This window comes from Eleutherodactylus coqui, chromosome 13 (genome assembly GCF_035609145.1).
Source record: "Eleutherodactylus coqui strain aEleCoq1 chromosome 13, aEleCoq1.hap1, whole genome shotgun sequence".
NCBI lineage: Eukaryota > Metazoa > Chordata > Amphibia > Anura > Eleutherodactylidae > Eleutherodactylus > Eleutherodactylus coqui.
Window position 1 is genome coordinate 92,598,703 of NC_089849.1, and position 288,358 is coordinate 92,887,060.

General features: G+C 49.7%; 1 protein-coding gene across 1 annotated transcript; it reads right to left on the minus strand.

Moving 5' to 3' along the window:
• Window positions 1-8,434: 8,434 nt before the first annotated feature.
• COX10 (cytochrome c oxidase assembly factor heme A:farnesyltransferase COX10) lies at window positions 8,435-117,548 on the minus strand. The gene is made up of 7 exons (XM_066586338.1): window positions 117,456-117,548; window positions 101,675-101,802; window positions 100,374-100,632; window positions 98,892-99,016; window positions 34,929-34,999; window positions 13,604-13,836; window positions 8,435-10,531 (listed from the first exon to the last, which is right to left on the minus strand). The coding sequence occupies exons 1-7, from the start codon at window positions 117,460-117,462 to the stop codon at window positions 10,116-10,118; spliced, it is 1,239 nt and encodes a 412-aa protein (XP_066442435.1). The 5' UTR covers window positions 117,463-117,548; the 3' UTR covers window positions 8,435-10,115.
• Between the last annotated feature and the right edge of the window lie 170,810 nt (window positions 117,549-288,358).

Consider the following 288,358-nt stretch of genomic DNA (forward strand, 5'->3'; position numbering starts at 1 on the left):
GGCTCAGCTCCATCCGGACACACAACGCTTGCTGCTAGAGGTTTTAATTGAAATCACCTTAGGACGACGTAGCGGAACATCTTCTGAAGATCAAGTGATACTTTCCCACAAATCCAGAAGAATATTAACCCCTTAGTGACCGCCAATACGCCTTTTAACTGACCTCACTATTCGGCTTTTAACCTGCACATCTTTTTAGGACGGTAGCTTAGCTGACTACTGACAGCCAGGCTCCTGCTCTAACAGCCAGGAACAGAGAAACCTCAGATCCTGGTAGTTTAACCTCTTACATGCCACAATCAATAGCAACTGAAGCATGGAAGCGGATGATAGGGGGAGGGGCTCCTTCTGTCACCCATCCACATCCTTCAATACGATCACAAGATACCGATGGGTTCCTTTGGCAGCCGTGTCCCCCAAAAAACAAGCCCTCATACAGCTACGTCTATGAGTTATGCAATGCAACTATGAAAATCGCTTGGTACTTAACCCTTTCTAATCCACTGTCTGACCTCTGAAGACATTATGATTTAAGGCTGTACAGCTCCGATGTTGGAAGACGTCCGTCGGGGTTCTCTTACTGTATATTGCCAGCCCCTCTGCTGTCAGAGCCTATCCAATATGTCACCTTATGCAGTACTTGCTTTAGCCAGCAGATAGCACCGTTGTATAAGAGCAGAAAAAGAGTAAGCCCCCTAGGAAAACCAGGATACAAATTGGATTGGAAAGGGTTAAGGCAAAACATAGGCATTCTGGAGGTCCTACCATATTCATTCATCATAACACAGATAGTCCAATGACTTTAATGGGAACTGTGTAATACTCCACTTCTCCTGTAGTGGTGCTGTAGGAAAACTGAACACTTGCCATCAGGTCCTCCACAGATTACAGCTGATCGCTGGGGGTCTAGCAGTGGCACGATCTGTAGTTAGCTCATTCTAAAACAGTGTTTCCCAAACTCCAGTCTTCAAGACGCCCAACAGCTCAAGTTTTCAAGATTTCCATAGTAATGTTAGTGCCATTGCCACGGGCCTTCTCTCTATAGGATATCCTCAAATCGTGACCTGTTGTGAAGTCCTGAGGACTAGAGTTTAGGAAACACTGTTCTAAAAGACCTTTCTAAAAAAACGAGCTAGTCCAACATGAACAACACTTACAAATTTGGTCATTTCTACTTTAAAGGAGTATTCTGGTTCTATCAAGTTATCCCCATTCACAATTTAGCGTTCTTGTTATCTGACCAGTGGGGGTCCCAGTGGTTGGACCTCCACTGATAAGATAGTTATCTCCTAGGGGATAACTTGATATAACCAATATACACCCTTAAGTGGAAGGTTTGGCTTTTCTTCGTCAAGGATCCACTTGTCTTCCTGGCCATTCATGGTATTATCCAACGTCTTCATCAACCCAAACAGTTCTTCAATGCCATCAATACTTTTCCTGTCCTCGCTTCTTCAAAGCTCAGATCCTACACATATAAGGAGCTACAGAAAATGCCATCGTAGTCTTGGCAATTCTTTTATGTCTGTCCTGCGTTTCAGTTTCCATCTCATTTCTTGACCCTTCTTGTTAAGAAACACCATAGTTACATTCAAGACCATACACAGATGAGAAGGGGCCACGTAGCAAAATAGGGCCCTTTCCTGGTGAGATCACCAAACACCTCGTCAAACGTGTACTCTACTCTCCTCTCTCTAGTTAGAGCATGAGATGGCATAGTCCATGAGCAAGGAACACTATGGCAAAGCCATGGCAAGAGTTGCACTATGCTGCATTGTGAATTCTAGAAGATCCTTAGTACTCCGATACTGAAATGCGCTAATCATCTGTAATGATGCAGTTAAAGTGTTATTCAACAATTACCGGCCCAACGGAGTGAGGACATAATACAGATGTGATACTTTATATCCCCCTCCCCGAGCCCAGCCTGGTTTACGCCGAACACATGAACTCAATCCGTCAGCAGTCATGTCACATCTGTTTGCGTCTTGTCTCCACACCAGGCCATTAACATTACAATGGACAGTCCTTTGTGTCTTATATAGCAGGTCAGAGAGGACGAGGGCCGACCTGGCAGTTGAACGGACAAGAGTTCAGCTTGGTGTCAGCAGATGTGTTAACATCCCACGATGAGGGCTCTATAAGCGGGACGTTCTAATGTGTAATGGATGGGATGATGGGGTCATGCCAACCTGAACCGTAGGGCTGTCCACTCTCTAAGGTCATGTGTAGTATGTATGATTTTAGTTTACTTTGTAATGTACATGCATCGCCTGTCATGTAGCTTCAGCTTGCCCATGAATATTGTATGTACAATATGGGACTTTAACGACCTATGATAGATACATGTACTGTATAATGTGTTGTAGGTCACAGGGAGTTGGTATGGAGCTGGCTTGGTGGGTGTCAGCTGTGTTAAACAGCTAACACCCACCTGCAGCAGCCATGATCAGAGATCACTTGCGTCCATTTAGCCACTTATATGCTATGGTCAATGTTGACCACAGCATCTAAGTTGTTAGAATGTGGACGGCTTCCTCGTGGCCCTCCTATGATGTAATTATGGAGAGTTCATAGGTTTCCATGGGAGCCTGGGGTGCCGTGTACAGAAGCCTTCAAAGCCCCGCCTGTAGTAAAATACAGGGAAGTATTGCAGTGTATGGTAAGTGATCGCATGTTTTGCAATTTTTAAAAAAATATTAATGCAAGTTAAAAAAGTTCTTTTCTAGAGTTGAGCGAGCATGCTCGCCCGAGCTTGATGCTCGTTCGAGTATTAGGATACTCGATGGTGCTCGTTACTCGAGTGAGTACCACGCCGAGATCGACCCCTCACCGCATTACCACTTCCTGCTGTGACGTGCCAGCGTTCACACGTCCACAGCAGTATGGCTTTGCGGGGAGGGGGAGAGGGAGAGGGAGAGAAAAAAAAGGCACCTGGCGGGTGAAATACAAAAATGCTCGGGTCTCCCATTGACTTCAATGGGGTTCGTTACTTGAATAGAGCTCTCGAATATTACGGAAAGCTCGACTCGAATAACGAGCACCCGAGCATTTTGGTACTCACTCATCTCTATTCTTTTTCCATAAAAAAGTCAAACAGAATTGGTGTCATTGGATCCATAAAAGTCCAAACTATTTAAATATTACTATTTATTCTGCACGGTGAATGCTATGAAAACTTCAAAAAAAAAAGGAGAAGAAAATGGCCAATTCAGTGCACACCGATGTAGCTGCACTTTAGCTTTCCCTCTAAGCAGAGCAGCGCTCCTCTGGTGTTATGTATAAAGAAGTGTGATCAATTATAATGAAACGTCATCAAGGAAGCTCGGACTGCTGGTGGCCTTATTAATGCAGCTTCTGGAGAACGAGCCATCTTCTGTTTGGGTCATCAGCTTTCTAAATGACCAGTCCAGAGCCCTACACTAGAACAAACCATCTACACCACCAAGACGACTCTGCTATATGTGAGCGGGGCGCAGGGTCTACATGCATTAAGGCCCTTTTACACAGAACCATCATCATAAAAAAAAATTAATCAGTCAAATGAGCGAAAACGAACGATAATCATTCAGTGGAAACGCAGCCGACGATCGAATGATAAATCGTTCATCTTCTGCAGGCATAAAAATCATCGTTGGCTCATTCACTTCTCATTCTGTTTAACTAGCGGTCATTCAGTCGTTCTCATGACTCATACAGCGATTGTGAACGACTTCTCATATGAATGAGCCAACGATGTATCTGCTGTATAAACAGGCTGCCTGAGCGAACACGGGCGTCATTCGCTCGTTCAAACGCAAAATTTGCAGGTCTAAACGGACCCCAAGTCATTAGAGTCTAGGTAAAATGTATATCGCACTTAGTCTTAGGGCTAATGCCCACGGACGGATTATCGCAGTGGAATTCTTAGTTAGACACCCGCCGTGAATTCCGCAGCAATGTCCGTCCATAGACCTGCTGTGGTAAATGATTCTCCCCTGCCCACGAGCGGAAATCAACTGCGATTTTCTGCTCACAAGGAAGAATCGCAGCATCTTCTATTCTATGCAGAAAATCGCGCAGACGGCTTCCAATAAGTCAATGGAAGTCGTCCGTCCCTCGATACTACTGCTGTGAGCACAGTGGAAGTACCGCGAGAATCAGCGTCACCGCCGGCACGTCATGCGCTGCACTGCGCATGAACACCGGGCCAGACATTTGCGACGGATCCGGAGTGGTGAGTACAGGGTCTCTGGGTGGCGCCGAGTCCGATTCCGTGTGAATGAGGCCCTAGTCATGTGACATTTATTCATGTGTCAGCAAATTCTACCCCAAATTTACCAACATGGCATTCTCTACTGGCCACTTCTCTCCCCAATAGCTCCTTGCGGCTGGTGTAAATTTGCGCCGCATGTATGACATCATTTTTGCACAATTTGCTTCATAAATCTCCATTATGTTCTAATTCATTAAATATCTTCATCTTGTAAGGGACCTCTCATACGGGACAGAATTACGCTGCCCGACGCAATGCAAACCGCGGTAAATTCTGCACCAAAATCTGCAGACTTTGAAGCGGAACTGAAAATGGCTTAAAACCTGCGCACAATTCTGTATCAAAATCCAGTTAGACCTGCGAATTTTGGTGCGGATTTGGCTGTGTCTTAGTTCCGTCCTGCGTGAACGGTCCTGATAACAGGCAGGCAGCATCCATATCCCTTCACGACTGCTCCCCTCATCCCTAGTGTAATCCACATATGTGTTGGCTCCGCTGGCTGCAGACAGAGCTGTGAAATAAGCTGTTATTACAGTCTGGTATTTATAGGGTGTGCACAGGCGGTCAGGGTTACCCCGCTTTTGCAGCCTGAAGCGCTCACATAATTGAGTAATAACGTCTTATTAGAAGTATGAAGTCCCGACTACTTACAGTATTGGGTGGTTGGATTTTATAGGCGAGGGATTTCATCCAAATGAGCCGTTCACATCTAAGTAAACCCATGACGCAGCCGTATTAATATCGGATTATGATTGGTAAGTGGAGCCAGCTGCAGGTCAGTCCGCAGGCATCATCTGTCCGTACGCTGCTCCATCTTTACAACCGGGATACTCTTGGCTCGCTGTCACTTATGGCGGACGCTGCGGTGCTGATTACATTGTATTGTGGAATACCAGAGGAGTCTGCCGGGACTAGCAGCTCCGGCATTGTGCAAACTCAATCCGTGGATAGTCTAGAGCCGCGGTGTCAGACTCATCATCACCGAGGGCCACATCAGGCTTATGGCTGCCGTCAGACTGTATAGTCAGGGCTTGTGCACACAAGCGTATTTGCAATTTTTGCACGCGTAATACGCCGCAAATAGAACAGATTGATTTCAGTGGGTTCGTTTATTTGACCATATATTTTCACATGATGTATAGTCGCGAGAAAAAATATGCGACATAACCTACCTGCAGTGAATGGGCTGGCGCAAATACGCAAGAAACGTACCTGTTCACTATTTGTGCATTATTTCAGTGGACCTGTCTGTTCTTTGCGTGTGCAAATATACAGTGTATTTAGGCAAAGAAAAACAAGCCAGAGGGGGGCGGCAAACACGGACGTAAGCAATTTTCGGTCGCGCAAATATGCAGTGTATTTGCATGACCGAAATGTGCTTACGCCAGTGTGAACAAGCCCTAATAGTGACCACAGTAATAAGTGACCCTCATAGTAATAGTGACCCCCACAGTGGCCCCAGTAGTAAAAGGGTTCCCCATAGAGACCCCACTAGTAATAGTCATAGAATGGTAGAGTTGGAAGGGACCTTCAGGGTCATCGGGTCCAACCCCCTGCTCAGTGCAAGATTTAAATAGTGATACACACAGTGGCCCAATTAATAAGTTTCCCATATATAGGGGGTCTCAATAGTAATAGTGACCACCATAGTTGGTGCAGTGCTCACCGTGACCCTTATAGATGCTCCAGTAGTATTAGTGGCCCCAGTAGTTAATAGTGCCCCCATAGTGGGTGCAAAAGTAACTGTGACCCTAATAGAGGCCCCAGTAGTGACAGTGCCCACATAGTGGCCCCAGTAGTAACAGTGCCCCCATAGTGGCCCCAGTAGTAATAGTGCCCCCAGTAGTAGCAGTGCCACCATAGCAACCCCAGTAGTAACAGTGCCCCCAAAGTGGCCCCAGTAGTTAATAGTGCCTCCCATAGTGGGTGCAGTAGTAACTGTGAGCCTGATAGAGGCCCCAGTAGTAACAGTAGCCCCTATAATGGCCCCAGTAGTAATAGTGCCCCCAAAGTGGCCCCAGTAGCAATAGTGCCCCCCATAGTAGCCACAATCGTATGTGTCCCCCATAGTAGCCCCAGTAGTAATAGTGCTCCCCACCGTGGCCCCAGTAGTAATAAATGACCACCATAGTAGTCCCAGTAGTAGTAGCGACCTCCCTATTGGCCTCAGCCTAGGCATTATCCCTACAGGCATTCCACTTACCCAGCCTGCAGCTTCAGAGCAGCAGCAGTGCAGTTTGTGACCGCTGACCTGTCCCCTTGGCATACTGCCTACAGGTTGTCGCACACGGATGCGGGGGAGGAAGAGATCAGCTGTCAGACTGCAGGCCTTGTGTTTGATATGTATGGTCTAGAAGATCCTATCAGCAGCAGCAGCAAAATCCTCTTCTCTTCACCCAGCAGCATAGACCCTCCTGCCCTGATAGTTTGTTACAATGAGTCAGTGCAGGTAAATGTATCACTATGGATTCCTGACTATAAAGTTCATAGGCTTGTCTAGACTGGATACAATTGTAACAAGCTGTGAAAAGTATTAGGTCTGAAATGGGTTTAGATATCCAAATGTAAACAAGAATATTCCATTCACTGACAGCAAGCAGTCATCTTGAAAACTGTCAAACTGAAAACACAGGGGGTATCTTACTAAGCCCAGCATTTCAAACACCAGTCTTAATATTTGCACGATGCGCCTAATACATAAAGGGGCACAAAGCTCTACACGTATTAGGTGGATTTTGGCTCCTCTGTGCACCCAAGCATTGTCCTACAGCCCTGTATAGAGGGGTCCAAGGTGGCCACGCCCCCTCCAGACAGAAGTGCATGATTTTGTGCAAATCCCCACTTCTGCAACTTTTTTAGATTAAAGGGGTTGTCCCGCGAAACAAAGTGGGGGTATACACTTCTGTATGGCCATATTAATGCACTTTGTAATGTACATCGTGCATTAATTATGAGCCATACAGAAGTTATTCACTTACCTGTTCCGTTGCTGGCGTCCTCGTCTCCATGGTGCCGTCTAATTTTCAGCGTCTAATGGCCAAATTAGACGCGCTTGCGCAGTCCGGGTCTTCTCCTTTTCTCAATGGGGCTCCGTGTAGCTCCGCCCCGTCACGTGCCGATTCCAGCCAATCAGGAGGCTGGAATCGGCAATGGACCGCACAGAAGCCCTGCGGTCCACCGAGGGAGAAGATCCCGGCGGCCATCTTCAGCAGGTAAGTAAGAAGTCACCGGAGCGCGGGGATTCAGGTAAGCGCTGTGCGGTGTTCTTTTTTAACCCCTGCATCGGGGTTGTCTCGCGCCGAACGGGGGGGGTTTGAAAAAAAAAAAAAAAAAACCCGTTTCGGCGCGGGACAACCCCTTTAACTTCTGGCTTAAACCTTTTATGAATGTCCCGTCATACAGTAGATTCAGAAAGTTGCACAAACTTTCCATTCTAGAATATTTGAGCCTCATTTACGCGAATCTGGCTGTAGCCATCTGCTGGGTGTCAGCAGGCACCAACACGATCAACGGGGGTTAGCGGAAGGTAGGTCTTGTATAACGCCTGCAGGTACACTTTCTCTGTGAACCCTCTGGGTCATCCAGGAGTCTAGAGGGGATTCATACTGCAACCAATTCTACATTGGAGGGGTATCCAGAATACGCCTACTTTGGGGGTCTGGTGTCCGTTCCAGTGGCAGGCAATGGAGTCCCTCCTGGCTTGTAGTACAATCATTGGCTGCATTATCAGGGTAGAGAATGCCCGCTGTCTGTATGGCCAGCAGGTGCCCCGCAGGGCATGTAGGAACAACGTGCCATCAACGGTAATATAATAGACAATGGGCCATTGTTATTGGGTACGCTGGCTAAAGTACCTGTCATTTGTGTTCAATGGACCATCCCCGCTCTCCATTAGCGCAGCTACAATGTATACATGACTGGCTTTCCCTGGCACCGCAGCTGGCGATCATACTGACATTCTCTGGCATCAGCACAGGCCGGCGCCATCCATCCATGCAGGCACACGGCTCTTAATTTGATGACCGGAGGGGGGTTTCTACACGGACGTTGATACCGTATAGACAGGCCTCACGCCTCTCACTGTAGGAGGAGCTCTAGTGGTGACATATATGTAGCAGTACTACGTACCTGCAGGACAGGTGATCCGAGCCGCGGCAGCAAGAAACAGGAAAGACAATGCAGAGTTTGCGTTTTTTTAATCAAATGATCAAAAGTCTCAGAAACCGAGCGATATTTTACATTACAGTATCAGATGGTGATGGCCATGGCGCTGAACACGGAAATCATAAGGCAAATGCGGACCGGAAAACGGCGGTGGCAGCAGCGGTGACAACTTATAGGGATGGGACGGGCACCTGGTCATCGATGAGTGGATGTGAGTGTCTACTACGGTGGGATAGAAGACCCTACGGCAATGCCCACCCTTGTGGGATTTCATTTCCCTTAAGGCCCTTTTACACGGAACGATAAGCGAAAATGAGTGGTTTGGTGTAAACGCAGCCAACAATTGGATGATGAATGATCATTCCTTTGCTTTTCATTCATTTTATACAGGCATAAAAATCATCGTTGGTTTGTTCAATAATTGATCGGTTTTAAAAGCGCTCAGTCGTTCTCATCACGTATACAGCGAATGGGAACGGTTTCTCGTGTGAACGAGCCAACGATGTACCTGCTGTATAAACAGGCTGCCTGAGCAAACACTGACACGGTTTGTTGTAAACGGCCCCTGAGATGGCGTCATCCGCCCTCTAGTCTCAGGGTAGCTCCATTATCTAAGATCTATTAGCTAAAAGGCTTATTCTCACGAACGAGATTATTGCGCGAGTTTCGTGCGATGAGGTCACAATGCAGTGAAGGAAAAAAAAACAATATCGCAGCGTGTTCTATCTTTGGCGTTCCCTTGAAATGTATCACCGATTGTTTTCAATGGGACCTTGAAAGAAATCGCATGCGAATACACATCACCGCACGCCAAAATCGCAGGTTCGGAGTCCTAATATCAGACCGAAGTTTGTCACCTGATATCGCGCTCGCCAGGGTGTATGCAGCCTGTATCTACCTTACTAATCCTTTGTGTCCCCCAGAGATAGTCTCTTCAATAGCGATAAGGAAGCCCCTTCACCTATAACGACACGCTCCACCTTTGGCCGCGCCATTTATATTTATTATTAGGGAGTCTGGACTCAATGGAACAAGAATTTATAACACACTTATATGGACAAACGTAACCGTGGACGACGCAGTAAGATCTTTGGTTATTGCTATGTTGGCCCCCAATATGTCACATGGGGTGTGCCGTGGCGTCTGTCATCACCTGAGCAAAGACGGTCCTCACAATAAATATTAATCGAGGGGTTAAACCGAACAATAAGAGGATGTTGTAGACTATACAGGCCGATGAACACAGTAATGTTGATGCTGTACATGAGGGGGTCATCAGGACGCCACCTTGTAGGACTACTGATGGATTTCTTGTAGTAGTCCCTGAAGGAGGAAGCGGCATCTCTTGTTGCCATTTGAAGCTCAGAATATAAATATGAAGGCTCTATTACTCCAGATGCTGATGTTCTGGATCCTCACAGTCATCTCGCAGACTTCAGAGGAGATGCGGGACATTGTTGTTCCTTATTATAAATGGACATGCAAAGGTAGACTAACTTTTATTGAGTGGCTTAGAATGCAGTCCCTACTTACCCCGATTCTGAGGAGTACCGGGAGTCAAGAGGTAAGACCGGTGTCCTCAATGCCAACATTCAATCTGTCATGGACACCAGAAAGCAAACGTCTTAGTATTTGGGTTTTTACAGTAAGGACTGATCGCAGAACATCCCGCGCTTCTTCTAGGGAACGTCCATTCTCATCTTGGACTCTGGATGATCTCTGGTTTCTCCTTCTTCCCCACCACAGACTTTTTACAGGTCAACATGAGAAGCAGAAGTGTGGGCAGGTGCCAGAGGCTGCAGAAGAACAGTTTCCGAGCGCTGTTGCGGTCTGCATCCCGGTAAAACCTGTAGCCCAAGTAAGTGAAATACAAGTTGATGGGGAGGGAGATGATGGGGAAGTTCCACGTGGTGACGTCCACGGCAGAAGATAGGGTGGACAGTCCTATGATTCCTAGGCAGTGGCGCAGGGCCACACGGCGGCACATGTCAGGATGCGTGACAGACATCATTCGATACCCTCCTCTGGAGTAATCTTCACGGAGGTTCCAACTCAAGGCATTGAAGTGAGGGAACTGCCAGGAGTAGAGGATGGCACCCATCAAGAGGGCTCCTGCAACACAAAGGAGATCATTAACAAACTGGAACCTTTTATAGGCCTCACAATGGTCAATCGTGTGAGACACGGGGGTGGATGACCAACAATCTAACATTGGTCAATTACCCTGTAGATATTTAATGCTACATGTGAGAAAAGTCAGGTGAGACAGGAGCTTGGCTTAGTAGCATCCCAACATTTGTAATATATGGTGCTGCAGCAACCCTACCCTGGAACAAGTCTATGATGCCGGCCTGGGCCACGGTGGGCAGGTCTTGCTCCCAGTTCTTCATGATTTTGGGTCTGGGATGCTTCCATCTGGTGCCAAATACCCTACAGTCTGAATGCAGAAGGCCAATTGTGATCACTTGCCTCTTTTCAGATCTTGCATGCATTCGTACAACTGGCCGTGTCTCAATGACCAAAGATTATATGTCTGTGGCCCTGGATCCGCGCTACCCGAGATCTACTCTTGGATGATGAGTTGCTACAGAGAATATAAACTCAATGCAATGGAGTAGGACTCCTGATAAAAAGCTTCCGTCATCCTACCCAAGTTGTTGTACCGGGCCTTGGGTGGCCACCAGGAGCCTTAGAAACTTCATATAAAACCGATTGCCTACAACGTATGGAAAATAACCATTACTGGAACAACAGATCTCTTCTAGCCGGCAGCACAGCTCATTTTACACGGCGACTTCAGACTGCGAGTCTAATTAATACAGTCGCAGCCCGAGGGCTCGGCGCTCGCAACACGTTATTTAAACAGTCTCTAGAAGAGGCCTGAAAACGTCGCTGCAAGTAAACACAGGAGCGCGCCGGCCGCTGAGAAAATAAATGGTCCGATGGGGGGCTCCATCCTTCATCCGGCCGAGGATGTTTGTTCCTTTGTTACCTAAACACATCAAGTAACCCACAGGAAGGGCTCTTCCATGAGGGGTCCGCAGCCTCACGTCACTGTTTAGAAGAGGGGTGACAGCTACGAGAGTGACAGCTGAGTGTTTTAAAGTGTCACACGGCGAGGTGAGGGAAGAGATGGATGGGACCGAGGAAAGGTTCATTACATAGAACCGAGGAACAGCCGTGATTTCCTGCTTAGGTCTCACTTCTACAGAGTGCTCAATGGGCAACAGTAAGGTAAATGTACAAGACGTAACCTGGTTAGGTCATAGGAGCGCGACGACTTCGGACAACCACTTCTTTTCAGATCTTCCAAGTCTAGATGTATTAAACCAGATCTCTGGTCATTGAGACACGGACAGTCGTATGAATGCATGCAAGATCTGCAAAGAGGCAAGTGATCACATCCGGCTTACTGCATTCGGACTGTAGGGTATTCGCCACTCGGACCCAAAATCATGAAGAACTGCTCACCGTGGCCCCGTCCGGCATCATAGCACCATGTATTACATATGTTTGGATGCTACCAAGCACTTGTCTCTCCCGTTGGTCTGAGACATCAGACTATTCTCACATGTAGCATTAATGACCTACTGTTAGATTGTGGGTCATCCACCCCCGTTCATGGGAGTAGGAACCATATTATACGATTCTATGGGATGTACACTTCATGGTCCTGCTCACCAGTATATAATGTGTCCCGTGCAAAGAATTACCATTATATGCCCATTCCCTGCAGAAGCCATTTGCCCGTCAATTCTTGCTGGAGACCGTGAATGCAGGCGATGATTGGCCCATGCTCATTTTTCAAGCCATGTAAGCAGGAGTCACTCATGTTTGGACAACTTTTGTTTACTGTGAATGTAGGCGGGTGGATTGGAACGATCCCCGGCGAGCCACCTCCATTCATTTGAACGACCTGTGTAAGCACAGGAGCGATAGTTGGGCGACAGTCCGTGAGATGACCGATGGGTGCTTTTATGCCCGACCTCCTGTCGGGTTAGCTTAAGGCTTCCTCTGCAGACTTGTCCCATGTAAAGGGACCTTAAGCTAACCTGACAGTAGGGCGGTTGGACAACGGGGCGGGGTACACAATGCCCACCGATTAAGAAGTTAAGGTGCCTTAAGCAGGTGCAGTCTATCTGCAGATATATAGAGTTAAAGAAGGTACGATGAGTAGATGAGATACACGCAGAACATAAGGGGGGCTCGGGAATAGACAAATGGCTTCTACTCACCACTCATATAGGAGCATGGTCTCCGGCTATTGGGCTACACAATTAAAGTCCTTTTTTGGAAATTAGTAGCCCATTAACCCCCCTTGGTGCAGATGAGATTGGGGAATCATTCGGGAGGAGCAACAATAACGATTATTAGTAAGAGATCATCCAGCTTTTGGAGGTCACTGTTGACCATGAAGGAGCCCCAGTCATGTCCTAACCACAGCCTCGTCCCTACCGGGCTCGCCAAGAGGGTATGGGTTCTCTGAATTGACAGGTTCCTCTATTACAATAGTCTGCAACCTATGGTCTGAGAATAGAATGTATACTGTCAAAGACCAGGTAAAGTACCTGCAAACCCATCCACTATTAATGTGTATATGTAAACTGGTGTTAGAAGTAGAAGACAACGAGCCCTCCTCTTACAGCCCTTTTACACGGGCTGATAAATCGTTTAGATTCCTATTCCGACTATTGACTAGCGGTGATCGTTCCTGTGTGAAAGCACAAGCATCGCTGGGACGGCCTGTTGGGCATCTGTAACTAACAAGTCGTCCCGTGTAAAAGGGATCTTAAGGCCTTTTTACATGCAACAATTATCGCTAAAACAGTCACATGACTGAATGAACAGATGACATTTTTGCATAAATGACACGTACAGATAATGGCTTTTAATCCTCTCCATTTCCTCATTAGTTAAAGTAAACTCAATATTATTTGTTAGCTTAGTTGGCCATGTGTTTATGTGAGGGATTATCAGGCCAGCATGATTCCATTGTCTTCTCCTGGCATGAGCAAACAATGTACTCATTATGTATGCAAGGCAAACACAATGAGTATGTTCAAGTTGGCAAGCCGCTCAAACGACAGAAGAATTCCATTTAAACGGAACGTCTTTTTATCAATCAAATAATAGTTTTCATTTCAGTTAAAAACCAGCGCTAAACAACAATTGAACATCACTCACCAGCATCCAGGCTGCCAGTCGCTGCCGTCCAGCCCATGATTGGTGGGATAGCGCCCACCACAGAGCCCACCCAGGTGTTGGCAATGCTGAGTCTCTTCATTGGAGTATAACAGCAGGTGTAAAGGAAGATGTTGAATGCCCCGAGGGCTCCAGTCAGCGGGTTCACAGCAAGAGTCAGCAAGGCGATCCCTGGAACAGCGCAGGCAGCGGCGAAGGAAACCGCGATGAGAGGGCTGCAGAGAGATGGAGACATTGCACATCGATCACACGAAGCCGGGATGATGGAAAGACGTCTTTAATGTGATGTAGATGTCATGTAAGGAGCGAGCACCCTCCATTATACAGTTTGCTAGTCACGATGTTGGAAGAGAGTCACAGGGGACCAAGACGCATGGACTCCACATATACCGACAGGGGTCCTGCAACCCATTATAATGCCTAGTACGAATAAACTACAGTCTGCTCCCCCAGTAACGCCACACTTCTGAGGCCGCGCACATACTATGTTACATGCCTTTTGTGCAGAAAAGCATTGCTCACTCTACAAATACACTATGCTCATGCACGCGCAAATATGCATACGCTCTTGTGACGCCGGTCTAATATACAGTCATACTCATTCCTAGTACTTCATGCATACAAACTCCTTAATTTTCCTCCTGACCCCAAACTCAGAGGTTGTGCTCAGATATAGACTTATTGGATGGGAATTCTCAGAGCCCATGTGAACTATGACCTGTAACATAAGGAGTTGGCCCCGGGCCCCCAGGCACCTCTACACCTGCTCTGCAGACACTCACATGAAATGTTCCTCCGTTCCAAAGCGAATCATTAGGACGGATGTCTACTGCATTCACATTATTAGCTCTCGGCTAACGGGTTGGTGATGGTGCCAGTAAGCTCAGCGGGCACAACCCGGGCACGACACTATACACATAACGCAGCAGAGCGCAGGAGAAACGTACGACTACAAAATATAATCCAGAATGACATCTTACTAATAACGTAATGGGCATGGTTTCAGCTGGGCGTTATACCAGCCAAATGTAGAGACTGAACACATCGGAATCATCATATTGGGAGATTAATACTTGAACTGGGCAACAGATGGCACAATCCGGTGAGCGGACGGGAATCTAGAGCTGCTCCGACCATGAGAGAAGCTACAGGAGATGGCAACGACTTATGTAAGAGCAGAGACAGATATAGGGTTACTATGTGGGTATGGACAAAGCGGCACCGTGCCACCATACTCTGTGCTGCTGGGGGCTCTGCTGCTACTACAAGATCAGCACACCCTCTGCTGAAATACTTTGTGCTGCTGGGGGTTTTGCTGCCGCCACAACATCAGCTCACCCTCTGCTGACATACTCTGTGCTGCTGTGGGCTCTGCTGCCTCCACAAGATCAGCTCACCCTCTGCTGACATACTGTGTGCTGCTGGAGGTTCTGCTGCCCCCACAACATCAGCTCACCCTTTGCTGACATACTCTGTGCTGCTGGGAGGCTCTGCTGCCTTCACTAGATCAGCACACCCTCTGCTGAAATACTCTGTGCTGCTTTGGGCTCTGCTGCCTCCACTAGATCAGACCACCTTCTGCTGACATACTCTGTGTTGCTGGGGGTTCTGCTGCCTCCACAAGATCAGCTCACCCTCTGCTGACATACTCTGTGCTGCTTTGGGTTCTGCTGCCACCACAAGATCAGCACACCCTCTGCTGACATACTCTGTGTTGCTGGGGGTTCTGCTGCCTCCACAAGATCAGCTCACCCTCTGCTGACATACTGTGTGCTGCTTTGGGCTCTGCTGCCACCACAAGATCAGCTCACCCTCTGCTGACATACTCTGTGCTGCTGGGGGCTCTGCTGCCCCCACAACATCAGCACACCCTCTGCTGACATACTCTGTGCTGCTGGGAGTTCTGCTGCTACTCCCACAAGATCAGCACACCCTCTGCTGACATACTCTGTGCTGCTGGGGGCTCTGCTGCTACTACAAGATCAGCACACCCTCTGCTGACATACTCTGTGCTGCTGGGGGTTCTGCTGCTACTACAAGATCAGCACACCCTCTGCTGACATACTCTGTGCTGCTGGGGGTTCTGCTGCTCCCACTAGATCAGCACACCCTCTGCTGACATACTCTGTGCTGCTTTGGGTTCTGCTGCCACCACAAGATCAGCACACCCTCTGCTGACATACTCTGTGCTGCTGGGGGTTCTGCTGCTCCCACTAGATCAGCACACCCTCTGCTGACATACTCTGTGCTGCTTTGGGTTCTGCTGCCACCACAAGATCAGCACACCCTCTGCTGACATACTCTGTGCTGCTGGGAGTTCTGCTGCTACTCCCACAAGATCAGCTCACCCTCTGCTGACATACTCTGTGCTGCTGGGGGTTCTGCTGCCCCCACTAGATCATCTCACCCTCTGCTGACATACTCTGTGCTGCTTGTTTTACAGTATGAAGACACTTAGGATTTGCTGCTCTAGCTCTTCCTGTAAGGGGCATCTATAGAATATTCTATAGTCCCCTACATCACAGCAGGGCCCACAGAGTAGAATCCAGACAGCATCAAGTGCAGCGCAGTACATGACACAAGGAAGTAGTGCAGTGCAGCGCTCTCCCGGCATCTAGACCTCCCCGGCCCATACAGTGTATTACCATCATATACGGTGTGCCTGATATCGCTGCCAACACAGAACGTAACAGAGTTATAGGACAAGCAGAGATTCCGGGCGGTAAGCATTCCCTGCATCACTTGTTACATTCTTAGCGCAACTTCAGCAGCTTTTCTTCAGCTCCATCTCGCCGTGTTCAGAAGTAAAGTTTTCTGCACTTTACTTCGTTATCAGCGCCGCCATTTAATGAAGTTACCGGATAATTGATCTGCGCAGACAATGCTTTATGAGTCTTACGTGTAGTCGGGCGGTTTACAACGATGAAACCGGAGGAGGGGGGAGCAGAAAATGATGAACGACGCTGTTAAATCCAATTTCCATTTTAATTAGAGATGGCTTTTTGACTCTTGGGGTCGATATGTATATGTTTAATTGCAAAAGAAATAGCGCAGTTTGGCGGGGGAGGCGGAGCCACTACAGCACGAGAAGCCGATGTCGTGGCTAATATTAATCAGAAAGTTTACAAGCAATGAGGCGATGCTATCAGCACTAATTCCCAATAACCGGCTTCTATATCATTCTGGATTAGACAGGATGATGATTCTCCTCTTATCTCCAACTGGGACCTTAACAGCATCATTAAAGCCCGGACATCGATCACCCAAATAATACCAGAACTTCTACTGCTCGCCCCAAAGTATAAACCAGTAGTGGAAGAACGGGACGCAGGACACTCCAGCCCTTCTGTAACTCTATACAAAGCGCCGCATGGTCTCTAAGTGATCAGACCTTATGATGGCCCACCATTGCTGATCGAGGTTAACAGCCCTAAGATATGACCCGAAACGGCCATCTACAAGATACTTTATGGTAACCCCCAACCCGCTGCACGTAAGGACGGGTGAGAGATTACTCAGGACGGGTGAGAGATTACTCATCTTATATCTTACTAACGGAGAACTGACAGGGGTAGGATAGAAAAGAATCCAATATTGCCAATCCTCAGAGCAGTGGTGTCTGCCATACACCACACTGCGGACAACAGGTCGGGGGCATTCGTCTTAAGAGGGCCTAAAGGTAAATAATTCAACTTCTGAAACAAGATTCTACTTACCATCTACACTTACTTGGTATTATTGTATCTTGTCACCACCGGGAAGCTAGGGGTTTGACAGGGCTTGGATGGAGGAACGCCCCAGTCACGCCCTTAGCTCCCGAATGACTGAATTCAGTAAGGTCCTAGCAGCAGAGTGTAGATTGATTTTGTGCCCGTGCTGGAGGGTTATGGTTAGTTTTCCTGTTAGCCTTACATTATTAAATGTAAATGCTGAAGGCCTTTACAGCTATAAATCTAAGCCTAATAGAAAAACTAACCCTAAGGCCGCCTGCAGACAGCGGGATCGGATCCTGCTGCAAGAATTCTTGCAGCGGGATGCAGGCCCGTACCGCTGCAGAGGCCCACGGCTCACCGCTCCCGGCGTCTTCTGTTCTCTACGGCGTGGTCCCCCTGCCGTGTCAGAATGGCACTTGGGGGATTCAACAGGCCGCGGCTCCCAGCCTCGCTGGTCTCTCCGGCGCCTGTGCCTCTGCCACCGCTTCCAGGGTCGCCTTCCTGCCGTCTCAGAAGGGCACTAGCTAGCTGGTGTCCTCCAGTGCTTCTGGCTCTGCCTGCGCCGCACCGCCAATCAGAAGCCGGAGGCATTACTACATTATGAGTGGGTACAACACCCACTCACTGTTAGTAACTTTCCCCCTTAGAAGGAGTTATCGGAATGGAATGAGACTTTCGCTGTGTGATTGGAACGTTGTTATAAGTGATTACAATATCAGAGCAAAAGGAGCATTTATTGTGGAAAACTGACCCCTTGTAGGGAGGCTCTAGTGCCCTGTTGTACCATCTCCTGCTTGGATACAAGATGTGATACAGGCGGGCATGGAGGCTCTAGTACCCTATTGTACCGCCTCTAGCTTGGATACAAGATGTGATACAAGCGGGCATGGAGGCTCTAGTACCCTGTTGTACCACCTCTAGCTTGGATACAAGATGTGATACAGGCGGGCATGGAGGCTCTAGTACCCTGTTGTACCACCTCTAGCTTGGATACAAGATGTGATACAAGCGGGCATGGAGGCTCTAGTACCCTGTTGTACCACCTCTAGCTTGGATACAAGATGTGATACAAGCGGGCATGGAGGCTCTAGTACCCTGTTGTACCACCTCTAGCTTGGATACAAGATGTGATATGGGCAGGCATGGAGGCTCTAGTACCCTGTTGTACCGCCTCTAGCTTGGATACAAGATGTGATACAAGCGGGCATGGAGGCTCTAGTACCCTGTTGTACCACCACTAGCTTGGATGCAGATTGTGATACTGCGGGCATGGAGGCTCTAATAACCTGTTGTACCGCCACTAGCTTGGATACAAGATGTGATATGGGTGGGCATGGAGGCTCTAATACCCTGTTGTACCGCCACTAGCTTGGATGTGGGATGTGATACGGGCAGGCATGGAGGCTCCAGTACCCTGTTGTATCGCTACTAGCTTGGATGCAGATTGTGATACTGCGGGCATGGAGGCTCTAGTACCCTGTTGTATCGCCACTAGCTTGGATAGAAGATGTAATACAGGTGGGCATGGAGGCTCTAATACCCTGTTGCACCGCCACTAGCTTGGATACAGATTGTGATACTGCGGGCATGGAGGCTCTAGTACCCTGTTGTATCGCCACTAGCTTGGATAGAAGATGTAATACAGGTGGGCATGGAGGCTCTAGCACCCTGTTGTACTACCTCTAGCTTGGATACAAGATGTGATATGGGTGGCATGGAGGCTCTAGTACCCTGCTGTAACGCCTCTAGCATGGACACAAGATGTGATACATGTGGGCATGGAGGCTCTAGTACCCTGTTGTGCCCTGATGCGCTCCTTCTCAATCTCTGTTAACTGGGCAAAATCTCTTCTCTGCGGCATAGAGGCGTCTAGTGGTCAACAAGCGGAAGAGATCACTACATACAAGGAGACTCAGAAAGCCTCTTATAGGCCAAGGGGGGAGGCGCTTTTAGGGCCTCCGGTGGCAATACCATCCATCTAATCACCACAACTCTCATCATTTGCATATCTGCCTGAGATTGAACTGTATGCCGGGTTTTGCAGCAAAACTTTTTCTAGGGACACGATTGTATACATTATTTTGTAAAAAAGACCCAAACAAACTAACACTTAGTACATGTGAGAACTCTTCTCTTGAAGTGATTTATAGGTGAGCATGCTCACCTACAGTTTAGGATTCAGGTTATGGATAGCTCTCACTTACTTGTCAGCAGCCTCTCCAGGGCGGGGGCACTTACTTGTCAGCAGCCTCTCAGGGGCGGGGGCACTAACTTTTCAGCAGCCTCTCAGGGGCGGGGGCACTAACTTGTCAGCAGCCTCTCAGGGGCGGGGGCACTAACTTGTCAGCAGCCTCTCCGGGGCGGGGGCACTAACTTGTCAGCAGCCTCTCCGGGGCGGGGGCACTAACTTGTCAGCAGCCTCTCCGGGGCGGGGGCACTAACTTGTCAGCAGCCTCTCTGGGGCGGGGGCACTAACTTGTCAGCAGCCTCTCCGGGGCGGGGGCACTAACTTGTCAGCAGCCTCTCCGGGGCGGGGGCACTAACTTGTCAGCAGCCTCTCCGGGGCGGGGGCACTAACTTGTCAGCAGCCTCTCCGGGGCGGGGGCACTAACTTGTCAGCAGCCTCTCCGGGGCGGGGGCACTAACTTGTCAGCAGCCTCTCCGGGGCGGGGGCACTAACTTGTCAGCAGCCTCTCCGGGGCGGGGGCACTAACTTGTCAGCAGCCTCTCCGGGGCGGGGGCACTAACTTGTCAGCAGCCTCTCCGGGGCAGGGGCACTAACTTGTCAGCAGCCTCTCCGGGGCGGGGGCACTTAATTGTCAGCAGCTTCTCCGGGGCGGGGGCACTTAATTGTCAGCAGCCTCTCCGGGGCGGGGGCACTTACTTGTCAGCAGCCTCTCCGGGGATATTTAATTGAGAAGGATATTTAATTGAGAAATGATTCCCTGTCACACAGACATCTGTGCAGGTGTGGGCATTAATAATCACAGCCCTAGTTCATTATTAATCTTTACTCTTCACGACTGCAGGGCACATGGGATATGGGGAGCTGGATAAGAACTGCTATCTCCAAAGGTTCCTTACAAATCGAATGGAGAGGAAGACAGATAAAATGTAATACATAAAGCACCATATGGCAGCACAGAGAGTGGGTATTAGTGTACCTTGATGCCACCGGAAGCTAGGGGTTTGACAGGGAGAATGTCCCCCTCACACCCCCAGCTCCCGATAGGGCCAAGGGTGTAAGGTCCTAGCTGCACACTGAAAATGGATTAATGCCTGTCCTGCATCCTTACGCTGATGGTTAGTTCGGTTCTTTGCCTTACATTACGAGTTGTAAATGCTGCCATGTTACCGCTGTTACATGACAGCATTCAAATGTAATAATGTAAGGGTAAGAAGCGAAGCAACCGTCAGGCTAAGGCTGCACGGCAGCCATTAAGCTATGCGCAGCCTGCAGCCATCACTGTAAGCGGACAGCCAGTTCCCGACTCCCGGCCAGCCACCGCCTCACTGCAGGAGCCAGCCAGCCAGCTCTTGCAGGCTCAGTGCTGGCTGACGGACGTTCCCCTGGTCACCCTGATGTTGGCGCTGGTCCGCCTCAGTGGGGACAGCCTTCCGCCCGGCACCGTAATATTTCCTCGCGGTTGCAATGAGTCTCGCCGCCATGAGAGTCGGTGCTTGTGTGTGCTGCATCGCGCCTCTCAGTTTTCTTCAGCCCCTCGCTAGGGATGAGCGCTCACTGCTCGTAAGGCAGAGGGGCTCCCCAGCTATCAATGCTTACTGACTTGCAGGACCTACACGATGAGGACATCTGCAACCAATCACATTGAGGGGGCGTCACCCCCTTGTCAATCTGGACTCCACCAGGGCTTCCTGGTGGCGTCCAGAAACACTAATACCCAGAGAGTGCCTATCACAGTAAGCCTGTGCACCTCCATACACGCGGCCTTACTTCTCTTGCACAACCCCAATTCTTAAAAGGCTGAGATGCTTTGTAAAATATAAATAAATGTTTGTTGACAGTAGAACATAGAACATATCAGAAGGGGAAAAGGAGCCACATCCATCACAACAGCATGGCTTTCCAGAAGAGTCCGGGTGCTGAACCGGCCGCCTGCAGTCCAGACCTTTCACCAGTAGGAGGCACAATGTGAAATGATAAATCCGGCAAAGACGTCCCAAGATTGTTGAGCAGCTAGAATCCTCCATCAGACAAGAATGGGACAACATTCCTCTCCCCAAACTCCACCAACTGTTCTCCTCACTTCCCAGATGTTTACAGAGTGTTGTAAAAATGAGAGGGGATGCTACACAATGGTAGACATGGCCCCGCCCCCACTTTTGTGAGATGCGTTGCTGCCATCAATTTCTAAACGATTTCTTTTTTTATGAAATGGATAAATGTCTCTCTTTCCTCCTCTGATGGGAATAACATATGATTAGATGAGATCTCTAAATATTGCATTGTTTTTTCTTTACATTTCTTCACATCTTACACCGCGTCCCAACTTTTTGGAATCAGGGTTGTAGATGACAGTCTTAGCTCTGACAGCTCCATGTATTGGTAATAGGGCAGCAAGTGATGCCATCCTGCAGTACACACCACACTATGAGACACACCCGTCACTATTACCTGGGTGATGCGATTCCTCTAACCTGCTGGCAGGTGTTTGTACATCATTCACATAGAACACACCTGGCGCCGGCACACAGGCCGTCAGCTGGTGACATCACCGCCGGTTACATTACAGGCGGTGAGGATGTGCGGACAGGTTTATGCTCAGAGATCAAACTACAAACTATAAAAAAAAAAATAAAACGTGCCCCCTTTGAAGGCTCCAGATGTATCGCCTCACTTATCCAGGATCATTAGCTGTCAGCAGTGACTGATCATCCACACTTCCCGCCATCAGCAAAGTAATACATTCCTCCCTGATCCGACCATTACTGCTGTTTACAAACCAAGCAACCATGTGTCACTGCCTGGAGGTCAACGTGGGCTGCGAGGGGTCAAAGGGCGGACAGTTAGGGGTCTCTGTATATGTTGGATGATAAATAAAAGGTTTCCTCTCCTAATAATAGGTAGGGTATAAATAAAACCAGTTCACTGCTAACCAGAGACAAAAGAGGGCACCTAATGGTGGGCATCAGTGTCTCCTGGTCCTCAACTCACTCCTTCACAATGTCACAAACTCCAATCATCACTTTAGACTGACCAAATGTCCTACGTGGGGCTGAACCAAGCATAGGGAACGTATATAGTAGTTATATTCTTATACACAGGGGGCAGTATTATAGTAGTTATATTCTTGTACATAGGGGGCAGTATTATAGTAGTTATAGTCTTGTACATAGGGGGCAGTATTATAGTAGTTATATTATTGTACATAGGGGGCAGTATTATAGTAGCTATATTCTTATACATAGGAGCAGTATTATAGTAGTTATATTCTTGTACATAGGGGGCAGTATTATAGTAGTTATATTCTTGTACATAGGGGGCAGTATTATAGTAGTTATATTCTTGTACATAGGGAGCAGTATTATAGTAGTTATATTATTGTACATAGGGGGCAGTATTATAGTAGTTATATTCTTGTATATAGGGGGGCAGTATTATAGTAGTTATATTCTTGTACATAGGGGGCAGTATTATAGTAGTTATATTCTTGTATATAGGGGGGCAGTATTATAGTAGTTATATTCTTGTACATAGGAGGCAGTATTATAGTAGTTATATTCTTATACATAGGAGCAGTATTATAGTAGTTATATTCTTGTACATAGGGGGCAGTATTATAGTAGTTATATTCTTGTACATAGGGGGCAGTATTATAGTAGTTATATTCTTGTACATAGGGGGCAGTATTATAGTAGTTATATTCTTGTACATAGGGGGCAGTATTATAGTAGTTATATTCTTGTACATAGGGGGCAGTATTATAGTAGTTATATTCTTGTACATAGGGGACAGTATTATAGTAGTTATATTCTTGTACATAGGGAGCAGTATTATAGTAGTTATATTATTGTACATAGGGGGTAGTATTATAGCAGTTATATTCTTGTACATAGGAGCAGTATTATAGTAGTTATATTCTTGTACATAGGGGGAAGTATTATAGTAGTTATATTCTTGTACATAGGGGACAGTATTATAGTAGTTATATTCTTGTACATAGGGGACAGTATTATAGTAGTTATATTCTTGTACATAGGAGCAGTATTATAGTAGTTATATTCTTGTACATAGAAGCAGTATTATAGTAGTTATATTCTTGTACATAGGAGCAGTATTATAGTAGGTATATTCTTGTACATGGTAGCAGTATTATAGTAGTTATATTCTTGTACATAGGGAGCAGTATTATAGTAGTTATATTCTTCTACATAGAGGACAGTTTTATAGTAGTTATATTCTTGTACATAGAGGGCAGTATTATAGTAGTTATATTCTTGTACATAGGAGGCAGTATTATAGTAGTTATATTCTTGTACATAGGGGGCAGTATTATAGTAGTTATATTCTTGTACATAGGAAGCAGTATTATAGTAGTTATATTCTTGTACATAGGGGGCAGTATTATAGTAGTTATATTCTTGTACATAGGGGGCAGTATTATAGTAGTTATATCCTTGTACATAGGGGGCAGTATTATAGTAGTTATATTCTTGTACATAGGGGGCAGTATTATAGTAGTTATATCCTTGTACATAGGGGGCAGTATTATAGTAGTTATATTCTTGTACATAGCGGGCAGTATTATAGTAGTTATATTCTTGTACATAGGGGCAGTATTATAGTAGTTATATTCTTGTACATAGAGGGGAGTATTATAGTAGTCCTATTCTTGTACATAGGGGGCAGTATTATAGTAGTTCTATTCTTGTACATAGGGGGCAGTATTATAGTAGTTCTATTCTTGTACAAAGAAGGCAGTATTATAGTAGTTATATTCTGGCATATAGAGGGCAGTATTATAGTAGTTATATTCTTGTACATAGGAGGCAGTATTATAGTAGTTGTATTCTTGTACACAGAGGGCAGTATTATAGTAGTTATATTCTTGTACACAGCGGGCAGTATTGTAGTAGTTATATTCTTGTACATAGGGAGCAGTATTATAGTAGTTATATTATTGTACATAGAAGCAGTATTATAGTAGTTATATTCTTGTACACAGCGGGCAGTATTGTAGTAGTTATTTCCTTGTACATAGGGGACAGTATTATAGTAGTTATATTCTTGTACATAGGGGGCAGTATTATAGTAGTTATATTCTTGTACATAGGGGGCAGTATTATAGTAGTTATATTCTTGTACATAGGGGGCAGTATTATAATAGTTATATTCTTGAACATAGGGGGCAGTATTATAGTAGTTATATTCTTGTACATGGGAGCAGTATTATAGTAGTTATATTCTTGTACATAGGGAGCAGTATTATAGTAGTTATATACTTGTACATAGGATCAGTATTATAGTAGCTATATTTTTGTACATAGGGGACAGTATTATGCTAGTTCTAGTCTTTACACAACAATCAGTAGTATTGTAGCTATATTCTTGTACACAGGAGGCAGTATTAAAAAGATATGGAAATTAGTCTGCTTCAATGATATTGAATTGGCTTGCGCAGTGGCAGGCAGTTTTGCCAGAACATTAATGGGATACAGCCTTTTGCAGATGTATAAGCTACTTGTATTAGAATACAGCACTACTCGGGAAGGAACGTAATTCAGGTGTTGTCATATATACCTGTATTTTATATGAATGCTCTCCTACACATTTATACTCCTATGTAGGCAGCTGAATATGGATGGGTTTGCCTCAGTGAGCACAGGGAAGCCTAGCAAGGGGACAACAAAGAGCCTCTTTATGGGGGGCTAGCACTGTAAATGCAGACACCCCCTTCCAAGTATAGGTGCAGGATAGCAGCCGTCTAATTAGCAGCCTGCAGACATGTGGCTGAGGTCTCCTGTATGTGTCTGATAGATGGTGAGGCGACACCCGCTAACACCTCCGGCTGTGCAATGTCAGCTATCACCTACTCAGCACTGACAAACAGCTGCTACTAAATAACGCTTAGCCGAATATTGAAATGAGGGCACAGCATGGTGCCCAGGTTAGATGCCACCCTATAAGAGGAGGATGAGAGAAGTAGTAGAAAATACACAAACATGGCCTGTTCTAATTGTCCCCATATACTATCACCCATGTGTGACCAGAAGTAACAAGGCCATGGAGATTCGGCGATCCCTGTGATCCATCACCATTCCTACAGACGTGATATCCTGTATAAGATGCCAGGGTGAATGTTGGTATTGGGCCTCACCATTCTGACCCCCTATGTAGAGAACACACCGGGAATCCTTACACTGTTCAAGGTCCCTTTACTGCGCTCCTTGCAAGTAGATTATAGCCCGTCTATCCGAGTTGCTTGGTGATGTAAAGGTCCAAGGCCTCCATTAGCTTTATTACTGGCTCAGCAGCACCGTATACAATGGGTTAAAAGTCTCACAATGGAATGTGCAAAAAGTTTAACCAGTGAAAAGTTTCCAAGTGACTCATGTATCATCACCTGCAGCACAAGAGAAGATCACAGGGACCTTACATCCCACTAAGAGAGATAACGCAAAGTACTAAGATCACACCCTGACCGCCACACTTCAGTGTGACCCTTCTTTGCGGAGTCTACAAGTACAGTCAAAGTTCAAGAGACTGTCACCATCTTTTTGCATCCCTCTCTGGGAGCAGCATGGGGTAGTGACAGTCACACGGATCACAGTGGGTCAGGAAGGGTATCGTTTCTACTTAAAGGGGTTGTCCCGCGGCAGCAAGTGGGTCTATACACTTCTGTATGGCCATATTAATGCACTTTGTAATGTACATTGTGCATTAATTATGAGCCATACAGAAGTTATCAGAAGTTATTCACTTACCTGTTCCGTTGCTGGCGTCCTCGTCTCCATGGTTGCCGTCTAATTTTCGCCGTCTAATGGCCAAATTAGACGCGCTTGCGCAGTCCGGGTCTTCTGCTTTTCTCAATGGGGCTCCGTGTAGCTCCGCCCCGTCACGTGACGATTCCAGCCAATCAGGAGGCTGGAATCGGCAATGGACCGCACAGAAGCCCTGCGGTCCACCGAGGGAGAAGATGCCGGCGGCCATCTTCACCGGGTAAGTAAGAAGTCACCGGAGCGCGGGGATTCAGGTAAGCGCTGTCCGGTGTTCTTTTTTAACCCCTGCATCGGGGTTGTCTCGCGCCGAACGGGGGGGGGGGGGTTTGGAAAAAAAAAAAAAAACCCCGTTTCGGCGCGGGACAACCCCTTTAAGGAGAGCACTTAGAAGGTGAGTGACAAGACTTATAAGGCCATGCATGCTCCTCTGGGACATACATATATGCAAATAATGAAGATGGAACAATACCTCTGCAGCGCCACCTATTGGAAGGCAGCATTCCTGCAAGTCAATGTCAGACTTTTTAGACCATCCTTATAACAATGACTGGGAATTAAAAGCCAGAATAACCATACACAGACAGCTGTTTCAGATTTTTAGCCCCCTTATCAGTGTGCAGTAGGTTTCTGGCTTGGCTAGTGAGAAGCCTATAGATGTAAGCCAGGAAGGGTATTGTTTCTCCTTAAGGAGACACCTAGAAGGTTTAGGCCTTATGCACACGGCAGTGACGGACTCCGCAAGCGGAATACCGCAGCAAAGTCCGTCACGGCGCCCCACAAAAGACCCCATACTTACCTCCGGATCTGCTGCGCGAAGCAGCACATGATACGCCGGCAGCGTCACATGACACGCTCGGCAGTGGGCAGGGCGCGTATTCACGATCTACTTCCGCTGTGCTACAGCGGAGGTATAGCGTGACAGGCGGCTTCCATTGACTATTCCCGCGGCAAATAGGCCATGCTGCGGAATTCCGCAGCATGTACATTGAGCTATTAGGTTCAATTGAACCTAATAGCTGCAGTGAAAGGCGGCCGAAATCCGTCCGTGTGCACCAGGCCTTACTGATTACAGTGATATGTGTGGATCTGTGCAGTAGTTTTGGAGAAACTTGCCTTTTCTCAGTAGCAGCACATACATGGTGGACTACTTTAGGTAGTCCTAGATATTCATGAGCTGCAGGTTAGCTACACCCACCCCACCTCTAGTCAATGAGCTGCCTGCCTATTACTGTGTATAGTGAGAGAAGTACTAGTCATTGGCTAGAGGGCGGGGTGGTAAACCTGCAGCTCAGGAATATCCAGGACTACTTCTGTGTAACTAATAGTTTGCAAGTTTCTTCAAAACTCCTGCACAGATCCACACAGCAGACATATCACTGCAGTCAGTGTGACTGTCACTACCTTATGGGCTCTCAGAGAGGGCTGCAGACGGATGGTGACAGAGTCCCTTTACAGTTTCCTGCACCTGATATGCTATGATATTCCCATTATATTATTGCTCTCTCTATTGCAGACGGCAGACTAGACATTGGTGACATGACTGAGCGCCTCAATGATGAGATTCTAGGCTGTGTTACTGGGCATTCAGGTGCAATGCATCTGCAGCAGTATGTCGGCGGCCATTAGAATAGACCCCCGCAGCAACCGCGCTGCCTGCCGCCTATCGGAACGCCTTGACATTTAGAAGCAGGCGAGTCCCCGCTCTTCTGGGTCTACAGCGTGTCACAAAGAAAATATATAGCGGCTGCTCCTATTTTCTGCTCTGGCTGCTCCCCCCGTCCTGGAAGCCTACTTGTATAATCTTCAGCCAACTTCAATATACAGCGAGTGAAAGGTGACCTGTCAGAAATATAGATTTCGCTAAGAAAACAGGGCGTTATTAGTTTTCCGTCAGCAGAAATGGGTCGCCACTAAATCGAAGCTTAAAACCCGCCAGACCCGTCACATAGCGGGAAAACGCAGGGATAACGCAAGCCGGAGACAGTCACACGGAAAATAGTAACGTCTTCCTCTTCATCCCCTCTTCAGCCGCAGCAACCAGCGATGTCCGCTATTACCGGCTATAGAGGGGTATACACCTGTCCAATTCCGCAATCTCTTACTCTTCTGATGTGTAAGGCCTAATGTCCACGTGTGGATTTGATTTGTGGCACCCGCGCGGGAGATCAGCAAATCAAGCTGCCCATTGGGATGCATCTGCAAAAAAATTTTAGCATGCGGATGTGTTTTCCCCCCCCCCCCCAGCGTGCAGATTGCAGCATGCACCATTTTTCTGCAGATCCTGCAGTACAGCTTTCATTGAAGTCAACGGAAGCCGTCCAATCCGTGGCACACCAGCAGCTGTCACTGTGGATGTGCTGCGGAACCACGGGAAAGCAGGAGATTTTTTAAAAATTGCATTGCGCATGCGTCCAGCACGTTCAGACGCATCCGCCGTGCTGAAGAAAGAAGAGCCGTCAAGTAGGAGACCCGCGCTGGATCTGGACAGGTTAGAAAATGTATTTTCCTGTCCAAGTCGGCGGGCACGGCTGGATTTCGCTGCAGGATTCAGCAGTGAAATCAGTGCATGCCAGTGGCCATTGGGCCTTGGTCTTCACTGTCATTTTAGAATTATATTCATGAGCAAGGAGGACTAAAAGGAACAAATGTAAAGCTCCCATGAAAACGGGACCCAACGGAGCTGCTCTATACGGTCAGTGGTGGCTGACCCCACTAAAATGGACATATGGGCGTTGTTCTTCCGCCTTCTGATGTACACAATTTTCGGAGGTCCGCTGACTCTCTGTTCTCCCGCCTGGAGCCCCTTGTGTATGGTGTTGTACGAGCCTCCACTTAGGTTCCTGATATATTGCTAATTGGCCCAAACAACGTCCCTGAAAGAATCCATCTTCCCTGCCAATCTGTGTCATCGCCTTACGGGACTTGTAGGACTTTCAGCGAGTTGTCCACAAGCCAGATGATAGATTGAGAAGTCATTACATGGAGATCTTCACGATGGAGGGGTCAGACCGTCTGCAGGATGCAGAGCTCACCCGCCGGTGTCGTGACCTCACGTAAACACGCCTGACCTTCATGATGGTGATCAATGGAAAACTCAAAAATTCTGGGGATGAAGGAGCGGGTAGAGGGGGGGGGGGGGGGGGGGGGGTGTAGAAAAATTGCAAAAAAAAGAAATATGAATTCCAGTTTGGTATAAATTTACGTTGGGTGGTCCGGTAACACTGCACACTTACAACACTTGATGGCCTCATGGTCTCGGCTCTACCTCTCCCTGAAGCTCCAGTAGTGGCCACGATGGTCATCTCGGGTGAGCACTTACGTGCCTTCTACACCAGCCGAATGGTTCAGTGTAAATGCATGCAGCGACTGAACGATGAACAAGAATTCACAGTTTCTGACCCATATATTGGCCCGTGTGAACAGGCAGTCGTTCATCTATGAATGACTGCCTGTTCACTGTGAATGGAAGCAGGCGGACCAGAACGATCCCCGGCCCGCTCCACCTCCATTCACTAGTGATGGTCGCTCTGGTGTAAAAGCACAAGAACGATTATCACTGGGACGACCTATCGGCATTTGAACCAACAGTCGTCCCGTGTAAAAGGGCCCTTACATCCTGACATGACACTGGGCCCGACAGTGCAGCAGAGACCGCCATGTTGGGGGGCAGATAAGGTTTTATTTTTTGCAAGCTCCCCCCTATTACCCATTAATGACTGCACACTTCCCACAATGCAGCAGGCACAGAGAAAGGTGAGGGGAGCCACATCTTTCCTTGATGAGATTTGTAATAAATGTCCGTGTAATTACCCGGAGTTGAGGCCGCTGGTGCGTCCTGTAGCCTGGAGGAGCAACGGTATTCCTTACACGCAGCCATTTTCCCCTTCATCTCCTCTGAAAATGATTGGTAAAGCAAAAGTGCCCGGGGGTCTGCGGGTAACATGCATGCTTATTGTAAATTACCCCATAGCTAATTACCGGAACATGGCAACAATGAGCGAGGCGCTGCACCCATGTATCCAGTAATGGAACCAGATTGTACTTCTAATTGCTAATATTGTAACGTCATGTCGCCTCCCCAGACAAGAAGTCCTGATAATGGGGGGGTAAGGCGGGCGAGACAATGGGAAATGACTCATTAATAGGACAAGCTTATGATGACAGTACAAATAATGAGCCGCTGCCTACACAATGCACCTCCTGATGAATGGCTGGGGGTGGCAGCACCTGTCCCGGCCCCAGCTCTATGTACATACCCTTCAATCACCGGATCACTCTCTAATATACCCAGCCTTTCAATTCCTCGCTGTTTGTAAGAGGTCTGCTTGCCATCAGTGAACGCTGTCGTCTAAGGAGCCGAGTACCTGTGCCGATGGAACACAGCCAGGAAGGTTCCAGCTTCTGCATTGTCAGACTGATGTGCAGCCGATGAATGACAGCTGTATGGGGACGAACTATAATGTCTGTCCCCAGGTGGCGCTGCAGAGGTATTGTTCCATTTCCCTTATTTGCATAAATTACCCAGAGGAGCGTGCATGGCCCAATAAGTCTTCCCACTCACCTCTCAGGTGTCTGCTCACACCTCTTCTGGGTGTTCTCCTTGGGAAGAGACAATGCCCTCAGACCAACTTGCCCCCTAGGTGTCTCCACACACTTTTTGGGTGCTCTCCTTAAGGGGAAATGACACCCCTCTTGACCTGGAAGGAACAAGCGCTGACTGAGCTGCTCATTGTCAGTCCGCCGTCATTGGCCCAGCAGATTATTATCTGCCCATGTGCCCATATAGTTCTGTATGAATGTTGCGTTAGAGTTGCCCTTTAAATGAAGTGTGTGATCGCCCCCCTTAGCTGGTGTGTGACATCTTCCTCTATATTGTACGGGCTGGCAGATTCATGGATTCCTCTAGACAAGAGTGGAATGACCTGCAGGGAGCCAGGCTGCATCGACCACCCAAGATACGTGGCAGCGATCCCCCTGTACTTGCCAGTAACTTTCCAGTCTCCTGCCAGTTCTCGTCTAAGTGCTTTTATTGGCGGGTGTGCGGAGACCGGGAATGTCCAGCTCCTCTCAATAAATAAAGAAATATGAGTCTTATGGCAGCAGCGGGACTAAAGCGTAAACCCTCTGTATACAGGTATGATGCCCCGATGCGGGAAGATCAGGAGAATTAACCCCTCATGGCAGCATCTATAACTCCGGTGGGGCTGCCGCCATGCCCATGAAAGCCACAGTCTTTGCGCCAAGGGAATAACCCCCAACGGTATGCTATACAGCAAGCCGCTATACACAGTATATGATATCTGTTACCTCCAACTGCAGGGACAGCGGGCAGGACTGGATGTCCGCTCCTGACCATAAGAGAAGCAGGACGAGTCCTGGAAGGGCAGCGCTCCCGTTGATTTCACTTGCTTCCCTGACTACTGATGACCAGCTGATCGACTGGGATCCCGAGTGTCAGATCCTTGCTGATCAACTACTAATGATCTAACATCCCGGACAGATGTTAATACAATAAAACCTCTACTAACGTTGGTAATCCGTCCGAAAGCAATCGGCTTTACCTGAAACCGCTGCTACGCGAGGTAATTAGTTCCATAGGAATCAATGTAAAGCCAATTAATTTGTTCCAGACATTCCAAAAACCACATTTAATGGAGAATAACTATGGTCATTAATACCAAAAACAATAATAAATGAATGTAAAAGACTTCTGTAAAGAATAAATGAATAGAGATGAGCGAACGTACTCGGTAAGGGCGATTTCGCAATCGAGCACCGCGATTTTCGAGTACTTCACTACTCGGGTGAAAAGTACTCGGGGGCGCTGTGGGTGAGCGGGGGGTTTCAGAGGGGAGAGGGAGAGGGGGAGGGGGAAGGGGAGGGGGAGGGGGAGGGGGAGGGGGAGGGGGAGGGGGAGGGGGAGAGGGAGAGGGAGAGGGAGAGGGAGAGGGAGAGGGAGAGGGAGAGGGAGAGAGAGAGAGAGAGAGCTCCCCCCTATTCCGTGCTGCTACCCCCCGCTCCACCACGCCACGCCCCGCCCCACAGCGCCCCCGAGTACTTTTCACCCGAGTAGTGAAGTACTCGAAAATCGAGTACTTAACAAATAGCTGGCCTGGAGCCGCGGACTCCGAAACGGAACATGTTAGGAGACAAATGAAACCTCTAGTTGCTCCATCTGAATATATGTCTAATTAATGTAATATAAAGAAGGCTTACAGTACAATAAGTCCCACAGTGTGAAGCCGAGCCATCTTGTAGATAGGAGAACAGCTAACAAAAATACACGATGTTACCGCGAGCTTTCAGATCCTCTCAGAATCCATATACATATTCAGAGCGTCCCCCAGTGTAATATACACCGGTAAGCCGAACCTCCTCAGCCAGTAATGATCCACACATCCAGAGCAGAGCGCCCCCAGGAGTAATATGTACAGTGCTGCGCCCTAGTATACACCCCCGGGTCAGAGCGCCCCCAAGTGTAATATGTACAGTGCTGCACCCTGGTATACACATCCGGAGCAGAGCGCCCCAAAGTGTAATATGTACAGTGCTGCGCCCTGGTATACACATCCGGAGCAGAGTGCCCCCAAGTGTAATATGTAGAGTGCTGCACCCTGGTATACACACCCGGGTCAGAGCACCCCCAAATGTAATATGTACAGTGCTGCACCCTGGTATACACACCCGGGTCAGAGCACCCCCAAATGTAATATGTACAGTGCTGCACCCTGGTATACACATCCGGAGCAGAGCGCCCCAAAGTGTAATATGTAGAGTGCTGCGCCCTGGTATACACATCCGGAGCAGAGTGCCCCCAAGTGTAATATGTAGAGTGCTGCGCCCTGGTATACACATCCGGAGCAGAGTGCCCCCAAGTGTAATATGTACAGTGCTGCGCCCTGGTATACACATCCGGAGCAGAGTGCCCCAAGTGTAATATGTAGAGTGCTGCACCCTGGTATACACACCCGGGTCAGAGCACCCCCAAATGTAATATGTACAGTGCTGCACCCTGGTATACACACCCGGGTCAGAGCACCCCCAAATGTAATATGTACAGTGCTGCGCCCTGGTATACACATCCGGAGCAGAGCGCCCCAAAGTGTAATATGTAGAGTGCTGCGCCCTGGTATACACATCCGGAGCAGAGCGCCCCAAAGTGTAATATGTACAGTGCTGCGCCCTGGTATACACATCCGGAGCAGAGCGCCCCCAAGTGTAAAATGTACAGTGCTGCGCCCTGGTATACACATCCGGGTCAGAGCACCCCCAAGTGTAATATGTACAGTACTGCGCCCTGGTATACACATACGGAGCGTCCCCAGTACCCACTCACACCTCCCTTCCTGTCCTAATCATACTAGGAGGTGCCGCTCCTCCAGGACAGGAGGCGTTGGCAACGTGGCTCAGGATGCTGCGATCGGGGAAGGAGAATAGGAGGGGGGGGGGGGGGGGGGGGGGAGGATAGTACATGGAGGGCTGTGACTGCGGAGAGAATGCTACATGTTGTGAATTGTGATGACTGATGTAAGCGGGTGGGTAGTATATTTGGAGCTCTAATGCCTGAAAGGAGTGAGTGGAACATGCAAGCAATGGGGGAGGCTTCTAATGACCAGGAGAAGGAGTGGGCGGAACATGTCGGGAATTGGGAGGGGGGGGGGGGGGGCTTCTAATGACCAGGAGTGGGCGGAACATGTCGGGAATGGAGGAGGTTTCCAATGACCAGGAGTGGGCGGAACATGTTGGGAATGGAGAGGGGGGGAGGTGTTGTAATGACCAGGAGAAGGAGTGGGCGGAACATGTCGGGAATGGAGGAGGTTTCCAATGACCAGGAGTGGGCGGAACATGTCGGGAATGGAGGGGGCTTCCACTGACCAGGAGGAGTGGGCGGAACATGTTGGGAATGGAGGGGGGGGGGGGGGGGTGAGGTGTTGTAATGACCAGGAGAAGGAGTGGGCGGAACAGGTCGGGAATGGAGGGGGCTTCCAATGACCAGGAGGAGTGGGTGGAACATGTCGGGAATGGAGGGGGCTTCTAATGACCAGGAGAGGGAGTGGGCGGAATATGTCGGAAATAGGGGGCGGGGGAGGCCTTAGGAGAAGGAGTGGGCAGAACATGCCGGCAAGGGAAGAGGCTTCTAATGACCAAGAGAAGGAGTGGAACATGCTGGGAACGAGGGGGACTTCTGATGACCAGGAGGAGTGGATAGTACAATGTGGCAGTGACAAAAGGGGGACTCGAACCCCATCGTTCTTGTTTATAGCATGTATAACTTTGAAGATGAAACCCTATTCGCTTACATAAGGTACTTCATACACAGCAATTCCCTAATATGTATGGATTATCACATTTATATAGGACAAGTCTCATAACCGGTATATTTAGGACTTGCCTGGAATCCCCTTATGTAAGCGAGTGGGTCTTGTTTTAGACTGTTAGAATATGCAAAAGAACATCAAGATGAAAATTGTGGAAAAAAAAAGTGATATTTTAATAGTAGTTTGTATGGCTGGGCGCCCTGTGTCTTCGTGTCAGATGCCTGCAATGCCTCCAGCGACTTTCACACCACGCCGTTTGCTAATAAAACCAATGCAGAGGGCGTCTTGTTACGGGGACAGGGGCGGCACTCTTACCTGATCTGTCCTCGTACGAGGGGGCGGCTCTTTGTCCTATTCATGTTCGAATCAAATGGCACCTCGAAAAACTGCAAGTAGAACACAAAGAATGGATCAGGGCAAAAACAGAGTTTTCCAGGTCCACGCCTCATTACTATACGAGGCCACGTGCCGAAAAGCTTTACGCAGTAAATGTCACGGGTGTACGGCGGACACAACAACTAAGAGGCGCGCTGGCATCAACACATGGGGGCTGCACTGCCCCCTAATGGCACCAATCAATCCTACACAGTCCTGAGAGGAGACGGAACCACGTAACCCAAACACAGAACAAGCGTCCCTGACAGCGGAGCTCCCCCTGAGCAGCCATGTCCTCCTCCTAGGCTCATCTACAGAGGCGAGCGGCGAAAATACTGGAAGACAAAGTGTTGTGTGTAAAAGCCGGGTAGCTGGATGGAAAGCGGGCGGACCCCATTATAGTCAATAGGGTCCATCTGGTGCTGTTCGGTTCTGTCCAAAGATGGAACCATTAGGCCGCAGGGATTCCCCTTACCTGTGACCCAAACGGAGCAGGAAAGCGGAATCCCCAACACAGATGTGAAACCACCCTTATGGTGACGGACAGCCGAGGGATGTATCAATGACGTCCACGCGTATTCTCAAAATCTGACTCCATATGTGAGATGGCATACACAGTGGTCTGACGAGAGTCAGATTGTTGGTCCACGCACGGACTTCACCCGGAACAGAATGGGAACGGGTGAGTATAAAAAAATACATCCCCGACACCTCCCCTAACAGCACCACAACTTAGTTTACGGAGCTGCCCCGAGGTGACAGGACCCATTATTTCCAGGTCCGGGCTGGAAGCATCCTGCAGCATCTTACTATCCGGCATAAACCCCCGCAGGACCTGAAGGAAACAAGTCCTGCCCCCCCTCCCCCCCCCCCGTCTGCAGAGTGTTCATCGGAGGACATGCGGGGAGCGCAGCGCGGCGACGTCATCGGATAAACGTCTGGCAGGCAGCTCTTCCCTGCTCAGCGATGGATACATCTGTCAGCAAATATCCTTAAAATAACTGGGTGACAAGACGACAAGACCGTGTCACATGTATTCACACGGAACAAGAGACAAGTATCTGCTGACAGCAGGGGGAATCCGAGGGAGAAACCTGCTGCATCCGCGTGTGAAGAGCTTGCCACTTCCTCACTTGTGCAAGCAGAAGTCCCTGCCGGTTACTGGATGTGGGGTCACATATATATATATGTGTGTGTGTGTGTGTGTGTGTGTGTGTGTGTGTGTGTGTGTGTGTGTATACACACGTTGGCATCAGAGTTGGCACACTTCCACCGCCTCAAAATTCCACCAAAATGGGACTGTGGCTTCATGTGCTATGGCATGCTAATGCTCCACCCTACCCTGACTAGTTAGTGGTCCCTCAGGACCAGCGCGCTCACCTCCTGCAATACTCTGTGCTGCCGGATAAACCCTTCCTTTATATGTACCATACACCTTGTAAGGCGATGCTGAACACATGCCTGGACCCGGGTAGTCAATGCTCTACATATTATCACAGTTCTAACTTTTCCCAGGTTGTTTTTTGCTTATCTCTTTGAACGTTTCTATTGAGGACACACTGGCATGGTATAACGGGCATCCACTGTCTAAAGGGCATCGCCAAGGATCCACCTGAACAGAGGAGCCTAGAATCTGTCCTCCATGTCCAAAGTGAAGGCCTCACAGAAGCATCTTCATAAGGATGACTTGGGGCCAACAAATCGTCCAGCAAGAATCTGAATAATATTATTCAGTGTAAATGCCCCAACCGAATGATGGACGGGAATTCGTTCGCTTCTTGTTCGTCGTTCAGCATGCAGAAAACTGAATGACGAATCGACCCGTGTAAACAGGAAGTATCGCTCATAAGGACTGCCTGTTTATTGTGAATGGTGGTGAGCAGCTGGGACGATCTGCGGCCGCTCCGACTCCATTCACTCAGTGATGACCGGGCACAACATCGAGCAATAAGACGACGTAGAGAAATCTGCTTGAAGACGTGTGAATCTGAGCCGTCCGGGTGTCTTCTTAGTGAAGAACCTATTCTCAGTACTGGGATGTTCTCACCTCACTGTAGATCAGGATGACTGGAATGTCAGATCAACGGAGCCAATTATGTCCCTTATCAGTAAAAATACAGCCCATCTGATCTAACCCCTTAATGCCTGGCCTATTTAGTGCCTTACAACCAAGCCATTTTCATCGCCATATTGAAAGAGCCCTAACTTTTTTCTTCTGTTGTTGCCACAGGAGGGCCGCTATTTGTGGGACAACTTGTATTTTTTAATTCCACCACTTTGGGTTACATAGCATATGTTGTTCAGGTAGCGGAAAAGGGGAATCCAAACAGCCAAAGGGGTCCGTCTTCGAATGGAATCGATCATTTTTTTGTCCCTCGAAATCAGTAGCATAGTACACTGCATTACTTCTGTAATGCAATGCACTATATACCTATGAGAGTAGCCTATTAGACTCTACGGGAGGCAGGGTTTAAAAGGCTCCAGCTGCCATTGGGAGCCCATTGGAAGCTGGCGATCATGTTGCAGGTTGTCAATCGAGAGCCTGGCTGTCAGTCAACAGGCAAACCCCAGTTCTTCCCAGTCTGGGACACCCATGCCAGGTTAAATCTGCACCGCCATGAAAACACATATGAGCAGGTTTAAAGGCCCTTGGGTGACCACCATAAAAAAAGCGTACTGGCAGTCACTAAGGGGGTTAAAGGAATTGTCTGGTTCGGAAATCCCGTTATCAAATGCCCCAATCTATGTTACTAGAGAGGCGTCTCTCATTCAGGACCCTCATATACCAGTACAGCAGGTGCCCGCCGGTCGGGTTGCCTTACTACTTTCCACAAGGTGCAGGTTAATCTGTTCGCATCTTTAATGCATAGAGATAGACACAAGGCTTGTAATTGGCCAAACCAAATTCATCTATGAAAAAAAAGTCATGCCAGGGCTCTTGTCTTGCTGATTGATGCATGAGAGTAACATCCCCTTAAGAATATTTGTTATTTTGGGGGAACGGCTTGTGACTATATACATGGAGCGCTAAAAACAAGGTCAATATGATGAACCTACACAAAGTGCCGGTGACGGCAGGAATGCGCTATCATTCCCCGGTTTACAATATGAAAGAACAAAGTTGTGCTTTGAAACTTTGTGGCCACACACAGTTGTCCTGGGCATGTTCCCGAATAGTGACATGGAGGTAACGGCTCCGGAGCCCTCATTACACCCCCTGCTAATCACCAAAGCAGAGAAATGAAAGACTGCATGAGCTCAGCAACATAAAAGACACACACAATGCACTAATTACACCGCAAAACACAACATCAAAGGGTTAAGTGAGGATGGCTCGCCATAAAGGATATTCCATGCCAACTACATAAGTCCTACTGTCAAGTACAGGGGGCATACACAACGAATGAAGCAATACGAGGCTACACCGAATCGCCCCTGCTAAAGGCCCACGCCATCCAACAGCACCGACTGTCTAATATACAATACAAACTACCAAATGTTTCATACTAGAAGCGAACGTCGTCTCCAAAAGTGAGCAGCAATACGTAAGAGCGACAGTATATCAGTGAGATTTGTTGGGCACCGGCCTTTGCATACATTTCTATGGGGCACTGCTGCTGTTCTCTGTAGAGGATTGCATCCCTACATGTGGGACTACTACGTTTCAATTTCTAATTCTACCTGTTCAGTCGTGTCCGGCTCTTGGATACTCTCTCGGCTGCTTTCAGCTGCCTGATGTCCATCCCCGTGTCCTTCTTGATGGTGTCCAGCCACGTGTCTTGTGTCTTCCCCGTTTCCTTTTACCACTGACCATTCCAAGTAGGGTCTCTTTTTCCAGATACATCACATGTCCAAAGTAAGTCAGTCTCCGTCTCATGATCTTGCCTTCAGGGACACCTCTTGGTTGATATGGTCCAGTGGGGCTTTGTTGGTGACCCTCGCTGTCCAGGGGATTCGTACACGTTTTCTCCAGCACCACAGCTCGAAAGCGTCAATTTTTCTTCCGTCTCCTGTCCTCGATGTCCACATCTCACAGCCATGTGTTGTCATCACAAAGACGATGGCTGTGATCAACTTTCGTTTGGTGACCAAGACATCCTTGTACTTCCGTATTTGGTCCATTCTCACCATGGCCATACGCCCCTGTGCTAATCAACACTTTATCTCAGCAGTTGAGCTGCCAGTATGATCAAAGAGGGACCCAATGAATATGAAACTATTAGCCACTTTGATTTCCCTAGTTGTTGACCTTTATATAGACTTTCTTGTTGGCAGTGGTCATGATCTTGGTCTTCTTGATGTTCAGGGGAAGTCCCATCTTCTCACTTTCTTCTCTTAGCTTCAGGATCAGCGTCCTCAGATGCTTCGCTGTCTCAGCTACCAGGGTCGCATCATCTGCGTATGTTAGATTAGTGATGGTTCTTCCAACTAATTCAACCCAACATCCTGATCATTTACATAGGAGTTCCCTAATATAAAACGGTTATTGACCCATGCCATCTGATAACATAGCAGGACAGTGGAGGTGACTTCTCCCTTGTAAGATAGATGCTGAGAGACCACCTGTCTCTGTTGCCTTATAGTCAGAATACAGCGTAGATAACGTCGCTGGAGTGCACGTTTTTGCAATACGCGGATATCCGCCCCCCGTAAACACAATACTCTGCCGCTTTCTCAGAATATCATAGGAAAGTTGGTAAAAGCTTCTTTTAGGTGTGGAGAGAGGGGCTACAAATGCTATCTCAAGATATTCCACAATCGCAAGCAGATCCATCTAGTGGATGAGAACATCTCCATCCCCTGAGGGATTCCCTAAACTACAGCTCCAACAACATTATCTATCTGCTAGTGTCCATGCCTAAGATATAGGCTGAACATCAATGCCCTGGGAATTAGAGCCAACAAGCAATGCCCTAACATCCAGAAGGGGGTTCATGCAACACAGTGTGTCTAGACATTTTTCTGTATAAAGGGTCAAGCATTCATTTGAAGGAATGCAGTCATCCAATAGGTGGCGCTGCAGAGGTATTGTTCCATCTTCCATATCTGCCTATTACCCAAGAGCGTGGATGGCCTTATAAGTCTCCTCACTGTCTTGGTGCTCTCCCTAAGGAGAGATGATACCCCTCCTGACTCTAGCCACCACAGCATGGACCCCGTTGGTCTGCATGTAACACCTCTTGAAAAGCTCTATCAGAGAAATTTCAAAACCAATCCAAGGAGATGTTTTGGATATTTCACACCAACACACAAACGTCCAACGGCCCTAAAGAAGTCCTCGAAAAGGTCTAACATTGGACAGTCCACATGGAAAAAATTATAGTATTGAGACATTTAAATAATTCTTAGGGTATTCTAACAAAATCTTAGTAAATTCAGATGGTTTTCGATCCCCCTGGCTTGGCCCGTACGGGAACGAATCATACTCCTTCATGTATGGCCTTGATCTTTTACGCCACTTTTTATATACGAGTAAATATGGAGCCTTCTATATATAGATTTTTCTATATAATCTTTATTTTTGCCTTTTATTATGAATATACAAGTTTTCCACACATTTTAATCCCACATCTTTTATACAACTTATTAAATACTACACACTTACTATTTTATACGGTTTTCTAGACATCTTAAGTTTAATAAGTTTAACCTTACAGTTTGAGTCTCTTCCTGTATATTTAGTAATCCAACCCATTTCTACTCTCCCTGTCCGATTCATGTACAGTGTTCCCTATTTTAATGCCACCCTTGGATTTACCACTCCTCCCAACCGATTTTTTAGGCTAAATTTATATTTCTTGACATTTTTTAGAGTAGGGCTCTGTCTTACTTGTAATAATTTTATTGCGTTTCATTGACCTGAATCTTTTAACCCTTTCCAATCCACTGTCTGACGTCCAAAGATATTCTGATTGAAGGCCGTACAGCTCCAATGTCGGAAGACGTCCGGCAGGGCATTCTTACTGTATATTACTGGCCGCTCTGTTGTTGGGGGCCTCTCCAGCATGTCCCATACCGCAGTACTGGCTCTAGCCAGCAGATGGCGCCATTGTATAATGGCAGAAAGAGAAAGCCCCCTAGGAAACCCTGAATCTAAAATTGGATTGCAAAGGGTTAAGGACCAAGAGCTTTAATCAAGCAGGAGCAGGTTGGGTCCCCAGCTGTCAGACACAGCAGAGGACCCGGTGAAGAAGGGAGAAGCGATTTTTAACTGCTTCTATATTCTCCTTTCCTGGGTACATAGCGCTCAATGAGTGGAAGTGTTTCTTCCACTATGTGAACCATTCCATTACCCCCTCATTGTATAGAATTCTCCTTAGGAGATGACTAACTCTAAAATGTATGCAATCACATATGCGGTTGCTGGAACGCATTAATTCTTGCATTTTGGCAGGATATCCGGAAATTGGAAAGCAAGACCGTGCACTCCAGTGACTGTATCACGTTGATACTTCTGGCCCGATTCCACGGCACTTAATGCGCCGAAAGGGACGTAATGGTGGAAATTATAAACCACACCCCTTAGTGCTATAAGAGCGATTCCAATAGCTATATATACATCCTCACTATATGAACCCTATATGTGCTTGAACTAGGAGGCGTTTGGTCGCTCTGAAACGCGTTGCACTCCTGTATTCATTTTAATGTTCCAGTTATGTACCAACAATATTAATAAATTGGTCCTTTATATAACCACTGCGAATTTGGACTCTTGAGAGACGTTGTTGACCAATTGGCGGATGAAGGGGTGTTCTCGTTTGAGAGCCCCCCTGTAAAGTAAGTATATTTATTTTTCATTATTAGCACCTGTAACCCCTACAGTGGCGGTGCTTATTTTCTTCTCATGGTTTCATATTCTCACGTGACCGAGTTTTGTATCGTTGATGCTCTCCTTCCTTGGATGTCCTAAGCGATAAGGGATCTGGTCTACCTGGTTCATTATTCTGCGGAGCTACATTGGACTTCAGGTGTGATGGCCTGCCCTTACCCTGAGTAGACTGCCCTTGTTCTAGTAGTCAGAATACAGGTTGACCTGATTAGAGGACTGTACTCTGCCCTCTATTATAAAGCAACCCCCCCCCCCCCCCTCCAATATTCTAACGCTAGTAGATGTTTCCTGGGCTCTGCCCTACTCTACCAATCAGACAATATGGATATTATTAAACATGTTACCTACATCCAGATGTGACTAACAACCCGTTGCTCCAAACTTGTCTAACCTAGATCCATCCACAAGGAAGCTTCGACTTCTGAGGAGCAGCACAAGGCTATGAGAGAATAGAAGATCTGTCTTGGCTTCAGGCTCGATGTTGATTCTCGGAAAGTAATCAGAGTTGTTGTTCAACACTGGATGCTATTAAGATAAAGAAGTCCTATTACAAACTGGCTCTTCTCCTCCGATGGAATCTTGTTAATTAGGAACGAGCACATATTGGATTTGTCTGGCCAAGTGAAGAAGGGCCATTGATTGGTGCCTTTAATAAGCTAGCTATCAGAGTGTCACAGGCCTAGTTAACCTCTCTAATGCGACACTTCCAGGTCCAGAATGTCACTTATCTACAAAGAGGTGTTATGTCCGGAGCAAGGCCTCACTCACCCCACGTATCGTTACTTTGCCCGTCTCTAGATCATATAGCTGCTCCAAGGAAGAACATAAGATGCGAGAGAAATCCAGCACTATTATACTGAGCTAGGAAGAAACCTAGAAGGTGCATACAGGACTAGTTACTTAATAAGGCATGCTGGTGATAATTAAGACCAGCTCAAGTATTAATTGGGGGCTTCTTTCCGAAAACAGAAACTTGGCAATAGGCTAAAAACAGCAACTAGCACACGTGCTTACATAGTGCAGATTGTAGGGGATGCAAGACCCAGAACCGGGGTGATACCACATTCACACGTACAACTGAGGGGCTTCTTCTAAGGACGTCCTATAATGTAACTCTCGTATGAAAGAGAACCCACATGAAGAGTTGAAAAACTTTATACTTGTACGAAAGAATAGCACAAAGTTATTTCATGTTGTTTTCTTTCTTCACATCCTAGTAGCCTTCAGATGTTCTTGACAGTAGACATCGGTATCAGTCTCAGGACCCAACAACCGAGATCTGCCATACAATATCCACCTGAGCTTCTGAGAACGATGAAGGGGAGATGTTCCCTCCTGTGGGACTCAGTACAATGGGAGCGCCCAGTCTTGGCTTTGGTTGCGGGGTGAGAAGTTAGGCTGGTGTCGTTTCTTAGTGTTTGTTTATGAAGTTTCTAAACAGTTTTCTTCTAAGCATGGACTGTGCCTCTCCTAACACTCTCCGTGCTGTCATGCCGATGACCTGTTGCCATCAATACCTTCAACACATAGATAGGAGAGAGATGGGAACCAAAAAGTTCAAAAGTGGAGCCGGGGCTGGAGGGTGTTACTCCATGTCATACTTCAAGTGGACGGAGATAAGAGCTGTGCTACCTCAAAAGACAATGACAGCATATAGTATGTGACCCCTGCCTGGCTTCTCCTCATTGTCTCACAAGTAACATCAAAACAAAGGCTGGGTTGTCTCCGGCCAGTGATTTTATGCCGGAGCCGCACACAACTGATGCTATTTTTATGCACTTTTTGCACCCATCTATCTGTAGCCGGACAGGAAAACGTTGCATGAAATCATTTCAGTGTTTTGCGGTTAGGCATCAGAACTGATGTGCCGGATGCCATCAACTGTCCCATAGAAAACAATGGGATCATCCTGGAATTGGGCATCTCTAGCATATCCCTATAATGCTGGAATATGAGAACGAGGCCTAAGAAATGCGTCCGAATGGTGGAAGTCTACAATTTATATGCGTGAAAATCACATGTTCCACCATTCGATGTTCCCACAAACTGCAATGCACTCTAAGTGAACATTGCAATTTTACAAGCACAATATCGGAGTGATATCGCGCCTGCCGGTGAGAGTGCGCCCTTAGTTGGACACCATCAGGATGTGTTTTCAGCCTCTGTATGTAGTCGAGAACGAAGCCGTTTTCTCAGCTTACGGGAAGACATCCTGCTGACTACTTGGGGTAAATCACCTACCTGGCGCCTCATTGGATGTCAAAGGCTTTCTTACGAGTCTCTCGAATAGTATGTGCTACTTATGGATGGCGACGATAAAATATAGATGAGGACAATCACACAATCAAATAGAGAACATTTATACGAGAGTGACTGCAGGCTTCACAAATAGAAACTGGCCAAGTTAGACCAATTCACTCAACTCAACGGTCTGCAAAGCCAAGAACCCAAGGTGGCTGTATACAACCTCCAGTTATAGTTATGATACAATGGTCTATAAGAGGTCAACTACTATTACAGCCCGGTGCGTAAAGTATAAAGTAGTACAGAGGATGTAATATGCAGCCAATTTAAATAGAGTATCAGCAGAAAACCTGCTTTTTAACGAGAGATGCTTAATAACACCCCTCCTATATAAGCAACAAGGTCTTCCGAGATATAAGGAACACAGACGTCTCCCAAGACTACAGGAGCGATGAGCAGGATGCTGGGCAGACCGCGGTGAAGTCTTACAGAAGGGTCATCAGGTGCCACGCTTGTGAAATAATGACACTTGTACTTCCCCTCTGACCCCGAAATGTCATTGGAAACAAACAAAACTACAAAGCCAAGAAGATAGGAGTGAGGGAAGTTTACTAAACATGAGAGCGGCGGAGGTCCCTTCCAACTCTACCATTCAACGATTAAATATGTTTTATAAATGAATTTAATATACTGTATATATTCTAGTATAAAGCCCGCCTCGGCTTATACTCCAGTGAGGTAAGAAAAAAAACAACAAAAAAAAACAATGCTCACCTCTCAGCTGGCGTCTGTGTCCCTGGCGGTGTGGCAAGCTGCTTCAGATTTCTCCCCGGCTTGGTTTTGAAATCCCCCGCCTTCAGCGCTGTGTCAGGAAGCGCTGTGATTGGATCGAACGCCGGCCAATCAGAGCCGGCGCTTGATCATTCACAGCCATTCAGTGAATGACATCACTGAATGGCTGTTATTGGTTTATTGAGCACCGGCCAATCACAGCCGGCGCTCGATAAACCAATCACAGTGCTTCCTCACACAGCGGTGACGGGGATTTCAAAACCAAGCCAGGGAGATGACAGTGGGGAGAAGTCTGAAGCAGCTTGCCACACCGCTGGGGACACAGATGCCGGCTGGAAGGTAAGTATTGCTTTTTTTTACCTAGTATATACTCGAGTATAGCATGGCTTATACACGAGTCAATAAGCTGTACCAGTTTTTTGTGGTAAGACTTATTGACTCGGCTTATACTCGGGTATATACAGTATTTAACCAAATGATTTTAGTACGTTATTCAATAGATCCATTCGCTATACATTATTTGTCTAAAAAGTTTTAAACTTTTTTATATACAAACTATTCTCCAGAAGAAAAAGTTAAAATGATCCAAACCAATGACTGTAACGAGCGAGTCCTAAAGAAATAATCTACGACCGGGTCCCGACTGATCTCCAGATACAACTACTAGAACCCGCGTCACATGCAGCCACGTATTTCCCTTCGCTGTATTAACTCTCGGCATCACGCTATTTTCACATTCTTTTACCCCATAGATCTGTATCTCCTTTATGGCTCCAAGTCAACATATATCTACTACCATGCCAAAAGTACAGAGTTTGCTGTAGATTTCCCCCGTGCGTTGCCCTGCCGTCACGTAACGCGTACGCACACGCTCAGAAAAAAAAAGGATAAAATTACATTTAAAAAAACGACAAAAAAATGTATAAAATGTGTAAAAAAAAATAATAGTGATGATGCAAAAAGGACATTTTCCCTCTTCTCTCGGCAGGACAAAAAAGTGGGAGATTTCAGCTTCTGGAGACGTGGAAATGGAAAATAATCTATTTTGGAGCCTTCAAGTAAAAACAAAATGGCAACTATTGTGACTGCGCCAAAGGGTTGCTTTGCATTCTAATCCTGTAATTGGCCAATTCTCAGAGAATCCACAATGGTGACCACATGAAAAGAGCACAGAAGGTAATTTACATCAATCGCTGCTTGCAACTACAAACTCTCTGAAGGTTTCGCACAAAAGTATGTGGAGCAAAACTCTAAAGACAAAGCCCGCCGCTCGGGGAGGGGGAGGGTTTTTTCCCTTTTTCGAATCTTTCTGTTGTAACTAACAGATCGGCAGAAGGGATTTGAAATTACGTGAATCTCAAAACTCTGAAAGGAGTCTTAATATATAACTTGCTACATCTGGACCGCAAAAGAGTTATCTGAGAACCCTGACACGGGAGAAAGGGGGGGGGGGGGGGGGGGGGCAAGGAGCGGGCGCAGCAGAGCTGTAAAAGAATAGGAAAACACATTAATCCGGGGGGACTGAAGGTATGCGACTTAAATAGGCAATCATTGGTTTCTTAATGATAAAGAAACGCAGCAGCTCCTTCCTTGAGACATCGGATATCCTGGCTAAGCGCTCATAAGACGCAGCCATATGGAGAGCCTGCCCACACACTTGGCACCTGTTGCTTTATAGATCACCCCGTTCATCATTCCGACGGCGCAGCCAGCGCTCCGGGGGCCAGCGCTCACATGCTTCTTTATTCGCAGAAGAGCGCACGTGCGTCCTGAATTTCAGAGTTATTAGCCGCCCCCGCCAACAAGGATGAGTTGGTAAGTTTACTTTCTTAAGACAGATTTAGCGGGGCCGCATGAAAAAACATTAACAGTAACTTGGAAGGTGAAGAAAGTTTTTTTTTTTAGAAATTCCTCAAAATTTTCAAGTATAAATACAAACTTTAACCCCTTAACAACCTCCCATACACCTTTTGAGGCGTCCGTTAAGGGGCTTTATTCTGATGCGCTGTTTTTTTTTACGGCAGCGGCATCGGAAGCATGGCATGGGTTTCCCATGGCAGGGAGAGCAGTTGGCTCAGCTGTTGAATAACAGCATGGCACCTACTCAAACAGCAGGGACTGGAGGAACCTCTGATCCCTGCTGTTTAATCATTTACATACCACTGTCAGTGCGACTGTAGCTTACTCATCGGACTCTCATGATGTGATCATGGGGCCTAGATGGGTTGCTATGGCCCCCCAGGGGGCTTGAATATGGCCAACTACTGTGGCCTATGAGGCTCTGCCCTTGGCTAAGCTTCATAGGCTTTGTAATACACTGCAACGATGAAGTATAGCACTGTATTAGAATAATAATAAAATCTGGTGATATTCAGTCCTCTAGTGGAACAAAAATAAAAAGTTGAAAAAGTTTAAAAAAAAAAAAAAAAAAAAGAATAAAACTCCCCCTTTCCCGTGTTAAAAAAACCACACACACGCTATCACTGTGTTCATAATGACAAAGAGAAAAAAGTTAGTACATTATTTTACCCACACAGTGCACATCATGAAAATATATATATGTACACACACACACACACACACACACACACACACACACACACAATGGGGAAAATAGCCAATTTACCAAAAAAAAGGAATAGAAAGTGATCAAAACATATCATGGACCAACAAGTGGTACTACTAAGGCCGCCTGCACACGACTGGGTTGGACCCCGCAGCGGAATTCGATCCTGTGCCCAGCCGGTGACTCCGCGTACCTGTCCAGATTCTTCTTATTTCTGTGCTGCGGATGTGCCGGCCGGCGCACATGCGCAGTACAGATTACGCTGTGCTGTCGCTAGGTGATGACGCGGATCTCGTCTTTTTGCTACGATCATTCTGCATCATTGTGGGAAGGGCTGCGGGTTTGATGGCGTCCATGGACATCGACAGAAGCCGTCCGCACAGGACACGCCTGAAAATAGAGCATGTTGCGATTTTTTTCCCCCCCACAAGCGGAAAATCGCAATTAAAAACTGAAAAATGAGTCAGTTATGGCTCTAGGAATGCGATGATGAAAAAAAAAAAACCAGAAAAATTAGTTGGTCGTTAAGGCGCAAACAGGCTTTGTCACTAAGGGGTTAACTTGATGTGAAAATAAATAGTTACTAATGGTCTGGACAGATAGCCCTCCGCATCGCTGGCAATACCCAGAAAGACCCTTCAATAACATGCCATCCCCCTGAAGCCCCCGAGGGTCAGATGGAAGCATGTTCTGTACTGTCCATAACTGCGGGGTCACAGTAACACAGTACGTTCGGCTGGAGGGGGATGAGGTCCACCCAGAGGAAGGCAAACACCCCAATGAGGCAGGAGTCAATGAGCCCGTTTGGGGGGGAAAAAACTCCTTGCCGACTCCATAAAGGCAGTCAGAACAATCCCTGGATCACCGGAGTTCAGACTTTGTGATGGGCACTTCTGGGGGCATTCACTTGGCACACTCATGCCCACTGCACTTAAGTGATATTTGCAACAGCTCTTCCACATACGGAATCATGCCAAGGATGACTGGAGCGTCTGCGTCTTCCATGTGGGACTGACAGGGCATATATACAGTATATACCTCCCGACGGTAACCGTACCCGTCCATAAATCTGGATGGGATTCTACCGCGGATCGCACGGATTATTTGATTGTGACACATAAAAGGATATTGTAGAAGCGCTGCGCTGGCATCCGGCAGGAGGCGTCTTTAATCTGGTGCCGTGTTACACATGAGGGATGGCTGCACCTCTGCTGGCCTTTAAACAGGAGATCTTCTATTCTTCTGGCCCGGGGCTCTTCAAGGCTCTCACATTACTGGCAGTAACACGTCAGCTGTGTGCGGATGGCGCTACCTGCTGCAAGGCGCATTGCTTCATTAATTAGCACCTTTCTCTTCACTTGTGCAGAAGGGAACCTGCTGTGCAGATTTGGCGTCAGGCGCCGGCAGCAGTTTCCCAGAACCCCTTGCAGCTCCTGTATTATTAGGCAGGTGGGATCACCTTGAGTAACACCGGAGGAATGAGTGATAAGAACCTGTGTGTAGCGGAAACTGATTGTCGGGACAAACAGGGCAGCTGCTAGATACAGGATGTAAGCGGAGAGCGCGGCCCCGGGGCTCTATACCACCTTATCAGACAGGGAAGAGGAAAAGGCACAACGTATAAGACGCAGGTAACCGGAGGTTAGCACGCTGCTGTACTACTGGCAAGGGAACCTATTGTTCTATGTTATCAGCCAGTTTGGGTTTATTATTATTCAGCAGGATCAAACATCAACCAAATGCAGAAAACATATCGGGATCTCAGATCAAGCGGAGGTTACGTCCCGCAGACGGAAGCAGCAAAGTTTACGTCCTGTGGACGGATCAAGCAGGGGTTATGTCTCGCTGACAGAACAAGTATAGGTTACGTCCCGCTAAAGGATCAAGCGGAGGTTACGTCCTGCTTAAGGGGCAAGCAAAGGTTACTCCCTCCTGAATTAACAGGTGAAGATCACGTCCCCCTTGGTGAGGCGCGTGACAATTACGGCCCCCCTCGGTGGGGCGCGTGATGATTACGCCCCCACCTTGGTGGGGCGTGTGACAATCACGTCCCCTTTAGTGGGGCGCGTGAAGACTACGTCCACCGTGGTGGGGCGCGTGAAGACTACGTCCACCGTGGTGGGGCGCGTGAAGACTACGTCCACCGTGGTGGGGCACGTGAAGATTACATCCACCGTGGTGGGGCGCGTGAAGATTACATCCACCGTGGTGGGGCGCGTGAAGATTACGTCCACCGTGGTGGGGCGCGTGAAGATTACGTCCACCGTGGTGGGGCGCGTGAAGATTACGTCCACCGTGGTGGGGCGCGTGAAGATTACGTCCACCGTGGTGGGGCACGTGAAGATTACGTCCACCGTGGTGGGGCACGTGAAGATTACGTCCACCGTGGTGGGGCACGTGAAGATTACGTCCACCGTGGTGGGGCGCGTGAAGATTACGTCCACCGTGGTGGGGCGCGTGAAGATTACGTCCACCGTGGTGGGGCGCGTGAAGATTACGTCCACCGTGGTGGGGCGCGTGAAGATTACGTCCACCGTGGTGGGGCGCGTGAAGATTACGTCCACCGTGGTGGGGCGCGTGAAGATTACGTCCACCGTGGTGGGGCGCGTGAAGATTACGTCCACCGTGGTGGGGCGCGTGAAGATTACGTCCACCGTGGTGGGGCGCGTGAAGATTACGTCCACCGTGGTGGGGCGCGTGAAGATTACGTCCACCGTGGTGGGGCACGTGAAGATTACGTCCACCGTGGTGGGGCACGTGAAGATTACGTCCACCTTAGTGGAGCACGTGAAGATCATGCCCACCTTGGACGAGCGTGCACACTTCCGCACCGTTTATATAAGTGGGCCTGACCGAGAGAGCGGAGTACAAGCACTTGGCCAGCTTTGTCAGTCCCATAGAGGTGAATGGATCAGCAGTGTTCACACTCAGCCACCGTTGCGTACTAATAGGGTTCATCGGACCCCAGCTCTGGAGATTGGAGGGGGTCCTAGCTGTCAGACTCCCCCTGAGCTATCGGTTTTGAGCGAGATCGAGCTGGCGATGATGCCACCATTCCGCTCACTAGGGCTTGTTTGGTGTGAAAGGACATAAAATCCCAATTAAACGGGACGACGGGCATCTAAACGATTGCAGGAGCGGGTGAGGTCAGCTCTGGGTGGTTGGCGCTCGTGCAGAGCATTTAGACAGGCAGAACGCTGCGATGATTTTCATGCTGGGTGAAAGTGAGCGACCAACGAACTGTGAACAAACAGCGCACAAAGAAGTTCGTTGGAACTAATTTTGTGTGATAACCGTCCCGTGTAAACGGCCCTTTAAGCAGCTGTGGCTCATCTATATCTACAAGCCCCCTACAAGGTGCCCACCCCTAGGCTGGGCTCATACGGCCGTTAGCGTAAAACGCTGCGGGGGTTCCTTGGCATCACCACGTACTCACGCACGCCGTCAGAATCCAACCCATGTCCCGAAAAATCAAACGTTCATGCTTTAGATGCCCGTGTTTTGTGCAGACGGCGATTGCGGATTCCGCAAATAGAATCAGTCCGCGAGAGGACCCTCCCCCCAATATGCAGTAAACATCCGTCCGTTCGCGCCCGGCCCTACTGATAAGCGTAGACCGCGGTCTTGCAGGTGCAGAGCTACAGGGCTGAATACAGAACGCAGCGGGATCTTTGCATTACTCTAATCAGATTGCAGAAAATCAAATGTTTGCAAAAGTTCCGGTGAGCGCCGCTTCTGGATCAATCATCCGCCTGTTCGCTGATAATCGCGCAGATTTCAGATGAATAATGGCGGCGTCCTCCCGCTGCTCCTCGTGATAAGAAGCTTGATTCCAAAATAGGGAGAGAGCAAAAGTCAGCGGATTGCAGGTAGGTATAAGACGGCTTTTCAGGCCGTAATCACTGGATAAATTAGTCTTGGTTTGCAGATAAGACGGCACTTCGTACTGATAGGGATACCAATGCCAGGCTGCAGATGAAAGCCCGAGTAAGCATCACACAGAATATCTGATTCCAAGCAGAAAAAAGAAATCCTACGTCTACCGGCGCTGCCTTCAAACAGCAAACAGCCAGCGAGAAACGTGTTTGTGGCTTTGAGTGTGGCGATAAGGAACATAATGTTGAGGGGGCTGCGCGGTGGTGGGAGTCACGGCTGTGATAAAACAAGTCGCAGGTGCTGAGCTGCAGACACTTAGCGGATCACAAGATGGGAGGATTAGGTATTTCTGCAGAATGGAGTATAAACCCAGCGTGGAGTCTACTGTTTTATGTGGTTGGATCTCACATCCAGGATATTACAGCAACATTCCCATAACCTGCCAATACGGAGGCAAACGTCCGCGACCGGAGGGGGCTGCTGGACTACTGGGCTTGATAAGTGCGAACACAACCTACCTGGGAGCAAGCTACACACATTCATATCCACAAGGGGTACCGCAAATCTCCATGAGAAAAACAAAAAGGTGCATCCTTCGGTTTTCCTAAAGGAAGGGGTCCTATAGTGCCATGAGTTGTCTTGGGTGGGTCAGTGGGGTCTTCCGTAGATGGAACTTTAAATATTCTATTGAGGCATGTGTCTGTAATAGCCAAAGCATGCTGAAAGACAACGATGAGCCTTATCAGGGATTCACAGCGGGATACAGCTGATACTATTGTTTTAGCTGTATCCAGCTCCCTGATGACAGCTGGATATGAAGAACAGAGCGGTCCAGCTCTGTTCTCCATACCCGGCATGGAGCGCTCGGCTGTATAGCAGCCAAGCACTCCATGCAGAAAAGAGCTGGATGCAGAAGACAAGCAGGGACACTCTGATCTTCTGCATCCTCCGCTCGGAGCACTCGGCTGTATAACAGCAGGGGCACTCAGAGTGGAGAACAGCTGGATGCAGAAAACAAGCGGGGACACTGCGCTTGTCTTCTGCATCCTCTGCACAGAGCGCCCAGCTGTTATACAGCTGAGCGCTCCGTGAGGAAAACAGCTAGATGCAGAAAGCAAGCAGGGACACCCCGCTTGTCTACTGCATCCTCTGCTCCAAGCGCTCGGCTGTATAATAGCCGGGCAATCGGAGTGGAGAACAGCAGGGGACACCCCACTTGTCTTCTGCATCCTCTGCTCCGAGCGCTCAAGTGGGTAGTGTCCTTGGCCTCCAATCCGCCCGAGGATATTGGGCATTATTCTGTAAGGTCATCTGATAGCACAGCCATGCTTTAGGGCTCCTGTCCACGGGCGTAGCGATATCCTGTGGCGGATCTCCACCGCAGAAGCCACCACCGGGGAGCAGGGGAGAGCTGATGGTTCTCCACGCAGAGCCTATTGACAGATCGGCTCACCACAGAGAATCACGGCGAATCGCAGCATGCTGCAATTTAAAACCCATAAGTGAAGAATCGCTATGATTCTCCGCTCATGGACAGCGGGGCTGCGCTTTCCATAGTAGTCTATGTAAAGCGTTCACTGCGTTTCCCACGGACGGATTATCGCCTGTGGAAAGCAGCCTTAATTCTATAAAGTGTAACCTGGTTTTGTGTGTGTGTGTGTGTGTGTGTGTATATACATATATATACACACACATACATACATATACACACACATATATATATACATACATACATACATACATACATACACATATATACATACACTAGCTGATATACCCGGCTTCGCCCGAGTGAATTTGGTACTGGTGTTTATCTGGTGTTCACACGGAAAATCTTATGAAGTCGTGGTTACTTTAGAGATACCGGAAAAACATATGTTCACCATTTTGCATAGTTCTCTGCGTTACCCAGGAAACACCACGGGGAGGTAACCATGCAACGCTTCCTTTATATAAAATGACATCAGGAAGTGAGGGATTTAGATTCCATACGTAAAATTTGGACGCTAATTCTTTTGCACTTAGAATTGAATAATCGAGTTGGGACCCATTAACTTTTCCTATTTATGACATAATCAATGCCCGTGCCAAATTTCAAGTTTCTATGACATCGGGAAGTGAGAGAATTAGATTCCGTATGTAAAGTTTGGATGCTAATTCTTTTGCGCTAGAATTGAATAATTGAGTTGGGACCCATTAACTTTTCCCATTTATGACATAATCAATGCTTGTGCCAAATTTCACGTTTCTGTCATAAATAGGAAAAGTTAATGGGTCCCAACTCGATTGTTCAATTTTATGCGCAAAAGAATTAGTGTCCAAATTTTATGTATGTAATCTAATTCTCTCACTTCCTGATGTCATTTTATATGAAGGAAACGCCGCATAGTTACCTCCCCGTGGTGTTTCCTGGGTAACGCAGAGAACTATGCAAAATGGTGAACATATGTTTTTCCGGTATCTCTAAAGTAACCACGGCTTCAGAAGATTTTCCGCGTGAACACCAGATAAACACCAGTACCAAATTAACTCGGGCGAAGCCGGGTATATCAGCTAGTCTATATATAAACATAGACAGCTTCATGAATAATTCATCCTGAATTATGGCCTTTATTGTACTCCACAGCTTCATTCACAATTCTGCTGACTGCTGGAGACCACTGACAAACGAGAAGCTATCGGTCATCCGACATAACCTGCCAACGTATGATCCTTTCATATAGAATGATCATTCAGTTTATCACTGGACTGTGCATAACTGAATGATAATGGTTCAGTGTAAACAGTGTCAGCGACTGAACGACGAATGAGAATTCATTCACCTACCGTTTATCATTCAGTGTATACAGGTGTAAAAATCAAATGACCTACTGGCCTGTGTAAACAGGCAGTCAATCATCTATGAACGACTGCCTGTTCACTCTGAACAGAGGCGGGTGGCTGTAGTTTCCTGGTACGCCTCACCTCCATTCAGCGAACGATGTGTGAGAGCCCGGCGTGAAAATCGATGGGATCGACAGCCGTTCTAGGTAAAAGGACCGTTACCTGAATAACGGACCATTAGGACGGTTAGTTTTTTCGAAATGATTGGTGTAATGATGTCCCTTCCCAGAATGCAAGTCACCAAAGCAAGTTCTTTGACAACACTGCGCCACTGGGAAATGACGGAAGAGATTTCAGCTCTGAAGGCTGATGTAACTCATGATCAGCAATGCAATGTATGTGAGGGCATTAAAGGAACAAGCAGCGCAGCTTGCAGAGATAGTTGTTATAGACCGCCTGCAGACGGCCGGGTCGGATCCCTCTGTGAGAATTCTCGTAGCGGGACCTGACCCCCCTGCAGGGACCAGTGCGGCACTCACCTCTCCTGCGGCTCCGGCTCATTGATGTGCCGGCTGCCGGCCAGCCGGCGCATGCGCAGAGCGGAGCCAGGGCGCCCCGCCCCAAAATAGAGGGTGCCGCGATTGCAGCCGTCTGCATAGGACTGCATTTTGCAATGCAATCTTATGCAGGCGTGCACGAGCAGAAATTCTGCGGGAAATCCCACCGCAGAATTTCCGCCCTTGTGCAGGGGGCCACAGGGAAATAACGGACCTCTCATGGACCGGAGACAAAAGGACAGCAGTCCGGGAGTATGAAAACACATACAGAGAAATAAAAGGAAAATGTTTCATTCAATTTTTTTGCTCCAAAAACGGAACAGAGAGACAGAATTGTGCAGGAAAGCCCCGACGCAGGAGTGAATATACCCTTACACTGTAACTCCACCAGCAGAATAGTGAATGCAGCTCTGGAGTATAATACAGGATGTAACTCGGGATCAGTACAGGATAAGTAATGTATGTACACAGTGACTCCATCAGCAGAATAGTGAGTGCAGCTCTGAAGTATAATACAGGATCAGTACAGGATAAGTAATGTATGTACACAGTGACTCCATCAGCAGAATAGTGAGTGCAGCTCTGGAGTATAATACAGGATGTAACTCAGGATTAGTACAGGATAAGTAATGTATGTACGCAGTGACTCCACTAGCAGAATAGTGAGTGCAGCTCTGGAGTATAATACAGGATGTAACTCAGGATCAGTACAGGATAAGTAATGTATGTACACAGTGACTCCACCTGCAGAATAGTGAGTGCAGCTCTAGGGTATAATACAGGATGTAACTCAGGATCAGTACAGGATAAGTAATGTATGTACACAGTGACTCCACCAGCAGAATAGTGAGTGCAGCTCTGCAGTATAATACAGGATGTAACTCAGGATAAGTACAGGATAAGTAATGTATGTACACAGTGACTCCACCAGCAGAATAGAGAGTGCAGCTCTGGAGTATAATACAAGATGTAACTCAGGATCAGTACAGGATAAGTAATGTATGTACACAGTGACTCCACCTGCAGAATAGTGAGTGCAGCTCTGCAGTATAATACAGGATGTAACTCAGGAGCAGTACAGGATAAGTAATGTATGTACACAGTGACTCCCCCAGCAGAATAGAGAGTGCAGCTCTGGAGTATAATGCAGGATGCTACCTAAGGACAAGACAAGGTTAGAAATGTAATAGATTTACAAATTAGGTAACGACAACCTTGACTTATTCATATGGCTTAAGAAATAGGTAAAGGAGCAAACGCACAATGCATTGGCTCCTTGTCATGGGAAACCGCAGCCCCCAGATTTGGCCTTTGAGGGGCAACTCCTGAGCTAACACCTCTTCATTCAGTCAAATAAAGCTAATAGAGGGGTGGTCCCCCAGTGAAGTGGCACCCTCTCTGGCCACCGTTTGTCCATGCTAACCCCTAAAAGGACAGCTGCAATATACTCCTACTAGAACTAGCTGGGTAAAAAGAAACAATGAGGCAGAAAATAAAAGCTCAGTAACTTGTGACTATGTGGTTGTGTCGTTGCTGTAAGCCGCCAGAAGCTCCTCGGAGTATTGCAATGCGGAGTTTGAGAAATCTCATAAAAGCCAGGTTTGATTGTCTCCAGTGGCACGGCAGCAAATAAAGCTATCCAGCCGCGGGCCTGGTGTCTATCTGCTCACATTATCTCGCAGATGACGCCGGCTCACATGGTTGCCTGCTGATCTCACCGTCCACGGGGAGCGGGGCGGCCACCGGTTAGGTGACAGCCGGTCCCTCGGTGATCCCACACAAACATGAACTTCAGCATTCCAACAGCGGGATCTTTCAGCAATGGTATCTCCAGTAGGAGGTCTTGTGCGGTTACATCTCAGATATATCATGTGCTGACAACATGCGTCCCCCCGAGGAAGGAGATGCCACCCACCAGGAAACACTGCATACCGGTCTACAGTACACTAGTAGGAGGTTCCAGGAAAGCCAGAGCAAAGCCTACAAGAACACATTCCCTTCTAAGTCACCCCCGCTCTAATATGACTGTATCTTCATTAGATACAAGCTAGTCTAATGTTATAATTTTAATTACCCAAGTACATGAGACCTCGACAGATCTATCCCGGGTCCAAGAACCAGCAATGCCGGAGTCTAGGGCTAGATAGGAGCTTCAGCCCTGCAATCCCAACCTCATGCAAGTTGTGTACCCCTAAACATGTAATGTCTTTGCCCATCCCTCTTCAGACTACAGAAAAACTATACCCCAACCCCACGGAACTATAAGACTTACATACTGTAACAACGCCGGCAAGACGGGAGATCTATAGTGTTACTTCACCTATAGCAGTTGCCTTTTCGGATGTAGTGTCTTCCAATACTCAAGATTCCCGAAGGACTTAGGCCGCTCTTAAACAGGCATACTGTCATTGGGCGACACGCAATGCCAATAGCCCATTGGCTTCTATTGGGCCAATCAAACAGGCTTTTTTTTGTGCGTGCATTGCTCTTAGCGCATATTACTCGCACATACATGCCGAGACAGTGCATGGAGGTTGGTGGCATGTCATTGCGTACTTGCTGCGAGTCAGCGAGCAGCACTGCAGCTCACACGGATGTGTGAGCCCGGCCTTACAGTAGGGCTAAATTATGTTATAACTGGATGGTTAGGTAAACAGTACGACACACGTATCAACACTGGGACTCAACAATAGATGACAAGAACAGAATAGTGATGGTAGTCGGATGAGGATAGCCGATAATGGAGCAGATGGAGGACAGGCAACAACAGGATGACAGTAACTCACCATAACTCTAGCTTTCCCTGAAGCTGACCAACACCAGCCACCACAGTCCGAGTATCCCTAAATGCAAACCCCATCTGATACACTGACAAATAAGGAGAGGGCACCAGGACCCAGAGACAAGAAAAATAAACTATAGTAAAGCTGAACTATTAAGTAAGCAAGACAGATACAAAAACAGGAAAAAAAATCCACAGGGCTAAGAAGCAAAGACTAGACTAGAAATAACCATAGGAATAAAACTACACTGCCAAGAAACTAAGCTAGACTAGGAACAAGACACTAGAAGCATATAAAGAATACTGGATTAAAATGCACAATGTTTACGCTATAGCCAGCAACACACTACAGAAGCCAGGAATATTTAAAGAGAGGCTAACCAATTGGGAAATCCTCTCCAAACAAGCCTGAGCTGCAGCAATAAGGTCAGCTGACCCACACTAATGGACCAGCTATGGAAAAGCTGCTTAGTAACTGCTTCAACAACAAACCAATAGAAAGAAAATGACAATAGAGCAGGAGACGTCCTACAGATTCTAACACATATATATGCTATGTACGAAGCCTCCTAGAAATCAGTAAATACCCCCCAATTGGGGGCGCACCAATCAATAAACCTTTGAAAAGGTTGAAAGCTAGACTGACATGAGGTTAATAGCGGAGAATACCTCCGACTGAAAACTTTGTAGATCCTCTGATACAGAGCTTCACAAACTCTCCTTTACTTTATACAGCCATAGAGTCACACGATAAAATACTGGTGACGTGCAGTTTCCACTAGAGGGAGCTAAGGGGCTCAACGAAGACAGCTTTATTATTGAGTTCAGTGGGAGCTGTACATATCTATATGCAGTGAGCTCTCCTCTATGAAAGAGAGAACCAGAAGCTGCGGCCCCTATAAAGACACAGCGTATCATGAAACGAACATTTTGAGCATAAAATGAGGTGAACTATAAGTTTCTTGCAGTAGTCAGAGACGGCAGTTCGGCTTTCAACCTACTGAGGCCATAAATAAAAGAAAACTTGCACTTGATTCCTAAGATCATTAATAACGGGCGGCTAGACACTTACAACAAGATATAAATGACTATTTCATTATTGCTCAGCAGTGCCCTTTAACGCAGCCCTGTGGTGGGAAATTGATCACAAAATCAATGGAGTTTTTATCCGTCCCCGAGTGCCCCCGCACTGACATAAATCCTCATTTCTAACAATGACATTTGGTAATGTCACCGACTTATGAAAACAAGTCCGGGCCACCTACGGCCGTGTGTAACGACGGCCCTTTCTTTTTAATAACGGAGACAGTGGCTTTGATAAATGCTTGTAATACGCTCATAAATCAAAAAGCTTCTCCCGTCTCCTGTGTCACGAGGAGGAAGTTCTGGAAGAACTAATGACAGGTAGAGGGGGAAAGAAGGGAAAGATCACACATGCAAACTTCTGCAAGGGAGATAAAAGCGCAAAAAAGAACATGACTATCTGATGGTGCATGAACAGCCCAACGCGGTGGCCGATAGGCAACCTTGGGGCGGTCAAAAACAGCACCGTAAAAACTGCAGCATTGTGTGATACAACTGCATGCAGCCACCGCTGTTGATAGTATCACAGGCACGCACCAACCACTATGATTGGACACTTTCCTCTAAATGGTAAGGTAAAGTTCCCTGGTGCAAGCACCGAGTCATGGCTGACTCCTTGGGTAACGTTTTCTTGACAGACTGCTTTTGCAGGGTGGTTTGGCATTGCCTTCCCCCCAGTCATCCTTTATCCCCCCACCAAGCTGGGTCTTCATTTTACCGACCTCAGAAGGATGAGTTAACCTTGAGCCAGCTACCTGAACCAAGCGGAGATTGAACCCGCAACCTTCAAGTCGTGAGCAAGAGCTTAGGACTGCATTTCTGCTGCCTTAAAATTTCTGCGCCACACGAGGCAAAGTGATCATAATCATGGGCTTTACTCTCAACCATTTTCCTGGAGGTTGTATGTTCTATCCCGTTACTCTAGCCTCTGTTATGGTTGCTGCCCATACCCGGTGGATCCTCTCACCGTGTCCGACACCGCCCATGGCTGACGGTATCTCCAGCCTCTTCTGTGAGGCACATGACGCACTGTTCTTTCTGCAACCTGTAGCTCCCGTAGATGCATGTTCATAGTCCGTGTGCCTCTTAATAAGCCAATACATGAACCCAGCTTTCTCATCTCCAACCAATTTTGTCCATTCTTGTGTTATTTAAGGCATTACCATTTTCTGTTTGACTTCTGGTTTTGGCCCTTGCCTAAGTAACCATTTTCCTAATTTGTGCTGTCCTGACCTCGGCCTGTTCTGCCATGAGCCCGATCGCCACCTGCCCTGACCACCCATTTGTCTCTCCCTTTTGCATGAACTCCACCAGTCCTGACCTCAATCTGTTAAATCAACTATGTTATGAAAGCGTGATATTCTTGTCTCCACCAATCCCGTTTGCTATGGGGGTATATCATTGATTACATCTGCATATTCTGTTCAATCCAGGTCCGTTAATATTCACCGGTTTCTTGGCCCATTCCTACTGGACTTTGATCCCATTCTCATTTTTTAGCATTTTTATGTTCTTCATGTTCCTTGCTAAGTTACCGGTGGTCACAGGAGATGCTATTGAGCAGAGTCCTCCTCATTGTCTCCGTCATATGTATGAATAACACGACTGCACAGACTATGTATCTGGATCCCCGGGGGCTGAGGACCGTATTAGGACATTAATAACCAAGATTATTAGGGGTATGTCCTATGCAGCATCTTGCAACGAGTGCAGGATTATGGGAGAAGAGTTAGTTCAATCCTGTGTGGTCACATTTATGTCACATGCCAAGAGCTCTGGCGATCAGAGACTACATCTCCGCCTGACCCTCCGGTACCTCGCTACGCTGCCTCTGCGCAATTAGCTGCCACTGCAAGGAGGCTACTCTTGTCGTAACCACATAGGGGGCCTTGCAGGTGAAACCAAAACCGTCAAACAGTCAAAACCAGGGGACCCTTAGGTGCCTCAGGAGCAGACCAACGTCATATTGGGCAATGGCACAGTGGGATCACACCGTCTGGGTGACCGCTCCCCTCAACAAAGCATCCCTCCCCTTGTAGGAAAAAAGGATCAAAATAAAAACTTGTACAAAATATATTAGAAGTCCATGAAAGGTTATATGTATGTTGCCATAACCTGACCCCAATGTGGACAATAAGGGCTCCAGAGAGTAACAGCCATACAAGTAAATGAGAATAAAGAACCCAACCACCTCCTGGTCTGTATAGAACACTACGATTGTTGCGGTTGGTCGAAACAATCTTTTCCGATATTCTCTTGCCATAACATCTAGGCATTTATATGTAGCGCTCTGACCGACTCCGCGGTAATCTGGATGTCCGCCCGATAAACGCTCATCGTAGGGCAAACAACATTAACAAATGCAAATAATTCCACCAATAACCAAAATTAAAAAACGATGCCTAAAAAATTTGGGGCATTTAAAAAAAAAAAAAAATTACAAACATCCGTATGTCTGATTGTTACATCTGAAATGAACCAAAAATGGTAAAACTAACAAAGAGGGAGGAGGCGTGAGAGGAACAATGAGTGAGTGACAGCATGTCCGCACGGATCTGACAGCGCCACTCCGCTCCAATATTCCTCTTTAATTGCAGTAAAACTCTTTGAGGAGACACTTTGCATATCTGCATAACATTAGCATGAGATCTGCTACTGAGAAATAGGCTGCGGGTTGTGTGTGAAGCGAGACCCCCCGCTGCTCCGGGGTCCTGTTCACGAGGTGTAGCGAACAAGATTTGGTTAAGTCTGAGAAACAGGCTATGCAGAGCGAGCGTTAAATGGGGCACAGAGTCCAAATAGATCAGCGGAGGAGACAATGACAATATTAGCCCACGGGAAACAATGGCATCATTATGCGGGGTCTCTGGAAGGTTCAGGGGCTGCTCTTTATGTGATTAGGGACGCTGTCCACACCGGTTACTGGATGACAAGTATGTTAAAGGGCTGATGTGCGAACAGAACATCTGAAGTCTACTACAGGAAACAGGCTGATCTATAGTGTCAGGTCTTAAAGGGACAGTACACTATATATAATGAGTACAGCCGTGGTCCTTTAGAGGCTGCAAAACTACAACTCCCAGCATGTCACGATAGCAGCTGTAGATTTACAATGGCTGAAAAGCATGTTGAAGACGAATGTATTAGAGGAATCGGAACATTCCAAGCAGCAGTTCCCTTTAATTAAGCCCCGCCCCTATGGCCTCCCAGCAGACCCAGCCCCCAGCTGAGATAAGAATATAATACGTCCATAGGAGTATGGAATTGGAACTACAAGACAAAGATGAGATCTCAGAATGGGCGACGCTCCAATCACAAGACATCACATGGCTCCACCTCTTCTATTTAAAGGGGGGAGGGGGTCATTCACTTGAAAGCTCCTGAACCCCCTCCCAAAAGCAAAAGTTGAAAGCTCATTTATGTACACATTCATATCAACCTGAACTCTATCCTATCTCCATTTGCTTTGTGGCTGAATGCAATCTATTGTTCTCTGTCAGCAGCCATTCTAGCCAGGGAGCTGCTGACTGTTTTTCAAAGGGTGAATGACGAAAACAAATCCTTCCTGTATGCCAGATATCTCCATTTATGTATGTGACCGATACCGGCTGCTCCTCTTACATGTCGCCTAAGAATCTCATGATATTAGCTTTATTGGCATTAAAAACAAGAAAGCAGTGCAGAAAAGACATAAGGAGAACAGGGAGCCCCCAGCGCTTCGCTTGGTTAACGAGGACGAGGCGACATGAATGCACCTTGTTTCAGAGTCGTTAAACCCAATTTGTGCTGGGGTTCACTATCTGATTAAATCTCACGCTGCTGAGATATTGGCTGCCGTTCTCCGGCTCGGCCTCGGAGACCCCCCGCTGATGCCGGGGCCTGGTAAAAAGCATAGGACGGCGGAGAATACAGCAGAGAGCAGTCAGCGCCCGGCCACGTAGGAAGCTTCCCACATCCACCGCTGGAGAGTAGAAACATTACCATACCACAAACAATATATTATTTATCGCTTTCCAGGAACACTCAAACCCACAATCGCTCCTCGGTGGCTTCCATCGTCTTACTCTCTGACAATGGAGAAATGGCAGGAGCCGCAACGGGATGCTAAGTGTTCAGCTAAATCCAGCATATAACATGAGATCAATCCAAATAATGGGAATCTAATAGGGAATTAGACCTCCGAAGACCACCCGACACTTTGGAGAGTTCGAGCGGGTGGAGCATGATGCAAGGATTTAAAGAGCACCAATTCCTGTTGTGCCCCTAAACATGTTTTCCAGTACTAATGCAAATGGGAAGAGGCCACAATGCCTCTGCAGCGCCGCCGGTGGAGACACTGTTCCATCTTCTCATTTGCATATATTTCCCAGGTGAGCATGCATGGCCTTATAAGCCTCACACACCTTCTAGGTGCTCTCCCTAAGGAGAAACGGCACCCTTCCTTCTAGTATTGATATCTGTGGGTCTCTGGGGCGCAGGCATTTAAAAAGGAGCCCATATAAATTAGTTGTAAGTCAGTCAAGCCTATTGTATTGGTCATTCAGTATTTTGGAGAAAAGCTGTGGCCAGAGGGGTCTTATTCCCCTCTTCCCATTGAAAAGAAAACAATCACCCCATGAGATGTATCCCCCTCTAGAAGTAATGCTTCCAGGGAGGAATACATGGAACATGGTCCATGTGAAATAGCTGGTCCAGTACAGTACTGGCCTAAACACCTCTATGGCTTCTCTACAGTGTATTACACCTCTGTACAAGGAAGGGGATCGTTTCTCTTTAAGGAGAGCACATAGAAGGTGTGTTAGGAGACTTACGATGTTAGTCATATGCCTCTTGGAAATATGCAAATAAGGAAGATGGAACAGTACCTCTGCAGTGCCACCTATTGGAAGGCAGCATTCCTGCAAGTCAATGTCAGACTTTTTAGACAAAGCTTATAACAATGACTGTGAATTGTAAGCCAAAGCCAGAATAACCATACACAGGCAGCTGTTTCGGAATGATTGCCCCTCATCAGTGTGCAGTAGGTTTCTGGCTTGGCTAATGAGAGGCCAATAGATGTGGGTCAGGAAGGGTATTGTTTCTCCTTAGGAGAGCCCCAAGTAGGTGTGTGAGGAGATTTATAAGGCCATGCATGCTCCTCTGGGAAATATGCAAATGGAAAGATGGAATACCACCACTGCAGCGCCACCTATTGGAAGGCAGCATTCAATGTCAGACTTTTTAAACAAGCCTTGTAACAAGGCACAGCTTATACGGAGGTAGCATGCAGCTGAGTACATGATCCCCAAAGATAATTGCAACCCAATGGTAAATGCAGACACTCGTCAAGTATTTCAGGATATCTGCAAAGTGCCAAGGTTTGAATAGATCGATACGCCCAGATGTTTTCTGATATACACCTGAGACTCCCGGGCATGTGCGATACAGGTTAGACTGTTTTTACGTGGCAGAGAAAAATCACACGAGATTTGTGCTTTGTGAGATGTACAAATCTTGCATAAATATGAACCCCATTCTTTTGATTGGGGTCATACACATGAACAGTAAGGGCTCATTTAGATGGGTGTATGTGTATTTCCGAAACTGAAATACGCATTATTTTTTACACATGTAGGACAGCATCGCAGGAAGGTGACGCCCGCTTACAGCCGTAGGACAGCCTCGCAGGAAGGTGACACCCGCTTACAGCCGTAGGACAGCCTCGCGGGAAGGTCACGCCCGCTTACAGCCGTAGGACAGCCTCGCGGGAAGGTCACGCCCGCTTACAGCCGTAGGACAGCCTCGCGGGAAGGTCACGCCCCCTTTCAGCTATAAGACAGCCTCGTGGGAAGGTCATGCCAAATTACAGCAGTAAGACAGCCTCGCGGGAAGGTCAATGCTGCCTACAGCCGTAAGACAGCCTCGTGGAAAGGTCACGCCCCCTTTCAGCTATAAGACAGCCTCACGGGAAGGTCATGCCCGCTTACAGCCATAAGACAGCCTCGCGGGAAGGTCAATGCTGCCTACAGCCATAAGACAGCCTCGCGGAAAGGTCACATACCTTTACAGCCGTAAAACAGGCTCGGGGGAAGGTCACGCACTGTTAACAGCCATAAGACAGCCTTGCGGGAAGGTCACGCCCCCTTTCAGCTATAAGACAGCCTCGCGGGAAAGTCACGCCCCCTTATAGCAGTAAGACAGCCTCGCGGGAAGGTCACGGCGGCTTACAGCAGTAGGACAGCCTCACGGGAAGGTCACATCCCCCTACAGCAGTAGGACAGCCTCACGGGAAGGTCACATCCCCCTACAGCAGTAGGACAGCCTCACGGGAAGGTCACATCCCCCTACAGCAGTAGGACAGCCTCACGGGAAGGTCACGACCCCCTAAAGCAGTAAGACAATCTCGCGGGAAGGTCACAATCACTTACAGCAGTCGGACAGCCTCGGGGGAAGGTCACACCCCCTTACAGCAGTAGGACAGCCTCGGGGGAAGGTCACAACCGCTTACAGCAGTAGGGCAGCCCCATGGTAAAGTTAACGCCCGCTTACAGCAGTAGGGCAGCCTCATGGGAAGGTCATGCCCGCTTACAGCAGTTTGGCAGCCTCACGGGAAGGTCACACCCGCTTATAGCTGCAAGACAGCCTCGTGGGAAGGTCACGCCACCTTGCAGCTATAAGACAGCCTTGCAGGAAGGTCATGCCCCCTTACAGCAGTAAGACAGCCTCACGGGAAGGTCACGACAGCTTACAGCAGTAGGACAGCCTCACGGGAAGGTCACGACCCCCTAAGGCCGCCTGCAGACGAGCGGGTCGGATCCGGCAGCGAGAATTCTCACAGCGGGACCCGACCCGAGAGCCTGCAGGGACGAGCGCGTACTTACCCGCGGCCAAACCACGGCCGTCTGCATAGGAGTGCGTTTTGTAATGCGGGATTTTCGCCCGTGTGCAGGCGGCCTAAAGCAGTAAGAAAGCCTCGCGGAAAGGTCACGACCACTTACAGCAGTAGGACAGCCTTGCAGGAAGGTCACGATCACTCACAGCAGTAGGACAGCCTCGCGGGAAGTTCACACCCACTTACAGCAGTAGAATAGCCTCGTGGGAAGGTTACACCCCCTTACAGTTGTAAAACAGCCTCGGGGGAAGGTCACACCCCCTTACAGCAATAGGACAGCCTCGCGGGAAGGTCACAACCGCTTGCAGCAGTAGGGCAACCCCACGGTAAAGTTAACGCCCGCTTACAGCAGTAGGACAGCCTCGCGGCAAGGTCATGACCACTTACAGCAGTAGGACAGCCTCCTGGGAAGTTCACACCCACTTACAGCAGTAGGACAGCCTCGCGGGAAGGTCACACCCCTTTACAGTTGTAGGACAGCCTCGGGGGAAGGTCACACCCCCTTACAGCAATAGTACAGCCTCGCGGGAAGGTCACAACCGCTTGCAGCAGTAGGGCAACCCCATGGTAAAGCTAACGCCCGCTTACAGCAGTAGGGCAGCCTTATGGGAAGGTCACGCTCGCTTACAGCAGTTTTGCAGCCTCGCGGGACGCTCACGCCCCGTTACAGCCGCAAGACAGCCTCGCGGGACGCTCACGCCCCGTTACAGCCGCAAGACAGCCTCGCGGGACGCTCACGCCCCGTTACAACCGCAAGACAGCCTCGCGGGACGCTCACGCCCCGTTACAACCGCAAGACAGCCTCGCGGGACGCTCACGCCCCGTTACAACCGCAAGACAGCCTCGCGGGACGCTCACGCCCCGTTACAACCGCAAGACAGCCTCGCGGGACGCTCACGCCCCGTTACAACCGCAAGACAGCCTCGCGGGACGCTCACGCCCCGTTACAACCGCAAGACAGCCTCGCGGGACGCTCACGCCCCGTTACAACCGCAAGACAGCCTCGCGGGACGCTCACGCCCCGTTACAACCGCAAGACAGCCTCGCGGGACGCTCACGCCCCGTTACAACCGCAAGACAGCCTCGCGGGACGCTCACGCCCCGTTACAACCGCAAGACAGCCTCGCGGGACGCTCACGCCCCGTTACAACCGCAAGACAGCCTCGCGGGACGCTCACGCCCCGTTACAACCGCAAGACAGCCTCGCGGGACGCTCACGCCCCGTTACAACCGCAAGACAGCCTCGCGGGACGCTCACGCCCCGTTACAACCGCAAGACAGCCTCGCGGGACGCTCACGCCCCGTTACAACCGCAAGACAGCCTCGCGGGACGCTCACGCCCCGTTACAACCGCAAGACAGCCTCGCGGGACGCTCACGCCCCGTTACAACCGCAAGACAGCCTCGCGGGACGCTCACGCCCCGTTACAACCGCAAGACAGCCTCGCGGGACGCTCACGCCCCGTTACAACCGCAAGACAGCCTCGCGGGACGCTCACGCCCCGTTACAACCGCAAGACAGCCTCGCGGGACGCTCACGCCCCGTTACAACCGCAAGACAGCCTCGCGGGACGCTCACGCCCCGTTACAACCGCAAGACAGCCTCGCGGGACGCTCACGCCCCGTTACAACCGCAAGACAGCCTCGCGGGACGCTCACGCCCCGTTACAACCGCAAGACAGCCTCGCGGGACGCTCACGCCCCGTTACAACCGCAAGACAGCCTCGCGGGACGCTCACGCCCCGTTACAACCGCAAGACAGCCTCGCGGGACGCTCACGCCCCGTTACAACCGTAAGACAGCCTCGCGGGACGCTCACGCCCCGTTACAACCGTAAGACAGCCTCGCGGGACGCTCACGCCCCGTTACAACCGTAAGACAGCCTCGCGGGACGCTCACGCCCCGTTACAACCGTAAGACAGCCTCGCGGGACGCTCACGCCCCGTTACAACCGTAAGACAGCCTCGCGGGACGCTCACGCCCCGTTACAACCGTAAGACAGCCTCGCGGGACGCTCACGCCCCGTTACAACCGTAAGACAGCCTCGCGGGACGCTCACGCCCCGTTACAACCGTAAGACAGCCTCGCGGGACGCTCACGCCCCGTTACAACCGTAAGACAGCCTCGCGGGACGCTCACGCCCCGTTACAACCGTAAGACAGCCTCGCGGGACGCTCACGCCCCGTTACAACCGTAAGACAGCCTCGCGGGACGCTCACGCCCCGTTACAACCGTAAGACAGCCTCGCGGGACGCTCACGCCCCGTTACAACCGTAAGACAGCCTCGCGGGACGCTCACGCCCCGTTACAACCGTAAGACAGCCTCGCGGGACGCTCACGCCCCGTTACAACCGTAAGACAGCCTCGCGGGACGCTCACGCCCCGTTACAACCGTAAGACAGCCTCGCGGGACGCTCACGCCCCGTTACAACCGTAAGACAGCCTCGCGGGACGCTCACGCCCCGTTACAACCGTAAGACAGCCTCGCGGGACGCTCACGCCCCGTTACAACCGTAAGACAGCCTCGCGGGACGCTCACGCCCCGTTACAACCGTAAGACAGCCTCGCGGGACGCTCACGCCCCGTTACAACCGTAAGACAGCCTCGCGGGACGCTCACGCCCCGTTACAACCGTAAGACAGCCTCGCGGGACGCTCACGCCCCGTTACAACCGTAAGACAGCCTCGCGGGACGCTCACGCCCCGTTACAACCGTAAGACAGCCTCGCGGGACGCTCACGCCCCGTTACAACCGTAAGACAGCCTCGCGGGACGCTCACGCCCCGTTACAACCGTAAGACAGCCTCGCGGGACGCTCACGCCCCGTTACAACCGTAAGACAGCCTCGCGGGACGCTCACGCCCCGTTACAACCGTAAGACAGCCTCGCGGGACGCTCACGCCCCGTTACAACCGTAAGACAGCCTCGCGGGACGCTCACGCCCCGTTACAACCGTAAGACAGCCTCGCGGGACGCTCACGCCCCGTTACAACCGTAAGACAGCCTCGCGGGACGCTCACGCCCCGTTACAACCGTAAGACAGCCTCGCGGGACGCTCACGCCCCGTTACAACCGTAAGACAGCCTCGCGGGACGCTCACGCCCCGTTACAACCGTAAGACAGCCTCGCGGGACGCTCACGCCCCGTTACAACCGTAAGACAGCCTCGCGGGACGCTCACGCCCCGTTACAACCGTAAGACAGCCTCGCGGGACGCTCACGCCCCGTTACAACCGTAAGACAGCCTCGCGGGACGCTCACGCCCCGTTACAACCGTAAGACAGCCTCGCGGGACGCTCACGCCCCGTTACAACCGTAAGACAGCCTCGCGGGACGCTCACGCCCCGTTACAACCGTAAGACAGCCTCGCGGGACGCTCACGCCCCGTTACAACCGTAAGACAGCCTCGCGGGACGCTCACGCCCCGTTACAACCGTAAGACAGCCTCGCGGGACGCTCACGCCCCGTTACAACCGTAAGACAGCCTCGCGGGACGCTCACGCCCCGTTACAACCGTAAGACAGCCTCGCGGGACGCTCACGCCCCGTTACAACCGTAAGACAGCCTCGCGGGACGCTCACGCCCCGTTACAACCGTAAGACAGCCTCGCGGGACGCTCACGCCCCGTTACAACCGTAAGACAGCCTCGCGGGACGCTCACGCCCCGTTACAACCGTAAGACAGCCTCGCGGGACGCTCACGCCCCGTTACAACCGTAAGACAGCCTCGCGGGACGCTCACGCCCCGTTACAACCGTAAGACAGCCTCGCGGGACGCTCACGCCCCGTTACAACCGTAAGACAGCCTCGCGGGACGCTCACGCCCCGTTACAACCGTAAGACAGCCTCGCGGGACGCTCACGCCCCGTTACAACCGTAAGACAGCCTCGCGGGACGCTCACGCCCCGTTACAACCGTAAGACAGCCTCGCGGGACGCTCACGCCCCGTTACAACCGTAAGACAGCCTCGCGGGACGCTCACGCCCCGTTACAACCGTAAGACAGCCTCGCGGGACGCTCACGCCCCGTTACAACCGTAAGACAGCCTCGCGGGACGCTCACGCCCCGTTACAACCGTAAGACAGCCTCGCGGGACGCTCACGCCCCGTTACAACCGTAAGACAGCCTCGCGGGACGCTCACGCCCCGTTACAACCGTAAGACAGCCTCGCGGGACGCTCACGCCCCGTTACAACCGTAAGACAGCCTCGCGGGACGCTCACGCCCCGTTACAACCGTAAGACAGCCTCGCGGGACGCTCACGCCCCGTTACAACCGTAAGACAGCCTCGCGGGACGCTCACGCCCCGTTACAACCGTAAGACAGCCTCGCGGGACGCTCACGCCCCGTTACAACCGTAAGACAGCCTCGCGGGACGCTCACGCCCCGTTACAACCGTAAGACAGCCTCGCGGGACGCTCACGCCCCGTTACAACCGTAAGACAGCCTCGCGGGACGCTCACGCCCCGTTACAACCGTAAGACAGCCTCGCGGGACGCTCACGCCCCGTTACAACCGTAAGACAGCCTCGCGGGACGCTCACGCCCCGTTACAACCGTAAGACAGCCTCGCGGGACGCTCACGCCCCGTTACAACCGTAAGACAGCCTCGCGGGACGCTCACGCCCCGTTACAACCGTAAGACAGCCTCGCGGGACGCTCACGCCCCGTTACAACCGTAAGACAGCCTCGCGGGACGCTCACGCCCCGTTACAACCGTAAGACAGCCTCGCGGGACGCTCACGCCCCGTTACAACCGTAAGACAGCCTCGCGGGACGCTCACGCCCCGTTACAACCGTAAGACAGCCTCGCGGGACGCTCACGCCCCGTTACAACCGTAAGACAGCCTCGCGGGACGCTCACGCCCCGTTACAACCGTAAGACAGCCTCGCGGGACGCTCACGCCCCGTTACAACCGTAAGACAGCCTCGCGGGACGCTCACGCCCCGTTACAACCGTAAGACAGCCTCGCGGGACGCTCACGCCCCGTTACAACCGTAAGACAGCCTCGCGGGACGCTCACGCCCCGTTACAACCGTAAGACAGCCTCGCGGGACGCTCACGCCCCGTTACAACCGTAAGACAGCCTCGCGGGACGCTCACGCCCCGTTACAACCGTAAGACAGCCTCGCGGGACGCTCACGCCCCGTTACAACCGTAAGACAGCCTCGCGGGACGCTCACGCCCCGTTACAACCGTAAGACAGCCTCGCGGGACGCTCACGCCCCGTTACAACCGTAAGACAGCCTCGCGGGACGCTCACGCCCCGTTACAACCGTAAGACAGCCTCGCGGGACGCTCACGCCCCGTTACAACCGTAAGACAGCCTCGCGGGACGCTCACGCCCCGTTACAACCGTAAGACAGCCTCGCGGGACGCTCACGCCCCGTTACAACCGTAAGACAGCCTCGCGGGACGCTCACGCCCCGTTACAACCGTAAGACAGCCTCGCGGGACGCTCACGCCCCGTTACAACCGTAAGACAGCCTCGCGGGACGCTCACGCCCCGTTACAACCGTAAGACAGCCTCGCGGGACGCTCACGCCCCGTTACAACCGTAAGACAGCCTCGCGGGACGCTCACGCCCCGTTACAACCGTAAGACAGCCTCGCGGGACGCTCACGCCCCGTTACAACCGTAAGACAGCCTCGCGGGACGCTCACGCCCCGTTACAACCGTAAGACAGCCTCGCGGGACGCTCACGCCCCGTTACAACCGTAAGACAGCCTCGCGGGACGCTCACGCCCCGTTACAACCGTAAGACAGCCTCGCGGGACGCTCACGCCCCGTTACAACCGTAAGACAGCCTCGCGGGACGCTCACGCCCCGTTACAACCGTAAGACAGCCTCGCGGGACGCTCACGCCCCGTTACAACCGTAAGACAGCCTCGCGGGACGCTCACGCCCCGTTACAACCGTAAGACAGCCTCGCGGGACGCTCACGCCCCGTTACAACCGTAAGACAGCCTCGCGGGACGCTCACGCCCCGTTACAACCGTAAGACAGCCTCGCGGGACGCTCACGCCCCGTTACAACCGTAAGACAGCCTCGCGGGACGCTCACGCCCCGTTACAACCGTAAGACAGCCTCGCGGGACGCTCACGCCCCGTTACAACCGTAAGACAGCCTCGCGGGACGCTCACGCCCCGTTACAACCGTAAGACAGCCTCGCGGGACGCTCACGCCCCGTTACAACCGTAAGACAGCCTCGCGGGACGCTCACGCCCCGTTACAACCGTAAGACAGCCTCGCGGGACGCTCACGCCCCGTTACAACCGTAAGACAGCCTCGCGGGACGCTCACGCCCCGTTACAACCGTAAGACAGCCTCGCGGGACGCTCACGCCCCGTTACAACCGTAAGACAGCCTCGCGGGACGCTCACGCCCCGTTACAACCGTAAGACAGCCTCGCGGGACGCTCACGCCCCGTTACAACCGTAAGACAGCCTCGCGGGACGCTCACGCCCCGTTACAACCGTAAGACAGCCTCGCGGGACGCTCACGCCCCGTTACAACCGTAAGACAGCCTCGCGGGACGCTCACGCCCCGTTACAACCGTAAGACAGCCTCGCGGGACGCTCACGCCCCGTTACAACCGTAAGACAGCCTCGCGGGACGCTCACGCCCCGTTACAACCGTAAGACAGCCTCGCGGGACGCTCACGCCCCGTTACAACCGTAAGACAGCCTCGCGGGACGCTCACGCCCCGTTACAACCGTAAGACAGCCTCGCAGGACGCTCACGCCCCGTTACAACCGTAAGACAGCCTCGCGGGACGCTCACGCCCCGTTACAACCGTAAGACAGCCTCGCGGGACGCTCACGCCCCGTTACAACCGTAAGACAGCCTCGCGGGACGCTCACGCCCCGTTACAACCGTAAGACAGCCTCGCGGGACGCTCACGCCCCGTTACAACCGTAAGACAGCCTCGCGGGACGCTCACGCCCCGTTACAACCGTAAGACAGCCTCGCGGGACGCTCACGCCCCGTTACAACCGTAAGACAGCCTCGCGGGACGCTCACGCCCCGTTACAACCGTAAGACAGCCTCGCGGGACGCTCACGCCCCGTTACAACCGTAAGACAGCCTCGCGGGACGCTCACGCCCCGTTACAACCGTAAGACAGCCTCGCGGGACGCTCACGCCCCGTTACAACCGTAAGACAGCCTCGCGGGACGCTCACGCCCCGTTACAACCGTAAGACAGCCTCGCGGGACGCTCACGCCCCGTTACAACCGTAAGACAGCCTCGCGGGACGCTCACGCCCCGTTACAACCGTAAGACAGCCTCGCGGGACGCTCACGCCCCGTTACAACCGTAAGACAGCCTCGCGGGACGCTCACGCCCCGTTACAACCGTAAGACAGCCTCGCGGGACGCTCACGCCCCGTTACAACCGTAAGACAGCCTCGCGGGACGCTCACGCCCCGTTACAACCGTAAGACAGCCTCGCGGGACGCTCACGCCCTGTTACACCCGCAAAACAATCTCGCGGGAAGATCACGCCCTCTTACAGTCGTAAGACAGCCTCACAGGAAGGTTACGGCCGCTCACAGCCGTAGGACAGCTTTGCGGGAAGCTCATGAGCGCTCAGACGTAGGACAGCCTTGTGGGAAGGTCACGCCCACTTACAGCCATAGAACAGCCTGGCAGGAAGGTCACGCCCGCTTACAGCAGTAGGACTGAAAATATATCAAATACTGTAAGAAAAATATCATCAAAACAAACGGCATTTCCAATGAATAGATTTATATTATCCCAATTAAAAGAATCTGAAGGACCTTCTTTCCTCTTTGGGTGTGTAAAGAGTTAACCACAGCCCATCTGGTTTGGATTTGGTGAGCCGTTTCCCGTCTGTAGGTTACTGGTTTTGGTCTGGTTAAAATCTCTCAAAAGCAAGCCATGTAATTTTTGTATTTCATCTGACATGCACCTGTCCGGCCATTATATCCCGAGCGCCCAGCAGGAAGATGCAGGAGCCCATAAAGCTGATCCTGCCGCGGATCCCGTTTCACGGCGCTCAAGCTCTGGAACCAAGAGAATTTGTTTATCGATTTTCACCGCTTCCTGAATATAAACCGGTGGAATTAATGAGACAGTCGTAAACCATCAATAAACTTCCATATGTCCAACAAACCAGGCGAAAAAAAAAGGAAAAAACATTACAATAGGAATAATGCAGCATGCGGGCGTCCAGACGGGTACTCATCTAAGGTGAGGCTGCGCCAACGCTTATACTGAGCAGCCACAACATTAAAACCACGGAAGAGAATCAAATGATCTAATGTCAAGGACTGGGATATAGTCTAGTGACCAGTCGGTTCTGCAAGCAGGAAAATGCACAAGGGCTCGTTTATGGCGGAACAGACTGATGCCGAAAGGGCTTCCCTGACTATAATGGGATCCATTGGGTTTGTGCGGCATGCAGCATTATTCCATCCTGTAATTTACATGGTTTTGTAGCCAATGTTTCCCTACGGAGCTTTGCAACTGAATGTCTGTGATTGGTTCATTTATCACTGCAGTGATTGGTTCTCGAGCACCGTGGCTCAGCCAATCAGAGCCAGCACTTCCTAGAGGCGGGATTTTTAAACCTCCTGACCACAAGACTACAAGCAAGTGCCGGAGAACTGCTGGAGGAGAAGTGCGGCGGAGCGGACAGCACCTGTCAGATAATAGATTAGCATTTGTAGTTATTTTTATGTGTAGCTACAGGTTATTTTCAGGGTATGGTTTATATTTGCGCCCGCTCCCCCTCTCAAAAAAAAATCCTGGCAAAACTTTGTTGTGCCCCAATATCACTCCGAGAAAACGCAGACATCGCACCGAACACGATTTTCTCGCCGCGATATTGTTGTCGCCCATGTGAAAGCTGCTCTTAGACAGATGACTATCGGTTTAAGCAGCGCTGACTTCTACGGTGAATGTGAAAGACTAAACGATTCTCGTTGGCCAACAATGTATCTGCCTTCATAAACAGAGTGCCGAGCGAATTAGGAAGTCCTATTCACTGGATGAACCGGCTGGTCTAGAGGGACCCTCAGCTCCCCTCAGTCCTCTCCTCTCCTGCACCTTCTCTCCAGCTCATTTATGACCACAACGAAGCTTGTCTTAATAGGACAGAAGAGATACCGTATTTTTCGCTTTATAAGACGCACTTTTCTTCCTACCAAAGAGAGGGGAAAAAAAGTTGCTGCGTCTTATAAAGCGAATGTCCTGAAATTCATCGAACCGGCATTTGTTCGTGCGATCGCGAGTTTAAATTTACGATCACTTACCAGTACTTTCTCCTCCCCACTGCCACCCATACGTGCTGCTGATTGGTGAAGAGTGCTGGTGGAAATTGCTGCTGCTTCCCCGCCTTCACCAATCGGCTTTTTACCTTCCTCCTTCATTCAGTCTCCTCTTCACAGCAGGAAAGCAGTAACCCTGCAGTGAGGGCGGGGAGGGGGAACAGGGTCATCCTCACAGCTACTTCTCAAGATCAGCAGGTGTTTCAGCCAATTAGCAAGTTAAGGCCCTGTTACACACTACAATTATCGCTTACATTGCCTAACGATTGAAGGAATTGTCGACATTTCTGCATAAAATTACTCGCCCCTAATCATCTCTTATTTTTCCTCATTAACATTCCTCATGTTTGCTCAGCTGGGCGAATTCCATTGTATTATCCTGGCATGAGTAAACAGTGTACTCATTGTGTCTGCAAAGCAAACACAATGAGTACATTGATAAGAATTTCTTTCGAACGCCAAGTGATGGTATTTAGAATGGCTAAAAATCCGCAGCTAACGACAACTAAACGACTAGAGCACGACTGCCCGCTTTTACACGTAACGATTATTGCTCACTTTCGGCTGTTAGAACATATTTTGACTGCTAATTGTTACGTGTAGAAGGGCCTTTATCCCCTATCCAACTCATAAAACCAACGATCTTGCGTCACCCGTGTGAAACAGGCCTAAGAGTCCGGTCTCACCGACGGATCTCCTACTGAGAGGCAGTATGCAGCGTGTATATATAGTGATATGTAGAAGCTGCAAAAGACACATAGTGCAAACTTTTTAATTAAACCCTTTTGAACAATTGATTGTCCGCTCGAAATATATGCATTTAAGTGACACAAAAATTTTAGCCCCAAAAGGTGTCCACAATCTTTAAGGCTTTTACATATAAATGATGAGCAGTCGGCACGACCAAATCTTCTATGGACCACATATACATATATAAAAAGCAACAAATCTGGCCGTGCGGACGGAGGAAATCACTTATCAGATGCCAGCATTACTGGACGCCATCAGTTAGCCGTGTCCTTCCTCCATTAATGAAACGCTGATCGTTATATTTGCATCATGGGCTCTTTGGGAAAGCCTGGTGGACCCTCTGTAACCTGCCTGACCCGTCCCCAGTCTGATGGACATACCCATTACAGAAGAGCTGGAGACGTTCCCAGTTATATCGGGAGGAGAAGATCAGCTCTTTGGGTAGAAGTAATGAAAAAGGTTGATTGTATGTAAATACTTTATGAATTAGATAATTCAGAAGAAATGGACAGGAAAACGTTTCCTGTTTCCCATAGCAACCAATCACAAAGCAGCGAACTCTGAGAAATGAAAGCTGCTCTGTGATTGGTTACTATGGGCAAAAAAGATATATATATATATATATATGAAATTTTTTTTAGTCGGTCTTAATAAATCGCACCCATAGAATTAAAACATAAATACAGAAAAAATCCTGGAAAATACTAGTACTTGTATTACCCCCCCTCTGAACACCGCGATCTGCTGTACAGCTGTCAGTAACATCTGGGTTTCCTCTGTAAGTCAATTTCAGAAACATCAATCAGGTGTTCTGATCGTTCCCCTCTTAAAGGGGATTCTGCAATCAGGTTCTTGCTGCCCGGGTGACAGGCAGCACGAGCCAATCACAGACAAGCCCGTCGCCCCGTGAGTGCCGAATTCTAGAACGCTGCAGTATTTCACTACAAATGTGCTTTGGAGTCGGGTGCTCTGAGTCACGGGGCCGTACCGTCTCTACCAGCCCGCTGGATGAGGACTGACAGCTCCCTGCAATCTCCATCATGTAACTAGACTCCATGTTACAATCATGAGGTCTATTATGTGATACTGCCCGCTGAGCTGCTGTATCTAATCCCATTTTGGCCCACATATCACACACGTATTTTTCATGTGTGTAAAATACACCCTATACAGCAAATATGCATGTACGTGTTTTTTTGCTGCATACCTTCTATCCACATGGCCTATGCTGAAGCGTATTACACACCAAGAGAAGACATGCTGTTTTTTTCCCCATACATGTAATATGTGCGTGACAAAAAAAAAAAAAACAGGTGTGAGCGGCCTGATGAAAATCAATGGGCTTTTAGCTCTGCGTAACACATGAATGATGTACACCCATGTGAGTGAGCGCTAATTGTTTGCTGATCCTGTGTAAATAATCTTATGTGTGCTACTGCCTGCTGAGCTGGTGTATCTAATCCCATCATGTGTGCTACTGCCTGCTGAGCTGTGTATCTAATCCCATCATGTGTGCTACTGCCTGCTGAGCTGCTGTATCTAATCCTATCATGTGTGCTACTGCCTGCTGAGCTGTTGTATCTAATCCCATCATGTGTGCTACTGCCTGCTGAGCTGTTGTATCTAATCCCATCATGTGTGCTACTGCCTGCTGAGCTGTTGTATCTAATCCCATCATGTGTGCTACTGCCTGCTGAGCTGTGTATCTAATCCCATCATGTGTGCTACTGCCTGCTGAGCTGTGTATCTAATCCCATCATGTGTGCTACTGCCTGCTGAGCTGCTGTATCTAATCCCATCATGTGTGCTACTGCCTGCTAAATCGTATATCTAATCCCATCATGTGTGCTACTGCCTGCTAAATCGTATATCTAATCCCATCATGTGTGCTACCACCTGCTGAGCAGTTGTATCTAATCCCATCATGTATGCCACTGTCTGCTGAGCTGGTGTATCTAATTCTATCATGTGTGCTACTGCCTGCTGAGCTGGTGTATCTAATCCCATCATGTGTGCTACTGCCTGCTGAGCTGGTGTATCTAATCCTATCATGTGTGCTACTGCCTGCTGAGCTGCTGTATCTAATCCTTCCATGTGTGCCACTGCCTGCTGAGCTGTTGTATCTAATCCCATCATGTGTGCTACTGCCTGCTGAGCTGGTGTATCTAATCCTTCCATGTGTGCCACTGCCTGCTGAGCTGTTGTATCTAATCCCATCATGTGTGCTATCGCCTGCTGAGCTGGTGTATCTAATCCTATTATGTGTGCTACCACCTGCTGAGCTGTTGTATCTAATCCTATCATGTGTGCTACCGCCTGCTGAGCTGTTGTATCTAATCCTATCATGTGTGCTACCACCTGCTGAGCTGCTGTATCTAATCCTATCATGTGTGCCACTGCCTGCTGAGCTGGTGTATCTAATCCTATTATGTGTGCTACCACCTGCTGAGCTGTTGTATCTAATCTCATCATGTGTGCTACCGCCTGCTGAGCTGTTGTATCTAATCCTATCATGTGTGCTACCACCTGCTGAGCTGTTGTATCTAATCCTATGATGTGTGCCACTGCCTGCTGAGCTGCTGTATCTAATCCTATCATGTGTGCTACTGCCTGCTGAGCTGCTGTATCTAATCATATCATGTGTGCTACTGCCTGCTGAGCTGCTGTATCTAATCCCAACATGTGTGCCACTGCCTGCTGAGCTGTTGTATCCAATCCCATCATGCGTGATACTGCCTGCTGAGCTGTTGTATCAAATCCCATCATGTGTGCTACTTCCTGCTGAGCTGCTGTATCTAATCCCATTATGTGTGCTACTGCCTGCTGAGCTGCTGTATCTAATCCCATCATGTGTGCTACTGCCTGCTGAGCTGGTGTATCTAATCCCAACATGTGTGCCACTGCCTGCTGAGCTGTTGTATCCAATCCCATCATGCGTGATACTGCCTGCTGAGCTGTTGTATCTAATCCTATCACATGTGCTACTGCCTACTGAGCTGCTGTATCTAATCCCATCATGTGTGCTACTGCCTGCTGAGCTGCTGTATCTAATCCCATCATGTGTGCAACTGCCTGCTGAGCTGCTGTATCTAATCCTATCACATGTGCTACTGCCTGCTGAGCTGCTGTATCTAATCACATCATGTGTGCTACTGCCTGCTGAGCTGCTGTATCTAATCCCATCATGTGTGCTACTGCCTGCTGAGCTGGTGTATCTAATCCTATCATGTGTGCTACTGCCTGCTGAGCTGCTGTATCTAATCCCATCATGTGTGCTACTGCCTGCTGAGCTGCTGTATCTAATCCCATCATGTGTGCTACTGCCTGCTGAGCTGGTGTATCTAATCCTATCATGTGTGCTACTGCCTGCTGAGCTGTTGTATCTAATCCCATCATGTGTGCTACTGCCTGCTGAGCTGGTGTATCTAATCCCATCATGTGTGCTACTGCCTGCTGAGCTGGTGTATCTAATCCCATCATGTGTGCCACTGCCTGCTGAGCTGTGTATCTAATCCCATCATGTGTGCTACTGCCTGCTGAGCTGGTGTATCTAATCCCATCATGTGTGCCACTGCCTGCTGAGCTGCTGTACCTAAGCCTATTAAGTACATTACGATCTGCTGACTCGGTGTATCCAGGTCTTACATGTGATACTGCAGCAATCTCACAATCTAAGGGCTCACTCACATGGGCGTATGTCACCCGTGTATTACATGTGTATTTTTCACATACGTGTTTCTTTTCAAGCCCGTGAAAAAAAGAAACGCATTATGTCCTATTTTGGCGCGCAATATGTGACAATCCAGGCCTAACATATGCAGTTCACATGTACATGCTGTGTACTGCATATGTAATACACGTAATACGCGGTGCACATACGCCGGCGTGCGTAAGCCCCAAGGCCAGCCGAAAATTGAGTAATAGATAGTCCTACAGATGGCAGTCGTTTGCGGGCACAGACACAAAAGCATCAAGGTATATGCTGTTACCACGGGAAAGACCCCTCTAATGTGCCCGATGCCGGCGCCCGCTCTAATAACACCTTCTCCGCGCCCGCCCTCCTCCGATCAGTCACAATCTGGCTAGAGATCTGAAGGAGACCTGGAAGTGAGACTTATCGGCCAGGTAGCAGACCAGGAAGGAGCGTGCCCAAGGGCTTCCTGTCTGCAAGATAATGCGTTTGATGTCTGAAGTGAAAGACTCGGCCAGAGTGCAAGAAAAGTGAGCGAGGAGATAAAGACCCAAGATCTGGACAACTTCCAGCACTCAAGTTCAGCGAGATATCCCAGCATCCTCCATGGCTCCCGCTACAGAGACCCCCTCGCATGCAGGACGTATTACCATCTCTGTATGTAGATGATCTAAGAATGTAACCGGCCTACAGATGGCTTACTGGTACCAAGAGCTGGTGACAGACATGCCCAGCCTAAGACTAGATGCTCATCCTGACCATGCCATGTGATAGCCCAATAGTAGTTTAGGTTGCCCCCATGCAACAGTTCGATTTGTCTTCTGTAAAGTTTAATCACTGTGTAATGAAAAGTTCTGCAGCATTCCTAATCTACCGTGTGCTTGTGGACTTCACCAATTGAAAGATCTCTGCTTGCTGGCAGGGAATGAAGCTGTAGCGGGGAGGGCAGGCTGAGCTAGACAATCCCCTGTGAGCTAAACCCAAGATCAGGACAGACCTTTTTGGTCCTGATAGTTTGATGCGATATATCTGGAATTCACAGAGTTTAATTCAAAGATGGATACGTAGTAGAGGGTTTGCTTTATCGTAAGCAGGACTAAAGGCTCATTTACATGCTAAAACAATCTTTCCAATGATTGAAAGATCGACAGTTTTAGTGATTGTTTTGCATAAAGTGCTAATGGGCAGTAATGCCCACTAGTATTTTATCAGCTTAATTTGCATGTAAATGAGCCTCCAGGAGCTGCTTGCAGAAGATAGCAGGTGGTTTGTTCTCTGCATACAGTTCATTTGTACTCGCAGGGGGCTGTCAGTTGAATACAATGTAATCAGCTGCTGCATGCAGAACACGGCATGTGGTCTGTGTTATCTTCTCTCCTGCTGAACGATGGATTTTACGCTCACCTAAAAATGATTTATCAGCCAAAGAGTGAAAGATGAAAGTATATACACACACACAACGATTATCAGTCAAAAGCCATCATTGGAGCAAATTTTGAGCAATAATCGTTGCGTGTAAATGGGGCTTAAGTCAGAGCAGGTCTTCAGCCTCTACCTGCTGTCAGTAAGGCTGCTTTCACACCTGCGTTACGGTCAGTTCAACTTTCTGCACCTTTCGTTATTCCTCCATTGATGAATACAACAACCAGCCTGAACTGAAAGCAACAGATAATATTCAACCGCCAAAAAAGGCATACTGCAGATTTACGACCCATCTAACCTAATCTACAGGCCTGTTCCAGATCCACCCACTGGGATGTCAACTTTTGATTAATATGGCGGTAAAAAAAAAAAATGGCTTCCTCTGTCACATCAACGTAAAAACAAGAAAGAGAATTTAATGTAAACGTGTTCCGGGTGTGACCGCCTGGGAGTGACCCCACGGACTGATCCACATTCAGTGGAGACCAGGAGGCAATACATGATAGAACACCAAGGGATGGAGATGCATTGTTACCATCTACGGTAATACAAAAGGGCCAGGATGAAGAATGAAGTGCCGCACTCCTCACCGGTCACCTGACCTTACCCCTGTCCCTTAGTCCCCCTACTGCCTGTTATCTGGAGTAGGCAATGTTCTTATTGATTATACACAAAGCTAATTGCCCTTTATCTGCCCATCAACTTGTAGAGCCAAAGTGGAGAGAGTCCTAATCAGCAGGTCCTGGTAGCCCCCCACTAGCCCGCACTCCCTGCAGTTACTGCTATCTCTGCCACACTGCTCAATCAGCCTAATAGACATCCACTCCACACAGTGACTGCAAACAAGATCTCCAGGTCTCAGCAATAGCATTAACCCTTGCCTACTGCTTGTAGGACCCATGCCTACTGTTTGTGACATTAACCCTTGCCTACTGTTTGTGACATTAACCCTTGCCTACTGCTTGTAGGACCCATGCCTACTGCTTGTGACATTAACCCTTGCCTACTGCTTGTAGGACCCTTGCCTACTGTTTGTGACATTAACCCTTGCCTACACTTCTGGCTATTGGATATTAAAGACCGAGAAAGACACCAGTCTCTCATTGCAGTTAGAAATCTAGGAGAGCGCTTAGACAGTGAGTGAGTGAGACTTAAAGGCCATTCATGCTCCTCTGGGTAATATGCGAATAAGGGAGATGGAATGTGCAGCCCCCCACATATCACTGCTTGTCCCCGCTACTACTGGTACTAAAAAGTAAAAATTGCTATATAAAACTTTTTTTTTTTTTGGAAAGCCAGTATCGGGCACACTGCTGCACTATAGTAGTACTCTGTGTAACTGGGGCTACACTTCAGCTCTGATTGCTACGGAACAGTGTAGCTCTCACAGGATGTAACTCGGGATGAGTACAGGATAAGTAATGTATGTACACAGTGACTCCACCAGCAGAATAGTGAGTGCCGCTCTGGAGTACAATACAGGATGTAACTCAGGATCAGTACAGGATAAGTAATGTATGTACACAGTGACTCCACCAGCAGAATAGTGAGTGCAGCTCTGGAGTATAATACAGGATGTAACTCAGGATCAGCACAGGATAAGTAATGTATGTACACAGTGACTCCACCAGCAGAATAGTAAGTGCAGCTCTGGAGTATAATACAGGATGTAACACAGGATAAGTAATGTATGTACACAGTAACTCCACCAGCAGAATAGTGAGTGCAGCTCTGGAGTAGAATACAGGATGTAACTCAGGAGCAGTACAGAAAAGTAATGTATGTACACAGTGACCCCACCAGCAGAATAGTGAGTGCAGCTCTGGGGTATAACACAGGATGTAACTCAGGATCAGTACAGGATAAGTAATGTATGTACACAGTGACTCCACCAGCAGAATAGTGACTGCAGCTCCGGAGTATAATACAGGATATAACTCAGGATCAGTACAGGATAAGTAATGTAATGTACACAGTGACTCCAGCAGCAGAATAGTGAGTGCAGCTCTGCAGTATAATACGGGATGTAACTCAGGAGCAGTACAGGATAAATAATGTATGTACACCGTGACTCTACCAGCAGAATAGTGAGTGCAGCTCTGCAGTATAATATATGATGTAACTCAGGATCAGTACAGGATAAGTAATATATGTACACAGTGACTCCACCAGCAGAATAGTGAGTGCAGCTCTGCAGTATAACACAGGATGTAACTCAGCATCAGTACAGGATAAGTAATGTATATACACTGACTCCACCAGCAGAATAGTGAGTGCAGCTCTGGAGTATAATATAGGATTTAACTCAAGATTAGTACAGGATAAGTAATGTATGTACACAGTAACTCCAGCAGCAGAATAGTGAGTGCAGCTCTGGAGTATAATATAGGATGTAACTCAGGATCATTACAGGATAAGTAATGTATGTATACAGTGACTACACCAGTAGAATAGTGAGTGCAGCTCTGGAGTATAACACAGGATATAACTCAGGACCAGTAGAGTATAAGTAATGTATGTACACAGTGACTCCACTAGTAGAATAGTGAGTGCAGCTCTGGAGCATAATAGAGGATGTTAAAGGGCGTGAGTTATAAAAGGGCAGCTTAAGGGTTCTTCCACGGTGTAAAATAACAAAAAAGCTGAAACTCACTTATTCCCCTTCCCACCACCCATCTGAGCACTGTCATTAGTTGCAGCGGCAGGTTAATGAGATGTCACAGCCTAAGGGGTTAAAAACATAAATCTTGTCTGAAAAACTTGGGATTCAGGAGTTAAGAGTCTGGGAAACTGAGTTGTAGGCGGTTTGACTTATGGGCTCCACAGTCCTGCTGCATGCAGGGGAGGTGCAGTCGAACTGTCCAAACATTAAATTTTTGCTGATGGATCCAGCCAATTCCAATGGGATCCTCTGACATATCATGGGTGCGTGTGGGGATGTCAGACCTTTGACCAATCTTTGATACTGAGGAGGATTTTTTCATGTCTTGTTCTCATTTTCCCTCCATTTAATGGGCTGCCCAGACCAAACATGCAAGAAGTTAATAGGAGAAGCGGTTATTATATAGACCTAATTATATGCAGGCTATAGTAACTGCCCGGAGCTACAGACAAGCAGCGGGGTATCTATATAAACCAGCAGTAGATGCGGTATACAGTCTGATGATGTGTTTTATATACATGGTGCTTCTAAAACAACAGTGGAGCTTAAACGGTACAATGTATCACATGGGAGAACACCCCGATGCCGATCTGAGACTCTGAAGGGAGCCGAGCGCTACAAGACAAATTAAAGGTCTGGGGAAGGGGATCATAAAGATCTGAGATTATGGGGAGATGAAAGCTCCTCAGTCACAATCTGTATGTTCCAGTCATAACAACTTAGATGGCAGCACGCTATGTAATAATTACCGCCCAGCCCCCATCAGCAGCTCTCAGCAGTCACTTGTTCCATTCTCCACAATTACCATTAGTATCTTCATCAGACACTGCAGCAATCTACTACCTGCCATCCTGCTTCATAGTAGTATATATAGTATATATCCATAGGAAACCATTCAACCGGCGCAAGAAAACTCACATTAATACCCACCTGTCAGATATGTGAGTGGGTGTGAGTACCCAGACCAAGTTATATTATGGTACTTAGGGGAGAGTATTATAGTATTTTATCACCGAGGCAGAAAAGTTCCCACTGGAACAACCTTAATCACTGTTGGGAACCACTAATACATAAAATATAACTTTTATTAAAGAACTAATTAAAATAATGCGCAGCTTAAATATGGTTCAAACTTTTTCTATGCACTTTTAGAACCGGGATAATGTTGTGTTTGCACAATCAGTCGTACTTTTGTAGCTCTTGGACTAATATAACAAGGTAGTCCCAGATCTAGCAAATAATACATATATCGCAGCTTGTTCACTGTGATCACCAATAAGTGAGTCTCTATTGGACATAGCTCAATTATTCTCAGACATGGTCATTGATGCAATAGACCATATCTGTTGGAAACCAGTAGTGCTCACTTATGTTATTTATAGTCCACTAAATCTAGAGCCAAAGACTAAGTATAACTAATACAGAACTCTATAGAGCATGGAAGTGCATGTGTCAAAGAGCACTTCACTCACAATGAGCTGTTGTACTATCAATCGTACGTCTATAGTTCTTGGACTGATATAATATACTTTCAAAGTAGTCCAAGGTCTAATAGATGATAGGTGTATCGCAGCTTAATCACTGTGATCATCAATTGTCCTCACACATTGTCATTGATGCAATAGACAATGTCTGTTAGGATCTAATAGTGTTCACTTTAGTCACTTATAGTTCTCTAAATCTAGAGCCAAAGATTATGCATAACTCATACAGAGCTCTATAGAGAATGGGAGTGCATGTATCAAGCAGCCCTCCATTCACAGTGAGCTGTTGTGCTATCGGTCGTACGTCTCTAGTTCTTGGACTGGTATGACATACATTCAAAATAGTCCAAAATCTGACATATGATAGATGTGTCGCAGCTTATTCACTGTGATCATTAATTGTCCTCAGATATGGTCATTGATATAATAGACCATATCTGTTAAGATCCAGTGCTTGCTTCTGTCACTTATAGTTCTCTAGATCCAGAGTCAATGACTATACTTGACTAATATAGAGCTCTATAGAGAGTAGGAGTGCATGTATCGAAAAGCACTCCATTCACAGTGAGCTGTTGTGCTGATAGTGCATTACCCTTTCTGGTTGAACAGAAACGCGTTGGTGGCAGGCAATAGAATAGGAGATGACTTCAAAAACTCCAAATAGCATCTCCTTTAATGAATGGGGAATGTGGGATAATATATAAAATATACAAAAAATATCCCATTCCTCTTATTTTTATTTTTTCTAAGAAGAGTTGTTTTCTGCCTAGAAATCACAGGCAGAAAACTTAGCTCTCTTGAAAATTAAAAAATTGGAAAGCATTAATCACAACATAGCTATTATGCTTGGTGATACTATTCTGTTCAACCAGAAAGGGTAATGCACTATCAGCACAACAGCTCACTGTGAATGGAGTGCTTTTCGATACATGCACTCCTACTCTCTATAGAGCTCTATATTAGTCAAGTATAGTCATTGACTCTGGATCTAGAGAACTATAAGTGACAGAAGCAAGCACTGGATCTTAACAGATATGGTCTATTATATCAATGACCATATCTGAGGACAATTAATGATCACAGTGAATAAGCTGCGACACATCTATCATATGTCAGATTTTGGACTATTTTGAATGTATGTCATACCAGTCCAAGAACTAGAGACGTACGACCGATAGCACAACAGCTCACTGTGAATGGAGGGCTGCTTGATACATGCACTCCCATTCTCTATAGAGCTCTGTATGAGTTATGCATAATCTTTGGCTCTAGATTTAGAGAACTATAAGTGACTAAAGTGAACACTATTAGATCCTAACAGACATTGTCTATTGCATCAATGACAATGTGTGAGGACAATTGATGATCACAGTGATTAAGCTGCGATACACCTATCATCTATTAGACCTTGGACTACTTTGAAAGTATATTATATCAGTCCAAGAACTATAGACGTACGATTGATAGTACAACAGCTCATTGTGAGTGAAGTGCTCTTTGACACATGCACTTCCATGCTCTATAGAGTTCTGTATTAGTTATACTTAGTCTTTGGCTCTAGATTTAGTGGACTATAAATAACATAAGTGAGCACTACTGGTTTCCAACAGATATGGTCTATTGCATCAATGACCATGTCTGAGAATAATTGAGCTATGTCCAATAGAGACTCACTTATTGGTGATCACAGTGAACAAGCTGCGATATATGTATTATTTGCTAGATCTGGGACTACCTTGTTATATTAGTCCAAGAGCTACAAAAGTACGACTGATTGTGCAAACACAACATTATCCCGGTTCTAAAAGTGCATAGAAAAAGTTTGAACCATATTTAAGCTGCGCATTATTTTAATTAGTTCTTTAATAAAAGTTATATTTTATGTATTAGTGGTTCCCAACAGTGATTAAGAGTATTATAGTAGTTATATTCTTGTACATAGGGGGCAGTATTATAGTAGTTATATCCTTGTACATAGGAGCAGTATTATAGTAGTTATATTCTTGTACATAGGGGGCAGTATTATAGTAGTTATATTCTTGTACATAGGGAGCAGTATTATAACAGTTATATTCTTGTACATAGGAGGCAGTATTATAGTAGTTATATTCTTGTACATAGGGGCAGTATTATAGTAGTTATATCCTTGTACATAGGAGCAGTATTATAGTAGTTATATTCTTGTACATAGGGGGCAGTATTATAGTAGTTATATTCTTGTACACAGGAGGCAGTATTATAGTAGTTATATTCTTGTACACAGGAGGCAGTATTATAGTAGTTATATTCTTGTACATAGGGGGCAGTATTATAGTAGTTATATTCTTGTACATAGGGGGCAGTATTATACCGTGTTTCCCCGAAAGTAAGACAGTGTCTTACTTTCTTTTTATCCCCAAAAGCCCCACTATGTCTTACTTTCGGGGTATGTCTTATAATAAAAAAAAAATCATTACTCACCTCCCCCGGCGTTCTGTCGCGCTCCGGCAGGATGTCGCTCGCTCCTCGTCCCCGTCGCAGCATTGCTTTCTGAATGCGGGGCTTGAAATCCCCGCCTCCAGAAAGCTAATACACACGCCGTCAGCCAGTTACAGCCATTCAATGACAGCATTGAATGGCTGTGATTGGCTGAAGGCGCACGTGGCTTCAGCCAATCACACTATTCAATGACATCATTGAATGGCTGTGATTGGCTGAAGCCACGTGCGCCTTCAGCCAATCACAGCCATTCAATGCTGTCATTGAATGGCTGTAACTGGCTGACGGCGTGTGTATTAGCTTTCTGGAGGCGGGGATTTCAAGCCCCGCATTAAGAAAGCAATGCTGCGCCGGGGACGAGGAGCGAGCGACATCCTGCCGGAGCGCGACAGAACGCCGGGGGAGGTGAGTAATGATTTTTTTTTTCTCCACTGTATATACGGTATGTCTTACTTTCGGGGTACGGCTTACATTGGCCGACCCCCCTGACACGTCTTACAATCGGGGAAACACGGTAGTAGTTCTATTCTCGTACATAGGGGCAGTATTATAGTAGTTCTATTTTTGTACATAGGGGCAGTATTATAGTAGTTATATTCTTGTAGAAAGGAGCAGTATTACAGTAGTTATATTCTTGTACATAGGGGCAGTATTATAGTAGTTATATTATTGTACATAGGGGGCAGTATTATAGTAGTTATATTCTTGTACATAGGGGACAGTATTATAGTACTTATAAACTTGTACATAGGGGGCAGTATTATAGTAGTTATATTCTTGTACATAGGAGCAGTATTATAGTAGTTATATTCTTGTACATAGGCGGTAGTATTATAGTACTTATATTCTTGTACAGAGGGGGCAGTATTATAGTAGTTATATTCTTGTACAGAGGGGGCAGTATTATAGTAGTTATATTCTTGTACAGAGGGGGCAGTATTATAGTAGTTATATTCTTGTACATAGGGGCAGTATTATAGTAGTTATATTCTTGTACATAGGAGGCACTATTATAGTAGTTATATTCTTGTACATAGGAGCAGTATTATAGTAGTTATATTCTTGTACATGGGGGGCAGTATTATAGTAGTTATATTCTTGTACATAGGGGGCAGTATTATAGTAGTTATATTCTTGTACATAGGGGGCAGTATTATAGTAGTTATATTCTTGTACATAGGGGGCAGTATTATAGTAGTTATATTCTTGTACATAGGAGGCAGTATTATAGTAGTTATATTCTTGTACATAGGGGGTAGTATCATAGTAGTTATATTCTTGTACATAGGTGCAGTATTATAGTAGTTATATTCTCGTACATAGGGGGCAGTATTATAGTAGTTATATTCTTGTACATAGGAGGCAGTATTATAGTAGTTATATTCTTGTACATAGGGGGTAGTATTATAGTAGTTATATTCTTGTACATAGGAGCAGTATTATAGTAGTTATATTCTTGTACATAAGGGGCAGTATGATAGTGGTTATATTCCTGTACATAGGAGGCAGTATTATAGTAGTTATATTCTTGTACATAGTAGGCAGTATTATAGTAGTTATATTCTTGTACATAGGAGCAGTATTATAGTAGTTATATTCTTGTACAAAGGGACAGTATTATAGTGGTTATATTCTTGTACATAGTAGGCAGTATTATAGTAGTTATATTCTTGTACATAGGAGGCAGTATTATAGCAGTTATATTCTTGTACATAGGAGGCAGTATTATAGCAGTTATATTCTTGTACATAGGAGGCAGTATTATAGTAGTTATATTCTTGTACATAGTAGGCAGTATTATAGCAGTTATATTCTTGTACATTGGGGGCAGTATTATAGTAGTTATATTCTTGTACATAGGGGCAGTATTATAGTAGTTATATTCTTGTACATAGGGGGCAGTATTATAGTAGTTATATTCTTGTACATAGGAGCAGTATTATAGTAGTTATATTCTTGTACATAGGGGACAGTATTATAGTAGTTATATTCTTGTACATAGGGGACAGTATTATAGTAGTTATATTCTTGTACATAGGGGACAGTATTATAGTAGTTATATTCTTGTACATAGGGGACAGTATTATAGTAGTTATATTCTTGTACATAGGGGCAGTATTATAGTAGTTATATACTTGTACATAGGAGCAGTATTATAGTAGTTATATTCTTGTACAAAGGGACAGTATTATAGTGGTTATATTCTTGTACATAGTAGGCAGTATTATAGTAGTTATATTCTTGTACATAGGAGCAGTATTATAGTAGTTATATTCTTGTACATAGGGGCAGTATTATAGTAGTTATATTCTTGTACATAGGGGGCAGTATTATAGTAGTTATATTCTTGTACATAGGGGGCAGTATTATAGTAGTTATATTCTTGTACATATGTGGTAGTATTATAGCAGTTACATTCTTGTACATAGGATGTAGTATTATAGTAGTTATATTCTTGTACATAGGAGGCAGTATTATAGTAGTTATATTCTTGAACATAGGAGGCAGTATTATAGTAGTTATATTCTTGTACATAGGAGCAGTATTACAGTAGTTATATTCTTGTACATAGGGTGCAGTATTATAGTAGTTATATTCTTGTACATAGGGGGCAGTATTATAGTAGTTATATTCTTGTACATAGGGGGCAGTATTATAGTAGTTATATTCCTGTACATAGGAGGCAGTATTATAGTAGTTATATTCTTGTAAATAGGGGGCAGTATTATAGTAGTTATATTCTTGTACATTGGGGGCAGTATTATAGTAGTTATATTCTTGTACATAGGGGCAGTATTATAGTAGTTATATTCTTGTACATAGGGGGCAGTATTATAGTAGTTATATTCTTGTACATAGGAGCAGTATTATAGTAGTTATATTCTTGTACATAGGGGACAGTATTATAGTAGTTATATTCTTGTACATAGGGGACAGTATTATAGTAGTTATATTCTTGTACATAGGGGACAGTATTATAGTAGTTATATTCTTGTACATAGGGGACAGTATTATAGTAGTTATATTCTTGTACATAGGGGACAGTATTATAGTAGTTATATTCTTGTACATAGGGGCAGTATTATAGTAGTTATATACTTGTACATAGGAGCAGTATTATAGTAGTTATATTCTTGTACAAAGGGACAGTATTATAGTGGTTATATTCTTGTACATAGTAGGCAGTATTATAGTAGTTATATTCTTGTACATAGGAGCAGTATTATAGTAGTTATATTCTTGTACATAGGGGCAGTATTATAGTAGTTATATTCTTGTACATAGGGGGCAGTATTATAGTAGTTATATTCTTGTACATAGGGGCAGTATTATAGTAGTTATATTCTTGTACATATGTGGTAGTATTATAGCAGTTACATTCTTGTACATAGGATGTAGTATTATAGTAGTTATATTCTTGTACATAGGAGGCAGTATTATAGTAGTTATATTCTTGAACATAGGAGGCAGTATTATAGTAGTTATATTCTTGTACATAGGAGCAGTATTACAGTAGTTATATTCTTGTACATAGGGTGCAGTATTATAGTAGTTATATTCTTGTACATAGGGGGCAGTATTATAGTAGTTATATTCTTCTACATAGGGGGCAGTATTATAGTAGTTATATTCCTGTACATAGGAGGCAGTATTATAGTAGTTATATTCTTGTACATAAGTGGCAGTATTATAGTAGTTATATTCTTGTACATAGGGGGTAGTATTATAGTAGTTATATTCTTGTACATAGGAGCAGTATTATAGTAGTTATATTCTTGTACATAAGGGGCAGTATGATAGTGGTTATATTCCTGTACATAGGAGGCAGTATTATAGTAGTTATATTCTTGTACATAGTAGGCAGTATTATAGTAGTTATATTCTTGTACATAGGAGGCAGTATTATAGCAGTTATATTCTTGTACATAGGAGGCAGTATTATAGCAGTTATATTCTTGTACATAGGAGGCAGTATTATAGCAGTTATATTCTTGTACATAGGAGGCAGTATTATAGTAGTTATATTCTTGTAAATAGGGGGCAGTATTATAGTAGTTATATTCTTGTACATTGGGGGCAGTATTATAGTAGTTATATTCTTGTACATAGGGATGCAGTATTATAGTAGTTATATTCTTGTACATAGGGATGCAGTATTATAGTAGTTATATTCTTGTACATAGGGATGCAGTATTATAGTAGTTATATTCTTGTACATAGGGGGCAGTATTATAGTAGTTATATTCTTGTACATAGGGGGCAGTATTATAGTAGTTATATTCTTGTACACAGAAGGCAGTATTATAGTAGTTATATTCTTGTATATAGGGGGCAGTATTATAGTAGTTATATTCTTGTATATAGGGGGCAGTATTATAGTATTTATATTCTTGTATATAGGGGGCAGTATTATAGTAGTTATATTCTTGTATATAGAGGCATTATAGTAGTTATATTCTTGTACATAGGGGGCAGTATTACAGTAGTTATATTCTTGTACATAGGGGGCAGTATTATAGTAGTTCTATTCTTGTATATAGAGGCATTATAGTAGTTATATTCTTGTACATAGGGGCAGTATTATAGTAGTTATATTCTTGTACATAGGGGGCAGTATTATAGTAGTTATATTCTTGTACATAGGGAGCAGTATTATAGTAGTTATATTCTTGTATATAGAGGCATTATAGTAGTTATATTCTTGTACATAGGGGGCAGTATTATAGTAGTTACATTCTTGTACATAGGAGGCAGTATTATAGTAGTTATATTCTTGTACATAGGGGCAGTATTATAGCAGTTATGTTCCTGTGCATAGGGGGCAGTATTATAGTAGGTATATTCTTGTACATAGGGGGCAGTATTATAGTAGTTACATTCTTGTACATAGGAGGCAGTATTATAGTAGTTATATTCTTGTACATAGGGGCAGTATTATAGCAGTTATGTTCCTGTGCATAGGGGGCAGTATTATAGTAGGTATATTCTTGTACATAGGGGGCAGTATTATAGTAGTTATATTCTTGTACATAGGAGGCAGTATTATAGTAGTTATATTCTTGTACATAGGGGGCAGTATTATAGTAGGTATATTCTTGTACACAGGCGGCAGTATTATAGTATTTAGTTTAGAAAAAAGCCTGATGAGGGGGCGACCTAATAGCTATTTATAATTATATCAGGGGACAATACAGAGAGCTCTTGCCTCATCTATTTATACCCAGGATTGTGACAATAGGGCGCCCCCTTGTCTAGAGGAAAGAAGGTTTCTACATTGACACAGAAGGGGTTTCTTTACTGTAAGAGCAGCGAGACTATGGAATTCTCTGCCTGAGGACGGGGTGATGGCAAATTTGATATAAGAATTCAAGAGGGGACTGGACGCCTTCTTGAGCGTTACAATATTACATGTTAAATCACCCATTACTTCAGAAGGGTCTGTGATTTGGGGATTATTCTGATTTCCAGACTGGAGTCAGGAAGGAATGTTTTTCCCCTTTAATAGGGAAAATTGGCTTCTACGTCATTGGGATTTTAGGTCTTCTTTTGGATCAACACTAGAGGGGTAAAAGGCTGAACTGGACGGATATGTGTCTTTTTTCAGCCTAACATGCTATGTAAGTGTTCCTTTAACCAGATGATTTTCCGTTTGACCGAGCCACCTATGATTGAGTTTGCTCCGGCAGCCTGGTTATACAGGCAAAAACACTATTGGCCCTTTCAGATATGAAAGTGATTAGTCTTTCGTCGTTCGATCGTTGGCTGCATTTAGAATGAACGACTATCGTTCCTTTTAGCTTGTTTGAATGATTCTTTTCGCTAATCATTCAAACAATCATAAAAGGGTCTTTACTAGGTTTCAGAATAAACACACCATGAAGTCTGAGCTCTGAGTCACGGAGGTGGGCCGCTCTGGCTCCACCACCCACATCATGAAGACTGACAACTCTCTCCCCTTTTCTGTTTAGGGACAGAGCGGTCACGTGGGTGGGGAGAGGCCGCTGCGGCCCACCTCTGTGACTCGGAGCTCAAACTTCACGGTGTATTTATTTTGAACCGCGGCAGGATAAAACAAACATGGAAGTCATGAGCGTACCTGCCCCGGGTGCATGCGGTCCGTGGTTTGGGCAGCACGAACCCGGCGAGGGGATCCCTTTAAGCAGAGTACTGATAACCCCTAAGTGACAGAATGTGACAATTCTGGAGTAATTCACAGTGAATGCCGGGTTTTGCAGGGTTACCAGTATTAACAGATATCCCTCAGTACATTTCTTCAGGCGTTCTATAAATTCTGAGGAAAGTACTTGAGACTATGACATAGACAGAAGATAAAAGCAGACTGTGTACAAGCCAAATATCGCAGAAATACCGGGGTGATGACAGATTAACGACGCTTTAAATTTAGTCTACATTTATTTCTCTTTTTGTGGTGACTTGAACGCAGCTTAAAATAGGACAGCGAGATACAAGATTCTCACCGAGGAACGATGTCTCTGTACCAGAAGGTATAAGAAAACCAGGTCTGTTTCTGTGTAGGAGCTGCGGGGTACTGCGGTGTATATGAAAAATAACCAACAGCCTCACAATGCTGGACAATGACTGTGCATAGTCCGAGTCTAGGCCCATCTGTCTGTGATATACGGGGGCCAAGAGAAGAAAAGGGGTTGATAACTGAAGCTTTTCAATGTCCCACAAGAATATATCCCTGTTCACAATCAATAATACCTGGAACTCTTAGGAGAGATTATATGTAATTTTGCCTTATTTAAGATAAGCCTAATGCTGGAGGTCTGTACGGTGATATTGGATACAGTCCTCACATGCTAGCATTAGGGACTATACTCCGGACATTACAACATATTCTGCAATGTCCCCTAAAGTCAATCTCCGGGAACCCTCTAACTCAGCCTCATTCCCCTCACTCTGTGGCTGTAGTTTCCTGACAATTACTTTTTCTCTCTCTGGAGTTTTATTGGAGTTACCGCTTTTTCTGACTGCAAGATGCAGTTTTCTGTGAGATACAATCTTCCTGAAAAGCTTGTGCACCTTATCGTTCAGAGGCAGGGGGGTCTGACAGATCCAGAGACCCCTGACCGCTGCTTCAATGATCCGTCAGTGCACTGATCGATCACCGGGAGAACTCTGCAGCCATACATACCATACAGTTAGCCCTCTCCCGGCCTGATCCCCCTCCAGCAGAAAACACTGGAGATCCCCTTTATATCTCCCTGGGGTGCAGGACCTCCTCTGTACACACCAAGTGAGCTGGAGCAGCTAGAGGGGGTCATGCATAACTATACACATATGTGGGGATTTACTATTAGGCCTCATGTCCACGGGCAGGTCGGATTCCGCAGGTCAGAGCCTGCAGCGGGATCCCACCCTACCCATGTCAAGAGGACACTGCTTACCTGTCTGGATCCTTTGCATGGCTATGTGGGTCTCTCCATCTTCTCCAATGTGGATTTGGGCAGTTTCCTGCTTTACCGTGGGATCCGCGGCACGTCCGCAGTGTAAGCTGTGGACGTGCCGTGGATCGGATGGCTTCTATTGACTTCAATGGAAGTGGTCCATGCGATTTTTTTTTTTCATGCGCGTGCAATCTGCAGATCTGGAAAAATGATATCCGAGGGTATTTAATTACCTGCGGATGCCCAATGATTGTCTACGGGCTGATGGATCTGCGGATCACACGTGCGGGTGTCACGCGCGGATTCCACACTACACTTATGCCCATAGGCATGAGGCCTCAATCAGCGTTTAACATGCCAACTGCAGATGAAGTGTGTGTGTGTGGCAGAGCTGTATGAGCTGTGTGTGTATGTAGCAGAGTTGTGTATGTTGCACGCTTGTACAATATGCATGCAGCAGTGCTGTGTATGTGTATAATGTCAACTTATGTGCTTGCGCCATTGTTTGAATGAACACAGTAGGTTTAATAGAAGCCGTCTGTTAACTATTTAACCCCTCTTTTCTATACTAGAATGCCAAAAATAATGACGGTAGCCCCTCCATACGCAGGAGTGAAGAATATTTCAGTCTGTAACGAGTCACAGGATTCAAGATGGCTGCCAATGACCCACGGATCGATAAAATGTAAGATACAACTGGGGTTTCCAGGTATCACAGCAAGGTATTATGGGACTATGCAATGGGATATTATAAAATAGGGGGTGGGAGAAATCTTAGGGGAAAAAAAAGACACTTTTGGCAAAACCGGTTTCCGAACCGCAGACAGCACGCGGATGGAGCCAAGCTGCCGTTTGTCCTGCATCTCTGCAAGAACTTGGGAGCTAATGATATTCTGAATCGTATGAGTTATGTTAGAACCGGCTGACATTACACACCCCGTGTGATCAAGCAGAAAGTGACCTGCTGGTTCCTATCCGGCCTGTCAGTGCGTCGCTCCAACGGCGGCGATTTCTGCTTAACAACCTGTCACAAATCACATTGCCCCCCGTGACGCAACGGCCGCACTAACCTCCGGCCCTCCATTAACTGCTAGTCTTGCCACAGATTATAGGCCTCTCCGTAATGAAAGGCGGAAAACAGAAGTGCCTGCATCCCACGTCTGTCCGCAGCAACGGAGGGCAGGAAGATCCGCGCAGTGCCAGGCTCTACAAGCCCTAATTATGTATGGGGAATAGAAGAAATCAGCTGGCTTGGGGGCCGACCTCTGACCCCGCGAGCAGCAGGACCCCCGGCCGCTTATCTGCCATTGTCACCGGGAACAATGGCCACTCCTGATCCAACCTTATTATTTATGATACTGCAAACGGCCTCATATTTCCCATTTACCCATAAAGGTTCCCCGTTTACAGTCTGACCAGCGAGCAAACCGGCGCAACGCCACAATAACGCTTACTATCATGGGAGCTGCCGCTGCGATCTTGTTGGGAAATTTGTCGCCAGCTAAAAATTTCCCTTGCATGTGGACAGGTGTTATCCTTATGGGACATCCCCTTTAAAAGGTGGCTGACAACAGAGAACAATAAATTGTCCTTCTCTACTGAGCAAAGATAGTAGTAAATGTAGAAGGATGTATGCTGGTCCTGGGAATGGCAGACTCTCCGAATTTTGGGGTTGTCCACATTTGGAAAAAGATGGCCATTTTCTTCTGAAAACAGCGCCACACCTGTCCAGAGATTATGTCTGGTATTGCAGCTCAGTTCCATTGAAATAAATGTGGACAGGGGTGGCGCTGTTTTGGGGAAAAAAAATGGCCCAAACCCACTGGATTAATATTGCTCAGTGTAAACGCGGCCAACGATTGAACGATGAACAAGGATTTGTTCGTTTCTCATTCATTTCATGCAAGCATCGCTGGCTCGTTCGCTAATCGATGGGCTTAAACAGCGATCGCTCCGTCGTTCTCCGCTACAGCGGACTAAACCATACTAAAGAAGTAAAGGATTTACCTTTGTGTTTAAACTAACCGCCCGAGCGAACTGCGACATCGTTTACTTGGGCGAACAGTTATCGCTACGTGGCTAAGGTGGGCTTCACGTGGCCAAGAAAATCGCACGAGATTTGAGTGTTGCGAGGCGCATAAACATGAACCCTATTCCTTCGAACAGGGTCAGCAGACACATAAGCGATGCTTTCCCGCATGGCACGGTGATGCAATGTGAAGAAACGAATTGTAGCATGTTCGCTCTGGCTGTGAGATGGAGCATCGCTGCCTCATTGTTATCAACGCAGCCCGGCCGGATTGAAAGCAACTGGAGAACTCCGCGATCCTCTTCCACAGCTGTGACAGCCGCGCCGGAGGATCCCTGCATCCCCAAAGTGATGCGAGGCAGTTTTCACACCTCGCATCTCTGGGGCTTTCACATGGTGGGGAGCGTAGTGTCCCCGCTTGTCTTTTGTATCAAGCTGTTCTCTGCTCCGAGGGCCCAGCTGTTATACAGCCGAGCGCTCCGTGCGCGGTATGGAGAACGCAGCTGGACCGCTCTCTTCTTCATACCCAGCCTGTCATCAGGGAGCGGGATACAGCGGAAATAATAGTATCAGCTGTATCCCGCTGTGAATCCCTGATAAGGCTCATCGTTGTCTTTCAGCACGATGAGCAACGGCTTAACGAAAACTGCACAATGTTAGTGCAGTTAGACACAACGATTATAACCCAAAAGAGGGCTTTTAAGCGAATTTTGAGCGATAATCGTTGTGTCTAAATGGGCCTTTAGAAGCACCTTACTGGTGTGTAGCTCCATAGATGTAGTTCTTTGGCTGAGGTGTGGAGGTCTGGAGAGGTGGTCCTCATGGCAGGGATGTGTGAGGCCAGTACCAGTCACATGGTAGTCCCTCCCCGAGTACCGTATAACTCCCGCTGGTGTCTGGTGGGGAGCCCATTAATAGGACAGCTCTCCCAAACATCAGAGGTGTATTTGGCAGAGATGGCTTCCCCACTCCAGCTCTCTATATGATCCCTCTCCAGACTTATCTGCTGATCTTAGATAAGAGAACCTGACAGTCGGCTCGTCTTCAAAAGACCCGTCTCAATGCTTTGATTCTGGCAATCAGAGACTCACCGCATAACGTCCCGAACCCCTCCATGTGCCGGGGAGGGGGCTTCGGGGACAGAAGACATCCTTCTTCAAGATGAGTGAGGGGGGGGGGGGGGGGGGGTAAACTCCTTTACTTATCCATCATTTGTTTGCTTGAATGCTGGGGAAGACTTGCGGGCTCTGCCGTATCTGCGGTCGGTCGTAGGCTAATGAACTGGATGTACTACAACTGAGTCGCAAAGTAGGAAAGAAAAGCTGCAATTACCATTTTTACTCCTTTTTTTGCAAGCTGGACCACGGTCGGCCCTTAATGGATCGGCTGCCATCTTGTATCAATCGTGTAAAGCTGCGGGCACTGGTCTACAAAGATGGCACATGACTCCCTGCGCTGGCATGCCATCACATCACTAGTATTGCTGTCCTTGTATGGCAGAAATGCCCATAAGATATAACCCTCATACCGCATGATTAGCCTTGGTCAGTCACTCTGGCGCACATATTCACCAGCTAAAGGCCCTTTTACATGGAAATAATTGTTTAATCGCATGAAAATGAACACTGACCAACGATGAATGATAATTCGTTGGCTTATCATTCATTCTATACAGGTATAAAGATCAGCGTTCGCCATTTGCCAATCGCTACGTGTAAAAGATGATTATTCAGTTATTATCCCAGACTGTCCTGACCAACAACGGATTGACGAGAAAACAAAAAAAATGACAAAAAATGTAAGTGATTTTTCTGCACGTGTAAACGGACCTCGTTTGAAAGCAAACAACTCGATCGCTCGTTCCACTGATTAACTGCTCAGCGTAGACAGGAGCTTAGGCCGCGGCGTACACGACTCTATGCTCACTGCGCATTACTTGTGCAGTCTTTGAGCGCGTAATACACAACAGTTATATCCCATTGACCTTTATTGTGCTGCACATGCAAAAAAACAAAACAAGGCGCAAATTACGCATACACACCAAGATAGTGTATGGGGATTGGCGGCAAGTATATATGTATGCGGTGCCCATGCGCAGACCGCAGGCAGATACGCTCGTGTGACCCCGGCCTTAACTGGATTTCCTTCAGTTGGAACAAGCATTGGCCACACACTCTCGTACCCTCGTGTAATGCTGGAAAGACCCCTTTTGCCCCCACGTACGTTTCCCTGTGGATCCCCTGTATATAACACAGGCGCACTTACCTGATTGATGGAATTGGCAGCGCAAGAGGCCAATGCCGTGCCAACGGAGGCCAACAGGAAGCAGCTCAGGTCAAAGGGCACAGGAGCCATGGCATAGCCAGCAGAAGCTGTGATCACCACCAAAGCTGCGAAACCAAGGGTAGAGTTACAGAATCTGCCCAACGCACTACCTGGGTACAACGGCCCATATCTATCAATGTAATTGCCTCCTCCCCCTTCCTTATGGGTTGTAGGTCTGACGGGAAGGGTCTTTGCTCCCTCTCTATCAACTTGCTATGCCCAGTTTACACGCTCGTGTATTTTACCCGCTCACGTCTGTGGTTGTGTGCGCAGACAAAAAAAAGAACGCATGAAATGCGCAGCCTATGTGCAGTTTTTTTGCGGATTTACACAGCCCATTGATTTCAGTGCATATTACGGACCAGGACTGGATATGCCACGTATTTTTTCACGAGATCACAAATTGCATGAAACAAATTTGCTCATGTTAATGAATCCATTCAAATCAGTGGGTTCCATTCACTGCGTATCATGTGCAAAAATTGCTTGCATGCTACATGGTGCAAACACACTCGCGTGAAGAAGCCCTTAGGAGTCATTTGCAGGTCGCATGCCCATTTGTAAAAATGGAGTGAAGTTGCTCTGTTGTCGTGGGCCTCTCCAGCATGTTCCATACTGCAGTACTGGCTCTAGCCAGCAGATGGCGCCATTGTATGATAGCAGAAAGAGAAACCCCCCTAGGAAACGCTAAATACAAAATTGGATTGCAAAGGGTTAAAGATGAGCTAGAAACTATGTAGGGTCACTTACTGATATTTTCATGCCTACGTACCCTAAAGTTGACCGCTGATGACCAGGCCCGTCCATCAGCGGCCTCCAATGAATAAGACGTTGCACACAATGGCAGACTAGTGTATGCTCAGTACTGTGTTAGGCAATGGAGGCTGGTGATGGACGGGCCTGATCCCATGCGGCTCCATCAGCGGCCATTGGTGCTGGTGTGAAGACATGAGGATATTAGTGTCTCTTCACGTCATTTCCAGCAGATCTTTAAAAAAACATAAAAGTGGCAAACCTCTTAAAGGCTCCTACTGCAAGCCGTATTCTAGATCTGCGTTGTACAGAATCCCAATACTGGGCTCATCCTGTACCTCTGTAGGACAGATCGTCTACAGGTCGGTCATCTCTGCTCATAGGCACGTATGAATCTTAGATCCCTTTTGTACGGTTATCAGCAAACAGCTCAGGGTCACCCACTATGAGCCAAGGACTCTCTGACTACTCAGCCTGTCCATGTATTACATGGCGGGACAGTAATTAAAAGCCTATGGACGCCGGCACAATTTTTCATATTTGCTCTTTTCATTTAAGATTTGGGTCTTAATGACAATTTAGCTCCTAACTTTTACATCTCCCCCTTCCCATGTAGCGGAGCGGACACATCATTTTATATAGAAGCCGGATGGAGACCTCAGCACTTACCTGACAGTTTGATTTTGGACAGCCGAGCTAATATTTCAGGTAATGTGGACATGTCGACCTTCATTTCCTTCCAGCCCTTCTCCCCTTTGGGCGGATCGGCGCTTTGGTCGGCTCCCTGCACTTCTTGAGCCTGGAGACCGTTGGATGGGTCTCTGATCGGCAGTACGGCGGACACAGACTTCACCTCTTGATGCACAGAATCACCCAGATCTTCTTTCGGCTTTGCTCTCTGGCACAAAATCCCCTGCTGCGTCACGTACTGAAAAACACAAGGGGTCAAAGTCTAAAATATGGTGTGGCCTCCAGACCTCATAGTCTTGGTGATGGGTGAAAACCCTAAAAACTGGGAATACAAATGTCACCCGCATGTTACAGAACCGCTGCAAACCCATAGTGCTGGATCAGATACTTCCGAGTCATGGAGAGGAACGAAGTCTCCAGCCAGCAATGATAAGTGAGGACCTCCAGGGGCGCCAGCTTACAGAGAACGTCCACGAAATGCCCCTTTTACATGAGACGCTTCTCATTTGGCGTTTTCTATGGGCGCGTAATAAACGCTGCACGTACGCAATTATATTGTATATGGGCGGCGTTTATACGCAACATTGGTAAGTGACAGCAAGAAATAAAAATTAAAATAAGAAACCAGGAGGACTGCGATGACAGCGTGCTGCCATCCGCCGATATGCCTGCTCACTGCCAGCTCATGCACGTTATACATGCATTGTGTGAGCCGGGCCCAAGTGTAGAAATTTGCATGCCATCAGGCGAGAAATCTGAAGACGCCCTCGGAGCAGCTAGACCCAGCAATTGTCATGCAACTCTTCCCAGAATGCACCAGGAATATTCAAATCAAATTCTAGAGCTCCAATTCCTGGTCTAGTATTGTAAAAAAAAAAAAGAAAAAAAAATTACATAAAACTTTTTTTTTTTTACAAGCTATTAGTAGAAGTACGGTACAGCATTAAAGCCTCTGCTGCTGCAACCAAGCAGGAGCAGGTCGGGGCCTTGGCTGTCAGACACAGCCAAGGACCCGTAGGAGAAGGGAGAAGCAGTTTTTAACCGCTTCTGCTTTCTCCTTTCCAGGCTACGTAACGCTTAATGAGCGCTATGTACTAGAAAGTGAAAGCGGAAGTGTTTGCTCTGCTATGTGAGCAGTGATCACATGACCATTGGGTGCCCTCTGTCACAGCAGAGAGGCAGGGTCCTAGCAGACCCTGATCAGCTCTGTTAGTGACTGATGTCACACTAGAAGGAGATCTAAAGAGCAGATCTAAAGAGCATTGCGTAAGCGTACCAACCTTACGTTTAGCCGGGTGGAACATCAGCCATCGGTGGCTTCTTCTCCGGTAGGTTGGCAGCAGGCGGCATGCTGCTGGTGAAACGATGACGGTCCTGTGAATCTGTGCTAAACACATTCCTGTTACACCTGGAGGGAATGAGGAGAGAAGGTATAGTCAAGACTTCTTACATATGGATGATGCAGCCATTATTATCGACAGTCACACAAAGTGCGTCCAGTGATGTACAAGGTTTTCTTACAAACACAGGAGTCGATACAAGAGAAAAGTAGAAGCGCTTCATTTACACATTTCACTCCTTTTGGATTCACTCTGGTGTTTGGCTCAAAAAACGTCATTGTGACTTTGTACATAGTTCCATAACACTCTGGCTACCTGCAGCCACTACTAGTAATATAACTGTATACAGTAAGCTCATGGGCTCCCTCTAGTGGTGGCTGTAGGCAGTAAGAATGTTGTGATGTAACTACCAGGGTATCAATACAGGGAATTCAGAGATCTGTATGAGAAAAGTGATGCTCCGAGCACTATAGGGGCCCTTTTACACGGCTCAATAACAGTCATATGACAAGTCACAATCAGATGGTAGGCACTTATTCCACTGGCCTTCACACAAGCCGATTCATATTGCATGAGCACTCCCATGATGGACCCCTCTATCCTCTGCATTGTGTTAGAAACCTCTGTGGAACTTCGCTCCACATGGGAGCTATGCAGGGAAATCTCAATGTCAGACGAGGTTCAACACTGGATTGGAAAGGGCCTAATGGTTGAGGATTCATGTAACAGCTCCTTCTGAAAGTCTATACTGCAGGTTGCAGGGATCTGAGACCCAAAGGCAGCCGCTGCACGGGGAAATAATGGGACCTATTCTTTATCTGGATGGCGCCAACGTAGGAACTTTAATTAGTGAAATGCTTAGTGGAAGTATAGTACAAATCCTTCCATTAGCGACAAAGGCACACAGGAGACAGTCAGGTGGTTTTCAATTAGCAAAAATGGTGCCTCAGAGATCAGCGGAGGTGTGCAAACATCTATAATAGTGGCATCCCTTGTAAAACCAAACAAAGGAGAAGACTGGTACGCCGGTCCCAAATATACATCTATCAGAGCCTTGCAGGAAAGAAAGAAGGAACCTGATGATGTATTGTCAATATATACTCAAACTCTACGGAACACCAAGTATCAGGAGCATGAAGGCTATGAGCGTCGGACATGGACAGCTGTTGAATTGTCTGTTAAGAAGCAGTTCTTCACTTTGGACAATCCCTTTTTGTTTTAGGTCCCTGCCCAATTATCAGACCGCAGGGTGCTCTGCTGCTGGGATCTCAGTGATCAGCAGGAATCTGACAACAAGTGTTTAATCCACACACAGCGCCACCACAGGGGGAATAAAGTATTACACATCTGTCATTAAACTCAATGGGCTGTCCCTGAAATACAAGGCCCTCCAGTGAGGCTCTTGGTACTGATTTTCCACTATGGCTAAGAGTTGGGAAACTGAACGGGGGACTCAGGAAATTTGAGGTAATGGACTAATTGTGAATTGATAAATGTATTTTCTAAACCAGACAGTTCTTTAAAGTGTAACAAAACTTTCAGGTGACTTTTCAAAATAAGCTGGACGTCGGTGTAATGAGCAAAGAGGGGGAGAAAGAAGGGGCCGTTACGGGATTTCTATCCTGCATTTTTTACCAGTTTTTCCCTCTGCAGGCTCTACATCCAACTCTTAGTCTTTCCCTAACCGGTGAGTGAAGACTAGCTGTTACGATGTCTCTATATACTGCACACATATTAGGCGATCTCTCTGCAACACACCCTCAGAAATAACAGCAGCATGGAGGACATTACACAGCAGTATTAGGCAGTGGAGCTGTGAGGCCCTAAACACTTACTAGATGCAACCACGTCTGTGTGAGTCTCTGTCCTACTCCTCTCTATTGATTTCTATAAGCAACATGAGACAGCAGCCACCTACACCTCCTAATATCCAACTCGGCATCTCTGTTACTAGAGACAACAGGCAGTGGGGCAGCAAGGTAAAAGGAGTAAAGGACCTCTAATAGCCAGGACTTTAAAAGGATTTTTCAGCTGAATAACTAAATTTTAGGCAAATTGCGGCGCTGACAACATGGACCCGCTCACCTGATTGGTCGGGGTCCCAAACGACAGTCCCCGGCTGATCAACTATTGATGACCTATCCTGATACTATTGATAGGTCATCAATAGTATTTCCCTGGAAAACCCCTTGAACTCCAGTCCTCATTACCGCCAGCAGGTCACGATTTAAGGATATCCTATAGAGAACACTGCGGGCAATAATTACATCAGCTGTTCGATATTGAGGAAAACATGACCTGCTGGTGGTCCTCTTCAGCTCTTTTGGGCTAACTTCACATTGGCGAACGCGATATGTGGTCGTGAATCCCGCCACCATATTGCGCTGAGGAGTTTTCATGTCCAAACACCCCCTGCATCACTTCGGGGAAGTAGCGATCCTCTGACACGGCTGACAGCCGTGGTGGAGGATGGCAGAGTTTCTCCCATTGTTTCCAATCACATCAGTCGCACCTAGCACGCAGGGCCCTGCTGCTGCCGGCCCCATTGAGAACAATGGGTGGTGCAATGCGAGAGCACGCACAAAGATAGAACGCGCCGCGAGTGCGGAGTTCAAATCTGCGGCATGTCAATTGTATCGCCGTTTCCGCTCTCTATGGGGAGAGGTTCCTGCAGTGGAATACAGGCGGACAACCAGCTTCAAACCCGCGCTGCTTTGAAGCTGCCTCTACGCTGCAGACATTCCGCGGGATTTCCGCCCTGTGTGAACCCAGCCTAAAAAGTTAGGGCACCTTCACACTGGTGAGAAAATTTGCACAATTTATGCAGAATTATGAAGCCAATGATTTTTAATGGTTTCACTCGCGAAAAAAAAAAATCACAGCTTGTCCTTTCTTTCTGCGCCGTGCGATTTTTTATTTTCCATGTTTCCTTATTGACCTTATTGCTTAAAGCACGAACTTGCGATATTTGTGCGATGCGTTTTTAACAATAGAAAGTCCTATCGACTTTTGCGCTAAAAAATTGCAGCAAAATCGCACGAGAAAAATCACGATCAGCAGTAATGTTTACACGAGAAAAAGCAGCGCTGGCGATCGAATATTGCGGGGAAAATGACGCGATTTTTCTGCGGAAAAAATCGTGATGGTCCGTGTGAAGGAGCCTTAGGGGTATCTTTAGTATGAAGAGACTGTCTGACATCTCGGAGGAAAGCTTCCGCTACCAAGGAGAGACGGCTGAAAACCTCCTTGGAAAAACGTAGGGTTTTTCCATGGAAGACTTGTATACAGCAGAGCGATACGAGAAAACCCAGCGATCCCTCGCGCTCCTTCCAGTTACACCTCTTTTGTCACCGACTGAAGGGTAATTAATATAAATCCCGTCAAGCGAGCGCTTCCATGTGGTCGTTAGGCTGCATTAAACAAGCAGCACAGCTTTCCAGCTGCGGAGTCGTTCTGGGGGCCTGAAGTCCCTGTTTATAGGAACGGCGAGGAAATGAGCAACGACTGCGCTGGTACATAGAAGCCGTTATACTGGGGGGGTGACCTCACTGGAAAGATTAATGCCGAATATCATGTAATGAGCTTGGGAAGCCCCCCAGGGCGACTCCGGCCGCGGGTAAGACGGGCAGAATAACCAATGCACAACACTAATGCACCCAGCAGAGGTCTGATCTTAGGGGACCAACCTGTGGCTGCCCTGCCAAGAGACCCCCCGATAACACGGCCCCAGCTAGATCCCCTTAATGAGGGGTCCAATCACCAATTTTTTTAATGGCATCATTTTGGGGTACATCTACTGTATAAATGTATTGGGGGGGGGGCTGTCCACCGCTGTTTTTTGCGCCCTGCTTTAATAACACGCTGTATAAACTTCTTTTTATGAGTTTTAAAACTTTTGCACAGTAGAAAATCTAAATAAAGTTAGTAAAAGTCAACTCATTCGCGGAGCCGTAATATGTTTATTATTCCGCTGGCTACACTTCATAGGGGCTTCAGGACTCGCTGCTGTTACTGTTGGCACTATTTTGTGGTTTATACACATTTTTGATCACTTCCCATTTTTTTGTGAGGTGGGATACGCAGGATCAGTCAATTTTGACCCCGTATTTTAAAAACTTTTTAAGGCCCATTTAGACACAACGATTATCGCTCAAAAGACATCTTTTGAGCGATAGTCGTTGTGTGCATTCAGCGCAAGATGATTAATCACCATGCACTGTGAGCGGATGGATGCAGAGGACAAGCCAGGTGTCCCCGCTTGTCTTCTGCATCCAGATGTTTTCTGCATGGAGCTCCCGGCTGTTATACAGACCGGCGCTCGGAGCGGAGGATGCAGAAGACTAGAGGGGTGTCTCACTTGTTTTCTGCATCCAACTGTTTTCTGCACGGAGCGCCCGGCTGTTATACAGCTGAGCCCTCCGTGCCAGGTATGGAGAACAGAGCTCCCCTGTTATCAGGGAGCGGGATACAGCTGAAACAATAGTATCAGCTGTATCCAGCTGTGAATGCCTGATATTGCTATTGAGCAATAATCGTGTCTAAATGGGCCTTTAGCGTCTCGATGTGAGAATAATGTAACCCCTTCTTTGTTTGGGTCGTCGTGAACATGAGGGGATCCATTGTTCTTTAACCACCTTTTCTCACTCGTTATCTTGGGGCTTATTCACACAGGCGCATGTTCTATCTGTAATCAGTCTTTACCGAATACGGTCGGCCTACAGACCCACTACATTACATTGATGGATCAGACGAGACTTTTTTCCTTCTACATGGACCGATGTTGCATGTCCTGTTCTCATCTGCACTCACAGACCAAATATCCCCGTTAAAGTCTATGGACGGGTGACAAAATACAGCGAACGCACACATTCGCATCCATGGTCGCTGCAGATGTTTTGTGCCCCCAGTTTTCTGTGGGTTGTAGGAAAACGTACATCACTTGGGCCTTTTTGATTTTTTTTTTTGTGCACGTGAAAAACACAAAACACACGATTGCCATGTGGTGGATGTCCAAAAAAAACAGACATGCAGCGAAAACACATATAACATGCACGCAGTGAAAACGGTCCATTGTTTATTTTATGGACCAAAATTGCATGCTCCCGTGTGAATGAACCCTTACTGCCACTAGGGGACTTGTACTTTCTTTACTTTGATCATTCATATAATATACTGCAATACTCCTGTACTGCAGTGAAATATGCCATCCCTTTAAACCCTGCCTCTGGTAGAGTCTAATAGGCGTCTGTAGATAAAAGATATGGAGGCCATCATTAGGCCTCTAGTTGCCATGGCAAATACATTTTCAAAGCAACTTCTAAAAAAGATGGAAAGCAAAAGTAAAGGCTTCAGTTTGCTTCCCTTCCGTTTCCACTTTTTGGATGGGAGAATAGCGCAGTTTGCAGCATTATTTTTCTATCCAACACCCCCCATCCCAAACAAAAGTCGGAAACCTGACGCTTCGGGAGTCTTCCCGTTGTTTTTTCTCTAAACCCCGTTGAAATAAAATGGGATTAAATAAAAAAAAACGGATCGGTTTTATTTCTCTTTGTTTCTTCCAAAAACGGAGTAGAGAGACGGAAACCCTGAACAGACCCTAAAGCTGGAGCGACAGACGGCGTTTAATCCCAAATGTTGCGCTCACGTCTCGGCTATAAAAGGCGGGCGACATATCCTCACGTGTAGCGCGGGCTCGGATCCCGAGAGCTCTCTACACAATGACACCCAGTATCCACTGTACAAGTACGGCAAATGTCAGGAAGGGGTTAAAAATACACCGCACCTACAGAAACAGTTTCTCCTCTCTTTGCATTAAAGCCGTCACCCTCAGGTGTTTGTGCCTCATTGTTTTGTAGTGCAAGAACCAGTGTGTGTTCTGTGCCCCCCAGCGCCGGCGCCCGCTTACGAGATCAGCCCCCAGCGGGTAAGAGGCGATTAGTCACAGAATCACCATTAGTTACTTTAAAACTTACAACCCTTCACTTTCACGGACCCCCCTGCGCCCCTTCCCCCCCGTTCCTGCAGCGGCAGCTCTCACATCATAAAGGACGAGTGTCGCTGGTAAACCGGCCGCTATAAACCCGGCATTTATGACGGCGGTACGTTAGCATCTCACAGGAATATTCTCCCTGCTTGGAGTCGTACGAAGAATGTTTGCAGTTTTACGGGGCGAGCGGATTATCCACGGGGCCTTTAGTCATCCATCCCTGGAAAAGTACAAGACTCCTAAGAGTTTCCATCCTACCCGAGTCTTGGCGCGGAGACCTTTTATTAGGTACTCTCACTTTCTGCCACCCCTTGTTTGCCGGATGGGACGTGACTATATAAAAGGGAACGTCTCCTTCTGATATTCCGTTTTCTGTTGCTGATCTACAGTCACGGTTCTGTGAATTAAACTGCATGCGATGCACACCCCCTGCTGCTTCAGGGTCTTCAAAAAGTACATGTATGTAATGTGATGTAAACCCCTGAAGCAGAGCACACTGCATTATGGGATCTCAGCTATGTTGTAAGGGGTTAATGCCCGTGAGCCCAATGCCAATTAGTACAAGTCCACATATAACATTAACTTCGTTTACATAGACCAGCGTTTGCCAACCTTTTCAGTTTTGGGGCACCTCTGGGAAAAAATTGTTTTACAGTGGGGCACCCGTACAGAAAAAGGGGGTGTAGTCAGCGGGCACAGCTTGGCGTGCAGCGTATCACAACGTATAATTTTACTTCCATTATTCCAGTGGCCCCTATAGTGATAGCGCTCCCTCTCAATAGACCCAGTGTCACGTTTGTGCTCCTGGGACTTGTAGTTCTGTTGGGTTCCCAGGTGTGGTTGATTTGGCTGGCTGATGGTGTGGAGTTCTCCAGCCAGCCAATCACCTCTGGTCTACTGCATATAAATACCTGCCCCTGTCACTAGAGGGTGCTAGTTATTTATTCATGCCAACTTATTCCCAGCTGAGCTTTGGTTATGCATGATGTTAGTCTGAAGTGTTTCTCCCACCTTCCCTGAGGATGGTCTGGACACCTGTATTCCCCATCTTATGCAGACCCCCTTTCCCTTCGACAGGTGCAGCCTCCAAATGTCTGATGTCTTGTGTGTTGTCAGGTGGGTGATGCCTGACATGGTTCCCTCTAAGTCAGTTTGGTATCTGGTACTCTTTCCTCTTGGTGTGAGGCTATTTGCACTAGCTATTGGTTAATTAGCATGCATGAGAATTCTTAGTGGGGTTTCTGTCTGTTGTAGGTGTGAACAGTGACATGTTCTGTGTAGGTGACCAGACAAGAGGTGAGATCAGTGACCTGTTCATATCTGTTGGTGCATGTGAACGGTGTCCTCTTACCATCTAGGGTGAGCCAGGCCCCTCGGTTCCTGCGTGGGGCCGTCCCTATTGGGACGATCACCCTGCTTGTAGGCAGGACTCATGGGGTTTAAGTTATCTTGTTAGAGTAGGGACTCACAAAACCATGAGGACCCTTGTTGTGAGCTTAAAGCATTCTGGCCAAATTACTAATACCTCATATGTATTAGCTGTCCCATCTGCTTATGTATGTTAGTATTATTGGTAGGTGATTTGGCGTTTGCCTGTTGTTGGTTGTTTGCACACCAGGTGTATCTGCTGTAGCATTAGTTTGTGTTGTGTATGCACGTTCTCTCTCCCGGTGTGAACATGAGCTTACGTTCGTCCTGGCCGTATGTGGATGAGGTTCGTCTGTTGCTCAAAGCGAATGTTGCGTCGGTGTAGGTCGTAACCGCCACAGCCTGCATGAATGTGTCACCCAGTAGTAACAGTGTCCCTATGTGTCCCCACTAGTAATAGTGCGCCTGTTGGTGGCCGCTGTAGTAATGGTGTCTTAGATGCCCCTGACAGATCATGACCTCAATGCCTCCGATACCCCAAAAGTGCCTGCCACAGACACCCACATCTTCTTTCATATGCTCCAACAGTGCCCGGCTGCCTTAGATGGCCCAAACCTCAGATGCCCCCATAACGGGCAGGGTCGCTGTCTCCCCCCAAACAACGTGTGTTTATCACTGAAACCCACCTCCCAGAAAAAGCAATATGTGGACATAACTTTTTCTCCCCCAACACCCACCAAAACAGCAGTGTGTGGATGGAATTGCCTCACTCGAAACAATCTCCAAGCTTCATTATTCCTCTGCGCACCTCTCCGAGCACCTGCTGCAGCTCTGCGCTGTACTGCCCCCGGGGCAGGAGGTAAGTCATTGCTTTTCAAATCAATTACCTTCCCAGATAAACTTCCCTGCCGCTTCCTGCGCTGGGGCTGGATGGATGCACGGCCACTCCTACACAGGCTTCAGGCATCGTACAGACATCGTGGGCGAGACTGCCCCCCACGTGCTTTCTGCAGACCCCGCTGGGATTGGAGAAAAACCAATACCTTATGTACACTATTAGAGGTCAGCAGTTCTGGGCAGAAAGTACTACAGAGGAGTGGGGAAGAGGAAAAATGTTTTGTTTTTTTCTTTTCAACCCGAGCATCATGGTACCCCTGCCAGGATCAGTATAGGCTAAGTAATTTTAGATATTTAGATATACACACACACTAATTGACTCCTCCAGCAGAATAGTGAGTACAGCTCTGGAGGATATTACAGGATATAACTCAGGATCAATACAGGATAAGTAATGTATGTACACAGTGACTCCACCAGCAGAATAGTGAGTACAGCTCTGGAGGATATTACAGGATATAACTCAGGATCAATACAGGATAAGTGATGTACACAGTGACTCCACCAGCAGAATAGTGAGTACAGCTCTGGAGTATAATACAGGATGTAACACAGGATAAGAAATGTATGTATACAGTGACTCCACCAGCAGAATAGTGAGTGCAGCTCTGGAGTATAATACAGGATGTAACTCAGGATCAGTACAGGATAAGTAATGTATGTACACAGTGACCCCACCAGCAGAATAGAGGGTGCAGCTCTGGAGTATAATACAGGATGTAACTCAGGATCAGTACAGGATAAGTAATATATGTACACAGTGACTCCACCAGCAGAATAGTGAGTGCAGCTCTGGAGTATAATACAGGATGTAACTCAGGATCAGTACAGGATAAGAAATGTATGTATATAGTGACTCCACCAGCAGAATAGTGAGTGCAGCTCTGGAGTATAACACAGTACAGGATCCGTACAGGATGAGTAATGTATGTACACAGTGACTCCACCAGCAGAACAGCGAGTACAGCTCTGGAGTATAATACAGGATGTAACTCAGGAGCAGTACAGGATAAGTAATGTATGTACACAGTGACTCCACCAGCAGAATAGTGAGTGTAGCTCTGGGGTATAATACAGATTGTAACTCAGGATCAGTACAGGATAAGTAATGTATGTGCACAGTGACTCCACGAGCAGAATAGTGAGTGCAGCTCTGGAGTATAATATAGGATGTAACTCAGGATCAGTACAGGATAAGTAATGTATGTACACAGTGACTTCACCAGCAGAATAGTGAGTGCAGCTCTGGAGTATAATACAGGATGTAACTTAGAATCAGTACAGGATACGTACTTATAAAGTGACACATTCGGCCACTGAGACCTGGGTTCATCAGAAAACAAATCAATGGGACATACCAGTAATTAACCTAGAAAATAACCCTGTGAAGAGCCACATAAAATTGGCTTGAGGGTGCGGGCAGACGAGCGTAGGCGTATTTACATTCGCACGAGCGCAACGTATAATCGCCCGAGCGATCGTTTTTCACTGATCACGACCAGAGCTAGAAAGCGTATTTTCGTTTGTTCCTACTTTGCAAATGGTCTTTTCGGCGATCGAATATGCGTTGGCGCGTATTTCGGTCGCATATGTTCCGTTTTTTTTCGAATTGCCGTTTTTACGCGCCGTAAAATCGCCCATGTGAACGAATACATTCGAAACCATTGCCTCAGATGGTCACGTATATACGTTTGGTCGCAAAAACGCGCCGTTTATGCGCTCATCTGCCCGCACCCGTAGGGTGTTCTATCAGAGCGGATTACTCAGGGTCTGACCGCTACTAACAAGGAACGCTGATAAGGTGGCCATTCATTAAGGCATATAGACACAATGATTAACGCTCAAAAGCAATCTTTTGAGCGATAATCGTTGTGTAAATGGGCCCATCTTTCAGTTTTCTGTCGAACGACGGTTTTCAGTTCATCTCGAAAACAGTCAGTCATTCGGCAGAACAGCTGATGAGCAGGACCGCATGCTGTGTTCTGCCCAGGGAACGCTGATTACAGCTGATAACATTGTATCAACTGTTCTCAGCTGTCAGCCCCACTGGCAGAACAAAGGGAAAGTAAGGCCGGCTGTCCACGGGTGATGCGGTATCCCGCGGTGAAGCTCCGTCGGTCAGCCCAACTAATAGATAGGCTGACCACGGAGAATCCGGACAATTCGCAGAATCGCAATGATTCTCCGCTTATGGACAGGTGCCGGCGCTTTCCATAGCAATGCTATGGGAAGCGTCGGCCGGCGTGATTCGCCTGCGGTTTGGCGCCAGCGAAATCACTGCTGTGGACAGGTGGCCTAAATCAGGAAACAACGGGAGGTCTGCTCCCTTATTACAGCTCCCAGCGGATCACACGCTGCTACTTAGTACTAATAAGCATTAGTACAAGTAGTAGTTTATGCAAAATGATCACTCAAAAGCCATCTTTAGAGCAATCTTTGCAGTGTAAATACACCCTTAGACAGCAGTATGTTGATGGTTGAACAAGAAAACTCCAGCTCCGCAGACTGCAGGTATTGTTATGGTATACTACCCTTGATACGCCAGCCCGGGTGCCCTAGATCTCACCCACAATCCCTGTCCCTGCCTACTTGCTTCCACTCCTGGCTAACCCCAGGCAGGCAACTGGGCAGCGGTCCCTACTCTCAATAGGGACCCGAAAAAGGGACGCTGGTGTACCTGGATGGAAAGGGTAGAATACCGACAGAAAGGCAGATTTAAATAACAAACACGAACAATATTAAGCAGAAGTGAGGCAGATGGAAAACCCTGGCAGATAATAGCAAAGTATAGCAGACAAGATGTCAGAGGCAGGAGACCAACAGAGGCAGACTAGCTAGCACACTGAGGGAAAGCAATAACTGGCAGTAATTGCCAGTCTCTGCCCGACCTTTAAACAAAAGCCTCCGCCCAGGGGCGGAGAGAGGGAGACAGCCAACTCCCAACAGAACACAACAAAAGGGAGCTCGTGCACAACAGCTGCACTCATAGGTGCGCGCGTGCCACCAGTATCATGTCGGCCAGGGACCCGCGCCCCTGGCAGCCAAACAACAAGCCGGGGGCACGCACCCTGACCAGAAACCGCCACATGGTAACAGGTACACTATATTCAGGACAAATTAAAATCCAGAAAAAAGGGCGGTCCCAAAACTCAAACAGGTTCCAGACATGTCCCGACCGGATACTCACACAGGTCTGGAATATAGTACAGGGGAAACGCTGTACGGAGCTCCCGTCGCAGGGAGAACTTATACAGAGCCAACGCCTTCAAAGTCCAAACCGACTCTGGTTCTTACATACAGCCCACAGAGTAGTTAGCCAATAGCTGCTAATTCTGACTGATGACAAGTTTGCTTCAGTATTAAAGCATGGAGGCAGAGCAGGACAGAAGAAAGGGAAATACTCTGGGGAACGCGTTGTCTCATAGCCTGCAACCTTACAGTAATAAGCTTAAAAGGGTTGTCCCGCGGCAGCAAGTGGGTCTATACACTTCTGTATGGCCATATTAATGCACTTTGTAATGTACATTGTGCATTAATTATGAGCCATACAGAAGTTATAAAAAGTTTTATACTTACCTGCTCCGTTGCTGGCGTCCTCGTTTCCATGGTGCCGACTAATTTTCGTCCTCTAATGGCCAAATTAGCCGCGCTTGCGCAGTCCGGGTCTTCTGCGGTCTTCAATGAGGCCGCTCGTGCAGAATGCCGGCTCCGTGTAGCTCCGCCCCGTGCCGATTCCAGCCAATCAGGAGGCTGGAATCAGCAATGGACCGCACAGAAGCCCTGCGGTCCACAGGGAGAGAGGATCCCGGCGGCCATCTTCAGCAGGTGAGTATGAAGACGCCGGACCGCCGGGATTCGGGTAAGTACTACCCGGTTTGTTTTTTTAACCCCTGCATCGGGGTTGTCTCACGCCGAACGGGGGCGGGGGTTAAAAAAAAAAAAAACACGTTTCGGCGCGGGACAACCCCTTTAATTCAGCATGGTTGTCCCACCCCCAAACCCACTCCCAACAGTTTAGGAGCTCACTTTGCAGAGTGTTAAGGCAGCAGAAAAGCTCTCGCTCATAACCTGAAGGTTGTGGGTTCTACCCCCGCACGGTTCAGGTAGCTGTCTCAAGGTTGACTCAGCCTTCCATCCTTCCGAGTTCGGTAAAATGAGTACCCAGCTTGGTGAGGGGTAAAAGATGACTGGGGAAGGCAATAGCAAACCACCTCAAAAAAACAGTCTGCCGAGTCATGATGTGACGTCACCTGATGGGCCAGTCCTGACTCGGTGCTTGCACCAGGGGACTTTACCTTTACCAGTTTGTTCTGCAGGAAAAGGACATTGCAGTTTGAAGAACTGAATTCGTTCTACTTCAACAGCTGTAGCCGATTCTTGGCTCTACAATGCCCGCTGAGGCCGTAGTGTCACCCAACTCTGGGCATCACAGCACCCAGGACGTTACAACGAATAAGGATGTGCTTCATGTCTGAAACACGTTTGTGTTTGGGAGGGTCGGTTCTTCTGGATTTTATGCGGTCCTGAGTCAAGTATTTGTCTTCCGTCTGTGGAGCTGGATGTATTCACAAAACTCTTAAGATGATAAGTTCCGTGCCTCTGCCAGATACATGCTGCGGCAGAGTGAGCACAAGCGCCAAACCGGAGGCGGCGTTTTCTTGATGGTTGAACTACCAATGAAGAAAACAATTGTTGACTGAATGGCCGTGTGACAGATCCACTTCATATTGGCTTCTTATAGTCGGTCACATCTACTCAGTGACAGCGGGCGGCCGACGAGCTCTCTGGGAACATTCCTTCATGGAAATACCTTTCATCCGATTACACTGTTACAAGGGTAGATTTCCCTGTACATTAATCTGTGTTCTTCCCTATAGTCAGGGTGCTGAGTCCAAATAAGGCAAGCAAAATGGTCTGCCGGGCTGATAATAAAGTTATAGACCTCATATGACAGTAGGATATACAATATTGTACTATTTAGTTACAGTATATCGACCATTAAAGCCATACAAGTCTCATTTATCACAACTGTCTAACTACTTCCCGGAGAGATGCGGTGACTTATCAGATGAGCAAGGTGAAAGATTTCACCCGGACATAGGAGCAACTGAAAACGGGTATGAAGGGAAGTGTCCGCCTGCGACGCCGGCTGATAACTGCGGGAATATACCACGGGAGAACACTGGCGGACAGAGAAGACATAAGTGACTCCTGCAAACATTACATCTAACTTCCTGGAGGTTCTCTATAATTCTCTTCCTCCATCTGCCCCCCCCCCCCAACACTTGTTTTGGTTGAAACCTTCAATTTCCATCAGGTTTAGGCCGCTCTCACATGTGACAGCACTACAAGTCCCATGTATGTGCAGCCCATGCTTTCCTATGGGTTCCTTCCCATTAGTGATGTTCTGTAGGCTGCAGCACAAATCGCGGGTTGCTGAACATTGCCGCTATATGCGCTGTTTTGTCGTCTGTGTTTCCCTGTTGGGCCTTCCTTTCAGTTGCATCACATGAAAATGCGGTTTTCGTGCGGTGCGATAAGACTTTCTACTGTAAAAGCCCTTAAATAGGCCCTACCATCAGTAGAGAAACAAAGCCATCACCTAACAGCCTCTGCCCGCTCCGCCGCGCGTCTCCTTTTCAGTTCCGACAGAATTGCTTGTAGTTTTCAGCCAGCGCTTCCTTCCTTGAAAGTTCAAAGTCACGCCTCCAGGAAGTGCTGGCTATGATTGGGTCTTCAGCTCCGCAGCTCAGCCAATCACAGCAATCGCATGGAATAGCTGTGATTAGTTAATCGAGCGCTGGCTCTGATTGGCTGAGCGGCGGTGCTTGAGAACCAGGTTTTTTTTGTACTGCAGCTAGGGCTTATTTTCGAGGTAGGGCTCATATTTCAACACTCCCCTCCCTAAAATCTCGGCAAAAGAGTTACAAAAATCGCTGCAAAAAAACGCAGTGATCCCGCCGCAATGTGCTATCGCTTTCACCTGTGTGAACGAGGCCTTAATCTAATGAGATTGTGCATCTTTACACCATGCCCATTTGATACCATGTGACCAGCCCTCCGGATTAAAAAGGTTTTCCAGGCAAAAACTAATGCTGATCCATCCTCGGGCTCCCCAGTGCCCACCTGACCGTCTGCCCCCACTGTCAGATGTTGCCAGCGCAGACGGCAGCAGAAGTGCCATAGCGGGCTTGACCTCTGTTTAAGTCAATGGGAACTAAGGTGGCTATTACACTTTTAAGTCCGCTCCCGGTGTCACACCTGGAGGTATAACAGTCACATGAGCTCTCATTGATTATAATGGGAGTGAAGCCTGCTAGCATTGGCCAATCAGCTCCTGCAGATGGATCGGCAGTAGTTTTTGCCTAACACTCCATGACGTACAGGTACACCATGGAGGTTCGGGGTTGTAGGGAGAACGATCAGGGGTTAACCTCGCTCCATACAATGCAGGCGTCGGCTGTCTTGGACAGCAGATACCTGACTCCGACAACCAGAGACAGCGCTCACACCGATCGCAGTAGTCAGCCCTTTAAATGCCACCAATCCTGACAGGAGCATTTAAATCCCACCTGCAGGAAGCGACAGCTGTGATTGGTTCTTCCACCGCTGCTCAGCCAATCAATGCAGCATTCAATGAACTAAATCACAGCCATCCCATTGGTTCATCCAGCGCTGCATTGATTGACTGAGCAACCAATCCGAGCCGTCACTTCCTGGAGGCGGGACTTATGAATCCCATAACCAGGAAGTGATCCTCTGTGGGCGGCCGAGGGCTGCAGGAAGCGCGTCGGAGCTCCGGAGAGCGCGGCCCGAGCCTGCTGGGTAATGGAAAATAAGACCCCGTGCCTCCTTCGGGGCAAAAATAAATATAGGACAGGGTGTTATTTTCTGGGAAACCCGGTAACAGGTCACATAGAATAAAGTTATCAGGTCGGTTTTTGGGGGTTTTTTTGCAATATGTACACCATGGAAACAAGACCCCAAAGATGGCGGAATTACGGTTTTTTTTCCATTTCACTTAGAAGTTGTTTTTACGGTCCATTAAACATGATACAACTCGTCCCACAAAAAACAGCCCTCAGGCAGCAGCGGACACTAATTAGGATTGGGGTTTTTAAAGTGGGGAGGAAAACAAAAATTGAATAAAAGAAAAAGCGTGGCGTCCTTCAGGGGTCACCAGCCGCTCCCGCCAGCAGCGGGCCACCCATACACCCTGATGGACCGCAGTATACGGGATCCTCACTGCATGCATACAGACCTCCTTGTGCTGTGTGACGTCACTGCCCTGCACTGATGACATCACCAGCACACCACATACACCTGTGACTGACATGTGGAGTTCGGGCGTCACGTCCATTCCCAGAACTAATAGGTGCAATTGTCCCCCCCAGTGAACAACTGCACCATAGCCGGCCGTCAGCCTCCATCACAGGGTCCTTCTCACCCGGACACCCTTCACAGACCTACCTCTCATTTCTCGCCCGCTGTGCCCTCTCACTTCATGCGCGCCGCCATCTTGCCCCTGACGTCACGCCGACACTTCCGGTGACGTACTTCCGCTCCGCTTCAGCCCTGGAGGTCACGTGTGCGGCTCGCTGCCTGCCGCGCGCTGCGTAGAGTAGTTAGTAACTACTAGTTACCCGTCGGGAGAGGAGTGGCCCGTGCCCTCTAGATGTCTGTGGAACTACAAGTCCCAGCGCTAGTTATGTGGAGTTGTAGAGCTCTCGCTTCCATCTCCAGCAGTCTGTAGTTCGCACAGTGGGGGAGGGGCATACTAAAAGGAATGAATAGTATCAGCAAGCAGGGACAATATAAAGAAATGTATTAAACCATGTCCTGTGCAAGATAGACGTGGAATGAACGGAATGTACTCACTGTTCACAATGGAATGAATGAAAATGCCACATAAGTAAATGCCTAGTAATTTTCCTGTGCCTAATGTGGAATGAGCAGGATAGATGGGTAGTTTATAGTGGAATGAACGGACATTCCACATAGGTAGCTGCTAAATGTGAATGAACAGGATAGATGTGCAGTTTATAGTGGAATGAATGGACATTCCACATAAATAGATGCTTAATAGATTTTCTGTGTAAGATAGATATGGAATGAACAGGATAAATGTGTAGTTTATGTTGGAATGAACAGATATTCCATATAGTTAGATGCTTAATAAATTTCCTGTGCTAAATTGATGTGGAATGAACAGGTTATACACACTGTTTACAATAGAATGAACATATATTGCACATAGATAGATGCCTAATAATATTTCTGTCCAAATAGGCGTGGAATGAACAGGGTATGTGTTTGTATAGTTGAATGAACAGATATTCCACATAAGTAAACGCCTAATGACTTTCTGCGCAAGACAGACGTGGAATGAACGGGATAGATGTGTAGTTTATGGTAGAATGAACAGATATTCTATGTCATTAAATGCTTAGTAAATTTCCTGTGCCAAATTGATGTGGAATGAACAAGATATACACCCTGTTTACAATGGAATGAATATATATTCCAAGTAGGTAGATGCCTAATAGACCTGGACTGAGCAGGATACAGATGCAGTTTATAGTGAAATGAACAGATATTCCACACACGAAGATGCCAATTAAATTCCTGTGCGAGATAGACATTGAATGAACAGGATATATGTGTAGTTTATAGCGGAATGAATGGACATTCCACATAGATATATGCCTAATAATGTTTCTGTGCAAGATAGACATGGAATGAACAGGATGGAGGTTTAGTTTATGGTGGAATGAACAGATATTCCATCTAATTAGATGCCTAGTCATTTTCCTGTGCCAAATTGATGTGGAATGAACAAGTTACACACCCTGTTTACAATGGAATTCATATATATGGCGCCTAATAATTTTCCTGTGCCTAATAGACATGGAATGAGAAGGATATCTTTGTAGTTTATAGTGGAATGAACAAGTATTCCACATAAGTAGATGCCTAAACATTTTACTGTGCAAGATAGACGTGGAATGAACAGGATATATGCATAGTTTATAGTGGAATGAATGGACATTCCACATAATTAGATGCCTAATAGTCTTACTGTATAAGATGGATGTTGAATGAACAGAATATATCAAGCACAAAAATTACAGTACATGTATATCCAGGTAATCCAGTGTCTAAAGAGAACAGGAAGCGCCATATAGATATGGTTATATGGACTGTCTGTTCATTCCACTAAACTACACCTATACCCTGCTTTTTCCATGTCTATCAGGCACCCACAAATGCTAAGTTACCTATGTAGGTGAACTATGTGGATCTTTCACTATACACTAAATATAAATCCTGTTCATTCTATTTTTAGCAATCACAGGTAATTCCATACATATCTGTGTGGAATATGTCGTCATTCTTCTATAAAGTGTAGACATATCCTGCTCATTCCCTGATAACATGAGACACTGCAGGTATCTATATATGAGGGCCGCCTGTTACATAGAATATGTGGCCACTAAACAATAAACTGCTCATATATCTTGTTCATTCCTGGTCTATCAGGCTCAGGAGAATAATTAAACATCTACGTCAGTGGAATGCGTTCATTCCACTGTATATTACACATTTCCTGTTCATTCTATGTCTGTCTTACACAGGAAAATTATTAGTGAAGTATTTACATAGAATGTTTTCATTCTACTCTAAACGGTACATGTATCTTGTTCATTCCATATGTATCAGGTATAGGAAATTATTAGACATCTATTTATGTGGAACATGTGTTCATTCAGTGATAAGTAATCCCTAAGGGTCCTTTTACGCAGGCCAATATAATCGTTCGGATTGCTGTGATCCATCAAAAATCCGAAGGATTATCGTTCAGTTTTAATGCATGCAGCGAATGAACAACAAACAAGAATTCATTCACTTTTTATTTGTCCTCCAGTTTCTATGTGCAGACAATTGAACAATGAATTGGCCCATCTAAACAGGCAGTCGTTCACCTACGAACAACTTCCTGTTTACTGTGAATGGAGACAGGCAGGCAGTAACGATCTCTGTAGACCCATTCACTAGCGGTCATCATTCCTATGATTACAGATCCTCCGATGCAGATGTGAACGAAGCCTAAGTAATGTAGTTCCACCAGCAGAATAGTGGAGCATAAGGGCCCTTTTACATGGGACAGTTGTTGGGTGCTCAAGCATCCGGCAGCCACCCCCAACGCCTTTCACACAGGAGCAATGATCGCTCACCAAGTTGACACAGAGCATATGTACAGATATGAAGTGTATTGGGGTGTGGGGAATACAGTGGGATGAAGGAGGTTCAGTTCTAATGGAGAATTGATAGAGCAGTGATTCCCAACTGGGGCGTGTGAGAACCCGCTAGGGGTACCACAGCATCCAGCTTGGGAAGAAATACACATGTCACGTTTCCTTCATCTGTGAACTGCAAACTGTACTCGAGGACAGACATAAACCAATGACTGAGAAATAACCCAAAACAATCACCTTGCATACCTGCACACATAACCAGATGGAATAGCTATAAAATGTAGGAGGTATTAGTTCGTATTTTGGCCAAGATACTTAAGCCCATGAGCCCACTGAGAAGGTCCTCATTGTTTGTGGGTCCCTACTCCAACAAGACAACTTCCACATGAAACCGGCCTGCATGCAGGGTGATCGTCCCAATAGGGACGGCCCCACGCTGGAATCTACGGACCCAACTCGCCCAGGATGGAAAACGATCCAAAGCAGGAGAGGATACAGTTCGCACCAACACCAGAGATTGCATACAAGACAGAACAGGACGGTTCATACACCTAGTCTGGTCACTTGTGCAGACCCAACAAACACATCATTGTTCATACACACAGAACAAACATGCAAGAAAGTAAAACCCTAGAGTGAGGGGAAACCAGCATCCTCTAGCCAGAAGGGCTGGTATATATGAGTAGCAGACCAGGGGGGGTGACTTGATTCAGAAATCCAGCCAGTGCAATTATCCCACACCTGTGAAGCTGTGCTGCTGGAAACCCATATAGAATAACATCCCAGCAGCACAACCTAACTAACCAGTGTAGTGACTGGCACAGGGTGGAGGCATCAGTGTAGTGACTGGCACAGGGTGGAGGCATCAGTGTAGTGACTGGCACAGGGTGGAGGCATCAGTGTAGTGACTGGCACAGGGTGGAGGCATCAGTGTAGTGACTGGCACAGGGTAGAGGCATCAATGTAGCAACAGGGCAAAAAGATAAACGTGGCTGCTGCATTCAGGATAGACAAAGGGGGAGTTTAATGAGGGAATTAGCGTGTGGCAGTAATCAAACCAAGAATGGATCAAGGCAGCAATTACTTTTTGCTGTTTCTAGAATAAGAAAAATGGTTTCTGGAGATGTTTTTGAGGTGCAGGTGACAAGAACGAGCAAGGCATTCAATATAGGGAGTGATGGTGGTACCAGACGCTGGCAGTTATGGTGGTACCAGACGCTAAAATGGAAATATCAGGTTTAGGTTGGTTAATAGATGGCAGAAATACAAAAAGTTCCGTTTTTGAAAGATTCCTTTTCAGATACAAGATAAGTATTGTATATTCACAGTGACTCCACTAGCAGAATAGTGAGTGCAGCTCTGGAGTATAACACAGGATGTAACTCAGGATCAGTACAGAATAAGTAATGTATGTACACAGTGACTCAACCAGCAGAATAGTGAGTGCAGCTCTGGAGTATAATACAGGATGTAACTCAGGATCAGTACAGGATCAGTAATATATGTACACAGTGACTCAACCAGCAGAATAGTGAGTGCAGCTCTGGAGTATAATACAGGATGTAACTCAGGATCAGTACAGGATAAGTCATGTATGTACACAGTGACTTCACCAGCAGAATAGTGAGTGCAGCTCTGGAGTATAATACAGGATGTAACTCAGGATCAGTACAGGATAAGTAATGTATGTACACAGTGACTTCACCAGCAGAATAGTGAGTGCAGCTCTGGAGTATAACACAAGATGTAACTCAGGATCAGTACAGGATAAGTAATGTATGTACACAGTGACTTCACCAGCAGAATAGTGAGTGCAGCTCTGGAGTATAACACAAGATGTAACTCAGGATCAGTACAGGATAAGTAATGTATGTACACAGTGACTCAACCAGCAGAATAGTAAGTGCATCTCTGGAGAAGGTTGGGTGTGTGAGAGCTCTGCAGGGTCCAGGGTGTGGTCACCAGTGAGAGGAATCTTACCCAGCCAAGTCTACAGGTGCTGGGCTTGCTCCAGCCATTGAGTCCCGGACCTCCTCCCTCCGGCTTCGGTCTGGGGGAGGGAGGACTGCACCCCAGGAGGGGAGAACACCTGGTCAGAGTGGCAGCAATGTCACCCTGACTCCCCTGGAGGAGCGCAAGATGACTCGGAGCCAGAGGAAGAGAGTAGAGGACCATGCTGAAAAACACCCTATGCAGGCAAGTTGGGCTGATCGCAAGGAGGGCGAGTCAGTGACCGATGTGGCAACCCGTATTGCCAAGTATATGAAGGACTTTGGGCATGTCGGGAGGCAGCTGAATAAATATAGGCAGGAGCTGCGCGTTGCCCGCTATGATGCGGAGCAGGCCAGATCCCGTACCAGAAAATTGGCCATATCACGGCAGATTGAAGCCTGTGAGGAGGCGATTGACTTTTATGTGGAGGAGAGGGAAAGGATTCTGGAAAGAAGTGGGCCTTTCAAAGAAAAACTTTTAAATGATGAGAGGTTTATCAAAATGGCGTCTGTGAGCAGCGGTGGCATTAAAGAGCGCTCTGCCGGGTACTCAAGCAGCACGGGCGAATCGGACGGTGCTCAGGATGGGCGAGCTGGGTGCTCTGGTGAGCAGCAATCTTCGCTGCCAGGTGGGACTACCGGGCCCAGCATCCCAGCTGAACAGGTGAGCCTGCCCCTCACATCTGGCGAATCTGACCTGGAGGACAGTGATGACAGCTGCAGCAGCAGTGGAGAGGGGGCGCTGATAATGCGTCAGATTCAGCTGCAAGAGTCCCCAGAGAGGCTGCAGTCCTTCTATTTTGGGAAAGATTTTCCCCCAGACACCTCAAGCAAGAAGAAGAGGAAAGGGAAAAAGACATATATTCAGGAAAAATTTGTTTATGTCACCAAGCACTCTGGTTTGGCCGCAAAGTCAGACCAGGGTGGTAACCCTGAGCTCCTAGTCCCGGGCTCTGCAGTGGGTCCGGTGCAGGGGACTGGGGAAGAGAGGGTTAATGCGGCCCAAAATTCCAAGTCCACTTGTGCCAGTAGTGGGAATGGAGGAGTAAAGGAGGTAGAAAAGAGTGTCGGGAAAGCAAAGGGTCGCGGCCAGTCCAGAGGTGCTGGTGCTGTCGGTCATGTCCCAGTGGGAGGGGGGCGTGATCCGGCACCAGGTCCCACCTGTGGTGGCCTGGCTGTCCCGGCTGTCCCGCCTGTGTCCCTAAAGCGCCTTTCAGGTGCAGAGGGGGCGCAGTGGGCGGTGGCCGGGTCTACCGATCCTCCCACCCATGGTAAACATGCTCCTGTTCCCGGAAGGGAAGTTGAAGGAACTACAACTCCCAGAGTGGCTAAGGTGGGCGGAGCTACAGCAACTAAAGTAAGGAAAAATGTTAAAAGGCCAGACACTGAATCCACTGAAGTGCATCTCCAGCCACCCACTGGAGGTGCCACGGACTTGCCCTCTGGGCAAAAAGGGAAAAAAGAGGGTAAAAATAATAAGGGTCCTGGTCCAGCAGCTAATGGAGAGGCGATTGAGGTAATGGATGTGGCTGTTGGTACCCCTGCTGCCCCTGTCCCTGTTGCCCCTGTTCCTGCAAGGACCCTGGGAACTCCAGGTGTCCCTGGTTCCCCAGTTAGTATGCCATCTTGTGTACAGGTGGGTGGGGCTTCGGAGGGTAGTCAGGGGGTGGGTCAGGATCCAGTCGCCCCTCCAGCGGCGACAACATCTGGTAAAAGTTATGCCAGTGTTGCCGCTGGAGGGAGGGGGGATGCGTCCTCCTCGTCTTTGGGCTCTGGGGACGGTGTTTTGCAACAGCGCCTCCTGGAGGCCTTGAGGAGGGGGGAGAGCTCAATGAATGTAGGGGGCAGAGTTGTGGACTTGTCTCTCTGGGTGGAGAGACATGGTCTTGGTGCCTTCCGAGAACAAAGGGGGGAGACCATTTGGTCCCTGCCGACAACCGGGCAGGACCTTGGCCGTAGGAATGTGGCTCGTCTTCAGTGGAGAGGCAATGACGCGTGCCCATCCAGGAGTAAGGTGGTGGAGCTTCTGCTGAAGATGGGGTTCAGGGCAAATGACATCTATGCCTTGATCCATCCTTACGGCACGTCTGAGTTCGACATCAGCTTTGTTCGCCCAGAGGGCCTCGAGCTCTTTTGGGGGAACTACGAGTTGATGAAGGACGAGCCCGGCTGGCGCGGTTTCGCTGCACAAGTGGTAACCCGCCAGACTGGAGTCAAGAGAGTGACCGTTTTGACTCGTAACGAGTCCCTCTCTTGTTACGATATCATGACTTGGATAAGTCGGTACGGAGAGGTGGTGGATATGCCCAATAAGAACCGGGACGAACACGGCATCTGGTCCGGAGCCTGGACGTTTATGGTGAAACTTAAGCGTTCAGGGAATTCGGTGGCCCACATACCATCCGCGGCCTTCCTTGGCAGGGATCGTATCTTGGCCTTCTACCAGGGGCAGCCGAAGCTCTGTCACAAGTGCGGCGACCCCACACATTTGAGTGCAGCCTGTAATGTCATCAAGTGCGCTCTGTGTGGCGAGGTAGGTCATCTTGCGGCATCTTGTACAGAGATTAGGTGTCATCTGTGTGGTGACCTCGGTCACCCATTCAGTCGCTGTCCGCGCTCTTTCGCCAATGCGGTCATGGCCCCAGCGGAGGAGAGCCGTGAGGTTGCTTCTGCAGGGGAGGGGACCAGCAGAGGCGAGGGAGCCCAGGAGCCAAGGAAGAACAAACATGCTGGGGCAGCCAAGCTGAGGCGCCAAGAGAAGCGCGGAAGGGGCAGGGAGCTGGTGGAAACCCAGGTGGCAGGTGGGTCAATGCTGGCCCCTGCTCCGGACGCAAATCATGTGGCTGAGGCTCCAGGGGACAGGGAGCTGGATGAGGAGGTCAGGAGGATCCGAAGAGAAGAGGATGCCACTTATTCAGATTCTTCCCACTATGAAAGTGTGGGTGAGGGCAAAGATGAGTGGCAAAAGAAAAAGCGCAAGCAGGGCTCCAAGAAAATGAAAAAAAGGGAAGGGAAATCTTCCCCTGCAACGGGCCAGGTGCAGGAAGGCAATCCAAACTCTTCTCTTGTTGGGCTCTCCAACAGGTACCAAGTTCTCTCGTCCTCGGAGGAGGCAGAGGTGTCTAGGACAAGTGTGGGGCCTACAGGGGTGCTGAGCCTTCCTCTTGTGGGGGTTTGGTGACCTCCAGGGGGAGGGCTGGCCCAGAGCCCAGTGGCAAGGAGGACGAGGTTGAGGAGCCCCATGCCATGGACCTTTCAGTGTCCAAGAAACGTGGCAAAGGGTCATCCTCAGACCCTGATGAGAAGGGGGTGGGAAGAAGAAAGCCATCTAACTCAATCACCAATGATGGCGGCACCCGCTCCGTTGATGCTGGCATCCATTAATGTTGCCAGCATTAAATCTGATATGGCTAGATTCCAGGCCTTTGATTTTCTCGGCCGCGTTGAAGCCGACATTTTGTTTTTGCAAGAGACCAGGCTGCCAAATTTGGCAGCTGTGCATAAGGCGAGGAGGGAATGGAGGTCTGGTCCATCTTACTGGTCTCTTGCGGCCGAGCCATATAGCGGAGTGGCGGTACTTTTTACCGCAGCGGTTGAATGCCGACGGGTTATCGAGTTAGAAATAGGGAGGTGCCTGATCCTGGATGTTCTCATGAAGGGACAAGAGCTTTGGCTAATCAACATCTATGGTCCCCAAACCAAGCAGGACCGCAAGGATCTCTTTATGAGGATCAAGCCGTACCTTTTTACCAGTCGGCAGGTGATCTTTGGGGGTGACTTTAACGCAGTCACGAGGACCCATGACAGGGGAGGCTCCCTAGGCAAGCTGACTTATGATAGCGTCGCGCTTAATAGCATAGCTAGCGAAGCTCGCCTGGTGGATGTCCACATCCGACACACCCCAGGCCACGCGGGTTTCACCTATTATAGAGGCGAGTGCAGGTCTAGAATAGATAGGTTGTATTTGAAGGAGGAAGCCATCTCTTCACTAGTATCTGTTGTTGAGGTGGAGTTCTCCAACCACTGTCTGATTTTGTTTTCCCTGAATGTTGCAGAGACCCCCCGGATGGGTAGAGGCTTATGGAGGCTGAATTCATCACTCCTGGAGGAAGCAGAGATAAGACAGTCCTTTGAGGGTTTTCTGCAGAGCCAGGTACCATTACTGGATCTTTGTAGCAGTAAGTCAGAGTGGTGGGAGATGCTCAAGATCAGAGCGGCGAGGTTCTTCCGCCAGCTCTCTAGCCTCAGAAGCCTGAGTAAGTACCGTCTTTATCAGGGCCTGAGGAGGAAACTCGAATATCTCGTCTCGACTGGAGGTAGCCGAGAGGATATCTCCAGAGTGAAGTCTTTGCTCAAAGGGTGCCAGTATAATAGGCACGCATCTTTGGTTTTTGAGAGGGACTTCGGGAAGTACCACTCACCTGACCCTTACAGAAACTGCAAGATGTCAGTGAATCGTAAAGTTGTCACTGGACTGATCGATGGTACAGGATCACTGAACAGGTCCAGATCAGGGATTCTGGAAGTCGTCAGATCCTTCTACTCGCACCTTTTGAGAAAGAGGGATCTAGATCGAGATGTGATGTCGGCTTTCCTGGCTGAAGCTGTTCCTGAGCCAGGGGATGACATCTCCCTTAATGTTTTGACAGAGGAGATCAACACAGAGGAAGTTAAACTGGCGATTGATGGGCTTGCGCTCAAAAAATCGCCAGGACTGGATGGCTTAACATCCGAGTATTATAAAACCTTTAAGGACCTCTTGAGTCCTCTCTTGACTGAGGTTTTCAATGAGTGTCTTTCCTCAGACACTCTCCCAAAGTCAATGAGGAGGTCGGCTTTGATCCTTCTGTCAAAGGGTAAAGACTCGAGCCGTATTGAGAACTGGCATCCCATAGCGCTTCTCAATATGGACAGGAAGGTTCTGGCAAAAGTGCTGTTTAATCGGCTGGTCAAGTTTGCACCCTGGCTCCTCTCGGGCGCCCAGCATTGCTCTGTTCCAGGCCGTAGCACCTTTAGTGCTGTTCTAGGTGTCTGGGAGGCAGTGGAGCAGGGTAGGGCTGGTCACTGGGAGGGGTATCTGCTGTCCTTGGATCAGGCCAAAGCGTTTGATCGGGTTAATCACGAGTACCTCTGGTCTGTTCTTCTGAGATATGGCCTGCCAGTGGGGTTTGTCAATTGGCTCAAGACATTGTACGCGGGGGCTGAGACTTTCCCGCTAGTGAACGGTTGGGTCGGCCACCCATTTGAGGTTGGGTCTGGTGTCCGTCAGGGTTGTCCTCTGAGCCCCTTGCTGTACGTGTTTGCCATTGATCCTTTCCTTAGGAGGATTGATGGTGGGCCTATGGCGGGGGTCGGGATGGATCGGACGGTGCCGGAAGCCACCCTCAGGGTGGCAGCGTACGCTGATGACGTCACCGTCTTTGTGTCCTCGAGGGGGGAGGCAGAGTACGTGATGGCAGAGGTGGATCGCTACTCGGAAGCATCCGGGTCCGGCATCAACTGGGATAAGTGCGAAAGTCTCTGGTTAGGAAGGAGAGATCCTACATTTGGTCTCCCGGACACCCTTCCAGTGCCCCAGGACTTGGCTAAAGTTCTCGGCATCAAATTTGGCCGGGGAGATTACCCCATGCAAAATTGGGTGGTCAGGCTCGATGGTGCCACTCAGAAGGTGGCCCAGTGGAAGGGTTGGTCTTTGACCCTTCGGGAAAATTAACCTGATCAAAACATACCTGCTCCCTTTATTCATCTACCTGGGCAGCGTATGCATTTTGCCAGAGCCTCTCTGGACCCGGGTCTACAACCTGTTCTTCCTAATGTTGTGGGGGAACAGGTTGAACCTAATTAGGAGAGATGTCACGTACCGCACGAGGAGACTAGGGGGGTTATCTATGGTCAACCCCGTGGTGTTTCTCATAAACACCTTTGTTAAGATCAATATAGGCAACCTCTGGCAAGAGAGGGCTCCTCCGTGGGTATTCTCCTGTTGGGGATGGCTTCGGCCTTTCTTCCAGGAATGGGAGACTGGAGGGCGAGTGAAGGATCTTCGCACGCCGCACGAGCATCTTCCGGCTTACGCTACCGTTGTTCTGAAGATGATACGTCGGTGGGGTCTGGGGATGTGGGAGATCAGAACTCTGTCGAGGAAACTCCTCGATAAGAGGGTTCTGTTGACCCATTTCCAGAAGCCCCTGGCGCTCAAGGACTGCCCAAGTCGGGACCTGGAGGAAGGGTTACGTTTATTGAATTCTGACAGGATCCCCTTGAAGTTTTGAGACTTGACTCGGCGCTGTTTCCATGGGAGACTGTATGTAAGGGGCAACTTGAAGAGCAGGCCACTGGTGGATAGGGGTTGCCCCCGCCAGGAGTGCAGCAACGTGCTGGAAAGCATGGAGCATTTCCTGCTTCAGTGTCCCTTTAATACAGAGGTATACAATCGGGTGGGAGCCTCCATTGGTTGGCCCAGGTTGGCACGCCTCTCGTATGCGGAATGGGTCTATGGGGCATTCAGGGACCTTGGTGGCAGGGACCGGTGCACTTTATTCTTAGTCAGCCTAGTGGTCAGGTTTCACATTTGGAACGCACGGTGTCTAGTTTCGACGGAAGAGAAAATCCTCCCCGCGGATGAGGTGAATAGGAACATCCTGGGTGACCTGGTGAAGGTGCGCTCTCTGGATTATGAGAGGTTGGGCACGACTAAGGCCTCTCTCCTATGGAGAGGGTTTGTATTTCGTTAGGGACAGTTTTCTTATTGTTAGGGTGTTTGTAGGGACAGAATAGGGAGAGGTAGGGACAGTTTCTCTGAGGGTAATTTTTAGGAAAGGAGTAGGGACATTGTAGGGACAGATTAACTATAGGGATAGTTTTTCTCTATTTGGTCGGTGCCCGGCTTATCATATCCAGTCCTGGTGGAGGGCTGTGTGTGACACTAGTAGAGTTTTTGTTTTCGGTCAAAAATAAAGTATGTACGGCTGCAGGTAACTGAACCTTAAGCTTTCGGGTATTAATGTGTAGTGTTGGTTTGTAATTGTGTAGTATGAGATGTTATATGTTTTGTTTTGTATATAGGGTTAGGGGTTATAGATAGGTTGGGTGGGGGCTTATTGGGGGGAGGGGGGGATTTATGCCTCAGCCGTAGCTTGACACGTCCCGGACAATGAACATTGGGCATGGACTGTTGGTGCGGGCGTGGCCCTCAGGCTGCGGTGGGCAGGGCGTGTATTCTGGTGCAGCTTGGCTCGTCCTGGACATAGACATTGAGCACGGACTTGGGATGCAGGCGTGGCTCCCAGGCTGCACCATAGGGTTTTTTTTTGGGTGGGGGTGTGTGGTGGTTTGGTCTGGTTGTAGGGTTAGTTTAGGATTATGTAAGGTTCTATTCTTTAGGTGGTGGGCATCACAAAAAAAAAAAATTAAAAAAATAATAAAAAAAAAAAAAAAAAAAGGACCAAAAAAAGGGTATTGGGTTGTTCCGGTTATTATTATTACTTTTGGTTGTTAGTATTATTATTATTATTATATAATTGTTTTGGCTGGAATTTCGGTTATTAGTCATATTTTCTTTCTTCTTTTTGGGATTTCAGGCTGGATCCTGTGAGTTAGGGATGTTTTCTTACATGTGGGTATATTGTTATATGTAGTATGTAGCGTATATGTATTGGTGAGTATGAGTGAGTGTAGTTTTAGAGTGCAGGTTGGTGTAGTGTGCTGTGTGTATTATTTGGACCAGATGGACCTTTTGCTTTTGTCCCTTTGTCCTGAAGTAAGGCAAAGTACAGTTAACACAAGTGATCATTTGTTTTTGTTTTATGTTTATGTCTTATGCCAAGTGAGCGATATTTATGTTCTGTTTATTGTTATCTTTTTCACTTTTATAATAAAAAAAGATCTACAGGATGTAACTCAGGATCAGTACAAGATAAGTAATGTATGTACACAGTGACTCAGGATCAGTACAGGATCAGTAATGTATGTGCACAGTGACTCCACCAGCAGAATAGTGAGTGCAGCTCTGGAGTATAATACAGTATGCAACTCAGGATCAGTACAGGATAAGTAATGTATGTATACAGTGACTCCACCAGCAGAATAGTAAGTGCAGCTCTGGAGTATAATACAGGATGTAACTCTGGATCAGTACAGGATAAGTAATGTATGTACACAGTGACCCCACCAGCAGAATAGTGAGTGCAGCTCTGGAGTATAATACAGGATATAACTCTAATGTATGTGCACAGTGACAGATATATATGAAGTATAATAATAGTGGTTAGAGGTGGACATCCTCTTTAGGGCTACTACATGTTCATTGTCAGTCTGTAAGTACCATGAACAGAACTCATTTCACAGTAGCAATTAAACATAATTAATACCCATGAAGTCATTGTGTGTGATTGCAGGAGTCTCTTCCCTGCAGCACATGGCTGGCCCGGGGACAATAGGAGTCAGGACACAAGGCATCTGTATTTGCATATTTACATCATCCCAGTCTCTCTCTTTACCATAGGTAACCCATTCGTCTTTGTAATGCAAATTTTAATTTAGGAGAAGGTGTAAACAATCTGGCACGTCTCATTAAACCCATGGATGGTGTTACGACTCATTACATGCACTGTTTTCCTATGTCAAGGGATTTCCACTGGGAACCAGTATAACAAAAAATAAAAAATCACAGTTTGTAATTGAATTTGCTGGAGTAGTCGGGGTTACAGAGCAGAACCGCAGGCTGAGAGCGGCCGTACGGAGGAATGGCAGCAAATAAGCAGTGTAGTGCCAGTTTTATTATACAGTGAACCCTCTTCTGCACTGCATGGGTGCCGGGATGTAATCTTCTTGCTGGGGGGAATTGAGCTGCCATGCTATTGGCCTGCGACTGAAGACTGGTTCTTGAGGTTGCCCATGGGTTTACTTTTGTCCCATGTGACCCAGCATACCTTTTATGTCATCAAACCCGGTCATTACCCCATGCCACCAATATCAGTTGGTCTTTGCCCCTCCAGTGTCTAGATCCTGTCTAATTAGACACCATCTATATAATGTCCCTGTGGTCACCAGTGCTAGCACTGAAGGACATGTCATCTATTCCCGAAAATGGGGCACTGGTCTCTATGAACCTCGTGTGGCGCAGAATGTTAAAACAGCAGAAATGCAATTCTAAGCTCTTGCTCATGACCTGAATTTTGTGGGTTCAATCCCTGCTTGGTTCAGGTAATCGCATGAATGAAGAATAGTTGCATTCAAGTCCCGAGTTTAGTTAGCATTATATTGGCCATATGTGGGATGTCAAAAAATACACTTCAGCACAGAATGCCTTGATCGGCAGAGGCCCTCGGTATGACTATTAAAGGAGATGTCTCGAGGCAGGAGTGGATTTTTTTTTTTTGCCCAGTCCCCCTAATTAAGCATACATTACTAAGCCCCCCTGTAAATGACTTTTCTAGCTGGTTTGTACTTACCGTTCCAGCGTTTCAGCAACTTATAAAAATTTTCCCAAGATGGCCGCCAGCTTTTTTCCCATCGCTTGCTGTAGCCCGACGTGCGCGCTCCCGAGACGCTACCAGCTGTGTCTCCCTGACAACCAGACGCCACGCAGCCGCCGACCGGACCCCTGGAGTGAACACGGCCGACCAGTCACCCACCGCCAGGCAGCAGGTAAGCGGCGCAGCCCCCCCCCCCGGCACAGCGGCAGCCCCCCCGGCACAGCGGCAGCCCCCCCCCCCCGGTACAGCGACAGCCCCCCCCCGGCGCAGCCCGGCGCAGCGGCAACCCCCCCCGGCCCATCACTTACCAGGACGGCGGGACAGCTGGGCGGCTTCTCCGGACAGCTGGGCGGCTCTGCACCTTCCTCTAACAGAGGATGGTACAGAATGGGCGCTCCAGCGCGCTCCCGAGAAGTTACAGCTCGTCTGCGCATGCGCAGAAGAGCTGTAGCAGCAAGCACGCTGAAGCGGCTCGTGCTCAGACCAGAAGAAAGGACTGCGCAAGCGCGTCTAAAAAAGCAAGCCGCCGGCGAATTTAGACGGATCCATGGAGACGAGGACGCTAGCAACGGAGCAGGTAAGTGAATAACTTCTGTATGGCTCATATTTAATGCACGATGTACATTACAAAGTGCATTAATATGGCCATACAGAAGTGTATAACCCCACTTGCTGCCGCGAGACAACCCCTTTAATGCTTAAATAGAGCCAGTTGTCTTTTTTTCCCAAGCATTGGCTGCCGCTAAACTCCATCCCTCTCCATTTTTTAAGCTCCCATAGAAATCTATGGGAGCTTCCAGTGTATCTCGGCAAAAGATAGGGCAAGACCTATCTTTTCAAAATCATTCATCTGAATGAAGACATTGGAATTCAATGCTTCAGATGTTTGCGATTTTTTATTTTTTTTTGATGTAACTAAATTAGCCACAAATATACGGTCACATGTATAAGGCCTGACCCCCCAACCCTGGAAGGAGAAGTACAAGTCCTTCCTTTTATAGTTCGCGTTTTTTTTTTAATCTGTCTCCCGCTTTAACTAAAAAAAAAACTGCCTCAAAATCTACAAGTGCATTTTTCAAAAAAGGCTGTGTGTGAAGCCGCCCTTAAAGGGGTTTTCCAAGGCTTAAAACTTGCTTCACAACCACTTTGTCCTTGCTGGTGGCTGCTGACCAGTCCGTGTGACTGCCACAGCCAATCATGATTGGCTGCAGTAGTCACATGTCCTGGTCATCAGCAATGGCAAGGACCAAGTAGTTGTAAAACTGTTAGAAGTCATGGGAAAAACCCCTTTAAGGGCGGCTTCACATACAGCATTTTTTGGAAAACACACTTGCAGAGTTTAATGCAGCCTTTTGAGTTAAAGCCAGAAGAAGGTTCAAAAAGAAAGAACTATAAAGAAAGGACGTGTACTCCTCCTTCCTGCTGGATCCACTTCTGGTTTTGGCTCAAAAAACTGCATCAAAATTTATAAGTACATTTTCCAAAAAATGCTGTTTGTGAAGCGACTCCAAATCTTGTATCTGAAACCAGACTACTGGGTGTCAAAGTATTGTTAAAAATGGAAGTTGTAACTGAATGGGAATCTGTCACCATATTTACGCATCCCTCTCTGGCGGCAACATAAACTAGTGGCAGAGACCCTGACCGCAGCGTGGGGTCACTTACTTTTTTATCTACAGTACTTTAAAAAAAAAAGTTTTTCTGCTCTGCAGCATGTAGTCCGCCCAATACTGAGCTTGTGCCGTGTAGGCGACTGTACTAATGAGCTGCGTCCACCCTACACTCGCAGCTGATTGACAGCTGTCTTGCTATACAGTGGGGGGAAGCAGCCGCAGCTCATTAGTACAGTCGCCTACACGGCACCAGCTCAGTATTGAGCGGACTACATACTGCAGAGCAGAAACTCAGATTTTATGAAAAGTGCTGTAGATAAAAGAGAGCGACTTGGTGCAGCGATCAGGAGTCACCGGCTTATATTGCCCTCAGAATTGCAACATAAATATGGTTGACAACTTCCATTTAATTGCTGCCTATAACCAGCTGCAAGTGGAAGGAGGAGGTCAGAAGGATAACTGGCTGATATACACTCCTCCGTCGCTGAAGACAACCCGGGTCCGCTCTGTGTAAGTCTAGTTTTGTAGTTGATGACACCACTGCAAACGGAGGTGAGCTGAGAGAAAATTGCAGCGGTATTGCAGCTGTGTTCTGTGCGATATCACTGGGTTTTCTCACGGCGATATCGCGATTTTTGTTTTGCTACAAAGTACAGAAAAAAGACCAAAAACCACAATACATCACCTAACAGGCGCTGTCCGCTCCGCCGCACATCTCCTCTGCAGCCCTGTAGTCTTCAGCCAGCGCTTCCTGTTTTGGATTTTCAAAAACCCTGCCTCCAGGAAGCGCTTGCTCTGATTGGTTCTCGAGCGTCGTGGCTCAGCATCGCGTGCACTGCAGCACGCGATAAACCAATCACAGCCATTCAATGCAATAGCTATGATTGGTTCATCAAGCGCTGGCTCTGATTGGCTGTGCCGTGGTGCTAAAGAACCAATCACTGCAGCGCTCAATGAACCAATCACAACCATTCAATGCGATGGACCTACTGTAAAAGTTTTATAGCACCGCACGAAAACTGTGTTTTGACAAAAAAAAGCATCACCGATGTTAAAAAAGCACGGGAACAATTATGTGATTTTGATGTGGTTTTCTTATGCCGATATCGTGATCGCCTAATAGTCTGGGCAGGATGGCCGATGGGGGACAATTCATCGATATGACCATCCATCTTCTCCCATCCCAATAATGCGCCCCTCTCAGATTCTGGTAACCGGGTGAAATCTCTTCTCTGCGTCGTAGAGGCGTCTAGTGGTCACTGCACACAAGGGGCCTCTGAGAGCCTTTTATAGGCCAAGGGGGGGGGGGGGGACCACTTCTAGGACTTCCGGTGACAAAACTGTTCCTCTAATCACCACAACTTTCATCATTTACAGATCCGCCTGAGATGGAACTGCAGGACGAGTTCTGCAGCAAAGCGACAACTTCTAGGGGTGGGATTGGTTTTTTTCCAAAAAGTGTATGAAGAAAACTGGTAGAATAAGTATTCGGCGCACATTTTGTAAGTTGCAATCTCCCGAAATGCAGATAGATAAGAGCCAAGCTGTGATTAGCATCCGGGCAGGGAGAATATTCAATCAGGGTGGGATCATATGTCCATGCCTTAAACTATACAAGTTGCAGAGTGACCTTTAAGAGTCGGGGCCTTTTTTTATTAAAGCTATTACAGGTATTTCAATTGCATTCTCTGAGCTATAAACTTTTCATTCAGGCTAATGGAGACATGGTAATTGGCCCAATGCAAAGTCGTTTTGACATTTCCAAATAAGTTTTTGCTTGCTGAAAACCATGAGCTGTTAATCCCACAGTATTAGAGATGAGCGAGCACGCGGGGGTGAGCGGCAGGCGGCGGGGGGTAGGGGGGAGAGAGAAATCTCTTTCACTCCCCCCCGCTCCCCTCCGCTCTCTCCCGCAGCCCCCCACTGCCCCCCCTCGGAGGAGAAGGCAGTTACTCGAGATGAGCGAGGCTCGTTCGAGTAACTCACCTTACTGAGCATGCTTGCTCATCTCTACACAGTATGAATCAGAGAACCAGATATTAGGATAAAAGTGTCCTCCTCCATTCTACTCTACGAGAGCTCACGTATGGGACTTTGAAAAGAGCCAGAATTTCGTGCAGTAGGAACATGAAAACTTCCCTTAAACTGCCCCTTTAGATTATTCCCCTCTACCTCTTGAAATATGAGTTTTCGAGTAGAAGTGGTTCTCTCTGCTCAATCCTTTACATCTGATCTTCGGAGATGCTTTTGGAGGTGGTTGCTGTCTATGATGCTCTACATCATTTAACTAGTTTTGGACCAAAGGAAATGCAGAAAAAGAATCAGGAAAAAACACAGTTCCTTCCTTGGCACGGCACTTGTCCATTCGCCCCCTGGTCAGATCAGCTCTCCCCTATCAGTAAGGCAGTGTCTAACGAATGACAGGCTGGGGAGTTGGGTTGGGTTGCTGTTTACAGGACCCCTGTTTGTGAAGTTGCCCAACAGCGTGAGGCTTTCAGACGATTTTATGGGATTTTTTTTTCTGGCACCAACCAGACTCTTAACAGTGAGTTCACTATGAAGTGATAAAATAAATAAGGCTGTGTGTCGTACGGTCTCTTACATGAAGAACCTCTCTGTGTATTGGGAGAGGTGTTTATATTCGGCTACTGTTCAGTGCAGCCAAGTAAAAGCTTATTCTAGGAGAAGTTTGGATCAGCAATAGCAAGAAGTAGATAAGAGATTCTGCCCACCCACATTGGAGGAGTCGTAGAGGGTGCAAAGGTTGCCATAACAGCTGGGCCCCTAAACCTAATGGGTCCCATAAACCCATTCTTCACATAAGATCTAATCAGCCCTGCAAGTGAGCAGTACAAAGTTCTGATGATAGGTCCTACTCAAGGAATCTGAGATATCTTCAGGAATTACAACTGTAAAATATTTCAGATAAAATTACGCTACACCCCCCCTCCCCCCTCCATCCTCACCTGCCATTAGTGGGTACCCTGTAATAATCATCCCGATCTGATCACAGGTCCTGGTTTATTAGGGGAATATATGGATGGTTTTAGACTGCTTCAGACATAACCATAATTTGGTCACATTGTTATCTTCTGACCACATGGAGATGTAAGTGTAATGCAGCTAGTACACATAGAGTCCACAGACCATTAAACATATATGGAGGGGCTTCCCAATTATGCCCCAATGACAAATATGGGGGAAAACACAGATCAGGCAAGCTTCTCATTGAGTACAGAGCTTCCTTAGTAGCAAAGACACTTGGACTTTGCCATAGCAATGGGGAGGTGTTATCGTCACAGGTGGCTCCACTGCACTTAAAGGCTGCAGGTTGACAGATCTGCAGATACTGTGATAAGGAGATCCACAGCCTCTGCTTTTCCTGCTGTTACAGTGTGTGGGAATGTGTCTGTCTGTGTGTGCACACACATTACACACACATTGTAGTGGGTTTATTAACCATTTGGCCAGAATGTCTCTAAATGCCTGATTTCGTCCTGGGAAATCAGAGGGGCGGGCATTCAGATACTGCTTTCTTGCTGATTGGACCAGAGAGAGTTCAGTGCAGCATAGAAAGGGCAAGGAAGTCAGTACATGAACTACTGGCAAAAAGTTAGGTTTGTTACACACTCCCGTGATAGCAGAATAATGGGGTAGACCACCTGAAAATCCCAATTTACAGACATGAAACAGGGTGAAAATGGCAGCAAATTAGGGTAAGGAGGATCTAGTGTATTGTAGAAAATATTGGAAACTTGGGTATTATTGGGACTATTTTTCCGTTTTTTATTTTATTGCAGGTAAAAAGCTAAAAAAAGATTTTTTTTTTAACATTTCTAGTTGTTTTTTTTAATTAGTATATGTACGCTAAAATAAAGTATGGTAACGGGTTCCTCATTTTGTTGCACACATTTTGATATGTATGGTTTTGGTTTACAGGGCGCTTATAGTGACGGTTTTGGTTTATTTTTAGGGATGAGTGAGTATACTCGGCTAAGGAACTACTCGCACGAGTAATGTGCCTTAGCCGAGTATCTCCCCGCTTGTTCCTAAAGATTTGGGGGCCAGCACGGGGCGGGGAGCTGCGGGGGAGAGCGGGGAGGAACGGAGGGGAGATCTCTCTCTCCCGCCCGCTCTCCCCTGCTCCCCGCCACAACTCACCTGTCAGCTGCGGCGGCCCCCGAATCTTTAGGGGCGAGCAGAGAGAAACTCGGCTAAGGCACATTACTCGAGCGACTAGTGCCTTAGCGAGTATACTCGCTCATCCCTAGTTATTTTCTTTCTTATGTATATATTGTTGTTTTATTCTGTAATTCTGTTTTACTTATTTATGCAATTATATTTTTTACTATCTATGTCCCCCATGACGTCATGTAAGACCTCTGGGGGACATTCACATGTTTTTGTTTCTTTTTATTTGACACTTTCCCACTGTAGCTGGGGCATCCATAGGAGCCCTAGGTACAGGGAAAACACCCCATGTAGTGATAATAGTCACTGGCAGAGCTGGTCAAGGTCTACTATGACCCTGCAGCTCTGCTATGGCGGGGAATCCTGGCAGTCATGTGACCCCTGGGCTCCTGTAGTGGAAGAAACAATTTCACTTTTCAGTACACAGTGCTCATTGAGCACTGTGTATTCGGGGAAGGAATAGGCAGAAAGGCTTAAAAGCCCCTTCTGTCTTCTCCTCTGGGTTATCAGCTGTTACTACTCTGATTGATTGCAGAGCCAGGAGGCTTAAAGCCCCTCCGTAATTTTACTATTGGCTGGGATTTAAGCCCAGGACCAGGCGATATATATTTACTGTGCCTGGTCCTAAACGGATTAAAGGGGTTGTCTCGCGAAATCAATTGGGGTTATACACTTCTGTATGGCCATATTAATGCACTTTGTAATATACATCGTGCATTAAATATGAGCCATACAGAAGTTATTCACTTACCTGCTCCGTTGCTAGCGTCCCCGTCGCCATGGTTCCGTCTAATTTCGGTGTCTTCTTGCTTTTTTAGACGCACTTGCGCAGATCCGTCTTCTCCCTTCGGCTCCGCTCGGCAGCATCAGCGTTTTGGCTCCGCCCCCTTGTATACGTCATCGCGTAGCTCCGCCCCATGACGTGTGCCGGTTCCAGCCTCCTGATTGGCTGGAATCGGCACGGCACGGGGGCGGAGCTACGCGATGACGTATACAAGGGGGCGGAGCCAAAACGCTGATGCTGCCGAGCGGAGCCGAAGGGAGAAGACGGATCTGCGCAAGTGCGTCTAAAAAAGCAAGAAGACACCGAAATTAGACGGAACCATGGCGACGGGGACGCTAGCAACGGAGCAGGTAAGTGAATAACTTCTGTATGGCTCATATTTAATGCACGATGTATATTACAAAGTGCATTAATATGGCCATACAGAAGTGTATAACCCCACTTGATTTCGCGAGACAACCCCTTTAAGTCCACTCGACACTAATGTTGAAGAGCAAGGCCCTTCAGTAATATCCTCATAGGGTTACTTCTGCTGCCCATAGATAGTGGAACCGAAAGATGACCTCAGATTGGTGGCTGTGGACTGCAGCTCATCGGGGCGATGTTCTTAAGCCTACTGTATCTTGCCCTCCATCTTTTCTACAATGCAGTAGATATATTCATATCCTGTCACTCAATGCCAGAAGGGAAATATCTTGTCACTAGTTAGACAGCTTTCCCCGGGTCTGAACCTCAAGGGGGGACGAACAGCACAGCAGCCCTCATAAAAATATCCATCTGTGCTTAAAGACAAACAAAGAATTAATACAGCAAACTGGGATTACAGCATATTACATACGGTTTAATGATCGGACACAGCTGCTGGACCCGGGTACTCTTGCATTAAGGAATGTGATGGGGATTTAATAAGCTGCAGAGACATCAGTCAGGAGCGCAGACCTGGGAGCAACGACGTTTAAATGGAAAGTCATTTGTAATATCCAGGCTGTGGCTAAATCCTGACACAATGTATGCTGCAGAATAGCAGAAGGTTCTCGTACATTGTCATCACTAGGAAGGCTTTGTAAGAAGTGATTAGGAACATTATGGAAGGCAATAGTTCTCTCTGTCTCCAAGTGATACGGTGAAAACACATTAAAGGGCAGTTCCACCGGCAGCTGACATTACCATCAGTGGTGCAACAATCATTCCTTAGTTACAGAGTACAGATATTTTATACAAACGGAGATTCACCTATAAAAAGATATTGGTAAACTAGAACGCCAGGTTCCATGGAGAACTATGAAATAACACAAACTGCAATCTGGTATTGCAGCAGATTATTCCGTATTACCAGAAATGTATCCTTTTACAAGCTGATCATTTCTTCTCTGAGATTCTTGGGGGTATTTTCTGATACATAAGGTAAAGTCCCCTGGTGACTGACTCCTCGGGTGACGTCATATCATGACGTTTTCTTGGCAGACTGTTTTTGCTGTGTGGTTTGCCATTGCCTTTCCCAGTCATCTTTTTACCCCTCAGGGGTACTCATTTTACTGACCTCGGAAGGATGGAAGGCTGAGTCAACCGTGAGCCGGCTACCTGAACCATGCAGGGATTGAACCCGCAACCTTCAGGTCGTGAGCGAGAGCTTACATACTAAGGCCTTATTCACACGAGCATTTTGGCAAGGGTAATTTAGCCGCAATAAAAAAAGCGCGACCATTTTAAGCATTGGTTTCCAATGTAATAGTACAGATGGCCGATTTTTAGCAGCGTAAGAACGTCGTGCCAGTAAATATAGGACATCGGCGACCTAAAACGGCGGCCGATTTTATACGCGGACTCCTATAGGACCTGCAGAAAAAGGGAGTGGGAAAGGAGTTTAGCTGCGTCCAACGCTGTGAAAACATGACAGATGTCTCTGTGTAGGCATTAGAAGTAATTTAGAGGATGTATGCCGACCGAGGGAATTCCATATTTTTTTGCACCCAGCCATGTTAATGGACAAGAAACACTAATTTTAGCCACGACTCGAGCGCATATTTTTCCCTGTTCATGTGATTTTTTTTTTCAGCCACAATGCATGTGAGTAAGGACAAACATGTTGCTTAACGTGCGTTTAGACTGAACGATAATCATTAAGCTTAAAGGGGTTGTCCCGTGGCAGCAAGTGGGTCTATACACTTCTGTATGGCCATATTAAAGGGGTTGTCCCGCGGCAGCAAGTGGGTCTATACACTTCTGTATGGCCATATTAATGCACTTTGTAATGTACATTGTGCATTAATTATGAGCCATACAGAAGTTATCAAAAGTTTTATACTTACCTGCTCCGTTGCTGGCGTCCTCGTCTCCATGGTGCCGACTAATTTTCGGCCTCTAATGGCCAAATTAGCCGCGCTTGCGCAGTCCGGGTCTTCTGCTGTCTTCAATGGGGCCGCTCGTGCAGAATGCCGGCTCCGTGTAGCTCCGCCCCGTCACGTGCCGATTCCAGCCAATCAGGAGGCTGGAATCGGCAATGGACCGCACAGAAGCCCTGCGGTCCACAGAGAGAGAGGATCCCGGCGGCCCTCTTCAGCAGGTGAGTATGAAGACGCCGGGATTCGGGTAAGTACTACCCGGTTTGTTTTTTTAACCCCTGCATCGGGGTTGTCTCGCGCCGAACGGGGGGGGGGGGTGTTAAAAAAAAACAAAAAAACGTTTCGGCGCGGGACAACCCCTTGAAACGTGAGCCAACAACTGAAAGACCAGCAAGAATTGTGCGCTTCGTGACTGTTCTTCAGTCTTAGCCAGCATAAAGATCAGCATCGGCTCGTGCACTCGTAGAGCAGTTTAACCCCTTAAGGACCAAGTGCAGTAAATGTACCATGCTTGGTTCTGAGCTTTAATCCCGGCCGATAGGAAAAATATGGCGTTGGATTAAAGCTTCTGCAATCTAGCAGTTTGGGTCCTCAGCTGTTAGACACAATCGAGGACCCAGAGGTGACTTCCAGTATGCGACCCAGCTATCACGTGACCCCCGGGTGCCCCCTGTTACAGCAGAGATGCAGGGTCCTGGCAGACCCAGAACGGCTCTGATAGCCACCATTGTCACTACAGGGCGATGTTTTCCCCTGTAACTGGGGCTCCTATGGATGCCCCATCTACAGGGGGAAAGTCTGAAATAAAAAAAGACAATGTGAACGACCCCCAGAGGTCTTATATGATGTCATGGGGGTCATAGATGCTAAAAAAAAAGTTACAAAAATAAGTTTTAAAACAATTACAGAATAAAATAAAAATATCTAAAAAAAAAAAATGACTAGAGATGAGCGAGCATTGTCCTTAGCGAGTACCTGCCCGCTCGGAAGAAAAGATTTGGCTCCTGGCAGGGAGCAGCGGGGGAGAGCGGGGAGGAACGGAGGGGAGATCTCTCTCTCCCCCCTGCTCACTGCCGGAACTCACCTGTCACCCGCGCCGGCAGCCAAACCTTTTCTTCCGAGCGGGGAAATACTCACTAAGGACAATGCTTGATCGAGTAATTGTCCTTATTAATTAATAAATAATTATTAATAATTACAAATTATATATCAAAATGTCTGAAACAAGCTGAGGAACCCGTTCCCATACTTTATTTTAGTGTAAATATAATCATTTAAAAAAAGAAACGACTATAAATTTAAAAAAATTTTTTTTAGCTTTTTATTCCCAATTATTTTTTAAAAAAAGACTGTGAAAAAAAATATTTAAAAATTGCCCTGTATGTTACGGGGGACAAAAAAACAGCAAAAATAATTTTGGCAGCTGAAGAAGATAAAAGTAGGGCAGTAAAACCACCACATGGGTAAAATCCCTAAAAAGTGTCTGGTCCTTAAGGTACAAAACACCCTGGTACTTAAGGGGTTAAAGAGTGATTTTCCATAGGAATGTGAAACACTGAATGATAAGTAAATGGGAATCATGCAATCTAAACAGGCGTCCCGAGCGTGAATGAGCTGGTGATGACGTCATCAGCTTGTTCGCTTGGGTAAAGGAGAATTGTGAGATTCGCAGTCCGTGTAAAAGGGCCATTACAGTACTGCTATGTATTGACCTTACACCCAAATCTACAAATGTCCATTAAGGCCCATTTACACGCAATGATTATCACTCAAAATTCGTTCAAACAATGGCATATGAGCGATAATTGTTGCATGTAAACACTGCCATCCTTCACTCTTCAGCTGAACAATGATTTAAAGGTGAGTTTAAAATCCATTGTTCAACTAGAAAGAGATAACAGGGATCACATGCTGTGTTTTGCTCGGGAGTCGGAGATTACACTGAATTCAGTTGACAGCCCCTGCAAGAACAATGGAGCTGATTACAGAGCTCAGACCACATGGTGTGCTTCTACAAACAGCTCCTGTAGGCCCTTTTACATGCAAATGAAGCTGATAAAGTGTTAATGAATATCAGTGTTCATTAACACTTTATGCAAAACGATCGCTAAAACTGTCAATCTTTCAATCATTTGAAAGATTGTGTTTGCATGTAAATGGGCCTTTACTTCCTAGCAGGGGTCAGTGATTAGATGTAGGGGTGCCCCTTAGACACAGTGGACTCGGTGGACAGGATCCTTTTTTGCTGGTGTATGACAACTCTTGCTTAGAGAACAGCATGGCTCCCGGCACAATGTATAGACAATGAGTCATCCTGAAAGTGATCCACCGGTACATCAGTCATCAGGATTGCTGCCGCTTCTTGAGGGATTTTCCTCCTTTAGTCATTAGCATGTTGTCACGTATTAATTAGCAGGAGGACCAGTTTGCTTGTGGCTTATGTCTTTTCACATTTTGTTGGGAAAACTGTGCGTAAGCTTCCTATACTCGGAGCTAATTTGCTGGCAATGGAGAGGGAAGCTCATTAAGTTTACAATCTCATCACATAGGCATTAGCCGAATTGTAACAAAAGTGATTAATTGGCAGCCTCTTCGCGGAGAAAAAGAAACCGACAGACATTTATCATATTGTTTCAGCTGCTACTATGCAATGACAAGCAAATGTGTCAAAATGTATCACACAGCTGATAGACTCCTGCTAAGAGCTGGTCAAGCCGGGTGACAAAGGGTTACACAAACTGCTAAAGCACATTTGCAGTTGTATTGTTAAGCATGAGGCATTGTTCATATGAGCATGGGTTAACGCAGAATAGTCGCGTAAAAAAAAATCACATCTATACTTCACAAAAAATTGCGCGAACTGGCGATTTTTCACACACAATAGACCCGAGCATCATGCGTGTGAAAATCACCCATTCACTGAAACAGCCTGTTGCTTTAGAAAAGTGCAGCTGCTCCAGGAGGGGAGAGAGAAGAAACCCCGCAGGGCTTTGAGATTTCCCATAGCAGTGGAGAGAGAGCAGGGCTATGGGGGATTAACCCATAGCAGGGAGAGAGAGCGGGGCTATTGGGGATTACCCCATAGCAGGGAGAGAGAGCAGAGCTATGGGGGATTAACCCATAGCAAGGAGAGAGAGCGGAGCTGTGGGGGATTAACCCATAGCAGGGAGAGAGAGCGGGGCTATGGGGGATTAACCCATAGCTGCCCTCTCTCTCCCCACTATATGGAAATCCGTTGGGGAGCCCGCTGCTGGGGAAAGTGGTGTGGAGGAAGTCCTCTACTGCCCCCCGCTACTGGGGAATTGTCCAGAGATCTCTCTCTCCCCGACACCGCCCCCCCCCCCCCCCCCCCGAGCACGCTCGGAGGAGAAGGCAGTTACTCGAGATGAGCGAGGCTCACTCGAGTAACTCACCTTACTGAGCATGCTCACTCATCTCTATTCCTTAGCATTAGGGCATAGCCATGATCTGTGGCACCTTTACCCGTAAATAAGTGCAGAAAAAAACGCACCGCATGTGCGGGAAAAAATTCGCATGACCACGTCCATTGCCACACATATGTTCTATCTTTGGCAGGTGCAGATTTTCGCCCAGACATGCGGTGCATTTTTTTTTTCTGCGCCGAAATACGTGCGGATTTCCGCTCGTCTGACTGAGCCCTATGACCACCCAATGAATATGTAGCAAAAGTCTCCAAGTGCGTCTTGAGCAGTGACGTGACTACAGTGGGTGCAGAGGCTGCAGTTGCATTCATGACTGTTTCACACCAACTGAATGATTCCACCAGGGTACAATGGAATTTGTCCCTGCTGAAATCCAGACCAAAATCCGCGAGGCTAGACACTGGATTGCAGGCAGATTTTTCGTCCGTCCGCACCGCAGCCAAAAATCGCATGAATGAGAGGCAGCTACAACCAAGTCACGGCTGCTTCACCTGTTCTTTCATCCATTCAGGCAGCTGGGCTGCTGCGTACATTCACCGCAGCCTTAAATACCGTCGTCCGGGGGAGAGAGAGTACAGCTCTGCTAAATTTCCTCCGCCTCTTGCCGGCTGCTGGCAAGGGGAGAGGCCGGACGGGGCGGGAGCTTAGCAGCACTAGTCATGCTAAACTCTCTCCCCCTCTGCTTGCCAGCGGCTGCCATTGGCTAATCATAGCCAAGAGTCCTATCTTTTCCATCCGCGTATAAAAGTGGCTGCCGGAATCGGCACTCTATGTGCTATTTTTCCAGACGGCCAATTTTATGCGCCGCAAAATCGTCCATCTAAACGAATGCATTGGAATCCAATACTTCAGATGGTCACGATTTTCGGCCGGCGTTTTACCGCGGCAAAATCGCTGCAATAAAACCCTGTGTGAATAAAGCCTGAGTCTGCGGATTCTGCTGCAGAATTTTCCACTAGGCCACAAATTCCGCTGCATCCTTGCAGAATAATTCCTCCCGTGTGAAAACACCTTCGACATGTATGAGGAGTCCAGTATTATAGCTGGGGGACCCGTTTGCAGACTTTGCATTGGGGCCAATAAGCTACAAGTGATACCTCTGGTCATGTGACTGGCACTGAGTGGCATCAATGTGTCTGCCATTCTGTATACATAATCCTGCTTCTCACCGCAGTATGAACCTCCCTTATGGCCATGAACCCCACGTGGCATTACTCTACCATGGTCTTCCTCTGACTTACTGCTCTCTTTAAGCACCAGCATTATCTTGATAGATTCATAGTATAACTCTTCGGAAGTTTCCAGAAGATGCTCTACGATATGAACTTGGCCTCTCAGCTCTTGAAGATTTCGCATGAGACAAGATTTATTGGTTGGCTTCACCTCTGCGAGCGGCTTGCCTAAAACTTTGATGTTAACCAGAAGGCTTTAACAAGTGCTTAGTGCTGTCATTAAATGCTTTCTGTTTAAAGGGCTTTCATGTGGCGAGTAGTATGGGAGCCGCGACTCATCGGTCTGTATTGGGGCTCGCACACATTTGTCACTAAATCTAATTGTCCATTTTGATGTGGCTTTGTCACAGAATTGCTGTGGATTTGTAAAAGGCAAAATCTGATGCAAATCGGCCTCAAGATCTGCATGCGGCCGGCTTTACCCGCACATTGATGCCATCGGTGTTGTCTTTTTGCGCCCCTCTTGTGTGCATATTTTACAGTATTTTTTTTCACATGCATATCCTGCTTATTTGGCCAGAATGGTGCCTTTGATTTCAATGGACAATTAAGTTTAGTTAGTTGAATCCGTGAAGAACCAAGTGGTGCTTGGTCCTGGGCTTTAATACCAGCCCGGCGGGATTAAAGCCTCTGTTCCTGCAATCAAGCCGGAGCAGGTAGTGTTTTTTTGGCTGTCAGACACAACTGAGGACTTGGAGGAGAAGGTAGAAGCGGTCATAGATGGTAAAAAAAAATCTTTACAAAAAATGTACAGAATAAAATAAAAATATGTACTGCATTTTTTACTTTATAAGATGCACTTTTTTCCACCCATAAAGTGAATGTGCCAAAACTCAGACCTGGCCGGCAGCTATGTGAAAAGGATCGCACGTCCTAATCACACAGCTGCAGGCTGGGCCCGCATCCATAGCAGGGAAGGAGAGCCACCTCTATGAACAGCTGATTGGTGGAGGCAGGGCAGCAGCAACAGTTTCCTCCGGCACTTACTAATCAGCTGTTTGTATGGGTGACTTACCTCTCCTGCTATGGATGCGGTCCCAGCCGGTAGCTGTATGGTAAGGATCATTGAGCGCCGGGGAGAACTGCTGCTGCTCCCCCGCTTCCACCAATCAGCTGTTAGTAGGGGCAGCTCACCTCCCCTGCTATGGCGCCAACAGCTGTGTGATAAGGATCACAAGTCCATTGTATAGCAGAAGAGGAGAGCCGCCCGTACAAACAGCTAATTAGTGAGCACTGGCAAAAACTGCTGCTGCTCCCCCACCTCCACCAATCAGCTGTAGGTATGGGCTGCTCTCCTCCCTTCCTTATCACACAGCTGCCGGCTCCATAGCAGGGAAGGAGAGCTGCCCGTAGGTACAGCTGATTGGTTCTTAGTTGTGCTGAAATGTATACCCCATACCGCACTATGAGACATGACATTCAGGGATCCTAAAAAGTTGGGTGACAACTAATGGAATCACCATTACTTTGTCACTCAGCTCTTCCAGGATCCTGAATGCCAACTGCAAAGTTATGCAAGCATATATAGCACATACATCGCTATAGCTAGTCAAACATGGCATTCAAGGCCCTGGGAAAGCTGGGTGACAAGTAATAAGATCACCATTACATTTACACTCAGCTGTCCCTGGATACTGAATAGCATGTTGACAAGTGGTATATACTTCATTCCGAGGCGATACTACTGCTATTTATTCCTGTTTGCCTGGTCTGAGTTCAAAATATTTTTTTCTATTTTCTTCCTCTAACACTGAGGTGTGTCTTATAAAGCAAAAAATACGGTACATAAAAAAATGTCCCACCGCCGATGCCAACCAAAACCGTCGCCGTATGCGCCCTGTAACCCAAGGCTATACAAATTATTAGAGATGAGCGAGCCTACTCGGTAAGACAGTTGCTCGGGCAAACATCTCTCTTCTCGAGTAACTGCTTAGTGATCCGAGCAGGCTCGGGTGGGCTGCGGGGAGCGGGGGGGGGGGGGGGGGCGGAGCGGAGCGGGAGGAAGAGTGAGAGAGATCCCTCTCTTCCAATTGTATTCATTCATACAAGGCTCTGTAGGTAGAATGTGAGGACTCCACTGATACATTGTATCAAGTATCAGGACAGAAGCTGCTGCTGCTGTTACTAAGGCTTTATTCCCACAAGCGTATATACGCCGCGTTTTCACACCTGGGTGTATATACGGTACCCATGTGAAGCATTGCTTTCCAATGCAGCCGTTCACATGGGTGAATATATACGCTCAGCCAAAACATAGTTCTGGAACTATGTTTTGGCCAATATACATCGGCAGGTCCTATAGACTCCTGTGGGAGCAAGGAAAGAGAAGGGTGGGGGAGGCATTTATGAAGCGTCCAACGCTGCGAAAATCTTACAGGTGCCTCTATATAGGCACTGGGAGGCATCCCGAGGATTTTGGCAGAGCGAGGGTTTTCCGGGCTGCGGTGTATTTTTTCGGTCGTATGAATGGATGGGAAAACACTGGCTGCGATCACGGAAAAGACGCCCATTCAGGCGCTTATACGGAGCAGGCGTGAAAACGTAAAGATGCCGTTGCTTGTGGGAAAGAACCCTTAGCAGGGTGTTTGTTTCATATATTTGCTTTCCTACTCCTCTGTAATTAGAGTCTGTTGTCCCGCTCTAGCGAAGAATAATTGCAAGCTCTGCAGGTCAGGAATGCCGACTGTCTATCTTTGTAGCTCAGTTAACTGGGGCTACGGCCGGAGAACGTGCCACAAATTAGACAAGGTAAACCATGCTGAATAGCCGCAATCTTGATCTAATTGAAAGAGACTGTATGCAACGGGCCAGATTGATTCAATAGGGGTAAATTAGGGATTCATTGCAGTGATGACTTCATCCTCTCGCTATGCGCGGTCTTGACGTGCCTCACTTCAAACAGCGATCTAATGCTGATCTGTCTGCTGGCATCGCGTTAAAGACGACCTGCCTTCTAATTAGGGGAGGATGAAGCTGGTAATAAACCCCAGCCTGATCTCCCGCTGCAGACCATCTAAGTAGAGGACCCTAAACCTGTTCAGCATCAGAGCCGGGGAGGGGGGGGGGGGGGCAGGGGGGGCTCGTCGAATAAAATACCTTCCTCCCAATGATTAGACCAAGAATTGTAGGAACAGTGAAGCTGATGTTTTTCTTTAGCCGTGTTTAGTAGGATAGTCAGGAGAAGTAGTAAGGCCTCTTGCACATGGGCATCACCCGCGATGTGGGCGGTTGAAAATCGCATGAACGAGAGAAAGACGGTACAGGGCGCGGCTTAATTGTGCATTTTCTCGCCTATTCAGACGACCAGGTGCGGTCTGGAATTCCATCGGCCGGGGGGGAGAGAGTTTAGCAGCGTTCAACTCTCTCCCCCTCTCTTTGCCAGTTGATCTCGGCAATAGAAGCCTATGGGGGCTGCCGGCAAAAAGAGTGGGAAGGAGTTTAACAGCACAAGCTGCCGCTAAAGTCTCTACCTACCTCTTCCCTTGATGGCAGCTCCCACAGGCTTCTATGGGAGCTGCTGGCTGATCATGGCCAAAGGACAGAGCAAGACCGGAAAACGGCCCATCTGAACGAATGCATTGGAATCCAATGCTTCAGATAATCGCAATTTTCGGCCAACGTTTCTGGCTATATAACCATGATAAAACGTTCCGGTGTGTAAGGTCTAAGGCTGTGTGGTTGGGGAACTACCGTGTTTCCCTCAAAATGAGACACTGTCTTATTAATTTTTGCCCCAAAAGAGGCACAGTGTCTTATTTTCGGGAGGTGTAATACTCACCTAGTAGATCGCGTTCATGTCTCTCGCGCTGGGTGGTGACAGAGCATTTCTTTCTGGTAGCGGGGCTTGAATATTTCGCCTCCAGCAAGTGATTGCTCTGATTGGCTGATGTGATGAACCAATCACAGCCATTCATTGAATGACCTCATTGAATCGCTGTGATTGGTTCATTGAGCACTGATGCAGTGCTCAATGAACCAATTAGAGCAGTTGCTTGCTGGAGGCTTATTTTTGGGTAGGGCTTATATTTCAAGACACCACCCCGAAAATCAGGGTAGGGCTTATTATCGGAGAAACACTGTATTAGGCTGCCTCCTTGAGTGGCCAATTCGCTGCAGGCATACCTACAACAATTCTAAAAAAATGATGGGGTGGCAAGATGCACACCTAAGCCTAGCTTCACATGGGCATATGTGCAATTGCACATGGCCAAGAAAATCTCGCAAGATTTGTGCTTTGCGAGATGAACCCTATTCATTTGACTGGGGTCATACACATCAGCGATCGCTACAGAAGTAGGATCGCTACTTCTGTGAAGTGACACAAAGACCCCTCGCACCCGCGGGAAAATCGCCCATGTGAATGAATACATTGGAATCCACTAAAAAAGCCGCATAAAAACGCTCGTGTGAAAGAGGCCTTACCATGCAGAAGATTGAGCAGATCATCAGCCAGCCTCTCCGTATTTTAACCGCGTGGCTGCTGGCTCGGTCCCCGGGGGACACACTATACTTACAGGTTTATAAGGGTGCGATGTAACGTATGGCGGCACTACAAGAGAATGAACACTTGTAGATGGATTATTCCACAGACTGCAGCTAATTGCTAAGGGCAACCTGTGAAAGTTATTGTCGGGGACCCCTACCATGCCAACGTGGGGTCTACAGGACCCTCAGGCTTTTTTGGTAACTCTTTGTAATTTTGTCCTATTTGCATGGGGCTTCTTTTCTCTCTGCTTGTCTAGCTGCAATGCTTTTGTTTAACCCCCCAACACAGTAAACCCTCCCGAAAATATCCTTTTTTATAGTAGGTCTTGAATTTGTCTCTTTGAAGTATGTGCATCATTCAGTCACCGTACGGTCATTTTTAACCCCTTAGTGACATAACTAATTTTGGCCTGAAGAGCCGGTATAGCGTTTCCCCTTTTGTGATCCAGCGATCATAACTTTTCCCCCAATGTAGCTGGATGAGATCTTCAGTTTCAAGTTCTAGTTTTTATAGGAACCCATTTTGGTTCCATATAATATATTAAATGACTTTTATACATTGTTTTTGGCTGGGGGTAACAGGAAGAAAAAACTATGTGACCATTGCTTTTAGATATTTATTATTCTGGCGCTCAGCATGTGGTATGAATCTTATGTTAACCTTATTCTACGGGTTATTACAATCGCAACACCAAATTTATAGAGCTTTTACGTTTTACTACTTTTGCACAATATAAACACTTTTTTTTTCTTTTTACACTAAAGGCTCCTTCATACTGGTGATGGCGATATCGCCGCGAGAAAATCGCGACTTTTTCCCTGCGATTTTTACGCATCAGCGCTGCTTTCTCTTCCCAAAACATCGCTGACACTTGCGTTTTTTTTTTTAATTAGTGGGGCAGGTTCCATGCAGTTTGAGTTTCATTCCTTTCATTTCACCCAATGAGCAGATTGGAGGGAGAAAAAAAACAATAAATGTAAAAATATATTGAAATTCAAAATTATCGATTCACTTTATTTTACATGACAATATTGCATTAGCTGCAAGGTCCCAAAATTATATATATAATAATAAACTTTATTTGTATAGCGCCAACATATTCCACAGCGCTTACATAGACAGGGGGGATACAGAAAAACAAAAGTACAAACATTACAGAACCACGGTTACATGAAGTAATCAGTTGATGGAAACAATAGGAGTGAGGGTCCTGCTCCAACGATCTTACATACTACAGATAATGGGGTGATACGGAAGGTAAAGGGCTGGAGATGCACGGTATGGCGAGGTGGAGAGTGAGGGATGCTATACACATAGACAATGGTCAGACATTTAGCCGTGTGACGGCAGAAACAGTATGACTGCAGGAGCGGTTTATGATGGCTAGCAGGGATTGCAGTCAGTAGGTCAGGGAGCATGTTATCAGGCGGAGTACAGAGGGGTTTGTTTAGGGAATGCGGTATGCCTCCCTGAAGAGGTGCGTTTTTAGAGCACGCCTGAAGTTCTGCAAGTCCTGGATTGCTCGGGTAGCCTTTGGTAATGTGTTCCAGAGGACCGGTGCTGCTCTGGAGAAGTCTTGGAGGCGGGAATGAGAAGTTCGAATTAAAGGGGCGCTCAGTCTGGTTTCATTAGCAGAGCGGAGAGCCCGGGCTGGTTGATGGATTGAGATGAGGGAGGCGATATAGGGGGGCGCTGCGCTGTGGAGGGCTTTGTGGATGAAGGTAGTCAGTTTAAATTGTATTCTGTATTTAACGGGCAGCCAGTGCAGTGACTGGCACAGGGCAGAGGCGTCCGAATAGTGGCTGCACAGGAAGAGGAGCCTGGCTGCCGCATTCAGGATGGATTGGAGAGGTATATATATACATATACACATCAAGTGCAACAATTGTATGGAACAGCTTTGTACATAATAAGGGAAATAAATAGTTCAGTATACACGCATGTGCCAACTGAACAACGAATGAGAATTGGTTCACTTCTCGGTCATCATTCAGTTTCTGCATGCATAAAACTGAATGACGGACCGGCTATGTGAACAGGAAGTTATCACTTATAAACAACTGCCTGGTTACTGTGAATGGAGGTGGCTGGGTGAGAATGCTTCCCGGACTCATCCACCTCTATTCACTTGTGATGCTCGTTCCTGTGTAAAAGCACAGGAACGATTATTGCTGGGACGACCTGCGCCCAACAGCTCACCCGTGTAAACGGGCCCCTCACCTTTCCTGACCCACCTTATCAGCTAGTTTATGACCTCAGCAAAGTTTCTCTTTTTTAGGCCTCTTTCACACGACCCTATGTGTTTGTACGCTCGGCCAATCGCAACTAAAAGTCACATGAATGAAGAATAGCCACAATCAAGCCCCGAGCTGTAGCCGCACTTTCTCAGCCATTCACATAGGTGGCTGTGGTGTATCGGCAAAAAAATACGCCGCAGCACGTAAATCCCTTGGGTTGGCAGAAATCCTCGGAATGACTGCTAATTAGAGATGAGCGAGCGTACTCGGATAAGCACTACTCGCTCGAGTAATTGGCTTTATCCGAGTATCGCTGTGCTCGGGGCTAAAGATTCGGGTGCCGCTGCGGCTGACAGGTGAGTCGCAGCGGGGAGCAGGGGAGAGCGGGCGGGAGAGAAGGAGAGAAAGATCTTACCTCCGTTCCTCCCCGCTCTCCCCTGCAGCTCCCCGCTCCGCGCCGGCACCCGAATCTTCAGACCCGAGCACAGCGATACTCGGATAAAGCCAATTACTCGAGCGAGTAGTGCTTATCCGAGTACGCTCGCTCATCTCTACTGCTAATACTTAAGGGGTTTCATCAGCAAAAAAAAAATAAAAAATTCTATACTCACCTGTACCTCACCGGGCCGTTCACCAGACACCTCCTCGTCTTCCCATGTCCATCCTGCTGGCTGTATAAGGCAGTGCAGAAGCTGACAAAGTTCCAGCTCCGCAACTGCCTGCACCACTGCCGGGTGGCAAGTACTTCCACACGGGTCAGTGGTCAGCGCGTGACGCGTCACTACTACGCCGGCCGCGTCTAACCTCCGGAGTCAACGACGAGGGCACATTTTTTTGCTTTCAGCTCCCATAGATGTCTATGGAAGCTTCCAGGGTAGCTTGACAAAAGATAGGGCAAGACTTATCTTTTCACGCGAAGTATAAAATCGAATGGAATACATTGCAATCCAATGCTTTAGACGGTCGCCATTTTTTTATGCGGCTAAATTAGCTGCATATATGCGGTCGTGTGAATAAGGCCTTATGGTCATAAGCGGATAAGAATGTTCAGGACACGAGGGATAAGAGCTGGAAACGAAACTGTCTGTCAAACCTCACTGACAGATTTCCAATTGAGACTCAGTCTGCAGTTTACTGTATACGGTGATAAGTAGAAGCTGCAGCAGACAAAAGCTGCTAAAGTTTTAATCAAATTCTATTGTGAAAATGATTGTCAGCCCAACAATCCAGTACCTGTAGTTAAGTAAAGGGGGTCCTAAAACAGCTTTTGCATGAAGATGGCTGTCCCTACAATCATGGAAGAGAATAGAATAAAATAATATGTAATTAGAAATTAAAATTAGAATAGATTTTTAACCCTTTCCAATCCACTGTCTGACCTCTGTAGACATCATGATTTAAGGCTGTTCCACTCCGATGTTGATAGACGTCCATTGGGGTTCCCTTACTGTATATTGCCAGCCTCTCTGCTGTCGGAGCCTATCCAACATGTCACCTCATGCAGTACTGGCTTTAGCCAGCAGATAGCGCCGTTGTATAACGGCAGAAAAAGAGTAAGCCCCCCTAGGAAAACGAGGATACAAATTGGATTGGAAAGGGTTAATTGGTGAAAAAAAGAATTCTTTCTCCAAGAAAAAGGCCCTTACGGAGATACAAATTTTTGAAGAACACCGTTACAGAGGACTTAAAATTGGAAATGCAACAAAAAACTGAAGTTCCATCTCTTTAACACCTGGTACATCTATCTATTGATTGTGTTGAGTCGTGGTCATCTGTGACAACTCTACAGCCTGTACTCTCTTCAACACACAACTATGTCTTTCATCACTTTGTATTACCCTCTCCGCACCACCATGTACAATAGCCTGCAGTTCTCCTTCATTCCAGTCCTGTTAAGGACAATTTCCCAGGTCTGGGAAGCAGAAGGAAACGATTACTGGTTATCAATTGCAAACACATTGACTGGTGAATGGGGTCTGCTACCCCGCACAGAGGAGCCGTGTGTGCAGGGCCGGTGGAGCTGACCCAAGGCAAACATTCCCTCGTCCTGGGCCGGCAGAGCTTGCCGATCCTGAGAATGGTGCATAGGTCAGGGAATTTGTGGATGCAGAAGATAGCTGGAACCGGCTGTGACCCCCCCACCCCCCAATCCCAAATTATTAACAGGCCTCAGCGTTTATTTATGGTAATCTCAGCTACTCGTCTTGTGCACCGAATGTTATTTTTAACACAACGAGGCACTCAGGAACCAAATTAGCAGGCGATCGTCTCCCTTTACGCCCAGCAATGTCTCCTGCCGGGTTTATTTATGTAAAATATGTCTCTGTTATTGCTTACTTTATAATTATTAGGAACTGAGGCTTCGACAATCCAAGGAACGCAGGAGGTGACTTAGTGTGTTAAGGCAGCAGAAATGCAGTCCTAAGTTCTCGCTCACGAACTGTAGGTTGTAGGTGCAATCCCTGCCTGATTCAGGTAGCCGGCTCAAGGTTGACTCAGCCTTCCATTCTTTGGTAAAATGAGTACTCTTGTTGGGGGGGTAATAAATAAATTACCTGAAAGCGCTGCGGAATAAGTTGGCGATATACAAACAAGATTGTGTGCTTTCGGCAGGACCCCATGTGGACTTCTACTGAGAGTCTTCAGCTAAATGTTGCTACCTTTGAGCATTTGGTTTATTTCGTGCCCCGAGTAGGAAGGTTGTAGGTGAGTTTGGTTTCTACACTTGATGCTTCAACAACCAAATAGTAGCAAAAGTCTGACAATGATACAGTATCTTCAAGTCTCCTTCAGGAACTGGATTGCACAGGGTATGAAAATATGGCTACTTTTTCCTCCCCAAAAAATGTGTTACACCTGTCCCCGTTGCTGTAATACCCATGGACAGGTGTGGCAATATTAATACAAGAAGGCAGCCGTGTTTTTCTAATCCTGTACAACTCCTTTAAGAGCTATCATCAACACTAAGGTAATTGAATCGCAGATAAACATTCACAGCTAGTGGCATCTACTAATGGTTCTTAGGCTTCTTTCACACGAGATCATATCGGCCAGACGTTTTCACAGCCGGCCGATATACACTACATGGTTAGTTTGTGCGCCCATTCATATGGCCTTGTGAGGCCGGCGCAAATGTGCCGACCTCACCAGGCCATCTCCCGTTTCCCCTCCCTCCCCATTGCAGGCTCATCTGTCTTCCTCCCCGCTTGTTCTCTGCAATGGGAGGGAGTGGGATGGGGCGGAGCCAAATGCGGTCCGCTCCACCTCCTCCCATTGATGGCTATGGACAAGGCGCGGGGAGTGGGCGGGCGCTTAGCTCCGCCCCATCCGCCCTTGTCTATAGCATCAACAGGAGAAGGCGGAGCAGACCAGTGCTTGCCTCCGCCCCCTTCCATTGCACAGAATGAGTGGGGAGGAAGACAGGTGAGCCTGCACGGGGGGAGGAAAACAGAGGGAGGGAGTTTAGCAGCCACGTTGCTAAACTCCCTCCCACTTATCCCACTTAGGAGCCCATGCAGCAGCCATCGTATTCCGGCCCAAAACATAGTTCCAGAATTATGTTTTGGGTCCGACGTAAAAACGCCCGCCGCTATATTGGCCTTGCCGGGCGTTTTTACGTCTCACAAATACACCCATGTGATCTGATGCGTTGGAATCCAATGCATCAGATCACAGCACATATCGGACGGCCGTGAAAAGTCCGGCCAATATGCACTCATGTGAAAGAAGCCTTAGGCCGACTTCGCACGGGTGTATATTCAATAGCTTTGTTCATATTTCCTTATTTTGCACACACATTTTGGTCATGCAAAAAACAGTTGAACATGTTCTATCTTTCTGCATATTTGCCCAACAAGGGTCCCCATAAAAGTCAATGGGGTGGGGGTGCAATGTGTGTGCAATACACAAGGACATGTGATTGTGCAGGAAAAGGAACACATTTGGAACACATTAAGACTAATTAGCCATTTTAATTGGTGCATCTTTGTTTGCCGCACACAAATGAACATGCCTTGTGGGCTCAAAAAGTACAGGTAAATACATTGATGCATGTGCTAAAAAGCATTAGTGCGCAAATATGCATAAACCCACGTGGATCCCGCCTTAAAGGGGTTTTTCAGGCAGCGCCGGCTGTCAATGCCGAGCTACACTATCGCTGGTCCGACTCTGGTGCAGACCAGCTCTGTCAGCCGATGCCGCCTGGAGGACCCCTTTTAACTATTCTTCGGTGGAGACATCAAGTGTGATCGGGCTTTTCTAGCCACCAAAATATGAATTGCCAACTGCTTTGGGATCATTAATGCCCTGTTCATACGGGGCAGATTTGCTGTGGATTTTCCGCATGGAATATCTACAACAATTACAGTTACACCAAGATAAATGAGATTTTCAGAACTTTGGCCAACCTCTGTGGAAAACATCCGTCCTAAATGAGTGCAGGAAATCGGGGAGAAAATAATTGGCAGAAACATCAACAATCTCCGTTATACAGATGACACAACTCTGCTGGCAGAAACAGAAGCCGGTCTGAAGCAGCTGATATGGATAGCACACAACTGAAAGAAGCAGCGCAAAACTGAAAAACATGGAGGGAGCTCGCCTTTAGGGTCGCCGAGGGTCGTGAACGACTAAACGGCTACCAACACATCTGTGCAGAAGTTGACCTGAAATGTGGAATTTAAATCTTCGGCAATTCAATTTTATCAGGAAGTTTGCGGCAGACCATAGATGTCCCGCTGCGAGGAGTGGCTGCGGATTAGGAGAGCAGATATCCAGCATGGAAAATACAAAAATATAATCTGCCATAAAGCATGCGACAATGCGGATCAGAAGCCATGGATTGTTAAAGCACATTTTACCCACAGAAACGCTACGGATTTCCTGCGCAGAAACACAGCAAATCTGCCGTATGTGAACGCGGCCTAAACCTCCTACACTGTGTGGACTGGACTGTGCATTCGACAATCTTGTAACACAGTTCTATTAGCAGAGACTAAACACGGGTTTCACCACATGCAGGTTCTCGGGACTCCGTGGCATCTCAGCAGCCCTGGCACAGTCACTATAATAATAGAAAGACGCAATAAATTTTAACCCCTTAGTGACTGCCAATACGCTTTTTGGTTTTTTTAAAAATAAAATCTTTATTAATTTTTCTCTTTTTTTTATTTTCAATAATAAAGAAAGAAAAGACAAAAGAACACATCAACATCATGTTTGTGACAGTTAGGTCACGAACCACTAACACGGGACCAAAACAATAACAGCAGTAACTCTTCCCCATTACTGATTCACTCGAGGTATTGTAATGCACCAGATTGGTCTGCCTAACCTTATTCCGTGGAGCTGGCCCTTGGTAGGGAACGGACTGAGAGGATACTGTTAGCCCTGATTAGGGCCTGTTGATTCCGCCAACCAAAGGAGGGGTCTAGTTCCATTAACCGCTTTAGTGGCAGGTTTATTATTACCATATTATGGCAGATAAATCTCTGGGGCTTGCTGCACTGAGTATGCAGTAAAAACCCCCGAAGATTTCGGATGACAGCTCAGTGATCTGCACATTTCAGCACTAGAGCTGTCCACAGAAATCTTCCGAGGTTTAACTGCATGGTAAGTGCAGCAAGCCCCAGAGATTTTCCATGCGTGCCACTAAAGGGGTTAAAGAATATCCCCCTTCTACTTCTCCACTATTTCATGTTTGTGCATGACTGCAACCTATCTATAAACTCTACCCAGTTTTATGTAAGGGAAAAATCTTCTACTTAGGTATGCAGCTATTTGGATACGGGAATGAGGAACATCCAAAGAGAAAGAGAGAGGGGGTAAGGGAGACAATGAAAGAAGGAAGGGGGAGAGGAAAAAGAGTGGGATAGAGAAAAGAGAAGAAAAAGGGATGGGCAGGAGGAGAGGTGAACTCCTGGGGACGGGTATGACGGGGACAAACGTAGACGTGGCCCTGTCCACTGGTGTAACTATAGGGGATGCAGGGGATACAGTTGCACCCGGGCCCAGGAGCCTTAGAGAACCCATATGATCTCTTTTCTCCATATAGAAACTTATTTTATATTTTTGTGACATTTGCTTGACCAAACAGAACTTATAGCGAACAGGAATGTTCATGATTTTTACTGCCCTCTGAAACATCATTTTGGTCATATATGGAACTTTGGAAACAAACTCTTGTCCTGACGGACGACTCCTCACGGCCCATCAGTGATTCAAGGACATCCTGGGTTCTTTTAAATCCATGTATAGATTACTTTTGGCTGGACTTCCTGCCCCCTAATGAGTTTCTAACACCTCAGAGTTGTTGCATTCTTTTGCTTATGAAACACAAACAGATGATGATACGGCTGTTTGTTTCGGTATGTCCTGAGGTCCGCGCCACCAGATATAGAGGTCACATATCAATAACTGGCGAGGATGTCTCAACCCCACTGCTGTTTAGCAAGTGAAATTTTGCAGAGCTTTTTTTTAGTTGAATATTGCAAAAATTTCAACACTTTAAGGGCTTATTCACATGACCGTATATATATATCCGCTATTTAGCTGCATCCAAAAATGGGGCAAAAATCATCTGAAGCATTGGATTCCAATGTATTCATGCAGATGAGCGATTCTTGGCTGCATAAAAAAATTGCGCTAGGAAAGATAGCCGATTTTATACGCTACATCCAAAGATAGATCTAGCCCTATCTGTGGCTGAGATACGCTGGAAGCTCCCATAGACTCCTATGGAGCTAAAAAAAAGTGATGGGGAGGGAGTTTAGTTGCGTCCAACACTGGGGAAAGAAGACAGCTGCTCTATTTAACCATTAGTAGTCATTCGTAGGATTTCTGCCAAATGAGGGATTTCTACGCTGCAGTGCATTTTTTGCAGATATGCTGCAGCCACCCGTGTGAACGTCAGAAAATACGCGGCTAAGGATCAGGACTGGATCGTGGCTATTCTTCATTCATGCGATTTGACTGCGCTTACGGCGGAATGTAAAAATGCATATGATCCTGTGAAAGAGCCCTGAGGGTTGTACATTTTGCCCACTTATACCATTGCGGCTAAACTAAGCCACTTGATCTCTCTAGAATGAATTTCGACACAAACCGAGGCATAACCTCAGCTCCTGGGCACCCATGATAAATTTGAAAATGTCTTCCCACCTAACAATGTGCCCTTTATAACGCTGCCAAAAGAACATTTGGGCCCCCTTGGCCTCCAGTGACCAGAAGCAACTGATACCTCTGCTCCCCTCTGGCCACTGGCGTAACTATAGGAGGTGCAGTTGCACTGGGGCCCACGAGCATTAGGGGGCCCATAAGGCCTCTCTTCTCCATATAGGGAGCCCAGTACTATGAATAAAGCATTATAGTTGGGGGCCCTGTTACAGGTTTTGCATTGGGGCTCAGAAAATTCACGTTACACCTCTGGGTTAAGGGGTTAAGAGAAGTTGAGGGGCACCAGGATAAACTTTTGCACCCCAACCCATGAGCCTTTAACTACTCCCCTGTCATGCTTCTGGGCACAAGAACACCTGTACCTTTATAGGGATTATAGCAACACATCCTCATAGATATTTTGTGTTTGCTCTTGAAAAATCTAAAACAGACCATTCGGACCATATTGGGCTAAACTGTATCATCCCTTAAAGGGAACCTGTCACCTGCCTAAAGCACCATAAACTGACTTATGGAGCTGTTAGGGCAGGTGGCAGGGAGCCATGTGATGTATTGCTTATATTCACCTGGTTCGCAGGCCAGTCGAAAATCTGGCTCTTTCCAGAGTCCCATGCTGCGCTCTGCCTTAGACTTGTATAGGAGAGTGCAGCCACAGGACTCTGAAAGAGCTAGATTTTTGGCCAATGCGAGAGATTCACAGTCCGGTAAAGTAGAGACCAAGAGGCCGGAAAGTATGAAAAATACAGCACCCAACTCCCTGTCACCTAATAGCACCATAAATTAGTTTATGAGGCTTTAGGCAGGCGACAGGTTCCCTTTAAAGGGAGTCTATCAGCTGAAACACGCTGTCCACACTGCTGGCATCATGTTATAGAGTCGGAGGAGCCGAGCAGATAGATATATAGTTTTATGGGGTAAGATTTAGAATAAGCTGTATTCTATTCATTTAGATTCTGCCCAGTCCAGTGGGCGGAGCCATCAGTGATTGACAGCTACTCCTGTATGTACACAAGTAGAAATAGATACGGTACCAGAACCACAATTCAGATTACTTTAAAAGTGAGGTAACTGATGCAAAGTCACCTGGAACCAGAATCCATGGATCCAATCTAGAATCATAGAAGGAAGACGTGACGGCATTCAAAGTGCAAAATGTTAAAGTCTTTATTCCTCCAAGGACATAACAGCAGCAACGTTTCAACCAAAAGGTCAAACCTGTAATTGCAGGCTGGGGTCCCATTGATTTCAATGAGAGCTGCCCTTGCAATTGCTTCTGTTCTGACTCCAGTGTATCCCGGACGGCGCTGGCTGGATATCCCCTTTAACGGCTCTGTTTATTGTATAACCAGCATATATACGTGTTTATAGACTACCAGGGCTCTTCCTCAGTATCTGCTGGGGGCCTACAATCTATAGAATAATAGTCATAGGGAAGGGATAGCAGCCAGTCAAGAGTATGATAGATGGTACGGAGTATAAAGGCAAGTATGGGAGAAGAGGTACAAAATAGAACATAAAAACAATCAATTACTGGAGGATACATAATAAATGAACAGACTGAAACAATAATCAAAAAAAACTTTAAAAAAACCATGCTGATTATATAGCGGCAGCGGGTAGTACAATTTGTGAGGGGATTATTGGGCATTGGTTCGCATGACGGTCACAAATAAACCTAGTAATGGATCTAAAGGGTATTAATTGGGAAGATCAGCGGCAGAAGGACTCAGTGTAAATCAATGCGTATTCAGAGGCCTGATCTATGGAACTGGTGGACCGCAATTGGAACGATGAGATGAATATATCATTAGGGAGACGAGATCTGCACAGTATGACAAATGTATAGGCATATACAGATGTGTCGCGGAGAGTCGATAAAACATGTATATTGATTTACACCGAGTCCTTCTGCCGCTGATCTGCCCAATTATTACCCTTTACACCCAGTTTGTAGTTTATTTGTAACCGTCATGCTATACTTGTTTATATATATTATTCTCCTTTAGGCTGGATTCACACGGGCGTATATCGGCCGGGCTTTCACGCCCGGCCTATATACGCTGCCTCTCTGATACATTGGTTTACAATGCATCAGTGCACAGGGGCGTATATCTGCGGCGTAAAAGCACTCAAGATAATGCATTTCGGCCGGGAGCTTTTACGCCGGCACCGGGGGCTGCATAGACTCCTATGGGAGCCCATGACAACTGCCGGAGAGGAGAGGTGGGAGGGAATTTAGTAGCGTTACTGTTAAACTCCCACCCCCTTCCCTGCTCCTCTCCGCCCCTTGCCGGCTATTTGCAATAGGAGGGGGCGGGACAGGGGTGGAGCTAAGCAGAAAGCCAGCGAGGGGGAGGGTAGGGGGAGACAGCTTAGTAGAGCTAAACCATCTCCTTGTACCCAACGGCTTTGTGGGCTCGGTGTATATGTGCCATGCTCTGGCTGTCTGTACGGGCGCACAAACGTTGGCCAACGGCCATGTTAATAAGCCCTTGTTTGCTCCTTTTCAGCATATTTTTAATAAAGACCTGTTTTTATTCAGTTCTCTGTTACACATAACCAGGCGATCAAGTGCCGCGCGGCCCAATAATCCCCTTGTACCGCCCGCTGCCGCTACATAGTTACCATGTTTTGTCTGTTAACTTATTCTGCATCCATCACTAATTGATTGTTTCTATGTTCTAGTTTGTGCTTATTATGGGAATACTTGCCCTTATACTTCGTACCATCTATTATACACTTGCCTGGCTGCTCTCCCTTTCCTACGACTATTATGGCTCCTTCACACGGGCGTTGCAATTTTCAGCCTCCCGTATCGCGGCCGAAAATCGCATGGATGAAAGAAAGCCACGACCAAGTCACAGCTAAATCTCCCCTTTTCTCGCCCGTTCACACGGCCGGGTGCATACATACACTGCATCCTGGAATTCCATATGCCGGGGGGGGGGGGGGGGGGGGGGGGGGAGACCTTAGCGCTGCTGAAGTTTCTCCCCCTCCCCTTGCCGGCTGATCGTGGCAATAGAAGCTCCTATGGAAGCATATGGGAACCGCCGGCATGGGGAGAGGGAGGGACGAGCCGCTGCTAAATTCCTTCGCCCTTTCACTTTTCTAAAGGCTCTCACCGAAGGGACAAAAGGTTTCAATAACGACTTATGGAACACCCTGTGATGGCAAACGGCCCCACGTAATGTGGCGCCAGCTTCAAGGATGGGACCCGTAATTTGAGATTTTTAGAAGACAAGTATACCTTCTGTCCCACCCTGTACGGTTCAGATACAGACAGACTCTTCTCACTACACAACTGCATACGGGTCCCCGCTGCTTCCAAGTTTCTCTGTACCTCTTTCCATACTCCCCGAAGCGCATCTGTGGCGACATCAGCTGCAGGACAGACCGACGGAGTAGGGATTGCTGTAAGGAAGCGAGGATGCTGACCGTATACACAAAAAAATGGACATACCCCAGTGGAAGAACAAGAGCGGTTGTTTAGTGCAAACTCTGTCAACGGCAGGAACTCTGCCCACTGATGAGCCTTTTCGCTGGCAAACAACCATAAATATTGCACTAAATGTTGGTTCTTCCGCTCAGTCTGACCATTAGTCTGCGGGTGGAACGCTGAAGAGAAGGAAAGCGACGTTCCCAGGTTTCTGCAGAAGGCACGCCAAAACTGCGATACAAACTGAACCCCGCGATCAGATACAATATTTTGGGGAACCCCATGTAGGCGAATTATTTCTTTTATAAAAATCGTGGCGAATTCTTTTGCCAAGGGGAGCTTTTTTAATGCCACAAAATGTGCCATCTTTGAGAACCGGTCGACCACCACTAAGATAGTGGTGCACTTCTAGGATTCTGGTAGATCAGTGATGAAATCTACCGATAAGTGCGACCATGGACTGGAAGGAACTGGGAGCGGTCTCAGAGGACCCTCCGGAGGACGCTGCCGACTCTTATTGCGAGCACAGACCGAGCATCCCCTAACAAGGTTGCGGATCTCCTGAGACATGCCTGGCCACCAGAAGTGTCTGGAAAAAAGCTCCAGGGTCCCCTGGAACCCTGGATGCCCTGCAAGAACCGACGAGTGAGCTTCATCCATGACTCTAGGACGTAGGGTCTCTGGCACAAACCATCTGCCCTCCGGCACCCCCGAAGGAGCGTCCTGCTGAGCATCCTGTAGTTGAGGGACGAAGTTAGACTCTACAGCTGCCACCACCACGCCAGGGGCTAAGATATTCTCGGGAGTCATGGTCTCACTATCCGGCACCCCGAAACTCCGTGACAGGGCGTCCGCCTTCACGTTCTTCTCTCCTGGGATGTATGTCACGACGAAATTAAACCTGGCGAAGAACAACGCCCACCTGGCTTGACAAGCTGTGAGTCTTTTGGCACTGGCGAGATATACCAGGTTCTTGTGATCTGTATATACAGTAATTGGGTGTCTAGCACCCTCAAAGTGATGTTGCCACTCTTCTAGAGCCCATTTGATAGCCAATAATTCATGGTTACCCACGTTGTAGTTGCGCTCTGCTGAATTAAACTTCTGCGAAAAGAACGCACATGGGCTATACCCAGACCTCCCACTGACTTCCTGCGACAATACTGCTCCTGTCCTGCTTCCTAGACCTGAGCCTCCTATCTGCCTTCACCGCTAGCTCCATAGCCTCCCTTAAAGACCCGGGAACAGGATGGGAAATTAACAGGTCTTTAACTGCGTCCGAGAGGCCCTGCAGGAAAACATCTTTCAGAGCGCTATCATTCCATGCCGTATCCCCTGCATAGCATCTGAAGTTGGAGCAATAATCCTCCACACAACACGACCCCTGCTGCAGCGCCAACAAACGCGAAACCGCCAACCCCGCTCGGTCTGGTTCGTCAAAGATACCCCCGAGTTCCTGGAAAAAGGAGTCCACGGACTGCAGGCAGGAGGAACCCTCGGGGATGGAAAACGCCCAGGTCTGGGCAGCGCCCCGCAGCAGAGACATTATCAGCCCGACCCTCTGAGCCTCCGACCCGGAAGAACGGGGACTCATCCGAAAAAACAGGCAACACGCCTGTCGGAAAACAAAAAACTTGTTCATCTCCCCAGAAAACACCTCGGGAAGAGAGCACTTGGGTTCTGGGCTGGTTGAGGCGTCCGGCCCCTGCGACACCCGGCCGCTGCTCCTGGGCCACCAAGCGGGCGGATAAATCCTGGATCACAGGCACCAGGGCCTGCAGCTGATTCGCGAGGGAACTGATCGCCTCCATGACAAAACGGTTTTTAAGGGCCAGTTATTATGTTACGGCACTCTGCCCCCCAAGCGCCAGGTGGGGTGCCCTGAACTTCCCGCACCCCACTGTCCCTGCCTACTTGCCTCGGCCCTGGCTAATCCCAGGCAGACAACTGGGCGGCGGTCCCTGCCCTGGCTAGGGACCTGGCGACTACCTAGATGGAACTCACTAACGGGGGACAGAGTGCCGAGAGAAGAGGCGGGTGGAACAGACCAACAGAACGAAGACTGAGCAAAGACAGGCTGGAGGAAGCTGACTAGCAAACTAGGAGCTGCTGAGACGAGCTGCAGACAGACTAACTAGTGGCTAATAGAACCAATAACTGGCAGTGAGCTCAGGTCACTGCCAGCCTTTTAACTGCAAGCCTCCGCCCAGGGGCGGAGAGTGGGAGGAGCCGACTCTCCTACTGTTGCATAAGAAGGGTGGAGGAGAGCTGGCTGCACCCTACGGGCGGACACGGCGCCACACGCTGGCTGCCCCACACCGCTGGGAGAGCCCCGACTGCAGAGCTCCAGGACGCCGGAGCCGACACCGGAGCGGCGCGCGCCGGCCGCGGGACCCAGCGGCGCCCTGCATGGTAACACAATGCTCGCTCGAGCAATTGCCTTTAGCGAGTATACTCGCTCATCTCTAGTCCCCGTGTCCATACTATAGAAAGAAAGGGATACCAACATATACCTGACGGAGGCCATAAGGAGACTCTTGGCCTCCGCGGAGGAAATGGGGGCCTACACTGTAGTTACGTTTCCAGTTCCTGCCCTGGGTCCACCGAGGCTCCAAATAAAAGCTGCACCATGCTGCTTTTGTAATTAAATATTACCGCCCCTTTAATAAATTACACAATGATCACAGTGACCCTCATGTCAGGCCCAGTGGAGACCACATAACTTGCTGCGGTCCTTCTGACCAGTACACCAATGTCCTGAGATGAGAGCCGCAGGATCCAAAGATCCAGAGGAAGGCAAAAAAATCCCCCGGAGAGTTCTACCTCAGGTGGACGAAAAATTCCTTCCTGACCCCAGATGTGGCGATCGGCTGTCACCCTGGATCTCATCTAACCTGCTGCCTCCTCCTGCCCTTGGGCCCTCCTCTCTCTTCAGGCCTTCTTCTGACCTCAGGCCCTCTTCTTCTCTCTTTGGGCCTTCTTCTGACCACAGGCCCTCTTCTTCCCACTTCGGGCCTTCTTCTGATCTCAGGCCCTCTACTTCCCTCTTCAGGCCTACTTAGGCCGTCTTCAGGCATTATTTTGACCTCTGGCCCTCTTCTTCCCTCTTCAGGCCTACTCAGACCCTCTTCTTCCCTCTTCCGGCTTTCTTCTGACCTCAGGCCCTCTACTTCCCTCTTCAGGCCTTCTTTTGACCTCAGGCCCTCTTCTTCACTCTTCAGGCCTACTCAGGCCCTCTTCTTCCCTCTTCAGGCCTACTCAGGCCCTCTTCTTCCCTCTTCAGGCCTACTCAGGCCCTCTTCTTCCCTCTTCGGGCCTTCTTCTGACCTCAGGCCCTCTTCTTCCCTCTTCGGGCCTTCTTCTGACCTTAGGCCCTCTTCTTCCCTCTTCGGGCCTACTCAGGCCCTCTTCTTCCCTCTTCAGGTCTACTCAGGCCCTCTTCTTCCCTCTTTAGGCCTTCTTCTGACCTCAGGCCCTCTTCTTCCCTCTTCGCGCCTTCTTCTGACCCCAGGCCCTCTTCTTCCCAGTTCGGGTCTTCTTCTGACCTCAGGCCCTCTACTTCCCTCCTCAGGCCTTCTTTTGACCTCAGGCCCTCTTCTTCCCTCTTCAGGCCTACTCAGGCCCTCTTCTATCCCTCTTCGGGCCTTCTTCTGATCTCAGGCCCTCTTATTCTCTCTTCGGGCCTACTCAGGCCCTCTTCTTCCCTCTTCATGCCTTCTTCTGACCTCAGGCCCTCTTCTTCCCTTTTCAGGCCTTCTTCTGACCTCAGGCCCTTTTCTTCCCTCTTCGTGCCTTCTTCTGACCCCAGGCCCTCTTCTTCCTTCTTCAGGCCTACTCAAGCCCTCTTCTTCCCTCTTCAGGCCTACTCAGGCCCTCTTATTCCCTCTTCGGGCCTTCTTCTGACCTCAGGCCCTCTTCTTCCCTCTTCGGGCCTACTCAGGCCCTCTTCTTCCCTCTTCGGGCCTTCTTCTGACCTCAGGCCCTCTTCTTCCCACTTCGGGTCTTCTTCTGACCTCAGGCCCTCTTCTTCCCTCTTCAGGCCTACTCAGGCCCTCTTCTTCCCTCTTCAGGCCTACTCAGGCTCTCTTATTCCCTCTTCGGGCCTTCTTCTGACCTCAGGCCCTCTTCTTCCCTCTTCAGGCCTACTCAGGCCGTCTTCTTCCCTCTTCGGGCCTTCTTCTGACCTCAGGCCCTCTTCTTCCCTCTTCGGGCCTTCTTCTGACCTCAGGCCCTCTTCTTCCCTCTTCAGGCCTACTCAGGCCCTCTTCTTCCCTCTTCAGGCCTTCTTCTGAACTCAGGCCCTCTTCTTCCCTCTTCAGACCTTCTTCTGACCTAAGGCCCTCTTCTTCCCTCTTTGGGCCTTCTTTTGACCTCAGGGCCTCTTCTTCCCTCTTCGGGCCTTCTTCTGACCTCAGGCCCTCTTCTTCCCTCTTCAGGACTGCTCAGGCCCTCTTCTTCCCTCTTCGGGCCTTCTTCTGCCCTCAGGCCCTCTTCTTCCCTCTTCAGTCAGGCCTTCTTCTGAACTCAGGCCCTCTTCTTCCCTCTTCAGACCTTCTTTTGACCTCAGGCCCTCTTCTTCCCTCTTCGGGCCTTCTTTTGACCTCAGGGCCTCTTCTTCCCTCTTCGGGCCTACTCAGGCCCTCTTTTTACCTCTTCCGGCCTTTTTCTGACCTCAGGGCCTCTTCTTCCCTTTTCAGGCCTACTCAGGCCCTCTTCTTCCCTCTTCGGACCTTCTTCTGACCTCAGGCCTTCTTCTTCCCTCTTTGGGCCTACTAAGGCCCTCTTCTTCCCTCTTCGGGCCTACTTAGGCCCTCTTCGGACCTTCTTCTGACCTCTGGGCCTCTTCCCTTTTCAAGCCTTCTTCTGACCTCAGGCCTCCTGCCTCTTTTCGCCCGCTCCTCCCTCTTCAGGCCTTCTTCTGAACTGAGGCCCTTCTCCCTCTTCGGATCTTTTTTCTGCCGTCAGGCCCTCCTCCCTCTTCAGGCCTTCTTCTGACTTCAGGCTCTTCTGCCTTTTCAGACCTTGTTATGCCCTCAGGCCCTCCTCCCTCTTCAGTGCCCTGAGATGAGAGCCGCAGGATCCAAAGATCCAGAGGAAGGCAAAAAAATTCCCCGGAGAGTTCTACCTCAGGGGGACCAAAAATTCCATCCTGACCCCAGATTTGACGATCGGCTATCACCCTGGATCTCATCTAACCTGCTGCCTCCTCCTGCCCTTGGGCCCTCCTCTCACTTCAGGCCTTCTTCTGAACTCAGGCCCTCTTCTTCCCTCTTTGGGCCTTCTTCTGACCACAGGCCCTCTTCTTCCCTCTTCGGGCCTACTCAGGCCCTCTTCGGACCTTCTTCTGACCTCTGGGCCTCTTACCTTTTCAAGCCTTCTTCTGACCTCAGGCCTCCTGCCTCTTTTCGCCTGCTCCTCCCTCTTCAGGCCTTCTTCTGACCTCAGGCCCTCCTCCCTCTTCGGTTGTTCTTCTGACCTCAAGCCCTCCTCCCTCTTCAGGCCTTATTCCTACTTCAGGCTCTTCTACCTCTTCAGAACTTCTTATGCCCTCAGGCCCCCCTCCCTCTTCAGTGCCCTGAGATGAGAACCGCAGGCTCCAAAGATCCAGAGGAAGGCAAAAAAATCCCCTAGAGAGTTCTACCTAACAAACGCGAAACCGCCAACCCCGCTCGGTCTGGTTCGTCGAAGATACCCCCGAGTACCTGGAAAAAGGAGTCCACGGACTGCAGGCAGGAGGAACCCTTGGGGATGGAAAACGCCCAGGTCTGGGCAGCGCCCCGCAGCAGAGACATTATCAGCCCAACCCTCTGAGCCTCCGACCCGGAAGAACGGGGACTCATCCGAAAAAACAGGTGACACGCCTGTCGAAAAACAAAAAACTTGTTCCTCTCCCCAGAAAACACCTCGGGAAGAGAGCACTTGGGTTCTGGGCTGGTTGAGGCGTCCGGCCCCTGCGACACCCGGCCGCTGCTCCTGGGCCACCATGCGGGCGGATAAATCCTGGATCACAGGCACAAGGGCCTGCAGCTGATTCGCGAGGGAACTGATCGCCTCCATGACAAAACGTTTTTTAAGGGCCAGTTATTATGTTACGGCACTCTGCCCCAGGTGGGGTGCCCTGAACTTCCCGCACCCCACTGTCCCTGCCTATTTGCCTCGGCCCTGGCTAATCCCAGGCAGACAACTGGGCGGCGGTCCCTGCCCTGGCTAGGGACCTGGCGACTACCTAGATGGAACTCACTAACGGGGGACAGAGTGCCGAGAGAAGATGCGGGTGGAATAGACCAACAGAACAAAGACTGAGCAAAGACAGGTTGGAGGAAGCTGACTAGCAAACTAGGAGCTGCTGAGACGAGCTGCAGACAGACTAACTAGTGGCTAATAGAACCAATAACTGGCAGTGAGCTCAGGTCACTGCCAGCCTTTTAACTGCAAGCCTCCGCCCAGGGGCGGAGAGTGGGAGGAGCCGACTCTCCTACTGTTGCATAAGAAGGGTGGAGGAGAGCGGGCGGCACCCTACGGGCGGACACGGCGCCACACGCTGGCTGCCCCACACCGCTGGGAGAGCCCCGACTGCAGAGCTCCAGGACGCCGGAGCCGACACCGGAGCGGCGCGCTGGCCGCGGGACCCAGCGGCGCCCTGCATGGTAACACAATGCTCGCTCGAGCAATTGCCTTTAGCGAGTATACTCGCTCATCTCTAGTCCCCGTGTCCATACTATAGAAAGAAAGGGATACCAACATATACCTGACGGAGGCCATAAGGAGACTCTTGGCCTCCGCGGAGGAAATGGGGGCCTACACTGTAGTTACGTTTCCAGTTCCTGCCCTGGGTCCACCGAGGCTCCAAATAAAAGCTGCACCATGCTGCTTTTGTAATTAAATATTACCGCCCCTTTAATAAATTACACAATGATCACAGTGACCCTCATGTCAGGCCCAATGGAGACCACATAACTTGCTGCGGTCCTTCTGACCAGTACACCAATGTCCTGAGATGAGAGCCGCAGGATCCAAAGATCCAGAGGTAGGCAAAAAAATCCACCGGAGAGTTCTACCTCAGGGGGACAAAAAATTCCTTCCTGACCCCAGATGTGGCAATCGGCTGTCACCCTGGATCTCATCTAACCTGCTGCCTCCTCCTGCCCTTGGGCCCTCCTCTCTCTTCAGGCCTTCTTCTGACCTCAGGCCCTCTTCTTCCCTCTTCGGGCCTTCTTCTGACCTCAAGCCCTCTTCTTCCCTCTTCGGGCCTTCTTCTGACCTCTGCCCTCTTCTTCCCTCTTCGCGCCTTCTTCTGACCCCAGGCCCTCTTCTTCCCTCTTCAGGTCTACTCAGGCCCTCTTCTTCCCTCTTCGGGCCTTCTTCTGACCTCAGGCCCTCTTCTTCCCTCTTCGGGCCTACTCAGGCCCTCTTCTTCCCTCTGCGGGCCTACTCAGGCCCTCTTTGGGCCTTCTTCTGACCTCAGGCCTTCTTATTCCCACTTCGGGTCTTCTTCTGAGCTCAGGCCCTCTACTTCCCTCTTCAGGCCTTCTTTTGACCTCAGGCCCTCTTCTTCCCTTTTTGGGCCTTCTTCTGACCTCAGGTCCTCTTCTTCCCTTTTCGGGCCTACTCAGGCCCTCTTCTTCTCTCTTCGGGCCTACTCAGGCCCTCTTCTTCCCTCTTCGGGCCTACTCAGGCCCTCTTTGGGCCTTCTTCTGACCTCAGGCCCTCTTATTCCCACTTCGGGTCTTCTTCTGACCTCAGGCCCTCTACTTCCCTCTTCAGGCCTTCTTTTGACCTCAGGCCCTCTTCTTCCCTCTTCGGGCCTTCTTCTGACGTCAGGCCCTCTTCTTCCCTCTTCGGGCCTTCTTCTGACCTTAGGCCCTCTTCTTCCCTCTGCGGGCCTACTCAGGCCCTCTTCTTCCCTCTTCAGGCCTACTCAGGCCCTCTTCTTCCCTCTTCGGGCCTTCTTCTGACCTCAGGCCCTCTTCTTCCATCTTCGGGCCTTCTTCTGACCTTAGGCCCTCTTCTTCCCTCTTCGGGCCTACTCAGGCCCTCTTCTTCCCTCTTCAGGCCTACTCAGGCCCTCTTCTTCCCTCTTCAGGCCTTCTTCTGACCTCAGGCCCTCTTCTTCCCTCTTCGCGCCTTCTTCTGACCCCAGGCCCTCTTCTTCCCTCTTCAGGCCTACTCAGGCCCCCTTCTTCCCTCTTCAGGCCTACTCAGGCCCTCTTCTTCCCTCTTCGGGCCTTCTTCTGACCTCAGGCCCTCTTCTTCCCACTTCGGGTCTTCTTCTGACCTCAGGCCCTCTACTTCCCTCTTCAGGCCTTCTTTTGACCTCAGGCCCTCTTCTTCCCTCTTCAGGTCTACTCAGGCCCTCTTCTTCCCTCTTCGGGCCTTCTTCTGACCTCAGGCCCTCTTCTTCCCTCTTCGGGCCTTCTTCTGACCTCAGGCCCTCTTATTCTCTCTTCGGACCCACTCAGGCCCTCTTTTTCCCTCTTCATGCCTTCTTCTGACCTCAGGCCCTCTTCTTCCCTCTTCAGGCCTTCTTCTGACCTCAGGCCCTTTTCTTCCCTCTTCGTGCCTTCTTCTGACCCCAGGCCCTCTTCTTCCTTCTTCAGGCCTACTCAAGCCCTCTACTTCCCTCTTCAGGCCTACTCAGGCCCTCTTATTCCCTCTTCGGGCCTTCTTCTGACCTCAGGCCCTCTTCTTCCCTCTTTGGGCCTACTCAGGCCCTCTTCTTCCCTCTTCGGGCCTTCTTCTGACCTCAGGCCCTCTTCTTCCCACTTCGGGCCTTCTTCTGACCTCAGGCCCTCTACTTCCCTCTTCGGGCCTTTTTTTGACCTCAGGCCCTCTTCTTCCCTCTTCAGGCCTACTCAGGCCCTCTTCTTCCCTCTTCAGGCCTACTCAGGCCCTCCTCTTCCCTCTTCAGGCCTACTGAGGCCGTCTTCTTCCCTCTTCGGGCCTTCTTCTGACCTCAGGCCCTCTTCTTCCCTCTTCGGGCCTTCTTCTGACCTCAGGCCCTCTTCTTCCCTCTTCAGGCCTACTCAGGCCCTCTTCTTCCCTCTTCCGGCCTTCTTCTGCCCTCAGGCCAGGCCCTCTTCTTCCCACTTCGGGTCTTCTTCTGACCTCAGGCCCTCTACTTCCCTCTTCGGGCCTTTTTTTGACCTCAGGCCCTCTTCTTCCCTCTTCAGGCCTACTCAGGCCCTCTTCTTCCCTCTTCAGGCCTTCTTCTGACCTCAGGCCCTCTTCTTCCCTCTTCAGGCCTTCTTCTGAACTCAGGCCCTCTTCTTCCCTCTTCAGACCTTCTTCTGACCTCAGGCCCTCTTCTTCCCTCTTCAGGACTGCTCAGGCCCTCTTCTTCCCTCTTCGGGCCTTCTTCTGCCCTCAGGCCCTCTTCTTCCCTCTTCAGTCAGGCCTTCTTCTGAACTCAGGCCCTCTTCTTCCCTCTTCAGACCTTCTTCTGACCTCAGGCCCTCTTCTTCCCTCTTCGGGCCTTCTTCTGACCTCAGGCCCTCTTCTTCCCTCTTTGGGCCTTCTTCTGCCCTCAGGCCCTCTTCTTCCCTCTTCAGTCAGGCCTTCTTCTGAACTCAGGCCCTCTTCTTCCCTCTTCAGACCTTCTTCTGACCTCAGGCCCTCTTCTTCCCTCTTCGGGCCTTCTTCTGACCTCAGGCCTTCTTCTTCCCTCTTTGGGCCTACTCAGGCCCTCTTCTTCCCTCTTCGGGCCTACTCAGGCCCTCTTCGGACCTTCTTCTGACCTCTGGGCCTCTTCCTTTTTCAAGCCTTCTTCTGACCTCAGGCCTCCTGCCTCTTTTCGCCCGCTCCTCCCTCTTCAGGCCTTCTTCTGAACTGAGGCCCTTCTCCCTCTTCGGATCTTTCTCTGCCCTCAGGCCCCCCTCCCTCTTCAGGCCTTCTTCTGACTTCAGGCTCTTCTGCCTTTTCAGACCTTGTTATGCCCTCAGGCCCTCCTCCTTCTTCAGTGCCCTGAGATGAGAGCCGCAGGATCCAAAGATCCAGAGGAAGGCAAAAAAATTCCCCGGAGAGTTCTACCTCAGGGGGACCAAAAATTCCATCCTGACCCCAGATTTGACGATCGGCTATCACCCTGGATCTCATCTAACCTGCTGCCTCCTCCTGCCCTTGGGCCCTCCTCTCACTTCAGGCCTTCTTCTGAACTCAGGCCCTCTTCTTCCCTCTTTGGGCCTTCTTCTGACCACAGGCCCTCTTCTTCCCTCTTCGGGCCTACTCAGGCCCTCTTCGGACCTTCTTCTGACCTCTGGGCCTCTTACCTTTTCAAGCCTTCTTCTGACCTCAGGCCTCCTGCCTCTTTTCGCCTGCTCCTCCCTCTTCAGGCCTTCTTCTGACCTCAGGCCCTCCTCCCTCTTCGGTTGTTCTTCTGACCTCAGGCCCTTTTCTTCCCTCTTCGTGCCTTCTTCTGACCCCAGGCCCTCTTCTTCCTTCTTCAGGCCTACTCAAGCCCTCTTCTTCCCTCTTCAGGCCTACTCAGGCCCTCTTATTCCCTCTTCGGGCCTTCTTCTGACCTCAGGCCCTCTTCTTCCCTCTTCGGGCCTACTCAGGCCCTCTTCTTCCCTCTTCGGGCCTTCTTCTGACCTCAGGCCCTCTTCTTCCCACTTCGGGTCTTCTTCTGACCTCAGGCCCTCTACTTCCCTCTTCGGGCCTTTTTTTGACCTCAGGCCCTCTTCTTCCCTCTTCAGGCCTACTCAGGCCCTCTTCTTCCCTCTTCAGGCCTACTCAGGCCCTCCTCTTCCCTCTTCAGGCCTACTGAGGCCGTCTTCTTCCCTCTTCGGGCCTTCTTCTGACCTCAGGCCCTCTTCTTCCCTCTTCGGGCCTTCTTCTGACCTCAGGCCCTCTTCTTCCCTCTTCAGGCCTACTCAGGCCCTCTTCTTCCCTCTTCCGGCCTTCTTCTGCCCTCAGGCCAGGCCCTCTTCTTCCCACTTCGGGTTTTCTTCTGACCTCAGGCCCTCTACTTCCCTCTTCGGGCCTTTTTTTGACCTCAGGCCCTCTTCTTCCCTCTTCAGGCCTACGCAGGCCCTCTTCTTCCCTCTTCGGGCCTTCTTCTGACCTCAGGCCCTCTTCTTCCCTCTTCAGGCCTTCTTCTGAAATCAGGCCCTCTTCTTCCCTCTTCAGACCTTCTTCTGACCTCAGGCCCTCTTCTTCCCTCTTCAGGACTGCTCAGGCCCTCTTCTTCCCTCTTCGGGCCTTCTTCTGCCCTCAGGCCCTCTTCTTCCCTCTTCAGTCAGGCCTTCTTCTGAACTCAGGCCCTCTTCTTCCCTCTTCAGACCTTCTTCTGACCTCAGGCCTTCTTCTTCCCTCTTTGGGCCTACTCAGGCCCTCTTCTTCCCTCTTCGGGCCTACTCAGGCCCTCTTCGGACCTTCTTCTGACCTCTGGGCCTCTTACCTTTTCAAGCCTTCTTCTGACCTCAGGCCTCCTGCCTCTTTTCGCCTGCTCCTCCCTCTTCAGGCCTTCTTCTGACCTCAGGCCCTCCTCCCTCTTCGGTTGTTCTTCTGACCTCAAGCCCTCCTCCCTCTTCAGGCCTTATTCCTACTTCAGGCTCTTCTACTTCTTCAGAACTTCTTATGCCCTCAGGCCCCCCTCCCTCTTCAGTGCCCTGAGATGAGAACCGCAGGCTCCAAAGATCCAGAGGAAGGCAAAAAAATCCCCTAGAGAGTTCTACCTAACAATAGTGAAACCGCCAACCCCGCTCGGTCTGGTTCGTCGAAGATACCCCCGAGTACCTGGAAAAAGGAGTCCACGGACTGCAGGCAGGAGGAACCCTCGGGGATGGAAAACGCCCAGGTCTGGGCAGCGCCCCGCAGCAGGGACATTATCAGCCCGACCCTCTGAGCCTCCGACCCGGAAGAACGGGGATTCATCCGAAAAAACAGGCGACACGCCTGTCGGAAAACAAAAAGCTTGTTCATCTCCCCAGAAAACACCTCGGGAAGAGAGCACTTGGGTTCTGGGCTGGTTGAGGTGTCCGGCCCCTGCGACACCCGGCCGCTGCTCCTGGGCCACCATGCGGGCGGATAAATCCTGGATCACAGGCACCAGGGCCTGCAGCTGATTCGCGAGGGAACTGATCGCCTCCATGACAAAACGGTTTTTGAGGGCCAGTTATTATGTTACGGCACTCTGCCCCCCAAGCGCCAGGTGGGGTGCCCTGAACTTCCCGCACCCCACTGTCCCTGCCTACTTGCCTCGGCCCTGGCTAATCCCAGGCAGACAACTGGGCGGCGGTCCCTGCCCTGGCTAGGGACCTGGCGACTACCTAGATGGAACTCACTAACGGGGGACAGTGTGCCGAGAGAAGAGGCGGGTGGAACAGACCAACAGAACAAAGACTGAGCAAAGACAGGCTGGAGGAAGCTGACTAGCAAACTAGGAGCTGCTGAGACGAGCTGCAGACAGACTAACTAGTGGCTAATAGAACCAATAACTGGCAGTGAGCTCAGGTCACTGCCAGCCTTTTAACTGCAAGCCTCCGCCCAGGGGCGGAGAGTGGGAGGAGCCGACTCTCCTACTGTTGCATAAGAAGGGTGGAGGAGAGGGGGCGGCACCCTACGGGCGGACACGGCGCCGCACGCTGGCTGCCCCACACCGCTGGGAGAGCCCCGACTGCAGAGCTCCAGGACGCCGGAGCCGACACCGGAGCGGCGCGCGCCGGCCGCGGGACCCAGCGGCGCCCTGCATGGTAACACAATGCTCGCTTGAGCAATTGCCTTTAGCGAGTATACTCACTCATCTCTAGTCCCCATGTCCATACTATAGAAAGAAAGGGATACCAACATATACCTGACGGAGGCCATAAGGAGACTCTTGGCCTCCGCGGAGGAAATGGGGGCCTACACTGTAGTTACGTTTCCAGTTCCTGCCCTGGGTCCACCGGGGCTCCAAATAAAAGCTGCACCATGCTGCTTTTGTAATTAAATATTACTGCCCCTTTAATAAATTACACAATGATCACAGTGACCCTCATGCCAGGCCCAGTGGAGACCACATAACTTGCTGCGGTCCTTCTGACCAGTACACCAATGTCCTGAGATGAGAGCCGCAGGATCCAAAGATCCAGAGGAAGGCAAAAAAATCCCCCGGAGAGTTCTACCTCAGGGGGACGAAAAATTCCTTCCTGACCCCAGATGTGGCGATCGGCTGTCACCCTGGATCTCATCTAACCTGCTGCCTCCTCCTGCCCTTGGGCCCTCCTCTCTCTTCAGGCCTTCTTCTGACCTCAGGCCCTCTTCTTCCCTCTTCGGGCCTTCTTCTGACCTCAGGCCCTCTTCGGGCCTTCTTCTGACCTCAGGCCCTCTTCTTCCCTCTTCGGGCCTTCTTCTGACCTCAGGCCCTCTTCTTCCCTCTTCGGGCCTACTCAGGCCCTCTTCTTCCCACTTCGGGCCTACTCAGGCCCTCTTTGGGCCTTCTTCTGACCTCAGGCCCTCTTATTCCCACTTCGGGTCTTCTTCTGACCTCTGGCCCTCTACTTCCCTCTTCAGGCCTTCTTTTGACCTCAGGCCCTCTTCTTCCCTCTTCGGGCCTTCTTCTGACCTCAGGTCCTCTTCTTCCCTCTTCAGGCCTACTCAGGCCCTCTTCTTCCCTCTTCGGGCCTACTCAGGCCCTCTTCTTCCCTCTTCGGGCCTACTCAGGCCCTCTTTGGGCCTTCTTCTGACCTCAGGCCCTCTTATTCCCACTTCCCGTCTTCTTCTGACCTCAGGCCCTCTACTTCCCTCTTCAGGCCTTCTTTTGACCTCAGGCCCTCTTCTTCCCTCTTCGGGCCTTCTTCTGACCTCAGGCCCTCTTCTTCCCTCTTCGGGCCTTCTTCTGACCTTAGGCCCTCTTCTTCCCTCTTCGGTCCTACTCAGGCCCTCTTCTTCCCTCTTCAGGCCTACTCAGGCCCTCTTCTTCCCTTTTCGGGCCTTCTTCTGACCTCAGGCCCTCTTCTTCCCTCTTCAGGCCTTCTTCTGACCTCAGGCCCTCTTCTTCCCTCTTCAGGCCTTCTTTTGACCTCAGGCCCTCTTATTCTCTCTTCGGGCCTACTCAGGCCCTCTTCTTCCCTCTTCATGCCTTCTTCTGACCTCAGGCCCTCTTCTTCCCTCTTCAGGCCTTCTTCTGACATCAGGCCCTTTTCTTCCCTCTTCGTGCCTTCTTCTGACCCCAGGCCCTCTTCTTCCTTCTTCAGGCCTACTCAAGCCCTCTTCTTCCCTCTTCATGCCATCTTCTGACCTCAGGCCCTCTTCTTCCCTCTTCAGGCCTTCTTCTGACCTCAGGCCCTTTTCTTCCCTCTTCGTGCCTTCTTCTGACCCCAGGCCCTCTTCTTCCTTCTTCAGGCCTACTCAAGCCCTCTTCTTCCCTCTTCAGGCCTACTCAGGCCCTCTTATTCCCTCTTCGGGCCTTCTTCTGACCTCAGGCCCTCTTCTTCCCACTTCGGGTCTTCTTCTGACCTCAGGCCCTCTACTTCCCTCTTCTGGCCTTTTTTTGACCTCAGGCCCTCTTCTTCCCTCTTCAGGCCTACTCAGGCCCTCTTCTTCCCTCTTCGGGCCTACTCAGGCCCTCCTCTTTAGGCCTACTTAGGCCGTCTTCTTCCCTCTTCAGGCCTTCTTCTGACCTCAGGCCCTCTTCTTCCCTCTTCAGGCCTACTCAGGCCCTCTTCTTCCCTCTTCGGGCCTTCTTCTGCCCTCAGGCCCTCTTCTTCCCTCTTCAGGCCTTCTTCTGAACTCAGGCCCTCTTCTTCCCTCTTCAGACCTTCTTCTGACCTCAGGCCCTCTTCTTCCCTCTTTGGGCCTTCTTTTGACCTCAGGGCCTCTTCTTCCCATTTCGGGCCTTCTTCTGACCTCAGGCCCTCTTCTTCCCTCTTCAGGACTGCTCAGGCCCTCTTCTTCCCTCTTCGGGCCTTCTTCTGCCCTCAGGCCCTCTTCTTCCCTCTTCAGTCAGGCCTTCTTCTGAACTCAGGCCCTCTTCTTCCCTCTTCAGACCTTCTTCTGACCTCAGGCCCTCTTCTTCCCTCTTCGGGCCTTCTTTTGACCTCATGGCCTCTTCTTCCCTCTTCGGGCCTACTCAGGCCCTCTTTTTACCTCTTCCGGCCTTTTTCTGACCTCAAGCCCTCTTCTTCCCCCTTTCAGGCCTACTCAGGCCCTCTTATTCCCTCTTCGGGCCTTCTTCTGACCTCAGGCCCTCTTCTTCCCTCTTTGGGCCTACTCAGGCCGTCTTCTTCCCTCTTCGGGCCTTCTTCTGACCTCAGGCCCTCTTCTTCCCTCTTCGGGCCTTCTTCTGACCTCAGGCCCTCTTCTTCCCTCTTCAGGCCTACTCAGGCCCTCTTCTTCCCTCTTCCGGCCTTCTTCTGCCCTCAGGCCAGGCCCTCTTCTTCCCACTTCGGGTCTTCTTCTGACCTCAGGCCCTCTACTTCCCTCTTCGGGCCTTTTTTTGACCTCAGGCCCTCTTCTTCCCTCTTCAGGCCTACTTAGGCCCTCTTCTTCCCTCTTCAGGCCTTCTTCTGAACTCAGGTCCTCTTCTTCCCTCTTCAGACCTTCTTCTGACCTCAGGCCCTCTTCTTCCCTCTTCAGGACTGCTCAGGCCCTCTTCTTCCCTCTTCGGGCCTTCTTCTGCCCTCAGGCCCTCTTCTTCCCTCTTCAGTCAGGCCTTCTTCTGAACTCAGGCCCTCTTCTTCCCTCTTCAGACCTTCTTCTGACCTCAGGCCTTCTTATTCCCACTTCGGGTCTTCTTCTGAGCTCAGGCCCTCTACTTCCCTCTTCAGGCCTTCTTTTGACCTCAGGCCCTCTTCTTCCCTTTTTGGGCCTTCTTCTGACCTCAGGTCCTCTTCTTCCCTTTTCGGGCCTACTCAGGCCCTCTTCTTCTCTCTTCGGGCCTACTCAGGCCCTCTTCTTCCCTCTTCGGGCCTACTCAGGCCCTCTTTGGGCCTTCTTCTGACCTCAGGCCCTCTTATTCCCACTTCGGGTCTTCTTCTGACCTCAGGCCCTCTACTTCCCTCTTCAGGCCTTCTTTTGACCTCAGGCCCTCTTCTTCCCTCTTCGGGCCTTCTTCTGACGTCAGGCCCTCTTCTTCCGTCTTCGGGCCTTCTTCTGACCTTAGGCCCTCTTCTTCCCTCTGCGGGCCTACTCAGGCCCTCTTCTTCCCTCTTCAGGCCTACTCAGGCCCTCTTCTTCCCTCTTCGGGCCTTCTTCTGACCTCAGGCCCTCTTCTTCCATCTTCGGGCCTTCTTCTGACCTTAGGCCCTCTTCTTCCCTCTTCGGGCCTACTCAGGCCCTCTTCTTCCCTCTTCAGGCCTACTCAGGCCCTCTTCTTCCCTCTTCAGGCCTTCTTCTGACCTCAGGCCCTCTTCTTCCCTCTTCGCGCCTTCTTCTGACCCCAGGCCCTCTTCTTCCCTCTTCAGGCCTACTCAGGCCCCCTTCTTCCCTCTTCAGGCCTACTCAGGCCCTCTTCTTCCCTCTTCGGGCCTTCTTCTGACCTCAGGCCCTCTTCTTCCCACTTCGGGTCTTCTTCTGACCTCAGGCCCTCTACTTCCCTCTTCAGGCCTTCTTTTGACCTCAGGCCCTCTTCTTCCCTCTTCAGGTCTACTCAGGCCCTCTTCTTCCCTCTTCAGGCCTTCTTCTGACCTCAGGCCCTCTTCTTCCCTCTTCGGGCCTTCTTCTGACCTCAGGCCCTCTTATTCTCTCTTCGGACCCACTCAGGCCCTCTTTTTCCCTCTTCATGCCTTTTTCTGACCTCAGGCCCTCTTCTTCCCTCTTCAGGCCTTCTTCTGACCTCAGGCCCTTTTCTTCCCTCTTCGTGCCTTCTTCTGACCCCAGGCCCTCTTCTTCCTTCTTCAGGCCTACTCAAGCCCTCTACTTCCCTCTTCAGGCCTACTCAGGCCCTCTTATTCCCTCTTCGGGCCTTCTTCTGACCTCAGGCCCTCTTCTTCCCTCTTTGGGCCTACTCAGGCCCTCTTCTTCCCTCTTCGGGCCTTCTTCTGACCTCAGGCCCTCTTCTTCCCACTTCGGGCCTTCTTCTGACCTCAGGCCCTCTACTTCCCTCTTCGGGCCTTTTTTTGACCTCAGGCCCTCTTCTTCCCTCTTCAGGCCTACTCAGGCCCTCTTCTTCCCTCTTCAGGCCTACTCAGGCCCTCCTCTTCCCTCTTCAGGCTTACTGAGGCCGTCTTCTTCCCTCTTCGGGCCTTCTTCTGACCTCAGGCCCTCTTCTTCCCTCTTCGGGCCTTCTTCTGACCTCAGGCCCTCTTCTTCCCTCTTCAGGCCTACTCAGGCCCTCTTCTTCCCTCTTCCGGCCTTCTTCTGCCCTCAGGCCAGGCCCTCTTCTTCCCACTTCGGGTCTTCTTCTGACCTCAGGCCCTCTACTTCCCTCTTCGGGCCTTTTTTTGACCTCAGGCCCTCTTCTTCCCTCTTCAGGCCTACTCAGGCCCTCTTCTTCCCTCTTCAGGCCTTCTTCTGACCTCAGGCCCTCTTCTTCCCTCTTCAGGCCTTCTTCTGAACTCAGGCCCTCTTCTTCCCTCTTCAGACCTTCTTCTGACCTCAGGCCCTCTTCTTCCCTCTTCAGGACTGCTCAGGCCCTCTTCTTCCCTCTTCGGGCCTTCTTCTGCCCTCAGGCCCTCTTCTTCCCTCTTCAGTCAGGCCTTCTTCTGAACTCAGGCCCTCTTCTTCCCTCTTCAGACCTTCTTCTGACCTCAGGCCCTCTTCTTCCCTCTTCGGGCCTTCTTCTGACCTCAGGCCCTCTTCTTCCCTCTTTGGGCCTTCTTCTGCCCTCAGGCCCTCTTCTTCCCTCTTCAGTCAGGCCTTCTTCTGAACTCAGGCCCTCTTCTTCCCTCTTCAGACCTTCTTCTGACCTCAGGCCCTCTTCTTCCCTCTTCGGGCCTTCTTCTGACCTCAGGCCTTCTTCTTCCCTCTTTGGGCCTACTCAGGCCCTCTTCTTCCCTCTTCGGGCCTACTCAGGCCCTCTTCGGACCTTCTTCTGACCTCTGGGCCTCTTCCTTTTTCAAGCCTTCTTCTGACCTCAGGCCTCCTGCCTCTTTTCGCCCGCTCCTCCCTCTTCAGGCCTTCTTCTGAACTGAGGCCCTTCTCCCTCTTCGGATCTTTCTCTGCCCTCAGGCCCCCCTCCCTTTTCAGGCCTTCTTCTGACTTCAGGCTCTTCTGCCTTTTCAGACCTTGTTATGCCCTCAGGCCCTCCTCCTTCTTCAGTGCCCTGAGATGAGAGCCGCAGGATCCAAAGATCCAGAGGAAGGCAAAAAAATTCCCCGGAGAGTTCTACCTCAGGGGGGCCAAAAATTCCATCCTGACCCCAGATTTGACGATCGGCTATCACCCTGGATCTCATCTAACCTGCTGCCTCCTCCTGCCCTTGGGCCCTCCTCTCACTTCAGGCCTTCTTCTGAACTCAGGCCCTCTTCTTCCCTCTTTGGGCCTTCTTCTGACCACAGGCCCTCTTCTTCCCTCTTCGGGCCTACTCAGGCCCTCTTCGGACCTTCTTCTGACCTCTGGGCCTCTTACCTTTTCAAGCCTTCTTCTGACCTCAGGCCTCCTGCCTCTTTTCGCCTGCTCCTCCCTCTTCAGGCCTTCTTCTGACCTCAGGCCCTCCTCCCTCTTCGGTTGTTCTTCTGACCTCAGGCCCTTTTCTTCCCTCTTCGTGCCTTCTTCTGACCCCAGGCCCTCTTCTTCCTTCTTCAGGCCTACTCAAGCCCTCTTCTTCCCTCTTCAGGCCTACTCAGGCCCTCTTATTCCCTCTTCGGGCCTTCTTCTGACCTCAGGCCCTCTTCTTCCCTCTTCGGGCCTACTCAGGCCCTCTTCTTCCCTCTTCGGGCCTTCTTCTGACCTCAGGCCCTCTTCTTCCCACTTCGGGTCTTCTTCTGACCTCAGGCCCTCTACTTCCCTCTTCGGGCCTTTTTTTGACCTCAGGCCCTCTTCTTCCCTCTTCAGGCCTACTCAGGCCCTCTTCTTCCCTCTTCAGGCCTACTCAGGCCCTCCTCTTCCCTCTTCAGGCCTACTGAGGCCGTCTTCTTCCCTCTTCGGGCCTTCTTCTGACCTCAGGCCCTCTTCTTCCCTCTTCGGGCCTTCTTCTGACCTCAGGCCCTCTTCTTCCCTCTTCAGGCCTACTCAGGCCCTCTTCTTCCCTCTTCCGGCCTTCTTCTGCCCTCAGGCCAGGCCCTCTTCTTCCCACTTCGGGTTTTCTTCTGACCTCAGGCCCTCTACTTCCCTCTTCGGGCCTTTTTTTGACCTCAGGCCCTCTTCTTCCCTCTTCAGGCCTACGCAGGCCCTCTTCTTCCCTCTTCGGGCCTTCTTCTGACCTCAGGCCCTCTTCTTCCCTCTTCAGGCCTTCTTCTGAAATCAGGCCCTCTTCTTCCCTCTTCAGACCTTCTTCTGACCTCAGGCCCTCTTCTTCCCTCTTCAGGACTGCTCAGGCCCTCTTCTTCCCTCTTCGGGCCTTCTTCTGCCCTCAGGCCCTCTTCTTCCCTCTTCAGTCAGGCCTTCTTCTGAACTCAGGCCCTCTTCTTCCCTCTTCAGACCTTCTTCTGACCTCAGGCCCTCTTCTTCCCTCTTCGGGCCTTCTTCTGACCTCAGGCCTTCTTCTTCCCTCTTTGGGCCTACTCAGGCCCTCTTCTTCCCTCTTCGGGCCTACTCAGGCCCTCTTCAGACCTTCTTCTGACCTCTGGGCCTCTTCCTTTTTCAAGCCTTCTTCTGACCTCAGGCCTCCTGCCTCTTTTCGCCCGCTCCTCCCTCTTCAGGCCTTCTTCTGAACTGAGGCCCTTCTCCCTCTTCGGATCTTTCTCTGCCCTCAGGCCCCCCTCCCTCTTCAGGCCTTCTTCTGACTTCAGGCTCTTTTGCCTTTTCAGACCTTGTTATGCCCTCAGGCCCTCCTCCTTCTTCAGTGCCCTGAGATGAGAGCCGCAGGATCCAAAGATCCAGAGGAAGGCAAAAAAATTCCCCGGAGAGTTCTACCTCAGGGGGACCAAAAATTCCATCCTGACCCCAGATTTGACGATCGGCTATCACCCTGGATCTCATCTAACCTGCTGCCTCCTCCTGCCCTTGGGCCCTCCTCTCACTTCAGGCCTTCTTCTGAACTCAGGCCCTCTTCTTCCCTCTTTGGGCCTTCTTCTGACCACAGGCCCTCTTCTTCCCTCTTCGGGCCTACTCAGGCCCTCTTCGGACCTTCTTCTGACCTCTGGGCCTCTTACCTTTTCAAGCCTTCTTCTGACCTCAGGCCTCCTGCCTCTTTTCGCCTGCTCCTCCCTCTTCAGGCCTTCTTCTGACCTCAGGCCCTCCTCCCTCTTCGGTTGTTCTTCTGACCTCAAGCCCTCCTCCCTCTTCAGGCCTTATTCCTACTTCAGGCTCTTCTACTTCTTCAGAACTTCTTATGCCCTCAGGCCCCCCTCCCTCTTCAGTGCCCTGAGATGAGAACCGCAGGCTCCAAAGATCCAGAGGAAGGCAAAAAAATCCCCTAGAGAGTTCTACCTAACAAACGTGAAACCGCCAACCCCGCTCGGTCTGGTTCGTCGAAGATACCCCCGAGTACCTGGAAAAAGGAGTCCACGGACTGCAGGCAGGAGGAACCCTCGGGGATGGAAAACGCCCAGGTCTGGGCAGCGCCCCGCAGCAGGGACATTATCAGCCCGACCCTCTGAGCCTCCGACCCGGAAGAACGGGGATTCATCCGAAAAAACAGGCGACACGCCTGTCGGAAAACAAAAAGCTTGTTCATCTCCCCAGAAAACACCTCGGGAAGAGAGCACTTGGGTTCTGGGCTGGTTGAGGTGTCCGGCCCCTGCGACACCCGGCCGCTGCTCCTGGGCCACCATGCGGGCGGATAAATCCTGGATCACAGGCACCAGGGCCTGCAGCTGATTCGCGAGGGAACTGATCGCCTCCATGACAAAACGGTTTTTAAGGGCCAGTTATTATGTTACGGCACTCTGCCCCCCAAGCGCCAGGTGGGGTGCCCTGAACTTCCCGCACCCCACTGTCCCTGCCTACTTGCCTCGGCCCTGGCTAATCCCAGGCAGACAACTGGGCGGCGGTCCCTGCCCTGGCTAGGGACCTGGCGACTACCTAGATGGAACTCACTAACGGGGGACAGTGTGCCGAGAGAAGAGGCGGGTGGAACAGACCAACAGAACAAAGACTGAGCAAAGACAGGCTGGAGGAAGCTGACTAGCAAACTAGGAGCTGCTGAGACGAGCTGCAGACAGACTAACTAGTGGCTAATAGAACCAATAACTGGCAGTGAGCTCAGGTCACTGCCAGCCTTTTAACTGCAAGCCTCCGCCCAGGGGCGGAGAGTGGGAGGAGCCGACTCTCCTACTGTTGCATAAGAAGGGTGGAGGAGAGGGGGCGGCACCCTACGGGCGGACACGGCGCCGCACGCTGGCTGCCCCACACCGCTGGGAGAGCCCCGACTGCAGAGCTCCAGGACGCCGGAGCCGACACCGGAGCGGCGCGCGCCGGCCGCGGGACCCAGCGGCGCCCTGCATGGTAACACAATGCTCGCTTGAGCAATTGCCTTTAGCGAGTATACTCACTCATCTCTAGTCCCCATGTCCATACTATAGAAAGAAAGGGATACCAACATATACCTGACGGAGGCCATAAGGAGACTCTTGGCCTCCGCGGAGGAAATGGGGGCCTACACTGTAGTTACGTTTCCAGTTCCTGCCCTGGGTCCACCGGGGCTCCAAATAAAAGCTGCACCATGCTGCTTTTGTAATTAAATATTACTGCCCCTTTAATAAATTACACAATGATCACAGTGACCCTCATGCCAGGCCCAGTGGAGACCACATAACTTGCTGCGGTCCTTCTGACCAGTACACCAATGTCCTGAGATGAGAGCCGCAGGATCCAAAGATCCAGAGGAAGGCAAAAAAATCCCCCGGAGAGTTCTACCTCAGGGGGACGAAAAATTCCTTCCTGACCCCAGATGTGGCGATCGGCTGTCACCCTGGATCTCATCTAACCTGCTGCCTCCTCCTGCCCTTGGGCCCTCCTCTCTCTTCAGGCCTTCTTCTGACCTCAGGCCCTCTTCTTCCCTCTTCGGGCCTTCTTCTGACCTCAGGCCCTCTTCGGGCCTTCTTCTGACCTCAGGCCCTCTTCTTCCCTCTTCGGGCCTTCTTCTGACCTCAGGCCCTCTTCTTCCCTCTTCGGGCCTACTCAGGCCCTCTTCTTCCCTCTTCGGGCCTACTCAGGCCCTCTTTGGGCCTTCTTCTGACCTCAGGCCCTCTTATTCCCACTTCGGGTCTTCTTCTGACCTCTGGCCCTCTACTTCCCTCTTCAGGCCTTCTTTTGACCTCAGGCCCTCTTCTTCCCTCTTCGGGCCTTCTTCTGACCTCAGGTCCTCTTCTTCCCTCTTCAGGCCTACTCAGGCCCTCTTCTTCCCTCTTCGGGCCTACTCAGGCCCTCTTCTTCCCTCTTCGGGCCTACTCAGGCCCTCTTTGGGCCTTCTTCTGACCTCAGGCCCTCTTATTCCCACTTCCCGTCTTCTTCTGACCTCAGGCCCTCTACTTCCCTCTTCAGGCCTTCTTTTGACCTCAGGCCCTCTTCTTCCCTCTTCGGGCCTTCTTCTGACCTCAGGCCCTCTTCTTCCCTCTTCGGGCCTTCTTCTGACCTTAGGCCCTCTTCTTCCCTCTTCGGGCCTACTCAGGCCCTCTTCTTCCCTCTTCAGGCCTACTCAGGCCCTCTTCTTCCCTTTTCGGGCCTTCTTCTGACCTCAGGCCCTCTTCTTCCCTCTTCAGGCCTTCTTCTGACCTCAGGCCCTCTTCTTCCCTCTTCAGGCCTTCTTTTGACCTCAGGCCCTCTTATTCTCTCTTCGGGCCTACTCAGGCCCTCTTCTTCCCTCTTCATGCCTTCTTCTGACCTCAGGCCCTCTTCTTCCCTCTTCAGGCCTTCTTCTGACATCAGGCCCTTTTCTTCCCTCTTCGTGCCTTCTTCTGACCCCAGGCCCTCTTCTTCCTTCTTCAGGCCTACTCAAGCCCTCTTCTTCCCTCTTCATGCCATCTTCTGACCTCAGGCCCTCTTCTTCCCTCTTCAGGCCTTCTTCTGACCTCAGGCCCTTTTCTTCCCTCTTCGTGCCTTCTTCTGACCCCAGGCCCTCTTCTTCCTTCTTCAGGCCTACTCAAGCCCTCTTCTTCCCTCTTCAGGCCTACTCAGGCCCTCTTATTCCCTCTTCGGGCCTTCTTCTGACCTCAGGCCCTCTTCTTCCCACTTCGGGTCTTCTTCTGACCTCAGGCCCTCTACTTCCCTCTTCTGGCCTTTTTTTGACCTCAGGCCCTCTTCTTCCCTCTTCAGGCCTACTCAGGCCCTCTTCTTCCCTCTTCGGGCCTACTCAGGCCCACCTCTTTAGGCCTACTTAGGCCGTCTTCTTCCCTCTTCAGGCCTTCTTCTGACCTCAGGCCCTCTTCTTCCCTCTTCAGGCCTACTCAGGCCCTCTTCTTCCCTCTTCGGGCCTTCTTCTGCCCTCAGGCCCTCTTCTTCCATCTTCAGGCCTTCTTCTGAACTCAGGCCCTCTTCTTCCCTCTTCAGACCTTCTTCTGACCTCAGGCCCTCTTCTTCCGTCTTTGGGCCTTCTTTTGACCTCAGGGCCTCTACTTCCCTCTTCTGGCCTTTTTTTGACCTCAGGCCCTCTTCTTCCCTCTTCAGGCCTACTCAGGCCCTCTTCTTCCCTCTTCGGGCCTACTCAGGCCCACCTCTTTAGGCCTACTTAGGCCGTCTTCTTCCCTCTTCAGGCCTTCTTCTGACCTCAGGCCCTCTTCTTCCCTCTTCAGGCCTACTCAGGCCCTCTTCTTCCCTCTTCGGGCCTTCTTCTGCCCTCAGGCCCTCTTCTTCCCTCTTCAGGCCTTCTTCTGAACTCAGGCCCTCTTCTTCCCTCTTCAGACCTTCTTCTGACCTCAGGCCCTCTTCTTCCGTCTTTGGGCCTTCTTTTGACCTCAGGGCCTCTTCTTCCCATTTCGGGCCTTCTTCTGACCTCAGGCCCTCTTCTTCCCTCTTCAGGACTGCTCAGGCCCTCTTCTTCCCTCTTCGGGCCTTCTTCTGCCCTCAGGCCCTCTTCTTCCCTCTTCAGTCAGGCCTTCTTCTGAACTCAGGCCCTCTTCTTCCCTCTTCAGACCTTCTTCTGACCTCAGGCCCTCTTCTTCCCTCTTCGGGCCTTCTTTTGACCTCAGGGCCTCTTCTTCCCTCTTCGGGCCTACTCAGGCCCTCTTTTTACCTCTTCCGGCCTTTTTCTGACCTCAAGCCCTCTTCTTCCCCCTTTCAGGCCTACTCAGGCCATCTTATTCCCTCTTCGGGCCTTCTTCTGACCTCAGGCCCTCTTCTTCCCTCTTCGGGCCTACTCAGGCCGTCTTCTTCCCTCTTCGGGCCTTCTTCTGACCTCAGGCCCTCTTCTTCCCTCTTCGGGCCTTCTTCTGACCTCAGGCCCTCTTCTTCCCTCTTCAGGCCTACTCAGGCCCTCTTCTTCCCTCTTCCGGCCTTCTTCTGCCCTCAGGCCAGGCCCTCTTCTTCCCACTTCGGGTCTTCTTCTGACCTCAGGCCCTCTACTTCCCTCTTCGGGCCTTTTTTTGACCTCAGGCCCTCTTCTTCCCTCTTCAGGCCTACTTAGGCCCTCTTCTTCCCTCTTCGGGCCTTCTTCTGACCTCAGGCCCTCTTCTTCCCTCTTCAGGCCTTCTTCTGAACTCAGGTCCTCTTCTTCCCTCTTCAGACCTTCTTCTGACCTCAGGCCCTCTTCTTCCCTCTTCAGGACTGCTCAGGCCCTCTTCTTCCCTCTTCGGGCCTTCTGCCCTCAGGCCCTCTTCTTCCCTCTTCAGTCAGGCCTTCTTCTGAACTCAGACCCTCTTCTTCCCTCTTCAGACCTTCTTCTGACCTCAGGCCCTCTTCTTCCCTCTTCGGGCCTTCTTCTGACCTCAGGCCCTCTTCTTCCCTCTTCGGGCCTTCTTCTGCCCTCAGGCCCTCTTCTTCCCTCTTCAGTCAGGCCTTCTTCTGAACTCAGGCCCTCTTCTTCCCTCTTCAGACCTTCTTCTGACCTCAGGCCCTCTTCTTCCCTCTTCGGGCCTTCTTCTGACCTCAGGCCTTCTTCTTCCCTCTTTGGGCCTACTCAGGCCCTCTTCTTCCCTCTTCGGGCCTACTCAGGCCCTCTTCGGACCTTCTTCTGACCTCTGGGCCTCTTCCTTTTTCAAGCCTTCTTCTGACCTCAGGCCTCCTGCCTCTTTTCGCCCGCTCCTCCCTCTTCAGGCCTTCTTCTGAACTGAGGCCCTTCTCCCTCTTCGGATCTTTCTCTGCCCTCAGGCCCCCCTCCCTCTTCAGGCCTTCTTCTGACTTCAGGCTCTTCTGCCTTTTCAGACCTTGTTATGCCCTCAGGCCCTCCTCCTTCTTCAGTGCCCTGAGATGAGAGCCGCAGGATCCAAAGATCCAGAGGAAGGCAAAAAAATTCCCCGGAGAGTTCTACCTCAGGGGGACCAAAAATTCCATCCTGACCCCAGATTTGACGATCGGCTATCACCCTGGATCTCATCTAACCTGCTGCCTCCTCCTGCCCTTGGGCCCTCCTCTCACTTCAGGCCTTCTTCTGAACTCAGGCCCTCTTCTTCCCTCTTTGGGCCTTCTTCTGACCACAGGCCCTCTTCTTCCCTCTTCGGGCCTACTCAGGCCCTCTTTGGACCTTCTTCTGACCTCTGGGCCTCTTACCTTTTCAAGCCTTCTTCTGACCTCAGGCCTCCTGCCTCTTTTCGCCTGCTCCTCCCTCTTCAGGCCTTCTTCTGACCTCAGGCCCTCCTCCCTCTTCGGTTGTTCTTCTGACCTCAGGCCCTTTTCTTCCCTCTTCGTGCCTTCTTCTGACCCCAGGCCCTCTTCTTCCTTCTTCAGGCCTACTCAAGCCCTCTTCTTCCCTCTTCAGGCCTACTCAGGCCCTCTTATTCCCTCTTCGGGCCTTCTTCTGACCTCAGGCCCTCTTCTTCCCTCTTCGGGCCTACTCAGGACCTCTTCTTCCCTCTTCGGGCCTTCTTCTGACCTCAGGCCCTCTTCTTCCCACTTTGGGTCTTCTTCTGACCTCAGGCCCTCTACTTCCCTCTTCGGGCCTTTTTTTGACCTCAGGCCCTCTTCTTCCCTCTTCAGGCCTACTCAGGCCCTCTTCTTCCCTCTTCAGGCCTACTCAGGCCCTCCTCTTCCCTCTTCAGGCCAACTGAGGCCGTCTTCTTCCCTCTTCGGGCCTTCTTCTGACCTCAGGCCCTCTTCTTCCCTCTTTGGGCCTTCTTCTGACCTCAGGCCCTCTTCTTCCCTCTTCGGGCCTTCTTCTGACCTCAGGCCCTCTTCTTCCCTCTTCAGGCCTACTCAGGCCCTCTTCTTCCCTCTTCCGGCCTTCTTCTGCCCTCAGGCCAGGCCCTCTTCTTCCCACTTCGGGTTTTCTTCTGACCTCAGGCCCTCTACTTCCCTCTTCGGGCCTTTTTTTGACCTCAGGCCCTCTTCTTCCCTCTTCAGGCCTACTCAGGCCCTCTTCTTCCCTCTTCGGGCCTTCTTCTGAGCTCAGGCCCTCTTCTTCCCTCTTCAGGCCTTCTTCTGAACTCAGGCCCTCTTCTTCCCTCTTCAGACCTTCTTCTGACCTCAGGCCCTCTTCTTCCCTCTTCAGGACTGCTCAGGCCCTCTTCTTCCCTCTTCGGGCCTTCTTCTGCCCTCAGGCCCTCTTCTTCCCTCTTCAGTCAGGCCTTCTTCTGAACTCAGGCCCTCTTCTTCCCTCTTCAGACCTTCTTCTGACCTCAGGCCCTCTTCTTCCCTCTTCGGGCCTTCTTCTGACCTCAGGCCTTCTTCTTCCCTCTTTGGGCCTACTCAGGCCCTCTTCTTCCCTCTTCGGGCCTACTCAGGCCCTCTTCAGACCTTCTTCTGACCTCTGGGCCTCTTCCTTTTTCAAGCCTTCTTCTGACCTCAGGCCTCCTGCCTCTTTTCGCCCGCTCCTCCCTCTTCAGGCCTTCTTCTGAACTGAGGCCCTTCTCCCTCTTCGGATCTTTCTCTGCCCTCAGGCCCCCCTCCCTCTTCAGGCCTTCTTCTGACTTCAGGCTCTTCTGCCTTTTCAGACCTTGTTATGCCCTCAGGCCCTCCTCCTTCTTCAGTGCCCTGAGATGAGAGCCGCAGGATCCAAAGATCCAGAGGAAGGCAAAAAAATTCCCCGGAGAGTTCTACCTCAGGGGGACCAAAAATTCCATCCTGACCCCAGATTTGACGATCGGCTATCACCCTGGATCTCATCTAACCTGCTGCCTCCTCCTGCCCTTGGGCCCTCCTCTCACTTCAGGCCTTCTTCTGAACTCAGGCCCTCTTCTTCCCTCTTTGGGCCTTCTTCTGACCACAGGCCCTCTTCTTCCCTCTTCGGGCCTACTCAGGCCCTCTTCGGACCTTCTTCTGACCTCTGGGCCTCTTACCTTTTCAAGCCTTCTTCTGACCTCAGGCCTCCTGCCTCTTTTCGCCTGCTCCTCCCTCTTCAGGCCTTCTTCTGACCTCAGGCCCTCCTCCCTCTTCGGTTGTTCTTCTGACCTCAAGCCCTCCTCCCTCTTCAGGCCTTATTCCTACTTCAGGCTCTTCTACTTCTTCAGAACTTCTTATGCCCTCAGGCCCCCCTCCCTCTTCAGTGCCCTGAGATGAGAACCGCAGGCTCCAAAGATCCAGAGGAAGGCAAAAAAATCCCCTAGAGAGTTCTACCTAACAAACGTGAAACCGCCAACCCCGCTCGGTCTGGTTCGTCGAAGATACCCCCGAGTACCTGGAAAAAGGAGTCCACGGACTGCAGGCAGGAGGAACCCTCGGGGATGGAAAACGCCCAGGTCTGGGCAGCGCCCCGCAGCAGGGACATTATCAGCCCGACCCTCTGAGCCTCCGACCCGGAAGAACGGGGATTCATCCGAAAAAACAGGCGACACGCCTGTCGGAAAACAAAAAGCTTGTTCATCTCCCCAGAAAACACCTCGGGAAGAGAGCACTTGGGTTCTGGGCTGGTTGAGGTGTCCGGCCCCTGCGACACCCGGCCGCTGCTCCTGGGCCACCATGCGGGCGGATAAATCCTGGATCACAGGCACCAGGGCCTGCAGCTGATTCGCGAGGGAACTGATCGCCTCCATGACAAAACGGTTTTTAAGGGCCAGTTATTATGTTACGGCACTCTGCCCCCCAAGCGCCAGGTGGGGTGCCCTGAACTTCCCGCACCCCACTGTCCCTGCCTACTTGCCTCGGCCCTGGCTAATCCCAGGCAGACAACTGGGCGGCGGTCCCTGCCCTGGCTAGGGACCTGGCGACTACCTAGATGGAACTCACTAACGGGGGACAGTGTGCCGAGAGAAGAGGCGGGTGGAACAGACCAACAGAACAAAGACTGAGCAAAGACAGGCTGGAGGAAGCTGACTAGCAAACTAGGAGCTGCTGAGACGAGCTGCAGACAGACTAACTAGTGGCTAATAGAACCAATAACTGGCAGTGAGCTCAGGTCACTGCCAGCCTTTTAACTGCAAGCCTCCGCCCAGGGGCGGAGAGTGGGAGGAGCCGACTCTCCTACTGTTGCATAAGAAGGGTGGAGGAGAGGGGGCGGCACCCTACGGGCGGACACGGCGCCGCACGCTGGCTGCCCCACACCGCTGGGAGAGCCCCGACTGCAGAGCTCCAGGACGCCGGAGCCGACACCGGAGCGGCGCGCGCCGGCCGCGGGACCCAGCGGCGCCCTGCATGGTAACACAATGCTCGCTCGAGCAATTGCCTTTAGCGAGTATACTCACTCATCTCTAGTCCCCGTGTCCATACTATAGAAAGAAAGGGATACCAACATATACCTGACGGAGGCCATAAGGAGACTCTTGGCCTCCGCGGAGGAAATGGGGGCCTACACTGTAGTTACGTTTCCAGTTCCTGCCCTGGGTCCACCGGGGCTCCAAATAAAAGCTGCACCATGCTGCTTTTGTAATTAAATATTACTGCCCCTTTAATAAATTACACAATGATCACAGTGACCCTCATGCCAGGCCCAGTGGAGACCACATAACTTGCTGCGGTCCTTCTGACCAGTACACCAATGTCCTGAGATGAGAGCCGCAGGATCCAAAGATCCAGAGGAAGGCAAAAAAATCCCCCGGAGAGTTCTACCTCAGGGGGACGAAAAATTCCTTCCTGACCCCAGATGTGGCGATCGGCTGTCACCCTGGATCTCATCTAACCTGCTGCCTCCTCCTGCCCTTGGGCCCTCCTCTCTCTTCAGGCCTTCTTCTGACTTCAGGCCCTCTTCTTCCCTCTTCGGGCCTTCTTCTGACCTCAGGCCCTCTTCGGGCCTTCTTCTGACCTCAGGCCCTCTTCTTCCCTCTTCGGGCCTTCTTCTGACCTCAGGCCCTCTTCTTCCCTCTTCAGGCCTTCTTCTGACCTCAGGCCCTCTTCTTCCCTCTTCAGGCCTTCTTCTGACCTCAGGCCCTTTTCTTCCCTCTTCGTGCCTTCTTCTGACCCCAGGCCCTCTTCTTCCTTCTTCAGGCCTACTCAAGCCCTCTTCTTCCCTCTTCAGGCCTACTCAGGCCCTCTTATTCCCTCTTCGGGCCTTCTTCTGACCTCAGGCCCTCTTCTTCCCACTTCGGGTCTTCTTCTGACCTCAGGCCCTCTACTTCCCTCTTCGGGCCTTTTTTTGACCTCAGGCCCTCTTCTTCCCTCTTCAGGCCTACTCAGGCCCTCTTCTTCCCTCTTCGGGCCTACTCAGGCCCTCCTCTTTAGGCCTACTTAGGCCGTCTTCTTCCCTCTTCAGGCCTTCTTCTGACCTTAGGCCCTCTTCTTCCCTCTTCAGGCCTACTCAGGCCCTCTTCTTCCCTCTTCGGGCCTTCTTCTGCCCTCAGGCCCTCTTCTTCCCTCTTCAGGCCTTCTTCTGAACTCAGGCCCTCTTCTTCCCTCTTCAGACCTTCTTCTGACCTCAGGCCCTCTTCTTCCCTCTTTGGGCCTTCTTTTGACCTCAGGGCCTCTTCTTCCCATTTCGGGCCTTCTTCTGACCTCAGGCCCTCTTCTTCCCTCTTCATGACTGCTCAGGCCCTCTTCTTCCCTCTTCGGGCCTTCTTCTGCCCTCAGGCCCTCTTCTTCCCTCTTCAGTCAGGCCTTCTTCTGAACTCAGGCCCTCTTCTTCCCTCTTCAGACCTTCTTCTGACCTCAGGCCCTCTTCTTCCCTCTTCGGGCCTTCTTTTGACCTCAGGGCCTCTTCTTCCCTCTTCGGGCCTACTCAGGCCCTCTTTTTACCTCTTCCGGCCTTTTTCTGACCTCAGGGCCTCTTCTTCCCTTTTCAGGCCTACTCAGGCCCTCTTCTTCCCTCTTCGGGCCTTCTTCTGACCTCAGGCCTTCTTCTTCCCTCTTTGGGCCTACTCAGGCCCTCTTCTTCCCTCTTCGGGCCTACTCAGGCCCTCTTCGGACCTTCTTCTGACCTCTGGGCCTCTTACCTTTTCAAGCCTTCTTCTGACCTCAGGCCTCCTGCCTCTTTTCGCCCGCTCCTCCCTCTTCAGGCCTTCTTCTGAACTGAGGCCCTTCTCCCTCTTCGGATCTTTCTCTGCCCTCAGGCCCCCCTCCCTCTTCAGGCCTTCTTCTGACTTCAGGCTCTTCTGCCTTTTCAGACCTTGTTATGCCCTCAGGCCCTCCTCCCTCTTCAGTGCCCTGAGATGAGAGCCGCAGGATCCAAAGATCCAGAGGAAGGCAAAAAAATTCCCCGGAGAGTTCTACCTCAGGGGGACCAAAAATTCCATCCTGACCCCAGATTTGACGATCGGCTATCACCCTGGATCTCATCTAACCTGCTGCCTCCTCCTGCCCTTGGGCCCTCCTCTCACTTCAGGCCTTCTTCTGAACTCAGGCCCTCTTCTTCCCTCTTTGGGCCTTCTTCTGACCACAGGCCCTCTTCTTCCCTCTTCGGGCCTACTCAGGCCCTCTTCGGACCTTCTTCTGACCTCTGGGCCTCTTACCTTTTCAAGCCTTCTTCTGACCTCAGGCCTCCTGCCTCTTTTCGCCTGCTCCTCCCTCTTCAGGCCTTCTTCTGACCTCAGGCCCTCCTCCCTCTTCGGTTGTTCTTCTGACCTCAAGCCCTCCTCCCTCTTCAGGCCTTATTCCTACTTCAGGCTCTTCTACTTCTTCAGAACTTCTTATGCCCTCAGGCCCCCCTCCCTCTTCAGTGCCCTGAGATGAGAACCGCAGGCTCCAAAGATCCAGAGGAAGGCAAAAAAATCCCCTAGAGAGTTCTACCTAACAAACGTGAAACCGCCAACCCCGCTCGGTCTGGTTCGTCGAAGATACCCCCGAGTACCTGGAAAAAGGAGTCCACGGACTGCAGGCAGGAGGAACCCTCGGGGATGGAAAACGCCCAGGTCTGGGCAGCGCCCCGCAGCAGGGACATTATCAGCCCGACCCTCTGAGCCTCCGACCCGGAAGAACGGGGATTCATCCGAAAAAACAGGCGACACGCCTGTCGGAAAACAAAAAGCTTGTTCATCTCCCCAGAAAACACCTCGGGAAGAGAGCACTTGGGTTCTGGGCTGGTTGAGGTGTCCGGCCCCTGCGACACCCGGCCGCTGCTCCTGGGCCACCATGCGGGCGGATAAATCCTGGATCACAGGCACCAGGGCCTGCAGCTGATTCGCGAGGGAACTGATCGCCTCCATGACAAAACGGTTTTTAAGGGCCAGTTATTATGTTACGGCACTCTGCCCCCCAAGCGCCAGGTGGGGTGCCCTGAACTTCCCGCACCCCACTGTCCCTGCCTACTTGCCTCGGCCCTGGCTAATCCCAGGCAGACAACTGGGCGGCGGTCCCTGCCCTGGCTAGGGACCTGGCGACTACCTAGATGGAACTCACTAACGGGGGACAGTGTGCCGAGAGAAGAGGCGGGTGGAACAGACCAACAGAACAAAGACTGAGCAAAGACAGGCTGGAGGAAGCTGACTAGCAAACTAGGAGCTGCTGAGACGAGCTGCAGACAGACTAACTAGTGGCTAATAGAACCAATAACTGGCAGTGAGCTCAGGTCACTGCCAGCCTTTTAACTGCAAGCCTCCGCCCAGGGGCGGAGAGTGGGAGGAGCCGACTCTCCTACTGTTGCATAAGAAGGGTGGAGGAGAGGGGGCGGCACCCTACGGGCGGACACGGCGCCGCACGCTGGCTGCCCCACACCGCTGGGAGAGCCCCGACTGCAGAGCTCCAGGACGCCGGAGCCGACACCGGAGCGGCGCGCGCCGGCCGCGGGACCCAGCGGCGCCCTGCATGGTAACACAATGCTCGCTCGAGCAATTGCCTTTAGCGAGTATACTCACTCATCTCTAGTCCCCGTGTCCATACTATAGAAAGAAAGGGATACCAACATATACCTGACGGAGGCCATAAGGAGACTCTTGGCCTCCGCGGAGGAAATGGGGGCCTACACTGTAGTTACGTTTCCAGTTCCTGCCCTGGGTCCACCGGGGCTCCAAATAAAAGCTGCACCATGCTGCTTTTGTAATTAAATATTACTGCCCCTTTAATAAATTACACAATGATCACAGTGACCCTCATGCCAGGCCCAGTGGAGACCACATAACTTGCTGCGGTCCTTCTGACCAGTACACCAATGTCCTGAGATGAGAGCCGCAGGATCCAAAGATCCAGAGGAAGGCAAAAAAATCCCCCGGAGAGTTCTACCTCAGGGGGACGAAAAATTCCTTCCTGACCCCAGATGTGGCGATCGGCTGTCACCCTGGATCTCATCTAACCTGCTGCCTCCTCCTGCCCTTGGGCCCTCCTCTCTCTTCAGGCCTTCTTCTGACTTCAGGCCCTCTTCTTCCCTCTTCGGGCCTTCTTCTGACCTCAGGCCCTCTTCGGGCCTTCTTCTGACCTCAGGCCCTCTTCTTCCCTCTTCGGGCCTTCTTCTGACCTCAGGCCCTCTTCTTCCCTCTTCGGGCCTACTCAGGCCCTCTTCTTCCCTCTTCGGGCCTACTCAGGCCCTCTTTGGGCCTTCTTCTGACCTCAGGCCCTCTTATTCCCACTTCGGGTCTTCTTCTGACCTTGGGCCCTCTACTTCCCTCTTCAGGCCTTCTTTTGACCTCAGGCCCTCTTCTTCCCTCTTCGGGCCTTCTTCTGACCTCAGGTCCTCTTCTTCCCTCTTCAGGCCTACTCAGGCCCTCTTCTTCCCTCTTCGGGCCTACTCAGGCCCTCTTCTTCCCTCTTCGGGCCTACTCAGGCCCTCTTTGGGCCTTCTTCTGACCTCAGGCTCTCTTATTCCCACTTCCCGTCTTCTTCTGACCTCAGGCCCTCTACTTCCCTCTTCAGGCCTTCTTTTGACCTCAGGCCCTCTTCTTCCCTCTTCGGGCCTTCTTCTGACCTCAGGCCCTCTTCTTCCCTCTTCGGGCCTTCTTCTGACCTTAGGCCCTCTTCTTCCCTCTTCGGGCCTACTCAGGCCCTCTTCTTCCCTCTTCAGGCCTACTCAGGCCCTCTTCTTCCCTCTTCGGGCCTACTCAGGCCCTCTTTGGGCCTTCTTCTGACCTCAGGCCCTCTTATTCCCACTTCCCGTCTTCTTCTGACCTCAGGCCCTCTACTTCCCTCTTCAGGCCTTCTTTTGACCTCAGGCCCTCTTCTTCCCTCTTCGGGCCTTCTTCTGACCTCAGGCCCTCTTCTTCCCTCTTCGGGCCTTCTTCTGACCTTAGGCCCTCTTCTTCCCTCTTCGGGCCTACTCAGGCCCTCTTCTTCCCTCTTCAGGCCTACTCAGGCCCTCTTCTTCCCTTTTCGGGCCTTCTTCTGACCTCAGGCCCTCTTCTTCCCTCTTCAGGCCTTCTTCTGACCTCAGGCCCTCTTCTTCCCTCTTCAGGCCTTCTTTTGACCTCAGGCCCTCTTATTCTCTCTTCGGGCCTACTCAGGCCCTCTTCTTCCCTCTTCATGCCTTCTTCTGACCTCAGGCCCTCTTCTTCCCTCTTCAGGCCTTCTTCTGACATCAGGCCCTTTTCTTCCCTCTTCGTGCCTTCTTCTGACCCCAGGCCCTCTTCTTCCTTCTTCAGGCCTACTCAAGCCCTCTTCTTCCCTCTTCATGCCATCTTCTGACCTCAGGCCCTCTTCTTCCCTCTTCAGGCCTTCTTCTGACCTCAGGCCCTTTTCTTCCCTCTTCGTGCCTTCTTCTGACCCCAGGCCCTCTTCTTCCTTCTTCAGGCCTACTCAAGCCCTCTTCTTCCCTCTTCAGGCCTACTCAGGCCCTCTTATTCCCTCTTCGGGCCTTCTTCTGACCTCAGGCCCTCTTCTTCCCACTTCGGGTCTTCTTCTGACCTCAGGCCCTCTACTTCCCTCTTCGGGCCTTTTTTTGACCTCAGGCCCTCTTCTTCCCTCTTCAGGCCTACTCAGGCCCTCTTCTTCCCTCTTCGGGCCTACTCAGGCCCTCCTCTTTAGGCCTACTTAGGCCGTCTTCTTCCCTCTTCAGGCCTTCTTCTGACCTCAGGCCCTCTTCTTCCCTCTTCAGGCCTACTCAGGCCCTCTTCTTCCCTCTTCGGGCCTTCTTCTGCCCTCAGGCCCTCTTCTTCCCTCTTCAGGCCTTCTTCTGACCTCAGGCCCTCTTCTTCCCTCTTCAGGCCTTCTTCTGACATCAGGCCCTTTTCTTCCCTCTTCGTGCCTTCTTCTGACCCCAGGCCCTCTTCTTCCTTCTTCAGGCCTACTCAAGCCCTCTTCTTCCCTCTTCATGCCATCTTCTGACCTCAGGCCCTCTTCTTCCCTCTTCAGGCCTTCTTCTGACCTCAGGCCCTTTTCTTCCCTCTTCGTGCCTTCTTCTGACCCCAGGCCCTCTTCTTCCTTCTTCAGGCCTACTCAAGCCCTCTTCTTCCCTCTTTGGGCCTTCTTTTGACCTCAGGCCCTCTTCTTCCCTCTTTGGGCCTTCTTTTGACCTCAGGGCCTCTTCTTCCCATTTCGGGCCTTCTTCTGACCTCAGGCCCTCTTCTTCCCTCTTCAGGACTGCTCAGGCCCTCTTCTTCCCTCTTCGGGCCTTCTTCTGCCCTCAGGCCCTCTTCTTCCCTCTTCAGTCAGGCCTTCTTCTGAACTCAGGCCCTCTTCTTCCCTCTTCAGACCTTCTTCTGACCTCAGGCCCTCTTCTTCCCTCTTCGGGCCTTCTTTTGACCTCAGGGCCTCTTCTTCCCTCTTCGGGCCTACTCAGGCCCTCTTTTTACCTCTTCCGGCCTTTTTCTGACCTCAAGCCCTCTTCTTCCCCCTTTCAGGCCTACTCAGGCCCTCTTATTCCCTCTTCGGGCCTTCTTCTGACCTCAGGCCCTCTTCTTCCCTCTTCGGGCCTACTCAGGCCGTCTTCTTCCCTCTTCGGGCCTTCTTCTGACCTCAGGCACTCTTCTTCCCTCTTCGGGCCTTCTTCTGACCTCAGGCCCTCTTCTTCCCTCTTCAGGCCTACTCAGGCCCTCTTCTTCCCTCTTCCGGCCTTCTTCTGCCCTCAGGCCAGGCCCTCTTCTTCCCACTTCGGGTCTTCTTCTGACCTCAGGCCCTCTACTTCCCTCTTCGGGCCTTTTTTTGACCTCAGGCCCTCTTCTTCCCTCTTCAGGCCTACTTAGGCCCTCTTCTTCCCTCTTCAGGCCTTCTTCTGAACTCAGGTCCTCTTCTTCCCTCTTCAGACCTTCTTCTGACCTCAGGCCCTCTTCTTCCCTCTTCAGGACTGCTCAGGCCCTCTTCTTCCCTCTTCGGGCCTTCTTCTGCCCTCAGGCCCTCTTCTTCCCTCTTCAGTCAGGCCTTCTTCTGAACTCAGGCCCTCTTCTTCCCTCTTCAGACCTTCTTCTGACCTCAGGCCTTCTTATTCCCACTTCGGGTCTTCTTCTGAGCTCAGGCCCTCTACTTCCCTCTTCAGGCCTTCTTTTGACCTCAGGCCCTCTTCTTCCCTTTTTGGGCCTTCTTCTGACCTCAGGTCCTCTTCTTCCCTTTTCGGGCCTACTCAGGCCCTCTTCTTCTCTCTTCGGGCCTACTCAGGCCCTCTTCTTCCCTCTTCGGGCCTACTCAGGCCCTCTTTGGGCCTTCTTCTGACCTCAGGCCCTCTTATTCCCACTTCGGGTCTTCTTCTGACCTCAGGCCCTCTACTTCCCTCTTCAGGCCTTCTTTTGACCTCAGGCCCTCTTCTTCCCTCTTCGGGCCTTCTTCTGACGTCAGGCCCTCTTCTTCCGTCTTCGGGCCTTCTTCTGACCTTAGGCCCTCTTCTTCCCTCTGCGGGCCTACTCAGGCCCTCTTCTTCCCTCTTCAGGCCTACTCAGGCCCTCTTCTTCCCTCTTCGGGCCTTCTTCTGACCTCAGGCCCTCTTCTTCCATCTTCGGGCCTTCTTCTGACCTTAGGCCCTCTTCTTCCCTCTTCGGGCCTACTCAGGCCCTCTTCTTCCCTCTTCAGGCCTACTCAGGCCCTCTTCTTCCCTCTTCAGGCCTTCTTCTGACCTCAGGCCCTCTTCTTCCCTCTTCGCGCCTTCTTCTGACCCCAGGCCCTCTTCTTCCCTCTTCAGGCCTACTCAGGCCCCCTTCTTCCCTCTTCAGGCCTACTCAGGCCCTCTTCTTCCCTCTTCGGGCCTTCTTCTGACCTCAGGCCCTCTTCTTCCCACTTCGGGTCTTCTTCTGACCTCAGGCCCTCTACTTCCCTCTTCAGGCCTTCTATTGACCTCAGGCCCTCTTCTTCCCTCTTCAGGTCTACTCAGGCCCTCTTCTTCCCTCTTCAGGCCTTCTTCTGACCTCAGGCCCTCTTCTTCCCTCTTCGGGCCTTCTTCTGACCTCAGGCCCTCTTATTCTCTCTTCGGACCCACTCAGGCCCTCTTTTTCCCTCTTCATGCCTTTTTCTGACCTCAGGCCCTCTTCTTCCCTCTTCAGGCCTTCTTCTGACCTCAGGCCCTTTTCTTCCCTCTTCGTGCCTTCTTCTGACCCCAGGCCCTCTTCTTCCTTCTTCAGGCCTACTCAAGCCCTCTACTTCCCTCTTCAGGCCTACTCAGGCCCTCTTATTCCCTCTTCGGGCCTTCTTCTGACCTCAGGCCCTCTTCTTCCCTCTTTGGGCCTACTCAGGCCCTCTTCTTCCCTCTTCGGGCCTTCTTCTGACCTCAGGCCCTCTTCTTCCCACTTCGGGCCTTCTTCTGACCTCAGGCCCTCTACTTCCCTCTTCGGGCCTTTTTTTGACCTCAGGCCCTCTTCTTCCCTCTTCAGGCCTACTCAGGCCCTCTTCTTCCCTCTTCAGGCCTACTCAGGCCCTCCTCTTCCCTCTTCAGGCTTACTGAGGCCGTCTTCTTCCCTCTTCGGGCCTTCTTCTGACCTCAGGCCCTCTTCTTCCCTCTTCGGGCCTTCTTCTGACCTCAGGCCCTCTTCTTCCCTCTTCAGGCCTACTCAGGCCCTCTTCTTCCCTCTTCCGGCCTTCTTCTGCCCTCAGGCCAGGCCCTCTTCTTCCCACTTCGGGTCTTCTTCTGACCTCAGGCCCTCTACTTCCCTCTTCGGGCCTTTTTTTGACCTCAGGCCCTCTTCTTCCCTCTTCAGGCCTACTCAGGCCCTCTTCTTCCCTCTTCAGGCCTTCTTCTGACCTCAGGCCCTCTTCTTCCCTCTTCAGGCCTTCTTCTGAACTCAGGCCCTCTTCTTCCCTCTTCAGACCTTCTTCTGACCTCAGGCCCTCTTCTTCCCTCTTCAGGACTGCTCAGGCCCTCTTCTTCCCTCTTCGGGCCTTCTTCTGCCCTCAGGCCCTCTTCTTCCCTCTTCAGTCAGGCCTTCTTCTGAACTCAGGCCCTCTTCTTCCCTCTTCAGACCTTCTTCTGACCTCAGGCCCTCTTCTTCCCTCTTCGGGCCTTCTTCTGACCTCAGGCCCTCTTCTTCCCTCTTTGGGCCTTCTTCTGCCCTCAGGCCCTCTTCTTCCCTCTTCAGTCAGGCCTTCTTCTGAACTCAGGCCCTCTTCTTCCCTCTTCAGACCTTCTTCTGACCTCAGGCCCTCTTCTTCCCTCTTCGGGCCTTCTTCTGACCTCAGGCCTTCTTCTTCCCTCTTTGGGCCTACTCAGGCCCTCTTCTTCCCTCTTCGGGCCTACTCAGGCCCTCTTCGGACCTTCTTCTGACCTCTGGGCCTCTTCCTTTTTCAAGCCTTCTTCTGACCTCAGGCCTCCTGCCTCTTTTCGCCCGCTCCTCCCTCTTCAGGCCTTCTTCTGAACTGAGGCCCTTCTCCCTCTTCGGATCTTTCTCTGCCCTCAGGCCCCCCTCCCTCTTCAGGCCTTCTTCTGACTTCAGGCTCTTCTGCCTTTTCAGACCTTGTTATGCCCTCAGGCCCTCCTCCTTCTTCAGTGCCCTGAGATGAGAGCCGCAGGATCCAAAGATCCAGAGGAAGGCAAAAAAATTCCCCGGAGAGTTCTACCTCAGGGGGACCAAAAATTCCATCCTGACCCCAGATTTGACGATCGGCTATCACCCTGGATCTCATCTAACCTGCTGCCTCCTCCTGCCCTTGGGCCCTCCTCTCACTTCAGGCCTTCTTCTGAACTCAGGCCCTCTTCTTCCCTCTTTGGGCCTTCTTCTGACCACAGGCCCTCTTCTTCCCTCTTCGGGCCTACTCAGGCCCTCTTCGGACCTTCTTCTGACCTCTGGGCCTCTTACCTTTTCAAGCCTTCTTCTGACCTCAGGCCTCCTGCCTCTTTTCGCCTGCTCCTCCCTCTTCAGGCCTTCTTCTGACCTCAGGCCCTCCTCCCTCTTCGGTTGTTCTTCTGACCTCAGGCCCTTTTCTTCCCTCTTCGTGCCTTCTTCTGACCCCAGGCCCTCTTCTTCCTTCTTCAGGCCTACTCAAGCCCTCTTCTTCCCTCTTCAGGCCTACTCAGGCCCTCTTATTCCCTCTTCGGGCCTTCTTCTGACCTCAGGCCCTCTTCTTCCCTCTTCGGGCCTACTCAGGCCCTCTTCTTCCCTCTTCGGGCCTTCTTCTGACCTCAGGCCCTCTTCTTCCCACTTCGGGTCTTCTTCTGACCTCAGGCCCTCTACTTCCCTCTTCGGGCCTTTTTTTGACCTCAGGCCCTCTTCTTCCCTCTTCAGGCCTACTCAGGCCCTCTTCTTCCCTCTTCAGGCCTACTCAGGCCCTCCTCTTCCCTCTTCAGGCCTACTGAGGCCGTCTTCTTCCCTCTTCGGGCCTTCTTCTGACCTCAGGCCCTCTTCTTCCCTCTTCGGGCCTTCTTCTGACCTCAGGCCCTCTTCTTCCCTCTTCAGGCCTACTCAGGCCCTCTTCTTCCCTCTTCCGGCCTTCTTCTGCCCTCAGGCCAGGCCCTCTTCTTCCCACTTCGGGTTTTCTTCTGACCTCAGGCCCTCTACTTCCCTCTTCGGGCCTTTTTTTGACCTCAGGCCCTCTTCTTCCCTCTTCAGGCCTACGCAGGGCCTCTTCTTCCCTCTTCGGGCCTTCTTCTGACCTCAGGCCCTCTTCTTCCCTCTTCAGGCCTTCTTCTGAAATCAGGCCCTCTTCTTCCCTCTTCAGACCTTCTTCTGACCTCAGGCCCTCTTCTTCCCTCTTCAGGACTGCTCAGGCCCTCTTCTTCCCTCTTCGGGCCTTCTTCTGCCCTCAGGCCCTCTTCTTCCCTCTTCAGTCAGGCCTTCTTCTGAACTCAGGCCCTCTTCTTCCCTCTTCAGACCTTCTTCTGACCTCAGGCCCTCTTCTTCCCTCTTCGGGCCTTCTTCTGACCTCAGGCCTTCTTCTTCCCTCTTTGGGCCTACTCAGGCCCTCTTCTTCCCTCTTCGGGCCTACTCAGGCCCTCTTCAGACCTTCTTCTGACCTCTGGGCCTCTTCCTTTTTCAAGCCTTCTTCTGACCTCAGGCCTCCTGCCTCTTTTCGCCCGCTCCTCCCTCTTCAGGCCTTCTTCTGAACTGAGGCCCTTCTCCCTCTTCGGATCTTTCTCTGCCCTCAGGCCCCCCTCCCTCTTCAGGCCTTCTTCTGACTTCAGGCTCTTCTGCCTTTTCAGACCTTGTTATGCCCTCAGGCCCTCCTCCTTCTTCAGTGCCCTGAGATGAGAGCCGCAGGATCCAAAGATCCAGAGGAAGGCAAAAAAATTCCCCGGAGAGTTCTACCTCAGGGGGACCAAAAATTCCATCCTGACCCCAGATTTGACGATCGGCTATCACCCTGGATCTCATCTAACCTGCTGCCTCCTCCTGCCCTTGGGCCCTCCTCTCACTTCAGGCCTTCTTCTGAACTCAGGCCCTCTTCTTCCCTCTTTGGGCCTTCTTCTGACCACAGGCCCTCTTCTTCCCTCTTCGGGCCTACTCAGGCCCTCTTCGGACCTTCTTCTGACCTCTGGGCCTCTTACCTTTTCAAGCCTTCTTCTGACCTCAGGCCTCCTGCCTCTTTTCGCCTGCTCCTCCCTCTTCAGGCCTTCTTCTGACCTCAGGCCCTCCTCCCTCTTCGGTTGTTCTTCTGACCTCAAGCCCTCCTCCCTCTTCAGGCCTTATTCCTACTTCAGGCTCTTCTACTTCTTCAGAACTTCTTATGCCCTCAGGCCCCCCTCCCTCTTCAGTGCCCTGAGATGAGAACCGCAGGCTCCAAAGATCCAGAGGAAGGCAAAAAAATCCCCTAGAGAGTTCTACCTAACAAACGTGAAACCGCCAACCCCGCTCGGTCTGGTTCGTCGAAGATACCCCCGAGTACCTGGAAAAAGGAGTCCACGGACTGCAGGCAGGAGGAACCCTCGGGGATGGAAAACGCCCAGGTCTGGGCAGCGCCCCGCAGCAGGGACATTATCAGCCCGACCCTCTGAGCCTCCGACCCGGAAGAACGGGGATTCATCCGAAAAAACAGGCGACACGCCTGTCGGAAAACAAAAAGCTTGTTCATCTCCCCAGAAAACACCTCGGGAAGAGAGCACTTGGGTTCTGGGCTGGTTGAGGTGTCCGGCCCCTGCGACACCCGGCCGCTGCTCCTGGGCCACCATGCGGGCGGATAAATCCTGGATCACAGGCACCAGGGCCTGCAGCTGATTCGCGAGGGAACTGATCGCCTCCATGACAAAACGGTTTTTAAGGGCCAGTTATTATGTTACGGCACTCTGCCCCCCAAGCGCCAGGTGGGGTGCCCTGAACTTCCCGCACCCCACTGTCCCTGCCTACTTGCCTCGGCCCTGGCTAATCCCAGGCAGACAACTGGGCGGCGGTCCCTGCCCTGGCTAGGGACCTGGCGACTACCTAGATGGAACTCACTAACGGGGGACAGTGTGCCGAGAGAAGAGGCGGGTGGAACAGACCAACAGAACAAAGACTGAGCAAAGACAGGCTGGAGGAAGCTGACTAGCAAACTAGGAGCTGCTGAGACGAGCTGCAGACAGACTAACTAGTGGCTAATAGAACCAATAACTGGCAGTGAGCTCAGGTCACTGCCAGCCTTTTAACTGCAAGCCTCCGCCCAGGGGCGGAGAGTGGGAGGAGCCGACTCTCCTACTGTTGCATAAGAAGGGTGGAGGAGAGGGGGCGGCACCCTACGGGCGGACACGGCGCCGCACGCTGGCTGCCCCACACCGCTGGGAGAGCCCCGACTGCAGAGCTCCAGGACGCCGGAGCCGACACCGGAGCGGCGCGCGCCGGCCGCGGGACCCAGCGGCGCCCTGCATGGTAACACAATGCTCGCTTGAGCAATTGCCTTTAGCGAGTATACTCACTCATCTCTAGTCCCCATGTCCATACTATAGAAAGAAAGGGATACCAACATATACCTGACGGAGGCCATAAGGAGACTCTTGGCCTCCGCGGAGGAAATGGGGGCCTACACTGTAGTTACGTTTCCAGTTCCTGCCCTGGGTCCACCGGGGCTCCAAATAAAAGCTGCACCATGCTGCTTTTGTAATTAAATATTACTGCCCCTTTAATAAATTACACAATGATCACAGTGACCCTCATGCCAGGCCCAGTGGAGACCACATAACTTGCTGCGGTCCTTCTGACCAGTACACCAATGTCCTGAGATGAGAGCCGCAGGATCCAAAGATCCAGAGGAAGGCAAAAAAATCCCCCGGAGAGTTCTACCTCAGGGGGACGAAAAATTCCTTCCTGACCCCAGATGTGGCGATCGGCTGTCACCCTGGATCTCATCTAACCTGCTGCCTCCTCCTGCCCTTGGGCCCTCCTCTCTCTTCAGGCCTTCTTCTGACCTCAGGCCCTCTTCTTCCCTCTTCGGGCCTTCTTCTGACCTCAGGCCCTCTTCGGGCCTTCTTCTGACCTCAGGCCCTCTTCTTCCCTCTTCGGGCCTTCTTCTGACCTCAGGCCCTCTTCTTCCCTCTTCGGGCCTACTCAGGCCCTCTTCTTCCCTCTTCGGGCCTACTCAGGCCCTCTTTGGGCCTTCTTCTGACCTCAGGCCCTCTTATTCCCACTTCGGGTCTTCTTCTGACCTCTGGCCCTCTACTTCCCTCTTCAGGCCTTCTTTTGACCTCAGGCCCTCTTCTTCCCTCTTCGGGCCTTCTTCTGACCTCAGGTCCTCTTCTTCCCTCTTCAGGCCTACTCAGGCCCTCTTCTTCCCTCTTCGGGCCTACTCAGGCCCTCTTCTTCCCTCTTCGGGCCTACTCAGGCCCTCTTTGGGCCTTCTTCTGACCTCAGGCCCTCTTATTCCCACTTCCCGTCTTCTTCTGACCTCAGGCCCTCTACTTCCCTCTTCAGGCCTTCTTTTGACCTCAGGCCCTCTTCTTCCCTCTTCGGGCCTTCTTCTGACCTCAGGCCCTCTTCTTCCCTCTTCGGGCCTTCTTCTGACCTTAGGCCCTCTTCTTCCCTCTTCGGGCCTACTCAGGCCCTCTTCTTCCCTCTTCAGGCCTACTCAGGCCCTCTTCTTCCCTTTTCGGGCCTTCTTCTGACCTCAGGCCCTCTTCTTCCCTCTTCAGGCCTTCTTCTGACCTCAGGCCCTCTTCTTCCCTCTTCAGGCCTTCTTTTGACCTCAGGCCCTCTTATTCTCTCTTCGGGCCTACTCAGGCCCTCTTCTTCCCTCTTCATGCCTTCTTCTGACCTCAGGCCCTCTTCTTCCCTCTTCAGGCCTTCTTCTGACATCAGGCCCTTTTCTTCCCTCTTCGTGCCTTCTTCTGACCCCAGGCCCTCTTCTTCCTTCTTCAGGCCTACTCAAGCCCTCTTCTTCCCTCTTCATGCCATCTTCTGACCTCAGGCCCTCTTCTTCCCTCTTCAGGCCTTCTTCTGACCTCAGGCCCTTTTCTTCCCTCTTCGTGCCTTCTTCTGACCCCAGGCCCTCTTCTTCCTTCTTCAGGCCTACTCAAGCCCTCTTCTTCCCTCTTCAGGCCTACTCAGGCCCTCTTATTCCCTCTTCGGGCCTTCTTCTGACCTCAGGCCCTCTTCTTCCCACTTCGGGTCTTCTTCTGACCTCAGGCCCTCTACTTCCCTCTTCTGGCCTTTTTTTGACCTCAGGCCCTCTTCTTCCCTCTTCAGGCCTACTCAGGCCCTCTTCTTCCCTCTTCGGGCCTACTCAGGCCCTCCTCTTTAGGCCTACTTAGGCCGTCTTCTTCCCTCTTCAGGCCTTCTTCTGACCTCAGGCCCTCTTCTTCCCTCTTCAGGCCTACTCAGGCCCTCTTCTTCCCTCTTCGGGCCTTCTTCTGCCCTCAGGCCCTCTTCTTCCCTCTTCAGGCCTTCTTCTGAACTCAGGCCCTCTTCTTCCCTCTTCAGACCTTCTTCTGACCTCAGGCCCTCTTCTTCCGTCTTTGGGCCTTCTTTTGACCTCAGGGCCTCTTCTTCCCATTTCGGGCCTTCTTCTGACCTCAGGCCCTCTTCTTCCCTCTTCAGGACTGCTCAGGCCCTCTTCTTCCCTCTTCGGGCCTTCTTCTGCCCTCAGGCCCTCTTCTTCCCTCTTCAGTCAGGCCTTCTTCTGAACTCAGGCCCTCTTCTTCCCTCTTCAGACCTTCTTCTGACCTCAGGCCCTCTTCTTCCCTCTTCGGGCCTTCTTTTGACCTCAGGGCCTCTTCTTCCCTCTTCGGGCCTACTCAGGCCCTCTTTTTACCTCTTCCGGCCTTTTTCTGACCTCAAGCCCTCTTCTTCCCCCTTTCAGGCCTACTCAGGCCATCTTATTCCCTCTTCGGGCCTTCTTCTGACCTCAGGCCCTCTTCTTCCCTCTTCGGGCCTACTCAGGCCGTCTTCTTCCCTCTTCGGGCCTTCTTCTGACCTCAGGCCCTCTTCTTCCCTCTTCGGGCCTTCTTCTGACCTCAGGCCCTCTTCTTCCCTCTTCAGGCCTACTCAGGCCCTCTTCTTCCCTCTTCCGGCCTTCTTCTGCCCTCAGGCCAGGCCCTCTTCTTCCCACTTCGGGTCTTCTTCTGACCTCAGGCCCTCTACTTCCCTCTTCGGGCCTTTTTTTGACCTCAGGCCCTCTTCTTCCCTCTTCAGGCCTACTTAGGCCCTCTTCTTCCCTCTTCGGGCCTTCTTCTGACCTCAGGCCCTCTTCTTCCCTCTTCAGGCCTTCTTCTGAACTCAGGTCCTCTTCTTCCCTCTTCAGACCTTCTTCTGACCTCAGGCCCTCTTCTTCCCTCTTCAGGACTGCTCAGGCCCTCTTCTTCCCTCTTCGGGCCTTCTTCTGCCCTCAGGCCCTCTTCTTCCCTCTTCAGTCAGGCCTTCTTCTGAACTCAGACCCTCTTCTTCCCTCTTCAGACCTTCTTCTGACCTCAGGCCCTCTTCTTCCCTCTTCGGGCCTTCTTCTGACCTCAGGCCCTCTTCTTCCCTCTTCGGGCCTTCTTCTGCCCTCAGGCCCTCTTCTTCCCTCTTCAGTCAGGCCTTCTTCTGAACTCAGGCCCTCTTCTTCCCTCTTCAGACCTTCTTCTGACCTCAGGCCCTCTTCTTCCCTCTTCGGGCCTTCTTCTGACCTCAGGCCTTCTTCTTCCCTCTTTGGGCCTACTCAGGCCCTCTTCTTCCCTCTTCGGGCCTACTCAGGCCCTCTTCGGACCTTCTTCTGACCTCTGGGCCTCTTCCTTTTTCAAGCCTTCTTCTGACCTCAGGCCTCCTGCCTCTTTTCGCCCGCTCCTCCCTCTTCAGGCCTTCTTCTGAACTGAGGCCCTTCTCCCTCTTCGGATCTTTCTCTGCCCTCAGGCCCCCCTCCCTCTTCAGGCCTTCTTCTGACTTCAGGCTCTTCTGCCTTTTCAGACCTTGTTATGCCCTCAGGCCCTCCTCCTTCTTCAGTGCCCTGAGATGAGAGCCGCAGGATCCAAAGATCCAGAGGAAGGCAAAAAAATTCCCCGGAGAGTTCTACCTCAGGGGGACCAAAAATTCCATCCTGACCCCAGATTTGACGATCGGCTATCACCCTGGATCTCATCTAACCTGCTGCCTCCTCCTGCCCTTGGGCCCTCCTCTCACTTCAGGCCTTCTTCTGAACTCAGGCCCTCTTCTTCCCTCTTTGGGCCTTCTTCTGACCACAGGCCCTCTTCTTCCCTCTTCGGGCCTACTCAGGCCCTCTTTGGACCTTCTTCTGACCTCTGGGCCTCTTACCTTTTCAAGCCTTCTTCTGACCTCAGGCCTCCTGCCTCTTTTCGCCTGCTCCTCCCTCTTCAGGCCTTCTTCTGACCTCAGGCCCTCCTCCCTCTTCGGTTGTTCTTCTGACCTCAGGCCCTTTTCTTCCCTCTTCGTGCCTTCTTCTGACCCCAGGCCCTCTTCTTCCTTCTTCAGGCCTACTCAAGCCCTCTTCTTCCCTCTTCAGGCCTACTCAGGCCCTCTTATTCCCTCTTCGGGCCTTCTTCTGACCTCAGGCCCTCTTCTTCCCTCTTCGGGCCTACTCAGGACCTCTTCTTCCCTCTTCGGGCCTTCTTCTGACCTCAGGCCCTCTTCTTCCCACTTTGGGTCTTCTTCTGACCTCAGGCCCTCTACTTCCCTCTTCGGGCCTTTTTTTGACCTCAGGCCCTCTTCTTCCCTCTTCAGGCCTACTCAGGCCCTCTTCTTCCCTCTTCAGGCCTACTCAGGCCCTCCTCTTCCCTCTTCAGGCCAACTGAGGCCGTCTTCTTCCCTCTTCGGGCCTTCTTCTGACCTCAGGCCCTCTTCTTCCCTCTTCGGGCCTTCTTCTGACCTCAGGCCCTCTTCTTCCCTCTTCCGGCCTTCTTCTGCCCTCAGGCCAGGCCCTCTTCTTCCCACTTCGGGTTTTCTTCTGACCTCAGGCCCTCTACTTCCCTCTTCGGGCCTTTTTTTGACCTCAGGCCCTCTTCTTCCCTCTTCAGGCCTACTCAGGCCCTCTTCTTCCCTCTTCGGGCCTTCTTCTGACCTCAGGCCCTCTTCTTCCCTCTTCAGGCCTTCTTCTGAACTCAGGCCCTCTTCTTCCCTCTTCAGACCTTCTTCTGACCTCAGGCCCTCTTCTTCCCTCTTCAGGACTGCTCAGGCCCTCTTCTTCCCTCTTCGGGCCTTCTTCTGCCCTCAGGCCCTCTTCTTCCCTCTTCAGTCAGGCCTTCTTCTGAACTCAGGCCCTCTTCTTCCCTCTTCAGACCTTCTTCTGACCTCAGGCCCTCTTCTTCCCTCTTCGGGCCTTCTTCTGACCTCAGGCCTTCTTCTTCCCTCTTTGGGCCTACTCAGGCCCTCTTCTTCCCTCTTCGGGCCTACTCAGGCCCTCTTCAGACCTTCTTCTGACCTCTGGGCCTCTTCCTTTTTCAAGCCTTCTTCTGACCTCAGGCCTCCTGCCTCTTTTCGCCCGCTCCTCCCTCTTCAGGCCTTCTTCTGAACTGAGGCCCTTCTCCCTCTTCGGATCTTTCTCTGCCCTCAGGCCCCCCTCCCTCTTCAGGCCTTCTTCTGACTTCAGGCTCTTCTGCCTTTTCAGACCTTGTTATGCCCTCAGGCCCTCCTCCTTCTTCAGTGCCCTGAGATGAGAGCCGCAGGATCCAAAGATCCAGAGGAAGGCAAAAAAATTCCCCGGAGAGTTCTACCTCAGGGGGACCAAAAATTCCATCCTGACCCCAGATTTGACGATCGGCTATCACCCTGGATCTCATCTAACCTGCTGCCTCCTCCTGCCCTTGGGCCCTCCTCTCACTTCAGGCCTTCTTCTGAACTCAGGCCCTCTTCTTCCCTCTTTGGGCCTTCTTCTGACCACAGGCCCTCTTCTTCCCTCTTTGGGCCTTCTTCTGACCACAGGCCCTCTTCTTCCCTCTTCGGGCCTACTCAGGCCCTCTTCGGACCTTCTTCTGACCTCTGGGCCTCTTACCTTTTCAAGCCTTCTTCTGACCTCAGGCCTCCTGCCTCTTTTCGCCTGCTCCTCCCTCTTCAGGCCTTCTTCTGACCTCAGGCCCTCCTCCCTCTTCGGTTGTTCTTCTGACCTCAAGCCCTCCTCCCTCTTCAGGCCTTATTCCTACTTCAGGCTCTTCTACTTCTTCAGAACTTCTTATGCCCTCAGGCCCCCCTCCCTCTTCAGTGCCCTGAGATGAGAACCGCAGGCTCCAAAGATCCAGAGGAAGGCAAAAAAATCCCCTAGAGAGTTCTACCTAACAAACGTGAAACCGCCAACCCCGCTCGGTCTGGTTCGTCGAAGATACCCCCGAGTACCTGGAAAAAGGAGTCCACGGACTGCAGGCAGGAGGAACCCTCGGGGATGGAAAACGCCCAGGTCTGGGCAGCGCCCCGCAGCAGGGACATTATCAGCCCGACCCTCTGAGCCTCCGACCCGGAAGAACGGGGATTCATCCGAAAAAACAGGCGACACGCCTGTCGGAAAACAAAAAGCTTGTTCATCTCCCCAGAAAACACCTCGGGAAGAGAGCACTTGGGTTCTGGGCTGGTTGAGGTGTCCGGCCCCTGCGACACCCGGCCGCTGCTCCTGGGCCACCATGCGGGCGGATAAATCCTGGATCACAGGCACCAGGGCCTGCAGCTGATTCGCGAGGGAACTGATCGCCTCCATGACAAAACGGTTTTTAAGGGCCAGTTATTATGTTACGGCACTCTGCCCCCCAAGCGCCAGGTGGGGTGCCCTGAACTTCCCGCACCCCACTGTCCCTGCCTACTTGCCTCGGCCCTGGCTAATCCCAGGCAGACAACTGGGCGGCGGTCCCTGCCCTGGCTAGGGACCTGGCGACTACCTAGATGGAACTCACTAACGGGGGACAGTGTGCCGAGAGAAGAGGCGGGTGGAACAGACCAACAGAACAAAGACTGAGCAAAGACAGGCTGGAGGAAGCTGACTAGCAAACTAGGAGCTGCTGAGACGAGCTGCAGACAGACTAACTAGTGGCTAATAGAACCAATAACTGGCAGTGAGCTCAGGTCACTGCCAGCCTTTTAACTGCAAGCCTCCGCCCAGGGGCGGAGAGTGGGAGGAGCCGACTCTCCTACTGTTGCATAAGAAGGGTGGAGGAGAGGGGGCGGCACCCTACGGGCGGACACGGCGCCGCACGCTGGCTGCCCCACACCGCTGGGAGAGCCCCGACTGCAGAGCTCCAGGACGCCGGAGCCGACACCGGAGCGGCGCGCGCCGGCCGCGGGACCCAGCGGCGCCCTGCATGGTAACACAATGCTCGCTCGAGCAATTGCCTTTAGCGAGTATACTCACTCATCTCTAGTCCCCGTGTCCATACTATAGAAAGAAAGGGATACCAACATATACCTGACGGAGGCCATAAGGAGACTCTTGGCCTCCGCGGAGGAAATGGGGGCCTACACTGTAGTTACGTTTCCAGTTCCTGCCCTGGGTCCACCGGGGCTCCAAATAAAAGCTGCACCATGCTGCTTTTGTAATTAAATATTACTGCCCCTTTAATAAATTACACAATGATCACAGTGACCCTCATGCCAGGCCCAGTGGAGACCACATAACTTGCTGCGGTCCTTCTGACCAGTACACCAATGTCCTGAGATGAGAGCCGCAGGATCCAAAGATCCAGAGGAAGGCAAAAAAATCCCCCGGAGAGTTCTACCTCAGGGGGACGAAAAATTCCTTCCTGACCCCAGATGTGGCGATCGGCTGTCACCCTGGATCTCATCTAACCTGCTGCCTCCTCCTGCCCTTGGGCCCTCCTCTCTCTTCAGGCCTTCTTCTGACTTCAGGCCCTCTTCTTCCCTCTTCGGGCCTTCTTCTGACCTCAGGCCCTCTTCGGGCCTTCTTCTGACCTCAGGCCCTCTTCTTCCCTCTTCGGGCCTTCTTCTGACCTCAGGCCCTCTTCTTCCCTCTTCGGGCCTACTCAGGCCCTCTTCTTCCCTCTTCGGGCCTACTCAGGCCCTCTTTGGGCCTTCTTCTGACCTCAGGCCCTCTTATTCCCACTTCGGGTCTTCTTCTGACCTCTGGCCCTCTACTTCCCTCTTCAGGCCTTCTTTTGACCTCAGGCCCTCTTCTTCCCTCTTCGGGCCTTCTTCTGACCTCAGGTCCTCTTCTTCCCTCTTCAGGCCTACTCAGGCCCTCTTCTTCCCTCTTCGGGCCTACTCAGGCCCTCTTCTTCCCTCTTCGGGCCTACTCAGGCCCTCTTTGGGCCTTCTTCTGACCTCAGGCTCTCTTATTCCCACTTCCCGTCTTCTTCTGACCTCAGGCCCTCTACTTCCCTCTTCAGGCCTTCTTTTGACCTCAGGCCCTCTTCTTCCCTCTTCGGGCCTTCTTCTGACCTCAGGCCCTCTTCTTCCCTCTTCGGGCCTTCTTCTGACCTTAGGCCCTCTTCTTCCCTCTTCGGGCCTACTCAGGCCCTCTTCTTCCCTCTTCAGGCCTACTCAGGCCCTCTTCTTCCCTTTTCGGGCCTTCTTCTGACCTCAGGCCCTCTTCTTCCCTCTTCAGGCCTTCTTCTGACCTCAGGCCCTCTTCTTCCCTCTTCAGGCCTTCTTTTGACCTCAGGCCCTCTTATTCTATTTCGGGCCTACTCAGGCCCTCTTCTTCCCTCTTCATGCCTTCTTCTGACATCAGGCCCTCTTCTTCCCTCTTCAGGCCTTCTTCTGACCTCAGGCCCTTTTCTTCCCTCTTCGTGCCTTCTTCTGACCCCAGGCCCTCTTCTTCCTTCTTCAGGCCTACTCAAGCCCTCTTCTTCCCTCTTCATGCCTTCTTCTGACCTCAGGCCCTCTTCTTCCCTCTTCAGGCCTTCTTCTGACCTCAGGCCCTTTTCTTCCCTCTTCGTGCCTTCTTCTGACCCCAGGCCCTCTTCTTCCTTCTTCAGGCCTACTCAAGCCCTCTTCTTCCCTCTTCAGGCCTACTCAGGCCCTCTTATTCCCTCTTCGGGCCTTCTTCTGACCTCAGGCCCTCTTCTTCCCACTTCGGGTCTTCTTCTGACCTCAGGCCCTCTACTTCCCTCTTCGGGCCTTTTTTTGACCTCAGGCCCTCTTCTTCCCTCTTCAGGCCTACTCAGGCCCTCTTCTTCCCTCTTCGGGCCTACTCAGGCCCTCCTCTTTAGGCCTACTTAGGCCGTCTTCTTCCCTCTTCAGGCCTTCTTCTGACCTTAGGCCCTCTTCTTCCCTCTTCAGGCCTACTCAGGCCCTCTTCTTCCCTCTTCGGGCCTTCTTCTGCCCTCAGGCCCTCTTCTTCCCTCTTCAGGCCTTCTTCTGAACTCAGGCCCTCTTCTTCCCTCTTCAGACCTTCTTCTGACCTCAGGCCCTCTTCTTCCCTCTTTGGGCCTTCTTTTGACCTCAGGGCCTCTTCTTCCCATTTCGGGCCTTCTTCTGACCTCAGGCCCTCTTCTTCCCTCTTCATGACTGCTCAGGCCCTCTTCTTCCCTCTTCGGGCCTTCTTCTGCCCTCAGGCCCTCTTCTTCCCTCTTCAGTCAGGCCTTCTTCTGAACTCAGGCCCTCTTCTTCCCTCTTCAGACCTTCTTCTGACCTCAGGCCCTCTTCTTCCCTCTTCGGGCCTTCTTTTGACCTCAGGGCCTCTTCTTCCCTCTTCGGGCCTACTCAGGCCCTCTTTTTACCTCTTCCGGCCTTTTTCTGACCTCAGGGCCTCTTCTTCCCTTTTCAGGCCTACTCAGGCCCTCTTCTTCCCTCTTCGGGCCTTCTTCTGACCTCAGGCCTTCTTCTTCCCTCTTTGGGCCTACTCAGGCCCTCTTCTTCCCTCTTCGGGCCTACTCAGGCCCTCTTCGGACCTTCTTCTGACCTCTGGGCCTCTTACCTTTTCAAGCCTTCTTCTGACCTCAGGCCTCCTGCCTCTTTTCGCCCGCTCCTCCCTCTTCAGGCCTTCTTCTGAACTGAGGCCCTTCTCCCTCTTCGGATCTTTCTCTGCCCTCAGGCCCCCCTCCCTCTTCAGGCCTTCTTCTGACTTCAGGCTCTTCTGCCTTTTCAGACCTTGTTATGCCCTCAGGCCCTCCTCCCTCTTCAGTGCCCTGAGATGAGAGCCGCAGGATCCAAAGATCCAGAGGAAGGCAAAAAAATTCCCCGGAGAGTTCTACCTCAGGGGGACCAAAAATTCCATCCTGACCCCAGATTTGACGATCAGCTATCACCCTGGATCTCATCTAACCTGCTGCCTCCTCCTGCCCTTGGGCCCTCCTCTCACTTCAGGCCTTCTTCTGACCTCAGGCCCTCTTCTTCCCTCTTTGGGCCTTCTTCTGACCTCAGGCCCTTTTCTTCCCTCTTCGTGCCTTCTTCTGACCCCAGGCCCTCTTCTTCCTTCTTCAGGCCTACTCAAGCCCTCTTCTTCCCTCTTCATGCCTTCTTCTGACCTCAGGCCCTCTTCTTCCCTCTTCAGGCCTTCTTCTGACCTCAGGCCCTTTTCTTCCCTCTTCGTGCCTTCTTCTGACCCCAGGCCCTCTTCTTCCTTCTTCAGGCCTACTCAAGCCCTCTTCTTCCCTCTTCAGGCCTACTCAGGCCCTCTTATTCCCTCTTCGGGCCTTCTTCTGACCTCAGGCCCTCTTCTTCCCACTTCGGGTCTTCTTCTGACCTCAGGCCCTCTACTTCCCTCTTCGGGCCTTTTTTTGACCTCAGGCCCTCTTCTTCCCTCTTCAGGCCTACTCAGGCCCTCTTCTTCCCTCTTCGGGCCTACTCAGGCCCTCCTCTTTAGGCCTACTTAGGCCGTCTTCTTCCCTCTTCAGGCCTTCTTCTGACCTCAGGCCCTCTTCTTCCCTCTTCAGGCCTACTCAGGCCCTCTTCTTCCCTCTTCGGGCCTTCTTCTGCCCTCAGGCCCTCTTCTTCCCTCTTCAGGCCTTCTTCTGAACTCAGGCCCTCTTCTTCCCTCTTCAGACCTTCTTCTGACCTCAGGCCCTCTTCTTCCCTCTTTGGGCCTTCTTTTGACCTCAGGGCCTCTTCTTCCCATTTCAGGCCTTCTTCTGACCTCAGGCCCTCTTCTTCCCTCTTCAGGACTGCTCAGGCCCTCTTCTTCCCTCTTCGGGCCTTCTTCTGCCCTCAGGCCCTCTTCTTCCCTCTTCAGTCAGGCCTTCTTCTGAACTCAGGCCCTCTTCTTCCCTCTTCAGACCTTCTTCTGACCTCAGGCCCTCTTCTTCCCTCTTCGGGCCTTCTTTTGACCTCAGGGCCTCTTCTTCCCTCTTCGGGCCTACTCAGGCCCTCTTTTTACCTCTTCCGGCCTTTTTCTGACCTCAGGGCCTCTTCTTCCCTTTTCAGGCCTACTCAGGCCCTCTTCTTCCCTCTTCGGGCCTACTCAGGCCCTCTTCGGACCTTCTTCTGACCTCTGGGCCTCTTACCTTTTCAAGCCTTCTTCTGACCTCAGGCCTCCTGCCTCTTTTCGCCCGCTCCTCCCTCTTCAGGCCTTCTTCTGAACTGAGGCCCTTCTCCCTCTTCGGATCTTTCTCTGCCCTCAGGCCCCCCTCCCTCTTCAGGCCTTCTTCTGACTTCAGGCTCTTCTGCCTTTTCAGACCTTGTTATGCCCTCAGGCCCTCCTCCCTCTTCAGTGCCCTGAGATGAGAGCCGCAGGATCCAAAGATCCAGAGGAAGGCAAAAAAATTCCCCGGAGAGTTCTACCTCAGGGGGACCAAAAATTCCATCCTGACCCCAGATTTGACGATCAGCTATCACCCTGGATCTCATCTAACCTGCTGCCTCCTCCTGCCCTTGGGCCCTCCTCTCACTTCAGGCCTTCTTCTGAACTCAGGCCCTCTTCTTCCCTCTTTGGGCCTTCTTCTGACCACAGGCCCTCTTCTTCCCTCTTCGGGCCTACTCAGGCCCTCTTCGGACCTTCTTCTGACCTCTGGGCCTCTTACCTTTTCAAGCCTTCTTCTGACCTCAGGCCCTCCTCCCTCTTCGGTTGTTCTTCTGACCTCAAGCCCTCCTCCCTCTTCAGGCCTTATTCCTACTTCAGGCTCTTCTACCTCTTCAGAACTTCTTATGCCGTCAGGCCCCCCTCCCTCTTCAGTGCCCTGAGATGAGAACCGCAGGCTCCAAAGATCCAGAGGAAGGCAAAAAAATCCCCTAGAGAGTTCTACCTAACAAACGCGAAACCGCCATCCCCGCTCGGTCTGGTTCGTCGAAGATACCCCCGAGTACCTGGAAAAAGGAGTCCACGGACTGCAGGCAGGAGGAACCCTCGGGGATGGAAAACGCCCAGGTCTGGGCAGCGCCCCGCAGCAGAGACATTATCAGCCCGACCCTCTGAGCCTCCGACCCGGAAGAACGGGGACTCATCCGAAAAAACAGGCGACACGCCTGTCGGAAAACAAAAAACTTGTTCCTCTCCCCAGAAAACACCTCGGGAAGAGAGCACTTGGGTTCTGGGCTGGTTGAGGTGTCCGGCCCCTGCGACACCCGGCCGCTGCTCCTGGGCCACCAGGCGGGCGGATAAATCCTGGATCACAGGCACCAGGGCCTGCAGCTGATTCGCGAGGGAACTGATCGCCTCCATGACAAAACGGTTTTTAAGGGCCAGTTATTATGTTACGGCACTCTGCCCCCCAAGCGCCAGGTGGGGTGCCCTGAACTTCCCGCACCCCACTGTCCCTGCCTACTTGCCTCGGCCCTGGCTAATCCCAGGCAGACAACTGGGCGGCGGTCCCTGCCCTGGCTAGGGACCTGGCGACTACCTAGATGGAACTCACTAACGGGGGACAGAGTGCCGAGAGAAGAGGCGGGTGGAACAGACCAACAGAACAAAGACTGAGCAAAGACAGGCTGGAGGAAGCTGACTAGCAAACTAGGAGCTGCTGAGACGAGCTGCAGACAGACTAACTAGTGGCTAATAGAACCAATAACTGGCAGTGAGCTCAGGTCACTGCCAGCCTTTTAACTGCAAGCCTCCGCCCAGGGGCGGAGAGTGGGAGGAGCCGACTCTCCTACTGTTGCATAAGAAGGGTGGAGGAGAGGGGGCGGCACCCTACGGGCGGACACGGCGCCGCACGCTGGCTGCCCCACACCGCTGGGAGAGCCCCGACTGCAGAGCTCCAGGACGCCGGAGCCGACACCGGAGCGGCGCGCGCCGGCCGCGGGACCCAGCGGCGCCCTGCATGGTAACACAATGCTCGCTCGAGCAATTGCCTTTAGCGAGTATACTCGCTCATCTCTAGTCCCCGTGTCCATACTATAGAAAGAAAGGGATACCAACATATACCTGACGGAGGCCATAAGGAGACTCTTGGCCTCCGCGGAGGAAATGGGGGCCTACACTGTAGTTACGTTTCCAGTTCCTGCCCTGGGTCCACCGAGGCTCCAAATAAAAGCTGCACCATGCTGCTTTTGTAATTAAATATTACTGCCCCTTTAATAAATTACACAATGATCACAGTGACCCTCATGTCAGGCCCAGTGGAGACCACATAACTTGCTGCGGTCCTTCTGACCAGTACACCAATGTCCTGAGATGAGAGCCGCAGGATCCAAAGATCCAGAGGAAGGCAAAAAAATCCCCCGGAGAGTTCTACCTCAGGGGGACGAAAAATTCCTTCCTGACCCCAGATGTGGCGATCGGCTGTCACCCTGGATCTCATCTAACCTGCTGCCTCCTCCTGCCCTTGGGCCCTCCTCTCTCTTCAGGCCTTCTTCTGACCTCAGGCCCTCTTCTTCCCTCTTCGGGCCTTCTTCTGACCTCAGGCCCTCTTCGGGCCTTCTTCTGACCTCAGGCCCTCTTCTTCCCTCTTCGGGCCTTCTTCTGACCTCAGGCCCTCTTCTTCCCTCTTCGCGCCTTCTTCTGACCCCAGGCCCTCTTCTTCCCTCTTCGGGCCTACTCAGGCCCTCTTCTTCCCTCTTCGGGCCTTCTTCTGACCTCAGGCCCTCTTCTTCCCTCTTCGGGCCTACTCAGGCCCTCTTCTTCCCTCTTCGGGCCTACTCAGGCCGTCTTTGGGCCTTCTTCTGACCTCAGGCCCTCTTATTCCCACTTCGAGTCTTCTTCTGACCTCAGGCCCTCTACTTCCCGCTTCGGGCCTTCTTTTGACCTCAGGCCCTCTTCTTCCCTCTTCGGGCCTTCTTCTGACCTCAGGTCCTCTTCTTCCCTCTTCGGGCCTACTCAGGCCCTCTTCTTCCCTCTTCGGGCCTACTCAGGCCCTCTTCTTCCCTCTTCGGGTCTACTCAGGCCCTCTTTGGGCCTTCTTCTGACCTCAGGCCCTCTTATTCCCACTTCGGGTCTTCTTCTGACCTCAGGCCCTCTACTTCCCTCTTCAGGCCTTCTTTTGACCTCAGGCCCTCTTCTTCCCTCTTCGGGCCTTCTTCTGATCTCAGGCCCTCTTCTTCCCTCTTCAGGCCTACTGAGGCCCTCTTCTTCCCTCTTCAGGCCTTCTTCTGCCCTCAGGCCCTCTTCTTCCCTCTTCAGGCCTTCTTCTGAACTCAGGCCCTCTTCTTCCCTCTTCGCGCCTTCTTCTGACCTCAGGCCCTCTTCGGGCCTACTCAGGCCCTCTTCTTCCCTCTTTGAGCCTTCTTTTGACCTCAAGCCCTCTTCTTCCCTCTTCAGACCTGCTCAGGCCCTCTTCTTTCCTCTTCAGGCCTTCTTCTGACCTCAGGCCCTCTACTTCCCTCTTCAGGCCTTCTTTTGACCTCAGGCCCTCTTCTTCCCTCTTCGGGTCTTCTTCTGACCTCAGGCCCTCTTCTTCCCTCTTCGGGCCTTCTTCTGACCTTAGGCCCTCTTCTTCCCTCTTCCGGCCTACTCAGGCCCTCTTCTTCCCTCTTCAGGCCTTCTTCTGACCTCAGGCCCTCTTCTTCCCTCTTCGCGCCTTCTTCTGACCCCAGGCCCTCTTCTTCCCTCTTCAGGCCTACTCAGGCCCCCTTCTTCCCTCTTCAGGCCTACTCAGGCCCTCTTCTTCCCTTTTCGGGCCTTCTTCTGACCTCAGGCCCTCTTCTTCCCTCTTCGGGCCTTCTTCTGAACTCAGGCCCTCTTCTTCCCACTTCGGGTCTTCTTCTGACCTCAGGCCCTCTACTTCCCTCTTCAGGCCTTCTTTTGACCTCAGGCCCTCTTCTTCCCTATTCAGGCCTACTCAGGCCCTCTTCTTCCCTCTTCGGGCCTTCTTCTGACCTCAGGCCCTCTTCTTCCTTCTTCGGGCCTTCTTCTGACCTCAGGCCCTCTTATTCTCTCTTCGGGCCTACTCAGGCCCTCTTCTTCCCTCTTCATGCCTTCTTCTGACCTCAGGCCCTCTTCTTCCCTCTTCAGGCCTTCTTCTGACCTCAGGCCCTTTTCTTCCCTCTTCGTGCCTTCTTCTGACCCCAGGCCCTCTTTTTCCTTCTTCAGGCCTACTCAAGCCCTCTTCTTCCCTCTTCAGGCCTACTCAGGCCCTCTTATTCCCTCTTCGGGCCTACTCAGGCCCTCTTCTTCCCTCTTCGGGCCTACTCTGGCCCTCTTCTTCCCTCTTCGGGCCTTCTTCTGACCTCAGGCCCTCTTCTTCCCTCTTCGGGCCTTCTTCTGACCTCAGGCCCTCTTCTTCCCTCTTCGGGCCTTCTTCTGACCTCAGGCCCTCTTCTTCCCTCTTCGGGCCTTCTTCTGCTCTCAGGCCCTCTTCTTCCCTCTTCAGTCAGGCCTTCTTCTGAACTCAGGCCCTCTTCTTCCCTCTTCAGACCTTCTTCTGATCTCAGACCCTCTTCTTCCCTCTTCGGGCCTTCTTTTGACCTCAGGGCCTCTTCTTCCCTCTTCGGGCCTACTCAGGCCCTCTTTTTACCTCTTCCGGCCTTTTTCTGACCTCAGGGCCTCTTCTTCCATTTTCAGGCCTACTCAGGCCCTCTTCTTCCCTCTTCGGGCCTTCTTCTGACCTCAGGCCTTCTTCTTCCCTCTTTGGGCCTACTTAGGCCCTCTTCTTCCCTCTTCGGGCCTACTCAGGCCCTCTTCGGACCTTCTTCTGAACTCTGGGCCTCTTCCTTTTTCAAGCCTTCTTCTGACCTCAGGCCTCCTGCCTCTTTTCGCCCGCTCCTCCCTCTTCAGGCCTTCTTCTGACTTAAGGCTCTTCTGCCTTTTCAGACCTTGTTATGCCCTCAGGCCCTCCTCCCTCTTCAGTGCCCTGAGATGAGAGCCGCAGGATCCAAAGATCCAGAGGAAGGCAAAAAAATTCCCCGGAGAGTTCTACCTCAGGGGGACCAAAAATTCCATCCTGACCCCAGATTTGACGATCGGCTATCACCCTGGATCTCATCTAACCTGCTGCCTCCTCCTGCCCTTGGGCCCTCCTCTCACTTCAGGCCTATTTCTGAACTCAGGCCCTCTTCTTCCCTCTTTGGGCCTTCTTCTGACCACAGGCCCTCTTCTTCCCTCTTCTGGCCTACTCAGGCCCTCTTCTTCCCTCTTCAGGCCTACTCAGGCCCTCTTCTTCCCTTTTCGGGCCTACTCAGGCCCTCCTCTTCCCTCTTCAGGCCTACTTAGGCCGTCTTCTTCCCTCTTCGGGCCTTCTTCTGACCTCAGGCCCTCTTCTTCCCTCTTCGGGCCTTCTTCTGACCTCAGGCCCTCTTCTTCCCTCTTCAGGCCTACTCAGGCCCTCTTCTTCCCTCTTCGGGCCTTCTTCTGCCCTCAGGCCCTCTTCTTCCCTCTTCAGGCCCTCTTCTTCCCTCTTCAGACCTTCTTCTTACCTCAGGCCCTCTTCTTCCCTCTTTGGGCCTTCTTTTGACCTCAGGGCCTCTTCTTCCCTCTTCGGGCCTTCTTCTGACCTCAGGCCCTCTTCTTCCCTCTTCAGGACTGCTCAGGCCCTCTTCTTCCCTCTTCAGGCCTTCTTCTGCCCTCAGGCCCTCTTCTTCCCTCTTCAGGCCTTCTTCGGAACTCAGGCCCTCTTCTTCCCTCTTCAGACCTTCTTCTGACCTCAGGCTCTTCTGCCTCTTCAGACCTTGTTCTGCTCTGAGGCCCTCCTCCCTCTTCAGTGTGCCCTGAGATGAGAGCCGCAGGATCCAAAGATCCAGAGGAAGGCAAAAAAATTCCCCGGAGAGTTCTACCTCAGGGGGACCAAAAATTCCTCCCTGACCCCAGATTTGACGATCGGCTATCACCCTGGATCTCATCTAACCTGCTGCCTCCTCCTGCCCTTGGGCCCTCCTCTCACTTCAGGCCTTCTTCTGAACTCAGGCCCTCTTCTTCCCTCTTTGGGCCTTCTTCTGACCACAGGCCCTCTTCTTCCCTCTTCGGGCCTACTCAGGCCCTCTTCTTCCCTCTTCGGGCCTACTCAGGCCCTCTTCTTCCCTCTTCGGGCCTACTCAGGCCCTCTTCTTCCCTCTTCGGACCTTCTTCTGAGCTCAGGCCCTCTTTTTCCCTCTTCGGGCCTCCCTTTGACCTCTTCCCTCTTCTTCCCTTTTCGGGTCTTCTTCTGACCTCAGGCCCTCTTCTTCCCTCTTCAGGCCTACTTAGGCCGTCTTCTTCCCTCTTCGGGCCTTCTTCTGACCTCAGGCCCTCTTCTTCCCTCTTCGGGCCTTCTTCTGACCTCAGGCCCTCTTCTTCCCTCTTCAGGCCTACTCAGGCCCTCTTCTTCCCTCTTCGGGCCTTCTTCTGCCCTCAGGCCCTCTTCTTCCCTCTTCAGGCCTTCTTCGGAACTCAGGCCCTCTTCTTCCCTCTTCAGACCTTCTTCTGACCTCAGGCCCTCTTCTTCCCTCTTTGGGCCTTCTTTTGACCTCAGGGCCTCTTCTTCCCTCTTCGGGCCTTCTTTTGACCTCAGGCCCTCTTCTTCCCTCTTCAGGACTGCTCAGGCCCTCTTCTTCCCTCTTCGGGCCTTCTTCTGCCCTCAGGCCCTCTTCTTCCCTCTTCAGTCAGGCCTTCTTCTGAACTCAGGCCCTCTTCTTCCCTCTTCAGACCTTCTTCTGACCTCAGGCCCTCTTCTTCCCTCTTCGGGCCTTCTTTTGACCTCAGGGCCTCTTCTTCCCTCTTCGGGCCTACTCAGGCCCTCTTTTTACCTCTTCCGGCCTTTTTCTGACCTCAGGGCCTCTTCTTCCCTTTTCAGGCCTACTCAGGCCCTCTTCTTCCCTCTTCGGGCCTTCTTCTGACCTCAGGCCTTCTTCTTCCCTCTTTGGGCCTACTCAGGCCCTCTTCTTCCCTCTTCGGGCCTACTCAGGCCCTCTTCGGACCTTCTTCTGACCTCTGGGCCTCTTCTCTTTTCAAGCCTTCTTCTGACCTCAGGCCTCCTGCCTCTTTTCGCCCGCTCCTCCCTCTTCAGGCCTTCTTCTGAACTGAGGCCCTTCTCCCTCTTCGGATCTTTCTCTGCCCTCAGGCCTCCCTCCCTCTTCAGGCCTTCTTCTGACTTCAGGTTCTTCTGCCTTTTCAGACCTTGTTATGCCCTCAGGCCCTCCTCCCTCTTCAGTGCCCTGAGATGAGAGCCGCAGGATCCAAAGATCCAGAGGAAGGCAAAAAAATTCCCCGGAGAGTTCTACCTCAGGGGGACCAAAAATTCCATCCTGACCCCAGATTTGACGATCGGCTATCACCCTGGATCTCATCTAACCTGCTGCCTCCTCCTGCCCTTGGGCCCTCCTCTCACTTCAGGCCTTCTTCTGAACTCAGGCCCTCTTCTTCCCTCTTTGGGCCTTCTTCTAACCACAGGCCCTCTTCTATCCTCTTCGGGCCTACTCAGGCCCTCTTCGGACCTTCTTCTGACCTCTGGGCCTCTTACCTTTTCAAGCCTTCTTCTGACCTCAGGCCTCCTGCCTCTTTTCGCCTGCTCCTCCCTCTTCAGGCCTTCTTCTGAACTCAGGCCCTTCTGCCTCTTCAGACCTTGTTCTGCTCTGAGGCCCTCCTCCCTCTTCAGTGTGCCCTGAGATGAGAGCCGCAGGATCCAAAGATCCAGAGGAAGGCAAAAAAATCCCCCGGAGAGTTCTACCTCAGGGGGACCAAAAATTCCTTCCTGACCCCAGATTTGACGATCGGCTATCACCCTGGATCTCATCCAACCTGCTGCCTCCTCCTGCCCTTGGGCCCTCCTCTCACTTCAGGCCTTCTTCTGAACTCAGGCCCTCTTCTTCCCTCTTTGGGCCTTCTTCTGACCACAGGCCCTCTTCTTCCCTCTTCAGTCAGGCCTTCTTCTGAACTCAGGCCCTCTTCTTCCCTCTTCAGACCTTCTTCTGACCTCAGGCCCTCTTCTTCCCTCTTCGGGCCTTCTTTTGACCTCAGGGCCTCTTCTTCCCTCTTCGGGCCTACTCAGGCCCTCTTTTTACCTCTTCCGGCCTTTTTCTGACCTCAGGGCCTCTTCTTCCCTTTTCAGGCCTACTCAGGCCCTCTTCTTCCCTCTTCGGGCCTTCTTCTGACCTCAGGCCTTCTTCTTCCCTCTTTGGGCCTACTCAGGCCCTCTTCTTCCCTCTTCGGGCCTACTCAGGCCCTCTTCGGACCTTCTTCTGACCTCTGGGCCTCTTCCCTTTTCAAGCCTTCTCCTGACCTCAGGCCTCCTGCCTCTTTTCGCCCGCTCCTCCCTCTTCAGGCCTTCTTCTGAACTGAGGCCCTTCTCCCTCTTCGGATCTTTCTCTGCCCTCAGGCCTCCCTCCCTCTTCAGGCCTTCTTCTGACTTCAGGTTCTTCTGCCTTTTCAGACCTTGTTATGCCCTCAGGCCCTCCTCCCTCTTCAGTGCCCTGAGATGAGAGCCGCAGGATCCAAAGATCCAGAGGAAGGCAAAAAAATTCCCCGGAGAGTTCTACCTCAGGGGGACCAAAAATTCCATCCTGACCCCAGATTTGACGATCGGCTATCACCCTGGATCTCATCTAACCTGCTGCCTCCTCCTGCCCTTGGGCCCTCCTCTCACTTCAGGCCTTCTTCTGAACTCAGGCCCTCTTCTTCCCTCTTTGGGCCTTCTTCTAACCACAGGCCCTCTTCTATCCTCTTCGGGCCTACTCAGGCCCTCTTCGGACCTTCTTCTGACCTCTGGGCCTCTTACCTTTTCAAGCCTTCTTCTGACCTCAGGCCTCCTGCCTCTTTTCGCCTGCTCCTCCCTCTTCAGGCCTTCTTCTGAACTCAGGCCCTTCTGCCTCTTCAGACCTTGTTCTGCTCTGAGGCCCTCCTCCCTCTTCAGTGTGCCCTGAGATGAGAGCCGCAGGATCCAAAGATCCAGAGGAAGGCAAAAAAATCCCCCGGAGAGTTCTACCTCAGGGGGACCAAAAATTCCTTCCTGACCCCAGATTTGACGATCGGCTATCACCCTGGATCTCATCCAACCTGCTGCCTCCTCCTGCCCTTGGGCCCTCCTCTCACTTCAGGCCTTCTTCTGAACTCAGGCCCTCTTCTTCCCTCTTTGGGCCTTCTTCTGACCACAGGCCCTCTTCTTCCCTCTTCGGGCCTACTCAGGCCCTCTTCTTCCCTCTTCGGGCCTACTCAGGCCCTCTTCTTCCCTCTTCGGGCCTACTCTGGCCCTCTTCTTCCCTCTTCGGACCTTCTTCTGAGCTCAGGCCCTCTTTTTCCCTCTTCGGGCCTCCCTTTGACCTCTTCCCTCTTCTTCCCTCTTCGGGCCTTCTTCTGCCCTCAGGCCCTCTTCTTCCCTCTTCAGGCCTTCTTCTGAACTCAGGCCCTCTTCTTCCCTCTTCAGACCTTCTTCTGACCTCAGGCCCTCTTCTTCCCTCTTTGGGCCTTCTTTTGACCTCAGGGCCTCTTCTTCCCATTTCGGGCCTTCTTCTGACCTCAGGCCCTCTTCTTCCCTCTTCATGACTGCTCAGGCCCTCTTCTTCCCTCTTCGGGCCTTCTTCTGCCCTCAGGCCCTCTTCTTCCCTCTTCAGTCAGGCCTTCTTCTGAACTCAGGCCCTCTTCTTCCCTCTTCAGACCTTCTTCTGACCTCAGGCCCTCTTCTTCCCTCTTCGGGCCTTCTTTTGACCTCAGGGCCTCTTCTTCCCTCTTCGGGCCTACTCAGGCCCTCTTTTTACCTCTTCCGGCCTTTTTCTGACCTCAGGGCCTCTTCTTCCCTTTTCAGGCCTACTCAGGCCCTCTTCTTCCCTCTTCGGGCCTTCTTCTGACCTCAGGCCTTCTTCTTCCCTCTTTGGGCCTACTCAGGCCCTCTTCTTCCCTCTTCGGGCCTACTCAGGCCCTCTTCGGACCTTCTTCTGACCTCTGGGCCTCTTACCTTTTCAAGCCTTCTTCTGACCTCAGGCCTCCTGCCTCTTTTCGCCCGCTCCTCCCTCTTCAGGCCTTCTTCTGAACTGAGGCCCTTCTCCCTCTTCGGATCTTTCTCTGCCCTCAGGCCCCCCTCCCTCTTCAGGCCTTCTTCTGACTTCAGGCTCTTCTGCCTTTTCAGACCTTGTTATGCCCTCAGGCCCTCCTCCCTCTTCAGTGCCCTGAGATGAGAGCCGCAGGATCCAAAGATCCAGAGGAAGGCAAAAAAATTCCCCGGAGAGTTCTACCTCAGGGGGACCAAAAATTCCATCCTGACCCCAGATTTGACGATCAGCTATCACCCTGGATCTCATCTAACCTGCTGCCTCCTCCTGCCCTTGGGCCCTCCTCTCACTTCAGGCCTTCTTCTGACCTCAGGCCCTCTTCTTCCCTCTTTGGGCCTTCTTCTGACCTCAGGCCCTTTTCTTCCCTCTTCGTGCCTTCTTCTGACCCCAGGCCCTCTTCTTCCTTCTTCAGGCCTACTCAAGCCCTCTTCTTCCCTCTTCATGCCTTCTTCTGACCTCAGGCCCTCTTCTTCCCTCTTCAGGCCTTCTTCTGACCTCAGGCCCTTTTCTTCCCTCTTCGTGCCTTCTTCTGACCCCAGGCCCTCTTCTTCCTTCTTCAGGCCTACTCAAGCCCTCTTCTTCCCTCTTCAGGCCTACTCAGGCCCTCTTATTCCCTCTTCGGGCCTTCTTCTGACCTCAGGCCCTCTTCTTCCCACTTCGGGTCTTCTTCTGACCTCAGGCCCTCTACTTCCCTCTTCGGGCCTTTTTTTGACCTCAGGCCCTCTTCTTCCCTCTTCAGGCCTACTCAGGCCCTCTTCTTCCCTCTTCGGGCCTACTCAGGCCCTCCTCTTTAGGCCTACTTAGGCCGTCTTCTTCCCTCTTCAGGCCTTCTTCTGACCTCAGGCCCTCTTCTTCCCTCTTCAGGCCTACTCAGGCCCTCTTCTTCCCTCTTCGGGCCTTCTTCTGCCCTCAGGCCCTCTTCTTCCCTCTTCAGGCCTTCTTCTGAACTCAGGCCCTCTTCTTCCCTCTTCAGACCTTCTTCTGACCTCAGGCCCTCTTCTTCCCTCTTTGGGCCTTCTTTTGACCTCAGGGCCTCTTCTTCCCATTTCAGGCCTTCTTCTGACCTCAGGCCCTCTTCTTCCCTCTTCAGGACTGCTCAGGCCCTCTTCTTCCCTCTTCGGGCCTTCTTCTGCCCTCAGGCCCTCTTCTTCCCTCTTCAGTCAGGCCTTCTTCTGAACTCAGGCCCTCTTCTTCCCTCTTCAGACCTTCTTCTGACCTCAGGCCCTCTTCTTCCCTCTTCGGGCCTTCTTTTGACCTCAGGGCCTCTTCTTCCCTCTTCGGGCCTACTCAGGCCCTCTTTTTACCTCTTCCGGCCTTTTTCTGACCTCAGGGCCTCTTCTTCCCTTTTCAGGCCTACTCAGGCCCTCTTCTTCCCTCTTCGGGCCTACTCAGGCCCTCTTCGGACCTTCTTCTGACCTCTGGGCCTCTTACCTTTTCAAGCCTTCTTCTGACCTCAGGCCTCCTGCCTCTTTTCGCCCGCTCCTCCCTCTTCAGGCCTTCTTCTGAACTGAGGCCCTTCTCCCTCTTCGGATCTTTCTCTGCCCTCAGGCCCCCCTCCCTCTTCAGGCCTTCTTCTGACTTCAGGCTCTTCTGCCTTTTCAGACCTTGTTATGCCCTCAGGCCCTCCTCCCTCTTCAGTGCCCTGAGATGAGAGCCGCAGGATCCAAAGATCCAGAGGAAGGCAAAAAAATTCCCCGGAGAGTTCTACCTCAGGGGGACCAAAAATTCCATCCTGACCCCAGATTTGACGATCAGCTATCACCCTGGATCTCATCTAACCTGCTGCCTCCTCCTGCCCTTGGGCCCTCCTCTCACTTCAGGCCTTCTTCTGAACTCAGGCCCTCTTCTTCCCTCTTTGGGCCTTCTTCTGACCACAGGCCCTCTTCTTCCCTCTTCGGGCCTACTCAGGCCCTCTTCGGACCTTCTTCTGACCTCTGGGCCTCTTACCTTTTCAAGCCTTCTTCTGACCTCAGGCCCTCCTCCCTCTTCGGTTGTTCTTCTGACCTCAAGCCCTCCTCCCTCTTCAGGCCTTATTCCTACTTCAGGCTCTTCTACCTCTTCAGAACTTCTTATGCCGTCAGGCCCCCCTCCCTCTTCAGTGCCCTGAGATGAGAACCGCAGGCTCCAAAGATCCAGAGGAAGGCAAAAAAATCCCCTAGAGAGTTCTACCTAACAAACGCGAAACCGCCATCCCCGCTCGGTCTGGTTCGTCGAAGATACCCCCGAGTACCTGGAAAAAGGAGTCCACGGACTGCAGGCAGGAGGAACCCTCGGGGATGGAAAACGCCCAGGTCTGGGCAGCGCCCCGCAGCAGAGACATTATCAGCCCGACCCTCTGAGCCTCCGACCCGGAAGAACGGGGACTCATCCGAAAAAACAGGCGACACGCCTGTCGGAAAACAAAAAACTTGTTCCTCTCCCCAGAAAACACCTCGGGAAGAGAGCACTTGGGTTCTGGGCTGGTTGAGGTGTCCGGCCCCTGCGACACCCGGCCGCTGCTCCTGGGCCACCAGGCGGGCGGATAAATCCTGGATCACAGGCACCAGGGCCTGCAGCTGATTCGCGAGGGAACTGATCGCCTCCATGACAAAACGGTTTTTAAGGGCCAGTTATTATGTTACGGCACTCTGCCCCCCAAGCGCCAGGTGGGGTGCCCTGAACTTCCCGCACCCCACTGTCCCTGCCTACTTGCCTCGGCCCTGGCTAATCCTAGGCAGACAACTGGGCGGCGGTCCCTGCCCTGGCTAGGGACCTGGCGACTACCTAGATGGAACTCACTAACGGGGGACAGAGTGCCGAGAGAAGAGGCGGGTGGAACAGACCAACAGAACAAAGACTGAGCAAAGACAGGCTGGAGGAAGCTGACTAGCAAACTAGGAGCTGCTGAGACGAGCTGCAGACAGACTAACTAGTGGCTAATAGAACCAATAACTGGCAGTGAGCTCAGGTCACTGCCAGCCTTTTAACTGCAAGCCTCCGCCCAGGGGCGGAGAGTGGGAGGAGCCGACTCTCCTACTGTTGCATAAGAAGGGTGGAGGAGAGGGGGCGGCACCCTACGGGCGGACACGGCGCCGCACGCTGGCTGCCCCACACCGCTGGGAGAGCCCCGACTGCAGAGCTCCAGGACGCCGGAGCCGACACCGGAGCGGCGCGCGCCGGCCGCGGGACCCAGCGGCGCCCTGCATGGTAACACAATGCTCGCTCGAGCAATTGCCTTTAGCGAGTATACTCGCTCATCTCTAGTCCCCGTGTCCATACTATAGAAAGAAAGGGATACCAACATATACCTGACGGAGGCCATAAGGAGACTCTTGGCCTCCGCGGAGGAAATGGGGGCCTACACTGTAGTTACGTTTCCAGTTCCTGCCCTGGGTCCACCGAGGCTCCAAATAAAAGCTGCACCATGCTGCTTTTGTAATTAAATATTACTGCCCCTTTAATAAATTACACAATGATCACAGTGACCCTCATGTCAGGCCCAGTGGAGACCACATAACTTGCTGCGGTCCTTCTGACCAGTACACCAATGTCCTGAGATGAGAGCCGCAGGATCCAAAGATCCAGAGGAAGGCAAAAAAATCCCCCGGAGAGTTCTACCTCAGGGGGACGAAAAATTCCTTCCTGACCCCAGATGTGGCGATCGGCTGTCACCCTGGATCTCATCTAACCTGCTGCCTCCTCCTGCCCTTGGGCCCTCCTCTCTCTTCAGGCCTTCTTCTGACCTCAGGCCCTCTTCTTCCCTCTTCGGGCCTTCTTCTGACCTCAGGCCCTCTTCGGGCCTTCTTCTGACCTCAGGCCCTCTTCTTCCCTCTTCGGGCCTTCTTCTGACCTCAGGCCCTCTTCTTCCCTCTTCGCGCCTTCTTCTGACCCCAGGCCCTCTTCTTCCCTCTTCGGGCCTACTCAGGCCCTCTTCTTCCCTCTTCGGGCCTTCTTCTGACCTCAGGCCCTCTTCTTCCCTCTTCGGGCCTACTCAGGCCCTCTTCTTCCCTCTTCGGGCCTACTCAGGCCGTCTTTGGGCCTTCTTCTGACCTCAGGCCCTCTTATTCCCACTTCGAGTCTTCTTCTGACCTCAGGCCCTCTACTTCCCGCTTCGGGCCTTCTTTTGACCTCAGGCCCTCTTCTTCCCTCTTCGGGCCTTCTTCTGACCTCAGGTCCTCTTCTTCCCTCTTCGGGCCTACTCAGGCCCTCTTCTTCCCTCTTCGGGCCTACTCAGGCCCTCTTCTTCCCTCTTCGGGTCTACTCAGGCCCTCTTTGGGCCTTCTTCTGACCTCAGGCCCTCTTATTCCCACTTCGGGTCTTCTTCTGACCTCAGGCCCTCTACTTCCCTCTTCAGGCCTTCTTTTGACCTCAGGCCCTCTTCTTCCCTCTTCGGGCGTTCTTCTGATCTCAGGCCCTCTTCTTCCCTCTTCAGGCCTACTGAGGCCCTCTTCTTCCCTCTTCAGGCCTTCTTCTGCCCTCAGGCCCTCTTCTTCCCTCTTCAGGCCTTCTTCTGAACTCAGGCCCTCTTCTTCCCTCTTCGCGCCTTCTTCTGACCTCAGGCCCTCTTCGGGCCTACTCAGGCCCTCTTCTTCCCTCTTTGAGCCTTCTTTTGACCTCAAGCCCTCTTCTTCCCTCTTCAGACCTGCTCAGGCCCTCTTCTTTCCTCTTCAGGCCTTCTTCTGACCTCAGGCCCTCTACTTCCCTCTTCAGGCCTTCTTTTGACCTCAGGCCCTCTTCTTCCCTCTTCGGGTCTTCTTCTGACCTCAGGCCCTCTTCTTCCCTCTTCGGGCCTTCTTCTGACCTTAGGCCCTCTTCTTCCCTCTTCCGGCCTACTCAGGCCCTCTTCTTCCCTCTTCAGGCCTTCTTCTGACCTCAGGCCCTCTTCTTCCCTCTTCGCGCCTTCTTCTGACCCCAGGCCCTCTTCTTCCCTCTTCAGGCCTACTCAGGCCCCCTTCTTCCCTCTTCAGGCCTACTCAGGCCCTCTTCTTCCCTTTTCGGGCCTTCTTCTGACCTCAGGCCCTCTTCTTCCCTCTTCGGGCCTTCTTCTGACCTCAGGCCCTCTTCTTCCCACTTCGGGTCTTCTTCTGACCTCAGGCCCTCTACTTCCCTCTTCAGGCCTTCTTTTGACCTCAGGCCCTCTTCTTCCCTATTCAGGCCTACTCAGGCCCTCTTCTTCCCTCTTCGGGCCTTCTTCTGACCTCAGGCCCTCTTCTTCCTTCTTCGGGCCTTCTTCTGACCTCAGGCCCTCTTATTCTCTCTTCGGGCCTACTCAGGCCCTCTTCTTCCCTCTTCATGCCTTCTTCTGACCTCAGGCCCTCTTCTTCCCTCTTCAGGCCTTCTTCTGACCTCAGGCCCTTTTCTTCCCTCTTCGTGCCTTCTTCTGACCCCAGGCCCTCTTTTTCCTTCTTCAGGCCTACTCAAGCCCTCTTCTTCCCTCTTCAGGCCTACTCAGGCCCTCTTATTCCCTCTTCGGGCCTACTCAGGCCCTCTTCTTCCCTCTTCGGGCCTACTCTGGCCCTCTTCTTCCCTCTTCGGGCCTTCTTCTGACCTCAGGCCCTCTTCTTCCCTCTTCGGGCCTTCTTCTGACCTCAGGCCCTCTTCTTCCCTCTTCGGGCCTTCTTCTGACCTCAGGCCCTCTTCTTCCCTCTTCGGGCCTTCTTCTGCTCTCAGGCCCTCTTCTTCCCTCTTCAGTCAGGCCTTCTTCTGAACTCAGGCCCTCTTCTTCCCTCTTCAGACCTTCTTCTGATCTCAGACCCTCTTCTTCCCTCTTCGGGCCTTCTTTTGACCTCAGGGCCTCTTCTTCCCTCTTCGGGCCTACTCAGGCCCTCTTTTTACCTCTTCCGGCCTTTTTCTGACCTCAGGGCCTCTTCTTCCATTTTCAGGCCTACTCAGGCCCTCTTCTTCCCTCTTCGGGCCTTCTTCTGACCTCAGGCCTTCTTCTTCCCTCTTTGGGCCTACTTAGGCCCTCTTCTTCCCTCTTCGGGCCTACTCAGGCCCTCTTCGGACCTTCTTCTGAACTCTGGGCCTCTTCCTTTTTCAAGCCTTCTTCTGACCTCAGGCCTCCTGCCTCTTTTCGCCCGCTCCTCCCTCTTCAGGCCTTCTTCTGACTTAAGGCTCTTCTGCCTTTTCAGACCTTGTTATGCCCTCAGGCCCTCCTCCCTCTTCAGTGCCCTGAGATGAGAGCCGCAGGATCCAAAGATCCAGAGGAAGGCAAAAAAATTCCCCGGAGAGTTCTACCTCAGGGGGACCAAAAATTCCATCCTGACCCCAGATTTGACGATCGGCTATCACCCTGGATCTCATCTAACCTGCTGCCTCCTCCTGCCCTTGGGCCCTCCTCTCACTTCAGGCCTATTTCTGAACTCAGGCCCTCTTCTTCCCTCTTTGGGCCTTCTTCTGACCACAGGCCCTCTTCTTCCCTCTTCTGGCCTACTCAGGCCCTCTTCTTCCCTCTTCAGGCCTACTCAGGCCCTCTTCTTCCCTTTTCGGGCCTACTCAGGCCCTCCTCTTCCCTCTTCAGGCCTACTTAGGCCGTCTTCTTCCCTCTTCGGGCCTTCTTCTGACCTCAGGCCCTCTTCTTCCCTCTTCGGGCCTTCTTCTGACCTCAGGCCCTCTTCTTCCCTCTTCAGGCCTACTCAGGCCCTCTTCTTCCCTCTTCGGGCCTTCTTCTGCCCTCAGGCCCTCTTCTTCCCTCTTCAGGCCCTCTTCTTCCCTCTTCAGACCTTCTTCTTACCTCAGGCCCTCTTCTTCCCTCTTTGGGCCTTCTTTTGACCTCAGGGCCTCTTCTTCCCTCTTCGGGCCTTCTTCTGACCTCAGGCCCTCTTCTTCCCTCTTCAGGACTGCTCAGGCCCTCTTCTTCCCTCTTCAGGCCTTCTTCTGCCCTCAGGCCCTCTTCTTCCCTCTTCAGGCCTTCTTCGGAACTCAGGCCCTCTTCTTCCCTCTTCAGACCTTCTTCTGACCTCAGGCTCTTCTGCCTCTTCAGACCTTGTTCTGCTCTGAGGCCCTCCTCCCTCTTCAGTGTGCCCTGAGATGAGAGCCGCAGGATCCAAAGATCCAGAGGAAGGCAAAAAAATTCCCCGGAGAGTTCTACCTCAGGGGGACCAAAAATTCCTCCCTGACCCCAGATTTGACGATCGGCTATCACCCTGGATCTCATCTAACCTGCTGCCTCCTCCTGCCCTTGGGCCCTCCTCTCACTTCAGGCCTTCTTCTGAACTCAGGCCCTCTTCTTCCCTCTTTGGGCCTTCTTCTGACCACAGGCCCTCTTCTTCCCTCTTCGGGCCTACTCAGGCCCTCTTCTTCCCTCTTCGGGCCTACTCAGGCCCTCTTCTTCCCTCTTCGGGCCTACTCAGGCCCTCTTCTTCCCTCTTCGGACCTTCTTCTGAGCTCAGGCCCTCTTTTTCCCTCTTCGGGCCTCCCTTTGACCTCTTCCCTCTTCTTCCCTTTTCGGGTCTTCTTCTGACCTCAGGCCCTCTTCTTCCCTCTTCAGGCCTACTTAGGCCGTCTTCTTCCCTCTTCGGGCCTTCTTCTGACCTCAGGCCCTCTTCTTCCCTCTTCGGGCCTTCTTCTGACCTCAGGCCCTCTTCTTCCCTCTTCAGGCCTACTCAGGCCCTCTTCTTCCCTCTTCGGGCCTTCTTCTGCCCTCAGGCCCTCTTCTTCCCTCTTCAGGCCTTCTTCGGAACTCAGGCCCTCTTCTTCCCTCTTCAGACCTTCTTCTGACCTCAGGCCCTCTTCTTCCCTCTTTGGGCCTTCTTTTGACCTCAGGGCCTCTTCTTCCCTCTTCGGGCCTTCTTTTGACCTCAGGCCCTCTTCTTCCCTCTTCAGGACTGCTCAGGCCCTCTTCTTCCCTCTTCGGGCCTTCTTCTGCCCTCAGGCCCTCTTCTTCCCTCTTCAGTCAGGCCTTCTTCTGAACTCAGGCCCTCTTCTTCCCTCTTCAGACCTTCTTCTGACCTCAGGCCCTCTTCTTCCCTCTTCGGGCCTTCTTTTGACCTCAGGGCCTCTTCTTCCCTCTTCGGGCCTACTCAGGCCCTCTTTTTACCTCTTCCGGCCTTTTTCTGACCTCAGGGCCTCTTCTTCCCTTTTCAGGCCTACTCAGGCCCTCTTCTTCCCTCTTCGGGCCTTCTTCTGACCTCAGGCCTTCTTCTTCCCTCTTTGGGCCTACTCAGGCCCTCTTCTTCCCTCTTCGGGCCTACTCAGGCCCTCTTCGGACCTTCTTCTGACCTCTGGGCCTCTTCTCTTTTCAAGCCTTCTTCTGACCTCAGGCCTCCTGCCTCTTTTCGCCCGCTCCTCCCTCTTCAGGCCTTCTTCTGAACTGAGGCCCTTCTCCCTCTTCGGATCTTTCTCTGCCCTCAGGCCTCCCTCCCTCTTCAGGCCTTCTTCTGACTTCAGGTTCTTCTGCCTTTTCAGACCTTGTTATGCCCTCAGGCCCTCCTCCCTCTTCAGTGCCCTGAGATGAGAGCCGCAGGATCCAAAGATCCAGAGGAAGGCAAAAAAATTCCCCGGAGAGTTCTACCTCAGGGGGACCAAAAATTCCATCCTGACCCCAGATTTGACGATCGGCTATCACCCTGGATCTCATCTAACCTGCTGCCTCCTCCTGCCCTTGGGCCCTCCTCTCACTTCAGGCCTTCTTCTGAACTCAGGCCCTCTTCTTCCCTCTTTGGGCCTTCTTCTAACCACAGGCCCTCTTCTATCCTCTTCGGGCCTACTCAGGCCCTCTTCGGACCTTCTTCTGACCTCTGGGCCTCTTACCTTTTCAAGCCTTCTTCTGACCTCAGGCCTCCTGCCTCTTTTCGCCTGCTCCTCCCTCTTCAGGCCTTCTTCTGAACTCAGGCCCTTCTGCCTCTTCAGACCTTGTTCTGCTCTGAGGCCCTCCTCCCTCTTCAGTGTGCCCTGAGATGAGAGCCGCAGGATCCAAAGATCCAGAGGAAGGCAAAAAAATCCCCCGGAGAGTTCTACCTCAGGGGGACCAAAAATTCCTTCCTGACCCCAGATTTGACGATCGGCTATCACCCTGGATCTCATCCAACCTGCTGCCTCCTCCTGCCCTTGGGCCCTCCTCTCACTTCAGGCCTTCTTCTGAACTCAGGCCCTCTTCTTCCCTCTTTGGGCCTTCTTCTGACCACAGGCCCTCTTCTTCCCTCTTCAGTCAGGCCTTCTTCTGAACTCAGGCCCTCTTCTTCCCTCTTCAGACCTTCTTCTGACCTCAGGCCCTCTTCTTCCCTCTTCGGGCCTTCTTTTGACCTCAGGGCCTCTTCTTCCCTCTTCGGGCCTACTCAGGCCCTCTTTTTACCTCTTCCGGCCTTTTTCTGACCTCAGGGCCTCTTCTTCCCTTTTCAGGCCTACTCAGGCCCTCTTCTTCCCTCTTCGGGCCTTCTTCTGACCTCAGGCCTTCTTCTTCCCTCTTTGGGCCTACTCAGGCCCTCTTCTTCCCTCTTCGGGCCTACTCAGGCCCTCTTCGGACCTTCTTCTGACCTCTGGGCCTCTTCCCTTTTCAAGCCTTCTCCTGACCTCAGGCCTCCTGCCTCTTTTCGCCCGCTCCTCCCTCTTCAGGCCTTCTTCTGAACTGAGGCCCTTCTCCCTCTTCGGATCTTTCTCTGCCCTCAGGCCTCCCTCCCTCTTCAGGCCTTCTTCTGACTTCAGGTTCTTCTGCCTTTTCAGACCTTGTTATGCCCTCAGGCCCTCCTCCCTCTTCAGTGCCCTGAGATGAGAGCCGCAGGATCCAAAGATCCAGAGGAAGGCAAAAAAATTCCCCGGAGAGTTCTACCTCAGGGGGACCAAAAATTCCATCCTGACCCCAGATTTGACGATCGGCTATCACCCTGGATCTCATCTAACCTGCTGCCTCCTCCTGCCCTTGGGCCCTCCTCTCACTTCAGGCCTTCTTCTGAACTCAGGCCCTCTTCTTCCCTCTTTGGGCCTTCTTCTAACCACAGGCCCTCTTCTATCCTCTTCGGGCCTACTCAGGCCCTCTTCGGACCTTCTTCTGACCTCTGGGCCTCTTACCTTTTCAAGCCTTCTTCTGACCTCAGGCCTCCTGCCTCTTTTCGCCTGCTCCTCCCTCTTCAGGCCTTCTTCTGAACTCAGGCCCTTCTGCCTCTTCAGACCTTGTTCTGCTCTGAGGCCCTCCTCCCTCTTCAGTGTGCCCTGAGATGAGAGCCGCAGGATCCAAAGATCCAGAGGAAGGCAAAAAAATCCCCCGGAGAGTTCTACCTCAGGGGGACCAAAAATTCCTTCCTGACCCCAGATTTGACGATCGGCTATCACCCTGGATCTCATCCAACCTGCTGCCTCCTCCTGCCCTTGGGCCCTCCTCTCACTTCAGGCCTTCTTCTGAACTCAGGCCCTCTTCTTCCCTCTTTGGGCCTTCTTCTGACCACAGGCCCTCTTCTTCCCTCTTCGGGCCTACTCAGGCCCTCTTCTTCCCTCTTCGGGCCTACTCAGGCCCTCTTCTTCCCTCTTCGGGCCTACTCTGGCCCTCTTCTTCCCTCTTCGGACCTTCTTCTGAGCTCAGGCCCTCTTTTTCCCTCTTCGGGCCTCCCTTTGACCTCTTCCCTCTTCTTCCCTTTTCGGGTCTTCTTCTGACCTCAGGCCCTCTTCTTCCCTCTTCAGGCCTTCTTCTGACCTCAGGCCCTCTTCTTCCCTCTTCAGACCTTCTTCTGACCTCAAGCCCTCTTCTTCCCTCTTCGGGCCTTCTTTTGACCTCAGGGCCTCTTCTTCCCTCTTCGGGGCTACTTCGGCCCTATTTCTACCTCTTCCGGCCTTTTTCTGACCTCAGGGCCTCTTCTTCCCTTTTCAGGCCTACTCAGGCCCTCTTCTTCCCTCTTCGGGCCTTCTTCTGACCTCAGGCCTTCTTCTTCCCTCTTCGGGCCTACTCAGGCCCTCTTCGGACCTTCTTCTGACCTCTGGGCCTCTTACCTTTTCAAGCCTTCTTCTGACCTCAGGCCTCCTGCCTCTTTTCGCCCGCTCAGCCCTCTTCAGGCCTTCTTCTTACCTCAGGCCCTCCTCCCTCTTCGGTTGTTCTTCTGACCTCAAGCCCTCCTCCCTCTTCAGGCCTTCTTCCTACTTCAGGCTTTTCTACCTCTTCAGAACTTCTTATGCCCTCAGGCCCCCCTCCCTCTTCAGTGCCCTGAGATGAGAACCGCAGGCTCCAAAAATCCAGAGGAAGGCAAAAAAATCCCCTAGAGAGTTCTACCTCAGTGGGGCAAAAAAATCCTTCCTGACCCCAGATGTGGCGATCGGCTATCACCCTGGATCTCATCTAACCTGCTGCCTTCTCCTGCTCTCGGGCCCTCCTCTCTCTTCAGGCCTTCTTCTGATCTCAGGCACTCTTTAGGGCTTCTTCTGATCTCAGGCACTCTTCAGGCCTTCTTTTGACCTCATTCCCCCCTCTCTCTTCAGGCCTTCTTCAGAGGAGGGAGTGCTTACCATTCACATCCAACTGTTGAATGACAGATCTCTGCATAGCACTGACTTTTATATCAGAGCTGAGTGACATCACAATAGTTGGAATGATGACATCACAATAGTATTGCTGATGACATCACAATAGTAGAGCTGAGTGACATCACAACAGTTGGAATGATGACATCACAATAGTATAGCTGATGACATCACAATAGTGGAGCAGATGACATTACAATAGTTATACCAGGTGATGTCATACATTTTAATAATGTGTATTAGTAAGTATGTGCTATTTCTTTAGTAAGTATGTGCTAGGAGAGATCCAACTAGGCAAACATTTGTAATGACTATTATAAAGAATTTCCCCTTTTTAAGTCTGCTATGAGTTTAAGTTACATAAATCATGCTATTTTGAATAGAATAACTATTTAAAAAGGAGAACATTGCACTGTCCAAGGAAATGCCACCAGCATTCATAGGATACTATAAAAACTTGATCTTTATTGTATACTAGCGTACCCGTCGCTCGTTGCTGCGAAGACAGACATACATACATACATTCGTTTTTATATATCTAGATGACGGCAGCAGCGACCACTGAGGTTTTGTAGGCCGCTGCTTCCCCCTTGCAGGCTGAATAAAATAGCCGTTGTGTGGAACATCCAATTTATCCGGCTGCTGTGGCTTCTTGGGAAGATAGCCTAGTACATGTTTGCCCACTTCCAACTCCAATGGAGACTGACTGTAAATGGCTGGCGTGCTCTAGTATTTATGGTTTCAAGCTGTACGTGTCATTGCATACAGTCTATCTATCTATCTATCTATCTATCTATGACATCAGGAAATGAGAGAATTAGATTCCGTACGTAAAATTTGAACGCTAATTCTTTGGCGCTTTAAATTGAATAATCGAGTTGGGACCCATTAACTTTTCCTATTTATGACATAATCAATGCTTGTGCCAAATTTCAAGTTTCTATGACATTGGGAAGTGAGAGAATTAAATTCCGTACATAAAATTTGGACGCTAATTCTTTTGCGCTTAGAATTGAATAATCGAGTTGGGATGAGACATAAGGCCTTGCCCATAAGCATTCCCCAACCTCCAAGAACTGAACCTACCTACCTGAATGAGATTTTGTAGGCCGCTGCTTCCCCCTTGCGGGCTGAATAAAATAGCCGTTGGGTGGAACATACAATTTATCTGGCTGCTGTGGCTTCTTAGGAAGATATCCTAGTACTTGTTTACCCACTTCCAACTCCAATGGTAATTGGCTGGCGTGCTCTAGTGGTTCCAAGCTGTACGTGTCATAATAGAGCCTTAATGACATCACAATGCAGCTTTATAGAACATGTTGGGGCATGTTCAAGGGCGTCCGATGTTGATGACATCAGTGATGACATCACAATAGCAGGTGGCTTACTTATTCGATCTACGTGGGGGGGGTGGTAACTTTCGACGACGCTCGCGCGCGCGCCATTTATCGTAGGATAGTTGTACTATGCCTATAATTTTCCCAGGAGTGTACTCAACAACTTCCCAAAGTTTCATGGCGATCGGATGAATGGTGTAGTAGCGCATAAAGGACAAACAGACAGACAGACAGACACGCACGCACGCACACAGACATACATTCAATTTTATATATATAGATTCCTTAAAAGCATCTTTACGGGAGCAGAAATATAAAACAAAGAACTCTGTTTACGCATTTTAAGCTTCGTTGTCTGGGTTCTTCCTCATAAGGGCGCCCACCCACTGGCGATTCTTTTTCCTTTGCGTTTTGCGTTTTTTCTCAAGAGCAATTAGTTTTGAATGTACTCCTGTCCACTGGCGTTTTTTTTTTCAGTCCGTTGCAATTTTTAACATAGGAACTGTCAGTTGCATATGTGTCCTTATTTTTCTCTTAATGCACCCATGAATGTCAATGTAAATTAACGGAAAAAGCCGCAAAAAAGCCGCGAAAAATGCGCGGAAAACGCGCCAAAAACGCGCCGAAAATCACAAACGCCAGTGGGTGGGCGCCCTAATGACGTTCACACTCTCCTGCACTGGTTTAAAAACAACCATTCTTACCCATATAATTTCGGGTTTGACAGTCTCCATCCTGGAGGTTTGAATCATCGATCAGACAATGAATGACTTTAGACTTTGTTTGGCCTGGATCATTCTATGGGTTTTCCCGTGTTGGAGCGTTCTTGTCACTGAGCATCTGCATTTGGTGGCGTGCTGTACTATTGGAAGCAAAACCAGAGACAAGTTTTGTCAACTACCTTCCATATTACCTGCTTCTTTGTTTCCCAAGTTGGAAATTTTGGTCAGGCACAACATCATTGTACTTTTTCGTTACAATGTATCGTGGGGCGTTGCGGTCCAGGTTATGATTCATGTTAAGCAACGTCAACCAACGTATGTGGTCCGTAATCACTTCTAGATGATGAGTGCCAGGCCCCTGATTCAAGCTTTAGACTGATCACAATCACAGCAAATATACAGGTAGCAAGGTCATTTTCTGGGCCGAACCTTCCTGCGAACTCATACACCACCAGTCAGGCATAAAGCCTCACCCATAAGCCTTCCTCTCACTGGAAGAATTTACCATACCTGTTCACCTACCTCAAAATATTGAACCGACCTTAAAAAATGCCATCAGCAGCGACCAATTTGACTGTTGTAGGCTGTTGTCTCCTACTTGTGGTCTGAATAGAAAAGTTGTTCTACCTAGCAGACAAATAATCCTGCTCCTGTGGCTGAAAAAGCAGAAACTACAATGAAGAGTTCTATCTCATCTAACAAATGAGTTTATACTTTGCTTTCCCTGGATCACTCTATGGGTTTTCTCGTATTGAAGCATTCTTGTCACTGAGCATCTGCATTTTTTTGGAGTGCGGTACCATTGGAAGCAAAACCAGAGACAAGTTATGCCACCTACACTACATATTGCTTGCGACTTTGTTTCCCAAGTTGGAAACATTGGTCAGGCACAAAATCATTCTACCTTTAAGTTACAATGTATCCGGGACGTTGTGGTCCAGGTATAATAGTAACATAGTAAGAAGGGTTAAAAAAGACACATGTCCATCCAATTCAATGTATTGTTGATGCAGAGGAAAGGAAAAAACAATGAAGTAGAAGGAGGGAAAAACTTCCTTTCTGAGTCCAATCTGGCAATCGGAATAATCCCTGAATCACCGACCCTTCTGAAGGAATTAATGATTATAACATATAATATTGTAACTAGAGATGAGCGAGCACCAAAATGCTCGGGTGCTTGTTGCTCGAGCCGAACTTTCCGCGATGCTTGAGAGCTCGTTTCGAGTAATGAACCCCATTGAAGTCAATAGGCGTCATTTTTGTATATGACCGATGCTCCGCATAGGTCTTCACTTGTGGAAAACATCCGAAAGTCATGGAAACACCACAGAAACAGATAGGGAAGGAAGGGCAGGGCCGGCATGCTTGGCTGCATCTCAGGCTCCCAGGTCTCACTATTAAGCCACAATAGGGGCTAGAGTCCCCCCTCCCCCTAACAAATTTTACTTCGGACAAACCCTCATTAGCAAGGCACAGCTTAGCTAAGCACCACACTACCTCCAACTAAGCACAATCACTGCCTGCGGGACACACCGCTGCCTCTTCTCCTGGGTAACATGCTGCCGAACCCCCCCGCACGACCCTGTGTCCGCAGTGCACACAAAAGTGTCCCTGTGCAGCCTTCAGCTGCCCTCATGCCACACGCTCGCTTCATAGCCATACCACCCTCATGCCTATTTCTCAGTGCGTCTGCGATGAGGAGGAACCGGAGGCACACACTGCAGAGGGTTGGCAGGGCCAGGCAGCGACCCTCTTTGAAAGGGGTGGGCGATAGCCCACAATGCTGTTGAGAATCAATGATAAATTGACGTACGAACATCATTCCAATCCCGTACCACCTCCGTCGCAAAAATGTCACGAGCCGCAAATGTGGGCATAAAGTGGACTCAGCTGCCAGCCCAGCACTTCTACACATCTCCACAATGCAGCAATACTCGGTGTGGGAAGTATGTGAGCAGGCCCTGGGTCAGCCTCTGTCCCAGCAAACACCTAGTGTGGCCCAAGGTGCTGCGAGTGACATAGCAATGGGGAATCCATGTATCCACACACTACTTATTGTGTTTGGCCATCGGATACCTCATCGACAACGCAAGGGGAAAGCCATCTGCACTCTGCACCCTACCCAAGTCAATCAGTGTCTTTGTGCCAGACAGGTCAAACACCGCTATGGGAAGTCTGTGTGCACCCACAGCATGGGTGGGTCCAAGGAACCCAAAGACAGTACACATAAAGAAATCAGAGTGCCCAAATATGGCAGACTTTCACTGCGCCGAGGACATAGGCCTCTGCTCAAACCCTCAGCAATTGCGGGCATAGAGCGGACTCTGATGCTAGCGCAGCTGTGAACGTCTCATTAGCGCTGTATCGCTCGTCTTGTTTGTCCCACTGCAGTGCCCCGGATAGCTGTGGTAACGCGAGAGAAAATACATGTTGGCCTCGGCCCACAATCCATGCCCTAGTCAGTCAGTGTTTTTTTTTAGTGCCAGGCAGGTAAAGCACCGCTATGGGAAGTCTGTGTGCGCCCACAGCATGGGTGCGTCCAAGGAACCCAAAGACAGTACACATAAAGAAATTAGAGTGCCCAAACATGGCAGACTTTCACTGCGCCGAGGACATAGGCCTCTGCACAAACCCTCAGCAATCGCGGGCATAGAGTGGACTCCGATGCTAGCGCAGCTGTGAACGTCTCATTAGCGCTGTATCGCTCCTCTTGTTTGTCCCAAACGAGTTTCTCAGATAACTGTGGTAACACGAGAGAAAATACATGATGCCCAGTGCTGATCCCCTGACCCCAAGCAGGAGGAGGAGGTGGCCTTAGAAGGCCAAGGAAAACTGATCAGGACCCGCAGTAGCCTGTGTGGGAAGTATGTGAGCGGGCCCTTGGTCAGGCTTGGTTCCAGCAAACACCTTCTGTGGCCCAAGGTGCTGCTAGTGACATAGCAATGGGGAATCCAAGTATCCACACACTACTCATTCTGTTTGGGTGTAGGATACCTCATCGACAAGGCAAGGGGAAAGCCATCTGCACTATGCACCCTAGCCAAGTCAGTCAGTGTCTTTGTGCCAGACAGGTAAAACACCACTATGGGAAGTCTGTGTGCACCCACAGCATGGGTGGGTCCAAGGAATTTAAAGACAGTACACATAAAGAAATCAGAGTGCCCAAACATGGCAGACTTTCAGATTGTACTTGAAGAATCAAAAACAGACCATTCGGACCATATTGGGCTAAACTGTATCATCCCTTAAAGGGAACCTGTCACCTGCCTAAAGCACCATAAACTGACTTATGGAGCTGTTAGGGCAGGTGGCAGGGAGCCATGTGATGTATTTCTTATATTCACCTGGTTCGCAGGCCAGTCGAAAATCTGGCTCTTTCCAGAGTCCCATGCTGCGCTCTGCCTTAGACTTGTATAGGAGAGTGCAGCCACCGGACTCTGAAAGAGGTAGATTTTTGGCCAATGCGAGAGTTTCACAGTCCGGTAAAGTAGAGACCAAGAGGCCGGAAAGTATGAAAAATACAGCACCCAACTCCCTGTCACCTAATAGCACCATAAATTAGTTTATGAGGCTTTAGGCAGGCGACAGGTTCCCTTTAAAGGGAGTCTATCAGCTGAAACACGCTGTCCACACTGCTGGCATCATGTTATAGAGTCGGAGGAGCCGAGCAGATAGATATATAGTTTTATGGGGAAAGATTCAGAATACTCTGTTTTTCATTAATTTAGATTTCTGTTCATTCTGAGCTGAACAGTCCAGTGGGCGGAGCCATCCGTGATTGACAGCTACTCCTGTATGTACACAAGTAGAAATAGATACGGTACCAGAAGCACAATTCAGATTACTTTAAAAGTGAGGTAACTGATGCAAAGTTACCTAGAACCAGAATCCATGGATCCAATCTAGAAGGAAGATGTGGCGGCATTCAAAGTGCAAAATGTTAAAGTCTTTATTCCTCCAAGGACATAACAGCAGCAACATTTCAACCAAAAGGTCAAACCTGTAATTGCAGGCTGGGGTCCCATTGATTTCAATGAGAGCTGCCCTTGCAATTGCTTCTGTTCTGACTCCGGTGTATCCCGGACGGCGCTGGCTGGATATCCCCTTTAACATCTCTGTTTATTGTATAACCAGCATATATACGTGTTTATAGACTACCAGGGCTCTTCCTCAGTATCTGCTGGGGGCCTACAATCTATAGAATAATAGTCATAGGGAAGGGATAGCAGCCAGTCAAGGGTATGATAGATGGTACGGAGTATAAAGGCAAGTATGGGAGAAGAGGTACAAAACAGAACATAAAAACAATCAATTACTGGCGGATACATAATAAATGAACAGACAGAAGCAACAAACAAAAAAAACTTTAAAACAAAAACCATGCTGATTATGTAGCGGCAGCGGGTAGTACAATTTGTGAGGGGATTATTGGGCATTGGTTCGCATGACGGTCACAAATAAACCTAGTAATGGATCTAAAGGGTATTAATTGGGAAGATCAGCGGCAGAAGGACTCAGTGTAAATCAATGCATATTCAGAGGCCTCATCTATGGAACTGGTGGACCGCAATTGGAACGATGAGATGAATATATCATTAGGGAGACGAGATCTGCACAGTATTACAAATGTATAGGCATATACAGATGTGTCGCAGAGAGTCGATAAAACATGTATATTGATTTACACCGAGTCCTTCTGCCGCTGATCTGCCCAATTATTACCCTTTACACCCAGTTTGTAGTTTATTTGTAACCGTCATGCTACACTTGTTTATATATATTTTTCTCCTTTAGGCTGGATTCACACGGGCGTATATCGGCCGGGCTTTCACGCCCGGCCTATATACGCTGCCTCTCTGATACATTGGTTTACAATGCATCAGTGCACAGGGGCGTATATCTGCGGCGTAAAAGCGCTCAAGATAATGCATTTCGGCTGGGAGCTTTTACGCCGGCACTGGTGGCTGCATTGACTCCTATGGGAGCCTATAACAACTGCTGGACAAGAGAGGTGGGAGGGAGTTTAGTAGCGTGACTGTTAAAATTGCACCCCCTTCCCTGCTCCTCTCCGCCCCTTGCCGGCTGTTTGCAATGGGATGGGGCGGAGCTAAGCTCCAACCCCGTTCCGTCCCCTCCTATTGCTGCTGCAACAAGGGGCGGAGAGGGGTCGGGAGCTTAGCACACTAGCACCCACCCCGTCCAGCCTCCTCCCCTTGCAGAGAGCCAGCGAGGGGGAGACAGCTTAGTAGAGCTAAACCATCTCCTTGTACCCAACGGCTTTGTGGGCTCGGTGTATATGTGCCATGCTCCGGCTGTCTGAACGGACGCACAAACGTTGGCCAACGGCCATGTTAATAAGCCCTTGTTTGCTCCTTTTCAGCATATTTTTAATAAAGACCTGTTTTTATTCAGTTCTCTGTTACACATAACCAGGCGATCAAGTGCCACGCGGCCCAATGATCCCCTTGTACCGCCCGCTGCCGCTACATAGTTACCATGTTTTGTCTGTTAACTTATTCTGCATCCATCACTAATTGATTGTTTTTATGTTCTGTTTTGTACCTCTTCTCCCATACTTGCCCTTATACTTCGTACCATCTATCATACACTTGCCTGGCTGCTATCCCTTTCCTACGACTATTATGGCTCCTTCACACGGGCGTTGCGATTTTCAGCCTCCCGTATCGCGGCTGAAAATCGCATGGATGAAAGAAAGCCACGACCAAGTCACGGCTAAATCACCCCTTTTCTCGCCCGTTCACACGGCCGGGTGCATACATACACTGCATCCTGGAATTCCATATGCCGGGGGGAGGGGGGGGGAGACCTTAGCGCTGCTGAAGTTTCTCCCCCTCCCCTTGCCGGCTGATCGCGGCAATAGAAGCTCCTTCGCCCTTTGACTTTTCTGACGGCTCTCATGGGATAAGTCCTATCTTTTCTAGCTGTGCGGAATCCGCAGCTTATGCGCTATATTTTCCATTCCGCCGATTTTATGCACCGGAAAATCGCCCATCTGAACAAATGCATTGAAATCAATGGGTTCTATTTTCTGTGTATTGTGTGCGCAAATTTTTCATGCACAACTACGTTGGTGCCACACAGACTTTAAGGGTCAGTTCACACTGAATTTGCTGCATATGTATACATTGGAAGGATTTCCTATATATATATACCTCCGCCGGATGCCTCCAGCCACTATATAGGCCTATGGTGTTATATGTTGCCCATGGGTCCCCGTGTCCATACTATAGGAAGAAAGGGATACCAACATATACCTGATGGAGGCCATAAGGAGACTCTTGGCCTCTGTATGAAAAATGGGGGCCTATACTGTAGTTACGTTTCCAGCTCCTGCCCTGGGTCCACCGAGGCTACAGATAAAAGCTGCACCATGCTGCTTGGTTCTTGCTTCTGATTGCTATTAGACTCTGATCTTTATCCTGCTTTCTTCTAGCAAATAAGTCTATGGGTTGAGTTTTGAATGCGGCTGAGCTGCAATACCACCCGTCACCTGCTGGATTGGGGGCACCCTTTGTGAAGGAATTGTTCCAATCCCATACAACCACTTTAATGCTGCTGCTTGCTTAGGAATGTAATAATGATGTAGGATATGCTATTATATCATAACCCCGATGTCGGCCGTCTTCTGCCAGTCTGATTTGGAGTGTAACATCTCTGTTGGATGTGAAGATGCATTAACAATATAATGAAGAAATATATCCCAAATTACAGAGCTGGGTGTTAAGCTAGAAACCATGAACTAGATCATACAGGATGCTTATGCTGCTCCGCGCCTCCAAGCGTTCAGCAGTCGCCCCCGTGCAACAATGGATGGGTGACAATGGTCCTGCTTTACATCAAGGCAGCGCAGAGAATTGCCGCTCCCAGAGGCTGCTAATGGCGCTATCTATCATAGTATGGTGTGCAGCCATTAAGGGTAATAACTAGAGATGAGCGAGCACCAAAATGCTCAGGTGCTCGTTACTCGAGACGAACTTTTCGCGATGCTTGAGGGTTCGTTTCGAGTAACGAACCATATTGAAGTCAATGGGCGACCCGAGCATTTTTGTATATCGCCGATGCTCGCTAAGGTTTTCATTTGTGAAAATCGGGGCAATTCAAGAAAGTGATGGGAACGACACAGAAACGGATAGGGCAGGCGAGGGGCTACATGTTGGGCTGCATCTCAAGTTCCCAGGTCCCACTATTAAGCCACAATAGAGGCAAGAGTGGGCCCCCCCCTCTCCCAACAATTTTTACTTCTGAAAAGCCCTCATTAACAATGCATACCTTAGCTAAGCACCACACTACCTCCAACAAAGCACAATCACTGCCTGCATGACACTCCGCTGCCACTTCTCCTGGGTTACATGCTGCCCAACCACCCCCGCACGACCCATTGTCCACAGCACACACCAAAGTGTCCCTGCGCAGCCTTCAGCTGCCCTCATGCCACATCACCCTCATGTCTATTTATAAGTGCGTCTGCCATGAGGAGGAACTGCAGGCACACACTGCAGAGGGTTGGCACGGCTAGGCAGCGACCCTCTTTAAAAGGGGTGGGGCGATAGCCCACAATGCTGTACAGAAGCAATGAGAAATATAATCCTGTGCCACCGCCATCAGGAGCTGCACACGTGGGCATAGCAATGGGGAACCTATGTGCCACACACTATTCATTCTGTCAAGGTGTCTGCATGCCCCAGTCAGACCGCGTTTTTTTATAAATAGTCACAGGCAGGTACAACTCCGCAATGGGAATTCCGTGTGCACCCACAGCATGGGTGGCTCCCTGGAACCCACCGGCGGTACATAAATATATCCCATTGCATTGCCCATCACAGCTGAGGTAAGGTCGTGCTTAATGCAGGTGGGCTTTGGCCCACACTGCATGCCCCAGTCAGACTGGGGTTCTTTAGAAGTGGACACATGTAGTTACAACTCCCTGTGGACCCACAGCATGGGTGGGTGCCAGGAAGCCACCGGCAGTACATAAATATATCCCATTGCCTTGCCCAGCACAGCTGAGGTAATGTCATGTTTAATGCAGGTGGGCTTCGGCCCACACTGCATGCCCCAGTCAGACTGGGGTTCTTTAGAAGTGGACACATGCAGTTACAACTCCGTGTGGACCGACAGCATGGGTGGGTGCCAGGAAGCCACCGGCGGTACATAAATATATCCCATTGCAGTGCCCATCACAGCTGAGGTAATGTCGTGTTAAATGCAGGTGGGCTTCGGCCCACACTGCATGCCCCAGTCAGACTGGGGTTCTTTAGAAGTGGACACATGCAGTTACAACTCCGTGTGGACCGACAGCATGGGTGGCTCCCTGGAACCCACCGGCGGTACATAAATATATCCCATTGCAGTGCCCAACACAGCTGATGTAACGTCAGCTGTAATGCAGGTGGGCAAAAAATTAATTGGATTACACTGTAGGCGAGGGCCCCCAAAAATTGGTGTACCAACAGTACTAATGTACCTCAGAAAAATTGCCCATGCCTAATCAAGAGGGCAGGTGAAACCCATTAATCGCTTTGGTTAATGTGGCTTAATTTGTAACTAGGCCTGGAGGCAGCCCAGTTAAAATAAAAATTGGTTCAGGTTAAAGTTTCAACGCTTTAATGAGCATTGAAACGTATAAAAATTGTTTACAAAAATTATATGACTGAGCCTTGTGGGCCTAAGAAAAATTGCCCGTTCGGCGTGATTATGTGAGGTTTCAGGAGGAGGAGCAGGAGGAGGAGGATGAATATAATACACAGATTGATGAAGCTAAAAGGTCCCCGTTTTTGATGGTGATAGAGAACGTAGCTTCCATCCGCGGGTGCAGCCTACGTATTGTTTAGGTATCGCTGCTGTCCGCTGGTGGAGAAGAAAAGTCTGGGGAAATCCAGGCTTTGTTCATCTTGATGAGTGTAAGCCTGTCGGCACTGTCGGTTGACAGGCGGGTACGCTTATCCGTGATGATTCCCCCAGCCGCACTAAACACCCTCTCTGACAAGACGCTAGCCCCAGGACAAGCAAGCACCTCCAGGGCATACAGCGCGAGTTCAGGCCACGTGTCCAGCTTCGACACCCAGTAGTTGTAGGGGGCAGAGGCGTCACGGAGGACGGTCGTGCAATCGGCTACGTACTCCCTCACCATCCTTTTACAGTGCTCCCGCTGACTCAGCCTTGACTGGGGAGCGGTGACACAGTCTTGCTGGAGAGCCAGAAAGCTGTCAAAGGCCTTAGAGAGTGTTCCCCTGCCTGTGCTGTACATGCTGCCTGATCTCCGCGCCTCCCCTGCTACCTGGCCCTCGGAACTGCGCCTTCGGCCACTAGCGCTGTCAGATGGGAATTTTACCATCAGCTTGTCCGCCAGGGTCCTGTGGTATAGCATCACTCTCGAACCCCTTTCCTCTTCGGGTATGAGAGTGGAAAGGTTCTCCTTTTACCGTGGGTCGAGCAGTGTGTACACCCAGTAATCCGTAGTGGCCAGAATACTAGAGATGAGCGAACGTACTCGTCCGAGCTTGATGCTCGTTCGAGTATTAGGGTGTTCGAGATGCTCGTTACTCGAGACGAGTACCACGCGATGTTCGAGTTACTTTCACTTTCATCTCTGAGACGTTAGCGCGCTTTTCTGTCCAATAGAAAGACAGGGAAGGCATTACAACTTCCCCCTGCGACGTTCAAGCCCTATACCACCCCCCTGCAGTGAGTGGCTGGCGAGATCAGGTGTCACCCGAGTATATAAATCGGCCCCTCCCGCGGCTCGCCACAGATGCATTCTGACATAGTTCAGGGAAAGTGCTGTCTTGCTGGAGTTGCTATAGGGAGAGCGTTAGGAGTTATTTTAGGCTTCAAGAACCCCAACGGTCCTTCTTAGGGCCACATCTAACCGTGTGCAGTAGTGTGGAGGCTGCTTTTTGCATTGTTGCACATTTTTTTTTTTTTTTTTGTATATCGGCCGTGCAGAGCATTGCGTCCTGCAGTAATTTTACATTGTCCAGGGCCAGTAGTGGTGAGGCAGGGACAGAAGACATATTTAGTGTATATAGGCAGTGGGCCTTTCCAAAAACATTTGGGAAAAATAATCTATTTGGGCTGCCTGTGACCGTCCTCAGTGTACTGGGTCTCTGCTGGGGGTAGTTGTCCTAATTCATACGCAGCCAGCTAAGTGTTACAGCAGGCTTGCGCAAAATTCTTTCCTGGCTCTGTGTTGCCTGTTGCATCACCACTGTATTCCTGTCCACAGTGAAACAGTCTGCAGTAATTTTACATTGTCCAGGGCCAGTAGTGGTGAGGCAGGGACAGAAGACATATTTAGTGTATATAGGCAGTGGGCCTTTCCAAAAACATTTGGGAAAAAAAATCTATTTGGGCTGCCTGTGACCGTCCTCAGTGTACTGGGTCTCTGCTGGGGGTAGTTGTCCTAATCCATACGCAGCCAGCTAAGTGTTACAGCAGGCTTGCGCAAAATTCTTTCCTGCCTCTGTGTTGCCTCTTACATCACCGCTGTATTCCTGTCCACAAGTGTACTGGGTCTCTGCTGGGGGTAGTTGTCCTAATTCATATGCAGCCAGCTAAGTGTTACAGCAGGCTTGCGCAAAATTCTTTCCAGCCTCTGTGTTGCCTCTTACATCACCGCTGTATTCCTGTCCACAAGTGTACTGGGTCTCTGCTGGGGGTAGTTGTCCTATTTCATACGCAGCCAGCTAAGTGTTACAGCAGGCTTGCGCAAAATTCTTTCCTGGCTCTGCTGTGCGTTCCGTAAGCGAAGTCAGCCTCCAACCACAGGCCAATAAGCGGCACATTTAATTACAGCGTTCTGTTTCTGCACTACTGGTAATACACCATGCTGAGGGGTAGGGGTAGGCCTAGAGGACGTGGACGCGGCCGAGGACGCGGAGGCCCAAGTCAGGGTGTGGGCACAGGCCGAGCTCCTGATCCAGGTGTATCGCAGCCGACTGCTGCGGGATTAGGAGAGAGGCATGTTTCTGGCGTCCCCACATTCATCTCACAATTAATGGGTCCATGCGGTAGACCTTTATTAGAAAATGAGCAGTGTGAGCAGGTCCTGTCGTGGATGGCAGAAAGTGCATTCAGCAATCTATCGACCACCCAGACTTCAGCGCCGTCCACTGCTGCAACTCTGAATCCTCTGGCTGCTGCTCCTCCTTCCTCCCAGCCTCCTCACTCCATTACAATGACACATTCTGAGGAGCAGGCAGACTCCCAGGAACTGTTCTCGGGCCCCTGCCCAGAATGGGCAGCAATGGTTCCGAATCCTCTGCCACTGGAGGAGTTTGTCGTGACCGATGCCCAACCTTTGGAAAGTTCCCGGGGTCCGGGGGATGAGGCTGGGGACTTCCGGCAACTGTCTCAAGAGCTTTCAGTGGGTGGGGACGACGATGACGATGAGACACAGTTGTCTATCAGTGAGGTAGTAGTAAGGGCAGTAAGTCCGAGGGAGGAGCGCACAGAGGATTCGGAGGAAGAGCAGCAGGACGATGAGGTGACTGACCCCACCTGGTTTTCTACGCCTACTGAGGACAGGTCTTCAGAGGGGGAGGCAAGGGCAGCAGCAGGGCAGGTTGGAAGAGGCAGTGCGGTGGCCAGGGGTAGAGGCAGGGCCAGACTGAATGATCCACCAACTGTTTCCCAAAGCGCCCCCTCACGCCATGCCACCCTGCAGAGGCCGAGGTGCTCAAAGGTCTGGCAGTTTTTCACTGAGAGTGCAGACGACCGACGAACAGTGGTGTGCAACCTGTGTCGCGCCAAGATCAGCTGGGGAGCCACCACCACCAGCCTCACCACCACCAGCATGCGCAGACATATGATGGCCAAGCACCCCACAAGGTGGGACGAAGGCCGTTCACCGCCTCTGGTTTGCACCGCTGCCTCTCCCCCTGTGCCCCAACCTGCCACTGAGATCCAACCCCCCTCTCAGGACACAGGCACTACCGTCTCCTGGCCTGCACCCACACCCTCACCTCCGCTGTCCTTGGCCCCATCCACCAATGTCTGTCAGCGCACCGTCCAGCCGTCGCTAGCGCAAGTGTTGGAGCGCAAGCGCAAGTACGCCGCCACGCACCCGCACGCTCAAGCGTTAAACGTGCACATAGCCAAATTTATCAGCCTGGAGATGCTGCCATATAGGGTTGTGGAAATGGAGGCTTTCAAAGGTATGATGGCAGCGGCGGCCCCGCGCTACTCAGTTCCCAGTCGCCACTACTTTTCCCGATGTGCTGTCCCAGCCCTGCACGAACACGTCTCCCGCAACATTGTACGCGCCCTCACCAATGCGGTTACTGTCAAGGTCCACTTAACAACGGACATGTGGACAAGCACAGGTGGGCAGGGCCACTATATGTCCCTGACGGCACATTGGGTGAATTTAGTGGAGGCTGGGACAGAGTCAGAGCCTGGGACCGCTCACGTCCTACCCACCCCCAGAATTGCGGGCCCCAGCTCGGTGGTGGTATCTGCGGCGGTGTATGCTTCCTCCACTAAACCACCCTCCTCCTCCTCCGCAACCTCTGTCTCGCAATCAAGATGTGTCAGCAGTAGCACGTCGCCAGCAGTCGGTGTCGCGCTGCGTGGCAGCACAGCGGTGGGCAAGCGTCAGCAGGCCGTGCTGAAACTACTCAGCTTAGGAGATAAGAGGCACACGGCCCATGAACTGCTGCAGGGTCTGACAGAGCAGACCGACCGCTGGCTTGCGCCGCTCAGCCTCCAACCGGGCATGGTCGTGTGTGACAACGGCCGTAACCTGGTGGCGGCTCTGCAGCTTGGCAGTCTCACGCACGTGCCATGCCTGGCCCACGTCTTTAATTTGGTGGTTCAGCGCTTTCTGAAAAGCTACCCATGCTTGTCAGACCTGCTCGGAAAGGTGCGCCGGCTCTGCGCACATTTCCGCAAGTCCCACACGGATGCTGCCACCCTGCGCACCCTGCAACATCGGTTTAATCTGCCAGTGCACCGACTGCTGTGCGACGTGCCCACACGGTGGAACTCTACGCTCCACATGTTGGCCAGGCTCTATGAGCAGCGTAGAGCTATAGTGGAATACCAACTCCAACATGGGCGGCGCAGTGGGAGTCAGCCTCCTCAATTCTTTACAGAAGAGAGGGCCTGGTTGGCAGACATCTGCCAGGTCCTTGGAAACTTTGAGGAGTCTACCCAGATGGTGAGCGGGGATGCTGCAATCATTAGCGTCACCATTCCTCTGCTATGCCTCTTGAGAACTTCCCTGCAAAGCATAAAGGCAGACGCTTTGCGCTCGGAAACAGAGCCGGGGGAAGACAGTATGTTGCTGGATAGTCAGAGCACCCTCCTGTCTATATCTCAGCGCGTTGAGGAGGAGGAGGTGGAGGAGCATGAGGAGGAGGGGGAAGAGACAGCTTGGCCCACTGCTGAGGGTACCCATGCTGCTTGCCTGTCATCCTTTCAGCGTGTATGGCCTGAGGAGGAGGATCCTGAAAGTGATCTTCCTAGTGAGGACAGCCATGTGTTGCGTACAGGTACCCTGGCACACATGGCTGACTTCATGTTAGGATGCCTTTCTCGTGACCCTTGAGTTACACGTATTCTGTAGAGATGAGCGAGCACCAAAATGCTCGGGTGCTCGTTACTCGGGACGAAAATTTTGCGATGCTCGAGGGTTCGTTTCGAGTAACGAACCCCATTGAAGTCAATGGGCGACCCGAGCATTTTTGTATATCGCCGATGCTCGCTAAGGTTTTCATTTGTGAAAATCTGGGCAATTCAAGAAAGTGATGGGAATGACAGCAACGGATAGGGCAGGCGAGGGGCTACATGTTGGGCTGCATCTCAAGTTCACAGGTCCCACTATTAAGCCACAATAGCGGCAAGAGTGCCCCCCCCTCCCAACAATTTTTACTTCTGAAAAGCCCTCATTAGCAATGCATACCTTAGCTAAGCACCACACTACCTCCAACAAAGCACAATCACTGCCTGCATGACACTCCGCTGCCACTTCTCCTGGGTTACATGCTGCCCAACCCCCCCCCCCCCCCACACGACCCAGTGTCCACAGCGCACACCAAACTGTCCCTGCCCAGCCTTCAGCTGCCCTCATGCCACGCCACCCTCATGTCTATTTATAAGTGCGTCTGCCATGAGGAGGAACCGCAGGCACACACTGCAGAGGGTTGGCACAGCTAGGCAGCGACCTTACTCCAATTACTACTACCTCACTGTTAGACAACTGTGTCTCATCGTCATCGTCCTCCTCACCCACTGAAAACTCTTGAGACAGTTCCCGGAAGTCCCCAGCCTCATCCCCCGAAACCCGGGAACTTTCCAAAGGTTGGGTATCGGTCACGACAAACTCCTCTGGTGGGAGAGGAACTATTGCTGCCCATTCTGGGCAGGGGCCCGAGAACAGTTCCTGGGAGTCTGCCTGCTCCTCAGAATGAGCAGAGCCAGGAAAGAATTTTGCGCAAGGCCGCTGTAACACTTAGCTGGCTGCGTATTAATTAGGACTACTACCCCCAGCAGAGACGCAGTACAGTCAGGACGGTCACAGGCAGCCCAAATATATTTTTTTTTCCCAAATTTTTTTGGAAAAGCCCACTGCCTATATAGACAGTATATGTCTTTCACGTTTTTCACTGTCCCTGCCTCAGCACTACTGGCCCTATACTAGGTAAAATTACTGCAGTGCAGACTGTTTCCCTCTGGACAGGATGACAGCAATGATGTAACAGGCAACGCAGAGCCAGGAAAGAATTTTGCGCAAGCCCGCTGTAACACTTAGCTGGCTGCATATTAATTAGGACTACTACCCCCAGCAGAGACGCAGTACAGTCAGGACGGTCACAGGCAGCCCAAATATATATTTTTTTCCCAAATTTTTTTGAAAAAGCCCACTGCCTATATAGACAGTATATGTCTTTTACGTTTTTCACTGTCCCTGCCTCAGCACTACTGGCCCTATACTATGTAAAATTACTGCAGACTAAGGACGCAATGCTCTGCACAGCCGATATACAAAAAAAAAAAAAAAAAAAGAAGGTGCAACACTGCAAAAAGCAGCCTCAACAGTACTGCACACGGTCAGATGTGGCCCTAAGAAGGACCGTTGGGGTTCTTGAAGCCTAAAATCACTCCTAACGCTCTCCCTATAGCAGCTCCGGCACCAGCAGCACTTTCCCTGATCTCTGTCAGAATGCATCTGTGGCGAGCCGCGGGAGGGGCCGATTTATATACTCGGGTGACACATGATCTCGCCAGCCACTCACTTCAGGGGGGTGGTATAGGGCTTGAACGTCACAGGGGGAAGTTGTAATGCCTTCCCTGTCTTTCTATTGGCCAGAAAAGCGCGCTAACGTCTCAGAGATGAAAGTGAAAGTAACTCGAACATCGCGTGGTACTCGTCTCGAGTAACGAGCATCTCGAACACGCTAATACTCGAACGAGTATCAAGCTCGGACGAGTACGTTCGCTCATCTCTAGTAATAACACGTTTGCATGTTCTTTTTATTATGTGATAACAGCGCACCTCATTTGCTTCGCAACGTAGGTTTCCCTTGTCCTGCGCAATATTTTGCACGGTTGTTGTGCAAAACTATAGTGCATTAATCAAGGCTGGCTTTAAGGGTGTCCAACCTGTGTGGTCATCAGGGGTCCCTGCTGAAGGGAACACTACACAGGGTCTGGCACCTGAGGCTCTTGGCCTTAATAAGACCCCATTTACACTGAAAGATGATCGCTCAAGAATTGCTCAAACGACAGTTTGAGTGACAGTTTTGAGCGATCATCTTTGCATATTCTATAGTAGCTAAGTAACTATTAAAGAGCTATGCATGCGGAGCGGGACACCGCCACTATTGATCGGCAAACGATACAGCTGTTTTGCATAAGCAAACAGCTGCATTGTTCTCTGCACTTACAGCTCCTGTCCCGCTGTGAACTACCAGCGGCACACAAGCTGAAAGCATCTTATCAGCGCTGCCAACTGTGATAACAGCCTGCACTGCTGATAAGAGTTCATCGCTCAATTCTGGAAAACTAGAATTGAGCGAGGAATGAATCGTGCACGAAAACTGCACAATGTCCGTGCATTTAGACCCAACGGTTATTGCTCAAAAGATGGCTTTGAGCAAATTTTGAGCGAGAATCATTGTGTCTAAATGTGCCTTTAAGGGTTGTCCGGGAACAGTATATGATAGCTCTGGAAACCCATCTTAGGACTGGAGAATTACATATGTAGATCGGAGAAAGAAGGAGCTGAGGTCACTAGTTGTGGAGCCTAATGGATGGGAGAATTCATTTCAATCAACCTACAACTGTGGGTTGCCATTTTTGTCAAACAAATACCGGTCAAGGCAAAAAAGTGGGCGTGGCTTATCACAACACATTTTTAACTCCACTATTCTAGTGGCCCCAACTAGTAATTTTTTCCCCAATAGTAATAATGACCTGCTAGGGCTTCCAGTAGTAATAGTGTTATTGGCTCCAATACTAATAGCAACCCTGTTAGTGGTCCAAGTAGTACTAGTGTCCCATTAATGGTCCAAGTAGTACTAGTGCCCCTGTTAGTTGCCATGGTCAGTGCACTTGTTAATGGCCCCAGGAGTAATAATGACCCCCGTAGTGGCCCCCAGTAGTAATAGGTACCTTTTTAGTGTTCCCTGTAGTAATAGTGTCCCGTTAGTGGCTCTAGTATTAATAGTGCCCCCATTAGTTGCCTTAGCAGTAATAGTGCCATTGTTAATGGCTAGTGGTAATAATGACCCCCATAGTGGCCCCAGTAGTAATAGTGATCCCATTAGTTGCCCTAGTAGGAATAATGCCCTTGTTAATGGCCTCAGTAGTAATAATGACCCCCATAGTGACTCCAGTAGTAATAGTTATCCCATTAGTGGCCCTGGTAGTAATAGTGCCCGTGTTAGTTACTCTAGTATTAACAGTGCCCTTGTCAATGGCCCCAGTAGTAATAGTGATCCCAATAGTGGCCTCAGTGGTAATAGTGATACCATTAGTGGCCCCAGTTCTTATAGTGACCCCCACAGTAGCCCAAGTAGTAATAATGGCCCCTATAGCGTAAGGGCAGGCTGCAGCCAGACTAGCCACATGCTGTAAACTCACATAGTACCCTTGACTCCATCCTCCCCCCTGTGTTTCCATTTCAGACGCCGGCTGCTGCACTGGGCCCTGGACTCCTTCCCCAGTATCGGCATTTGTACACATACTGTATGCAGCACAGGAAAGAGTCTAGAGTTCTGGGTACGTTTACAGTGGGCTGGTAGAACGCAAATACCGGGGGTAAGAGTCCAGGGTCCTTTTTGAGTACAATGGGCGGTATGTAGAACCTCATTTAAGGGAATGCGCTGGCTGGTCTGGTTGCTGCCCGGCCAGAGTTGCTCAATCCAGGTTATTATTTTTTATCAGCCTCTAACAGGGCCGGAAAAAAATAAATCCCATCACCAGCCTTCTGGCCAGAATACCGTCTGGGACCCGTCCCAGAGAGATACTGGCCGTGGACGCATCTCAGCTGTAGTGCAGCTAGGAATTCTGTTTTGGGGGGCTTTGTTCTCCATGCTGTTGAGTAGGTTGGTTCCTCCTAGTGGGTGCTGTGTCGTCCGAGCTCTACCCCTGTTGCTTCCCTCGCCTTTCACAGCACTCAATGCATAGAAGAGGAGAGACCCTGCGGCTGCTACAAGCAGCGACCAGCGGGCTTCAGACTGCTGGGGGGGAAACTTCCCCAAAGTTTCATATACTTACTAAAATGAAAATAATAGTTTCCCGTTAAATGATACCACAAAATATTGTTTCTGCGGTGAGTGTGCCGCCTCGGCTGCTTTTTCCTGGGTTGCTGTGACTTTCCTTGTCCTTCGCAATCTCTTTGTTATCTCATTTCTTTGGTTAATCCTGTTGGATTGTCCCGGTCCTGGAAGGTATGAAGTACGGTCATTGCTATGTAAGCTGATAGATGTTTTCATAGCTCAACAATAATTTGATTTGAGCTCACCATTCGGGTCTGCCTCTGCGAGATCTAGAGATTACTCATCACCGGCGACGGCTGCCTGACAGGTGAGATAAAAATTTTTATAGTATTGGGTGAAGTCTGGATAGCAGATTATTGTGATTCGCGCTCTATTCTTGATTTGGGGAGATATATTCTCCACAATCAAAAAGTCAAAGTTAAAGAAAAGCAGTAAGTTCACAAGCTGTCGTCTGCAGCGAAGCTAAAGCCAATACTTTTCTGCAGCTCCCTAGTTGGACCTGTTCTTGGGAAAGTCGATGACACCCATGGCTGCCGTTCCATCACCTCTTGAAGCTTCTTCAGACTCTTCAAAAAACTTATCTGCGCCCCCAAGAGGTTTGCCGGATTTTGATATTGTAGTCTATGGGAGCTACAGAAAAAAATCTCTAGACGGAATGCCATTTAAAGAGGTATTTTTGATAATGGGGGTCACTTGACCCCAGGCCAATTTTGTAAGTACGCTTGCTCAGCTGTTTCCATATCTTACATATTGTATCTTTCTTGAGTGATACAATATTATATGTTAGCATAAGTTCAGAAGGGTCGGTGGTCCGGGGATTATTCCAATTGCCAGATTGGAGTTGGGAAGGACTTTTTCCCTTAAATGGGGAAAATTCGTTTCTACCTCATTGGGGTTTTTTGCCTTCCTCTGGATCCACATTGGGGGATAGTAGCCGGATAAACATGTGTCTTTTTTTGGCCTTACATACTATGTTACTTACGTTAGTCAGGGGTCTCGGGACTCCTATTCTTAAATTAGGTGCGGGTCCCAGAGGTGGTCCTACGTATAGGAAGCGTTTATGGGAACACCCATTTTAGGAGTAAAAAAGGTTATTTTTGAATTAACCCAAATAGTAATCAACCGCGCCAGTAAAGATATCTGCTTCACTTTTCATTATGGGCTCTATGTCATCCTTTCAGCAACTGGGCCCACCGATGGCCCCTCTGGACTAGTGGTCCGATCACCTCCTTTCTCTCTCAGTTATGTAAAACGGACTGATCTCACATGAAATAAAGCGTGACGAACGAGTAGAACACTATTATTTGTATAAAGCCTTGTGAATTCCATCTGACACCGACCATCGCCAAGTAGAAATGACGAACTTCTGATTAACTTTGTGAAAATGTTGTTCTTAGATCTCTGTGATCCTTCCTGAGATTACTCTCTGGTGTATGGGCTTCCGAAGGGGGGGATGGGACATGTGCTAAATTCGTCTATCATCTTGATCAGGAGATAATGTCTGTTTGCTCCATTCTGACAGTAAAACTGCTTTAGGCTGGAATTTCTGCTAGTCTGATTTTGTATTTAAAAAAGGCAAAAAACCCACCCTCCAACCCAACTTGGACGTAGCGGTAGTGATGTGTGATCTGCTGATCCAATTACAATGCGCTTAAGATGACCAGATAAGGGGTGCCTAAAGCAAACCTAGTGCATACACCCAACCTTGTAGTAGTGGCAGCGCTGTGATTATCAGTACTAATATGGAAAGACATATCGGCACGACTGTAATAGCAGCCGCTTCCCTGTTATACAGCAGTACCAACTATATCAGTGCATCCATACTGCCATCCAAACACTAAGCACATACTGTATGTTTCAGACACATCGGAACATAAGACACACCTGACTGTAAGACATACCCATACCGGACCATAAGACACATCGGACCATAAGACGCATCTGACTATAAGACATACCAGACCAGAAGACACATCGGACCATAAGACACACCGGACTATAAGACATACCAGACTATGAGACACATCTGACTATAAGACGCACCAGACCATAAGACACATCGGACCATAAGTTGCACCGCACTACAAGACATACCGTATGATAAGACACACCTGAATATAAGACACACCTGACTATGAGACACATCATACCATAAGACGCACCTGACTATAGGACATACTGGACTATAAGACACATCTGACTATAAGGCACATTGAACCATAAGACACACCTGAATGTAAGACATACCAGACTATAAGACACACCTGAATATAAGACGCACCTGACTATGAGACACATTGGACCATGAGACGCACCTGACTGTAAGACATACCGGACTATAAGACACACCTGACTATAAGATACATCGGACCATAAGACATATCGAACTATAAGACACATCTGACTATAAGACGCACCAGACCATAAGACACATCAGACCATAAGACACACCTGACTATAAGACACATCTGACTATAAGACACATCTGTCTATAAGACACACCTGACTATAAGACACATCTGACTATAAGACACATCTGTCTATAAGACACACCTGACTATAAGACACATCTGTCTATAAGACACACCTGACTATAAGACACATCTGTCTATAAGACACACCTGACTATAAGACACATCTGTCTATAAGACACATCTGACTATAAGACACATCTGTCTATAAGACACACCTGACTATAAGACACATCTGTCTATAAGACACACCTGACTATAAGACACATCTGTCTATAAGACACACCTGACTATAAGACACATCGGACCATAAGACATATCGAACTATAAGACGCACCAGATTTAGACAACAGAAGACAGGAAAAAATATTTCATACTTATTTAAACTTTTCTGGGGTCTACCAAAGTGGAGGGGCTACCGTCATAACCTTGGCATTCTAGTATAGAAAAGGGAACAGTCGGCTCCTATTACACCTAGTGTGTCCATTAAAACAATTGCGCAAGCATGTAAATTGGCATTATACACATACACAGCACTGCTGCACGCACATTGTACAGGTGTACAACATACACAACTCTGCTACATACACATACACCTTGGTCTGCTATATGCACACACACACAGCTCTGCTACATACACACGTAGCTCATACAGCTCTACTACATACACACACAGCTCATACAGCTCTGCTACATACACACACAGCTCATACAGCTCTGCTACATACACAAACAGCTCATACAGCTCTGCTACATACACACACACAGCTCATACAGCTCTGCTACACATACACACACATCTGCTGCTGACATGTTAAACACTGATTGTATTACCACTAAATCCCTCCCTACAAGTGCAGTAATACATGACCGCCTCTAGCTGCTCCCTGGTCACATGATCTACGGTCCTGCTGCTACTACAAGATCTTTGATCTTTGCTCCTGTCTGTCCCTGTATGTACAGAGGAGGTCCTGCACACTGCGGAGATATGTGACTGATCAGGCATGGAGACGGAGGACTGTGCGTTATGTATGGTTCTCCCGATGAACCATCAGCGCACTGCCGAATCATTGAGGCAGCGGTCAGGGGTCTCTGGATCTGTCAGACCCCCCTGTCTACCCTGTTTACCCAACTAATTCCTTCTTAGGGCTTAAATAGACGATCGTGTTTTTGCTCGGTTTTGCGCTAGAAAATCTCACACGCATAATGCAGAGAATCGAACCTTCCTATTTTCAATGAGTTCACAGTCACTTCTTTTTTTTTGTGCCCATTAACTCTTTCCAATCCACTGTCTGACGTCTGAAGACATTCTGATTGAAGGCTGTACAGCTCTGATGTCGGAAGACGTCCGTCAGGGTATTCTTACTCCATATTACTGGCCGCTCTGTTGTCAGGAGCCTCTCCAGCATGTCCCATACCGCAGTTCTGCCTCCAGCCAGCAGATGGCGCCATTGTATAATGGCAGAAAGAGAAAGCCCCATAGGAAACCCTGAACCCAAAATTGGATTGCAAAGGGTTAACAGAAAAAAATAGGACCTTTCCTATCTTGTGCTGTTTGCACCCCATAGAGCTCTATGGGAGGTGCGGAAAACATATGCTTCTGCCCGCACGGGTATTTGCACACGAAAGTCCAAAGTCTTTTTTTTTTTTTGCAGTTTACACTCTGCGCTATTGCACGCACAAAAAAAAAGTCAATAGATAGGCGCACAGGAATATGGCGTGAAAAACACGCTCGTGAGAACCAAAACCACTGGAATCAGGGATTTTGCTTAGCCACGTTTTGCGGCCATGATTTTCCCGCCCACAAAGCATCCCGCAATCACGGCCGTCTGTTTAAGCCCTACGGCTGTGGCTCCGTGATGTTGTGTCGCTTGTCAGTTGCAGTAAAATCGCCGCATTACCGCAACCTGAATTTTTCCTTCGGTGGAGATATGTTCAGTAACAAGAACAAGAATTGCGGCGCGGTTGTATTTCTTGTGATCGTCAAGTCCCGTTTAGTTACACTTATTCTTACACAGCTCTTTGGCGCGGTCCTGGGCTGCAGCTACCAGGCTATTAATCACAGTAAGAAGTAGAGCGGCCCCCAACCAGATTACATTAAAAGCTTTAAACATGTTGTCTCCTTACTTAGGAAGCGGCGCAGAATTTTTCGGGTCCGGGGCGCGGGGATCAATCATCACTGTTATTGACTCGCAGCGAGAAGATGTTTACATCTGAGGGCAGACAAAGTGCTTGGAGCGGCCGGAGCGAAGATGAATAGACGAGAGGCTGGAGGGGGCGCAGTGGATGGGGGCATGGAGCTAGAAGCTCGGCGAGTACAAGGGCGCCATGCTCTTAGCAGATGGGTTTATTACATGTTGGAGAGTTTCTTCGGATGGCATCTAAGCTCACCGCTGCGGACCGTATTAGAGCGTGAGCCGTTTTCGCATTTTCTCGGACTATTGAGGGTCCAGGCTAGTGTGCGCGAGGTTGGAGTAATAAAAAGTAGGAAACGATTTGAGGCACGCACTATCTTTGGACGCGCCCCCGCATTGCCCATTGGGCAAACCTTGCAACGCATCACAAAAGAATGGAGTTCATATTCGTGCGTCTCACACGTGCTTTTCTTGGCCGTGTAAAGGCGGCCTCAGTGTTGGCATAATAGTGCCATATTCTGTGCTACTTTGTCTGGTAAAATGCCAGGCAGGATGCAAGAAACTAACGGACCCCATTATGGTCAATGGGGTTTGTTGTGTGCTGTCTGCATCAGACATAGTAGCAGCACGGCTAAGCTATTGGGGGTGGAGGTTGTGACAACAAGCTTGCTGATTGTTTCTTTTAGTAGGCAGCAAAATTATAGATCTTTGGAGTTCTGTAGACTCAAGACCTGCACGGCTCCCTTGATCTCACTGCAGAGGGGCCGTGCGGGACCTTCGGGGCATTTAAAGGGTTAATAGCCGCAATTGGACGATCGTGGCTGTTGCCCGTGGGTGTCAGCTGTAGTAAACAGCTGACGCCCGCGCTGTATGCAGAGAGGTCGCCCCGCGACCTCTATGCATACATACCCCAACGCTCCAAGACGTAAATGTACATCCTGGAGCGGAAAGGGGTTAAGGCTGGTTACACGGGCCGATGATCGCTCAAACGACAGTTTAAGTGACAGCTTTGAGCGATCATTTTGCATAAACTATTAAGTAGCTACTCAGCCACTTAATAGCAATTAAGTGTGCAAATGAAGCCTTCACTGAACTCAGTTAAGAGCCTGAGGGCTATTGTCTGTGCTCAGATCCTTTGTTCTCTAACAATGCTATCAGCTCTCCCCGTGGAGACCTGCTGATAAAAATGAGTGACGATTTTTAGGTTGGACTGAATTTAACGATCAGCTAGCAGTGCCCGAAAAGCGCACAATGGGTGCACATTTACACACACCGATTATCGCTGAAATGATCGCCGATTAGCAATTTTTTTTCCTAGCGATCATCCCTCCATGTAAATGGGCCTTTAAAGGGGCGTTCCAGTTAGTAAACTTTTTTGAACTTTCACCTATACACTGGATGGGTGAGAACTGATAGATCAGTGGTGGTCTGACTGCCCAGGATTGCTTGACTCGGTTACCTCCAGCAATCCCATTGAGAATCAATGACATAACAGTAAGCTTGCACAATTTGGAAGTAAGAAGGATGGGGGAAATGGGACACTTGGGATTGATGGGGGTTCCAGCAGTCAGACCCCACTGATCTCTCAGTTTTCACCCATCAAGTGGATGGGGGGAAAACTGAAAAAAAGTTTACTAACTGGAACGCCCCTTTAAAGGCCCATTTACACGGAGTGATGATCGCTAAAAAAAAATCGTTAAGCGGAATACCACTTTAATAAACAGGTATGCCTGTAGTGGCGTTCCCTACAAGTGGCTGTGCATTCCTTTACCCTTGTCCATAGGTGATGTATGGGGGGTAGACACACTCCGGCCATAGAGCCCGATGGAGCTCAAGGTGACCTTTTGCCCTGTATGAGGAGACCAGGCCTGTTATAGGTTTGTGACCCAAGAGCTTCACGCTATCCGTCTGCCTGCGGATGAGAGAACGTATTGTATTCCGCTACCAAGCAATATGTCCTCTCTTTATAAGATGGAATGACCTTTTTGCGGCAGGATGCCTGAGGGATGGGGATTTTTTTTCTCAAACGCCTGGAAAAAAGTGTTTGACTTGTGTAACAGTGTATCACTTCGGCAAAGACACAAGTCACCGTGTAGCCAGTCTGAGCAGCCATGTTACAGACTGCGTCTTCCTGCACTTTGCGTCCCCCCAGTCTGTGTATTTCTCAGTGTTTAGTATACAATGACATAAGATGTATCATCTCCCCGGTAAACAGAGTGAGGGTGTGATTGGCATATGATGTGTTATATTAACAAGAGGGGGGACATCTGCTGGAACACATGTTCCCTCTCCGTATCCGCCGTCAGCGTCCAGTGATGCATGATCCCCCATGTATATACTCTCTGAAGAAAGCAAAGCTGGCCTTGAGTAATTATTATTTTACTATGTGGTCAAAGTGGCTTTCAGGAAGCAGTAGCGCTGTGTACATTACCGCCGCGGCGCAGCATTAACACGGGACCTTCTAATCCCCCCATCCTAAACAGAGGCGGACACAACTACATCTCACACGCCCAACGCCTGCTGGATACTCCAAAGTAAACTTGTGAAAACTTCCTAACAAGTACAGGGGCGCTGGAATACTTGGGATATGTTACCACACTCTTCAGGAATGGAGAACCCAAAAATAACAAAAAGGGTGTAGGGAGATCTGCGGACGAGCGTATGCGTAGGTACACCTGCGAGAGCGTGACGTAATAACGCTGCGGCGCATTCTAATGTACCTTTCAGCGCTGCTGTGCCCGTTCACATTGGTGTAGGACACATCAGCGCCGTGATTGATCCAGCTGATCAGTCTCATTAATCCCCGATGTTACTGATTAACCCTTTCCAATCCACTGTCTGACGTCTGAAGACATTATGATTTAAGGCTGTACAGCTCCGATGTTGGAAGATGTCCGTTGGGGTTCTTTTACTGTATATTGCCAGCCTCTCTGCTGTTGGAGCCTATCCAACGTGTCACCTCATGCAGTACTGGCTTTAGCCAGCATATAGCGCCGTTATATAACAGCAGAAAAAAAATAAGCCGCCTAGGAAAACAGGATACAAATTGGATTGGAAAAGGTTACCACCACAACATTGCGCATTTGCGCACCCCCATAGACTCTTGCGGTGCCCTGGGTGTGCAAGTGCGCACAAAAATAGAGCATATCACATATATTTTTGTGTGTGTGAACGTATGGCGCAAAAGTGCTGAATGTGAGGGAACCCATTGAAATCAATGGGCCTTACTTTCTGCGGTTTGCGCAAGCGATTTTGCACACGCGAAAAATCGTCTGTCTGCAGGAGCCCTCAATGCAGAATCCATACAGCTGCAGATATGGGGACGATATATTCTACATATAGGTTGGTGGATATGCTGGATGGAAACAAAAAGTTGGAGTGGGGGTCATACCAATTCAAGTATATACGCCTATCATGTACGAATTTGGGCGATAATCGCCCCATGCTCACCAAAAAAAAGTGTGTTGTATTTTTTTTTGCGCAAGTAAGGGCTCCCACACACTTGTGTTTGCATTTTTTGTTAACGCAATTGTCAATGGGACTTTCTAATGTAAATAAAACGCAACGCAACTGCGTTTTTGGTGCATTGCGTTGCGTTTTTAACATTAGAAGGTCCCATTGACAATCACGTTAACAAAAAACGCAATCGCAAGTGTGTGGGAGTCCTAAAATGGGCTTGCAAAAGCAAAAATGAGAATGAACCCATTGAAAACATCAGGGTTTATTCTCTTCGCATTGTGCGCGCATACACGCTCGTCTAAAGCCGCCCCTAAAGTTTTTTTTTCAGTCACCACCCGCTGTCATAGCTAGGAAGCACTGGGGCCAGAATGGAGGCCGCTGCTCCTACTCCTGTGTAGAGGCCGGCGCCCATAATTGCAAGTGCAGCTCTCAGTGAAATGAATGGGAGCCCAGGCTGCAATTACAAGCGTTGGCCACTACACGGAGGTCAGAGCAGCCGTTGGCACTCCGACCCCGATATCCCCGGGCACTGACAGTCAGCACTATTCCTCCTATCACATTGCTCACATGTGAGTGCCATGCAAGCACAATTTTGTGTTTTTACAATCGGAATGAAGTGCGATTTTCACACATGTACAAATTGCAAGCGCAGCGATGCGATAGACTTTTCTTGCAAATCGCATCACACTTGCATAAAACAATTGAGGGTTTGCAAGTGTAACATCGTCCCAAGACCAATACTGCGCTCGCCCGTGTGAATGCTGCCTTAGGCCCCTTTCACACACAGAGTCATTTTAGTGCTCTGATAGCCGCGCTAAAAATTTTGAGCACTAAATCACGTGAACGAAGGTCATGGCTGCTCTCCACGAGTTACACGGCTGGCTGCGGCGTCTTCAGTGCACTGACGCCGCAGCTCCGAAATCCCTCGGCCGCCAGAACACTAAAAGGCGAACCCGCAACCTATATGTGTCCGCAGAAAGAAATTTCGGTCCCTGAAGCAACGTTTGTCTGAATGAATACATTGGAAACCAATACTTCAATGGTGGCCATTTTTTTGTGCGGCCGCGATATGACACTCCTATGAATAAGGCCTGAGACAGGCTTCACACGGGCGTAAGCATAATTCCGCTTGCATAAGCGCTGCATATCTGCACGATGAGTATTGTGTTCAGGCAATAGCAAATAGGCAAAAGCAATTAGGTTTCATTAGTTTAACGTGTGATATGTTTGTTTGCTGCACACATGAAAATAGACCATGCTGCGTATTTTCTGTGCGTGCGCAAAATCCGCTCCTGTGAACGAACCCTTTGAAATCAGCGAGTCCCGTTTACTGCACATCGCACGAAAAATTTGCTTACGTAATTTGCAGCCCAAATGCGTTCGTGTGAATAAGCCCCAGGTTGGCATTAGGTGACTGAAAGCCCTGCGTCCGTCTCCCCACCTCTGTCACTCCTGGCGGGGTCCGGAGAGGTCCGTGGAAACTGCTGGTCCCTGCAGGACTCGGAGGTGATTCATCCCCCCCCCCCCCCCCCCCCCTCGCTCACCGCTCGGCTCTGACATATGCTTACAGTTACTTAATAATATGGTTGAAATATTAAACATGACACCTTTTATGTCACTTCTATCCTCCAGATGCCACTTAGCCGATCGCTCATCCAGCTGCAGCCCCTCCATATATGCCGAGACCACACAGGCGGAGGGATGTGATCCAGATGCAGAGAATGGAAGCTCCTAGCAGCCTCTGCCGAAATGACAAAGTATCACTGATTATAATCAGAGGTGCGGCGTCCCATAAATAACGCTGCGCAATTCATTTACGCCAACCCGCCCCGCTGGACGATCATCATCCTATATAACATAGACTTTCAGCGCCGGTAATGCGCAGGTAGGTGTTCGCCGTGTGTATTGGGCTGGTGTTAAAACAATTGGGCGCAGATTAGATACACTAGCTTAGAAGACAGCATCACACAGCATAGGCTTCACACGAACACATTTGCACTGCGTATTATGCGTGCGAAATTTGCATACGCAATATGTAGCGAATAGAACCCATTGATTTCAATCAGTTCACATTTTTGCAAGCTCATTGGGGGAAAAAAAAGTGCAGCATGTTTTTCCGTAAGTATGGCACATATGAAACTAATTCATCTTAATTGATCATGGAATTCAATAGCAAAAGGCGATAATGTGTGGAGCGGCAAAAGAAGACCTGGCGCCAAAGAACGCGCCGGATGGTACTATCACAGCCGACACCAACATGCAGATGATGGAACTGACAGAAGACGTATGAAACAGAACCACGAGGAGGGGCGGATCCATAAAGTTACTTAGAACCACCCGAATAAATAGGTAGGTATGCGATCTTTCACACGACGCGGGAAATTCTGCACCAAAATCAACAGACTACCTGCAGATTTTCATGCGGATTTGAAATCTGCCTGCAATTCTGCATCAAAATCCAGTTAGATCTGCAGATTTTGGTGCAGAATGCAGCGGCTGTGGATTTGGCCGTGTCCTGCGGTGTAAATCCCTCCCGTGTGAACGCTCCCTCACATTGTTCCCTCTCTTCTGACGGCGCTGAAGTTGTTTTTCCTCAGTCCGCTCTCGTTCCACTTTGGTTTTCACTAGTTCATTAATTAGAACTTATTCTAATGATGAAAACGGTGAATCTCGGACCAAAATTGCGCTCGTGAACGTGCGATGTCCCCGCGGATACGAGGAGTTTATCTGTCAAAAAAGCCTCCCATCATTTCTGTGATGTTGCAATCCTCCGGTGCAAAGATAGAGCACGTCGCTCACGTATATGACGCCATGGGGTTCATATCTATGCGTCTCACAACGCACAAATCTTGCGCAACATAACTATCAGCTGTGCTGAATGAATACAGTTGGAAACAACACAAAAACAGAAAGAACTCAGTGGGTACCAATAGTGGGATTTAAAGGGCTAAATGACTTTGGACCACTAATCTCCGGACACCAACAGACAACGGGGGATGCTCCACATTAACCCCGTAAGGCTTTATTCACACAAGCATTTTTACGCAACTAATTTAGCCGCGGTAAAAAATCGGCGATTATTAGCCTGCAGTAACGGCCGGCCAGCAAAGATAGGACATCAGCAGGTTAAATACGCCGGACGATGTTTTGATGCAGCCGGAAAAGATAGGTCCTGCCCTATCTTTCGACCGCGATCAACCGGCAGCTCCCATAGGCTTCTATGGGAGCTAACGGCAAAGGAGGGGGAGGTAGTTTAGAAGTGGCTAGCCTAAAGACCAGAGTGTTTTGGTCCTAAAGCAACGGACACTTTTAGTGATTTTATGCAGGTTGTGGTTTAATGGCCCTATCTTTATCTTTTTCTCTTCGGCTGTCAAAATAATTAGGTTATTCTCATGACATATGGGTATTTTATCATACCTTTTTCACTTTTTTTTGTTTTTGTTTTATTAGAGGTACTGTGTACAGAAAGTCACATTTATTTTACTTATATTTTCAGACATGTCTATAAACCAACAAGTCATCAAACCCTACTGAGCATGGGGCTCCGAAGCAGACGGATGGTCAATGTACCTGCGCTAACAAAGGTGTATCAAAAGGAGAAGCCTCAATTTGCACGTCAGTATTGGAATAGGACCACCATTCATTAACAAAGGGTTGTCTTCTCCAAGGAGTCACGGTTTCTGCTTCATTGAACGGCTGGACGTTGGGCATCAGGCGAAAAACATCAGAGAACAAACACCCAGCAGCCATTGCTGGAAGAACACAAGTTGGTGGCGGCAGCATTATGGGTTGCTGAACTGGTTTGGTAATAAGCCTATCCCTTGCAGGTCTTGTACACCCTTACTTGCTGTGTCTTCCCTGCCGCAGATGGAATCTTCTGGAAATGTGACATGTCACAAGGCTAGAAGTATCCGACAGTGGTTGGAAGAGCACGATCAACACTCCCAATTATTTCCCTGCCCCCTTATTCCCCAGACTTGAACCCAATCGAGCATTTGGGCGAGCACCTCGATTGTTGTGTTCGCTCTATGGATCCTCCTTACGTACCCGCCGGCAACTGTGGGAAGCATGGCTCCAGATACCTGAGACCACCTACCAGCACCTTACTGACCCACTCCCAGCCCATCCAGCTGCTGTCTGCGGCACACGGAGATCACTCTGGATATTGGCTGGTGGTCAGAATAATGTGACTCCACTTTGTATTATTACATTTAAGGGGTCTTCCGGTTACACAAAGTTGATGTCAAATAAATGCTAATCAAATGTTATTACATTTTGCACTGTGGTTCTGCTTGGGATTTTGTGTCGGTTGTAGTATCATCCATTCCCTTCTTCTGGCACTTAAGAAGTGTTCATTCTCAGGTTGTCCTGTTGGCATTCCAGCGCTACCGGTCGGGCGTGCTCAGTAGAAACAACCAGGGATGGCTTTTTTTCTTTTCAGCTCTTGGGGCCGTTTTGCTGACCAATAGTAGAGCAGCACTTAGCGGAGACGCAGGAAGAATGTACAGAGCGGGAATTGTGTAGAATGTAGTTTCAAGCTGCATATCAGCGGGAAACCGCCTATAACCTGCTGTGCATAAAAATGGCGCAAATACACTTCTTATCTGAAATTTTGAAAATTCTCTTCAAAAAACCGGAATACCCCTTAAAGTTCTCATTCATGAACCAGTAAATAAACATTCTTTGGATTCCTCGGCATCAGCCCTCTGTGTTCCATATATAACATACAGTACAGAAGCTGCAGAGCAGTGACCCCCACCTTCGGGTTCACGCCCGCAGGTTGGCACGCCATACACTTGTTTGCTCTCTGTAGAATTTGAATATTCGCGTACCGCAGTATCTTATCTTGCATTTCAAAACTATTTGAATACAAGTTTGAATTACAAAATGCAAACCTTGAAACCCAACACAAATTCAATTTTCCATAAATACTCTGACATTTTCACCTAAGAGACTTAAAACACTTAAATGGATGAAAAGAATAATTTTCAAATATTCTATTAAGGAATTATGGAAGGAGAATCCCTACTGTATGATCCACATCTATTAGCTGGACAGGAGAGCAGCAACAATGAGCATCTCTGTCTCTGGAGGGCATGGCATGTCCATTTATTGAACATCCATCAGATTTCAATTAGCACCATGTAATGCCTCATTTATCCTGTGGAGGCACTGTAGGGAAATTGAACACTTGCTTCCCATTTCCTCCACAGATTACAGAAAACACTGGGGGTGGGGGAATCATGTGATCTGCTTATTTTTGGGGGATTCTTAAAAAAAATGGTACTCTGGATCCTCCTGAGAGAATCCCTTAAATGAATCAGATCACGCTGCAGTAAAACATGCTGAAGTGTGCAAAAAAATGCATTGTTCATTTTGCAAAAATGCAGCAATCAGACATGCGCAAATATGCTCACGCTGATATGAAGCATGAATTACTTTATTCTTGTGCGTGTATGTTGTGCGTATTTGCACACGCAAAAACACGGAAGCATGTTCCATTGATTTCAATGGGCAATGAAGTTCTATTAGTTTACTATGTGCGATGTTCGTACGCAATGTGCATGAAAGTAGAACTTTAATACAATATGCTTGTGTGAATGAACCCACTGAAATCCATCGGTTCTGTTCACTGTGCAGTCGCTGCACCAATGCGTTTGTGTGAATAAGCCCTCAGGCTGGCTTCCCATGGAAGGATTTTCATGCGCAAAGTTTGCTCATGCGATGCGCAGTGAATAGAACCTGATCATACGCATGTATCTTGGGTGCGCATTGTGGCTGCGCAAAAAAATAGATCATGTGCTATCTTTCTGCGTATTTGCACACCAAAGATCCCAATAGAAGTCAATGGGAATGCGCAGATGTGCACGCAATACGCAGGGAGATGCGAGAAACCCTGCGTAACTCTGCGGCAAAACGAACATATCAGGAACTAATTAGCCATTTCATCAGTGCGTCTGTTTGCCGCGCAGAGATGAACATGCAGGCAGTAAAATACACCGAGACGCGTACAAAAAAAGCCTCGTTCATGGCGCAAAAACATTGTGCTAAGGCGCACGCAATCAGTGGTGTGAAGACGGCCTTCAGGCCTCTTTGTGAGACATCTCTGTACATGTTGGCACGGATCGCAACTCATTGGTTTGCTTTCATGAGCGTATTTTTAATGCGCATTTTGCACACGCAAAAATAGTAGGACTTGCTGTATTTTCTTGCGTTCTACGCAGCAAGGGCCTCTATAGACGTCTATGGGAGGTATGCAAATACGCAAGGGGATGTGTGAAACTTTGTGCAAAACCACAAAAAAAAAAACACTCCCGGACCTCATTAGGTTAAATAGCCTTTAATTCACAAAAAGGCTGTGTCTCACGGGTGTGAAGTGGCCCTGTGTGCGCAAAAGTACAGTAATATGCACAGACACGCAGAGCATCGTTCATGCGCCGGGGCGAGCATTTTTGCACAAGCGGTCTTCTGAATAAGCCCTAAGACTGATTTTTCGGTCCTCTAGTCCCTCAGAATATCCTTCCTGCTCACCTCTGTTGTAGCTGACATTCCCCATGAAGGCGTTATCAATGTTCCAAGAAGTGAGGAGGTGCGAGACCGACCGGAAGCATATTTTTAGGCTGTACGTTTTTTTTTTTGTCTTTTCACAATTTGCAAATTGCAGTTTACTGGTGACACCAATGAAGGTGGAAGTAGTAAGTTTCCACTCCTACCAGAAGCCGAGGACGTACTGTAACTGTGTAACAAATGTAATTTGATGTTGACAAATAACTGTGTCAGTTCATTTCACACCTTGGGGGCTCGTTCACACGAGGGACCTAACTGCGCAAATAATCTGCATGTGGACAGCTTCCATTGAAGTCAATGGAAGCCATCTGATGCACAGCCTGTCCGCAGCTGTCACTGTGGACCGGTCACATAATCCGCGTTATCGCCTAGCGACGGCGCAGCGTCATCTGTACTGCACATGCAGCCGACACATCCGCATTACAGATGAAAAACACTACGGACAGGTAAGCAGGGGTCACCGGCCAGGCACTGGATCTTGCATGTGGAATCTGACCCGGTCCTAAATAGAGCCAGCTTTCTTCTTTTCCGAGTGTTGGACGCAGCTAAACTCCCTCTACCTCCTTTTTTTCCAGCTCCCATAGGAGTCTATGGAGGCTCCTGCGTTGTTTTTTTTTTTTGCGGGGCTAAAATTCCTTCATCGGAATATTTCCATAGAAAACCATTGGTTCTAATAGTTGCGATTTTTTTGCATGGCTAACTGCGCAAATTCCTTCACGTGAACGAGCCCTGAGACACCTGGAAATATCCTGTTGGGACAAACATCTCATCTGAAGCTACCTTGATCCCTACATTTGTTTTTCTGTGATGCAAACATTGGTTTTGGTTTGTCCTAAGGCAAATCTGTCACGACCAAACCAGAACTTCAACATTGTCCACATGGTGCTGCCCACCTTCTTCAGAAGCCGCACCTTGAGCCCCAAATGTATGAGTTCTATAAACTGTTTACTCTGTAGTGAATTAAACTGGTGGAGACGGAGCGGGTCTGTTGACTCAAAGATGACAAATGACTCAGAAGCTCCTGACATTGTAGACACCTCTTTCTTAGAGGCCACTACTATTCCTCGAAAAAGCTGTTCTTTAGCACATCCCAAGTGAAAATGAATCCTTGAGTATCCCATATAATATCCTTAATGTAAATAATTTACTCCTCAAGATGATTAATGGACAGAAACAAAAATGTGGGAGAGTCCGGTTGAGTAAAACTGGAGGAGATCTCTTGACTGTTCAACAACCCTGCTCTTCGGATTCCGGAGACCATGGGTAGACCGGTAGACCAAGGGATGACCATAAGATTGGAGCTTTCTTGATCCTTCGAAAATACTTGTTTGTTTTTGCAGAGCTCTTCACTTTTTGAGTTTGAAAAGGCTTTTTTGGGTGAAGGTGAAGACGGATGGTTATTGGCTGCAATGTCTCAGAAGTATCATTCCATAATGGGCTCTTTGACAAGTATCTCCCACTGTGTGGAGGATTTATGGGCAGCTGAAGCTTTTATTTGTGATGATTGGGAGCTCTATATACAGTATCTACTTGTTCCTTGCTTTTATCGCTGACCGGAGAGCCATCTAAAGTTTCAATAATGAATAATTACACTTTTAACTTGCTATAATCATTTGTCCTACAAGCATTGACGTCCTCGGAGAGCGATCATGCTGATGAAAGGACGGCTGCCATATGGTGCAGCAGAATCCCACACTTCTGCAGATGTGGAGCTTAAAGGCGCAGATATGGGGAGATGATACAGTACATGGCGTAGAGGGGACTCGGGATATGAACAAAGTCAGGAGAAATGGATCAGGTCTGACAAGTTGGTGGAATGCTGAGGAGGAGAATTTCTTTCAGGCCTCCTGATAATAACGAATACAAAGGTTAATTCATTCATTTGGTGCTAGAGCTCATCATGCATTGGAACGATAAAGAGGCATTTATAAAAAGCGTAATTTTGCCACAATCCTACCCCCAAAAATGTCCTTAAATATACAGAGTCACAGATTTTAAATATAATAATGCATGCATCATAATAAAAGGAAGGACAAAAATTAAAAAAACGGTCAAACCCGACATAAAAATCGCAGCCTGACCTATTTTTGTGCTAGACTTGCACAAGGGTATTACATGCAAGTGTGCGGTGTTCCACAGATGGCATAGCACATAGACGGGTGTCTGTATGCTGTGCCATGTGAGTCACACCTGAAATCTTGGGTATAATGTGCTATTGGCCGTGTAAATACGGTCTAAAACAAATACATACCAATTACATGTGTGCATCCAGGTTTCAGCCTCCCCAAAAACTTCAATAAATTACTCAGAAAATTGCTGATTTTGGTGCAGGTCTACTGATGGAAAACCCTTAAAAAGGCCACAAAGATCACAAACAATAAACCATTGTATGTTGAGGGTTGTATATTCTTTTACTGACTACAAGCAAACTTCATCTTTCTGCGTCCAGTCTTAAGGTCCATTTACACACAAATATAATCTTTCAAACAATTGAAAGTTTTAGTGATCATTTTGCATAAAGTGCTAATGAACACTAATGGCCATTAACACTTTATCATCTTCATTTGCATGTAAAAGGGCCTCTGGGAGCTGTTTGCAGAGCTCAGCGTGTGGGCTAGGCTCTGCACACAGCTGCATTGTTCTCGTAGGGGCTGCAGGCAGAATACAATGTAATCTTCTGTCTCTTGTGGACAACAAAGCATGCAGTCTGTTGAGACATACTTTATCACTCTGTGGCTGAACGAAGGATTTTAAGCTTACTTTAAAATCATCGTTCAGACTAAAAGTGCACGATGGCAGCGTTTATATGTAACGATTATTGCTAATTTGCAGTCATTTGAACACATTTTGAGTGATAATCGTTGCATGTAAATGGGCCTTAGGAAATTTTTATAAACGAACTCTTAGTATCTTTTGAATGGATCCTGTGAATCTCTTTGGGATTCTGTTTGGGTTTTGGAATTTTTGACAGCAAGAACATTGAAGCAGTGCTAGGGAGTTAGGACCTCCACCCTGCTTGGGTGACTCTGCTACTATGTCACAGCTCCATAGTAGCTAAACAGAGGCACTGTCACTTAGTGTGCTTTGGGTCGTTGTCCTGCTGCATGACCCACATTCTTCTGAGATTCAGCTCCAAATCATTGTTCCATCCGTGATTGCAAGCTGTTCTGGTCCAGATGCAGCAAAATAAGCCCAAACCATGATGCTAGCACCACTGTGAGGTTTTTATGCGGCTATGCAGTGTTTTTCTTTCTCCAAACATAACACTTCTCATTTTAAGCCCCCAAACTCTATTAAGTCTCATCTGTCCACAAACATTGCTCCACAGCCTTCTGGCTTGTCCAGGTGATCTTTAGCAAACTGCAGAAAGGCTGCAATGATTTTTTTTTTGAGAGCAGCAGCTTTCTCCTTGCAATCCTTCCATGCACACCATTGTTGTTCAGTGTCCTCCTGATGATGAACCCATTAGCACTCATATTAGCTAATGTGAGAAAGGCCTTTACTTGCTTAGAGGTTACCTTGAGTTCCTTTGTGACCTTCTCAAACTATTATACACCTTGCTCTTGGCATGATCTTGGTTGGTCGACCACTCCTGGGGAGGGTAATAATGGTCTTGAATTTCCTCTATTTGTACACAGTCTCTCTGGCTGTGAATTGGAGGAGTCCAAACTCTTTAGAGACAGCTTTGTAAGATCTTCCAGCTTAATGAGCACCAACAGCTCTTCTTCTGAGCCCCTCAGAAATCTCCTTTATTTGTGTCAGGACATACTTCCAAAAGCATGTTGTGAAGATCAGACTTTGAAAGATCCCTGTTCTTTAAATAAAGCAGGTCGCCGACTCACACCTGATTGATTGAAAACGCCTGATTCAAAGTTCACCTTCAAATTATCTGCTTATCCTAAAGGTTCACATACTTTTGCCACTTACAGACATGTGATATTGGATCATTTCCCTCAACAAATAAATGGCCAAGGCTAATATTTTTGACTCACTTGTTTGATTGACATAGTAACATAGTATTTAAGACTGAAAAAAGACATATGTCCTTCTAGTTCAGCCTATTTCCCCCCAATGTTGATCCAGAGGAAGGCAAAAAGATTCCCACAAGGTAGAAGCCAATTCCCTCCAAGTCTGGCAATCGGAATAATCCCCGGATCACCGACCCTTCTGAAGTTATTAATGAAGATAGCATGTAATATTGTATTACTAACGAAAGGTGTCCAGGCCCCACTTATACTCTTTTATCAAATTTGTCATCGCCATGTCCTCAGACAGAGAGTTCCATCATCTCACTGCTCTTACAGTAAAGAACCCTCTTCTATGTCGGTGTAGAAACCTTCTTTCTTCTAGATATAGGGGCGCCCTCTTGTCACCTAATGTACCTCTTAATCAACTTTTAGGACTTGTGTGAAAATCTGATGTAATTTTAGGTTAAATATAAGCAGAAATCTGAGTAATTCTGAAGGGTTCACAAACTTTCAAGTACCACTGTAAATGCATTCTACATGTTCCTACATGTTATATGGTTTCCAGCACTGTGGATGTGTGAAGAGGCTATATTGTAAGATTATATTCGAGAGAGTGTAGAGCTTTATCTAAAGTGGGACGCTCCGGATCCGTGAAGAGACATTGAAGAGAGTTGGCAATGACTGGCTACTTGTTTTCATTCCCCGAATCATACCTCTGAGACCTTAATGGCAGTACGTGTATCATCAAGCCCAGGATGAGAGCTCGGTTGTCCACCTGAGCTCAATATTTCAAAGTCACTGCGGGACTCAAGCAATTTAGAAATAATTATCCAGCCAAAGCGAAATCCTATCTTCTGGGTTTACAAGGGAATTAACACGGGCAGCTTAATTACAGTATGTAAAGTGGCCATTGTGCTGTCATTGGGGCGGATATCTTCTGCGCGGAAGTAGGGTTCTGTTATCAGGGCAAGGGAAGATATAGGATTATTCCAACTTATCCCAAGCATTTAATGGAAACTGGTGCATGAGACCTGCAGCCATATGTAAAGAGGGAGAGCGCTCACACAGAATATCGCCATGTAGTCTGACAATGGCACAATCAGCGATGTGTGCAGGATTGGGATCTTCATTAGGAGCTCAAATAAACCTAATGGTGTCCTGAGGCTGCACACAAGGTATGACATCAACATGACATCACAGTCATCAACATGATGTGGTCGGGTAAAGGTACCTGCACCCGGGGCGGCTACCACTTCTCGGAGGCACTTGGGTTTAGCTCACCTAAAAACCAAGTGACTATTGGACCGGGCAAACAGGCAGTCGCTCATCTATGAATGACTGCCTGTTTGTAGGGAATTAAGGCCAGGCTCACATGAGCGGATTTGACTTGCCGTGGTTAAACGTGGGCATTGAAAGACATGCATTTTCAAATTTTCCTTCACACTCACGGATACAAATTGCGTATTCTGCAAGCGGGACAAAATCGCAGCATGCTCTATTTTACCTTGGAATCCACGTAGATGGCCCCCATTGATGACAATGGATGTGTTTCCGAACAGGAACCCATACGCAATTAAAATTGCATATCTGCTGTGGGTATCTGCGTCATCACAAAGCGACGTCCATGTTAGCCTGGGCCTAAGGCAGGCAACCGGAAGAGATCTCTGTCCACTCCACCTCTATTCTCATTTTTCTATTGATGTAGCTGTCTGACAGCTTGTTTTTTGCGGGACGAGTTGTGTTTTTTAATGGTACTATGTAATGTGCCATATAATGTACAGAAAAAACTTTAAAAAATTCTAAGTAGAGTGAAATGGGAAAAAATCCCACAATTCCACCATCCTTGGGGTGGACCTTGTTTCTATGGCGTACACACTGCAGAAGGAATGACATGATAACGGGTCGGTATGATCACTACAATACCAAATTTATATTTTTTCTTTTGCTGTACTACTTTTAAAAAATAAAATATTTTTGGAGAAAAATAAAATTATTTTCTTCCGCCATCTTCTGACAGCGAAAACGTTTTTATGTTTCAGTTAACATAGTTGTGTGCGGACTTGTTTTTGCTGGACACCTTGTAGTTTCTTTTGGTACCATTTTGGAGGACCTGCGACTTTTCAATTACTTTTTATTACATTTTTTCTTGGAGGCAGGGGGGACCAAAAAAGCTCAATTCTGAGGTTGTGTATTTCGTTTTCTGGCGACGTTCACCATGCGGGATAAATAATGTATTACTTTCATAGTTCCAACTTTTATAGATGTAGTGATACCAAATATGTTATTTTTTTGTTTTTTTAAGGCTTGTCTTTAAACTTTTACTTTATTTTATTTTTTCCAATCATTAATAAAACTTTTTTATTATTTATCTTTACATTTTTTTTTAGTCCCCACAGAGGACTTGAACTTGCGAACTTGATCGCTCATGCAGTATGCAGTATACTGTAATACAATCTTACATTATACTGCATTTTGACAGGATTATATACAGAGGCTCAACAGACTGTATCACACATGATATGCTTGGATACATTAACTCAGCAGCTCCGCCCTGTCCCGCCCCTCCCATTGCAAACAGTGGCGAGGGCCGGAGAGATGGCGGAGAGGGGGTGGGAGCTCAGTGCACTCCAATCGGCCCGCCTCCTCCCCTGCAGAAAGGGACACTGAAAATAGAGCATGCGCATATAATTTTGCGCAAACAAAATTTTTCGTGCAGAATACGCTGTGCAAATATATTCATGTGAATCGGCTTAGATACACCAGATCCGCACACTTCAATGATGGGATTAGTTCAAATCTCCTGAAATGACTTCACAATGTTGGTCAATATTGAGGTTTCTAAAGAGATCGGATGTAACACTTCTAGATTCATAATTGGGCGAGACATTCAGCCTCTTCTTCCTCCAGCATCCCCATCAATCATACATGCGCACCCTAAGTCCTATGTGCTACCGGGGGATCATTACTGGTCCATCCTCTCAAGCTGCACGGCCACCTAGAGACACGATGTTTCTTTCCTTATAAACAGTTGCAGTGCCTGAATATAAATTGTTACATTCCAGCAATTTCCCGGCTTCCTCCGGCACAGCTGTGGCAGAGCGAGGCTTCCCCGCAGACGAGGCTCATCCATAAAAGGAGCAATGAGCTGGATGGATCTGAGCTCCAGATGGAATCACAAGACTGGAGATTGTTTGATATCCGCAGAGGTGCACATCTGAGGGATTATCATTGTGGAGTTCAGGGTAGGAGACTAGTCCTAAAAGCTCCGGTTAACCCCGACACCTCACACTCCGCTCTGCCTTTCATTCGAAACATTTGACATGTAAAAATAGAGACATCACCCAGTTACAGAATGATGGAATCGCTGCCATTATCCTGCAGGCAAAGTAACACATAAGCAATTTGTGACCGAAAATCAGTTACATCATTCATTGGCTAGTATAGGGGCACTGGTTAATGATACAAATGGTGGTAGCTATAGGGGATGGATGGATGTATCTCCACGTAACACATAGGTGTTAGCTTGTTGTGTGTCCTCTGTCATGTCTTGATCTCAGGTTGTGGAGATTGTATACACAATTTGTCCAAAAAAACCCACGCCCCTAGAAGAAGTTTTATCATAAAACTCAGGCATGCATTAACATCTTAAGCAGATATGCAAATGACTAGAGTTGTGGTGATTAGATGAACGGTCTTGTCACTTGAGGCCATAAAAGTGGTTCCCCCCTTGGCCTAAAAGAGGCTCTCAGAGGTTCCTTCTGTGTAGTGACCTCTTCTTCTGCTTGTAGAGCTTGTTGACCACTAGACGCCTCTACGACGCAGAGAAGAGATTTCATCCAGTTAATAAGATTTGAGAGGGGCGCATTATTGCAATGCGAGAAGTTGGATATCGACAATTGCCGGACTATTACGAGGTCGGAAGACTAGTGGATGTGTGAGGGTACACAAGGTGGGTGGACTCAGGACGCCCATGACAGACCACCAGTAGGGAGGATCATTTAAACTTCCGATAGGCACTAGCAGCTCCAACCATTGTCTGCCATCCAGAGACAGGTGGCACCATTGTTACAGGCCCATGTGTCTGCCAGAACCATTTCCAGGCACTCAGCTGAAGGACTTTTGGTCTCATGGCGCCCATTATGTGTATCGCTTTGTCATCCACCATCACCTGACCAAACAAGACTGCTATGAAGTGGACCCGGTTATGTTCATCCACGAATCCAGGTTTAGTTTTGGCACTAACGACGGCCGTGTTCGTGTCTGGAGATTTAGTGGTGAGCACTTTAATCCTGCCTTTGCTGTGGAGTGGCACACTGCCCCCTGCTGGAGTGATGGTCTGGGGTTCCATTGCATATGACAGTTGGTCACCCCTAGTAGTGGTACGAGGGACAATGACAGCTCAGCGATATGTTCAGGACATCCTGCAGCCACGTGTGTTCCTCTCATGGCGGCTTCCAAGAGGCAGCAGGATAATGCTCGGCCGCACACACAAGTGGGTCACAGGAATGTCGCTACCACATTGTCACACTTTAATGGCTGCCCAGTCGCAACAATTATTGCCAATGGGACCATCTGGAATGCCAACTTCGACAGCCTATGGGTTTGCATGATATAGAGGCTCAGTTACAGCAAAGGTAGAGCATAATGCTGCAGAATAACATACAGAACCTGTATGCCTCCATGCTTACATCTTGCATCTAAACTAGAGGCGGCCCAACAAGGTGCTAGAGCCTCCATGCCCACTTGTATCACATCTTTTATGCAAACTAGACATGGGACAACAGGGAATTAGAGCCTCCATGCTTCCCCCCTGTATGACATCTTGTATCCAAGCTAGTAGTGGTACAACAGGGTACTAGAGCCTGCACGCCTGCTCATATCACATCTTGTATCCAATCTAGAGGCGGTACAACAGGGTACTAGAGCCTCCATGCTAACTGGTATCACATCTGGTATCCAAGCTAGAGGCAGTACAACAGGGTACTAGAGCCTCCATGTCTACCCGTATCACATCTTGTATCCAAGCTAGAGGCGGTACAACAGGGTACTAGAGCCTCCATGTCCGCCTGTATCACATCTTGTATCCAAGCTAGAGGCAGTACAACAGGGTACTAGAGCATCCATGCCTGCATCACATCTTGTATCCAAGCTAGAGGCAGTACAACAGGGTACTAGAGCCTCCATGCCCACCTGTATCACATCTTGTATCCAAGCTAGAGGCAGTACAACAGGGTACTAGAACCTCCATGTCCGCCTGTATCACATCTTGTATCCAAGCTAGAGGCAGTACAACAGGGTAGTAGAGCCTCCGTGCCCGTATCATATCTTGTATCCAAGCTAGAGGCAGTACAACAGGGTCCTAGAGCCTCCATGCCCGCCCGTATCATATCTTGTATCAAAGCTAGAGGCGGTACAACAGGGTACTAGAGCCTCCATGCCTGTCTGTATCACATCTTGTATCCAAGCTAGAGGCAGTACAACAGGGTACTAGAGCCTCCATGCCTGTCTGAATCACATTTTGTATCCAAGCTAGAGGTGGTACAACAGGGTACTAGAGCCTCCATGCCCACCTGTATCACATCTTGTATCCAAGCTAGAGGCAGTACAACAGGGTACTAGAGCCTCCATGCCCACCCATATCACATCTTGTATCCAAGCTAGAGGCGGTACAACAGGGTACTAGAGCCTCCATGCCCACCCATATCACATCTTGTATCCAAGCTAGAGGCAGTACAACAGGGTACTAGAGCCTCCATGCCTGCCTGTATCACATCTTGTATCCAAGCTAGAGGCGGTACAACAGGGTACTAGAGCCTCCATGCCTGCCTGTATCACATCTTGTATCCAAGCTAGAGGCGGTACAACAGGGTACTAGTTTCTCCCTACGAGCGGTCAGTTTTCCACAATGAATGTTCCTTTTTCTCTATATTGTTGTCACTTCCTTATATCAATGTTACAATCACACATTTGATTCCTCCTAGGGAATGGATTGTTTGACAATGAGTGTATAAACACCAATGGTCCCTTCTACTTACACCTGATCCCCATTTCTGCCTGCGGCAAACACCAGCGCCCAGCTGTCATCTGCCTCTGTATGGGTTGACTCGCCGCCACAAAGCTTAGATGTGTAATTTCCATAGCAGCTGGGGCCCGGGGTTGTGATTAGCCCTTAGTACAGGACCAGGCTCAGGACTATAGTATACAGTTAGAAGGGACTATCTATCATCTGCAGTTTCTTAAGTCACTTGTGCTGGAGGTCACATTGTTGTTATTTGTGACAAATGTATCAAATGCCGTCCTCTGATGGTAAATTAGTCACATCTGTAAATACGTCCAGAGACGTGGAGTCACCTCTTACATCACCCAGCTAAAGGGGTGAAATTGGGACAAATTTTGGGACTTTTTAAAAAGTCACTTTTCCTAAATTTGTCTAAAAACCTCAATCCTTTTAGACTCCACCCCAGTCTAAAGCGCCACACCTCAGTATGGACACAAGCATGTCCATTTAGGATTAAAAAAAACGCAAACACATTTATATAGTATTTGCACTACAAACTTCCCCTCTCCAAGCAAGATGGAAGGACCCCTGTCCCTTACTAATCAGGGAAAGTGGAGCACCCTTACCTAAAAGCGGAGTGCTCGTCCCGATAAGGTCGGCCACACTGTCTTCATCTGGGACCTAGCTATCCCTGATCAGGAATCTGGAGAGAAGCACCAAAAATACACATAGGACACGACACTGTTCACACACACTGAACAGGAATGCACATTGAGCACGTCTGGCCACCTGCACAGACATAATATACGTCACTGTTCACACCAACATACCAGGTTGTGCATACAACAAATAACAGGAACCCCCCTCAGAGCTCACATGCATACAGATGGTAAACCATAGCCAGTCCAAGTGTCCTCATACCAGGGGAATAGAGAGTCAGCCAGCATGCCAACATAGGGAACAGTGTCAAGCATCACCCATCTGACACTCACAAGATATCAGACGTCTGGATGCTGCGCCTGCCCAGAGATAGGGAGAAACCTGCGGGCCGCCTGCATCTGCGTGGTCACCATACCACACACTAAACAATGCAAGCACCCCAGAACGAAAGGAGGGGAGGAACAGCAGGTGCCCAGGCCATCCTCAGGGAAGGAGAGAGGGACACTACAGACAAGCATGTACCACACCAGTGGGATTTACACGGAGTAAAGCACTAGAATGACCAGCAATCTCTCACAAGAGTTTGCTGGTATTTATCTGCTGCAGATGAAGGAGATTGGCTGATGGAGAATACCACACCCAGCCAGCTCAATTGACCCCTCCCTACCTGTGAAGGTGTGCACAAGGAAACCTGTAGAATCGCAGGTCACAGATGCACAACCTTAACAACACCTCACCCCTTCCCATCCAGCGAAGAAGCCTTGGTCCCTGCTCCTATTATCCCAGGAAAAATTGTATTTGACACATGCTGTTTATTGTGCACATGACTGCTCGGTCAGTCACAGGCTTCAGCAGTCACTTGCTGTTCATGGCAAAGTCACCACTGTTTCACATACTTGCTTTTAGAAGTCAAGACCTACAAGTAGATGATATTACTTTTAAGAAAAGTATCATGGAGGCGGGACTGACAGTGATGCTTTTTTTGCAAAAGAAGAGGTGGTTGTCACCATTAAGGGGGTTTTCCAGGCAGTGCCTGCTGTCACAGCCAGGATACACCGGGGTTCAGGTAAAAGCCGCTGCCCCGACCCCTGTGTGGTGGCCAGTGTTTGTAACTGCAGGCACAACTGTCATTGAAATAAATGGGACCCCAGCCTGAATTTAAGAGCGTATCCGGTGTATCCTGGCACTGACAGCGGGCGCTGCCTGAAAAAACCCCTTTAACGTTTATCACCACCAACACCATTTTATTTTAGGGTACCTATCCAATTTTAATTTTCCGCATCCACTAAGGCTAAGCAACCTACTATCTGGGGGTGTTGAAGATTGGGATCACTACATACAAATTAAGAAGCCTAAGACCATTTAGCCATTAATAAGCCGTGAGAATGAGCGAAGCATTCCGATTGGCCAAAAAGTTCAGACGTCCTACCCAGCAAAGAGCTTGTGTAATTTTTGACTTCCTCTTGGTGCACCTTAGGTAAAGGGTCTGCCATTATGGCTAGGTAGAGACATCTAAACCATCTTCCTGATTCCTATTGCAGATGCCGGGCACACCCCAGACTCGCCCAGGCTTTGCGCTCCTTTTCCGCTGGATTAATGCACACAGTAATGAGTGTTCATTCTTACTGCTGTCCTTATTACATCTCAAAGTCAAAGGATCATTTATCAAAAGATACTCAACTTTGTATTCAAGGAGAGGGGTGTGTAATTTACAGGGAGGGGGTGCTGCAGGGCTGGGGATTGAGATTAATGATTTATGAGGCATTTGGGGAGATTTAAAGGATTCGGCTTCCTATAAGAATGGGGTCAGGTGCCCTATTCAAATCAACATGAAAATTAAATAAGGAAATTGCACTTTTAAATGGCTGGGGAAATAGGGTTATCGGAGGGGACTCTGTTATTAACCTTGAGCTAGGAATATTCGCTGTGGAGGCCTTGTGTTGGAATACATCTCTCAGCGAGTATATAGACTTCTATAATGTATGGTCTATCACCACTTCCCAGCCCAGAGGTTTTGTATTTGCTGCCATGCGGGGCACTCATAATTTTTATTATGGCAACTGAAAATATTGGCCTGGGCACATGTGAGATCCACCATTCACAGGTCAGTTCTTTCCATCCTAACCAACAGTAAATATATCTCAGAAATAGATTTACTCCCAAGCTGTTGGTTTGGAATATTTAATCTTATTGTGCTCCCTGGGAAGGTGCAGGGACCAAGTGCTCCTGCAGGGGCTCACTTCACTTGCTGAGCATGGGTGGATTCTATTGGGTTTCCCTGAATTCAGCTGTAACAGGATCCTCAGGACGCCAGTACAACGGAATAATCCGGCTCAAGCTCAATGTTACCCTTCCTGCCCCAAAAGCTACTTTCTATCAGATGTAGGCAGGCGGTGCAATTAAGTTTTTGCGCTGCCTGCATTCCTCTGCAGATGCCAGGCCTGTTATTGCGCCCCTCCTTCTCTGGACCTGACGTTCTATCTTGCTTTGGGCTGCGCAGTGAGTTCCCATCCCGGGAGCAGAGAGGATAGTGGTGCCGGGGAATACTGTGCTCTGCAGCAGTGGCACTATGACTGCCCGGTCTCCGCTGCCCATTTGCCAGTTATCCTTTCAAGGATCAAAGCCAGGTGGTAGGTTTATGACTGCCGCTTGTTCTGTGCAGACCACCCTGCTCCTCTGTTTGAATTGTCATTTTTTGGGGGACATACAACACTTTTTTTATTTCAGGGACACATTGTAAACTATTATTCATTTATGTGGGCACAGTTTGTTATCACTTATTAATCAGGGTGCACAGTATAGATTATTATTTATTGCTGGGGCGAAGTATATTATACATTATATCGAGGCGCAGTGAGTAGTACTATTTTTCGGTGACACAGTGTGTAGGACTATTATTTTCAGATGAGCCAAAGACGGGCAAAAACTCTGCAGAGGTAAAGTCTAGGTGGAGATGTCATGGAGGTCTGGACCAGATGGAGGACAAAACGAGCAAGTCCAGAAGACGTCACCTGTGAGTTACTGAGGGTTATTCTGTATTCTGTCTCTAAATGCATCACTTCAGTATTGTGATCACATATAGGGTGTCCATCATTCTAGTTTGCAATGCTACACCTCTGCATAGCCTTACAATTGTTCAGATTATACTGAGAATTGTAATTTCACATGGTAAAAACTTCTGTGGGATACGATGGATTGTTAATAATTAGAGATGAGCGAGTATACTCACTGAGGCACATTATTCGAGCGAGTAGTGCCTTAGCCAAGTATCTCCCCGCTTGTCTCTAAAGATTCGGGGGCCGGCGCGGGTGACAGGTGAGTTGCGGCGGGGAGCGGGGGGGAGAGAGCGAGAGAGAGATCTCCCCTCTGTTCCTCCCCGCTCTCCCCCGCCGCTCCCCGCCCCCCGCCGGCGTCCGAATCTTTAGAGACGAGCGGGGAGATACTCGGCTAAGGCACTACTCGCTCCAGTAATGTGCCTTAGCGAGTATACTCGCTCATCTCTATTAATAATGCTTTGGTATGCTGAATCATTATTTCAGTGATACCCACATATATGATATTGCCTAAACGTAATGACCCATATAGTACAGTCCATGTTATCTTAACAGAATGCTAAATAATGTAACAAAAAAATGTTGAAAACAATGTTGCAATTTTACTGCTGCATGTGTCATGGCAGTCCTCTAAGGGCCCCACTGAGATTCTGTGACCCAAGGGCCCGCATAATCCTGAAGCCGCCCCTGCCTCTGTTAATACTTTATTTGTATGACTGCATTCTTGTTGTCTATTTACTTTGACTTTAAAAACCTTTCAATGCCCTATTTCATATGGAGTTGTCCTAACTAGACAACTCCTGTCTATAAGCCCTAGTTGGCCTTACAGAAGTCATAGAAAAGGGTCCTCATTCGCAAACCCCCTTTCCCCTTTAGCTAGAATGGAGAGCTGCTGGATAGAGTGGCTTCCACTCGTATATGACCTGCCCTTCATCTCACAGATGCCCTTGTGTAGACATGCCAATGCTCTAAAAGGGCAGTCTATATCTTGAAAAGTCTTCCCCTGCCAATCATGAAGTATTCTTGGTTATATCTGGGACCCTCTCGCTATGGAGGGTGCCTGAATTTGTGGTCTTCTGTCCCAGCTTAAGGTGCTATTAGTGTTTTCTGAATCTCTGGTGCCTGATTTCAGGTATTCCTGACTTTGTTGCGTTCTCTGCTCCTGACCTTGGCTCGTTATACTGACCATGCTTCTTTCTATTTCCTGCCCTGACCTCTGGCCTGCTTACTGTGCTGAGTCGGTTCTCCATGATCTGATTTTCGATGTGTCCTAGAGATGAGCGAACACCAAAATGTTCGGGTGTTCGTTATTCGTAACGAACTTCCCGTGATGCTCGAGGGTTCGTTTCGAACAACGAACCCCATTGAAGTCAATGGGCGACCAGAACATTTTTGTATTTCGCCGATGCTCGCTAAGGTTTTCATGTGTGAAAATCTGGGCAATTCAGGAAAGTGATGGGAATGACACAGTGACGGATAGGGCAGGCGAGGGGCTACATGTTGGGCTGCATCTCAAGTTCACAGGTCCCACTATTAAGCCACAATACCGGCAAGAGTGGGCCCCCCCCCTCCCAACAACTTTTACTTCTGAAAAGCCCTCATTAGCATGGCATACCTTTGCTAAGCACCACACTACCTCCAACAAAGCACAATCACTGCCTGCATGACACTCCACTGACACTTCTCCTGGGTTACATGCTGCCCAACCGCCCCCCCTCCCCCCCACAGCGCACACCAAAGTGTCCCTGCGCAGCCTTCAGCTGCCCTCATGCCACACCACGCTCATGTCTATTTAGAATTGCGTCTGCCATGACGAGGGACCGCAGGCACACACTGCAGAGGTTGGCACGGCTAGGCAGCGACCCTCTTTAAAAGTGGCGGAGCGATAGCCCACAATGCTGTACAGAAGCAATGATAAATAGAATCCTGTGCCACCGCCATCAGGAGCTGCACACGTGGGCATAGCAATGGGGAACCTATGTGCCACACACTATTCATTCTGTCAAGGTGTCTGCATACCCCAGTCAGACCGGGCTTTTTAATTCATAGACACAGGCAGGTACAACTCCCTATTGTGAAGTCCCTGTCGACCCACAGCATGGGTGGCTCCCTGGAACCCACCGGCGGTACACAGAAATATCCCATTGCATTGCCCAACACAGCTGAGGTAGTAATGTCGTGCTTAATGCAGGTGGGCTTCGGCCCACACTGCATGCCCCAGTCTGACTGGGGTTCTTTATAAGTGTACAGATGTAGTAAAAACTCCGTGTGCACCTACAGCATGGGTGGGTGCCAGGAAGCCACCGGCGGTACATAGAAATATCCCATTGCATTGCCCAACACAGCTGAGGTAGTAATGTTGTGCTTAACCCTTTCCAATCCAATTTGTATATGGTTTTCCTAGGGGGCTTACTCTTTTTCTGCTGTTATACAACGGCGCTATATGCTGGCTAAAGCCAGTACTGCATGAGCTGACACGTAGGATAGGCTCCGACAGCAGAGAGGCTGGCAATATACAGTAAGAGAACCCCGACGGACGTCTACCAACAACGGAGCTGTACAGCCTTAAACCCTAATGTCTTCACAGGTCACACAGTGGACTGGAAAGGGTTAATGCAGGTGGGTTTCGGCCCACACTGCATGCCCCAGTCAGACTGGGGTTCTTTACAAGTGGACACATGTAGGTTTAACTCCCTGTGGACCCACTGCCTGGGTGGGTGCCAGGAAGCCACCGGCGGTACATAGAAATATCCCATTGCATTGCCCAACACAGCTGAGGTAGTAATGTCGTGCGTAATACAGGTGGGCTTCGGCCCACACTGCATGCCCCAGTCAGACGGGTTCTTTAGAAGTGTACAGAAGTATTAAAAACTCAGTGTGCACCTACAGCATGGGTGGCTCCCTGGAACCCACCGGCGGTACACAAAAATATCCCATTGCATTGCCCAACACAGCTGAGGTAGTAATGTCGTGCGTAATGCAGGTGGGCTTCGGCCCACACTGCATGCCCCAGTCAGACTGGGGTTCTTTACAAGTGGACACATGTAGGTTTAACTCCCTGTGGACCCACTGCCTGGGTGGGTGCCAGGAAGCCACCGGCGGTACATAGAAATATCCCATTGCATTGCCCAACACAGCTGAGGTAGTAATGTCGTGCGTAATACAGGTGGGCTTCGGCCCACACTGCATGCCCCAGTCAGACGGGTTCTTTAGAAGTGTACAGAAGTATTAAAAACTCAGTGTGCACCTACAGCATGGGTGGCTCCCTGGAACCCACCGGCGGTACACAAAAATATCCCATTGCATTGCCCAACACAGCTGAGGTAACGTCAGCTGTAATGCAGGTGGGCTAAAAATTAATTTGATTACACTGTAGGCGAGGGCCCACAAAAATTGCTGTATCAACAGTACTAATGTACATCCCAAAAATTGGCCATGGCCAGCCAAGAGGGCAGGTGAAACCCATTAATCGCTTTGGTTAATGTGGCTTAAGTGGTAACTAGGCCTGGAGGCAGCCCAGTGTAACGAAAAATTGGTTCAAGTTAAAGTTCCAATGCTTTTAAGCGCATTGAAACTTATAAAAATTGTTCAGAAAAATTATTTGAGTGAGCCTTGTGGCCCTAAGAAAAATTGCCCGTTCAGCGTGATTACGTGAGGTTTCACGAGGAGGAGCAGGAGGAGGAGGAGGAGGAATATTAGACACAGATTGATGAAGCACAAATGTCCCCGTTTTGGATGGTGAGAGAGAACGTAGCTTCCATCCGCGGGTGCAGCCTACGTATTGCTTACGTATCGCTGCTGTCCGCTGGTGGAGAACAGAAGTCTGGCGAAATCCAGCCTTTGTTCATCTTGATGAGTGTTAGCCTGTCGGCACTGTCGGTTGACAAGCGGCTACGCTTATCGGT

What these genes read in the sequence shown, in the direction of transcription:
- COX10 (XM_066586338.1), bottom strand. An exon ending in GTCCAAAATCAAACTGTCAG is followed by an intron (nt 99,017 to 100,373) that starts GTAAGTGCTGAG and finishes TTGGTTTCGCAG; the next exon opens with CTTTGGTGGTGATCACAGCT. An exon ending in CTCGTACGAGGACAGATCAG is followed by an intron (nt 13,837 to 34,928) that starts GTAAGAGTGCCG and finishes ATCTCTCTGCAG; the next exon opens with CCCTCTCATCGCGGTTTCCT.